The sequence below is a fragment of the Panicum hallii genome, chromosome 8, assembly GCF_002211085.1.
Source record: "Panicum hallii strain FIL2 chromosome 8, PHallii_v3.1, whole genome shotgun sequence".
Classification (NCBI taxonomy): domain Eukaryota; kingdom Viridiplantae; phylum Streptophyta; class Magnoliopsida; order Poales; family Poaceae; genus Panicum; species Panicum hallii.
This window is the reverse complement of record NC_038049.1, coordinates 1,739,121-2,010,889: the sequence shown is the minus strand read 5'-3', so window position 1 is coordinate 2,010,889 and position 271,769 is coordinate 1,739,121. Positions and strand designations below refer to the sequence as shown.

Here is a 271,769-nt window from a genome sequence, read left to right as displayed (position 1 = left end):
TCAATGGTGACTTTGGTTTAGGACAATACAATAGCTTATTTTCTTGTGCTGGGGGATTTGTTTCTTCTCTCAATCTCTCAGGATCCAGAGGGCAAGGTGCCGCTCTTCTGGGGGATCACTGCTGATGGCTGCGTCGCCTTCTCTGACGACATTGACATGCTCAAAGGATCCTGTGGCAAGTCACTTGCACCTTTCCCACAAGGTAATGCGAGCTCATCAAGCAATGCCAGATCATGCCCTGACTTCTAGCTAGTCAAAGAGTTTTGTTACTTTTTTTGGATAGAAAAAAAGAGAGAAGAATCTCTGAAAATGCTCCAATCGCTGCTGAATAAGGAGTGCATCCTAAAAGACTAAACTCTCTGCACAACATATTTAAAGAGTTTTCTTGATTAGTCATTTTTCACTAACCTCATGCTGGCTGCAGGTTGCTTCTACTCTAACGCTCTTGGAGGCTTGAAGTGCTACGAGAACCCCAAGAACAAGGTGACTGCTGTTCCCGCAAACGAAGAAGAAATCTGCGGCGCAACTTTCAAGGTAAAATACTTTCGTCAGAGCGGCAACTGAAGAACCTAAGAATTGTTTTCCGCCAAAAACAAGAATAACTAGGGAGTTCTGCAAAAACGGCAGAAATTTCACCCCAACTCTTGTAACATTTCTCTGACGCGGAGATGGGTTTCTGTGTCTGCAGGTGGAGGGTTCTACAGTCCTCACGTCGTTAGGAGGAAACCTTCGCGTCTGATGAGGCGAGGACGGGAGGGCCATGCATGCATGCAAAACCGTGTATATGGTGGCCGGTGTAACATAATGGCAAGGCGAGCAGCTGATCTATCCGTCTCATCTTCCATGAAAAAGAGGAGGCTAGAGAAGAAGTGCTGCCAGCGTGGGCAACAAGAACTTCGTCAGTGTTGTTGGTCGTGTGTGTTGTGTCTGCTGTGTGTACCCCTAGCTGTTCAACCTACAATCCTACATGGAAGAAGTTGAGAGTCGAGACCGGGTGCTAGTCGATCCAGTTGCATGCGTGGATGGAGGTCTGCGATCGATCTGCGTAGCAAATAATCAAAGCTTCACTTACTTTCTCCACTGTCGTCGGCACTCTGTGTGAATTGTGATGCAGCAGCTGCAGACATTTTATCAAGAAACGCAGCTGGGCCGAGATCTTTGTGCACCGGAACGGAATGTAGCTCATCAAAGGCCCAACATCCGGTCGTGCAATCCGACACGGCCCGGGCCACCCTCGTAGCTCATCTGGCCCGGCTGCCGCTCACGCGGCGGCTTGAGAGTCTGCGGGCCGTCTCCTGAGCCCATCAACAGTTTCCTCCCACTTGCTCGCGCACGCGCAGTTTCAGTGTTCCATTCAGCTTCTGAATTTGCAGCCACAGCTCCCGAGTCCTGCCGTGTCCTGAGCCGGTGAGCTCTCTGAATGACGTCTGCAGGATGAAACTCGGGAACACGAGAAGAAAGGATACCAGCTTGTCTTGTGTCAGCTCGGTTGTGGGCGTCGAGCGCATGGGAGGGCAGCCTTTGACAATTGACACCCACGCACGCCACGCGCACAGGTGGCACTATAGAGCCGTTCAGGGCTTGGGCCACCGCACCCTACTCCCTACCCGAGGCGGCAGCGGCACTGCATCAGGCAGGCAGACGCCATGTGACCCTTGTCCTCCCTAGCTCCCTGCACAAATCCCTAGTAGCTGCTGCTGGCCGCCGCTGCTCCAGCAGGCAGCCAGCAGCCGACCAAAAACTCCTCGCTTTCCGACGAGCCACGAGCAGCAAGCCAGGCGCCCGCCGGCAAGGTAAACGCGTTTCTACTCCGGCGTGGCAACTCCGTCTCCCAGACCAGACCGGGCAGGCTCCTTCCACATCGAGGCCGCGGTGCGTGACCGCCGCCCTACATCGTGAACTCGCCGTCGTGAGAAGACAAACGCAGCGAGCGAGCCAGCGGCACTGCATCTGCCAGAGCAGTACACTACAGGATTCCTTTTCTCTACTCTACTCCGTAGCAGCAAGCACACGTCAGCATCTTTGACCATGCATGCATGCCGCCACTTTCCGAGTAGGAGTAGGAGTAGGAGTACGGAGCGCTGGCAGGCTGGTGCCCAACCAGGGAAAGAGATTCCTCCGGCCCGCGGATCCGCCGGCACGGACGCGACGTATCCAGCCACTACCGTCGGAGCCATTGGATGGATACTCTCTCTCTCTCTCTCGCTCTCACACGCACACGCCTCCGGACTCGCCGGGCATCCACGCATGGCCCGACATGTTTGTAAGCAACCGTTCTATGCTACGTCAAATTCCCTGCATCAGTCTACTACGTTATCCCGTTGTGTAAACAATAAATAAAAAGAAAAGCGTTCGAGCGAAAATCTGGTGCTCGCAGCGAGGCAGCAGGAGTCATACCGTTACACACCTCTGCACGGAATGGATGCAAGTATTCAGAGAGGAGCAGAGGAGGAGCTAGCTCGTAGCGTGGCAGTAGAGTGTCAAGTTCCTCCTCTTCTTTTCTTTTTTGTCGCAAGAAGATTCTTTCTCAAGGCCCAGACACCCACACATAGTGCACGAGAAAGCGAGGCGGCATGGTGATGTGAGCACGCACTCTGCACTTGATCACCTATCCCGTATCATCTTGGCAGCACTCTGGGATGATGCTCTCGTCTCCAAAGCGCCTTCCAAGCAGTTCGCTATAAACCTAAAGAAAGAAAAGGAAAAAAAGACAAAGGGCTCTCTCCTCCGCACGTGATCCGGCTTTCGCTTGCACACTTTGCTCAACCGGACCCCTCCCACACCGGCACCGACGAAAGGCCCTGGCTGGCAGCTCGCTCGTTGGCCGGTGGATGATGATGGACCGGGCGGCGCGGCGCGGCGCGGCTTCTCGTCAGGGCGCGCGCCCCGCCGGCGGACCTACCGGGCCGGCGGCGATGATCACCACGCACACCGCTGCGCCACTCATCATGCTCGCCACCGGCAGTGGGGTTCGTTCGCACTCACACCTCCCGGCCCTCACCGTGACTACTACTGTGAGCCGCGCGCCGTCCCCTGAGATCGACGGCCACGCGTCGCGTCGCAAGGCTGATCCATGGTTCGGAAAAACTTGCGGTAACCCCTCATGCAGAGGTCCAGTCTAGACGAAAACTCGCAAGGCGTTCCGTGTTTCCGCACGCTACGCCAAAACAGCAAATAGGAGCAAGCAATCTGAGACAAACCTCTAAGGGCACGTCGCAGATTACAGAAAGAAAGACGCGCTAAAAATGCGGGCGCGGCGCTGCGTGGGGTGGGGGAGGGTAAGAGACAAATGCCAGACGGGCCGTGGTAGGGCACGTCTCCGATCATTTTAAGATCTAAGATGCGCCTTAAAGTGGCTCGTCTCGCATTTGTTCCCACCTCAATGCGAGACGCGCCGTGGGAGGGCTTGTCTCCGATCATTTTATAAAGCCACAGAAAGTAATGAGAGACGCGCCTTACTAAGGCTCGTCGCGCATTAATTTCTGTGGCTTTATAAAAATCGCTGACAAGTAATGCGAGACGGGCCTTAATAAGGCTCGTCTCGCATTGATCGGGGGGGGGGGGTGGCGGTGGCGCGTCTGTAGCGTACAATACATATTACATGGAATCAATCCCTTGAAACCGAACGAACCGGCTTACATTACATTACATTAGTAAATCCAGCAATACATTACAATGTCTGAAATACAAATAATCTCACAATACATTACAATGTCTAGCTAAATCCAGCATTACAATGTCTAGCTAAATCCAGCAATTATTATTACATCGATATTAATTATTAGATAGATATTAAATCAGGCAATGGCGCTGGCTTACGAGCGCTAGCAGCTTCGCGAGCTGAATCACCGTCCTCCCCCTTGTAAACGTTGTTGTTCCCCGAGCCACAGCAGTTTAGGGTGACTGAACAGTCGCTGCAGGGGAGGCAGCCGCCGAAGCAGCTAAACAGCTTCGACCAGCTCGGAAATTTCATCCTGGGCCAGCTCGTGTTTCGTGGGTTTCGTGAGACAATAGAAATCGATAGAGTACTACCACTAAAGCAAACAAAGAGAAGCTTCCTCCGTGGGTTTGCTGATGCAGATTCAGGCAGAATGCGACGATTCCAACAAATACATTCAACAATGGGAGGTACCCGATCCTTATGCGCGGGGGATGTTGGTGGTGAAGGGCGTTGTGGTCCCGGTTCGCAGATCTGCGGCTGGTGGTGGAGAAGCCCGGGGATGTTGGTGGTGAAGGGAGCTGCGGTCCCCGTGCAGATCTGCGGCTGGTGGTGCAGAAGCCCGTTGGAGGAGGCGCCGCAGATCTGCCGGTGGCGACCGCTGTGATCTCCGAAGCGGTGCACTCCGGAGCGCGCGGTCTCGGAGGATGCGCCGAGGAGGGTGATGCCGAGCGCCGCGGTCTCCGGCACGCTGGGGAGGGGGATTTTGGCGGTGGCGAGGTCCTCGGTCTCCGGGACGCTGGGGAGGGGGATTTCAGCCGTGGTCATCTCGTTCAGCAGTACATCTCGTGACTATAATTTTCTTTCGATAAATAGCCGGGACGCGTCTCGCTTTATTTTACTGAGACAAATGGGAGACGCGTCACTGGAAGGCTCGTCTCAGATCATGAGATGGGAGACGAGCTTTTGGACGGAAACGTCTCAGATCATGAGGATGGGAGACGCGCAACTGCAAGGCTCGTCTCAGATCATGGCGTCTTGCATTTGTTCCCACCTCAGACAAGACCCGCCTGGGGGTCTGGAGACCGTCACTGGAAGGCTCGTCTCAGATCATCAGATGGGAGACGCGCCTTTGGACGGAACGTCTCAGATCATGAGGATGGGAGACGCGCGACTGCAAGGCTCGTCTCAGATCATGGGCGTCTTGCATTTGTTCCCACCTCAGACAAGACCCGCCTGGGGGTCTGGAGGTCCGAACAAGCTATCCGAACTTGCAGTCTGATACTTGGTGGTGCGGCTGGGTGGATCTGGGGGAAAGTGGTGCTGGCGATGTGCGGCTGGGTGGATCTGCCGCGGCGGCGGTGGAGATCTCGTGGGGAGCGTGTCGCGGCGGGGCTGGAGCACGATCGAGCCTCTTCTTGCTGTCGTGTGTCTGGGGGCAGTGGCAGGTAACTCCGATATGATATCGATTCTTTTGGTTCACCATGTAATAATTAAGTTCTAAGTTCAAACTTTATGGCTAGAATAGGGCATTATAACTTATGTTCGAAAATACACCAAGATTTTCATGATTGTCTTCAGACGTTAAGAGCATCTAATACTAAATAAATCCGAATAAATCATATAGCATGAAAAGTAAAGATGAAAATCTTAAAATATTTTTTCTAGCACATGATATCATGTCATTTGCCATCTAACAATATTTGAACTTAAACACTATTGTGCATGGCCCCAAACTATGAGAATCCTAACGTTTTGATTCATATTCTATATAGATGTCGTATCGGCGTTGGATGTATGGTCCACGCCTTTGCAAGATTTTATAGATGGTGTTGAAGCCTTCATTAAGAACGCGAAGAAAGATATGGGTGGACAATGGTATACAGTATCTCTATTGCCCATGCAAAATTGTAAAAATGAGAAGCGATATCTTCAAGAGCACGTGTTGAAATCACACTTGATCAAACGTGGATTCATGGAGGATTATCGATGTTGGAATAAACACGGTGAAGAAGGACTTAATGAAGCAGAGAGTAGGATTCCTATGTGGAGAGGGAGGTCCATAGTGTTGTCGAAGAAGAGGACGACGATGTGGATGAGGCGGATATACTAGGGTTGAGCAATGCCGACATCATGGAACAGGTAGTAATCAAACCCGGCCCCATAATAAAGCTTACAATTAGAATAATAAGGTCGTGCTAATATGACTTTTCATGTCTGGCTTGACAGGTTGATAACATAGAGGAGATGGTTTGCAATGCTGACAGACACGGCGACGATGAGTTAAAGGAGCCGAATTCGGAAAGTACAAGAGGATGATCGAAGACTCTAAGAAACCTTTCTATCCTGGTTGTGGATTGAAATACTCAAGGCTATTTGCGATGGTGAAGCTTTTCCAGTTGAAAGCAATCCACGGATGGAGTGATGGCAGTTTCAAGGAGTTGTTAGCACTCCTTAAGGACATGCTTCCACAAGGCAACACCGTCCCTGAGACCGTTTATGAGGCCAAACAGATTATCTGCCCGTTGGGATTGGAGGTGGAAAAGATCCATGCGTGCAAGAATGATTGCATTCTCTATCGTGGCTGGAATTATCAGGACCTTGAGAAGTGCCCTGTTTGTGGACTCGATCGATTCAACCGTAGAAAAGATGGTGGTGATGATGAGGACTGCAACAGAACAAAGGGCGGACCTAAAAAGGTGTTTTGGTACTTTCCAATTGTTCCACGATTGGTGCGCTGGTTTGCAAACAAAAAGGAGTCAGAATTGTTGCGATGGCACAAGGAGAAGCATAAGGTGGACGGGTTGATAAGACATCCTGCTGATGCCACACAATGGCGGAACATAGATTTGCGATATCCTAAATTTGCGGAAGATCCGAGGAATATTAGGATTGCAATGAGTACGGATGGCATGAACCCATTCATGAACAATAGCACACATAGCACCTGGCCAATTGTTCTGACGATATACAACCTTCCACCTTGGTTGTGTAACAAACGGAAGTACATTATGCTGTCGGGCTTGATACCGGGCCACATCAACCTGGTAATGACATCGACACTTATTTCAGTCCTTTGGTTGACGATCTGAAGTTGCTGTGGTGTGAAGGAGTGGAGGTCTGGGATGAGTACAAGCGTGAGTACTTTCAGCTTCGAGCCATTTTGTTCGCGACTATCAGTGACTCTCCAGCGGCACGGAACTTGTCCGGACAGAGCAAGAAAGTAGGTTGCGGGTGCCCACATTGTTTGAGAGAGACAGACTCTGAGTACTTGAGTGAGTCAAAAAAAATAGTGTACATGGGACATAGACGCTACCTTGGAATGAAACACCCGTTCCGGAACATGTGTGATCACTTCAACGGTAAGGCCGAGAAGAGGCGTCCTCCTCCGCATTTCTCAGGTCATGATGTCTACGAAATGGTTAAGAATGTCCATGTTGTCCTCGGTAAGCGGAAAGGAGAGAAGAAAGGCAAGAGGGGCAAGAAGGTCGTTGTTGAAGAAGATGACATGTGGAAGAAACAGTCGATTTTCTGGGAGCTACCGTATTGGAAGGACTTAGACATCCGTCACTCTATTGATGTGATGCACGTGGAGAAGAATGTCTGTGAGAGCCTTCTCGGCACATTGCTTAACATGGACGGAAAAACGAAAGATCACGCACATGCACGAGCTGATCTGAAGAAAATGAAAATTAGAGAACAGTTGTGGCTCAATGATGACTCCGTTAAAGGAATGGAGCTGCCCACATCATGCATCACCCTGTCAAAGAATGAGAAGAAGGAGTTTTGCGAGTTCTTGAAAAGTGTGAAAGTTCCAACTGGCTACTCAACCAACGTCTCGAAGCTTGTATCAATGCCTGATCTAAAGCTATCTCCCGGCATAAAGTCTCATGATTACCATGTATTGCTGACGCAGATGATTGCCGTAGGAATTTGGAATATCCTACCGGTCAATGTTCGGGAGGCTATTATGAACCTGTGCTTTTTCTTTAATGCAATTGGTCAAAAGGTTCTAAGTGAAGAAGATCTTGAGTCATTGGAAAAGAAGCACTATGAAACTTTGTGCGTTCTTGAGATGTATTTTCCACCTGCCTTTTTCGATATCAGCCTTCATTTCACGGGCCATCTTATCAAGGAGATAAAGCTACTTGGTCCTGTGTTCCTTCACCAGATGTATGCGTACGAGAGATTCAACGGCATCTTGAAGTCACTAGTAAGAAATCGAGCTTTCCCCGAGGGCAGCATGGTACAAGGATATTGTACAGAGGAAGCCATTGAGTGGGCTCTAAACTACGCTGACCCGAGTAACCCGGTTGGTGTTCCCAAGTCTCGTCATGAGGGGAGGCTCACAGGCACGGGGACGATCAGGAAGAAGGCTATAATTCCAGATCGAGATTTATTTCATAGGGCTCATTTCCACGTGTTGCAACAAATGGACATTGTGTCTGAGTACTTCGATGAGCACAAGGAGCTGTTGCTTAGAGAGAATCCTGTACACAGTGAATCATGGTTAGCAAAGGAACACATGAACAAATTCTGTGGTTGGCTCCGGAATCGAATTTCACGATCAGATACTCCTATAAGTGAACAACTCAAAATTTTGGCTCTTGGTCCTATATTCACCGTTATGACATACCAAGGGTATGACATAAATGGATACACGTTCTACACCGAACGACAAGATAAGAAAAGCATGTATCAGAATAGTGGTGTACGTGTTGATGCTTACGATGTTAACGGAGAGGACAAAACTGCGTACTATGGTCAAATACAAGAGATATGGGAGCTTGACTTTCACGGTTTTAAAATTGCTCTTTTCCGTTGCAATTGGGTTGATGCAAATAGAGGTGTACAAAAAGATAAGTACGGGTTCGTTAGTGTCGATCTTAGCCGTCACGGATACAAGACGGACCCTTTCGTCCTCGCACAACATGTGGCTCAAGTGTTCTATATTTCCGACACCACAAACAAAAGACTCAAGGTGGTTATACCTGGAAAACGGCGAATCGTCGGTGTTGAGAATGCGGTCGAGGAGGAAGAGTTCGATCAGTTTGATGAGATACCTCCTTTCGCCACCTCAATGATCAAGCCAAGAATACCATCGGCCAACGAAACTCCCTACTTGCGCAACGACCATAAAGAAAAAGTCAAGAATTTCAAAAAACCAAGGGAACAACGGAAAGTAGCAAAATGATTGGGCACACAATGTATATTAATTGTTCCTTTGTCAAGTAGGGGAATTGTGTGACTTTAATTGTTCCTTTGTGAAATATGATAATTGTGTGACATTAATTGTGCCTTTGTGAGATATGATAATGTGTGAATATTTGTGAAGTACGAATTCATATTTGTGAGATATGAATATGTGTGAATTTTCAGTTCCAGAACTGAACCATTCAGTTCTGAAACTGAACAAATACAGGCAACCATTTATGCGAGACGAGCGTTACCTAAGGCTCATCGCTCATTATTATATGAGCGACGCGCCATAGGTAACAAACGTCGCGCATTCCCTATGGCAGGAGCATGTCAAGAACACTTGCGCATTCCCACGCGCGCCTGATCCGGCAACCAGCTAGGGGGCATCAAAGGCGAGACGCGCGTTACCTACGGCTCGTCGCGCATATCATACCTCAATGCGCGACGAGCCGTAGGTAACGCGCGTCGCGCATACCTCAATGCGCGACGAGCCGTAGGTAACGCGCGTCGCGCATACAGCAATGCGCGACGAGCTGTAGGTAACGCGCGTCTCGCCTTTGCCCCCTAACTGGTTGCCGGATCAGGCGCGCGTTGGGAGGGGATTTTGTCCGACCTCGCCAACGCAAGGCGAGTGCGTCCAGCTTATAACCTTGGGCGGTCTTCGCCGTTTCGAAATTACGATACATGTACCTTTGAGCCGCTGTGTCCTCTCTTTGCCCATGCTGGCGTTGTGGGTCTGGGGCCCGAGGGCTCCCTTTGCCGGTCGAACCCGTTCAATCTGTTCGTGGTACCCAGCGGGTTGAGCCCGGTGGCCCCGGACCCCCAACCGGGGGTTAACTTTTTTTTTGTTTTCTCTCTTTAAGGGGGTCCGGGCAGAACCTCCTCCGGGCGGAAAACACTTGTGCCTAAGAGAGACAACAAAAAAAAGTTAAACCCCGCGGTTGGGGGTCCGGGGCCACCGGGCTCAACCCGCTGGGTACCACGAACAGATTGAACGGGTTCGACCGGCAAGGGAGCCCTCGGGCCCCAGACCCACACCGCCAGCATGGGCAAAGAGAGGAAACTGCGGCTCAAAGGTACATGTATTGTAAATTCAAAACGGCGAAGACCGCCCAAGCTTATAAGCTGGACGTACTCGCCTTGCGTTGGCGAGGTGGGACAAAATCCCCTCCCAACGCGCGCCTGATCAGGCAACCATCTCGGGGGCATCAAAGGCGAGACGCGCGTTACCTACGGCTCGTCGCGCATATCATTATGAGCGACGAGCGGTAGGTAACGCGCGTCGCGCATAAGACCACGAACGGGTGAGACCTCGGGGCCGTCCCACAACAATGCGCGACGAGCCGTGGGTACCGCGCATCGCGCATTCCCCGGTATCTGCAATTATTTTTCCGGTTCTATAAGGGGGTCCGGGCAGATCCTCCTCCGGGCGGAAAACACTTGTGCCTAAGAGAGACAACAAAAAAAAGTTACACCCCGCGGTTAGGGGTCCGGGGCCACCGGGCTCAACCCGCTGGGTACCACGAACAGATTGAACGGGTTCGACCGGCAAGGGAGCCCTCGGGCCCCAGACCCACACCGCCAGCATGGGCAAAGAGAGGAAACTGCGGCTCATAGGTACATGTATTGTAAATTCGAAACGGCGAAGACCGCCCAAGCTTATAAGCTGGACGTACTCGCCTTGCGTTGGCGAGGTGGGACAAAATCCCCTCCCAACGCGCGCCTGATCAGGCAACCATCTCGGGGGCATCAAAGGCGAGACGCGCGTTAACTACGGCGCGTCGCGCATATCATCATGCGCGACGCGCCGTAGGTAAAGCGCGTCGCGCATAAGGAAACAGATTGAACGGTTGAGCCCTCGGGGCCCAGTCCCACACCAATGCGCGACGTGCCGTGGGTACCGCTCGTCGCGCATTGCCCGGTTAGAACGTGCCGCTCGGCCTTCTTGGGACTTAGGTCAAATTTTCAAATCGTGCACACCCGTTCTCTGCTCCCCGCCGCCGCGCCGTCCTCTCGCGCCGCCCGTCGTCGTTGAGCCAGACCGTCACTCCCTCGCGGCCGTCGTCCCCGGCCCCGCAGCGCCGCTCCGCGCTATCGGCGCCCCCCGGGCCCGAGCTCCCGTCCCCCCGAGTGCCGCCGCCGTCGAGCCTTCCCCGAGCCGTCGCGCCGTCGTCCCCGGCCCCGCGGCGCCGCCCCAAGCCACCGTAGCGTCGTCCACTGCCGCCGTAGGTGAGCTTTCCCCCTTTCTAATTAGTCAGTGTTCATACCCTACATATGGATGTATGAGGCAAGAAACATCTTCCATGGACACACATAGTATGTTTTGCTACACAGAATTGAAAACAAATCAAATTATCAAGAGCAAAAAGAGACCAACCTAGCCAAATAAAAAAAAAAGAGCGGTTAATGACCAAAGATTAAGTCATATATTTCAAAAAATGGAGATTACTTTGCGAGAATATGTATCACTAAAGCATTAAGCATGTCTAGGCCTAGGTATGGGATTCATGCGGTTACTCTATGGTTGTATCTGATTCGGAGCGTTTACTATCTGTTTTTTTTTCTTTCTCATGTAGCACGATGTCCAGTGGTCCGGACAGTGTGCAGCAAGCTGCAGGCGGTGAGGACAGTGTGCAGCAACCTACAGATGACAGAGCATCATCAGGACGGCCGGCACGGTCACAGTCAGGAGCTAGCACGTCTGGTGCTGGCAGAAAGAAAAGGTCACAGACAAAGTGGCCATCAGATGTGAAAAGTTGTGGCCGGCTCAATTCTGAGGCAGCACCCGAAGACCCGTCAATCTTGGTGAGATTAGCACGGGTTTGTGGCCTCACTGCCCGGCAAAGGGTGCCACTCACCTTGGAACATTTCGATGACTTGTCTTGGGACGACAAAAAGAGAATCTTCGAAAACAATATTCAACCCTATGTTGAATATCCGATAGAGTTGCACGATAAGGCTACGAAACATGCTATGAAGATCATCTCTAAAGCCTGGAGGAGCTACAAGAACAAGTAAAGTGTTGTCACTTACTATTGTCATTTACTAACATTTTTTCATTATCTACTGTCACTTATGCAGATTTATTGTTTTGTCGTGCAGGCTTTTAAAGTGTTGGAAGAAGAAAGAGAACCCTTTTGACAAGTATGCGGACTTGACCAAAGAAGCCTGGGACGAGCTTGTTGAAAAGTGGAATACTCCCGAGTTCCAACAGTCAAGTGAGTATTTTCGGGGTCTCCGAGCGCGGAACGAGCTTAACCACCACCTTGGCTCAGCGGGATATGCTGGAAAGCAACGCAAGTGGGAGCAGGAGGATGAGATGCTGGCAGAGAGGGGCATTGAGAATCCCTATGAATCGTTTGAGGGACGGCTGGCACCATTTATGCGTGCTAGGTCAAAGCTCACGGAGGATGGCAATATCAATTTCTACAGCACGAGCGCTGAGGAAGTTGCTCAAAGGGCTTTGATGGAGAGCAGCCAAGGTTCAAATGAAGGAGTGAGGGAGTTTGATGCGCTCACCAGGGCTTTGGGAACCCGTGAGCAACGGGGCCGTGTCCGTGGTGTTTCCAGTCAGTTGACCTGGAAGGAGGGGTTCCCTGAACACAAAGGCAGATACCGGAAGCGGACTCGAGACTTCTCATCAAAGGTTGACATAGATGAGATCAAAAAGCAGGTGAAGATGGAGATGTTTGGAGAGCTGAAGACCATCTTCGAGTCTCAGGGATTGTCATTCCCTGATATGCCGGGGAGTACGATGAGTGAAGGGAGAAGGGACAGCTTCGCTTGTACTGCAGCGGGTGCTTCTCAGAGTAGAGGGACAGAGAGGGCAATTGTGCCTACATCAGTGGAGCCGGATACGATAGATGGCTTGGCTCGTCCGACCCGATGCAGTCTTCTCGTGCAGCTGGTCGGAGATTCATCTTTCATGGAGGTCGGGAACGGGCTTGTGTATCCCGGTATGTCCCAGCTTGAAGGTGTCCAGGTCAGTGCATTGGTCTTTGCCTCTCTTTTCTTTTCTCCTATTTCTTTTTGTTTTTTTCTTTTGGTATGTACAACTTGCTTGAGATTTAAAGGCTTTGTTGTTGTTGTTGATGTTGTTGCAGGTCAGGGCTGATTGTGCTGTGGTCAAGATTGACTACGTGCATGAGTTTGCTAAAAATATCAAGCTGGAGGTGCCACCAGATGACATGACCACCACTTTGCGGGATGCAGTTGCGAGAAGGGTTCAGTGGCGGAGAGCTGGTATTCATATTGATCCAGCAGATGCAGATTCAGTACCGACCAGTCAACCTCAGCCACAGAGTGCTGCAGTGCCACCGACGTTTTCTGAGCCATGCCCACAGCTGCCGGATACACGGGAATCGTTATCGGAACCGCATCCTCCTGTCCCTACTCAGCCTTAGGTTACCCCCCCTCCACCTGTTCCGACAGAGCCAGCTACCGCTCCCAAGAAGCCAAGCAAGGCTAATCCTGTGAGGAAGAAGCAGAGTAGGCCGATGGCGACGAAGCGGGAGATCTCAGAGGGTAAGAAAAAGGTGGAGCGGATAAAACAACCGGTCACAAGGGCTTACACTTCTGAGAATCCAAAGTACAGGGTTGGAAAGGCCTTGCTTAGTGTCTCTGAGCTTCGGGCAGCAGGTCAATATTGTCTGGACCTGCACAACTACTACATGCAAAATGTCAATCAAGCCGAGGAAATCATGGTGTCATTCGAAGAGCGGCACTTTCTGCAGCTTGAGGGCAACGGCAACATCTTTATTGTTGCCTGGAGCGATTTGTTCGACCTTTTCAACCTCGACGCTTTGGATCTTTCTCTCATTCGGTGCTTTGCATTGTAAGTCGATTAAGACTTGTTTCCATTTCAATGCATTTGATATACGTTCAACAATTTAAGTCGTTTCTATTTCAATTCATATGGATCGTGTAGGCACATGCAACAAGAGACAAGGCGTCGAACCGGAAAGAAGTGTGGGTACATTGACCCACAGCTGATGACGGTGATATTTATGAATTCAGATAGAGATAGCTTGGTCAGGTGCGCACATGCAACAATTAAACTTGTTTTCATTTCAACTTGTAGCCACATGTAGTCACTTGTTTCCATTTAACACATGTAACCGCTTGTTTCCATTTCAACTTGGTTAGGTACATGGTGAAGTGCATGCGAGTACATGCTGACAAGGAGCACATTGTGGTGCCGTACAACCCAGGCAACCATTGGGTTACACTCATCATCAATGTCAGGAGCAAGCAAGTCTTCTACCTTGACTCGAGCATTCCATCAGATGAGTCGGGCGCGCCTCAGATACGTGATTATTCTCTAGTCATCTCAATCCTTGACGAGTAAGTTTGTTGTTTGCTTTAGTTTTTTATCATTTGCCCATTTCAGAAGCATTTGTAATATAACATCCGGATGTCTGTGTTTAGGTCTCTTGACAGGCATCTTAGGGCCAAAGAAGGATACAAAGAGCAACGTCAAGCTGCGTTTACACATCACACCGCGTGGACGGTAACTACTATAACTAAATCGCTTTACTATTACGATGTTTTCTTGGTTCTAAGTGTCGCAAAATGCTAATTTCTATCTATCTTTGACATGTAGTGCACATGGCAACCCTCGGGTAACTCATGTGGGTTCTATGTTTACCACAACATGCTTCTAGTTGCAGAGAAACCGGATTTCACGGTAAGAATTATCACGTGTTATAATTAAAAAATATCTGTCTTCATCTTGTATTCTAACTGCTTGTAATTATATTTCGAAGGACGAAGATGATTATTTCAATCAAACGACGCTTGGTAACGTGAAGGATATCCGAGAGAGGCTAGCGGGATTCCTCATGATGGAGGTGGTCAACACAAAGGGGGAGTTCCATCCACGATAGCACGGCAGGCGACATTGAGCTAGATTGAGAGACTTGCTTTGCATGTACTCTATTGTTCTTATCGATCATTGTTGCTAATTGATTGTACATGTGTTATATAATACCATCTTTCCTTGTGTGTATCGCACTGTGTGAATTGTATGGATGCGTGCGATGATTGCGGTGAATTCTGTGAATTGAAATCTTTTGCAGGTATTTGATTGCACCTGCCAAATCCTGGCTAGTTCCAGGATGCAGCTGGGGAAAAAAAAGACCCCTGTTGGAGGTAGACTAATGCAAGACGCGCCTCGCTTAGGCCGCGACTCTCAATAGGCTCCCAGGAGCGCCTGTGTGAAGCCAAGGCGAGACGTGCCCTTAGTGAGGCGCATCTCGCATCTGTGACTAATGCGAGACCCGCCTAGCCTAGAGCGCGTCTCGCATTTGGCTCCCAGAGGCGCCTGTGTGAAGCCAAGGCGAGACGCGCCGTAAGTAAGGCGCGTCTCCCATCTGTGACAGATGCGAGACCCGCCTAGCCTAGAGCGCGTCTCTCATTTGGCTCCCAGGGGCGCCTTTGTGAAGCCAAGGCGAGACGCGCCGTAAGGAAGGCGCGTCTCCCATCTGTGACTAATGCGAGACCCGCCTAGCCTAGAGCCCGTCTCTCATTTGGCTCCCAGGGGCGCCTGTGTGAAGCCAAGGCGAGACGTGCCGTAAGGAAGGCACGTCTCCCATCTTTGACTAATGCGAGACCCGCCTAAACAAGAGCGCGTCTCGCATTTGGCTCCCAGGGAAGCCTGTGTGAAGCCAAGGAGAGACGCGCCGTAATTGAGGCGCGTCTTGCATTTTGGTAATCTGAGACGCGCGTGAGGCTCGTCTCAGATTACTTTTTAATCTGCGACGCGGTAATGCGGGACGCGACCCCTGCGCGTCTAGCATTTTGCCTAGGGCGCGTCTCAGATTAGGGCTTCTGGCGTAGTGGCAGTGCAGTAATCGTCTGCACGGGACGCACGCATCAGATTCAGGACCAGGTTTTCGCGTGCACTCTTTGCACAGCGCGCGAGCACGTACCATCAGCCGTCTCAAGTAGGTCGTATTCGTAGTGGTCATCCTCCTCGCCAAGGAATACAAGAAAAGAAAAGGGAGGGAAGGAAGACATGCGTGGCCGGATGGATATCCTTCGAAGCAATCAGACCAAACCAACAACCCCTCTCCCCTCCGCAATGATTCAGCGCAACACCCCCCAAAACATGGCCCTGAACTTGGTTTCCTTGCCCCACTTTGGGTGCTACTAGAGTAGTAATAGTAGCAAGGACACCAGCACTGCTTCCGAACAGCTTTGGCTTTGGAGAGGAACAAGAAAGCTCTTGCCTACTACACTCAGCTTGGACAAGACTCATTTCGCGTTGTTGTTAAAAGGAAAAAAAAAAAAGAGGAGCAGCCTGCCTGCCCAATCTCCGATCGAGCTCCTCCCTCCATGTCCATGATGGCACCCACGAGCCCAGGTCCCCGGCGCGGCGTTGTTAATTAGCCCTAATCCCAGGAGGAGGGCGCCATCATTGCTGCTGCCGGTCTCTGCTTGATCCCGGTGGATGGGGCGGGACCCCAAGCGGACGAGGCGCCCCGGTACGATTACGGGGACGGATCCATCCGCAGCTCGCGACACCCGGCGCCGAATCTCGAGCACCGCCGAGTTTACGAAAACATTACCACTATGCGATGATGCGCGGTTGGATGGATTAACCGTCTACTCTGCTCCTCCCGAGATATACTTAGTCCACTAAACAAATGGTAACCCTGTCCTCGTAAGGTACTCTACTCTGTCTATTTCAGAACCACCAAAGAAATCTCTCCTCTCTCTCCCTCTCTCTCTCTCAGAATCAGCAGGGGAGGTGCGGTAAAAGTTGAGACCTGCAGCTGCAGCTTCTTCAGAGCTTGTCCGCCCTCGTTTCTGCAAAGGTTTTATTTTTGCTGGGGGTAGTTGGGCAGGCCCGGGATGGATCGATCCATCAATTATCACTGCCGCAATCCTGGCGCGAGCCAGCCAGCAGGCCTGAACGTGCACAGCTGCTAGTCTGCTACTGCTGCTGCTAGGAGACAGCCATATCTATCTCTGCTCTGTGTTCTCTCTCGCCTTGCCCCATCAATAATGTGGGTGCGGGGAGACGCAAGGGCGCAAGGCCATGTTGGCCAAATTTTTAACTTCTTTTTTTTAAAAGAAAGAACAAATTTTAATTTTAATCCGCAGCAGCAGCCTGCAGCTCCCCCCCCCCTGTTCCTCCACTCGCGAAGACCCACCACCACCTCCATTGCTGCCACCACCACAATCTCCTCACACCATTGTCATACCATCCTGCTCTCACGTCAAGTAGTCAAGGCCAGCACAAAGGCAAAGGCACTAGAAGAGTTGACAGCCAGCATTCCGCTAGCTAGCATGTCGAAGATAGAGAGAAGAGACGCAGCTCGAGCACAGCACACTATGTTTTGCGCATTCTTCTACCATGCCTTGCCATCACACACATGGGATAGAGCACCACCACCTTCTTGAGCTACTATTGATAGAGCACCACCATCTCTTATGACCACTATTGATAATTACTATACCTACCTTCCCGTTCAAGGAAGTTGCTTTTTTTGTTCAAAGGAAGAGGAGAGTGAAAATAAACTAGAAAAGAAAAAGGAGATGGGAAAAGAAAAGGGGGAGATTCTAGCTGCTGGTACTAGCTAGCTTCTCATGTATACTGAGTACTGACCGACCGATCCAGGTTGTTATTTCGACCATGGTGACGACGCTGACCGACGGCCACCTGTGACCTTCCGGTTGGTTCACTTCGTCCGAAGCATCAGCAGGAGGAAGCTTTGGCAGGCGCCGGCGACCTTGCCTCACATCACCGAGCAGCTGTTGGTGGGGTTCTCGTCGCTGAACATGTTGTCATGCGGGTGCGGCGTAGGGTAGTACGCCGGCGGCGGGTAGGGCATCGCCGGCCGGCCGTACCCGTACCCGTACCCCGTCGGCGGGTACCCGGCGCCGCCGTGGCCATGGCCATTCATCATCATCTGCGGCGGCTGCTGCTGCTGCATCATGGCCATGTACTGCTGCTGTTGCTGCGCCATGGGGTTCCCGGCCGCCGGCACCATCTCCGGTCCCGACGGCATGCCGCCGCCCGGGTAGAACCCAGCCCCAGGCATCATGCCGCCGGCCGGCATGCCGTGGACCGCGCCACTGCCGCCGCCCGGCTGCATGCCATTGCCACCCATGTGGGGGTGGCCCATCGGCATGCCGCCCATGGGCCCGCCGCCCATCTGGCCCATACCGGGGAAACCGGCGCCGCCCATCATGTTCGGCGGCCTCATCATCATCATGCCCGGCTGCTGCGGCGGCGGCATGCCGCCCATCATCGGGCCGCCGCCCTTCTTGGCCTGGCCAAGCTGGTTCCCACCGCCTGGGGCGCCGCCCTTGCCGTTCTGCGGCGGCTGCGCGCCGCCACCGTTCTTGCCGTGGCCGCCTCCGCCACCCTGGTTCTGCTTCGCGCCGGAGTCCTTGCCGCCGTTGTTGGCGTTCCCCTTGATCTGCACCGGGATCTCGTTGCCGCCGCCGCCTTTCTTGCCACCATTGCCGCCGCCGTGGCCACCCTTCTTGTCGCCCCCGCCGGCGGCCGGCGGCATGGCCATAGGCTTCATCATCATTTTGGGATCGTCGTAAATGTCGTCGAGGCCGTCGTCCTCGAAGTCCTCGTCGTCGAAGTCGTCGAACTCATCATCGAACTCGCTGCCGTCGTCCCCGAACTCGTCATCCTCGGAAACGTTGAACCTGACAGCCTTGGGGTCCTTCGCCGGCGGCGCGGCCGCCGGGAACGGCATCTTGCCGCCCATGCCCATGAGCTGGGGAGGAAGCTTCATCCCCTTCATCTGCATCTGCTGTTGCAGTTGCTGCAGTTGCTGAAGCTGCTGCGGAGTCGGCTGCGGCATCGCCATCTTTGCATCTTTCGCGCCGCCGCCGCCACCCCCGCCGTTTCCAGCGCCCGCTCCACCCTTAGGCTGGCCCTTGCCGCCGGCATCCTTCGGCTGCTGACCCTTGCCGCCGGCATCCTTCTGCTGCTGGCCCTTGCCACCGCCGCCAAGCTGCAGCTTCTGAAGCTGGCTTACCACGCCAGGCGCCTTGCCGCCCCACAGCTGAGCGGGCTTGCCGGCCCTGTTCAGCTTCCTGATGACGGTGTCTGGATCCATCAGGCCAGACACCGTCACCTTCCCCTGCTCTGCATCTATGCTGCTCTGGTACACACCTACATGTCAATCCAGCACATTTCTCTTAGGAAAAAACAAGCCTTTTTTTACAATTAACAGGTGAACAATCCATCGTTTCTGTTGAGGGGAAGAACAAAGTAGCACAGAACATACCCTGGCGAACACAGCTGAATGGAAATAAAAACAAGCAATTTGAGATTTTAAAAGTCTTTCTTACCATCAATCTTGTGGAGGATCTTCTTGACCTTCTTCTCGCACCCATCACAGTGGATGTTTACTTTTAACACGCAGATCTGGGGGCAAACAGAAAAAAAAAGAGGTTACCGAAATATATTAACGGCCGTAGGAGTCAAGTCAAGACATGCACGTTGAGATGAAATCAGGCTGGCTTTGTGATTAAAACCGCAGCAGACACAAGAAGGAACATGAACATGGAATGTGTGTGAGCTGCTTGAGTTGAGAAGATGCAGAACAAACTCACTTGAACCTTGAGCGTATCCTCCTTGCTCATCCTGACCACCTCAAACGATGCAGCCTCCAATGACACAAGAGGATCAGATCTGGTATATGAGAGCACCCAAATCAGGGAGAGAAGAACAAGAACGGCAGCAACCGGCAAACACTTCTCATCTCTTAGTCAGTGAGGGGGAGAGAGAGAGGGAGGGAGGTGCCTTCTCGTTGGAGAGAAGGTACTTAAATGGCTTGCAGGAAATATTAAGCGCCTGCAGTGTGGTCCAGAGAAAAAGATGGAGGGTAGGAGGAAGAAGAGACTCCCTCTCCCTCTTCTCTATCTACCAACAGAGCTAAGCACATGGAGGAGTCTCTTCTTACCCTTTTTATTTTTCCCTGAGGTCGCCTTTGGTTGGACCCCTGGAAGCTGAAGCCTTTCCTTTGTTCTTAAGATTGTGAAATGGTGCTCTGCAAAAGACTAGCCAGGGGAGGGGCGGTTAAATAGGCTTTGTCATTTGTCAGGATGTACATGAAGGTTTTGAGAACGTGAAGTACCATGCTTACCAATGTCGGTTTCCGTTTTCTTTTTCAAAGTTGCAATTTTATACTAGATGACCTGCGCTGTTGTTACTACTTATTAACATTGCTTAATACACACTGCAGTTGTACATGGTACAAAGATATTAAACTGGGGACAAGTAATTTATGATGGAGGAAGCATCAGTAGCAACTGTCTTCACCAAACAGCACAAAAGATGCTAAATTGTTTGGTTAGTTGCAATGGTTAGAATGTAGGAGATGGTGGAAATACAGTTGCAGCAAGGTCGGTGTCCGTAGTTGGTTATAGCTGTACTATACTGACATCCAAGAAGCATAAAGGAATGGCAAGAGAAAATAGCAAGACATGAATGGAAGACACAGACTACTGAAGCTCCGGCCTGAACTTCTCAAAATGCTGTGGAAAAGAAAGAAATTTCATGGACAGGAGACAGTTGAAAACGTGCTGCCTCAGGCATTTCAGACTATACAGATGCAGTCTTTTGCTGAAGTCCCATACGAGCAGTCAATTAGACACCTTAAGCGCACTGCAGCCAGCACAGCATGGGACATCTTAAGCTGCTGGTGCGTCATCCTGTACGGGTTGTACATGGACACATGCTCATGTTTTAAACAGCAGGTGTAGTCCGATGCTTGCAGACTGAATTTGCACTCTGGCAATGGTATTTGTATTGCCAGATGGTATCTACAACCTAGCTTCCATGAATTTAATATCACTGGTAGATAGAAAATAAAAACAGAATTTCCTGTCTAGTTGCTCTTAGACTACTAAACTAATATTCAGTATCATTGCAGAAGACATTTCTAAGAACACTAACCACATCTTTAGAGAGTCAATTAAATTAAATTTAGAGAGTAAAAGTTTTCACAGTATGCCTGAGCACAAAGTATATTAGTCCCTGGATGCCCTAGAGCTTGCTATGTAATGAAAAGAAAGGGACAGAAGAAAGCAATTAATAAATTGGTTTCTTAGTCCGACGTTTTTCAATTACAAATGGACATATATTTTGGCTTTTTTGTTCAGTAAAAGTGTTATAAGTATTTTCTCGACAGTCATACTTGTCTCTTACTCATGCTATTTTTTTTTTCTTTGCATAGAGGACTGTATGCACTTAGTGAGTCAGTGATGTATATATGTTTTGCTCTCTTTTACCATTTTGCAAGCAAACATTCTGGAGTCATCACGACCTTAAATAATTCACTGTCCAAGCATCACTTTGCATGAAAGACTGCAGCACATTCGTATGTTCAGAGTTCACTGTCCAAGCATCATTTTGCAGGAGATTTTGTTTTGTCATTTGAGCATACGGAACCCAACAAATAAACATTCAGAATCCATCCAATAATCATTCATGCATTCCGCATTCGTTTTTCAGTTTAACTTGGAGAACTTCTGAAACGTTCTGTACATCTCATATTAGAAACTAAGTTCTCGTTAAACAGGAAAATCGAAATTCATTGGTCGGCGGTGCAGCGGACTTTGACAGCATTGTTCCATAGCGAGGAAATATATGCAGAGTTCGGTTTTACTTGCTTCAAAAAATTATAATACAGTCAAAGCTGATAATGTTGATGGACAAAAGCTGTTGGTAGCATTCGTAGACAAGACTAGCAGTCTGAACAAATAATCAGAAACTGCAAATGAGTATGCAGCATGTGTTTAGGTAACTGAACTAAAATTTGCAAGATTACTTATAACTAATTTAGCATGCGGTTAGATAATCAGAAATTCTTCACAAGTAAATTTAAAAGCCTAACTACTGAGCTGCACAACAGATGTTTCTCCTTCGTAACTGATGTCATATAACTTCGTATGCTATAAAGTTGCCGTGATTTATCTGTGATGGTCTAGGTTTGGTCATATTTCGAACCATATTCGGTAACAGTATTCAGAGTAATGGCAGTATGGGAATTCAGAGCAATTGAGCAATCTCGGAATTGCAGCAATTATGAAGCTTTCATGTACTTGCGCCCGGCTTAATATATGCTCCAGCAGTATACAGATACACCAGATCGAATTGATAACTTTCTGAATTGTGATGGGAAATCAGTAAGTCCAGCATGCTACTAAATATACATCCAACAGTCCAGTCGGCTCAGATGCAGTCATACATACTACGCATCGGCCCGTGGAGAAGCAACAGGCGACGGGCGCGCGCTGGGCCCAGCCACGGCGAGCCCCGAGCAGAGGAGGAAGCCAGACGCCGCGGGCGCCGCCGCCGTGCCGGCCGCTGGGCCGCGGGCGCCCCCGTCCAGTAATGCGGCGGCCAGCGAGGACGCCTCCTCTGTTCCGTTCGTAGCCGCCGCGCGTCCCGCCAGTTGCAGAACGCGCTCGCTCGCGCATGTGCTCGCCGTCAAGCTCCGGCATGCCATCACGGAGCTGGCCGTTCGGCAGAACAGAGAGGATTCGACGAGGCCGCCCGGGACGCGCGGGGTTGACGCCGCCGGAGCTCTCCTCTTCGGACGCGCGGCTTCTCGACTCGCCACGGCGACACAGCGCCGCGTCCGCGCCGTGCCGGCCGCGTGCGCCGGCGTCCGCGACCGACCAGAGGTGGACGGTATTCCATTTACCGTCCGGGCTTGAGTGATTTTGAGCCGTAGGATGGGACCTGTGCGGCTGGGATTGGCCTTCTCGAGCTGGAGTGGGAGCGTTGGTTTGGGCCGCGCCAAGTGAAGGCCCAGTTCCCCGAGCCCATCAACCTCGTTGAGGCCCGTAGCCTGGGGCCTGCAGCGTCGCTGGTTGGTTTCTCCGGCGCTCGCCGCCGGCGCCCGTCGGCAGGGATGGCCGGTGCACAGCTTCTGTAAGCGTAGAGAAACAGAGCAGCACTGCAGGTTGTCCTTCGAAGGCGACGGCCGGCGATCCATGACTGAGCTGAGGCAGCCATTACAGCAAATGGTGGTGGCAGCGGCGGACATCCATACAGCAGGAGGTCTGTGGTATGCATATTGTCAGGAGTCAGGAGATGCTATCAGGTGCGTGTGTGCTGTAGCATTGCTAATAAAGCGGCTCCAAGCCTCCAAGGGTCGATGGAGGGCTCCGGCTCCTCCTGGCTCTGTGAGAGGGAGGAGAGAGGAGAAAAAAAACTAGCTCCGATGAACAGTGCTTTATCAGGAGGAGCCGGAGCCCTCCTGGAAAGCTCTTAATCAAGTTTCAGCTTTGTATTCGGCTCCTCCCCTTGGGATCATGTAGTGTGTATTCAGCTCCTATGACGATCCAAATATAATCCGGCAAAACGAGAGGCAAAATTCTGCCAACAACAAAGCTGAACACGCAGACACTGAACACACAGACACAGTTGACGAGCCAAGACAATTGGTGCACAACAACCGACTACGGCAGGAAAATTTGCGGCAGCTATCTCTACAACTAAAAAAACTCAGATGGCGAAACTTTCTTCGGTAGAAAATTAATGCACACCAATTATTTATAAAATATCCAGTATGCAGTCTTTACGTGTGATAAAATATCCAATATGCTATTTTTATTGTAGGCACTCAGAATGCATCAAATTGGAGGCTACAAGCCTTTGATCCTAAGGAGGTCAAGAGGCAGAGGGATAACTCTAGAGCTGCATTAATTTCTGATGAACGTCGGAATGAATTGAACAAGAGATGTTGTGAGTCGTACAGCACGAAGAAAGGGCAAACATTCATATTTATGCATATCAGGTTGGATGATGTTTGATGTCATTTATGGGGAGTGCTTTCCTTTTTGTTACTTCATGTGCACATCAGTCTTATTTTATAATTATTAGGTCTGCTGCTAGGTTTTGCAAAGTTATAGGATGGCTTCCAGGTTTTGTTAGCTCATTTATGAAACGTGTCCTTGAATTGTGGTACACCAAAACAGTGGTTTTGCATGCTCATTCAGTGACTTTGTTAATTACATGTTGTTTCTATTGTCCGGAAAGTATGCCTGTATGGCACTTTTTTGGGAACCTGCTAATTGTGGGAAGTCTTTTGCTTTGAATCAGTGAAAAAAGATATTGGACCTGGAATAGAGAGGGGAGATCAACAGACAAGCCACGTTGTGACTTGCTCAAGGTAAGTCACTGATTCTCCCTACCTCCCTCCCTCTTTCTAAGCAATGATTACTCAAAATCTATGCAACAGTGACATCCATCCTTTTGCAGATGTTAGAGCTGGTAGAGCGGCTGCCTGGATGAAGGTAGTACGGGAGCTCTGGCAGAAGGCAGGGAAGGTGGATCCGGCATGGCGCAACTCGGAGCGGAGGAGGACAGGGCGGAATGGAATGGATCCGATGTGGCGGTGCGGTGCGAGGCGCATGGAGAGGTTGGGCGACACAGAGGAGGCCGCTTCTGCTGGCCCCGGGCGAGCTCGAGCCCTAGCGATCTCTGTTCGCTGAATTTACCTCAGGTTTCTCTCTCCTTCAATCCGTCTCAGCACCCAGCTAATATCTCTCATGCCATGTGTGCTTGTATTACTTCACACGAATGGTGTATGAAACGAATCCTCTTTGATAAAATGCAGAAAATGAAAAGCTTGGTACAGTATGCAACTGCAAGTAGAAAACCATACTCTTCATACATTGGAACTACACTATACGCTTTAGGCACGAAGATGCTAACATGCCTACAGTTTTGACAAACCGGGCAGGATTATGCATATGCCCAGTTTTGAAAGGGAGAAATATATTGTTCTTGATGGATAAATGAATGGTGGCTATGATTAATTCTTTCCAGGGCCACCAGATTCTACCTACAACATATTGTGTTTCCTTTACCCTGCATATTGTGTTTGGTCCATTGAGTTAAACCAGTTCAGGGCTACATGTATGTTAAAGCATTAAGAAATAGCTACTTTCTTACACCTTTGTTGATAATTAATGTTTGAGCCTCATTCTCATGGTGCTTTTGCTAATCAGCTTGGTTAATCAGTTAAAGATGAATGCAATGAAGGCTAAGATCCCCATTTACATGGGGTGTTGTAACTCTCAACTTCGGTTATTTATTAATTTTGTTCTTATATCTGTTCTAACAGTTGTTTGGCAGCTATATGGAGCCTCATCCAGTGAAAACTGTTGCTAAGGGTTTGAAGAGGTACTGGAAGGAAATTGTGATCTCATCTTTGAGGGTACAAGTGGAAGGCACAGACAATAAGCAACACTCTTTGAAGAAATGTGGCAAGCTTCTGAAGCAACAATATGTACAGTTGAAATTTGCAAATAAGTTTTGACTTTCAGCAATACCCTGAAGAAACCTAGCTAAATTTAACCACAAATTTTATGAACAATGGTATTAACTAGGCTGCATTTGATCAGGCACAACTGCACAATCCTTTAAACAAAGTATTTCTGTTAGTGTTGTGATTATTAGAAAAATGGATGGTCACTCTAGCGCAACAAAATCAACGACATGAGCTCTTCTGTCCACCTAACCTGAGCAGTAGCACATGGGCGACAACGACCCGACGATGGTCTTTGAAGTGCGACCAGCATGCAAGGGTCTCAGGTATATCCTGTACCTCTGTCTGCAATGTAGGTGGTGTGCTTCCAACTTTTCCCTATCCATGGTTCTTTTTTGGAATCTATTTGTGTTTAGTATGTTCATGTCCTCCTATTGATCTATTTTCCTATTCATCTTCTTTAAGACTTCCAGTTGAGTATACAATGAATCAATGGAAAAAATGATTCAATGCTCTTATTTGAGTATACTATCCGAAGCAGTTGTCAGTGGATACATGGCTGGAGAAATTCCAAGTTTTCTCTCCTGTGTAAATATACCGACCCTAGTAGGATTTTGTAGATTTTTTTATATCATATCAATTTAGCATAAATAAGATTCTTATGCGAATTTCATTGGTGCTGTCATAATCCATTGTGTTCACTTCTATTCTCTTAATGGAATATATTTTTTTTGCACTGTAAAAACTATACCTAAAGTAACTTATAAGCAATGCATGGAGCTAAGCATCTCTGGCTAAAGTCATATTGGCATTCAGAGAATCTACTTTTAGACATATGGTAGTATCAGCTTTGAGATGGCATATACTATCTCAACTCCTAAATTCATCGTGCATTTAAATTGATGTTTTCATTATCTCACGAAAGATACTAATTTGTCATATGTAGGCTTTCGAGGAGCAATTGAATTTTCTGGACAAACTAAATCGGATTGGTATGCTCCTGGTACTTGAATGATTGTTTACAACTCTTAGAATCTTCAGTAGTGCTGCGGCTAACATATGCAATTATCTCTACATACATATTTAGTGATTGCACCAGGGTATGGGTGGGCCTCTAGAAGATGATGGACGTGCTAAGAGCATGAGGGAAACTCAACCTATTCTTGATAATCTCAGTTAAGAAGTTGGATTCTTGCTTTGGTCCAATGAGCAGTTAGACCTTACAAAACTGAATATCTTTTCATGATTAGCACTGCTCTTTGAGTGATCCCACCTGTTTTGGTGTGACAATAGATCTTGTATTGCCCGGCCGCTTAATGCTTCGCAAGTAAAAAAGACCATTGTTGATGTTTGCAGATAGATCAGGAAACCAAATGTTCTGAAATTGTAACGGCTACTCGTAGTTCTGAAATTTTTCTGAAAAGTGCATATGCTATTTGTAGTTTTGAAATTGTTCTAAAGATGCAGATGCTCATGTAAAGTTTCTTTCATTGTTTATTTAAGATTCTTCTTGGCCTTAACTATAGATATGATTGCGATGATCTGCTTCTACCTTTGCATCTTCCCTTTCAAGCTTATGTAATGGTGTAGCATTTGGGAAAGCTACTGAACTGTAGGGTAAATGTTTAAGTAGGTGAAATGTTGGCAGAATGAGGTAGATCAAGCAGAAAAAAGAACAGTCGGGTGAAAGGGGAAGCTACTGAATTGGTTGTCTTTGGAGTAAATATCCAAATTTTTACTCTTAGCTAATTATAGGTGTTTTCAAGTTGAGCTTTTACCTTGCTTATACGTAAGGCTAAATACCTAGGCAAATCGGAAACTATTTCCTGTAAAGGTAAAATATTATCTTATTAGCTGGTCAGAGATAAGGATATAAATATATTTTATTGTACATTTGTTTGCATATTTAGTTGCACTTGGATACGATGGTTTACCTACGGGTTCGATTTATCTCAATATATTTATGACAGTAATATTACACTTAATGGTTATTATTATTGTTTGGCAGATTTGCATCTTTTACGCTTGATTTTTTACCTCCCGTAGCAACGCACGGGCACTCATCTAGTGGAAAGAAAGAAACATAACGATCTTCAGACATAGAACAATGGATTTTTTTTATCGAATGCACAGGAAAGCTGCGCATCTTTGTATTATAGAAGAAGAGTTTGCTTACAACATGACCCGTAGTTTGCTTACAACACGACCCGTACAATAGTTCGCCACCTCAAATCTCTTGGACTTGGACGCTTGGTGCATAATTTATGCAGAAACTAGAGGCCAAGGAGGAGAGGGAGCGGGTATACTCTAGGCCTATTACTCACCAAAGAGACAACCTAGGCTAGAAGCTCCGGCCGCGATCCAAAGCTCTGCTTCTTGCTTGATCTTGAGCAGGAGTTGTGTCACTGGGCTGACATCCTCCCGAAACAGCCGTGCGTTCCTCTCCTGAAACAGAACAACGGCTGAAACAGCAAGGCTGACAGTCAGTGCACTGAAGATCTTCCATCGAGCTCAACTCTCTCCTTCCTAGCTCGGGGTTCCCTTTGGCTGGAAAAAATGCTTCTTATACATGTAAATGATTTCTCACTTCTCACCGCGAATTTTGATGGCCGAGGATTTGTCTGGAAGACAACCGTTTCTGGCTGTCGAAAAGGACGCAGGAAATGCGACCCCGAGGAAGGAACCCTCGCTATCAATGGCTAACAAAACCAGTAACTGATGTTGCATTTGATGATCCCTGTGACTAACTTCTCACTACAGCATCCAAAATCACTTAGCTCCATTTCTGCAAAGCAAGGTCCTTGGTCTCGCTCTTACACTGTTGGTTGGTTCAGGTGGCAGGGCAGACAGCAAGCGTTGCCCCTTGAGCCTTGACAGCCGCGAACCAAGACCTCACCGTCGACGGAAACCACAGGTCGCATCCAGGTCCCGCCGCCTCATGTTGCCGTACTTCCTCCTGCACTGTCCAGTGCCGGCAGAAGCTCGGACACAGTTGCACAAGGATTTTTAACTTTAACAAAGTTATAAAAATTCAGGGGAGGATCCAGCCGGCTCTGGGTAGGAGGAATCGACACCGTACGCCGCCGGCTCGCATTCAGCCGAGAGGCTCTGGGTAGGAGGCGGCCGGAGCCTACCGGGACGCGCGGGGTCGGTGGTGGCGCTCTCCTTGTCGGTCGCGTGGCTTCTCGCCTCGCCACCACGAAGGGGTGCGCGGTGGCAAGCAAGAAACCGGTCGGTGACCGGCCAGGCAGCACCGGGCCCGGCCCCCCCGGGGGGGCGGGGGGGGGGGGGGGGGTGGGGGGTGGGTGTTGTGATGGGATGGGCGGGCGGGCGGGCTGGCAGGGGTCATGGCTCCTAAAAATCCTAATGTCTAGCAAATAGCTGTTTGATGAATTAGATAAATTTATGTAGAAAATCAATGCAAAATTAAAAGGAAGACTGATTTTTCTTCAGCGGAATAGCCTATTTCATCCTTAAAAATTTAGCCGAGGCTCAACTTCATCCCTAAACTTACAAAATAACCATTCCAGCCCTCAACATTTTTCATGCAGCCCAATTTAGTCCTCCATTCTACGTGTCTTACCACGTTGGCATGCCATGTCAGCATCGGGTTTATATTTTTTACATCAATATATATTGGTTCACACACACTGACAACACAACTTTAACTTGTGTCTACATGAATTTTTTTCAAAAAAGAAACTTTTGTACGTGTATGATAAATATGTTCGGATCAACTCCTCTCCTTAAAAATTTACATCATTTTAGATTTTAGTTTCGTCAAGGTGAAACCTTTATAATGATCAAATTTATAGAAATGCTGGTTCTTTTTATGAATCATACTAACTAGATGTGATAAAATGTGCTAACATAGCATGCCAAGCAGGACAAATGATTAAATTGATTCGGATGGAGAAATTTGAGGGCTGAAATGATCTTTATGAAAGTTTAGAGATAAAACTGAACTTCGGCTGAAATTTTAAGATCGAAATAAACTATTTCATATATTTATCTACCTCTTTTTAGATTTTCGTTCCAGTTCTACCACTGCACATCGTCCAGCCCCTACCGCAACGAAATACGGCAATGCGGATACGAGCCTTTGGCGGAGGAGTAGGGTACCATCGTCGTGCACGCCGGCCGTGTGCGCCGGTGTCGCCAGCCTGACCAGGCAACCAGGGGTGGACCGTGGACGGTATTTCATTCCACGTCCGGGCTGGACGGTACTTCCTTTACCATCCGGGCTGGAGCAATTTTGAGCCGTCAGATGGCACCTGTGCGGCTGGGATCGGACCTGGCGGGCTGGAGCGGACGGTTTGGTTTGGGCTGCGCCCAGTGAAGGTCCGGTTCGCTGAGCCCATTATCTCACTGAGGCGGCCTGTAGCCCATTAGTTTAAAATTTTGTGCTAGTTCTCCAAAATGGGATCTCAATTTGAAAAATTAGCATAAATATTTAAATTAAAGAGGGTTGGAGGTGCATCTAAAGGTTATCAATTTACATTTCTAATCATGCCACATCAGTAAATTTGCTAATATGATAGGATCATTAAGAGGAGAGATGAGTGGGAGTTTTATAGGATGTGCGGGAGTTTCATCACCATGATACTCCTGTGGTATAATTATTAAATTCTCAATCTCGATATCTGTACAATAAAACTGTACATTAAGACTGGACATCAAACTTTGGATCGAGGCCGGACCTAGCCGTCTAGGTTGTTTAAAATGGGAGTAGTACACGGTAGGGTTGGCCCTTTTGGGCATTTTTTTGCTGTTCTCATTTGCACCTGGAAGGTGCTCCTGTGTCTTGGCGTGAGCTCTTGCTCCGCGTTGATGTAAACTCTATTTTCATCTTAATATAATGATGCGTACGTATTCGAGAAAAGAAAAGGACCGACCTTAATGCCATCGGGAAGAGAGAGTTCTTAATTTTCGTAGGTTGCTATTCGTCCTGCTTTAGATGAGCTATTCATGCTCGCTACTATGCTCCTGCGACGAGCACGCTCTGGCAAGAATCGGCGCAACACATGAGCGAGCCATTGCCTTCGGAATCGGCGGTCCGGCGGTCGCCGGGCAGCCTCGTTCCCCGCCGCGATCGAAGCGCATGCATGCGGGCGTGAAGCAAGCGAGGAAACGAGGGTGGAGAGGAAAGGGGATCGACGAGCCGCGCGCGGAGGAGAACGCCATGCCGGCGACGCCAACCTTCTACATCGTGGTATCTACTCAGATCGGTGGTATATTTCAGTGTTTATAACAGTAGGAAGTTCGGAACAAATAAGAGATGCACATTCACATTGACATCGCTCCAATCCGATCCGTCGTTGTTCAGCAACGGTGACAGCTCCTCTGCTTCGTCCGTGGCCGGTTCGCCTCGCCCGCCGCCGCCGCGTTCCGGCAGTTGCCGAAGACGCGCGCGCCACGTACGCAAGGAACGAACGCGCCAGACGCGCGCGGAGGAACGTGCGGGCGGCGCCGCTATCTAGCTCCGGCATGCCAAGAAGCATCACGGAACTGGCCGTTCGGGGTCAGAAGAAGGCTGGGTAGGAGGTGGAGGCCGGAGGCGACCGGGACGCGCGCGACGCCATCGGTGGCGCCGCCCTCCTCGTCGGTCGCCCGGCTCGGCCTCGCCACTGGCGACGCACGCCAGCACCCATCGTCGTCCGTGGCTAGCTCCCTGCCGCGCGGAGCGCCTTCAGCAATGCAAATACGAAGAGAGCAAGGGTGTCGTCCAGCCACGCGCGGAGGAGCGAGGAGGACGCGGCGCCTGCGCGGGTGCCGCGGCCGGGGTCCCCGACCGGCCAGGGGTGGACGGCTTTCGGTTCACCGTCCAGGGGGGACGGTATTTCATTTCCCGTCCGGGCTGGACTGATGCTGAACCGTACGATGGGATCTCTGCGGCTGGGAATCGGAGGACCTGGCGTGCTGGATCCCGGCGCGTTGGTTTGGGCTGCGACTGTGAAGGCCCAGATCCCTCAGGCCTCAGCCCATTTACCTCGCTGAGGCCCGAAGCCTCCTGCCGTGAAGCGTTGCCTCAGCGACCGCCCTGGTTGCTCCGGCCGGCGCTCGCCGCCGGTGCCGTCATGGCTGGGATGAGCTCGCGGCAAGGAGGGAGGCGGCCGGCGACGAGGCCGAGGCGAATAGCTCAGACGTCTCCACCTTCCGCTTGCGGCTCATCGTTCATGTATGTATCCATGTCGTTTCAGTTCAATCCGATGATCCTCGTCTGAACTTTGGCGGCAGGTCAGGGTGTAGCCATTAAGCTATGTAATACAAGCTTGTGCCATAGAGCAGTCGAGCACTAATCCACTAACAATAGCTCAGCCACGGCGAGCCCCGAGCAGAGGAGGAATCCTAACGTCGTGGGCGGCGCCACCGCCCCGGCCAGCTGCGCTGGGCCGCTGGCGTCCCCGGCCAGCAATGCGGTGGCCGGAGAGGACGCCTCCTCTGTTTCTTTCGTAGCTTTCTTGCCTCGCCGCAAGAGCCGCAGCGTGTCCCGGCCGCCAGTCGCAGAACACGCGCGCTCGCGCATGTGCTCGCCGTCAAGCTCCGGCATGCCGCCACGGAACTGTCCGTTCTGCAGAGCGGGGAGGCTGCGTACGAGGCCGGCCGGGACGCACGGGGTCGGCGGCGGCGCTCTCCTCTTCGGTCGCGCGGCTTCTCGCGTCGCCACGGCGACACCCGTGACGTGCCGCGGCGTGCGCCGGCGTCCCCGACCGACTAGGGCTGGACGGTATTTCATTTACTGCCCGGGTTGGAGTGATTTTGAGCCGTACGATGGGACCTATGCGGTTGGGTTCGGTTGGTTTGGGCCGCGCCAAGTGAAGGCCCATCACCTCGTTGGCGTGCAGCATTGCCTCGACTGGTTGGTTGCTCCGGCGCTCGCCGCCGGCGCTCGTCGGCATGGATGGCCGGTGCAGGTTGTCTTTCGGTGTTTCCACACAGTGACGGATCGGATGATGACGACCAGTCGAGCTCGCGACAGTGGAGGAGGCGGCCGGCGAGGCATGACTTACCGAGGCAGCCATTAAGCTAATCACTGCCCTTCTCAATTATCTATCCATCACTTGAATCAATGAATATATTGATTGGTGCTGAATGGTTGTCGCTCTACATGTGCAAGCTAAGGCTACTTCATGGCGTCTTTGCTGGTAGGAAGTCAACTCATACTCTAAGGTCCATGCATGTCTCTCTTGGTGAATATTATTCAGATTCAAAACTAGCTGAATATTCAGACTCAAGTAGAAGGGGTAAAAGGTCTTAAATTTTAGCTTAAATAATCTAAGAATCGGATTCTAATCTGAAAATTGAATTGCGAAGAGAGCACTGGAGTTACGATCCGTTACCACCCCTAGGCTCGAGTATGAAAATTGTATGTGCAGCACTGACAGGCGTCAAGATAGATGGCCAGATAATAAATCTAGCTTTAGCACTGGCCACAAACTGAATAACCTCACCGACCGTTATTCTTCCCACAGCCAATGTCGCACCATGACATCTTTTCATCCAGCTTTCTGTTTGTTTACTACGGTCTAGTCCACCTCTAACCATCCTCCTCCTCTTGTGTTCCTGGAGACGCGCGGTGACGTCACCTGAGCCAGTCTACCTAGCGCATCGCGCCATCAAGCGCAAACACAGAGATCGAACGGTCGGTCCATGCAGGTGGTAGCCCAAAAATTCAGTCAAACGCAGAGAAGAGAAACGCGCGCGCCTCACTGCTGCTTGCAATTATGTTTTGCTTGCCATATATTTTAGGAAAGATGTTTGCTATGGAGGGCATTAATTTATGTCTTAAGAAAACAGATGCTTCCAGAGTAGTGCTAATAATATGTGCAGATCTTTTTGCAGGCCCGGCATTTCATTCATGCAAGCAAACAAGACACCTATATATGAAGGTTTCATAACCGGTGCATTCAATTTTTTCTTCTAAAAACCACCACCACCACCATCTTGATGGTCACCCTCCATTGCTGCCGTCATCAGCAGCAGCAGCAGCAGGATCTCCTTACCATGGGGATACAGTATTGCGTTTACAGTTGACAACATTCCACGGGCATTTCAAAGACATGCAACTCGACCATTCATTCATGAAACCACAGAAAAGGGAAAGGCACATTAGGTTAACCTAGCTTGGCACATGCCTTCTTCTACCATGACATTACGGAGCAAGAGGAGGGAAGCTATCAGCATCACCTTCTTGACTCTTGATGACCTACTACAAAGCACCTTGCATTGTTCTTCGACTCCTTACGACCACTACATTACGAACTTAGGATAGCTACTTCCTCACAAGGAAGTGTTTTTTTTTGTCCAACGAAATAAAGAGGTGAAAATTAAACAAGCTACGATACGGGTGTAGCTGTTGACTTTGTTGAAAGCTTCAGCAGGAGAAAGCTTGGCCGGCCGCGGCGGCCTTGCCTCACATCACAGAGCAGTAGCTGTTGGGGTTCTCGTCGCTGAACATGTTGTCATGCGGGTGGCGCGGGTAGTAGGACGGGTAGGGCAACGCCTGGTGCCCGCCGTACCCGTACGCGTAGGTCCCGTACCCCATTTGCTGGTAATACCCGGCGCCGCCATGGACATGGTCGCCGTGGTAGCCGTAGCCGTAAGGGCCATAGCCATGGCCATTCATCATCATGTGTGGCGGCTGCTGCTGCTGCTGCTGCATCATGGGCATATACCCGCCGCCGCAGCCGCCATGGACATGGTTCCCGGCCGCCTGCATCATCTCCGGCCCGTAAGGCATGCCGCCGCCAAAGCCGCCGCCAGCAGGACCGGCATGATAGAATCCAGGCGCAAGCGTCGTGCCGGCGCTACCTCCCGGCTGCATGCCGTTGTTGCCACCCATGTGGGGGTGGCCCATCGGCTTGCCGCCGGCTGGCATGCCGGCGACACCTCCCGCTCCCGGCTGCATGCCGTTGCCAGCCATGTTGGGGTGGCCCCTCGGCATGCCGCCGGCGGGCATGCCGGCGACACCTCCTGGCTGCATGCCATGGACACCTCCCGGCTGCATCCCGTTGCCAGCCATGTGGGGGTGGACCATCGGCATGCCGGCGCCAACGCCCGGCTGCATGCCCTTGCCAGCCATGTGGGAGTGGCCCATCGGCATGCCGCCCATCTGTCCCGCACCGGGGTACCCGGCGGCGCCGCCCATCATGTTCGGCGGCCTCATCGTCATGGCCGCCGGCTGAGGCGGCGGCATGCCGCCCATGCCCATCATCGGGCCGCCGACACCGGCGGACGGGCCGCCGGCGCCGCTGGCCTTCCTGGCCTGTCCGGGCTGCAGGTTCCCACCGCCTGGCGCGCCGCCCTTGCCGTTCCGCGGCGGCTGCGCAACGCCACCGTTCTTGACGCTGCCGCCGGCGCCACCCAGGTTCAGCTTTGCGGCAGGGTCCATCTTGCCGCCGTTGTTGGCGTTTCCCTTGATCTGCACCGGCGTCCCGTTGCCGATGCCGCCTTTCTTGACACCGCTGCCTCCGGCCCCACCGGCGGCCGGCGGCATGGCCATAGGCTTCTTCATCATCATCGTCATCATCTTGGTGTCGTCGTACATGTCGTCGTCGAGGCCGTCATCCTCGAAATCCTCGTCGTCGAACTCGTCGCCGGAGTCGTCGTCGTCGTTCCCGAGCCCGTCGTCCTCGGGAACGTTGAACTTGACGGCCTTGGGGTTCGCCGGCGCCGCAGCCGCCGGGAGCGGCATCTTGCCGCCCATGCCCATAAGCTGAGGAGGAAGGTTCATCCCCTTCATCAGCTGCTGTTGCAGCTGCTCGCGAAGCTGCTGCGGAGTCGCTTGCGGCATCGCCATCCTTGCATCTCCTCCACCGCTGCTGCTTGCAGCGGCACCCGCTCCACCCTTGGGCTGGCCCTTGCCGCCAGCATTATCCTTCGGGTGCTGGTCCCCGCCGCCGCCGCCGAGCTGGAGCTGTTGGACCTGGCTTGCCGCTCCAGGGTTGGCGGTGGCGCCCCACAGCAGCGCGGGCTTGCCCGCCTTTCTCAGCTTCTCGAAGACAGTGTCCAGATCCATCTGACCAGTCACCGTCACCTTCCCCTCCAGCTTATCTATGCTGATTTGGTACACACCTGCACATCAATCCAGCACATCTCTTAGGGGAGAAAAAAAAAAGTAGAGCGGCTGAACAGACAGACCTGACCGTGAAAATGTAAACAAAAAATTCAAGCAGTTTGCGTTTAAAAAAGCTTTCTTTCTCACCTTCAATCTTGTGGAGGACCTTTCTAACCTTCTTCTGGCAGCCATCACAGTGGATGCCCACCTTCAGCACGCAGGTCTAGGAACAAACAGAAACAGAAAAAAAATTGTTACCGGAATTGAGAAAAGGCTAGCTGCAGGAGACATGCACGGTGAATCGGTGATGTGAAAACAGATCGCCTGTAACGAACACAAGAAGGAACATGGGATGCATGTGTGCGCGTTGCATGGAGTTGAGAAGACGCAAAACAAACTCACCTTCACCCTGATGATATCCTCCCTTATCATGCTGACCACCTCAAAAATGCCGAGCCTGAAATCGTCAAATATGTGCACGAGAGGCTAGCTTCAGATCGGGTACGAGGAGCATTCAAATCAGGAAGAGAAGAACAAGAACGGCAGCAGACAGAAAACATTTCTCACCTCCCTCTCTGAGAAAACAGCGGTCCGAGAGAGAGAGAGAGGGGAGCCTTCAGCCTTGTCACTGGAGCGAGAGGGGACTTTGGGCTTGGACCAAAATACTGTCCATTCACATAATCACACTTCCTCAAAAAAAAAACACAGATAATAAATCTAGAGAGAGAACCACGAGAAGTGTCCAAATAATAAAAAACATAATAATACAAATAACAAAATACTGTCCATTCACATAATCACACAAATAATAAATCTACCAACAAAATACTGACCATTCACATAATCACACAAATAATAAATCTACCAACAAATTACTGTCCATTCACATAATCAACAACCCTGTTAGAGTTTATTTGATCCGGAGACAAAAAAAATGGAGGTACGAGAGGAAGAAGAGAAATCTCCGATCCTCCCTATCTCTTGATATCTACCAACAAAAGCTAAGCACATGGAGGAGTCTATGCTTACCCCCTTTTTTCCCTTCAGGTCGCCTACGGCCCTTGAAGCTAAAGCTTTTGCCTTTCTTCTTCGGAAGATTTGTGGAATAGTGTTGTGAAAAACGACTAGCCCAAGAGGCCTTTAAATAGGCTAAGTCACTAGTCAAGAAGGTGTAGAACATTTGAAGTATTGCGCTTACCAATGTCAGTTTTCCTCTGTTCTCTTTTCAAAATTCTAATTTTATATATCAGTCCCTCTGTGACTTACACCCTGTTAGTAATTTTTTTGGGCTCTGCAAATAACTGTTCAACAGGGAATATTCCGTTAAACAAATGATGGCTTTGGTCCAACTAATTTGATGGGAATAACCAGTGACTATCATTCCCACTCAAAAAAGAAAGAAAATAAAATGTAGCATTCGATCTAGTGTGAAATTCTAACACGCACAGGCTAAACTATATAAATAGGAAAACTATATCAACGTTACTACGTGTACCACAAGGTAAGCACGAGCTATAGATATTCATCTACGTAGAGATTGTGCGGTGTCAATACACATTCCATGCAAAATATTACAACTCACATGGAAAAAACCATACGACATAATAATTATGTCGTGTCGTTACGTGTTTAGTGGAAACCTCTTATGGTGGATTTTGCCCTTGTCGTTTCATGAAGGACGTAATATCTTTGCACAGAACACATGCAACGTAGGCATAACGATAACGTACCAAACAAGTTTGCTAAGCTCGATGCATTAACACATTCAATTCGCTACGTTACTAATCCTATTTGATGAGGGCACGTGGAGGCGAGTTAGTTGTCGTCATCGCATGCTTTGGCCAATAATTTTGCATGACCGCAGCAAAGCACAGTGCCCATACATGTATGTTCGGACATGCTAGCTATATATTTTGTAAAGTTGCCAAAATTGGCAAAGCATATATTTTACATGCTTCCGCTATAGGTTCGATACACGACAACAACCAAATCATGAATTTAAAGTTATAAGTGTGACGCGCCATTGTCGTTACACTCAATCATTGAGAAGAATTGTTTTCTCTAGTACGCGACAATGAGCGGTCAGTGGTGTTGGATTTGCCAACTCTTATCATTGAAAAATACAAAAGGAAGTTTCGTAAGCTATTAGAACTTCTGCCCGCCACCATGTTCTCAAAACAATTCAACTTAATTTGAGGGAAAATGGATAGAAAGAGGTGGAAGGGTCTCTCTTGGCATGGAAATGTTTTGGCAAAGCTCCTACGCGAACAGTTCTACCGTACCATGCATATTTCCCAAACGCCGTTACCCACGCTTGTGCCGTCAACCAGGTTTTCCCCCAACCGTATCCAGTGAATAGGTTAACCAAGAAACCTGCTTAGGAATAATCTTGCAAAGAGGGGCCTGGGTGCAAAAGGCCAGAGAATGGATGCACAAAGCTGCATATCATGGTGATTAGCTACAGTCCAAGCAGCCCCTAACCATCATCGTCCTCTTGCGTCCCTGGAGACGCGGTTGGCGTGGTGCCATGCCATGGTGGATGCAGACCTCGTCCAGCCGGTGCAGACCTCACACAGCATCCGGTGCAGCCCGCGGGAGCGCGGCCTGCATGTCTTGTGCGTCCGTTAGTGAGCCAGAGGAGGGGGGTGGTGATGACTGATGAGTTGGGCACATTAACCTCTCACTCCATTATTATTTTTTTGTGGAAGTTTCTCACTCCATAATGGTGTTTTGGAGTTTAGGCTCCTGCCTAAACTTTGCTCTCTTTTTTCTGTTAGTCTGGTAATGTCTTGTACTAGCAGCAGTAACTCTTATTCAACAATTCCTAAACTTTGCTGGCCTTTTTCTGTTTGTTTGTTAGTGTCTTTTAGCTACAAGTAATTCTCTTTTTCTCCTGCTTGTTTAACTTAAACCTCACACTGACAGGCATTGTGTCTAGGTTCATACAAGTATTTTTTTCCCCAACGTCTGTTTTGAACTTCTGATTGATCAGGGGTATCAAGATTTTTTCTAGTGACAATAATTATGTGTTGCTTGTCATATTAGAAACGATATGGGCTATGGAAGGCATCAATAATTCATTCATATCTTGAAAACACAGAGGTTTACATGGTAGTGCTAGTATATATGAGCATATCTTTGCAGATTTGGCATTTAATTCATGCAAGCATACGGATATCTATGAAGATTTTCACCTTGCATACGGATATCTATGAAGATTTTCACAACCCATGCATTAATTTTTTTATATTATTCATTGCCAACGTTAGAGATATGCCAAAATATATTCAAGTGCTAAATAAATGGAAATCTAAACAAACAGATCTTATATATGGAGCAGTAGTGCTAGTTTTTATCGCATATCTTTTTGCAGGCCTGTCATTATTGATTCTGTGGCTACAGTCCATTGTGGCCGCTAGAGACAGACATGCATGGTCTGCTAGAGATAGACAACTCCTAAACTTTGATTGCCTTTTTTCCTGTTGGTCTGTTAGTGTCTTTTAATTAGCTAGCAAATAACTCCTTTTCTTGTACTCTGTTTAAGTACACCTCACACTAACAAGCATAATTGTGTTTAGGTTCTTGCAAATACGTCCAACATCATAAAGTTTTGAACTTTTTTGCTTGATGGATTCGACGGCGAGGGGTGTCAATAGTTTTTTCCCTAGTGACAACGGGAGCGCGCAAGGCACGAAATGAGCCGAAAATCCACGAACAGAACAGATACACGTCACTGCTGGTTGCAATTACGTGTTGCTTGACATATTAGAAACGATATATATGTGCTCCGGAAGGCATTAATAATTCATATCTTAAAATACGAGGTTTACATAGTAGTGCTAATATGAACAAATCTTTTCAGATTTGGCATTTATTTCATGCAAACATACAAATATCTGTGAAGATTTTCACAGCCAATAATGCACTAATATTCTTTTACCAATTTATTGCCACAACTATATATATATATATATATATATATATATATATATATATATATATACATGCATGGTCTGCTACAGCTACGATGATGTCATTTTATTACGAGCTCAAAATGACGATCTAGAGAAAGAGAGGTTCATAAAGTAGTGCTAGTGTTTGTATCTGCTTACAGCTACTGCATTCAATCACTCAAATAAATATGCATGGTCAATGGTCTGCTGTAGCTAGACTGATGTCATTTTAAGTGCCAAAAACGACAATCTAGAGAAAGAGAGGTACATCGTATAGCAGTGCTAATATTCGTATATGTTTATAGGCACGGAATTCAATTCATGCAAATAAACATACGTGTATCTGCAAAGATGATTTTCCAAACCAAACCACGACGCATTCATCTTTTCCTGCAATTCATCGCATTGCTTCCGCTAGAGACTGTCATGCATGGACGGTCTGCTATTGCTAGAGTGGTGTCATTTTGGTTTTTTAAAAAGGACTGATGATGCCATTTTTGAGTGCTAAAAAGGGACAATCTAAAGAAAGAGATGTTCGTAAAGTGGTGCTACTGCCAGTGTTTGTATATGTTCAGTTGTTCACAGGCCTAAAATTCAAGTAATGGAAATAAAGATACACGAATATCTACGGAAGAGTTTGGAGACCAAATCACTATGTTAATCTTTCCAAAAAAAAAAGACCAAATCACTATGTTGTTCACTTTTTCCAAGCCACCGTTAGAGATAGAAATGGATGGCCTGCTATAGCTACACCAAACCAAACCACTACTACATTCTCCTTTTTTTTCTACAATTAACTGCGGCCTGCTGGAGATAGATTGAAATGAAGGGCCTGGGCCGGCTAGAGCTAGGCTGATGTATGTCAACTCATATTCAAGTGCTAAATAAATGGAAATCTAGATATGCTCTGGAGCAGTAGTGCTTGTTTTTGTATATCTTTTGCAGGCCTGGCAATGACCTCATACAAATATAAGAACGAGTATCCACCAAGAAAGAGTTCACAAACCAAACGACGACTACATTGATTTTGTGGCTACAGTCCGTTACGGCAGAGATGCATGGTTTCTGTGCTATAGCTACAGTGATGCCATTGCATTGTGTCCAACGGTGCTAAGACCAGGACAATCTACACAGGTCATGGATGGTTGGCACTGCTTGGACTCGTTTGTATGCATCTACTGTAACCACAAAGCATAGCTGATCTGTGATCTTCGTGGCTTCTCCTTCCATCGATCTCCCAGCAGAACTGAAGCAAACTAACCAAGACGCGCCTTGATCTGAATTCTGAAAATCCACACTGGAGTCTACTGTCATTGAGTACACTGGAACCACAGACACGGAGACACCTTGTTGTGGGCGACGACGATGATGTTAATACATATGTCGGCTTGATGCTGCCTGCAACACGACGACGACGTAGTCTCACGTAGGGGTCGTGTACTTGGATTTTGTACGTACTATGCATAGCAATACCTAGCTAGTTCATTCTGCTCATATGCATGTTGAAAACTAGGGTCAGAGTGATGAGAAGCAGGTAGGTAGTCATCTCATTGTGATGAGAAATTGACACTCATATCTCTGTATATGAGCCATTTTGTAAGCTCTGATATGAAACCGCATGGCTAGCTACCTAACGATTTCATGGTTGTTCAGATTTTATCACATGTCTTTGCCAAAAAAAAAGCAATAGTCGACGTGGCACAGTCCTGTGTGCTGAACATGTTGTATTTTTTTTCTTATTTTTTTTTCAAAAAAATTGGCATAGTTTTTTTGTTTTGACATATGAATACGGAGTGGCATGTATGCAAGGGAGGAGCCAAAAATTCACTTCACTGCTTTTAGAGTGGCACAAGGGTCTTTATTTCATACCAACAGAACATCAATCTAACAGCTCAATGACGGAAATGGCATGGAAGGGAGCGCAAACAAATAGGCCCGGTCAAGGGAAGTGAAGAGTTTTAGAGGCACACAAAGGGGTCACTATAATTTATACTGCCATGCAGGGAATTTCCTTGAAGAAGAGAGCTGTGATTATTTGGTGCTACCCTAATAAGTTTGTTTCCATGGCTCCATTTAGATTTTCTATGGAAATATTTGTGTTTTCATTCATTCCATTTGCAGGAAAATCTTGTTGCGGTACACAATTTTTCCTGAAGAAAATATTTATGCTTGAATTTTTTTTTTGTGTCAGAGTCAGACTGCAACAAGCTCTAGCACCTCATGCGTGATAGCCCTGGAAACACTGAGGAACAGTCATCAAACAATGCTCCTAGATGGGGTTAGTGAACTTCATTTCACTGGAGGATTTCAAGGACTCATCAAAAGGTTATCTCATAAAAGGCAAGTGTTGCATTGAGGCTGAAGTCGCAACCATTGGCTCCTCCAAGACAGAGGTACTAATTTGTAAGAACTCATGAGAAGTGTTATTCCCGCTAGAACCAGCTAAATTGAGATTGTGCCTGATTGTTTGGAATATCTGAACAAATCAGCTCTTCTTCAGGCTCCCCGCAGAACCCCCCCTCCTTGAACTAATTGTTGTTTTAGAGTAGCTAATAAATAATTGTTTTTGTTTGTCCACAGTTTACACTGTAACTGAAAGGTGCATTATTCTGAACTCACAATGTACTCTGAAAGGTGGCGCTGAGTAAATGGATGATCTTCAACTTCAAAGCAAGCAGGAAGTTCAGGTGCGCAGGGCGGAAAGGCTGACACGGAGAGAACGAGGCAGAGGCCGGCAGCACCAGGGATGGGGACCGGAGCGCGGGGACAAGAGAACGGCAAGGAGGCCGTCTACGGCCTGAAGCTTTTGGCTCAATACCCATGGAACATGCGCAGCTCCAGTTACCCTCACTCGCCGCCGGGCATGCAGCTAGCATCGCCGTGCCGAAACACCGCGCCTACGCATCTCGAGTGCGAGGGTCGCGGCAGGGGAGATCCGACAGGGAATCGGGCAGGGGAAAGCGAGTAGAGGCGAGGTGCGGAAGTCCATTGGCCGCGACGAGGCGGCCGTCGCCGTCCCCGCCTCGCCGGTGCCACGAGGGAGAGGATAGCGGAGACAAAATGAAAATAGGGACTATACTGAAAAATAACAGGGTTCTTTGTGTAAATATAGGATCGCGATTATTAATTTAGATCCACTGCAGGGGTTTATATGTAACATATTGGATCGCGATTATTAGTCGCGATCCGGTTCAGGGGGTTATATGAAAAATAGTAAAGGGTTGTTTACGTAAGATATTGGATCGCATATTTTTCTTCTTCCCAATGTGCCGCGGCCGAGGAGCCGTGATCTCCCATCGCCGCGAGCTCCGCGTCGACACGCCGCAAGCTAGCCGGACATGGCGGCTCCTGCGAACCACCCTGACCTCGCCTCCGTACGCCCATGGCCCGCCTACCAAATCACTCGTATCTCCATCCCGATTGATACTCCGGCACTTAACTGATGATGAGAAGAATGTTGAAGAGGGGAGAGATGGAAGAGGAGGAGGTGACCGCGGCGGCGACGGCCATGGAGTCATGGACCTCTACGCCACGAGCTCCAGGCGCTGTGCAAAGCAATGGCAGCGGCTTCTGTCCTCTCTTTTCATGATAGATAATTTCAGGTTCGACATGTGGCACTGACAGCAGTTTCTAATCTCTAGGAATGAGATGGCATTAAAAGAATCATACTCGTATGTTTGACTTAATTATTTTTTTAAACTGACTCACACTTGCTGCAATTCGTGCATTTTCGAATGCCATGAAAGGTTTCAAGACCTGGGTTCTTTGCATGCACACAGCACAGTTCTGAATTTATGAATGTCTGAACTTTGGACAGCAATCACACACACAGTTTCTGAATGTCTGAACATTGTTTGAAATATACATAGCTGTTGGTAAAAATTATCCATCAAGCTGGCAGTCCATAGCACACACAGTATGACATGAAACAGGAAGGAGGTTTTTTTTTTTTGAAATGGAAACAGGAAGGAGTTGTTACATAATATATAGACTCAGGCTGGAGCTTCACCAGGAGGAGAGTGACTACCTGCTGTTTTTCGGGGGCTTGGAAGTAGCACTTTACTGGGCCAATATGTCCGCAGAGTTTCATTTGGTTCGACGCCAGGTGTTGCACTTTCTTGATCAATGGTAGGAACTTGAATCAGTCAATGCAGAAGCTGAGCAATGGGTTTTTTTATGTATTTCCTTGCAAACTAAAGGGTACACACCTTAGTATCAAATTTATTGGTTTCTATATATTCCCTAAAAGGATATTACCCATCGCAAATTATTACGCTGCAATTTCACTGGAATCACCTCATAATTCTATGATTAGCCCCATAATTTCTTCTCACGTGCATGCCGCACATGCACTTTACTAGTTTGAACAAAGATAAAAGATGCAACTAGGAAACCTTCTGAATAAATGTTAGGCGCAACTGCGCAAGCCTTTCAACTGAACCTGAAGTTACGTCATGGATTCAAATCATACAACCTGTTAATTGGAACATGGTTGCCAGTGACCCATCACTTGAATATGTTTCAAACGAATACATGGATAATTTACATCTGCCTACATCCTAAATGGAAAATAAAGCAACAAAGGTTGTCATCTTGACCAACATTACGAATTACAATGCTTCCGTCCTCACGCAAAGAGATGTTACTGGGACCCATTCTTCTTCATCCTCAGGAAGCTAACTAATGTGATTCTGGAGGGGACGCCCGTGCCCTGCCTCTTCTTGATGGTGGTGGTCTTCCACGGCTTCCCATCTCTAACACTGGTCATGGTTGTTGAGGTTACGCTGTAGAACTGCATACAGGCAAGCCATGATCAAGACTACAACAATTAAAGCGAGAAACTAAATTCTCCCAGAGGAAACTGTTGGATTATATTCGCCTTTGGGAACATATTCACCTCACAAACACCATGCAGAAGCAACCTCTGAAATGGGTCCTGTACATTCAGCACAAGCACATCTTTATCACTAGTATCTTCGATGAAGATCCTAACTCGTTCCTGCAAACATAAAAAAGCAGAAGCAGCAACGTAAGCAACTGACAAGCTGAACCAAATCTGCTTGAAGAAAATTTGGTAGAAATAAGTAAAGCAAAGAAAATCATAATTCTAAGTGAAAACAACTCTGCTCTGGATTCTGATGAACATTTTAGTTATCTAGGAGTCTAGGACTCTAGCCAACCTTTGAAGCCTGTAAACATATGCTTTTCTAACAAATCCCAAAGAACAATAGAAATGGTCACAAAAGGAACGAGAATGCTTTTACAAGCAAGGTGCTAAATTGATATTTGTTGATGTTGGAAACTCAACAATTATTAAACAGCTATTAAATATTTTTTTATATGCTTAACTTAATCTTTTGAGTTGTGAAAGTATAAATAGCAAACCAGTTAGATGCGGCACGGATATGATGAATTATCTACACAAACTATAGTAGATACAGGCATACAACTACATAATCAACAACTGATAGATGTCTTCTTTGCAAGAAAAACTAACTAGTCTCTGAAGCGATTATAATTGTTTCAATAATAAACTAGAAACATGATTGCTTTTTTGAGCGGGAAAAAATATAGAATTAATTTGTTTTTTTTTGTGGGGGGGGGGGGTGGGGGGAGTTGGAGTTAATCTGGAGGAGATAACACAGTACTTCATATATTTCAAGCAGATCAGGAAGAAAATTTTTCTTTATAGCTTCTCTTGTTTGGCGATCTATACGACGCCAAGCATTCAGCACGACCAATTCATCTTCATCCACATGAGTCCTTTGTTTTTCTGATGACCTTTTCATGCGTTCCATCAATCTTGCCTACAAATAAGAAAAAGTTGGAAGTTTAACTGATCCATAAACGAATGAATATCATGGTAGTGTGATGCATAGATCTTAATTTTCTTTGTACATTTCACTAAATCATATTGCGAGCAAATCATGGACATCATGTGGGTAGCAAGACAGGAAATAACATGCTACCTACCTCAGCATCCATGTCAATGCTCCTGAAGGCATCCCATTCGCCAACACTTGTCCTGCAGAATGCTGACAAGGGCAGTTCCTCACCTACATAATCATTATAATAACATAGAGGTGAGCTTTTCCATAATATACACTGGGAAAAAATCATGCCTGTGATGCCCATGGTGAATGGAACAGCAAGTTCACATAAGCATTCGGATGATAAAATATGATTCACGTACAGTTTTTCAGTGCTATAGTACTTCTGAACATATAAAATGGGCATGTTTAAGAGGGAAAAAAAAATCCTCTCTTTATGTTTTCGTCAACACAGACTGGAGCTTTTCAAGCAGCACTTGGAGCTTACCCCATGGTGGAGGAGCGAAGAGGCCTTTGATTTCTTCAACATGAAGACGCGGGACAAGTTCAATCAGCAAGCGATCGTTCAACCATCTACGTGATCTCCTATTACTGACCTGTGTAACATTATAATAACATGTGAACCATCAACCTGCAGATCCCTAATACACAACATAGCATGTTCCTTACATCCACCCATGCCCGGTTAGAAGAAAAAAATAACTTCGCTATTTTAACACATTCATTTTTATTTATCATGACATTCATGCACAGCAATTTGACTTAATCATGCAGACATCCACGCAACAGCAATCAGGAAGAGTTTTCTCACCTTGGTGGCCATATCCTCGAGGGCTTCAATCTTCCTCTCAATCAGCTGTGAGCGCGACCCAACGCCGTCGCCTGCGTCCAGTACACCAAAATTTCAGGAAAAATTGCCACATTTGGCCAATTTGGGGGCAAAATCAGCATCGGCGTCTTTGAGTTCTTTTTTCTGGTAATAAAGGGGTTACCTTTAGCGGAATCGAAGAGGGAGGAGTAGAACTCCTCCTCCCTCCGCAGCAGATCCGCGCTCGCCATGGTTGAACCCTCGCACGACCTCGGTCTCGAGCTTGCTGCACTTGTCGATGCGATCGCCGGCGGTGCCGAGCGCGCGAGAGAAGAGGCGGGGCAGGGCAAGTGGAGCCAAGGTCGGATTGGGCGTCGGAGGACGGAGGATTGGCTGACGGCGAGTGGATGGTTGGGCGGCGGCGGCGGATGCAATTGTGGTGGGGGTGGGATTCGGGATTCGAGTCTGGAGATTGCTTGTGTTCGTGGTTCGCCTTCCACGAAGGGAGAGGCAGGTTGGGCTGTCCGAGAAACGTTACCCGCGCGTACGTGTTTCGATGAAAGTGGGGCCATCCATTTAGAGGGCCCGCTTGTAAGCCAGACATACTCCTCTTTATTTACGTTCTGGTCTCTGGGGTAGATTGGCGGCCACGGAAGAGAGAGAGGGAGGGGTATCCCGTACGCGGAATCGCGGTCCGGATGCCAAAACTTTGGGACAAGATCTCACGTGGCAGGCACATGCGTGCATGGTCAACTACGCCATGCTCCATTCTTCATTTCTTCATTCTGCTGCGGTGTTCATGTGGTAGAAACGTTGGTTTAAAACCCTAAATATTTTTTATTTATTAATTTGCACATTGCCCCTGAAACGTGCATAGTTAGCTTAGATAAACCTTTTGAGCTCTCGACTTTTCCTATGTTCGTTTCAATGTATGAAACCTAAGCAGAAATGCAGAATCAAAATCAAGTAAGCTATTCCATGTAAACCTGCACCTCATCTTCTAGAATCGCCACAAGCTGCGTCATATTCTAGATCATTTTTTGCATTTACAGATGATAAGATAATCATACCATAAACTTTCATTTTTTGTTGGGCTCCTACTAACTGCGGTGTACATTACTGGAAGAGAGAAGTTGTGAGCATAGGTTCTTCCCTTTCTTACGCTAGTTAACATTGATTTAACGGTAGTAGTCTTTTGATGGTAATATTCTAAAACTGAATCTTTTAATGATATTCTTTTTCTAAACTTTGATATTTTAATTGGTACAAATTCAAAATTTCCCATTTATTGGGTTTATGTATAGCTCATGAGGTTCTAATTCCAACTCCTACTATGCCTGTCCCCGTGTATAAACCTTAGCATAATCAAAACTAGGTAAGTTACTCCATGTGAATGGTAAACCTATACCTTAGCTTTTAGAATTACCGCAAGCTGCGTATAACTCTACTCAATTTTTGCATCTACAGTTGATAAGATAACCACACCATCAACTTCTACCAAATGTCAATGTTTGCCTCCACGCGGAGATAAGGAAAACTCCTTGGAACTACCAAACAACATAGTTTACACATGTTCGCTTAAAGTGAGTTTAAATGTTTTAATTCATTTCTAGATGTAGTCTAGATATATAGTAGAAATTATATGTCTATAAAAATTAAAATAATTTCAAATTTATAACGAATGGGAGGACCGAGCTAGGGCTCGGGCAGCCCACCCGTGTTCGAGATTCGGGCGGCGCAGGCGCCTCGTCTCCTTCTTACATGATGGGCCAGTGCTCCTGGCGGCTTTAAGAAAAAATTATAATGAATGGAATATATATTCTCACCAGTTACATGATTTCTAGGTAGTCTTGCAAGAGGTTCATCGTCCACCAATGTTTAGACACAGCGAAAATATATCGTACTCACCGGCAGGCTAGCTAGCAGCAAAAGGTACGCACGCTACCATCATCGTTCTCACGTCCCGTATTCCGTTACGCGGTACCTGCCTTTTCCTTCTCCACACCGCAAGTCGCCACCCCAAGAAAGAAAAAGAGCAGACCGTGCCGTATCTGCCGCCCGGACCCATGTCGCCGCCGTGCTGCCGTGTCGTGCGGTGTCGCCACCGGCCGCCGGGACCCATGACGGGCCCGCGCAAGCGAACGATCCGGTCAGATCAGATAGATTTACGGCTCCAAAAAAAGCGTCGGGAATATCCACGCGCCCTCCGTCTGGAAACACTCTGATCCACGCACGCCTGCCTCGTCTACCCCTTGCACAAACAAATACCCGTCCAAATCCACGACGCCTCGGTTTAAAAACCACGAGGAGTCCCCTTCCCGCACGCATCGTCGGCGTCGCTCGGCTCTCGCGCGAGAAATCCATTTCCCATTTGCTTGCGGCGGCAGCTCGCCTTCCCCCCCCCCCCCCCCCCCCCCCCCACCCCCCACACGCAGCGCAGCGCCGAGCCCGCGGGGTCAAATCGAGCTCGGCAGCCGGCACGGAAGCCGCATCGCAGGGGAGCAAGCGAGCAGGAGCAATCCCCTGTACTGTAACCCCAATGGACGCCGCCCAGCGCCGGGTCCGCGCGGTCTCCGCCCACCTCCAGCCGCCGCCGGCGCCCGCCGCGGGCCGCGGCCTCGCCGCCAACCCCACCGCCGGCGAGTACGCCCACGGTGCGTCCCCCCTGTCCCCGCGTTTCGTTTCACCTGCTGCTGCTGCTGCTGCCCTGTGGGAACACCGGTGCTCCCGTCCCGTGTGGCGATGCCCCCGACTTGGAACCCGCGGTCGATGGGAGCTGGACGGTCCTTTTATTGCGGCGGGTGGCCAGCCGCCCAGCCCCGACTCCGAAGTGGTGGGGATGTGGCGCGGTGGTGGTCCAGGGCCCGCCGTACTGGTGATCTTACGGGGGTTTAGCTTCCGAATCTGGGGGCGCTGCCACCGGTGACCAGTCCCTTCGCCTTGGCCTCTCGCAACGCCACTCTCTCTGAGCGGCAACTAGCATTATATCTGTCTGACCATCGCACCCCTAACCAGATTTAGGATATGGATATGCGTATATGCTGCTGCTGCTATCTGTTTCATACACACTTCTTTCCCGGTGGCCGTTGCCGGCGGCCAGGCTATGCCTTCTCCATTTCAACTGTACGCTTGTTTGAGTTGACTTAGCAAGTAGCATTCTTCCTCGCAGACAACATCTGCTGTTTTAGTTTGAGAAAATGGCGCCTTCGAAACGGGATATCATTAGTAACTCGCTCTACCTGATCTTTTCAGCGCAGGGCTACAGTGTTGTTCTCCCTGAGAAGTTGCAAACTGGGAAGTGGAACGTGTACCGGTAGGTAATTTGTATGTTAACCTGTGTTTCGCTTCTGTGAGGGCTCATGATTGCTTCTGCCATCTCACAGGTCCGCACATTCGCCTCTAAGTTTGATTAGTAGATATCCTGGCAATCCGGACATTGGAACGCTGCACGATAATTTTGCGTAAGAAGCCGCACCATCTCTCTCGAATCTAACTTTTGTTTTCTAATTTTCATCTAAATGTTGTGAGAAAATTCCATTGTTACCAACATTGTGATCAAATCTTTGTTACCGTTTATTTGCAAACCCATTTCTGTCAAATCACGCTGCAGTAGCTGTTTAGATCATTCCTGGAAGACATGCTAGAAAAAACAGAGTCAATCATAATCAGTGGTACCTCTTTGTCACCTTAGGATATTCTCCATAATCTTGCTTTCTGAATTGGGTTAGGATGGATTCTTGTTTGTCATGCGAGAAGGTAATAGGTCTGGAAAAAAAATATCTAGGTCCAATATGATGGGCTTAGCATCTTTTATCTGATGCTAAATTAAGAGCCAACGAAAATCTTGAATGCAGAAGTTTCTATGTTATGGCTTTATGAAAGTTGGTTAAATCATATTCACCTTTTGCAGTACTTGATAAATTAGGAAAAATATTGTAATAATCTTTCAGGCAAAATGCTATATGATATTCCGAATTTTTGCAGGTATGCAGTTGAAACTTTTAGAGATTGTAGATATCTGGGAACAAGAATCAGAGCAGATGGGACAATTGGAGAGTAAGGATTAGCTATCTGATAGGATTAATTGCCTTCCGTCTCTCTTTTTATCCAGATTTGTTTAATTCCTGCAAGTGGCCAATAATGTTGTAGCTACAAATGGATGACGTATGGAGAAGCTAGCACAAGCAGGACTGCAGTAGGTTCTGGCCTTATTTATCATGGAATACCTAAAGTGAGTCATCATGATCTGAATAAGCACTTGTCCTTTTTTTTTGACCAAACAGATATATTGTGTGCATATTGAACTTACTTCAAATATCTTTTCTATTTGTAATCAGGGTGCACGCATTGGTTTGTATTTTATAAACAGGCCTGAGTGGATTATAGTTGACCATGCTTGTGCTTCATATTCATACGTATCTGTGCCACTTTATGATACTCTTGGTACGTTCACAACAAAGGATGACCATAGGTCTCTTGTTCATTCTTGATTCATCTAGTGACAGTTTTTTATATTGTACTTGCAGGTCCAGATGCTGTTCAGTTCATTGTGAACCATGCAACTGTGGAAGTCGTATTCTGTGTGCCTCAAACACTAAGCATTGTGAGCTTTAATCTCTGCTCTCTATCTTAGACAATTACCAGTTCCAACAACAAAATTCGCAAATGAAACCTATGAGGCTGTATGTCAGAAGTCACGCTTGTCCTAACTAGTGAGGCTGGAACTGCTCCAGGAATTTGGATCATTTTTTATTTGTTTGGGTATAACTCTGGTCACGGGTTTCTCTAGTGTCAAACATATTGCATTATGGTTCATATGGCAGGCATCGCAATTCGCAACTATATTTTTCCTGGCCCATATCCACTAAAGATATGGTTAATCCGGTGGATATTGGGGCCTGATCTTAAACTAGGTTTTACATTTATAAACAATAAATTTTTTTTCCTATTTGAAATGGTGCATCAGTTTATCAATGCCTTTTAGCTTTTGCACTTCACATTACACCATTCTACATTCAAAAGAAGTAAACTTGATTTATGACATATAGTTTTATTCATCATTATCTATTGATTGCAGCTGTTAAGTTTTATCGCTCAAATGCCATGTGTTCGGCTTATAGTGGTAAGTTTGGATCACTTACAGTTGATAAACACAATGTAACATTCATTATTCTTCAAGGACATTCCCTCCTAATTTTTCCTAATTTCTTTTGTCTAGGTAGTTGGTGGAGACGATGCAAAGATGCCTTCAACTCCTGTAACTACTGGAGTGGAAATCATAACTTACTCCAGGTTACTCATCCAGGTGTGCTTTCTAAATGATCCTTGAGTTTTTCTCATCAAAAAATAAAATCCTATTAAATGTTTCAATCACTACATAAAGGTTATCAATTATATATGTCACTTCTCATAAACTGCATAGTTTAAGTGAAGTGGGTGCCTTTTATTCTTTTTCCTCCATACCTGAAATTAAGAAATTTTGATAGATATCGACTACATGATAGCCATTGTTACTGTCAACAATCTGGAACAGCCTTAGTCAGTTTCTGTGGATGCTCTCAGCATATAAGTTTTCCATGTCCTTTTGGTTCCTTGCTTTCGTCTTGTTTTTTGTCCTTGCCCATGTTCTTCAAGGGTTTCTCCCTTAAAAAATCTATGTGATGTGACACCCAAGCAGCACATATGTAGTTGTGTTAGATGATGCATGTATTATATTCTTAGATTATATACATGGGATGTTATGAAGTTCTCTTTCCCTCTGTTGTTGGGTGAAAGTAACATCTATCTAGAATGTGAAATTGAATCTTCTTGTTCAGATTAAACTGATATGGAATAATGTTTGTATCAACGTGCTTCTATGCAAAGGTCAATTGTTTGTATTTTACTTGTATACAGTAGTTCTGAGAGCATAGAGCTAATCTTATGCAGCACAAATGGTAGGTCTACCACAGATCGAATGTTCTCTTTGGTCAAGTCTAGTTTTGTAAGTCGTAACTACATGTGTTCAATCCTTATAGGCATACATAGCATGTTCATGCTGGGCATATTACCTTCATTTTGCATACAACATGTGTAGCTGTCTCTGTATCAATTAATTCTTTGATAGAATTTGAATGTTAACTGTGGGTACATTGTCATCAGCATTTTAATTTTGAATAAAGAATGGTAGCACCTCATGTTTTCCGCTTGTTCCTATATATTGTGCGCCGCTGGTTTCTGAAATTCTTCAATTCTTCAACTCAGGGAAAGTCTAGTCCTCAACCTTTTCGTCCTCCAAAACCTGAAGATGTTGCCACTATCTGTTACACTAGTGGCACTACTGGCACGCCAAAGGTAATTCATCCACCCTTCTGATTATTCTTTGCTCCATCAGGAAAGTTCTTTCTCTTATACAGTAGTGCATTTCAAATCCGGGATGTTGGATACCAATCTTTTCCCAGGGAGCTGTTCTTTCTCACGGGAACTTTATTGCAAATGTAGCAGGATCAAGCCTGAACATTAAGTTTTACCCCTCTGATGTGTGAGTATTTTACATTTGAAGACGATTGTTCCTGCTTGCATAACTTGTCCAATTCATATAAGCTCTTAACATTTCTGATAATAGATTTAAAAAATGCTCTCCTCAGGTATATCTCATATCTACCTTTGGCTCACATCTACGAGAGGGTTAACCAGGTTGCCTTGCTGCACTGTGGTGTTGCCGTTGGATTCTACCAAGGGGTATGCAGACTCGAAACTATGTAGAATGATAACTATATATTTACTTTTTTATTTTTATTCTTGAATAAATATGTAATCTACAGGACAGTTTTGAAATGCGTTCAGAGAATTAACTAATACTAGGTTCATCTATAAGCAAGTTGGTGTTTGTGGGAGCAGAATAGGATCATCCATTGCAACACACTTGAGTTGCTCCTCCTAGTTTGGAGGACTTGTATTAAAGCTTTGGACAATTAAGAGATTAACTGTAGACCATACGTAGACCGTAAGGAGGATCTTTCATCACCGGGATTGTATTCTATCGGTCCAAATCCACTTGGGGCCCGTTTGGAACCTTGGAATTGAATTCCATTCTAATAATCATAATTTAGACACAAATCTATTAAGCTAATATGATTATATACGGAATATATTTGTATACTATTGTTAGCCATATGAGGGAGATACTTATGTGCTATATTTCTACTATAGAGGAGTGAGCCAAAGAGCGTGCTATAAATTACGGAATAGAAACATAGCTTTGTGGTGTATAGAATCAATTTCCATCTTCCATCCTATGAATTTAGGATAGGCTTATATCTAAACTTTGGAAAGTGGTGGGATGTCAAATTCTAAGCCAAATAGCCTAGTTTATTAAGTAGATTTCAATTCCTCCAAAATGAGAGGATTCAAACGGCCCTCAGTATTTGTGTTATGTTCATTTGTTCACTGCATCTCTATCTTGCTCACTGTAACCCTTTCCCCATCATCATAGTTATCCTGTTGCTGACTTCCTTTGTCCACACCACATCAATGAACTATACCCATGCAAGGTTATCTCCTGTTTATTTGTCTGTCTGTATGGAGCACACATTTTGCATGACATTTATAAGTTATGCATCTATTCTTATGTCCATAAATTTTGCAAGGTTATCTTTCCTTACTATGTTAATTTCCAGGATAATTTGAAGCTGATGGACGATTTGGCTGTTTTGAGACCGACAGTATTCGCAAGTGTTCCCCGGTTATATAACAGAATTTATGCCGCGTAATATAACTATACCACTTAGTTCTTTATGTTCTATGTTCAGTATAAATGCTTAAAGAGTAACATGTTCTGTTGGTATTGCTAACAAGCTAGTTGCTTATTTGTTGTGTAGAATTACAAATGCTGTGAAGGAGTCTGGTGGCCTGAAAGAAAAATTGTTTCGTACTGCATACAATGCCAAGAGGCAAGCAATCCTTACAGGTAAGAACAGTATGAAGCTCATTGAAGCTAAGTGCCCTTTTGTTGTTTGGATAACAGATGAGAATTTCTTCTGCATCAATATTGAAGCATAGAGTCGATACAGGGATACTTGCACAACCTATTTATCAAATGGTGAGGAGTGTCTCCTCTCCTGGGTAGAAAGGTTAGGCGAGCAAGGTCTCAACCAAACCCACCTGGTTTTAATTCTCCTCATCTGCTTAATGAACAACTGGGGAACGTCTTCCCCCGCAGTCTTGTTCAAATGGTGAACCACACTACTGTTCATGGGCTATGCATATATTCACAATTTTTCATCTATTTTCTAAAGGAGTTGCATCAACCAACTTAGTTGTTAGACCTCTGCTCCTTATTTTTGTTTGATTTTGTTGAAGGCTGTCTTCCCCTAAGTATATCTGTGCAAAGCATATGCTTGGTACTGTGGTACATATATTTAATGCAACAACAAATATGTCAAACGATTGGAAAAGATTTGTCCTTGTATTTTGCAGGAGAGTTGTTTATTTATGTTTCTACACTCATAGATCATTCCTTACCTACATCACATAGAAGTTTTTATGTGGATTTTTCAAACGCCAATCATTGATCTATGCTTTATTTAACCAAAGGGATGCACAGTAAAAAAATTTATGGCTAAACAAACCTGTTTGATCAAAATACCTAGGTTACTTAAATGACATTTTCCTGCTTTAAGTCAATACTGAAGTCTAGATGGCACGGGTATGGCTAGGTTTCTTTTCCATTTTATTGGCAGAAAGTTGATGCAGCCTGTATGGAACAAACCGCTCAATGTTCCAATAACATCTAATTATTATTATTTTTTGGTTTGGAGTTCTTGTGTTCTATTTTTATTTATACCTTACGATCCTTAGGAAGACCTCAATATCCTATGGTCTGTTTCTACTTGGAAAATAGAGTACCTTTTGCAATATTTTCTTTTTCCCAAGTATAGCTTGGAAGATAGAATCTGGTGAAGTCGACCATTTGGGCTTGGCTGTGCAAATGGTATTCATGTAAGATTGTTGGTCACTCATAAGATGGGAAGGGGCTGATATTTCTAGCACTCTCCAACATGAAGCTTTTGTAGTTTATTCAGGACCTCTTTATACAGCACATGATCATAACTAATATTTCAGAAACTTCAGATAATAATCCTCTTGGGTTGGTTTATATCTGTTAATTAGCAATAACTGAATTAGGCCAATTTTATAATTTGATGCCACCATTGATCCAGCTCTCATTGCATATATGTGTATTGTGTAATGTCACGTATATACTATGTGTTGTCAGGGCGAAATCCATCCCCAATGTGGGATAAGTTGGTATTTAACAAAATAAAAGCTAGGCTTGGTGGACGCGTGAGACTTATGAGTTCTGGTGCTTCTCCACTGTCAGCAGATGTCATGGAATTCCTAAGAATGTGAGCTGACTTCTTCTGAGCTCTCATGGATAATTATTTGGATCTTGGCTTTGTGAAATATAATTACTGTTTAAATTCTTTAGATGCTTCGGTGGTGAAGTTATTGAAGGCTATGGAATGACAGAGACATCTTGTATCATATCTGCAATGGATATTGGTGATAAATCAATTGGTCATGTTGGATCCCCAATTTCATCTTGTGGTAAGCTCGGTGTTTTGATTTCAAGCATTCAAGGATATAAATATATAATAAATTTGCCTGGCGCCCCCACCCCCCCCCCCCCCCCCAACACACACACACACCCCAACCCCCCCTAAAATTTGTTTGAGTAACACTTCTGCACTAATGTTGAAAATATAGTCTCATGAATTCAACTTGATATACATAGAGAATACATGCTAAAGTTATTAGGTCTTTCTGTGTTTTAAATCTTATGGATATCACTTATCTTATTTTATGGTGGTGGTACTTTCAAAAATCTAATAGATGTCCACTGAAGTTAGTCATGGTGAATAAACTTATCCTAAAATATTGTTTCTACGCCTTACATTCTATATCTGTTTCAAGGTTTAATCTTTAAGTTTTAGTTTGATGTGTTTCAGGTTATCCATTTAGCAAGGTCCCATAGTCACCATGTTGCTTGGAGTATGCATTTTGGAATAAAACTAGTCTGTTTCTTGAGAACCATGTCAATAAAGTCTCTCGTGACACTAATCAGATGATGCCCCGTATCCAAAATACTTAAAAGTATGCCTTTGTACATTGTTCTCACATTTTCAGGATCATTTTCTTCCATTTTCAGAGGTGAAACTTGTGGATGTCCCAGCAATGAATTATACTTCTGATGACCAACCATATCCTCGTGGAGAAATTTGTGTTAGAGGACCCACGATATTCCGTGGTTACTACAAAGATGAAGTACAAACGTAAATTTCTATCCTTCACCTGTATTTACCTTTCCATATTGAATCGGCTGCAACTGCAACAAATGCGTTTGAAAACCTGCAGAAGAGAAGTCATTGATGAAGATGGTTGGTTGCACACTGGAGACATAGGTCTGTGGTTGCCTGGAGGGCGTCTAAAGATTATTGATAGGTAAAACATAATTGGCACTATTTTATTTTAGCTTTTCCTTTTGGAGTTGAGATGTCAATTAAATGTTTTTCTCTTGTTTTAGCAAATACTGTGTGCAATTTATCTTTTAGTTCTCTTTATGCTCCAGTCTCCATATAACATGCATTAAAGTTGTCGTAAAAATCTCTACAGCCTTTTCAAGCTAGGGCTAGAATTGATCTACCATCTAGTATGATGTTCCAAGTATGAACATCTTCATAAAGAGAAAATTTTATGAGGCAAGTTCGTGTGAACAAAGCGAAGCTAGGAAACACTATTAGAAAGTTTGTATTGCTAGAAACTATCCTTTTATTGTCATGTCCATCCATTTTTTTATTATAGCATATGGGAGAACCCTATGGGAGAGCATAGTGATGGCGATAATTTTAAGAAACGCTTCGCTCAAAAAAGAAAAAGAAACACAATGCAAATGAACGCAAATAACAAAACTAAACTATATAGGCTTTCAAATCAAAATAACTGAGTTGGAAAATCTGACCAATGCAACTCATAATGAATATCTGAGTTTGAAGATCCCTGCATTTTGTTCTTGCCAGCTTTTCTGCATCCAAAATGTCCAAGGAATTAAAACCTTTGTTATATTCATTGGAACTTGTGTTCTCACAGAACACTTTTCCTAGATTCTTTTGTTGATTTACATTTTCCCTAGGCATAGTTTGGTCTCGCTATTGTTCTTCCTTAATTACTAATGTTTTTACATGTTCTTCTGAACTCTAGGAAAAAGAACATTTTCAAGTTAGCTCAAGGAGAATACATAGCTCCAGAGAAGATTGAAAATGTCTATGCCAAATGCAAGTTCATTGCCCAATGCTTTATATATGGTAAAGTTCATGATTCTATATTGTCTATGACTATCAATTAGGCTGTGATGTCCTAAATCTCTGTCTGGATGCAGGTGATAGTTTCAACTCTTCCCTAGTTGCTGTTGTTGCAGTTGAACCAGAGGTTTTGAAGGCTTGGGCTGCGTCTGAAGGAATCCAGGTAAAATATTTGAACCATAACATCTGTCATCTGTTTATTTCACTTTTCACCCCATGAAAAGAAATGTCGGTGTAGCTTTAAAAAAAATGTCGGTGTAACTAGTTGTTGTGACACTGATCAAATATATAATTGTAAACTGAGGATTCATTTTCCATCATATGCAAATATATAAAAATACTATCCAACTTTACTGTGCTGTTGTCATTTGTGCATTCTTTACGTGTTTCATGCCTTCAACCTGTTTCCCTCTTCGATATGTTATCCGCAGTTCACTACAGAATAATATGTACAGCCTTCTTCTTCAACAAGTAGAACTTCAAGCATAAGTCTTTAACATGTGCACAGCCTTTTTATGTTCTAAACTGCCCTTTCTAACATGTAGTACGAAGACTTAAGGCAGCTTTGTGCTGATCCTAGAGCAAGAGCTGCTGTCCTGGCTGATATGGATTCTATTGGAAAGGAAGCACAGGTTTCTCTCCTGTTCTTACCCTAGCCTATTCTAATATTCTATCCAAATGAAACTGCTGTGTTGTGATTCTTTATTGATATCTCTATGCCTATTTGTATCAGCTAAGAGGTTTTGAATTTGCTAAAGCTGTTTCGCTTGTTGCTGAACCATTCACATTGGAGAATGGTCTCCTCACCCCAACATTCAAGGTAGGCCCCAGTGGTGATGCTAGAGGAAGTTTACAAACTGAAATGCTGAGTGACCGAGACTCCATCCTGATGCTTTTTTGCAGGTCAAAAGACCACAAGCTAAGACATACTTTGCAAAAGAAATATCAGATATGTATGCAGAGTTGAGGGAGACGGAGACAGCTAGGCCGAAGTTGTAATCTCTTGTGTAATCATCAGACGGGAAGTGAAATATACAGGCTTACAGGAGATTGTTGGATCCCAAGATACCAGAATTATTTCTTCAGATCATAAAATAAGTTGAATCTTTTGAATGGCAGAATTGTTCCTGCAATGATCAGGAAAAAGATTCAACAAGCCGGAGGCGGTGCAGATTGAATACATGGTACTTGCTATATGAACCATTGGATTTGTACCATTAAAGAAAAATCGGATGTTGAGTGCATGTTGAATTTTTGCCCGTGTCCACTGCCCTCTTGAATACACTGTACATGTAACCCTGCTCTTGTAAACGTGCCATGTGACTCTGTGATTCTGAATCTGTGCCCTAATATGGGACTTCATAGAAAAAAATATTCTGCGCAACAATGCATATGTACTGCAGATGTAATGTAACAGCAGCACTGAAGTAAAAGTTCACGGCAAACTGTACATGCATGCCTCTTTGGATTGTATATTTGTATAGCAAGCTCAGTATCGTTTTCTCTGTTGCGACAGTTCAGAACCATGAACAGCATAACAAGTTGATTGGGACGAGCTGATAACTAACGAAAAGGAAGCACGCTGCACAGCTTCTGTTCGAATAAGAAGTATGAAAGGTTAAGAATTTTTTTTTTTTGAAAGATTAAGAAATATCATGTGGGCCTGAAGCAAAGCACATTTGCTCTCAACCATGACTGCGGTATGGCCGGGCCGTGTACGGACTACCGATACGGCCCAACATATTTTCTGTCGCAAAGTCCAGGTTCTTTTAGAGAGAGGGGAGTCAGGTTCTGGTGATGAGCCCATGATGAAGGCTACGTTGATCTTTCTGGGCTGAGCTTGGCATCCTCCATTTTCAAATCCCAGCCCGATGGAAAAGACGAGCACAACCCTTTCAAGAAGGGCGAGAAGGTCCGAATAGCCTTCAAGTGAAGTACCCACCCCACGCGGCCACGCACCGCGGCGGCACTGCGGCGCACGACACGAGATAACCACTTCTCTCTCCATGTCCTCTCCTCCCACGCCGCTCCGCCACCTCCTGCCGCCGGTACGCGCCGCCGCTCCTCGCCTCCTCCCCCTTCTCACCGCCGCTCGTGTGTGTCGCACCCGCGGCGCTTGCTTAACCTCTCCCCCGGTTACCGATCGCACTGCAGGCGCGCGGATTCGTTCGCAGCGATGGCGCCGTCCAGGCACGCTGAGGAGGGCGGGCAGCTCCAGCTCATGGAGGCCGACAGGGTCGACGAGGAGGAGGAGTGCTTCGAGTCCATCGACAAGCGTAAGCCGTGCCCTCTCTCCCTCTCGTCTCACCTCCCGCATTCCTTGCTCTCCTGCGCGTTTTCCACACTACCACCCTGGTCGGTGCTCCAGTCTCCGGTTACGAGGGATCGCGTTCGTGAGCATACGGCGCTTTGCCTTTTTGGTTTTGGTTTGGGGAATTTCCGTCCGAATTGGTGCTGTTTATAATTAGAAGTGAAGTTGATGCAACTTGAGCTTGGTCTCGGCTTTTGTTTGGTTTTTGTTCCGTGCGCGTGGTTGGGTTTTTGCGCTCCTTCCGATTCCCCCAAAATTTCGAGTGCTTTGGGAATCAACAAGTGTCGCATCGTGGCCTAGATTCGTGGGATTTAGTATTCCTCACGCTTGATCCTCGTTCCGCGGGTAGTTCGTTCTGACTTTTGATCAGTGTGTGCTAGTGCTAACGCTGTTCCTGCACACGCAGATTGATCTGAATTCAGCCTTGACCTGAGTTTATGAGTTTATTCTATCATGATGTTCAGCCAAATCCACTATGAAGGCAGTTCTGAGTTCGAGATGAAGAAGTGGATGGTGTCACTAGCTGTTGTTTTAGCCTAGGATGTCTTCTGTCATGTTGCATCTGTGAACTCCTTTTTGTTTCTGTGAGCTGACGAGACAATGTACCTCGGGAATCATGGAAGTAATTCATTCTGTGTAGGCCATGTAACTTGAATCAGTTGTAGATGGTGCTAGGCTCTCCGCTCTCTCCCCTCCTTTCTTCTTTCTACTTGTATCTCAAACTTCTGGAATGTCCGCATGAATGGAATGGGGTTCAGCCTCGTCTTGAAAAAAAAAAATCCATATGAAGCTGATTTCAGATTTGGTGCACATCGGGCACTCGGGGTTTAAACTTGAGTTCATAATTGGTTTCAGTTTCACGGTGAATATGATTCATGTTGTGTGATGTTCTCTGTTGCATCGTCCAGCATTTATTAATATTGAGTTCTCAACACAATTCCTGCAGTAAATCTAATCTGTGGTGTATCTGTTGGCACAGTGATCTCTCAAGGGATAAACGCAGGAGATGTCCAGAAGCTGCAGGATGCGGGAATTTACACATGCAATGGCCTAATGATGCATACCAAGAAGGTTCTGAACCGTGCATCCCAAATCTCCGTTGCAACTGTCTGAAATTTTTGTTGCACGGCGTGCTTAAATTGATTTCTTGTGTGTGGCACCTGCTTGCTTTTGTTTGTTCAATATTCTAAACATAGGACTAATATGGTTCAATTTAACGAATCATCTTGCAGTCTCTTACAGGAATCAAAGGTTTATCTGAAGCTAAAGTTGATAAGATCTGCGAGGCAGCTGAAAAACTTCTGGTCTGATAATTTAAATTGATTTTGCCTAAACCTTCCATGCAATCAGTTTTGCATGCTATGGTATCCTGAAATTGCCTTCTTGCTTGTTCGTCACAGAGCCAGGGCTTCATGACAGGAAGTGATCTCCTTCTTAAGGTAAGAAAGATGGACTTAAGCTACTAATCATTGTACTGTTTTCCAGTTTGGTGCTGTCTGATGATCAATTCTTGTATCATGTAAACTAAACAAAGGTTGATTGTTGATTGCTTACTGAATCTGCTTTGGCTCTTTCAAATTTCAAATACTTCTCATACTTATTTCCTGTTAAGGCTATTTGATTTATTTTTACTTACTTTGAAGAGGAAGTCTGTTGTTTGGATTATAACTGGGAGCCAGGCACTTGACGAGCTGCTTGGCGGTAATATACTAATATGTCTCTTGTTCTTAAATCTGTTCTATGATTAGTCATGCCATTATATTAGTCTAACAAATGGACATGTTTTAAATTCGAAGGAGGGATTGAAACACTTTGCATCACAGAGGCATTCGGGGAGTTTCGGTACGTGGATGCTCTTGTTCCTGTTGTTTCTTTTCCTCTGAATGACTGCTTCAGGAGCCTGTATTTTGTATGGCTGGTATTTATGATTTGGGGCTACATTTCTAAATAAATGTAGTTGGGCCTACCTCAGCTATGAATTAGTATTTAGGCTGATGATAATATGATATAACCTTTCTAAGCCTCCTGTACCTCCCATTTCTGTTGTCTCATCTTGCTGAGGTATTGCTAGCAGTGCATCTTGAAATTTCTAAACATGCTTTCTGCTTTGTTAACATAGCCACATGAATACTATTTCCTAATATTTTCCTGATGCGAAGTGATTCTTTTACTAATTGATGGAATTGAGCGGAGACCTGAATCTCTTTTTTTTCTATTAAAGGCAGTAGTGTCTGAATTAATGTTTTGTAGTATTCTATTGCTGGGAGCAATTTGCCATTGTATACTACACAGTCATGCACATCTCCTGACCATGATAGTGTTGACCCTTGTTGCACTTTTACTAGTATCATGGTCGGCAAGAACTACCATGATACTAGCAAATGAAAGAAACCTTTTAACTATTTAATGAGAATAGTGAGAAACTGACCATGATACTGTTGACCCTTGTTGCACTTTTGCAACTCTTTGTATTTGTGAGTTCAGTTCTAGCTTTTCATTTTGAAATATATGTCATCTGCTTGTCCTGCCGGTCAGGGAAGGCTCAGTTGGCTCATACTCTCTGTGTCTCCACTCAGGTTCATCCCGATGTCAAATTCTGTTGATAGCACTTAGCACATAGGCCATCGAACTGTAGAAGCAATGGAATTTGAGGAGACACAGAAGCAACATAATAGTTTTCTTATTTCTGATTGATGAAAATGCAGCTTCCAATCCACATGCATGGGGGGAATGGGAAGGTCGCCTACATCGACACTGAGGGAACATTGTATCTTTGAAATTGCATGAGTAATTTGTCAAGCTGATTCTCTCAACATATTTATATTCATTCCTGTTTTCTCCAAACTGTTTCCTTAATGAAGTTTTCAGCCGACCTGAACGTATTGTGCCAATTGCTGAGAGATTTGGGATGGATGCCAACACTGTTCTTGACAATGTATGGATTACATGCATTAATATTTCTCGTTTCTGCTAACCCATTTCATGACTAATACACTAAGCTGTTTGTTTAATTTTACGTCTGTTTCTGGTTAGATCATATATGCTCGAGCATACACCTATGAGCACCAGTACAACTTGCTCCTGGGCCTTGCTGCCAAGATGGCTGAAGAACCTTTCAGGCTTATGGTAGGCATGACACTGTAAAATGTACTATTAATTTTTTATATATCTCAGTTATGATGATGTGGTACTTCTTTTGTCCTGGAAACAGATTGTGGATTCTGTGATTGCACTATTCCGTGTTGATTTCAGTGGCAGGGGTGAACTTGCAGAGCGTCAGGTATTATCGTCAATTAATTTAGATGACAGTAAGCAGCTTGTAAAAAAATGTTGAAGAGTGCCATTTTATCTGCTTGCTTATGGGTGCCTGCTATGAAATTGCAGCAAAAGTTAGCACAGATGCTGTCCCGCCTTACCAAGATTGCTGAGGAGTTAAATGTGGCAGTGTACATCACCAACCAAGGTGAGCCTTTCTATTTAGCCCTGTATCTATTCCAAGAGTCTATTGATAATGAATTCCAAATTATAACGTGTCTCCTTTTGTGTTCCAGTGATTGCTGATCCAGGTGGTGGCATGTTCATAACCGATCCAAAGAAACCAGCAGGCGGCCACGTGTTGGCGCACGCTGCCACCATCAGATTGATGCCGAGGAAAGGCAAAGGCGAGCAGCGTGTCTGCAAGATTTTTGATGCCCCTAACCTTCCTGAGGGAGAAGCTATATCCTTTTGCTTTAATGATATTTATGTTTACTGCTTGTAGTACTGATTGCCTTAATTTCACCGCTTGCTAAAATCTAGCTAAAGGCAAACTCATGTGATAGTGAACGTAACTTGCTAATCAAAAAAAAACTCGACCTGCGTGGGGTAAGACAGGCTCTGGGCATTTTGCTAAGAAGAAAATCTTATCACGCAGGTCGACGTAACCTGCTAACTGGTGACTGCAATGACTGAAAGCTTCAGATGATACAGATTAGCAATCTGATGTGTAGAAATTTTGTTTCCCCTGACCAACAGCACGTTTTCCAGGTTACATCAGGTGGGATAATGGACGCAAAAGACTGATTATCCGCTCAGAGAGTGCTTCCTGTCCTAAGATCGTTCCTTCTTCAGTGAAGTTTGCAACATATACGTCGGTACATCGAGAGAAGTTACAGTAGTGTTAATCTGTTTCATCTTTGACATAGAGAAAGTAGGCAAACTATGGTGCTTAGGCCTCCTACTGGGCATTTTTGCATGGAGTTGAGATCGAACCAATTGTGCTGAGAGACTGAGACTATATGTTTTCTTATAAAGTGAATATATTACAGTGTTCTTTGGTTCCAAAAACCAGGCAGAGGCCTTTTATTATGCAACAGGAGCATAGCATCCAACCTGAAAAATATGAATTGGATGGTAGATTTCTGGTAGTTGCTCATGCCCTCCATGTACATACTACTTGATACTTCATGATCTCGGACTTGTTTAGCGTTTAGGCTATAATAGAAAGCAAAGAGGATGCTTGTACACCTGACAGCAGACCATCCGCTCGTGTGGCTGCTGTGTTTTGATTCTCAAGTTTGCTGAACATGTATCGTGATTGCAACGTCGGTTATCGCGACGTGTGCAATCTGTTCCTGTGGGTCGCAGTGCATATGCATCCTAGGCGGCTAGGAGAAGCATCGACAATGTCAGATATGCCACTCTTCTGACGCTGACCGTCCGATCTTGATCCAGCACGCGCGTCGTCGTTGGATGATTTTACGCACACAATCCGATCCCCTCCGAGGCTCGGTTGCCTTGTACTCTCTCGTAGTACGATGTATTTTTCAAGTTTCAGTGGATGACGATGTAATTTTATTTTCTTCATGTCGTTTTGTACGAAGTTGTCCTTCTTTACCACCAATTATTTTACTTGGGATGAATAAGATACGAGACACGCTCCAGGTGTCTTCTAAAAAAAATATCAAAAACAGAAAGAAAAGAAATCGAGCCCCTCTCTGGGCTCCGGACCGCTGCCGCCGCCGCCGTCCGCCGGTCCTCCAGCAGTCCAGCCTCCTCCGTGTCTCCGAATAGCCACGCCGTATCCCCGACCTCCTCCTGCCTTTCCCACCGGATTTCTTCGCCCTTCCTCCGCCATCTCCCCTTGCCGCCGCGGGGCACTCCGACGCCGCCGCCTTCTGCCCCCGCCTCCGTCGTCTCTCTCCCCGCCAGCTGCTGCTGCAGCTCCTCGAGCAGGTACCACAAGGCCGAGTCGCCGGGTCGCAGCCCTGGCTCTGCGCGCTGGTTTTCTAGCCACAAGTCTTGGAGATTCTGATTCCCCCCTTGACCTTTGGTTTCTAGGGATATTTTACAATCTGAAGAGAGAAGATGTCGTCGAAGAAGAACTACTATAAGGAGAAGATGATGCGGCGGAAGTAAGCAGTCCACATATCCTTTATTTCTTACTTGTTCTCGCATTTCTTAGTGCCAAGTGATTTGAAGTTGAACAAATAGAATACAAGCTGTCTGTCTGAGAAATAAGGAGCATAGTTTGTTCTTGTTCACTAATAAGGAGCTGTTTATTGGCTTATGGAACTAATAACCTCTAATGCACACTTGAAAGGCGACAACTGATTTTTGCTCTTATTTCTAATACGTATACAGCGCAGAAAAAATATTTTAGTAAATCGCAAGCCCTGAGGATATAGTTGCCATCGCCTGTAACATGGTTGCAATAGTGTCTGGGACCATCATGAGCACTTGCACCTGTTTTTTTTTTCTCTCTCAGCTTATAAACGTATAGTCACCTAGTCGGGCTGCCACGCTACATGGATTTAGGCAGTGATTCTTCAATTACAGCACCCAATTTAGAAAAGCACAAATTGCTGCCATTATGTGCGTGTCTGTAAAACACTACCCATCTTTACGAGTTTCTATTTTGCATAAGCTCACAAGCGGTAGAGGAACCACGTTTAAATTGCTGAGGTGCTCGACCAAGGGAGCTCTGAAAATATGCAGGATCAAACAATCTCAGGGACAGTCTTGGACAGAATTCATAAATCATAAACACTTCCAGCTTTTTAGGATATGTTTTAGAATGTGTAATCATGTGAAAATAGAAAGTGATAAAGACAAGTTAGGTGCAAATTACGAATACCTCCATCATAAGACTCATGCTACCTATTGTAAGTGATTTGACAAACCTAAATATCTCTTGTTTCCCATCCAGAGAGGAGAAAAAAGAAGAACCAGAGACACCCAGGTATCGTGATCGTGCTAAGGAGCGTCGTGAAGATCAAAACCCAGACTATGAACCTACGGAGCTTGGTTCATTTCATGCTGTGGCACCTCCTGGGACGGATTTGAGGTAACAGATCACATGATTCATTTGTCTGGAAATATGGCTCTCCGGCTTTGGCACTTCCATTTGTGCTTAGTTTATAGAAGAATGGATTTGATTACTCATATTATGTTTTATTTTGTCTGGAATTTTAATTTCTGCAATGTTTGTGTTATAGGCTGGCTGATGCACACAAGATTTCAATTGAGAAAAGCAAATACCTCGGAGGTTGGTTATGTGATGCTATATATTTTTGAAGGAAATAATTCTTTTTTATGGGGAAAAGTACCTTCGACATGTCTATTTATTGCCTCTGTTTTCTGTTGCTTTTTATGCAAATGAATAAGCGAGCATACCTGTTCATGAGCTATCCATATCATGATTTCTGAGGCAATGAGAATTGTTTGACATAGTCTTCTATGTTTGGTAAATGCCCTGTCCACTGTTTCAGAACATCATTTTCTCAAATGAAATATAAACAGAGAAATTGCTTGATCCTTTGCCTAATCAATCAATCAATCATATGCAGTCCTCCAAATTGTTTTTATTTTAATTCAATGTAATTGAAAAGAAACTAAGAAAGGTATAGAAGGTGACGTTATAATATTGATGTGGATATAGTGACTCAGATGCTGTTCTCAACTACTCTTTGACTGACATTTCATTTCCATGCTATGCTTGTAAGGTGATTTGGAGCATACACATCTGGTCAAAGGCTTGGACTATGCTCTACTTCATAAAATACGGAGTGAAATTGAAAAGAAACCTGATGCAGAGGATGGGAAGGATGCAAAGTCAAGGTATTCCACCATAATGTATTTTGAGCTCATGTTATCATACCTTTCCCTACATGATTGTTACAGTAAGTAAGTGTTTTAAAATGCTATCAGATCCAGCTTTCATTTCAGATGCTGCAATATGCCATAATAGTGAATTAATGCCTGTCTGGAGAAAGCAAGCAAACGGTACAAAAAAAATGTACCATCATGACAGAATCATCTTGATCAACTTTATTGGAGCTACCTTTAATTTCTTGGAGTAACTTAAGAAAGATCCACTTTCCTCCCATTTGAATTTTGAAAGAGTCTGTGTTGATAAATTTCTTGTTCCTGTATGTTGAAGAAAAAGGGGATTATGCCTCCTATAATGTTTTGCATTTGTATCTCTTGTAGTATTTAATAATTTTACAGGCTTATCTTCCTGAAGCCATTGTCCGCACCGACTTGGGTGTGCTGACTTAGATTTATGTAAGGTCTTTATTTTGTACAACCGATAATGAAACACGCTTTAGAGTGTTTGTAAACATTGCCTCAGCCAAATATCAGTTCCTGTGCATCATTAGTGCAACTCAGGGGTATAACGAAATTATATGTGTTGTATAACCCTATTTTTATATCTCTCGATTTCAGACGCAACAATAAAAAAAAATACCCTCATGTCGTTACTATGGATGCACCTAGTGCTTTGGGAGCATAATACATATCTTTCATTTTTTCTGTACAGGGCAACAAAAGAAGATCAGGCAGTCTCCTTTCGAACTGCAACTGCAAAGGTAGATTTTTTTTTTGAGTTTGTCAGTGAATTATTTTATTTCTTCATATATTAGCTTACGTAATATAACATGAGTATTGATTGTCATTCTCTTATGATCGCAGTCCGTCTACCAGTGGATCATAAAGCCACAAAGCATAATAAAAGAGAACGAATTGTTTCTCCCTGGTCGGATGTCATTTATTTACAATATGGTAATGCCCTTAAAGTGATTCCCGTCTTTTTCAGTTCCATAAATGATTATGGTCATAAAACATTTCAGATTAATCATGTATTAAGAATTGGAAACCGTAGGCATTCCTATTTTCCTCCACAGAAACGACCAGATCCATACATTATTTTATTTTTCCATCACACATCAGTACTGACAGACATGTTGTCTGTGTATATTCTGCAAAGTTAAAATTAGTTTTTTCATATTGTTTTTTAAAAGATATTGACATTTCATGTTTTAGTTTTTTTCTGAGAAGTCAACATGTCTTTGTCAGTTTGTCATGATTGTTCTAGGAACTGAATAATCTTCTGATTTTGCTATGCTCCTTTATATTCATGTGTAGTGTTAATATGTTTTGTAACTCTGATGCCATGATTCATGCTTCATGCAAAATTGACTCTGATGCCATGATTGATTGTCGTTGCACAGCATCATGGCTTCATAATTGCAACACATCCCATTCTCTATTCACGTACCTTTAAAGCGATCCAGTAGAGGTGTCAGCATGGTCTATTCACATGAATTAGTCATTATATTTTTAGTTCTTTCCATTTGGTTTCCATTTTTTGTATCATATTTCTGTTTGAAGATTTCGTTTTGTGAGCATATTAATTATATTCTTTCAATCCAACTAGGAGGATGGGCTCACCAATGACATTCCAACAACTCTTCATAGGAGCAAAGCTGATTGCCCTGTTCCAGAGGTATTATGGCAATATGATGACCACGTAAATGTTGAATGTCCTGTGACTTTTCTTTCTCATTGATCTTCTTACTTCTGCAGGAGATGGTAACTGTCAGTGTGGATGGTTCTGTACTTGACAGGATTGCTAAAATTATGACATACCTTCGACTTGGATCTTCAGGGAAGGTCTTAAAGAAAAAGAAAAAAGAAAGAGACACAAAAGGTGTGTTACTGCAAAATGAAATTGAGTTCTATACTAGTGGATCTTATTGAAAAAACTGAGAACAGGAATTTTTTTTGGTAAATACATAAGAAAGTATGCTTATGTGCTTTGTCTGGAAGAACTAAGAGTATTTATATTTTAGTGATGTAGAAAAGTAAACCTGCTACTTTTGCCAGGACACTTAAGAGTTTTTGTACTTATGTTGTATCTCTAATATTCTTTGAGGAATTATCTTCAGGTGCTTGATGGGTTACATATTTTGTTAATTTTTTATGGTTTCTACAATGCAGGGAAGAGCAATTTGGCAATTGGTGATTATGATGAGGCAGTAAAACCTTCAAAAACTAATGGTTCTGCTCTGAAACAGCAATCAGAAAAGAATATGCCCCCGCCCCCGCCCCCGCCCCCTCGGGACAATGATTCCGATGGAAAGGAGAAACAATCTAGAGCTGATGACGATGACATTTTCGTCGGTGATGGAGTTGACTATTCAGTTCCTAACAAAGAAATGAGCCAGAGCCCTGTTTCTGAGGATATGGAGGAATCCCCACGTAACCATCAGAAGCAGTCCTATTTCATAGAACCCATGTATGGCCCAGTACCACCATCTGAACCTGCTCAAGCTTGGCAACAGCCGGTAAGCCTATGTTCTGTGACTTTGGTTCTGACAGATGCCTGTATAAATTGAACCATGCACGTTGAACATTAAGAACATTAAGAGGCTAACAATTTGTTTATTACTTATCCATATTCATGTCCTGCTATAAAAGGCAGCTTCTATAAACTGTTTCCAGTTTGCTCTATATTTTATTCAGCTTGGTCAACATTTAATGCGTAGTGTTTTTGTCTGGTGTCAGAATGGGTATGATGCTGTTCAAGCCCAAATGGTAGCAGCTGGATATCAAGGCGATTGGTCAGGCTATGCGTATGCAGAACAGCAGTTGGGTTATCCAGAACAGTACGTGCAACAAAGCACTCAGGAATATGATGTGTTAGCTGATCCTAGCATAGCCCAGGATCCTAGGTTCATGACCCAAGCAGACAAGGATCGGGGTCTAGGTTCTGTTTTCAAACGTGACGATCAAAGGCTTAATCAGCTGAGGGAAAAGGATGCACGGGAGAAAGATCCAAATTTTATTTCGGATAGCTACTCAGAGTGTTATCCTGGTTATCAGGAGTATCATAATGAGATTGCAGGGAGCGATGATGAAGATGATTTATCAAAGATGGATATGGGTGGACGGGTAAGTGAAATTATTTCTAAATCGTGCATGCACATAATGAGATTGCAGGTACTGATAACTGTTCATGTGGATTTGATATTATAGAAATTAACTATGTAGTGTTTTTGCTGTTCTCGTGTGATCTTACTTTCTGTTCACTGTTCATTCTGTTGTCGAACAAAATCCAAAACTGTTAAAAATCTGTTTTGTCTGTTTTATTTTCGGTCCTGAGCTCATGATAGTAATTATTCCGGTTGTTTAGCCATTACATGTTCTGGTGTTTACTGATACAGTAGTCATTGTGCAACTGTAGCTGTAGCTTTTGATTTAAACGCAAGTCCATGATCACATCTGTTGTGAAAACAATACAGAATTGTATATCCTTCGTATTCGTGGGCCATCTCTGTAGTGTGTTCTGATATACGATTCTTGAGCAGGCTAAGGGGCGTCTACACAGGTGGGACTTTGAGACGGAAGAGGAGTGGGCGAAATACAACGATCAGAAAGAAGCCATGCCGAAGGCCGCCTTCCAGTTTGGGGTGAAGATGCAGGACGGCAGGAAGACGAGGAAGCAGAACAAGGACCAGAAGCTCACTAATGATCTCCATAAGATCAACAAGATCCTTGCTAGGAAGAAGGGCGAGAAAGATGGAACTGATGATGGTGGCCATTACGATGATGATTTACCTAGCGCGAAGAAGCAGCGCGGCTGATGTAGCTCAATTTTCGTTCCTCGTTGCAGAAAGTGTAAACTAGAATGGACGGACCAACAGTTCCGTGTGCCATGTTTAGCTGGCAGCTGAGGTGTGCAGCCTTTGGTTAAAGGTGGCTGGTATGAAATATATGTTCTTGACTCTTGCTGAAACAATGGAAGAAATATATTTGTATGTGTTTAGGGAGGCGCTGCTGAATACAGTTTGTATGTGTTCATTCTGGGCTGCCCCCCTTGGAATGAGGTTAATTTTTTTACTGGTTGCTCAGCCGCAGCTCGCGCCAGGCACCTCGGCACCCTAGCTCGCCTTCCGCTTCGTCGGCTCGCCGCGGCCGCGGTCGTCGTCGACAGGGTACCCCGGCACCTCGGCCACGATGTCGTCCGAGTTGACGATGCGGAGCACCTTGCCGCCGCACTGCTCCAGCCTCCGTCGGAAAGCCGCGCGGCCCGCCGAACGACACGGTCGTCACCGTCGGAAATATGAAGCAAAAATACTTTCAACCTCCCTCAACTATCAACATAATTTAATTCACCCCCTCAAGTGAAAAATCAGATATTCAACACCACAACTATTGGAACCGTCCAATTTATCCTTCTTGGTGGTTTCGAAAGACGATTTTACCAACGTAGCGACAAATCAGCAATACTTCGTAGAGCCACGTCAGCCACAAAGGAGATAAATTAGACCGTATTGATAGTTTAAGGTGATCAACTAGACTTTATGAAAAAATAGTTAAAAAATAATTTTTTCTTAGAAAACATTTATAATTAAAAATCCTAAAATCTGGTTTAGTCTCCGAAAATTTATTTTAGCTCACAAATATATGAAACTAGTTTCGTTTTTTTAATCATGCTCTATTTATAGTGTCCAGTTAAAAATTATTAATATCCTATAGTCATATTTTAATTTTTTTGGCTAAAATTTGGTCTCATCTTATTTATTATCTTCTTCTCTATAGTTTGACGCTTAATTTAGGAACGAGCTAAACGAGTCAAGTTGAAGTTGACTTCCGTTAAAAATGCCTAATTCTAATTTGGAAATAAAAATAATTTTAATCAAAACATTTTTGGAAGATCTAATAACTCATAACCAGGAACCAGAAGATAGAGCATGGTTAACAAAGAAGTATGAAACTACTTTTTTATATTTTTTCTGTGATGAAACCAGATTTAAGAATTTTAATTGCATATGTAAAGTCTAATTGACCACCTTAAACTATCAACCCAGTCCAATTTACCTTCTTGTGGCTGATGTGGCGCTACGTAGGATTGCTGATATGGCGCCACGTTAGCAAAACCGCCTTTTGAAATCATCGAGGGAGGTAAATTGGATGATTTTAATAGTTGAAGGTATTGAATATCCAATTTTTCATTGAAAAGGGTAAATCAGATTGCGTTGATAGTGGAGGTTCAAAGCACCTTTTCCAAACAGGAATGCCCTCGTGGGCTCAACGTCCTGATTGCTGCTGTGGCTAGCCGAACATTCAGCCCTAGGATGAACTCGCCAGCAGCCCACGACCGTGTGTCCATCACGGCCCATTTAACCATGATGACGGCATCAACCCCCCAAATTCGTAATTTCGTCCATGGACTAGAAACTCTGGCGCGGCCGTTGCCGTGCCTTCCTCAGATGGCAAATATATTTGAGTAAATTAGTTTCTTAGATCTAACAAAAGTTTGATAGTTTTTTTTCCTTTTTTCCATTGAACTTGCTTATTTGGCCTAAAAACGAATTTCGTTTTGATTCTTGATCTTTCCGTTAGTTTGGCAAGCTAACAGTGTTAAAAGCAATACAAAATGACTCTATACTCCTGACGCCAAATAAAATACTACAGCAGCGTACAATAAGTCGTACAAGCATTTTAGGCTTTCTTACCTTATTTTTTTCCGTAGAAGTCTTTCTTACCTTGCTTTCTCTTGTTCATACATCATTATAGCAGCAGCAGAAATAGACGTTTTCCTTATAATGGCTATCTGCAGAAATAATTGGTGAGGCTCAAATTATTTTTGCACACAATTAGCAATTCATCTTGTGAAAGAACTCCAACATTAGAAAGTCTCAAAGTGCAATTATTTGGTTATTTTGGAGTCAGAAATATTTCAACATTGTGTAAATTCCAGAGCATCTGTTGTAGCAAATATATATAATTTGCAAGAAAGTCTAGCCAAAGACTGATGGAAAAATGGAATCATTTAGCTATTCCATCGAACAGGTGGTATGCATGAACATTAACACATAATGAAAGGAATAACAGAAATCGATTGAGTATATAGAATACGCGCAGTATGGAGCTCCAATCATGAGATGGCTTAGAACAGCTGATGGGCACCGTAGAGGTCAAGCCTGAAGCTATAGATGGCCAAATGGGTGGCCCAGCCCGACACTGCACGAACCCGATTTAGGCACGGCCCAGTTAGGCACGGTCCATGTAGGCACGCTAAGCTAACCGTGTCGTGTCGTGTCGTGTCGTGCCGGTTCATGGGCTGAGCAAGCGGCTCAGGCACGGCCCGAAGGTCGCTTGATCGTGCCGGGCCGGCCCGTCTAACCCATCGAGCACGGCAGCCCAACGGCCCATCGAGCACGGCCTCCATGGGGGCACCGGCCACCTGCCTCCGCCGCCCCCTCCCCGCCGGCTTTCACGTTGGCGCCGGCCTCCACCGCGGCACGCATGCCGCCGTCCCTGCTGCTCGCGCGGCGGCCGCCGGCCCTCGCCGCGCGCACACCGGTCGTCCCCACTGCTCGTCCGCCGGCCGCGGACCTCCACAGTTCGCGCGCCGGCCATCCATGCCGCGAGCGCGCCTCGGCCATCCCCCGCGAGCGCACCGGTCGCCGTCCTCCGCCGCGCGCCCCGGTCCTCCCCTGCCGCTCGCGCGCTGGCCATGCCCCGCCGCACGCACGCCTCGGCCATCCCCCGCCCGCTCGCGCGTCAGTGGCCGTCCCCCGCCGCTCGCTGGCCGCCAGCCTCCGCCGCTTCTCCTCCATCGGCAATGGACAGGAAGGGGAGGCAGGGAGAGACCGAGAGAGCGGAACATGGGAGAGATAAGGGAGAGAGGGAGGAAGAGGGTGGCGGATGGGCTCTTGCATGGGCCCAATCGAGTCAGGCTTTAGTCATGTCGTGTCCGGGCCGGCACTACGTGTCGAGGTTGCGGCCCAGACACGATACGATGCATCGGGTCGGACTGGCACGACACTATTTTTAGTGGGCCGTGTCGGATTAGGATCGTGTTTTTTCGTGCTGAGCCTAGTGCCGTCCAGTGAGCCCGGCCCATTTGACCATCTATACATGAACCCCCGTAACTACGGCCGCCGATGGGCACCTCAAGAACCTCTCGTCTCCTACGCACGCCGCGCCGTCGCGGTCGACTCCCTTGCAGTAGTTCGCCGTTATCATCCGCGCGGCTACCGCTGTTGGTGCCGCCGTGCAAGAATCGGAGAGATCGTAAGTCTGGGAGCTCGGGGATGGCAAAAAATGTGGCACCTCTGGCTCTCGTTCTCTCGCTCTGCTGCAAGAGCAAGCTCAAGCACTTCGTCACTGACGAGCGATGAGCTTCGGCAGTGCCCACCGCTGCATTTGCTGGTGCGCGGCGGAGGTGACGAGCACGTCCCTGGCGGAATCAACGACGGTGCCATGTGACAGCGGGAAGGACAGCGGGGAGGGGAGGAGCAGAGGAGCGGCGAAGAGGGCCAGGCTGCGCGTCGCCGGCAAGCCCTCTCCACGAGCTGCACACTCTGCTCTCCACACCAAGCCTTGAACACCCGGCGCAGCCGCCCGAACCGATTCCGGCTCGCCGGAGGAGAGCTACGGCGAGGAGCACTGGAGGAGAGGGGTATCGGCGGTGGCTACAGCCTTCGAAGGGGAGCAGCAGTGGGGATTGGGGAGTTCGATGTCTCGCGAAGCCGGAGCCGTGGCCCGTGGTCTTCCGAGATCCCAGCCATCCATGGATGATCCAACGATCGACGTTTGCAGGTAACGTGGCCCAATAAAATTGCACGGTTTGAGCCCAGGATTCGTGTGGGCTCCGACCCGCCGGCGAGGTGAGACGATGAGCCTCACGGCGGCCTTCCGAGCCGCCAAAATCCCCCGCACCCTCCCTACCGAATGCGGCGAGGCCTCCGCCGCCTCCGACGGAAAGAAACCGTCGGCGGGGCCCGAGAAGAGGAAGGAGCCGCCGCCGTGGTGCGTGTACCTGATAGCCTCCACACGGATCCCCCGCACCTACGTCGGCGTCACCACCGACTTCCCTCGCCGGTGATTCCTCGATCTGCCTACCCGCCCTGTTGCTTCTCTTTCCCGGTTCCTGAGCTTGTCTCCGATTGTTGCAGCCACTGCGTTTGCGTCCCATTTGGGGGAACCCGTCTGAACTCTGAAGTTCGCTTGTGATTGCAATGCAAACACAAGAAAGTGCTGCACAACGCTACTATCTGATGATGTTAGGATCGAAATTTTACTGCTTTGCATGATTTTACCACTGCTTAGTGACTTGTGGTGACTGCTGGGAGAAACAAAACTACAAAAGGAAGCTCTAGTTGGTGCTCAGTTTGCCAATTCCTTTGTTGACGATGCTAGGAAGACAGAACTGCATAAAGAAGACCAGGAGCTAGATCCAAGGTTCTATGCACAGTTGCGTCAGTTTGAGCATAAATGCATACTTGGCGCACTGTTAGTATTTTTCAGCAGGTCCTTTTTGTTATCACAGAACTCTTGCTCTGGCTTGTCAGTTACATACGCTTGAAAATGCAAATTTTTATCCACTTTTCTTGTATAGGTGTGTATTAACAGCTAGCAGTTTAAGGAACTAGTATAACACTGAAAATGAATGAAGATCTGTAGTAGTAGTCATACAAATCGAAGTTCTATTTATGTGTTAATGAAAGGAGTCCTTTTGCAGTTTGCGACAACATAATGGTGAGTTAAAAGGTGGTGCAAAAGCTGCCTCTGCTGGGAGGCCTTGGAATCTCGCATGCCTTGTTGAAGGCTTTGTCAACAGAAGTGAAGGTTAGTGGTAACTTACAGCTTTTGGTTCCCTCTTCATACATGAAAATGTTAATATCATCAATAAATTGGAATGCTTGAATCCATAAACGTTTCTTTATATAATCTACTGCTTATTGTACTTACTAGCATCTTAAATTTGTGCATAAAAAAAGGAGAAAGGTCATTTGCTAGTTGAGTTTAAACAAATACACAAGATGCGCTATTTATTACTCTATCATCCTTTTTGCAGCTTGTGAGTTTGAATATAAGTGGAAGAACATCTCCCGGAAAATGGCACGGAAAAGGACCGAGCCTAGCGTGGAGTCGGTGTTGCAACATCGACAGGCAGCACTGAACAGAGTGGAAACATGTGTGGATTGTAGCCACCTACAAATCAAATGGCACTCAAGTTGAGATTATTTATTTGCACTGTGCACCAGTATGATCAGCATGGCTATTGTATTTGTTCTCTTCATGAAGACGACAGAACAGGCTGGTCCAGCTTGTGATTGTATGTTTTTGTTTATTTGTACAAGCAATAATTTCAGAAGGATGGACTCTGTCTAATTGTAAATGGTACTTATGTACTATGTGATTACTTTGACCTTGAAAGTAGGGGCGAGAATGCCATTGCCCATTTCATGAGACGTTGTTGCAGAGTAGCAGGGATTTCCGCTGATCCCCTTGGAATAGAAAGAAAAATGAATCCAATGGTGGATTCTGGGTTGGATCCACCTCTGCCTCCAAAACACTGTATTTCCCTTTCTAGTGCCTCCAGTCAACTCCACACGAATGGAACTGGAATTCTCTTTATTAAGATGAAGGAGTATACTATTTCAACAACTATCAGTTTTTGCCAACAAAAATGTTGCAAAATCTTTGCTCCCGAAGCATTTTTTGCATGCTGGTTTTTCCCCTTTTGCCTTCTGATGTTGCTGTTTTTTCTTGATTGCCATTTGAACAAAAACGCAAAGCTGAATTTTACTGGATGCCACGTAAAACGTAGGCTAGACTTCAGAAACTCTTAGGCCCTGTTTGGATGCACAGTATTTTTGGAATTTTAGAAAAACACTGTGGTTTTCTAAAATACCTAGGTATTGGAAAGCTAGGTACGCTGATGTATTTTTCCTATGTAATTTCAATGTAATGTTCTTGTCCAGCACTGAGCACACGAAGCTAGTTCTGGTGCTGCGATACATTGCTGTGCCGCTTTCCTCTTAATAAAAATATACGTTCAGACATGTTCTCAAGGGGGAAACTTTCACAAGCCATAACACGATTTTTTTTATTGGTCCACAGGAACGTTTGCTGTCATTGTATTCTACAGGTATATTACTGGATGGGGCTATGCCTATGTTCCATCAGAATTGGCATACGAATAGCCGGTAATGATGTGTTCTGCTCCTGTATTTTGTTTATCAACAGTACGACGGATAGTAAATTAAATAAACATCTAAGTGATTCTGTCAATCACATATTCACATTGCATGCGTATCGAAACGAGACCAGACAGATTTTTACAGTTACAGAGAAATACTGGCAAAAGGCCATTTGGATTGCTGGGATGAAAAATGAAAATGAGGCAAATTTACAAGCAGATACGTTTCCTGGCCAACTTCCTGGGCAGTAAAACTCCCAGCATAAGGTTTCACCTGCCGCTCCACCAGAACAACACTGTCCACCTCCCTTCGCTGCTCTTCGTCCCTCTACTGCAGCATGCCACATGACAGATAACACCCTCTGGTTGCTCTTACATACCATCACCATTTCACTACCATCTGGCGGCAAACAATAACTTCACCCAGCCAAGGACAGGAAATTGAACCCATTTGGTGACAACATAATGTCAGACAGACTCCAGTGGCCAACCTCACCATGATCTAGCCATGGGCGCATATGGTGTTTACACAGGGGTATTCGACATAGCTAAAATAGCATGCTAACTACACTAGCTAGTTTTTTCAGCAATTCCATTTTCGGCAGCCCCCTCATTCTTCACCTCAAGTGCCTGATAAGGCACCTCGCTCATTGGTTGAGGGATGGGCAGACCGCCAAAATCTTGTGGGAAGAACTCGAAGTCTGGCCCAAAATTGAATTTGACTACACAGTTTGGCTCGTTAGGGAGCGTATACATTGATGCAGCTGGGTAATACCTCCCTCCAGGAATGTCCTTGAAGGCACTGCCTTGGCATACCCCATTCTTGAAGTAGCATATCTCACTCCCTGCATATGCAAGAACCACGGAATATTTATATTGTCTGAACTCCGAACAAACAAAATAACGGGCAAACATAGCTGTAAAAGAGCCATTGTTGGGGCACATCCTTTTCTATTCATGAGTGCAGAACAAAGTGTAATCTAATGGAACACAAAGAGGCGCACCAATTAATACTAAAACCTCTCAAGCATACCCATTTGGGATTTCTGACTAGACCATACAAAAATCAATATTAAAGATGCACCTTATTCATGTATGGAAGATACAACAATATACTTCAAGAAATATTAATTTGAAGATGCACATACTTATTCATGTATTGAAGCAGCTATAAGGTGCAAAGGTGCTACTACGACAGGACATTTAAAGTCCCAAAGGAAAAGATTATACTTCAAGATAAATTTTCAATCAGCATTCCAACACCAATAGAGTAAGGATTTATTTCTGCAATACACGTTAGTTTAGGCTTTGGAAATTATTAAAAGATGAATAAATGAAAATTACTATCTAGTGTGTGCAATGGAGATATGATGACTCCATATTTTAACTAGTATATATATATAATGTCTGAAGAGAGACCAGGAATTTGTGTTGGGAAAACAATAAGCCAATCTAAAACCAAATGACACGTATCTGCCAACACACTTGTGAAGCATGAGCAAAACATTCAATTGTTTAATTCAACATCAGTACACAATCTCTGCATATTATTTCTAAACCTAACTGTTTATTGTATAAATAACACAACTGTAAAAGAAAGTATTTATACATGATTATTTGTTTCATAAGACATTCTTTTCTTGAATTGTTATCTCGAAATCTCAATACTCCATTTTCAAAATTCTGCTTGTAGTCATCTACATCATCTCAAGAACTGAGGGAGAAAAAATTCACCTTAGATGTTTCATGAAACTATATCTTATTTGTACAATTAGTACTTCATAGCCATTTCACTGTTAAAACTGTATGTGTTTTTTAATTGACATAACAGCCTACAACTATATCCAGAATTTATTAGAACAGTCACTCACCAGGAACAGGAGCTGGTATCTTCTGCTCCTCTTTGGGGACTTGCACATGAAAGGGCATTCCCTTGTACTGAATCAGGTCAGGTTGCTTAGGCTCATACTGCTCCCCGTCAGGCAGAGAAATGTAGAACCCAAGGACATCTCCTTCCCCGTACCCTTCATCAGCATACTTGTCCCTCCATGCCTTATGCACCTTGGCGCCATCAATGTCGCGGTACCCAAACCCATAGGCGTCGTACCCAACCGGCGTCTGGAGGTCCGCCCTGTTGGTCACCCATCCGAGGCGCGTGTGGCCAGTGGCGCCGAGATGCACGACCATGACCTCAAAGTACCACGCCCCGGCCGCCACGCCGCGGGTGGCGTGCACCATGCGGTAGCCCTTGGTGCTGGCGGCGGTGAGGCGGTCGTCGGAGACCTCGATCCTCTCGGACTTGAAGAAGCGGGAGAGGAGCACGGGCTGGGCGGCCGCGTCGTCGTTGCGCTCGGCGGCGAGGCGGGTCGCGGGGACGAGCTGGCACAGCTCGTCCCCGCCGGCGCTGGGCCCGGGGTGGGCGCCGCTGGCGCCGCCACCGGGCCCGTGGCCGCCCGGCTGCCTGGCCTTCTTCTTGCCCTTGCGGGAGGTTGGCCGGGTCCAAACGCTGTTGCCGCCCTTCTTCTTCGACTTCTTGCTGGCCGCCGCCGGCGGCGCTAGGGTCATGTGCTTCCTGGAGGAGCCACCGGAGGGGTTGGTGATCCCGTCGTCCTCGCCGTCGCCGGGGGCGTCCGAGGCGGAGGCGGAGGCGAGGGCGCCGTCGGGTGTTGGCGCGAGGGCGGGGATGTCGGCGTCCGAGGCGTCGACGGGTGCGGCGTCGGAGAAGGGGGTGTCGGGGTCCAAGGAGGCCGGGGTGTCGGGGAGGCTTGGGGTTTGGGCCGCGGCGGAGGCTGGTGTATCGGCGGGCGGAGAGGAGGGTGGGGGCGGGGAGAGATCGGATGGAGGCTGCATTGCGGACGGCGGAGGGGACGCGAACGGCGGCGGCGGCAATCGAGCGCGGTGGGGTTAGGGATTCAGGGGCTGCATTGGAAGGAGGCTGTGATTTGATTTGGGGTTCTCCTGTCTCGCGGCTCGGTGGGTTTTTGGGCACGCGCGCTTCTCTGTTCCCATTCCCACGCATGGAAATTTCAACTCATCTCATCCAATTTTGGATGACGGTAAGAGAAGGTAGAATTATAGCGGTTAGTGTAGATCATGGGTGGCAGGAGAGCTACAAGGTTGAGAGCTACTGAGAAAAAAGATGCAACCAAGACCGTCAGTTTGACGACTAAAAGTTTCTTATTTCCAGATCTTTGAATTATGTTACGTTTCTAATTTACTTCATGCCACTGCCACAACAGTATTTTATTTTGCTCTTGCAGTTCTGTATTTCACACAACAATATTGCGAGGCTGTCAAGAGTCGCTGAAAGTTTGGCACAACCAATGTCTTGCATAGCTAGCTCACTGACGTTGCTTATGTATATGTGAGCTTAAGCGACTGCGATTGGAGTTGCACCCATGGCTTCAGAATTCAGATCAATCTGCATCGGAATCGAACAATGATTAGTGGAGAAGGAATATGTCAAAGAAAATCGTAAACAGACACCCAAGCGAATTATTTTAGAAAAAGGGCGCACAAGCACACAGCTGCATGTTAATGTCGGGGAAATCTACAAGTTCATGGCGGCCTCCTCAGATTCAAGCATAAACAAACCTGCCATAATCTAAAATGTTCAAATCTGTTGATCATGCCCACAGGGCAACTATTTGGACAGAACATATGAACCGGCATTGAACTTATAAAAAACTTTCCAGACTACAGAGATTTGATGCAATGCTCCAAGTTGTAAATAATTTGGACATAATTTTCCAAACTTCAGCGCCACCTTAGAAAGTACAATATCCAACGAGGCACGATTTTGGTAATCAAGGTTTTCTTGAGCAGGGGCAGGCTGCTAGGACTTGTTCTTGCTTGATGCTTAATAGATTTCGTCACTATGTCATTTTTTTTTCTTGTTACTTATTCTGCTTGCTCCACAAATTCAGGTAATAAAACCATGTTCTGATGGCAAGACACTTGAATTGGATAACATTCCACGTAGCCAAGAAACTATAACCATCACCAATGAACACTCATCCAAATGTCTCAAAGCTTACTCTAAATCATAACCTACAGATACTTCTTTGATATACCAAGAAGAACATTCAGAAAAAAGGACTAAGCAGAGATCATAGATTAAATTGTAAATGTAAAAGCTTCTGCACACTAAACAATGAAATATATAAACCCACGAGCCTTGTCAATTGCTAAGCATTAGACGATAAAAAACATTCAAGATAACTAATATTGAATTGGATCACATTGACATTGTTGTATCCATAAATAAGCAGTCTCATAGTTTCATGTTTTAAAAAGGTAGCAGCCATCAATGGATCAATTAAAATCTCATGCCGATTAACATTTTTGGGCATATCAAAACACATCAATTGTATATGATAAAAATGAAAAATTGCACCATCTATGACCTTTCTTCGAAATTATAAACAAACCAACAAATGTATGGCAAGCATAACAAGAGGACAAATTAGGACACCAACAGTAATTATAACCAGAACAGGTATAGCAGGACTAAAGAAGTGATTTGCAAATATTTTGTAGCTACCAGAAGAACAACTAAGCCTAGATTAGATGTTTAAAGGACAGCCAGGTATCAGACATTGTTCGCCAACCTCTAGTTGACTGAGCCTCATCTCCTCATAGATTTCATGGATCAATAATTCAACTGAGCATGGAGACCAGACTCAAATTGGATAAACGAATATGACATGAAAAAGCTGTAGAACCCCACTACTGAACTTTGTCATAACAGGTTACTTGCCCTCAGTCACCAAAGATTTGCCATTACAGGTGCCCAGTTAGAAATTCAGAGTAGCGAATTACAGTCATCTAGTCATGTGCATAGCTGAAGATTCTACAACAAAGCTACCCAAAAACTAACCCTGTAAATTACAGCGTCCATAATCAATCCGGATTCAGTTATTCACCATACATATCCCACCACCGAGAAAATGGCAACCAGAAGAATTAGAGTAGATCAGTCCTCCAAGTCAGTCAGCAACGACTAAATCAGAAGAACGAAGTGAAATTGGTATTACGCCGCACCCAAAATTGAAAAATTTCAGTCAGCTAAGCTACTCCCAGCGATCAACCGAGGATCTAGCGTACCAAAGGAAATCCAAGCCACGCGCGCAGGAACGAAGAGGAACGGTGCCGAATCCGAGAGGGGTTGTCCTACCTGATAAGCAGGGGCATGTGTAGTCAGACAGGGCAGCTAGTTGTAGTAGAGCTCGAGGCCCATGCCGTCGTGGATCTCGTAGTCCTTGAGGGTGATGTGGTCCTTGTAGATGTTGTACCACTTCTGGATGCGGATCTTCTCGGGGCGCGTCCCCGTCTGCGCCGCAACCAGCTTCTTGAGGTCGCCGATGGTGTCGTCCTCGTTGCACTTGACCCGCACCTTCTTCCCCAGGCGGTCATTCAGCACCACCTCGATCATCTTCGCCTCCTCCTTCCGATGACCCTCGAACCCTAGCTCAAGCTGACTGACTCCGGCCGAGACGTCCTCCCTCGATTGAGAACGGCGACGGCAGACGGTTTCGGGGGAAAGGGAAAAGCGGTAGGAGGTAGGCTGCGCCGCCACCTCTGCCAACGTGGCCCGTCCATTCCCTGTTCGACGCCCCAGATTCACCACAAACCCAACATTTTTCTAGTCGGGCCGAAAGCTCAACTTGGGCCGAGCCCCGATGGCAGGCCGGAGGAAAAGAAAGGACTTTTTTTTTAAAAAAAAAAGGGTTTTAAAAAAATTAAATTCGAAAAAGGGGTGCCGTTTTGGAAATATTCGAAAAATGGGTATCTCCCGCCTAATCAACGGGCGGAAGGCGTGGGGCCGGAGACCTCCCGCCCATCCAACAGGCGGGAGGTCCAAAAATATTTCCCAGACCCCTCCCGAGGGTCTCTTCGCGAATAAGAATCGCGAATAAGAAACTTTTCTTATTCGCGAAGAGGCCCCTGACGCGGCATCCCGCCCGCCCAACGGGCAGGAGGTCCCCCCCCCACTATTTAAGCCCCCACCCACCCCTAAATTGCCATATTATTCAGCAAAAATTAAGAAAAAAGAAAGGGAGGAGAGAAAGCGGTGAAGCCCTGTTCACACGTCGGTTTGGAGATATATTCTCGTTCTAGTCGTATAATTATCAATTATTTTTAGGAATATTTGTTAGGATAGTTATATTTTGAATAGTTTTCAGTATTTTCAATAGCTTTTAGAAATATTTGTTAGGGTAGTTCTATTTTGAACAGTTTTTAGTATTTTCAATAGTTTTTAGAAATATTTGTTAGGGTAGTTCTATTTTGAATAGTTTTTAGTATTTTCAATAGTTTTTAGGAATATTTCTTAGGATAGTTATATTTTGAGGAGTTTTTAGTATTTTTAATAGTTTTTAGGAATATTTCTTAGGATAGTTATATTTTGAGAAGTTTTTAGTATTTTCAATAGTTTTTAGATATATTTCTTAGGGTAGTTATATTTTGAATAGTTTTTAGTATTTTCAATAGTTTTTAGGAATATTTCTTAGGGTAGTTATATTTCGAGGAGTTTTTAGTATTTTCAATAGTTGTTAGAAATATTTCTTAGGGTAGTTATATTTTAAATAGTTTTTAGTATTTTTAATAGTTTTTAGAAATATTTCTTAGGGCAGTTATATTTTGAATAGTTTTTAGTAATTTCAATTGTTTGTATGAATATGCCTTAGGGTAGTTCTATTTTTCATGCAGATATGGCGCAGCTCCTTGACGCGAACACCGACGAACGGCACAGGTCGTACCTGGCAGCGGTGGAGGGGCAGCAGCTTCACGAGTTGCGCCTTCGTGTAGCAAAGGAGTTGTTGCACCTGGACGACCGCTAGCTTGACAGGTGATACTTTGTATTTTTTTACGGAATGAATGTATAGCTTGTACGACAATTGTAACCACAATGCAAAATATACTGGTTACGTGAGGCTGGTTTGCTCCACTCGCACGTATGTTTCAGGCCGGCGACGGCCAAGATGGCGGCGCCAAGAAGCGGATGCAGTTGGACCGCTCTCTACTTGCGGCGTTGGCGGACAGGTGGCGTCCGGAGACGCACACGTTCCACTTGCCGTGCGGGGAGATGGCCCCCACGTTGCAGGACATGTCGTACCTGCTCAGGCTTCCCATTGCAGGTGAAGCTGTTGGCCCGGTTGTTGTGCCACCTACCTGGAGGGCGGAGCTTCAGGAGCGCTTTGCTCCAGTGAACCCGCCACATTTTGTGGATGTACCTGACGCGTCCGGCCCCGCCAAGGGTTGGGTAATACAATATAGGGTACGTACAATTATTTTTAATTAATTTAATTGATTCATATGTGACTACCTCTAAGCATTGAAGAAAATATATTTCAGGCTCAGAATCTCCACCCTCTGGCGGGGCAGTACGAGGTGTCGCGCTGCCTGGAGGCATATCTGTTGTGGTTGTTCGGGTGGACTCTTTTCTGCAACTCTAGCGGTAATTATGTGGACAACGTTCTCATCCAGTACGCGCGCGCGATTGCGGATGCGGAGCCGGGCCAGGTACCTGGGTGGAGCTGGGGATCGGCAGTGCTTGCTGCCATGTACCGAGGCCTTTGCCAGGCCTGTTTCAAGACGGAGAGGACCGCCGTCATCACAGGCTGTCCACTTCTATTGCAGCTATGGTCGTACGAGCGATTCGCCATAGCACGCCCCCTAATCAGCGAGGAGCCTTATCCGCCCGAGATGTATGGGATGTGGTACGAGGATAGCCCCACGATGGGTTCGCTTTGGACCGATCGACGGGTAAACTCTTTAATTTACTGTTGTATGTTTCTGTATATGCAAAGTACCGACGTAGTTGTGTAATTTTGCAGATGAGCTGGGCACATCAGCAGGTCCGAAAAGCATACCCGCAGTTCGTGTCCGAATTTGATCGGATGCGGCCACAGGATGTCATCTGGACCCCGTACATCGCTGCGGCTATCCAGACAAGTGCGCTGCATGGGTTGTCCTCCCTATGCATGCGTGACGAGGCATACTGGCTCACAAAGGCGAACCTAGTATTCGATATTGTCGTGGAGCCGTACTGCGTCGAGCGAGTGATGAGGCAGTTCGGGCGACGACAGCACTTTCCTCTCCTACCTCGAGCATTCCAGGCCGTGCCGCGTAGCGTACACGAGTAAGTTTGTGATAACTCATTTTGTATTAATTATATAATCGTTATCATGAAATAATGTTGTCTTTCAAATGTTTGCAACAGATATTCGCGCCGGGGATATCATGCCAACGAGGTCAACTGGGTTGTCAAGCTGCAGGAGTACGTAGGAGGGTGGCTAGATGCACCAAACAATGTGTGGGACGAGCCACAGCCACATACGGAGGCGTCTTACGGCGCCTAGCTCCGCTGGTACCTGACTCGCACGCGTCCGTACGTCACTCTTTCACGTATTGATGACGCAGAGCATCAGCACCAGCCGACCATCTCGGACACGTATCCCTTGTACCGTGATCAGGCGCAGCATGGCGTGGTACGTCTTTCGCAACTTCAATTATTAACTCTTTTTTTATAAAAAAATTGATAACAATATTACTCTGCTTCCCATTACGTATGCAGATCGATCTGATCAACTGCGCGAAGGTCGAAGCTACATCTCAGATCATGTTGCTTGAACATGGAGTACGTGTACCGGACGCACAGTACAAAGACAGCTTTCGTAAGCTTCAAGACAACTTGACGTGAGCGTTACGTGCACTGGCGTGTCGCGGCAGAGACAACGTGGGGGCCTCCAGTTCATCTCATGCGTCCGCCCACGTGTACACAGCTGGCTCGTCGACCTCTGCAGCACCGCACGCAGCGTCCAGTGGTACTGCCGCTAGTTCGAGCTGTAAGTCCCTTGTAATTGCCATTTCGATCAACTTTGATTTACATGACTAATTTCTTTTATTTTTATAATCATGCACTCGACGGCAATGGGACCTCCTCCTGCAAGAATGGAGCCTCGGACATTTGGCGCCTATGCTCCAGGATCGTCTCTCCCGTCGGGTTCGACGACAGCTGCTCCGTACTCTCAGGGCTATACTCAGCATGCATGGTCGATGGGAGCTTCTGCACACGGTGGTCTATTCGATGTGCCGGACCGGGACGACAGGGAGGGCGGCTCCGTCACTTGGTCGGAGTTGGTGGACGGCGGCGCCGGGCCTGACATCATTGGTCACTCCTAGACATATGACGCTCCAGCTGCACAGTCCCAGGATGACCCGTTCACGCTAGCACCTCCTCCGCCTCGTCCTCACCGTGCTCCAGATGCATTCACGTACTCGGAGGGCCACATACGCCGACGGCCTAGAACCAGGGGGGAGGACGAAGAGAGCGCGAGGTCCGGGACAGGCGAGGTAGATACTCCTGATTCGGTGGACTCTATATATTTAAACTGTTTTTGTATGATACTATTTTATTTTTAATGGGTTGATGTATCGTACTATCGTAATATTGGGATTCTACGTTGCAAAACATTATCGTTTAACAATCTTCATACGAGTTTTAGATACAGTAATCTTCTTTGTAAAATTGAATTAATATTTTATATGTATACAAAAGAGTATGGTGAATAAATCTTGTATTTGAAAAAAGTATGAATTTAAAATAGTATATAAAACAAGAATTCGAACTTAAAATAAAAAAATGAGAACTTCCCGCCCAACGGGCGGGCGGGATGCCTCAGGGGCCTCTTCGCGAATAAGAAACTTTTTTATTCGTGAAGAGGCTCTCGGGAGGGGCCTGGGAAAAATTTTCGGACCTCCCGCCCGTTGGATGGGCAGGAGGTCGCCGGCCCCACGCCTCCCGCCCGTTGATCGGGCGGGAGGCACCCATTTTTCAAAAATTTTCAAAACGGTACCCCTTTTTCAAATTTAATTTTTTTATCCCTTTTTTAAAAAAAGTCGAAAAGAAAGGATCTATTTTACACCTTTCAACTATTTATAAAAGTACCCCTCAAAAAACAATTTATAAAAGAGGGGAAAGGGCCCGCGATGCTCTGTACCACAATGCGGAGCTTTGGCGGCGGCTTGCCGTCGGGGAGAGGTGGCAGAACGGTGGGGGTGACGAGGTGGTCGAGCTCGGGCGGCGAAGGTGGCGACGCGGGCTAGGGTTGCGAGGCGAGGGGCGGCGGCGGGGGCTGCGGCTTCGATGGGATCCAGCGGCGCGGGGCGGCGCCTTAAATAGGGACTAGGGCCAGGATCCTTGGCGTGCATGCCTAGGGCAGCGGGGCGCGTCGTGCCTCGGTCGGACTCGGGATCGAACCCGAGCCTGGCTCGAGGCAGGGGATGAGCCCGACGGGCGGGGCCCGCCTGGCGGTGAGAGAGAGGAAGGGGAGAAGAGAGGGGCGTCGGGTTGGGCCGCTAGGTCGGGAAAGGAAGGGGCGGAGCGGCCGGCTGGGCTGGGCCGCGCGGGAGGAAGGAAGCGGAAGGAGGTTGGGCCGGCTGGGCCGCGCAGGAGAAAAAGAAAAGAAAGGGAGAAAGAGAGACAATTGGGCCGGGCTAAAGGGAGAGAGAGAAAAAAAGATGCACTCAAATAGATTTAAATTTAAATCTGATTTAAATTCAAATGGTAGACAAGCAATAAGACAATACAATGCGGCATGAAAATGCACCAGGCATATTTTTATTATATTTATTTTTATGCCTAAGCGAATTATTGTTAATTCACGATAAATATTCTAAAATCTTCTAAAATTGAAAGGAATTTAATAAAAATCTTATGGATCCTGCAAGAATCTAGGAAAATTTTATTTAGGGTTTCTAATTCAAAATTTAGGATGTTACAACATACTAGATACTTCAATTAGCTACTATATGAGGTCAAAGCTAATCTAGGGAACGTGTCCACAAATCCTTATTTCTATACGGGATAGATAATGTAAATGCAAAAAAAAATATTTTTGGAAACATTGACTGAATAGATCAAACATTTTGAAACTTTTGTATTTCATTTTCTTTTGGATAAGATAGTTGCGCTAGCGAAGTGAGATTTTTACAACGATCACCAACCCTTACAAAGGATCGGAGAACAAAAATTAGAATAAAACATAATTGGTGTGATCCAGCAATCAATCTTAGTTAGGCAGATTAATCAAATTAATCTCAATTATGCTGGCATTCAAACAATTAAATGTTTAATTCTCGATGCTTGTCTCTGGACTCTCGTTCAAATCCAATTCCTTTTTTCATTTTAAAACAGTTCATCTCTATCTACATATTATATTTCTAAAGCCAATAGTGTTCCTTTCATATGTCAATGCATAGCTGGAGAAAACTATGCAAAACCGAAGAAAACAACTTTCCAAAACGCTGAACCAGCGCAAAAGCGAGAAAAAACCTGCCGGTCAAAGTAGTCAACTGCCACGTTCCGGATATGTTTCAGTAACACCCCTAAATTTTTTAAAAAATAAACCTGTCATCCAATTCTCGTTTCGGTAGCGTTTTTACGAAGCTCCCTGTATTTTACGTAAATCAACATGCTTCTTGGTCATGTTTTCAGATAAACCCCTAACCTTTTATGCGAATCAACCAGGCATCCTCTTTCGTTAAGTAATTTTTATATTCACACTCAAACTTATTCTTTATTTATATTAGAAAATATGCCCCTGTGTGTTACCGTGGACGAAGGCAACATAGCTATATTTTGGTTTTAATCCGTCATCGATTATCAGCACTTTATTGAGAGGATTCATCATTTATTAAAATGTGAGTTCAGGCTCAACCGCCTCCGATGGTGTCGTTTATCCCACCTCGACCAAAACCATGCATCTGCAGTGGAATTATAGAACTCCAGTTTAATTAACGAAGGAGTGCCGGTACCGGGCACAACGAAGAAGATGGCATTGCCGCGGACCGTTCATCAGAGGGCGCGTGCGACCAAAGATACGCACACTCTATCGATCTCGTTTAAGCGACACTTTTCATAGGTGGATTAGCCAACGAGGGCACGTATCTGTCGATGAAGAAAGATCTCCTCTTTTATTTATATTAAAAATAGGTGTGGCCCCCTTGCTCAGCCCAAGTAGCAAACATCACATAGCTCTTATTTTGTATTTTCATTTGATTACTGTAATTTTTTTCTTTAGAAGATTATAATTAATAGAAGGAAGGCAGATCTCAATTTATTAATCACCATGTAAAACTAAACTATAATTATTATTCTTTTATTATCCACAAAATATTGATAAAAATATGATGTACAATATATTACACTTTCACAAAAGAGTAAATTGCACTGCAAGTCTCCAAACTTGTCCCGCGGTTTCACATAGGTTCCTAAACTCTCAAATCGTCCATTTGGATTTCTAAACTGTATGAAGTGGTCCATCCTAGATCCCAAACGTGCCATGCGACCATCCAAAGTTGACGTGGAATGCCATGTAGCGCCACGATGGCAAACATTTGCAAAAAAACTCTGCTAGATTTTTGTCATCCTTCAATCTACACCCTCTCTATCCTTTCCTCCATGTCCTTTCGTCTACACCTCAGTCCTCCTCCGGCCACCACCATGGACGGCCAGCGGCCTCGGCCTCCCTCCTGAAGCCTGCCTCCCACCCACCCCCTCTCCTATCTCTCTCCTTTGCCATCCAGGTTCATCTCATATGCTGCCGGAGCTGTAGTGCTCGTGGATGGCGCAACCGTGGGGTGCACGGGCTCGATGCAGGGCCGCGCGCAGGCAGCCCGTGACGGGTGGAGCAGTGGCGGTGAGTCGGCCGCGGCGGCGTGAGGGGCAGTGGAGAAAAAGGGCCGGGGAGGACGAGGGTGGTGGCACGGTGCTCACCGTGAGCTCGGCTCGAGCGGAGGAAGGGCGGAGGAGGTTCGTCGGCATGCGGCTTGGGGCTCCGACGGATTTCAGTGGTAACCGGCCGGGGCGGAGGCGATTCCGATCGGGAAATGGTCGGAACTGGTGGAGAAGCTGGCGGGGAAGGTGGAGGAGGATGAGGTGGGGGAGGCTATCGCGGAGGGAATCGGAGAGGGAGGGGGTGTGGCCAGCGTATTGCAGCCGGCAGCGGAGGGAGCTCAGCTCTGCTCGGGCTAAGAGAAGAAGAGAGAAGGGGGAAGAGGGATAGGGAGGGGAATGGCGCTGGGGAGAGACGATTGTAGGCCTAATGCTGCCGCGGCCCCGCGCGGTGCTGGAGCACCTGCCTGTGCCCGTCCGATCCCGCACAGGCCGCCGCCGCTGGCGGGTGTAGGCCGCTCCGCCCCGCCATCATCCGCCTCGCCGCCGGCAGTCCACGGTAGGGAGCGCCGGCCCGAGGCAACCACGGCTCCGCACGGTTGTGGCGCACCCGCCCGCGCCCATCCGGTCCTGCGTAGGCCGCTGCCGCCATGCTAGTAGGAGGGGAGGTCGCATTCATGGAGGCCACGCCCGTTGTCGTCGTCTGGGTTGGCGGCACTGCTGGGGCCAGCGCGCGGAGGCGGCTGCTGTCGCGTGTGCTGGCACACACGGAGCTCGCGTGGCTGGGGAGAGGTCGCTCACGCTCTTGCAGGCGGACTGCGAGCTAGGCGGGAGCAAGGTGCCCTGGCTGCTGGTTGAGGTCAGCACCATCCGCGCCGCCGTCGCCATGAGCACCATGATGCTGGCGCAGGCCAGCGAGCCTCACGCCACGCAGGTCCGGAGGGAGAGAGAGAGAGAGATGTAGGAAGGAGCTGATAAGAGAAGATGGAACTATGCAGGGGTTATTTTGTATATGTTTATCAACGAGGCCTCACGTGGCATGCCACATCGGCATTGGGAGCCCGCGTGTCGGGATGGATCCCTTTACGTAGTTTGGGGATCTAAATGTATATTTTAAAAGTTTAGGATCCACTGTACAAGTTTGGGACCTGGAGTGCAATTTACTCTTTACAAAATAACATGAAGTTTTATAGTGTGCTAAATATATGTATGACTTTCGTCCATACTAAGACAGGGGTAATTTGCTAGTCTGGAATAATAATAATAATAATAATAAGAACATAACCGAGTGTAGAAAATTAAGATTTTTAAGGTACATTAATGGATTTTTTCTACTTTTAGCCCTTCCATGCCAGTGTAATTAATAGCAGCACATATGCACTTGCCACGCTCGCGCCAATAAGGCATTGACGTGACATGTGCCTCTTTCAGCACGACAGGATTGTTTCGTGCGAAGTGAGCCAAAGCGACAGGCCTGTGCTGGCGGAGCCCTCTCTCTCTACCTCCTGATCAGCGAGCCCTCTTTCTCTACCTCCTGATCAGTGAGGCAGCTCCTGTGCGCTGAAAAAGCAAACCGAGAGGCATTCAAATAGAATCGTCAACACAGTGGCAAGCGAATTGGTGCTGTCAGAGTAAAAAACGACGCGTGCAGATGAGTCGTCTCGTGAGCTGCTGCACCTGCATTTTTGACTTTTGACTTTTATCGGCCATGGATAAACAGACACTCATTTGACTTTTTTGCACACGTGGGTTTGAACTTTGAAAGGTGCCGGCCGCCGGGTCAGGCAATGTCCTTTTAGTCATTTTTCCTTCCTCGGTCAAAGTAACGTCACAAGTACTAGTGCTACTTTGAAGATCAGCATATCTCAGACGTCACTGCTAACGTCACAAGTAAATCAGTGGCTGTCTGTCCACACGAGGGATATCCAATAATGATGATGAACCTATCATTGAGCAGCTAAGGTCACAGGTCGTCAGTCACTGCTGTGACTGATCGAGCACGGCTTCACCACCAATCGCACGTCGTCGGACTCCTGATATATATCCCACGGCCATCGATCGACCATCCCCGCACACACGACACGATCGATCTTCGCCTTCTTCAATTCTGAAGTTCTAACATCATTCGCCATCAATCTCCTCAAGTTCTTCTGAAGCTCTCCATGGCCGACGATGAGGGCCGCCACCAGCGCAAGATCCGCCACCATTTCCTGCTCGTGAGCTACGGCTTCCAGAGCCACATCAACCCGGGGCGCGTCCTCGCCCACCGCCTCGCGCGGCTCGGCGGCGTCGACGGCGGCCCCATCTCGGTCACGCTCTCCGTGCCGGCCGCCACCTATCGCTGCATGTTCCCTTCGCCGGACGCCGACGCGGCGGAGGCCACCACCACCGACGGCGTCATCTCGTACGTCCCCTACTCCGACGGCGTCGACGACGGCTCCATGCCCAGGGACGCCGCCGACAGGGCGGTGAGGCGCCGCGCGACCTCCGCGAGCCTCTCCGCCGCCGCCGCCCGCCTCGCCGGCAGCGGGCGGCCCGTGACGTGCATCATGTGCACGGTGGTGTCCCTCCCGGTGGTCGACGTCGCGCGGGAGCTTGACATCCCCGTCGCCGTTTACTGGATCCAGACGGCAACGCTTCTCGCCATCAACTACCACTACTTCGTCCACGGCTACAGCGAGCTCGTCGCCGCCCACGCCGCCGACCCTGCGCACGAGTTGCGCCTGCCGGGGCTGAGCCGTCCTCTCCAGATAAGCAACCTCCCGTCCTACCTGACCGACATGTCCGGCAGCGAGAGCGCCAAGGCCTTCAGCGAGGTGTTCCAGGAGTTCTTCCAGTACATGGGCCAGTGGCAGCCTAAGGTGCTCGTGGCCACACTCGACGAGCTGGAGCCGGACGCGCTCGCGGAGATGAAGCGGCACGTGGAAGTGTTCACCGTTGCCCCCATGGTTGGGAGCTCAACGGAGGCGCGGATCCACTTGTTCAAGCATGACAGCGCCGACAAGAAGAGGTACATGGGGTGGCTCCAGGCTCACCCGGAGAAGTCCGTGGTGTACGTGTCGTTTGGGAGCCTATCAAAGTACACCAAGCACCAGATGGACGAGATCGTTGGAGGGTTGCGGCAGTGTGGGAGGCCGTACTTGCTGGTCGTGCGCAGGGACGGGATCGCGGACGACGATGATGAAAGTGGCAGCTTGGAGAAGAGCACCCAAAGCCAGGGCATGGTGGTGGATTGGTGCAACCAGTTGGAGGTTCTATCGCACCCGGCGGTTGGGTGCTTCGTCTCGCACTGCGGGTGGAACTCGACGATGGAGGCCATGGTGTCCGGCGTGCCGATAGTCGGCGTGCCGAACATGTTCGACCAGCCAACGAATGTACTCTTCATTGAGGAGGAGTGGGAGGTTGGCATCAAAGCAGAGCGCAGCGGTGATGGTGTTTTGATGGGAACAGAGCTGGCAAGGTGTGTTGAGTTGGTCATGGGTGAAGGTGCGAAAGCAATGGCGATAAGGGAGAAGGCGAAGGCCTTGAAAGAGGTAGCGCAGGCAGCAGCAGGTGTAGGCGGCTCTGCTGAGAGAAACCTTCGCGACTTTGTCAAAGCAATACCATGTCAGAATCAATAAAGCCATGATAGAAAACTGAACCTGCTGGTCCGTTCATGACAACGACCTCTTTTGTTCTTGTACTGCAGTTCCTACCACAAAAGCAATCTAGCCAAATTATTAGCTGGAAGATGGACTCATGAACTTGGAATTTGTTCAGGCAATAATTAGACATGGTTTTGGTTAGATAGATTTTGATTCTTAGATAGATTTTGGTTGAAAAGTCTAAATTTGACCGAGAATTGTGCAAACCATATGTGTGCAAAGCCTGACATGCCATGATTATAACCCAATTCACAACTGTGGTACATAGAAAATAACGCAAACCATAGCAAGAGTTTGAATAAAACCGAGACCTATTTTTGTATTTTTGCTTTTGGTGAAAGTGCAGAAGAACATCTGCTGGTCATATCCATATGATGAAAACAGAGCAACTGTGACGATTATATTCTCTGGAGCAAGTTTTGTTGCCAAGACACCTTTTCTCTAAAAAAAAGTTTTGTTGTTTGTTGCCAAGACTATGCCATATCTTATTTGTATCAATTTGGAGATGCTGTTAGCTGACCTATTTTCTCGATTGGTCTAGATTTTCCATGCTCTTACTAATAAAGCTCCGAAGGCTTCTTTCCAGTGGCCCATGTGTAGCTACTGCCTCCTGTGCTCTCTCCTTCAGACTCTGCGCATTCGCCCTTATCTGCCCTGATCTTTCACTACCACCCATTAACAATTCCAAACGACTTGCAAGCTCATCTCTTGTTAGGACCCCCTCGGCGTCGCGCTCCGCCCTAACACCCACCCTCCACTCCTCCTCTACCAAGTATGCGTTCATCGGCTGGTCTGACCAACTTGGCACAGCCAGCATCGGCACACCAGACACTACGGCCTCCAATGTTGAGTTCCAGCCACAGTGAGTGACAAAGCAACCTACTGATGGGTGAGATAGCACCTTCTGCTGGTCACACCACTCCACAACCATCCCCTTGCTGTCTGCCTTGGCCTCCCTCAAGCAAGAATCCACCTCTTCGGCACGCCCCTCTTTGCGCACCACCCACAGGTAGGGTTGCCCATGACTCTGCAGGCCGTGCAAGATCTCTTCTGCTTGCCGTTTGGTGTACGCCAGCAAGCTCCCAAAGGACAGGTAGACAACAGATCTCTCGAGCTGTGCATCGAGCCACTCCATGCAATTTTTCTCATCGTGCTTGAAGAGATGGATCTGTGCTGCTTCACTTGCATCTTTGTGCTGTGGTAGTGCACCAAGAGGAGGAGGAACTGCTGGCCCTACGGCAAACACATCCATGTATGGTTGGATCGCTTTTAGGGCTACATCTTCTAGCGCATCGAATGTGTTCACTAGAACAATTAGCTTCTCTTGTTCTATCTGCTCAAACAGTTCACGGAATGCTTGGAGGAGCATCTTAGACAGTTCGCTCGGCGTCTTCTCAGTGAAAAAACTTGGCATGTCACTGATTCTAAGAGGGTGTAGGCCTGGAAGAGTTACCTGATCTTGTGTTGAGCTGCTGCTGCTGCCATGCTGGCCGACGAGCTCGCCGTGCCCGTGGAAATAGTGGTAGTAAGTGGCAAGAACGGTTGCAGGTTGGATCCAGTAGACGGAGATCGGAAGCCTATGCTCACGAGCTACCTCGCCCACTACCGGCATGCTCAGGGTGCAGAGCATGCAAGTGACTGGCCGGCCGCTGGCTGCCAGGCGGTCGACTACAGCTGAGAGGCTCCGGAAGTTTGCTTCCCGGCGTCGTGCCCTATCTTCTGAGTCCGTGGGCCAGCTCCCGTCATCTTTGCCATCAGAGAAGGGGATGTAGGAGATGAGCCCGTCACTGACCTCCTCGTCACAGGAGTTTCCGTGGGACGGGAACATGCGGCGGTGGCCGGAGGCGGAAACCGAGAGGGTGGCGGTGCAGCCACCGATCCGAGCAAGGCGACGGGCGAGAGTACGAGCAGGGTTGATGTGGCCTTGGATGCCGTAGGCCACCACGAGGAAGTGGCTACAACGACCTTGCTCTTGCTCTCCATGGTTGTGATTCTCATCTTTTGCAAGGGCCATCACTTCAGCAGTCCCTTGTCGATGAACTTGCTGGTAGCTAGCTAATTAAGTACCGTTTCTACTTTCTTTCTTTCTTTCTTTTTTTCTATCTTCTGGTTTGTGCAACCTAATGCATATGAGATGGACTTGGGCTAGTATGAGCATGCTGCACACCATCACCTTTGTAAAGAAGGTTGATACCGGTACGGCGATGCTAACCAAGAATGCGCTGATACTCCAACGAGTTAGGCTTGTACATATCTGAGAAACACTGTTGCAATTGTGTGGGATATGTCATTATTAAGCACGCCACTTACTTTCCTTGGTGCTAGCTTGTAAATATACTATCTACAATGAGACAACTTGAAAAATCCAATCACAAGAAGTCATCTACAAATGTTAATGGCTTTGTCAACAATGTGTATGACAAACACAAAGACACAATGAGCTCTTGGATTGAATAATGTCATATTGAGGAAGGATAGCAAGAAAAGGACATCATCTTCCAACAAGAGCATGGTGCCAAAGGGAGAAAATTGCTTGATCCATATTGGCTTTAACTAGGCTGATGGTGTTTAATTAAATCGGTTTAATCACATCCTTGTGTTGATTCACATGTGTTACACTACAATGGCAATATGCAGATGTTGCAGTGCATTATTATTATTATTTTTCCTATAATGTTAAACCATTTTTCATGAGCCTGCTGAGAAATTATGACAAAACCCATGCATTCCGGATGCGGTTCCAAACATTGGGCCCAGGCCCGCTAAACTTGCTCCCCATTGTTGTGAGGCCTGCTAAATGTATTAAAGCTTAGGACGGCCTAATGGACCAGGACGTGGGCTGTAGGCCTGTAGGTTCGAAAGGACAGCAGTTTCCAGCAACTGACCAGTGGACCAGACTTTCCATCCAGTCCTCTCCGGCGACGGCGAATGTTCGAGTCGGAGCTAGTGGTGAAGAAGGGATGCATGAGCACTACGGAGGCAGCGGCGAGGGCGCTGCGGCTGCTGGAGCAGGAGGGGAAGGGCGAGGAGATTGAGGAGGCAATGCTGGGGGGTGCTCACAGTCACAGCTCTGGTAAACTAGCTAGCTAGCTGCTGGTCTTGGGACAGCAAACTGATGCCTTTGCTGTGCCATGGAAAGAATTGAAAATTCACCGGTTGTCATCATGTCCGCAAGAACCAATTCGAGTAAGCATCGCTACTGCCATTTTGACCTGTTGGCTTTTCCAGCTTTCAGGTACATTGTGTTGGCCTGGAAAAGCTTGGAGAGAGGGAAATGGCTTTGCATTTCATCCCAGGAATAGTAGCAGGAAGAAGACCGTAGAACAGTAAGTAGCAGAACGCCTCAACGGCCGAGGCGCTGCGTCCGCCGGGGGCATCTATTTACAGCCTGCGAGACTGCAGTGGCGGTCGTCGCAGAAGGCCACCGATGGCCTGTGCGCTCTGTGTGTGCATGCACAGAGAGTTCTAAAAATAGAATAAAAATTATTCTAGAACATACAACAATATTTTAAAAATACTGTTGCTAAGAAGATGTAAATATGTTCTTCATAAGAAAGATTGTTCTGAAGATAAAACAAAATATTCCAAAAACAAAATAAATATTCTAAAACAAAGAAAAATGTTCGAGAAAAAATATTTAAAAAATTATCTTTTAAATGTAGGCAAGTGTGATCTACTTTTGAAGATCTTAGCAAGGATCGCTATGATGTAATAAAAAATTTGATTAGAATAATTAATTTACGAAATAGAGATTTTTTAGTTTCAATACATGCATTGCACGCAGCCCGAGACACGTCAGCAACGGCAGGGGAACTTCTGCGATGCAACCACGCCTGTTCACGCGCGAGATAAATGGAAACCAGTAAAATGCATGGACGGTCCTTAAACTTGTCCGACTGTATCACTTAGATCCCTATATTCTCAAATTGCAGATCCGACTCTCTAAACTTAGCTTCGAGTGTTATTTGGGTCCATGTACTTTTAAAATGCAGATGTGATCCATTGAACTTGGCTTCGGATGTCATACGGGTACATGTATTCTTCAAATGCAGTGTCATCTCACAAATAAAGCATGATATGATAAAATATGCTTTCAAACCTATAATTATTTTTATTGCCTTATTTTCTAACTCGTTTTGTTACCCCTTTAGTTTCTCCTAGTATTTTGTTTGGTATTTCACGGTATTCACAAATCGCTGCTACTTGGCAAGAGCAGTTAAATATTATTTAAGTTTGGATGATCTTCAAATATAAAGGCCAACCATCATGTTTACTATCAAATTAAGATATTCATTCCAAATTAAAATATGATCAAATTTTTTGGATTCATACTTATCAATATCCTATATATTCTTTAGTTAAATTAATTTTATTTGACTATAGCTGATGTATATCTATTAAAAAAGTTTTATCAATTTAATTGAGATGACACTGCATTTGAAGTGTATAGGATCTAAATGACACTTGAAATCAAGTTTAGAGAGCAGAATCTGCATTTCAAAAGTATATAAACCTAAATAATATCCGAGACTAATTTATATATTCATAATTTGAGAACAAATTTAAGTGATAGAGTCGAACAAATTTTAAGAACCGACTATGCATTTTACTTGCTACAAATCCCGCGTCCGCCTCCCTCCGAACATTGCGCCCCCGAGCTCTCCTCTCGTCGGCTCCCACCCCGACAAGTCCTCCCAGCCTTCGACCAGCGAGAGCTCATGTCCTCGGGCGCAGCGAGCGACTCGTAATCCAAGCCAAAAAACGACAGCGACCACCATGCACCACATGCTCGCTCCGCCCCGGTCGTGTTGACCTCTCGCCGCATTCTTCGACCAACATGGCGACGTCATCGTCGGCGAGGAAGATGAGCCAGCTCCCCGCCCCGGCGAGCCGGCTGTGGGAGGCGAGCATCCGCAAGCTCCAGACCATCCGCCGCGTCGGCACAGTCGTGCCCGCCCCGGGGAGCGTCGACGGCGCCGCCGACGCCGCCACGCCCTGCCTCCTCTCCGTCAACTCCTCGGCGTCCAACACCATCTACCAGTACCACGAGGACGGCGAGGAGAGCGACACCAGCAACGAGGGCGGCAACGACTCGGACGCCGGCGACGACGCCGACGCCGCGCTCGGCGAGCCCACCCACGCCGAGCAGCTGCTACCCAGCGGGGACTTCTACCAGGGGGACCTGCGTGGGGACCTCCCGCACGGCGCCGGCAAGTTCCTCTGGACCGACGGCAGCATGTACGAGGGCTCGTGGCGCCGCGGCCGCGCGTCCGGGCGCGGCAAGTTCTCGTGGACGTCCGGCGCCACCTACGAGGGCGACTTCGCCGGCGGCTACATGCACGGCCACGGCACCTACATCGGCGAGTTCGGGGACACCTTCGCGGGGCTCTGGGCCAGCAACCTCCGCCACGGCCGCGGCACGCAGGCGTACGCCAACGGGGACGTGTACGACGGCCACTGGCGCGACGGCCTGCAGGACGGCCACGGCCGCTACATCTGGCGCCAGGGCCACGAGTACATCGGCACGTGGAGGGCCGGCGACATGCACGGGTGCGGCACCGTGATCTGGGCGGACGGCGACAGGTACGACGGCGCGTGGGAGGACGCCAAGCCCAAGGGCCAGGGCACGTTCCGGTGGGCCGACGGCGGGATGTACATCGGCATGTGGTGCGAGGAGTCCGGCGCGGTGCACGCCGACGGCGTCTACTACCCGCCGTCCGGCGGCCCCGCGGTGCCCGTGCCCCGTGAGCCGTGCGAGCCGATCACGGCGCTGCTCCAGGAGCTCGAGGGGTGCGAGGGGAAGAAGGCGTCGCTGATGCCGTCGCACAAGATACTGACGTGGCCCGGGGTGGAGGCCGTGCAGAAGAAGCCGGTGTGGCGGCCGCCCAAGGTTAGCGCGGACCACGGGAGGATGTCGAGCGTGAGCAGGAGGATGAGCAGCGCGTCCTTGGACATGGACAGCCTGCAGGCCGAGGCTACTGCTGCTGAGAGCGAGGAGACGCGGACGGACAGGTCGTGCTTGCGGACGTCGTCGTGCATGCGCACGCCGCCGAGGCCGGGGAAGAAGCAGGGGGAGACCATATCCAAGGGGCACAGGAACTATGAGCTCATGCTCAACCTGCAGCTTGGTATTAGGTATACATACTTTTCTGATACGCTGTTCCTCTTCTGAATCTCATTCGTTTGAAGTTGCCATTCATGATCAAATAATCAATTTTGCATCGGAGCACAGGCATGCTGTTGGGAGGCAGTCAGCGCCAACTTCGCTGGATCTTAAATCATCAGCATTTGATCCGAAAGAGAAGGTGTGGACAAGATTCCCTCCTGAAGGATCAAAGCATACTCCTCCTCACCAATCAGGAGATTTTCGGTGGAAGGACTACTGCCCCCTGGTTTTCAGGTTTTATGATTTATGGACTATATTAACTTTGATGATGCTATCTTTTTTCCTTTCATGTGGTAATAATTGATTTGATCATATTATTACTGCTTCCTGTCTACAATGTAGATCTAAGTAATTTGTTCTTCTGTACTTTGCTGCAGGACTTTGCGCAAGCTCTTTGATGTCGACCCTGCTGATTACATGCTCTCCATTTGCGGCGATGAGGCACTCAGGGAACTTTCATCACCGGGGAAAAGCGGAAGTTTTTTTTACCTCACAAATGATGACAAGTACATGATCAAAACAATGAAGAAATCAGAAGTTAAAGTAAGTTAATTAACCCACTCAAACCTTAGATTAACTTTTAAGTTATTACTATATTGAATTTATGTTTTCTATGTGAACAGGTACTGCTTAGGATGCTTCCAGCCTATTATAAACATGTCCGTGCTTTTGAACATACTCTACTAACTAAATTCTTTGGTTTGCACTGTGTTAAACTTACCGGAGCTATTCAGAAGAAGGTTAGAATGCTATATTCACAAATTTAAATTTGATACATGAGAGTCGTTCAATATATATTTTGTAACCATGAAATACAGGTCCGGTTTGTTATAATGGGAAATCTTTTCTGCTCCAACTATGCAATCCATAGGCGTTTTGATTTGAAAGGATCTTCACATGGTCGCATGACAGACAAACCCATTGATCAAATTAGTGAGCATACCACGTTGAAGGATCTTGATCTTAATTTCATTTTCCGTCTGGAAGGAACTTGGTTTCAAGAATTCTGCAGGTATACATTCCATTTGCAAAATTGTATAGGATGTTTCCCTTTCTCCAATTAGTACGTTTTAGTAAAATTAATTTCTTAAAAGTGTGTTTGGATGTGCCAATCTGTCGAATAAGAAGTTCTTAATAAAAATGTTTGTAAAGCATAGCTGAATTAGGAAACTAAACTATTCTCCTTTCTTTTGCGCAAAACACAGTACTGATGACCTTGCTCTAATGATTTGTATCTCTTTACAGGCAAGTGGACAAAGATTGTGAACTACTGGAGCTGGAGAGGATCATGGATTATAGTCTTTTGGTTGGTATTCACTTCAAGGATAGAGACAAAGATAAGCCACATGCATGATACATTCTTTCACATAGTTGCGGTTGCAAAAGTGTTGTAGATATATTTGTAGTTAGGAGACTGAAGACTCTCTTTTATGGTTACAGACAGCAGCAATACTGATGACGGAACGTCTAATACTACCGCTGAAGACTCTGACGAAAATAGGTAGCTTAAAAATCAAATACAATTTACATTGGACATATTTTGACCCCTAGTGAATTATTGTCATACGAAAGAATGGTTGTATCGGACTGGTACCAGTAAAATATAATTCAACATGATTCAGACCTAAACAAAAATATGATGAGATTTTCCACCTCAGCATACACAATATATTGTTTATGGTGAAGAGATAAGAAGTATCTAACATATCACACCGGTCCTTTCAATTTCCAACTGAGAAGCCTTAATTGTCAAGAGAAGTAGCACATGACAGTTCCTCTCTATTTAATTTCAACATAGCTTGCTTACTACATCGACTTTAAGCATCACATTCACCCTGATATTGACCTCTCGGGACTAACATATATACCACTCGTGATTTATGCAGGAAAACACCATTAAAACTAGGAATTGGCATGCCCTCAAGGGTGGAGAACGTCGCGAAGAATCCTGATAGTGAATCTCCGTTCCTTGGTGAGCCCACAGGCGAATTCCTGGATGTCGTGTTATTCTTTGGAATCATTGACATCCTACAAGATTATGATATTAGTAAGAAGCTCGAGCATGCTTACAAATCCATGCAATATGATCCCAACTCCATATCGGCCGTTGACCCGAAGCAATACTGCAAGAGATTCAGGGATTTTATTTTTAAGGCTTTCGCAGATGATGTACAAAACTAGTTAATTGACGAAATAGGGAAACATTTAGCTGAAAAGATTAACAATTCTTTGGTGGATATTTTTTTACCACACTGTAGTAATATTTTTGTAGGTGACATCATTGACATTTTGTTGTAGATAAAAAACACTTAAATAGCGCAACAATTTCCCCTTGTCTTGTAGATTTACATTTTCAAACATTCCATTGCGCAATTAGAGGTAGCATGACTTTAATTATGTCATGAAAGGATGTAGATAGTTTTTTTATTGTTGAAGTAACCATTCTTTTACTGTTTTCTAACGATATTTTGTTCAAAGAATTAATTTGTGCCTAATGTGTCTTAGTTTTCTTTGTAATGCTTCATTATCTATCTGTCCAGAACAAAGATGATATGTTGATAATTTTCCATATTGCTGTCAGTTAATTCAGAGGAATACGATTGTGAGATGTATTTTTGCATCCTGCAAAAGTTCAGAAATGATGTGTACAGGAGAACTAAACCCACAGTACAAACCTTGATAATTTCAACCATATGATTCTTTTCAATGATCTCCGACAGCGAAAACAATGATCAGAACAACAACGTAAGCAGATAAATTCCGCTGGCAAGCATATAAGAATAACAACATAAGCAGTGCCAATATATGAATAGAAATATATGGGTAGAACAACGATGCCACTTTTTGAGGGGTGGGAACTGGGAACAAATCGGTGAGCCGCAAGTCATACATCTCCACGCTAACCATCTTCCACCAGATTGATCGGAGGCCCCGCAGGCCCGCAGCACCCCCCCGTCCCTCATCTCGCTCCGCTCGACTCCGCGCGATCGAGCGGGAGAGTGCCGCCGCCGCGGCCTGCCGGTCTTCTCCTTCGACGACACCAGCAGCTTCTTCTCCGCTGGTGTTCCTGCGGCCACCTCCTCCTTCGCATCTCCTCCGCTGGTGCTCCTGCGGCCACCTCCTCCTTCGCATCAGGTGATTTCCCCTCCCCCCGCATCTCCCTGCCCCTTGCTAGGGTTTCTCCCTTCCCCGCATCAGGCTTATGTTGGGCTGGGCCATTCCATTCACTTCTCAATTTTTGTTTTCCGTCCCTTTTCTTTTCTATTTGCTGTATGTTTGCTACTTCAACAATTTGCTGTGTGGTGATTATATGTGTTGTCGTATCATCGTGTCGCTATTTTTGGGAAAACAGCGAATCCCCGTGTCGGAATCGGTGCAACATAGGTAACTGCTTCTTTTTATAACTGTAGTGTCTTGTCTAAAACATAGAATGCTTTTATCTATGGTCTGTTTCCATTCTGTCTTGGTGGATGGCTTTGTTGCCACAAGCAAAATAGTTGCCTTTCAGAAGTATTCTATCAACAGTTTTGTGTTATCCTATCCTAGAGTTTGGCATTGTACATCTGTGCGTAGTACTGTACAAAACAGTGGTTGACTGTTGAAAGAAAGTGATTTTCTATATTAGGCCACTTTGAAACAATGCTGAAGCAAAGCAGCAAAGGGTACACGGCGCCCACAGCGGCCTCTGCCGTCGCCCAAGCTGGAGAAGGCGGAGCTTTCCCGCAGCCTCTGTCCACCGCTGATATGGACGCCGCCCAGCCTTTTGCACAGTAATTTTGCATTTCCTCTAATTCAATTCCTGAATCATGTTGTGGAAACTCTAACCAAAATATTCTACGAGTTGTAGCCTCGTGCGGTTGCTGGGGAGTGTTTCTACAATGATGTGGTCATCTGGGACAGGGATGATGATAATTGTGGCTTGGCTGTCGCCATCCTCGACAATCTGACCCGGTAAGGCCTCTGTTGCACTGGCTGGCAATGGATGAATGGTTTCTGATACACTGGCTGCCAATGAATAAGGCTTAGTGGATATTGGTTTCAGGATAGGGGACTAATGATGGGAATTTACAGCAGCTGTTCCTTTGTGCGGGGGAAGGAGAACAGGCAGAGGGAGATGGGCAGATGCAATTGTTTGTCTTGACTGACGATTAGGTTGTCACGTTGTCATCCGCTGTCCTGTGATGCGGAGATGGCCTGAGTCATGAGGGAGTGGATGATGAGAATGGACTAACAGATGGTCGGGCTGTGACAATAAGATCGGTTGGCTGTGGTTTTCAGATGACATGGCTAAGCCATCGAGTAGCTTTAGATGTTATAACAATTGCTGTTAGTATGACTTGGCTAGATATTATAGAATACGGCCCTGTATGTTGGATGGGATGATTTTTTCTGAGGGGAAATGTGAAACAACAGCATATGTCATTATGAGACCCTGTCCCCTGACAACATATGTCATTCTGTTTTCAGATTTTGTGTTGACCTGTGCATTTATTTTGGCTTCTTTCATTTCATATTTGCATGGGTCAAAGAAAATGAGCTGGCAAAGATGTTGAACATCAAACGGAAAAATATGATTTTGCTTCTACAATTTCTAGAAAAAGAGAAGTTACTGAAAAGAGAATTGGTAAAGGTATTTCCCTCGTGCTTAAGAAAATATATAAATTTTCAGAACTGTCGTTGCTGACTTCAGGAAGACGTGCTCATCAATTTAATTGTTATTTTGGTCTAGTCTTTTAGCTTTGTCAAAATTCATGTCGGTTTTACCTCTCCTATGGGTTGTGGTCCTACTAGAAAGTGGAGTTTAGATAGTAGTCTTTACTTCAATGGAGCTGTCTTTGCTTCATCAATGCTTGCATTTTCATAGCGTTGATGTTATATCTGTCACTGCAGAGAGCACAAGTGAAGACAATTGATGCTGTAGCAAAGAAGGAAAATGGTACTTTCAATATGCTTGCAGGCGCCTACTGCTGCTTGGACTACTCACGGGTTATTTATCACAAATCTGACTTTGCAATACATAATTTGTAGGAAGCATGAATGGAATGCTCGCTTATAGGCACAAGCTTCTGTACAAGATAAACCAGAGAGATGAGGTTCATTCAATGGCAATATGAATGTGCAATATTAATAATAATATTTAGTCAATAATAATGGAAACCTGTATATGGTCTGCAAATATAAATTTATCTGGTCTTTCTATGTAGAAAGCTTATGCAGTCCTGTTGACAATAGGCATGCCCCGTTATGGAATACAGGTAGTCGATGTTACCAGATATCAGCTTGATCGCATGAAGGAATCATTCAACGAGAAACCGGATTGTAGCACAATGATTGAGGATTACATGTGTTGTATTTGTAAAAGAAGGTACCGAATTTGCTTTTGGGGCATTTGTTATTTTGCACTTTCACTTTCCTTTTATTTCTCCCTTCTGGTAGAACTTTATTGATCCTGCTGTGAAAAATGGACTTGCAATGCTTGACTGCTTGTTCACCTATCCTCTCCCTCTACTCGTTACATGTTAGCTGTTAGCTATGATGCTTGTAACGAGAACAGTTATCCTGTTCTGTTATAAATGGAATAGGCGTATCCCCATTTCAGAAAGAAAAAAAACTTTGCCTTTTGTTCTCACCTAATACAAATTGAGACATTAAACTATCATTATGTGTTGGCCTGCATTTACTCAGCACTTGATGCTGTTCATCTTATAAGCAACACTGGCAACACTTTTCGCTGTGAAAGTTGCAAAGGAGAATTAGTTGCACAAAGTGGAGATTACACTTCAAGAAGGGAAAGCCGTGCAAAGTCTGCAAATATGCTAATAAAGAGTTTGAAGGTTTGTTCATAGTACAGCTTATAATTAGGGATATTGCTTATTCTTTAGATAGGCATCAGGTAAGCAAATAAGTGCTGCGTAGGGTTGCTTTATTTGTGTATGAGTTGCTACCTTTTGTGGGGGAAAAACAGTTTGTGCTTCCCACTCTTTTTATTTTTTTAAAAAAACTTAATAAGATGCTTAAACCTTCTCGGAATAATTATGTTACAAAGATACCTGAGCAAATTAAAAGTTATGTTATAGGACCTATATCATGCTACTTAAAGCTGCATGCCATGTTTTATCATCATACATCATAGTCATTAGCATGTTTTGTTTCAGCGTCAGCAAGAAAGATGAATGGAAAAGTTGGCCTTGACGTACATATAGAAAATGTCATCCACACAACAGTATTGTATTGGTTTACAAATGTCTTATATGTAATAATTTACACGGATTTCTGATCATGTGCTTAATTTTCAAACCAAGTGTCGTGTAGTTTTAGTTCTGGAACCAATAAGTGATTAAGGCTGCAGTGCTTGGGTCAAAATATATACAGTGTTCTATGTTGCATGGAAGCACTGGAAGATTATGTTCACTGCCAATTTTTGGAATTTGTTTGCCTGTAAAATGCAAAATGCTAATGAACTTGCTGATGGTTTTGTTAAATGTGTTCTTCCATCAGTTTGATAGGTGTATTTTCTAATTTTGTTCAATCCTGTATGAATTGAGGAAGAATGGAAACCAATTGAATTGTGTTAGTTGTAAACCTTGTATGTTCACAAGTTTTTAGATTCTATTATGTTCCTTAGTGGCTAAGGAAAGTAGATGATTTTTATCCTTCTAGGTATTTAGGAGTAGGGGTTCAAATTGGTTTTGGCCTGCTGTTTACAGCTAGCAAGCTGTCCCCTAGCTGTAAAACAGCACTGTAGCAGGCGGTTACTGTAGCAACCGCCTTAGAGGGTCCTATAAAAGGACATGTACCCCTCCAATGTAAAGTAAGCTCAGTTTTCCTAACTCCTTCTTTAGAGAGCTCCTCATTTGCTGCCTGAATTTCCAACACTTGGTATCAGAGCCACGTTGGGCTGATCCATGGCTGCTGCATCAGCTCCCGGAAGGCAACAGCATGCTGGGCGAACGCCGTCTCCACGGCGTGATCGAAGGGTATCGCTGTCTCCACCAGCACGTCGCCATCGAGGCCGCACCATGGGTGGCCGCGAGGTGATTCTGGAGAGGGTTGTGGAAAGAACAGCAGCAGCAGTGGTCTACCCCATGTTGACCCGGACCAATTACACGGAGTGGTCCTTGGTGATGAAGGTTAACCTGCAGGCAGCGGGGCTATGGGAGATCATCGAGACCGGTGAGGGGGAATACCAGGATGATCGGGCTGCTTTGGCGGCATTGCTTCGAGTGGTGCCGCAAGACATGCACACCGGGCTGGCAACTAAAGAAACAACCAAGGAGGCATGGGAGGCGATTAGGGAAGTGCGTGTTGGTGTTGAGCGGGTAAAGGAGGCTAATGCGGAGCAGCTGAGGAGGGAGTTCAGTAATCTCCGTTTCAAGCCTGGGGAGAGTGTTGAGGAGTTCTCACTCAGGCTCAACACGTTAGCACACCAGCTGCGATCTCTAGGTGATATGGTGACGGAGAAGGAAGTTGTGAAGCGGCTGTTGCATTCGGTGCCGGAGAGCTTGGAGCAGGTGGCGATCTCTATCGAGACGTTACTTGATCTGAGTAAGATCTCCATTGAAGAAGCCACTGGTCGACTACGTGCTGTGGAGCAAAGGAAGAAGTCGGCGCCAGTGAGAGATGATGCCGGCCGCCTCCTCCTCACGGAGGAAGAGTGGCGGGTGCGTCTAAATAACCAAGAAGCGCGTGGTAGCTCCAGCAGTGGTGGGCATGGTGGCAGCAGCAGAGGAAGAGGTCGCGGGGGAGGTCGAGGCCGAGGCGACAGCCACGCAAGGTCGCACAAGGGGAAGGGCGAACCTAGCAACAAGTTCGGTCCAAAACCGGACGACGTTTGCAACCGCTGTGGCAAGAAAGGGCACTGGGCGAGGGAGTGCCGTAGAAGGGAGAAAGAGAAGGAAGCGGCGGCAGCGGCGAATCTTGTCCAGGAGGAGGAAGAGGCGCTACTGATGGTGACTGCCGCTGAAGAGGAGGTTGTAAGGGATGTCCAGTTGAGAGAAGAGAAGGTGTTTGCCCAGCTGGATGAAGGTGGTGTACGAGATGTGAGGAGCTGGGTGCTGGACACCGGGGCGACGAACCACATGTCTGGTTCTCGTGCAGCATTTGCTGAACTTGACATGAATGTGGTCGGTTCTGTCCACTTTGGTGACAGCTCTACAGCGAAGATTGAAGGATGTGGCACTATTCTCTTTGTCTGCAAAACTGGTGAACACAAGATCCTGTCTAATGTGTACTACATACCACGTCTCACTACAAACATTGTGAGCGTGGGTCAGTTGGATGAGACTGGACATGAGGTTGTGATCAAGGATGGAGTGATGAAGGTGTGGGATCCGAGTAGCGTGCTGCTGGCGCATGCGCCTCGCAAGGGAAATCGGTTGTTTGTGCTGGACATTCCTGTCACACAGCCGGTGTGCTTGGCGTCGTGCACAGAAGATGAGGCATGGAGGTGGCATGCAAGGTTCGGACACCTGAATTTTCAGGCCTTGAGGACATTGGCGCGCCGTGGAATGGTGCGCGAGCTTCCATTGCTATCTCATGTGAACCAGCTTTGTGAAGGGTGCATGGCGGGGAAGCAGCGGCGGCTGTCTTTTCCACAGGAGGCAGAATTTAGGGCAGAGGAGGTGCTTGATCTGGTCCATGGTGATTTGTGCGGGCCAATCTCTCCTCCAACTGCAGGTGGCAGTAAGTATTTTCTGTTGATGGTTGATGATAGGAGCAGTTTCATGTGTGTGTCGATTCTGCGCTCAAAGGACCATGCAGCAGATTCGGTTAAGCAATTCAAGCTTGCAGCCGAGGCAGAAACAAGGAGAAAATTGAGGATGTTGCGCACAGACAGGGGAGGAGAATTCACCTCTGTTGAATTCATGGAGTTCTGTGCGGAGGTCGGGATGCAAAGGCAACTGACAGCGCCATACTCGCCGCAGCAGAACGGTGTTGTGGAACGCCGGAATGCGACAGTAGTGGCGACTACTCGAAGTTTGCTGAAGGCAAAGAATTTGCCGGGGTGGCTGTGGGGAGAAGCAGTTGCAACGGCGGTATTTGTTGAACAGAGCGCCGACGAAGGGTGTTGAGGGGATGACACCTTATGAGGCGTGGTGTGGGAAGAAGCCTGCAGTTCATCACCTGCGGACTTTCGGATGTGTGGTGTATGTGAGTGAAATGACCTCAAGATGCCTAGAGGGGGGGGGGATGAATAGGCTAATCTGCAACTTAAAAACACTTCGAGCACGGTTAGTAACACAAGTGTCCGGATATTCCGGATATATGTCCGGATACTCCGGATATAGTATCCGGAGTTTCCGGAGATAATGTCCGGACTATCCGGATATGAAATAAAGTGATACTAATCATAGATAAAGATGCTGTAAATTAAATCCAGTAAATTTAGAGGGACTAGTGGTACCTCTGAGGTGTTTCTCATCAGTTGTCTTACTCCTGAGACCTATACAATGATAGATCGCCCTCAAACCCTAAAAGGTTAGTCTCACAAGCAAACAAATACAAATGTGTACTAAAATTGCGAGAGAGACACAGAATTTGTTTCCCGAAGTTCACTCCCAAAGGAGCTACGTCTCCGTTGAGGAAGAATTCAAGAGACGGTGCTCAAGAACTCCTATGCTCCTCTCCCAAGGGTGAGACCAACGCTCAAACCCTAGGGTCACTTACTATGAATTCCTCAGAGAGGAATGAAGATTACAAACCAGCTGTGATGCTCACAAATCAATCAACGCAATCACAAGCGACGCCTAGCCGTCTAGGAGCTTGGAGCTCCAAGAGTAATAAACTAGAATCCACGGGCTAGACTTGGATTGATGTGCTCAAGAGATGAAATCAAGGCTTACTTGCACAATCGTAGCTCTTGCAACAATCTCACTTCAAACCCCAAAGAAAATCACTCAAGAATGGAGCAAATGGGGAGTGAGAGGGCTCTCTTTTGGTTTTCTGCAGTTCTGGTCGAAAATGAGCAAGAGAGAGAGAGTGAGAGGGGGTATGGGGGTATTTATACCCCCTCTCCCAGAAACTAGCCGTTGGGAGAGCGGTACCCGGAAACTCCGGGTATATGTCCGGATACTCCGGACATACGGGTCCGGAGACTCCGGACCAAACCTGATTTGCAGACCGGAAACAGTAACCCGGACACTCCGGGTATACGTCCGGATACTCCGGACATTCTGTCCGGACATTCCGGACTGAGACCCGGACACTCCGGGTTAGACACTGAATTTCAAATTTAAGTCTCTTTCTGAGTGTTGAGATGGTTTCTTATGATTTTTGTGGGTTCTTTTGAGCACAACTACCATGTCTACACTAGTGGATCAAAGTTCCCCTTGATAGTACGGCGTTCCTATACTCAATTTCAAAAATAAAATCTAGTCCTTAAGAGCACTTGAGGATGCCGCTTTTCATATCCTTTTTGAGGGATCACGCTTCTCTAAAAGCTTTGCTTAGTCACCATTAGCACCTGCACACATGCTTAATAACGCGATTAAATATACATGTGCTTTGTCATTTATCACCAAAACCCACTTAGGGGCCTAGATATCTTTCAGTGAGGAACACTAGGCCGAATCTGAAGAAATTAGAGGACAGGGGGAGGCGGATGGTGTTCATCGGGTATGAGAAGGGTTCTAAGGCCTATCGTGCTTATGATCCTATCTCCGGTCGAGTGGTCATCACTCGGGACGCTGTATTTGATGAAGGAGTCCAGTGGGATTGGGCAGAAACAAGGGAAAAGGAAGCTGGTGGCAGTAGTGATGGAAGTGGCATCTTTACCATTCTGTACCCAGTGGAGAGGAACAGGGAATACAAAGAAATTGGAAGAAGAGAGGAACCAGTGGTGCAGGGCGCAGCTGGAGGTGCAGAGCAGGAAGCGGAGCAGGGTACACCACAGCCGGATCAAGGTATACCACCAGCAGAATTTGGGACACCACCGGCAGCACCAAATTCCCCTGCTGCTGTTGTGTCACCTGCTCAATTTGTGTCACCTCCTGGTGTTATAGATGAAGAGCAGTTGGATGATGAACATACCGGTGACACACCTCTCCGTTTCCGAACTGTTGATAACTTGCTTGGGCCAGCAAATCCACCGGGTTATGCTTAGCGATTTCTAGAGGATGTGGAGCTCCTGGCAGTTAGTGCTGAGGAACCTATGTCTCTGACAGAAGCTCTGAAGCATGAGTGCTGGAAAAATGCAATGGTTGAGGAGCTGACAACCATTGAGGAGAACAATACTTGGACATTGACCAGTTTGCCGGTTGGGCGCAAGGCAATTGGATTGAAATGGGTGTTCAAAGTAAAAAGGGATGAGCAGGGAACAATAGTAAGGCACAAAGCAAGGCTAGTGGTCAAGGGATATGCTCAGAGGGAGGGTGTTGATTTTGATGAAGTTTTTGCCCCTGTTGCAAGAATGGAAGCTATTAGACTGCTAATTGCGTTGGCTGCTCATCAACGTTGGGAAGTCCACCACATGGATGTAAAATCTACCTTCTTGAATGGGGATTTGAAGGAGGAGGTGTATGTAGAACAACCACCAGATTTTTGGGATGTCAACAATCAGCACAAGGTATATAGGCTGCATAAAGCTTTGTATGGTTTACATCAAGCTCCTAGAACCTGAAACATGAAGCTGGATGAAAATCTGATTGCTTTGGATTTTAAGAAGAGTCCATCTGAACATGCTATCTACTGCAAGGGTGATGGTGCTGACAGGTTAGTAGTGGGAGTATATGTTGATGACCTTGTCATTACAGGGACTAGCAGCAAGATCATTCAGCAGTTCAAGGAGGAGATGACACTCAGGTTCAAAATGAGTGATCTTGGCTTACTGCACTACTACCTGGGTATAGAAGTGAAGCAGCAGGAACAGGGCATTTCATTGTGTCAAAAGGCTTATGCAGGGAAAATTTTGGAGAAGACAGGGATGTCAGGCTGCAACTCATGTCAGACTCCCATGGTGACAAGGCTGAAGCTAAGCAAGAAATGTACAAGTCCCCTAGTTGATGCTACCAAATACAGAAGTGCTGTGGGAAGCCTCAGATATTTGGTCCATACTAGGCCAGATATTGCTTTTGTTGTGGGATATGTAAGTAGGTTTATGGAGGAGCCTCATGAGAAGCATTGGAGTGCAGTAAAACAAATTCTGAGATATGTGGCTGGTACTCAGGATATTGGGCTGTTCTATGCAAGAGGAAGAGGGACTGAACCACTTCTAACTGGTTTCAGTGATAGTGACTATGCGGGAGATGTGGAGGATAGAAAAAGCACATCTGGGATAATCTTCTTCTTGGGTGATGGGGCCGTGTCATGGCAGTCGGTGAAGCAAAAGGTAGTGGCAAACTCAAGCTGTGAAGCTGAATACATAGCTGCTGCTAATGCAGCTTGTCAAGCTGTGTGGTTGGCAAGGATACAAGCTGACATCTTAGGTACTAAAGTGGGAAGGCCATTACTGAGGATTGACAACAAGTCTGCTATCTCCCTTATAAAAAATCCTGTGCTGAATGATAGGAGTAAGCACATTGATGTGAAGTTTCATGTGGTTAGAGAATATGCAGAGACAGGGCAAATAGAGGTCAAGTTTATTAGAACAGCTGAGCAGCTGGGTGACATACTCACAAAGCCACTGGGAAGGGTCAAGTTTCAGACAAGATTGGGATACGTCAAGTAAATTAACCATACAAGGTTTAGGGAGAGAATGATAGTTGTAAACCTTGTACGTTCACAAGTTTTTAGATTCTATTAGGTTCCTTAGTGGCTAAGGAAAGTAGAGGATTTTTATCCTTCTAGGTATTTAGGAGTAGGGGTTCAAATTGGTTTTGGCCTGCTGTTTACAGCTAGCAAGCTGTCCCCTAGCTGTAAAACAACACTGTAGCAGGGCGGTTACTGTAGCAACCGCCTTAGAGGGTCCTATAAAAGGACATGTACCCCTCCAATGTAAAGTAAGCTCAGTTTTCCTAACTCCTACTTTAGAGAGCTCCTCATTTGCTGCCTGAATTTCCAACAAATTGCAGCTCAATATATTGAATGATGTGTCTCACCCAGACTTTAGGACTGTAGAACAATGGCTGCAAACAAATATGATTGAATTTGTAGCTGATTCATCAAGCAACAAGACCAAGGTAAAATCCTATTGTTATATATACAACATTAAGTTCAATAATTTAGGAAACACGTCTATGCATAGACAGATTTCAGGGTATTCAAGGAATGTTAAAAGATATGAAATTATATCCATTTACTATGACTCTTGCTTTCCAAGACTTTCTATAGTTTGTACTTCGCCTGTATAATTTTTTATAATGTCAGGAAATTCAATTTACATTATGTCCTGTTTTCATTAGTTTCTGGGTTACAATAGAATACAATGTAAATTAGTGTGGCAACATGCAAGTTTAAAGTTAATGTTGTAATGTTCCACTTCTGGTACTATGCTACTTGTACTGATGGGTTTGGGCATCATATGAGCAGTACCCCCAGTTTTTGGACTTGCTAGCAATTATCTTATATTTCTCTTAGTATTAGCGTATGTATTTTGTGTTCTGTCCAGGAGTCATGCAAAATTCAGAGGACACATCATATCATTCATACTGTTAATCTACAACCTCAATCAGCCAGTAATATCGTACATCTAATAGTGGTAGAGCGGATGAATTACAAACTTCAAGCACCGTGGACTGAACAGATGGATATCATGAAATGATATCACTATGAAAAAAAATCAAAACTGTCAGTGCCCTTGCAAAGTGATAATCAGGCAAAGACTACCAAAGTCAGATTCCAGAAGCATCTTTGTAAAGCAAGGCAACATCTCTTTTCTTTCTTTACCAGACTCGACAACACTAGATATTCTTTAGACTTCCTCAAAAAAGAAATTGCTGCAGTCACTCTGCCCAGTCATGTAGTTCACCACAGCTCTGACGGAAGCCTGATGAATCTTCTGCAGATCTATCTTAGCATGATCAAAAACATCATCGTGACAACTCACATCAGCTTCCAGGGTATGTTGTTTTAGACATGAGCCATTCTCAAGGATAGCTGCAGCAATGGCAATTTCAATGTCGCCACCTTTGCAGTTTTTTATGTTGAACACTTCCAGGTGCAGCTTCAAGCAGGACAAGTCCTTGAGCACCGTAGGCCAATCATCGAATATGGTATCAACACCTTCATCATGTAGCATCATTTCTCTGAAAAATAGTTCATGGTCAATAAAATTGATCGAGACATAAAATTGACAATTATATTAGGGCACTTACCCAAAGAGTTAACTCCTTAAGCGCTGTGCAACTTTTCATTAGGTTTATTAATGTGAACCTTTCCTTTTCGACTTGCAAGGATATATTCAAAACAAGCCTTCTAAGACTATGCAGAGGAGCGACATCCTACAGCCAATGAAACAGAACATAATCAGATAAATCAAACATAAACGTCAACCATGCGCAGAAAAACCAAGTAAAATGATTGCTTACCTTCAGCATGCTGATATTGTTGATCGTGATTGATTGTGTTGAAACATTCAGCCACACATCAGTCAATACATGGGCGCCATCAATCCAAACACCAACACATGATTTCTTCGCCCGTGCCGCAACAAGGATTTTGCGCAGTTTCAAAGCTTTTTGGACAGAGACATTTTGAACTGTAGAATGCCAGATAAGAAGAACTTCAAGGCTCTTGGAATTTAATCTGATTGCAGCACCTTTATAAAGACCAATGTCTAGTTCCTTCAGATTTTTGCTCTGACTGACTAGTGCGTACAAGTCTTGAGAAGTAATAGCGCAACAGGAAAGATCTATTGCACTGAGGTTTTCAACATAGTTAAGGACAGTGTCAGATATCCTAAAGAAGCATATCCTGATCCGCCTTAGACTTTCACAATCAAGATCATTGATTGGAAAATCGATCATCTGATCGGGCCAGCTAGAGTTCACAATAACTACTTCCTCAACTGCTTTCTTCCTCAATATGTTAAACCATTCTTCTAGTTGCTCCATTCCATTTTTAATATCAGATGAGTCAACCCGGAAGTACTTCACAGGCCCTGGATGACTTTGCAGAATAGAAGTAATCCTCTTCATCATATCCACTTGAAAGTTTATTGCCTTAGCAGCATGCACAATGTTAGGGGTTCCTTTTCCCATATTGTTTTGCACCGACTTGATCTGACGGAGCCAAATCTTGCAAGCTCAATGCTAATATCATGCGGGATCACCTCAACAGATGCAGTGGTTCCTCTTTCAGTGTGAATCAATGTGCTGGAGTTTGTCCCATCACCACCAGAGTCACCTCCACCTGAGCTCTGATTGCAGCAAAAGATTGATCTAGGGGCCTTTGGAAGGACCAGGAGCACATCTTTTATGACATCCAACTCATCTGACGTTTTAGTGGCAAATGCAGCTATGGACTCATTGATATCTTGTTCAGTTGGATTGGATATGTGACATTCTGCCGCAAGTTTCCTTGGGTTTTGAGCATGTCCAACCCTAAGATCACACATGAGCAGGTGAAGAACAATCAGAGCAAGAACTTTAAACTAAGCAGAAAACCTAATTCATCACCGGGGACTTCAATGTAGGACTTTGCGCAAGCTCTTTGATGTCGACCCCGCTGATTACATGCTCTCCATTTGCGGGAATGAGGCACTCAGGGAACTTTCATCACCGGGGAAAAGCGGAAGTTTCTTTTACCTCTCAAATGATGACAAGTACATGATCAAAACAATGAAGAAATCAGAAGTTAAAGTAAGTTAATTAACCCACTCAAACCTTAGATTAACTTTTAAGTTATTACTATATTGAATTTATGTTTTCTATGTGAACAGGTACTGCTTAGGATGCTTCCAGCCTATTATAAACGTGTCCATGCTTTTGAACATACTCTACTAACTAAATTCTTTGGTCTGCACTGTGTTAAACTTACCGGAGCTATTCAGAAGAAGGTTAGAATGCTATATTCACAAATTTAAATTTGATACATGAGAGTCGTTCAATATATATTTTGTAACCATGAAATACAGGTCCGGTTTGTTATAATGGGAAATCTTTTCTGCTCCAACTATGCAATCTATAGGCGCTCTGATTTGAAAGGATCTTCACATGGTCGCATGACAGACAAACCCATTGATCAAATTAGTGAGCATACCACGTTGAAGGATCTTGATCTTAATTTCATTTTCCGTCTGGAAGGAACTTGGTTTCAAGAATTCTGCAGGTATACATTCCATTTGCAAAATTGTATAGGATGTTTCCCTTTCTCCAATTAGTACGTTTTAGTAAAATTAATTTCTTAAAAGTGTGTTTGGATGTGCCAATCTGTCGAATAAGAAGTTCTTGATAAAAATGTTTTTAAAGCATAGCTGAATTAGGAAACTAAACTATTCTCCTTTTTTTGCGCAAAGCACAGTACTGATGACCTTGCTCTAATGATTTGTATCTCTTTACAGGCAATTGGACAAAGATTGTGAACTACTGGAGCTGGAGAGGATCATGGATTATAGTCTTTTGGTTGGTATTCACTTCAAGGATAGAGACAAAGATAAGCCACATGCATGATACATTCTTTCACATAGTTGCGGTTGCAAAAGTGTTGTAGATATATTTGTAGTTAGGAGACTGAAAACTCTCTTTTATGGTTACAGACAGCAGCAATACTGATGACGGAACGTCTAATACTACCGCTGAAGACTCTGACAAAAATAGGTAGCTTAAAAACACAAATCATCAAACACAATTTACGTTGGACATATTTTGACCCCTAGTTAATTATTGTCAGACGAAAGAATGGTTGTATCGGACTGGTACCAGTAAAATATAATTCGACATGATTCAGACCTAAATAAAAATATGATGAGATTTTCCACCTCAGCATACACAATATATTGTTTATGGTGAAGAGATAAGAAGTATCTAACATATCACACCGGTCCTTTCAATTTCCAACTGAGAAGCCTTAATTGTCAAGAGAAGTAGCACATGACAGTTCCTCTCTATTTAATTTCAACATAGCTTGCTTACTACATCGACTTTAAGCATCACATTCACCCTGATATTGACCTCTCGGGACTAACATATATACCACTCGTGATTTATGCAGGAAAACACCATTAAAACTAGGAATTGGCATGCCCTCAAGGGTGGAGAACGTCGCGAAGAATCCTGATAGTGAATCTCCGTTCCTTGGTGAGCCCACAGGCGAATTCCTGGATGTCGTGTTATTCTTTGGAATCATTGACATCCTACAAGATTATGATATTAGTAAGAAGCTCGAGCATGCTTACTAATCCATGCAATATGATCCCAACTCCATATCGGCCGTTGACCCGAAGCAATACTGCAAGAGATTCAGGGATTTTATTTTTAAGGCTTTCGCAGATGATGTACAAAACTAGTTAATTGACGAAATAGGGAAACATTTAGCTGAAAAGATTAACAATTCTTTGGTGGATTTTTTTTACCACACTGTAGTAATATTTTTGTAGGTGACATCGTTGACATTTTGTTGTAGATAAAAAAACACTTAAATAGCGCAACAATTTCCCCTTGTCTTGTAGATTTACATTTTCAAACATTCCATTGCGCAATTAGAGGTAGCATGACTTTAATTATGTCATGAAAGGATGTAGATAGTTTTTTATTGTTGAAGTAACCATTCTTTTACTATTTTCTAACGATATTTTGTTCAAAGAATTAATTTATGCCTAATGTGTCTTAGTTTTCTTTGTAATGCTTCATTATCTATCTGTGCAGAACAAAGATGATATGTTGATAATTTTCCATATTGCTGTCAGTTAATTCAGTGGAATACGATTGTGAGATGTATTTTGGCATCCTGCAAAAGTTCAGAAATGATGTGTACAGGAGAACTAAACCCACAGCACAAGCCTTGATAATTTCAACCATATGATTCTTTTCAATGATCTCAGACAGAGAAAACAATGATCAGAACAACAACGTAAGCAGATAAATTCCGATGGCAAGCATATAAGAATAACAATGTAAGCAGTGCCAATATATGAATAGAAATATATGGGTAGAACAACGATGCCACTCTAACCATCTTCCACCAGATTGATCGGAGGCCCCGCAGGCCCGCAGCACCCCCCCCCCCCCAATCCCTCATCTCCCTCCGCTCGACTCCGCGCGGTCGAGCGGGAGAGTGCCGCCGCCGCGGCCTGCCGGTCTTCTCCTTCGACGACACCAGCAGCTTCTCCTCCGCTGGTGTTCCTGCGGCCACCTCCTCCTTCGCATCTTCTCCGCTGGTGCTCCTGCGGCCACCTCCTCCTTCGCATCAGGTGATTCCCCCTCCCCCCCGCATCTCCCTGCCCTGCATCAGGCTTATGTTGGGCTGGGCCATTCCATTCCCTTCTCAATTTTTCTTTTCCGTCCCTTTTCTTTTCTATTTGCTGTATGTATGTTTGCTACTTCAACAATTTGCTGTGTGGTGATTATATCTGTTGTCGTATCGTCGTGTCGCTATTTTTGGGAAAACAGCGAATCCCCGTGTCGGAATCGGTGCAACATAGGTAACTGCTTCTTTTTGTAATTGTAGTGTCTTGTCTAAAACATAGAATGCTTTTATCTATGGTCTGTTTCCATTTTGTCTTGGTGGATGGCTTTGTTGCCACAAGCAAAATAGTTGCCTTTCAGAAGTATTCTAACAACAGTTTTGTGTTATCCTATCCTAGAGTTTGGCATTGTACATCCGTGAGTAGTACTGTATAAAACAGTGGTTGACTGTTGAAAGAAAGTGATTTTCTATATTAGGCCACTTTGAAACAATGCCGAAGCAAAGCAGCAAAGGGTACACGGCGCCCACCGCGGCCTCTGCCGTCGCCCAAGCTGGAGAAGGCGGAGCTTTCCCGCAGCCTCTGTCCACCGCTGATATGGACGCCACCCAGCCTTTTGCACAGTAATTTCGCATTTCCTCTAATTCAATTCCTAAATCATGTTGTGGAAACTCTAACCAAAATATTCTACAAGTTGTAGCCTCGTGCGGTTGCTGGGGAGGTGTTTCTACAATGATGTGGTCATCAGGGACGGGGTGGTCATCACGGACGGGGATGATGATAACTGCGGCTTGGCTGTCACCATCCTCGACAATCTGACCCGGTAAGGCCTCTGTTACAGTGGCTGGCAATGGATGAATGGTGTCTGATACACTGGCTGCCAATGAATAAGGCTTAGTGGATATTGGGCAGATATAATTGTGTGTCTTGACTGACGATTAGACTGTCACGTTGTCATCTGCTGTGCGGAGATGGCCTGAGTCATGAGGGAGTGGACGATGAGAATGGACTAACAGATGGTCGGGCTGTGACAATAAGATCGGTTGGCTGTGGTTTTCAGATGACGTGGCTAAGCCATCGAGTAGCTTTAGATGTTATAACAATTGCTGTTAGTATGACTTGGCTAGATATTATAGAATACGGCTCTGTATGTTGGATGGGATGATTTTTTCTGAGGGGAAATGTGAAACAACAGCATATGTCATTATGAGACCCTGTCCCGTGACAACATATGTCATTCTGTTTTCAGATTTTGTGTTGATCTGTGCATTTATTTTGGCTTCTTTCATTTCAGATTTGCATGGGTCAAAGAAAATGAGCTGGCAAAGATGTTGAACACCAAACAGAAAAATATGATTGTGCTTCTACAATTTCTAGAAAAAGAGAAGTTACTGAAAAGAGAATTGGTAAAGGTATTTCCCTCATGCTTAAGAAAATATATAAATTTTCAGAACTGTCGTTGCTGACATCAGGAAGACGTGCTCATCAATTTAATTGCTATTTTGGTCTAGTCTTTTAGCTTTGTCAAAATTCATGTCGGTTTTACCTCTCCTATGGGTTGTGGTCCTACTAGAAAGTGGAGTTTAGATAGTAGTCTTTACTTCAATGGAGCTGTCTTTGCTTCATCAATGCTTGCATTTTCATAGTGTTGATGTTATATCTGTCACTGCAGAGAGCACAAGTGAAGACAATTGATGCTGTAGCAAAGAAGGAAAATGGTACTTTCAATATGCTTGCAGGCGCCTACTGCTGCTTGGACTACTCACGGGTTATTTATCACAAATCTAACTTTGCAATACAGAATTTGTAGGAAGCATGAATGGAATGCTCGCTTATAGGCACAAGCTTCTGTACAAGATAAACCAGAGAGATGAGGTTCATTCAATGGCAATATGAATGTGCAATATTAATAATAATATTTAGTCAATAATAATGGAAACCTGTATATGGTCTGCAAATATAAATTTATCTGGTCTTTCTATGTAGAAAGCTTATGCAGTCCTGTTGACAATAGGCATGCCCCGTTATGGAATACAGGTAGTCGATGTCACCAGATATCAGCTTGATCGCATGAAGGAATCATTCAAAGAGAAACCGGATTGTAGCACAATGATTGAGGATTACATGTGTTGTATTTGTAAAAGAAGGTACCGAATTTGCTTTTGGGGCATTTGTTATTTTGCACTTTCACTTTCCTTTTATTTCTCCCTTCTGGTAGAACTTTATTGATCCTGCTGTGAAAAATGGACTTGCAATGCTTGACTGCTTGTTCACCTATCCTCTCCCTCTACTCGTTACATGTTAGCTGTTAGCTATGATGCTTGTAACCAGAACAGTTATCCTGTTCTGTTATAAATGGAATAGGCGTATCCCCATTTCAGAAAGAAAAAAAAAACTTTGCCTTTTGTTCTCACCTAATACAAATTGAGACATTAAACTATCATTATGTGTTGGCCTGCAGTTACTCAGCACTTGATGCTGTTCATCTTATAAGCAACACTGGCAACACTTTTCGCTGTGAAAGTTGCAAAGGAGAATTAGTTGCACAAAGTGGAGATTACACTTCAAGAAGGGAAAGCCGTGCAAAGTCTGCAAATATGCTAATAAAGAGTTTGAAGGTTTGTTCATAGTACAGCTTATAATTAGGGATATTGCTTATTCTTTAGATAGGCATCAGGTAAGCAAATAAGTGCTGCGTAGGGTTGCTTTATTTGTGTATGAGTTGCTACCTTTTGTGGGGGAAAAACAGTTTGTGCTTCCCACTCTTTTTATTTTTTTAAAAAAATTTAATAAGATGCTTAAACCTTCTCGGAATAATTATGTTACAAAGATACCTGAGCAAATTAAAAGTTATGTTATAGGACCTATATCATGCTACTTAAAGCTGCATGCCATGTTTTATCATCATACATCATAGTCATTAGCATGTTTTGTTTCAGCATCAGCAAGAAAGATGAACGGAAAAGTTGGCCTTGACGTACATATAGAAAATGTCATCCACACAACAGTATTGTATTGGTTTACAAATGTCTTATATGTAATAATTTACACGTATTTCTGATCATGTGCTTAATTTTCAAACCAAGTGTCGTGTAGTTTTAGTTCTGGCAACAATAAGTGATTAAGGCTGCAGTGCTTGGGTCAAAATATATACAGTGTTCTATGTTGCATGGAAGCATTGGAAGATTATGTTCACTGCCAATTTTTGGACTTTGTTTGCCTGTAAAATGCAAAATGCTAATGAACTTGCTGATGGTTTTGTTAAATGTGTTCTTCCATCAGTTTGATAGGTGTATTTTCTAATATTGTTCAAACCTGTATGAATTTAGGAAGAATGGAAACCAATTGAATTGCAGCTCAATATATTGAATGATGTGTCTCACCTAGACTTTAGGACTGTAGAACAATGGCTGCAAACAAATATGATCGAATTTGTAGCTGATTCATCAAGCAACAAGACCAAGGTAAAATCCTATTGTTATATATACAACATTAAGTTCAATAATTTAGGAAACACGTATATGCATAGACAGATTTTAGGATATTCAAGGAATGTTAAAAGATATGAAATTATATCCATTTACTATGACTCTTGCTTTCCAAGACTTTCTATAGTTTGTACTTCGCCTGTATAATTTGTTATAATGTCAGGAAATTCAATTTACATTATGTCCTGTTTTCATTAGTTTCTGGGTTACAATAGAATACAATGTAAATTAGTGTGGCAACATGCAAGTTTAAAGTTAATGTTGTAATGTTCCACTTCTGGTACTATGCTACTTGTACTGATGGGTTTGGGCATCATATGAGCAGTACCCCCAATTTTTGGACTTGCTAGCAATTATCTTTTATTTCTCTTAGTATTAGTGTATGTATTTTGTGTTATGTCCAGGTGTCATGCAAGCTACACCTATTGATTATTGTTGTGACCACCGCATTTAGACCTATCTGTTTATGGTGATATTTGCGACCTGTTGATACTTTTGTGCTTGTCACTCAGTTTTATGTAGCCACTCTAAAGTATATCTAATAGCAAGCTACTAATTACTTGTTCATACTTATGATCATAGCTATTATATTAGTAGTTGATTCCCTCAGCATTATGTTCATGCTTCAAAGACAAAGGTCTGCTGCTTTGCGGCTAATACGAACTTGTAATGTGAAATTATTTGAATTTGGAGTTGCCTCTCAATATCTGAAATTCAGTTTCGCAGTTTCAGATGTTGTGGTTTCTGCACTTAGTTTAATGTTGGTGACAAGAAAACTCTAGCTAATAATTACTGACTGGTTTCCAGCATTTTGCAAGATGAACAACTTTTTTTAAAAAAAAAGAAGCATTATTTTGTTAAACAATGTAATGGACTTATGTTGTACCTCAATCATGTACCAATGGCAAATGCGCAGGCTAACTAGTATATTAGCGCTAGTCAGTACTACTTTATATTAACAAGAGTTTTCCTTGATTAATTTAACTGTCACTTTTCCAGGTTGAAATTCCTTTACCAAACTCTTCTGGGGAACTTGATGGTGCCAAATTTGACTCAAGTCTCGCAGGAGTGAAAGTCTTGCCTATGTGGATAGTACAAAAGGGGATGGCGCTTACAAACACCGAAAAAGGAGAACAAGGATCAGATTAAAATGAAAGGCGGCTTGGAATGAAAGCCATGCGTAGTGATGGTGCTTCTTGTGGTGATACCTATGCAAAGAAGCAAGTTTTGTAAGCTGGTTGCGGTATTGATGCTGCTAATGAGAATTTTGCCTTTGCTAGTAACTGTGTGGAATAGGAATTGCGGGGTATACTGCTTGTAGATAGTAGTACAGTGGTAGTGAGTTAGTGTGAGAAATTGAAGTTGTATGCTACAGGTGCAAGTTTACGAGCTGCTGATGAGTGCTGGATGACCACATGGAGCTTCATCTTTTTTCTTTCTTTCTTTTGCGATTCCCTTGAAGCTTTATATATTGATGTACTAAAGCCAGTGGTGATAATCACCCTGCAGTGCAGAAGCGAGAAGTTTTCCAATCATCTGGGTTTCACTTGCTATCTGACCTGACCAATCATGATCTCACGCAGAGGTTAAATGGAAAGAACAGCCACAGCTGTGACAGGGAATCAGCAAGCAGGTCGACTGTATGTCGCGTTGGGCTTCGGAGCCGGAGCCAAGTAGTAGTCGGAATCGCCCGTGCCGCGCGTAGCGTAGGGGATCGGAGTCGTGCTCGTGGCGGACTCGATTTTCCTTCCGGCCGCCTTCGCAGTGCTTCCGTTCCGATCCCTCCCCCGGCCTCTGCATATAAACGCGCCCTCCCTCCATTGTCTTGTCGTCACCCCGCGTTCCATCGCCAGCAATCAGCTGCCTTCTCTGATCCGCCGCCGCCGCGGCCATCGTCTGCCTTCTCCGATCCGCCGCCGCCGGGGACGGGATGGGGCTGCCCTTTAAACGAGCACGGCGGCTGGAGGTGGCCGAGGAAGAAGAGGTGAGGGCAAGAAAGCGACAGCAATGGGAAGCCTGGTTCCTCGAGGTCGAGCCGCGGATACAGGCGCACTGGCGCGAGGTCGACGAGTTCCTGAACTGGCCATCCTACGGTGTCCCGGCCTCCAAGATGGCCATCCTGTGCCTCTACATGCCGAGGTGGTGCGACCTCATCAGGGGGGAGCATCGCTGCGCCATCTGCCTCGAGGACATGGAGCCACGCCAGAAGTTCAGGATGATGCCGTGCTCCCACTCCTTCCACCAGCTCTGCATCTTCGACTGGCTGCAGATCAACCGCCTCTGCCCCATCTGCCAATTCGCGCTGCCGTCAGATGAGGAGCAACGCCTGTCGGATGAGCAGGCAGCACGCTGCTCGTGCAAGATGGAGACACAGGATGACCCAACCCATGAGCATGTCATCGACTGATCGATTTTTATTTCTCGTGCAACAGCATCTATGCTACGGAGTACTTCGTTCATGTCTGCCATTATTTATATTATTAGCTGAATAAACACTTGGAAATAGTACGGATCAGTAGCATTGTCGGAGTGTCTTCAGGACATCCGATCATCTCGATGTAATGAGCTTGAAAATTAATAAAGCTTCCTTTATCAGAAAAGAAGAACTTGTCCAGATCTCCCTGTAGTGATGTTTATGGTATGTAGACACTATGATGCGAGCCGTATGAGGAATCCAGGTACAAAGATCATCCTCAACACTCATCAAGCATTGAATTGTTCGTCTTTACATTAAGCACGGCATACAAAGTAGTGATAAGTACGTTGAATTTCAATTTACTTGTTCAAAATGGAATTGCAATACATACACGTTATCAGCTCAACACAAGGCCACCTAACATGTCACATTATGAACACAACCCTGAAACCTAAGGATTTATAAATTGTTTTAGCAGAAAATTGCCATTATGGACTTAATATGATTCTGTCCGAGCAAAATTCAGAGGACACATCATATCATTCATACTGTTAATCTACAACCTCAATCAGCCAGTAATGTCGTACATCTGACAGTGGTAGAGCGGATGAATTACAAACTTCAAGCACCGTGGACTGAACAGATGGATATCATGAAACGATATCACTATGAAAAAAAAAATCAAAACTGTCAGTGCCCTTGCAAAGTGATAATCAGGCAAAGACTACCAATATCAGATTCCAGAAGCATCTTTGTAAAGCAAGGCAACATCTCTTTTCTTTCTTTACCAGACTCGACAACACTAGATATTCTTTAGACTTCCTCAAAAAAGAAATTGATGCAGTCACTCTGCCCAGTCATGTAGTTCACCACAGCTCTGACGGAAGCCTGATGAATCTTCTGCAGATCTATCTTAGCATGATCAAAAATATCATCGTGACAACTCACATCAGCTTCCAGGGTAAATTGTTTTAGACATGAGCCATTCTCAAGGATAGCTGCAGCAATGGCAATTTCAATGTCGCCACCTTTGAAGTTTTTTATGTTGAACACTTCCAGGTGCAGCTTCAAGCAGGACAAGTCCTTGAGCACCGTAGGCCAATCATCGAATATGGCATCAACACCTTCATCATCTGATGTAGCATCATTCCTCTGAAAAATAGTTCATGGTCAGTAAAATTGATCGAGACATAAAATTGACAATTATATTAGGGCACTTACCCAAAGAGTTAACTCCTTAAGCGCTGTGCAACTTTTCATTAGGTTTTTAATTGTGAACCTTTCCTTTTTGACTTGCAAGGATATATTCAAAACAAGCCTTCTAAGACTATGCAGAGGAGCGACATCCTACAGCCAATGAAACAGAACATAATCAGATAAATCAAACATAAACGTCAACCATGCGCAGAAAAACCAAGTAAAATGATTGCTTACCTTCAGCATGCTGATATTGTCGATCGTGATTGATTGTGTTGAAACATTCAGCCACACATCTGTCAATACATGGGCGCCATCAATCCAAACACCAACACATGATTTCTTCGCCGTGCCGCAACAAGGATTTTGCACAGTTTCAAAGCTTTTTGGACAGAGATATTTTGAACTGTGGAATGCCAGATGAGAAGAACTTCAAGGCTCTTGGAATTTAATCTGATTGCAGCACCTTTATAAAGACCAATGTCCAGTTCCTTCAGATTTTTGCTCTGACTGACTAGTGTGTACAAGTCTTGAGAAGTAATAGCGCAACAGGAAAGATCTATTGCACTGAGGTTTTCAACATAGTTAAGGACAGTGTCAGATATCCTAAAGAAGCAAATCCCGATCCGCCTTAGACTTTCACAATCAAGATCATTGATTGGAAAATCGATCATCCGATCGGGCCAACTAGAGTTCACAATAACTACTTCCTCAACTGCTTTCTTCCTCAATATGTTAAACCATTCTTCTAGTTGCTCCATTCCATTTTTAATATCAGATGAATCAACCCGGAAGTACTTCACAGGCCCTGGATGACTTTGCAGAATAGAAGTAATCCTCTTCATCATATCCACTTGAAAGTTTATTGCCTTAGCAGCATGCACAATGTCAGCATCATGGAGAATCAGGGGTTGCTTTTCCCATATTGTTTTGCACCGACTTGATCTGACGGAGCCAAATCTTGCAAGCTCAATGCTAATATCATGCGGGATCACCTCAATAGATGCAGTGGTTCCTCTTTCAGTGTGAATCAATGTGCTGGAGTTTGTCCCATCACCACCAGAGTCACCTCCACCTAAGCTCTGATTGCAGCAAAAGATTGATCTAGGGGCCTTTGGAAGGACCAGGAGCACATCTTTTATGACATCCAACTCGTCTGACGTTTTAGTGGCAAATGCAGCTATGGACTCATTGATATCTTGTTCAGTTGGATTGGATATGTCACATTCTGCCGCAAGCTTCCTTGGGTGTTGAGCATGTCCAACCCTAAGATCACACATGAGCAGGTGAAGAACAATCAGAGCAAGAACTTTAAACTAAGCAGAAAACCTAATTCATCAAAAATCCATCAAGGTTGATCCTCAAATCTAGTCACAAGCCTAAACCGTGTGTTGCTAGAATGCTGGGGAAGCACCTAAACAGTTGCCACCCAAACCTCACTACTGGATATTTGATGATTTTCCATTAATTAATAACAATCACAAGGAATGGTCCCCCACGACACACAAAAATAAAATCAAAGTGCCTCCAAGCGACATTACAAATGCAGTGTGAGTGAAGATATCCACAATTAAGGTTTCAACGGCACAATGTGTCCTTCATATTCAATTTAAAGAAGGCAAGAACAACAGCTTAACTAACCTAAATTCAATCCTGGAACCAGAACTCAGGAAGCAGTAGCCACTCGTCCCAATTCCCAATTCCCCAAGTAGAAAAGCGAAATTGCGGATCAACACCTACTTAATACGTAGAGGACATTGCTTGGAGATGAGAAGCTGGTCCTCCCCCCTTCTAGTAGCAATCGCAGCTAAGGTATCTCCCACACATACCAATGCAATGTGATTCAAGAAAGAACAAGCAACTGCAATTCATACCTCAACAGCACAATGTGGGCCACCATTCACCATAAACAAGTCAAGAACATGGCTCAACCAAACTAAATTTCAGCCCAGACTCCGAAACGCAGGTAACAACATGGGTGGAGGGCCCAATGTGGCCCGGTATTGCTTGGGCAATACCTTGGCCCAGCCCAAGAAGGGTAGCACTTAGGTCTTAGCAGCGCTCCTGCTCGCACGCCGCCCCGTCGCCCGCACGCCGCCATGCGCCCAGCCGCCCAGGCCGCCGTCGCCCGTGCGCCCATTCGCCCGCACGCCGCAGGGCGCCAGGCCGCCGCCACCCGTGCGCCAGGCCGCCGCCGCCCCTGCGCCACGCGCTCACGCCGCCACGCGGCCACGCGCCAGGCCGCCGCCGCCTGTGGCGTGGCGCCAGGCCGGCGCCACGCCCACCGCCGCCCCTACGCCACGCGCCCACGCCGCCGCGCGCCAGGCCGCCACCCGCCAGGCCGCACGCCGCCACGCGCCCACGCGCCAGGCATTTCCCCCGTTCGGCCGTTCCCATGTCCGGAAACAACCAGAACCAGGGGAGGGGGAGGGGCAGGGGCAGGGGGAGGGGAATTGGGCAAAGAACCAGAGGTATATTTGCCATTTGATAGCAATTGTTGATTCCATTGATCCATTCCATGAGTTTGATTTTGGATTTGCTAATACATATTGTTGTTTGATTACAGGGATTTACAGTTATTTTACTTGCAGTAGTCAAGGTGGACCAAGCACCCATGCTAGTGGACCAAGCACTCATGGTAGTGGTGTTTATCACGAATCTGAAGAAGTGGAAGAAAACATTGCTCCTCCACTTGCACAAGTTGAAGAGGATGTACATGTTGATGTTGAAGAGGATAATGTCGAAGAAAATGCACATGATCAAGGCAATGATGAAGAAATTAATGGTGAAGAAGTGGAAGGTATAACTGAATTCAACCCGGATCACATTATTTCTGATCTGGGACTTCGTATTCCGATTGATCATTTTGCACCTAATATTAGAGATGAAGTTAGAAGAGCTTTCATAGCTAAAGGTCCAACTCAACCAATTGGTCATATATTTCCACAGTCACATGATAAGAGGAGTTTTCAAAAATAATGGTTTAGGAATTATAGTTGGTTGGAATATAGTTTGGAGAAGAATAAGGCTTATTGCTTTTATTGTTATCTTTTCAAACATGATCGGATGGAGGAGAAGTTTTGTCATGATGCATTTACAAAAGTTGGCTTCTCACAGTGGAGGAATGTGTACACGGCATTTCCAAAATATGTTGGTGGGCCTAATAGCATACACAATATTGCAACAACAGCATTCCATGATTTTCGTAACCAAAGGTCAAGTGTAAGTCATAGAATATCAAGTTACAGTCAAGATGCATTGGTCAAATATGAGACCCGGTTGGAAGCTTCCTTAGGTATTGTAAGTTATCTTGCATTGCAAGGTGAACCATTTCGGCGGCATTATGAGACTAGCACTTCCTTAAATAAGGGCAATTTTTTAGAATTTCTTGATTGGTACAAACAAAGAAATGAGGAGGTTAGAAAAGCTTTTGATGAGTTGTGTCCGAAAAATGCCAAAATGATTTCTGGAACGATTCAAAAAGAACTTGCAAACTATTGTGCTGCAGCAGTCACATAGGCAATAAAAGAAGAAATGGGGGATTGTCTATACTCCGTTCTTGTTGATAAATCCCATGATATATCAGTCAAAGAACAAATGGCTATAGTTGTGAGATTTGTCAACAAAAAAGGAGAAGTAATAGAAAGATTTTTGGTATCAAGCATGTGAAGGACACAACATCAGAGTCATTGAAGAAAGCATTAGTTGAGATGTTAAGTGATCATGGATTAGTTGTTGCAAAACTTCGAGGGCAGGGGTATGATGGTGCTTCTAATATGAGAGGTGAATTTAATGGTCTTCAAAAATTAATTCGAGATGAGAACCCATATGCTTTCTATATCCATTGCTTTGCTCATCAATGGCAATTGGTAGTTGTTGCTGTCTCAAAATGTTGCTCATCCCTTGAGGATTTCTTTGAGTATGTAACATTGATTGTGAATAGCACTAGTGCTTCTTGCAAAAGGAAAGATTTATTGTTGCATAAGCATCGTTTGAATCTCTTATCTAAGTTGGAGACTGGAGAAATTTCATCAGGGAGAGGCAAACAACAAGCAACAACATTGTCAAGACCCGGAGATACAAGATGGGGATCTTATTATAAGACTTTGCTTCGTATTGAATCAATGTGGGATTCAGTAATAGAAGTCTTAGAAATTATGCATCAAGATGAGCGCAATCCATCTGGTGCAGGTGGCTTTGTTGGAAAAATGAAGTGTTTCAGCTTTGTGTTTATGATGAAGATGATGTTGCAAATTCTCCGTATCACAAATGAGCTCTCTCTTCTCTTGCAGAGGAAGGATCAAAATGTTGTCCAAGCTATGTCGTTGGTTGTGGATGTGAGAACACGTTTGATTAATTTGAGAAGTGAGGGTTGGGAGCCATTGTTGGAAGAAATCAAAGCATTTTGCCTTGCAAATGATATCCCAATACCAAATATGTGTGATGCTGTGCTACGGTTTGGCCGATAAAGGAAAGGTGGGAGAAATAATATCACTCAAGAATATTTTTATCGTGTGGATACCTTCTATGCTGCTATAAATTCTATCATCACAGAGTTTGATCATCGCTTTAATGAGCTATCTTCAGAGTTGCTTGTGTGTTTTGCTTGCCTTGATCCAAGAAATTCATTCTCTAAGTTTGATGTGGAGAAGCTTGCTCGGATTGCAGATATCTATCATGAGGATTTCTCTTTTGATGACCGCAAGATTATAAAATATCAACTAAGAACTTTCATTATTCATGTGCGAAGTGTTGAAGAATTCAAGACTTGTTATGATCTTACAAGTCTATCAAAAATAATGGTTCAACTTGAGAGATATATTGTGTTTCCATTGGTCTATCGTCTCATTGAGTTGGCATTGTTGTTACCAGTGGCAACCGCAACGGTTGAAAAGGCCTTCTCGGCTATGAAAATTATTAAGACTGAATTGCGCAACAAGATGACCGATGGATGGTTGAATGATTTGATGGTGTGCTACATAGAAAAAGAAATATTCAAAAGACTTGATCTTCAACAAATTAAAAAGGCATTTCAAAATAAGAAAACTAGACAAATGCAATTGCCTAGGTCTCCTAGACCTAGACGTAACTAGAGGTATTTTTTATTTCACAAATTTAATCTTTTTTTATAGATTTCACTAGACAAATGTAATTGCCTAACTCATATTTTTTTCAGATTTAAGAGTTATAGCATAATGTAAATGGATAATGATCACGATGACCTCTTTATAAGGTATTTTCCATTTTCATTGTATATTTTTTATATTAGTTTGATCTAGATTGTGTTGTAAATTTTATCCTCTTTACATTAGCAACACAGCACCTTAATTTTATCGCGTGCTCCGCCACTGACGAGCAGTAGTGCAGTACGACGTGAGTGGGCGCGAGAACTCGCTGAGCCGTAGGTACCCGCCGCGCCACCGCCACGTCGTCGTGGCCGACCCGGAGAGGGCGAAGCGGAGGCGGGGGAGCACCACTCGGGCACTCGAGAGGCGGTGGCGACGGGGAAGGCGTCGGATTTGGGCTGGAGAGACTGAGAGAGCTTCGGCGGCTGTGGGCCGTTCGAGGAGTGCTACGCCGTACTTCGCAGGAATGGGCCCAGTTCCGCACCACTCGTGTCGTGTATAGAATGGGCCTAGTTCAGTCTTGTTTTTTAACTGGCCCGCGGGCCGGGGAGGGCGTACCCCACCATATATAATTCTTGGGCTCTATGGGCCATGAGCCCATCAACCACAAATAACCAGCCCACCAAGCAAGATTGCAAACCTCGTTGCTAAACAGCTGTAAAACCCATCGCGATCTGGTGCGGTGGCCGCTCGCCGCCGGCGCCGCCCGTCCCCACCAACGCCACCCCCCCCCCCTCGCTCCACGTCCGCGGCGCTCTCTCCTCGCCACCGCCGCGCCGTCCAACGTGACGATGCGGCACCTCCTCCTCTCCCGCCTCCTCCTCCGCCGCGGCAGCAGCAGCCCCACCGCCCACCACCTCCCCCTCCTCCGCGCGCTCTCCTCGGCCCCCTCCCCCGTCTCCTCCGACGCCGACCTCCGCAAGTACGCCGGCTACGCGCTCCTCCTCCTGGGTTGCGGCGCCGCCACCTACTACTCCTTCCCTTTCCCCGCCGACGCGCTCCACAAGAAGGCCGTCCCCTTCAAGTACGCGCCGCTCCCCGAGGACCTTCACGCCGTCTCCAACTGGAGCGCCACCCACGAGGTCCACACTCGCGTTCTCCTCCAGCCGGACTCCCTCCCGGCCCTCGAGGACGCGCTCGCCACCGCGCACAAGGAGCGCCGCAAGCTCAGGCCGCTCGGGTCCGGGCTCTCCCCCAATGGGCTTGCTCTCTCCCGGGCCGGAATGGTCAGTCTCGCGCTCATGGACAAGGTGCTCGACGTCGACGTGAAGAAGAAGACAGTCACAGTGCAGGCGGGGATCCGAGTTGCGGAGCTAGTTGACGCGCTCCGGGAACACGGCCTCACGCTGCAGAATTTTGCGTCCATTAGGGAGCAGCAAGTCGGAGGATTCATTCAGGTCTGTTGCAAAAAAACCATCAACCTTGTTATTTCCAAGTTCCAATGACCTGTTTTTCTTTGTGTCTTGGATTAGGAATACTACTAATTAATTGAGAGTAGAATGAGAATTGACTAGGCAAGTTGGCACAAATTTGTTTGACGTTTGATTAACCACTTCAATGCTCTATTCAAACTTGCCTAGAATCACAAGTATGTCAACATAGTAGAAAAAAATCATCACATAGCCTTCTGAGGGGATTGAAATGAGTGTTCCAGAGCTGACATTCATTTTACTGGTAGTTTTCGATACCAAGAAAAATCTTCTTATCATAATGCCTGGGAGCTCCAATTGTAGCCGGTCCCAGTATTCCTGTGCGTAGCCCTGCTAATGGGGCTGAACCCACCCCTCACCCGCCCGAACCCAAAATTTCTGAAAATCAAATGCCAACTCGCCCCCACCCAAAATCTTGAATAAATAACCCACCCCGCTCCGCCCCATTCAGCACGGTGCACCCAGAGCAAGCAGTAGTGGGTTCAACCCGTGGGTACACCATACTTATTATACAAACTCCCATCACGTCATGAAGCATGCAAGCAAAGAAAGGCAAGCAAGCTGTGAACATCGTGTATCTGGGACTTCCGGTACATAAACTCTAAGTATAAGAACATATTGCTCTTTACAATGCATTGAATTTGCTACCGCTAGATGACAAGCATCTGACCTTATGAGCTAAGTAAATACTTCTAGGTGATAAACATCTGACGTTTGTGATTTTCCAGCAGAGAGACTGGAAGTCCATACAACACACAAGACTAAGCCTACTCATTGAATGAGCCATTTTCTGCATACTTCATGTGATCAAATATGATATTCTTCCACTGAACCTGCATAAGAAAACATATTGTTACATTGTACAGTCCATGATAGCAGACATAACACAAATCAAATAAAGTATACAAAGATTGCTGCATTACTGCAGTAGTAATAAGGCAAAGACTCAAAATCATCTAGGAAAGCTATCCTAACCAATAGTAATAAGTCTAGGCACCTTGGCCAAATCAAGAACTTTCTGTAATCAATGCATAGATACAGACATCAAATAAGTTGTTTCTTTTCCTGCTGCCATCCAGCACAAACCATACAGGTCTATGTAGGTTCAAAGATTCAGAACCTTAATTAGTCTATTGGCTTGCTGAAGTAAAAGGTGCCACCAGACTATCAAAGTATTATGAAAATTGTCTTGCTGAAGTAAAAGATTGGCCCTTGAGGTGTCACTTTGACAAGCCAAACTTACAGTTGCAAAAACAAGGAACAGCTAAAAGGGGGCAAGCAAAACCGATGGGTATCTGAATTTTTCTTGAGGCAAGGTTCAGGGTCAAATACATTTCACGTATAGCAAGGTTCGTTGCTGACTACCGCAACACTAAACAAGAACGAAATGATTGGATGGACCACACAAGGAAACTGAATCAATGGAACACAAGTGCATGAGATCTATCTATTGCTCCAACTATAATAAAGTTCAGTCATGTTAAGATTATTATATTTCAGTCAACAGGAAAGCAGAATTCATTGCCATGGCAGGTTCAGTACAGTGCTGCACTGATCTTGCTATGTTCAGTTAATCGATCGCTGAAATGTTGATTGGATTGGCCTCTGATGGTCTGTCCAGCAAAATTCAGAGATACAGCCAACCACTAGCATTATTGTGTACTCCTACTGCATAACAGTACATGCAGTCTTGTCTGAATTAGCTAGCAAATTGAGTGGCGTCGATCCATGGAGATTGAGAATAGCAAAACATGCATGCACGGCTCGGCGCTCAGTTGGCTTGCACGAGTAGTAGAGGAGCTGCTGCTGCCAGCATGGAGAGTGGCCAGCGGAGAGGACGGCGAGGAGGGTGGCCGGCAGGGAGCACGGCGAGGAGGGTGGCCGGCAGGGAGGACGGCGAGGAGGGCGGCCTGCGGGGACGGCGTATACGCGGACGGGGTGGCTTGCGGGGACAACGTATAATAGGACGGGGCGGCCACCGCTGCTCCTTGCAGCCTGCTCGATCCCCGCAGATCTAGCAAGAAAATGAATGGGGTGAGCCAGTGAGGAAAAGGAGCAGGACTGGGGAGGGGTGATGCAGAGGAGATGGGGGACGGGAGATGGTGGAGGTGTACCTGGATCTAAAGCCGTCGGAGGAGGAGGGCCTGCAGGACGGTCGGACGGCGGAAGTGGCGACAGTCGGCGGTGGCGGCAGGGTCTCCCAAGTCCCGTGCCGCTTCGTGAGGGGTGAGAGGGGCCATGACTCGCGAGTCGCAAGGTCAACAGGAGTCAAGGATCGACCCGCTTCTACCCGCCCCAACCCGCAATTCCATTAAATCCAACCCGCTCCGACCCGCAAATCCCTACAACTCATTCCCACCCACCCAAACAAGCCCCATCTAAATACCCGACCCGAAAGACCCATTTCGACCCGCCCCACTAGCAGGGCTACCTGTGCAAATTGTATAACTGTAACTTACATATGGAGTTCTGGTCAATTAATCTATGGTTCTATTCATGATTGAACGCAGGTTGGTGCCCATGGCACTGGTGCCAGATTGCCTCCTGTTGATGAGCAAGTCATTAGCATGAAACTGGCTACCCCTGCTAAAGGGACGATAGAGTTATCGAAGGAGAAGGATCCTGAGTTATTTTATCTTGCTCGCTGTGGACTTGGTGGCCTAGGTGTCGTTGCTGAAGTTACTCTTCAATGTGTAGAAAGACACCAACTTGTGGAACATACATTTGTTTCCAATGCAGATGAAGTTAAGAAAAACCACAAGTAATGTTTCTTGGTGTCAATCTTTAGGTACCTAGTATATACATATCTTGCCTATGCAGTTGTTACATTCTCAGATTTCTTCCTTTCTCCCCTTTCGCAGGAAGTGGCTCTCAGAAAACAAACATATTAAGTACTTGTGGATTCCTTATACTGACACAGTTGTTGTTGTCCAATGCAATCCTCCCTCAAAGTGGAGAACCCCAAAGTTGACATCAAAATATGGAAAGGATGAAGCTTTACAGCATGTTCGCAACCTTTACCGGGAGTCACTGAAAAATTATAGGTGCGTACACTTGTTATGGTTTGGTAACCCAAGTTTTCATGCATCTTTACTTGCTATTCTCTTACCGAAGAATCAGACAAAATGTTCTCTCACTTAGAAATTGAACTGACTTTAATAATTCATTGTACTCTACTATTGTTGTATCCATTCAGATTTTTGTTTGCCCCTACACTATTTCAGTCTGAGTCTGTCGATCCTTAGTTTTTCTTGCCTTTATTGAACCTCATGTAGAAATAAGATGTGATTTCCAGTTAGAACTTAGAAGAGTTATATTTGTATGATGAGTGATACATGAATTATTGCTATGTGTGTTCTGATGGTGCAGTAGCACCTGCCAGGCATTGTCAGCTGAAAGACAGTAGTTTGTGGGTGCACCTGTTAGTTCTGTTCTTCTCAATGTCATTTATATGTAAGATTTGATGGATGTTTTAGGAGTTTCTACAATTCAAATTAGGAAGGGGTGTGTCGGAGGAATTCTCCAGCCGGGTGGCGGAATGCACCCGCCTAATCCTAGTTAAGGATGGGTTTGGAGGAGACTAGGGAGCGCTCGATCGGTGGAATGATGGACACAGGAAGAACGCGAAGATTTAGAGTGGTTCGGGCCGCCGGAGCGTAACACCCTACGTCCACTTGAGAGTTGTATTGATTGTGCAAGCCCTGGATGGAACCTAGCCTGGACTTGTGTTCGTGCGTATGAACCTTGGATCATTCTTGTGTTCTAACGAGTACACTCTCCCTTTTATAGTGCAAGGGGAGTGCTTACACCGTGCGGGACCCCGACATGTGGGTCCGGCCTGCAGGAGCTGTTCTACGAGTGATATAGAGATCTCCATCTCCAGCTCCTCTCCGTAGTCCTCACAATCGAGAAGTTGATGTGCGTATCTACAGCCAGGATATGGCTGCGTACAGCCTTGTCTTGTACAGTGACCGGCGTCAGCGTTGTCCAACAGTGAAGCCGTGCTGTCACTGTTGGGATGGGACCTTCGGTCAGTGGGCGATACGGGGCCGTCCTGTGGCGCACGCACTGTTACAGCGCACGCCTTGCCTCGCCTATTACAGGCCATCATCACGCGCGCAGCGCCGTGACGGGACTGCACACAGTCCGCGTACTGTGCGCGGTGATACGACGCGCCGCCTTCAGAACGGGCGGGCTTACCGCGGTGCCAGCATACCTGCCCCGTGTGTCAGTGGCAGGCCGCACCTTTTGACTTTGGCGCGCCCGGCCCAGCAACCGCATTGAATGCGGGTAGGTGAGGAGGAGACCCGTAAGGGGCCTCCGGCCACAGGCACGCGGCGGGGCCAGCCCCGCTCCTCCCGCAGGGCAGCACGTGGCGGCGCCGGACCCCTTCCCGGGGGAAGGGGGGTCCGGGGCCCCCGTGGCAGGTCGGAGCGGGCCAGCCTATGATGGCCTGGCCATCACACATGGCGTCCCCGGACCTCCCAGAGGAGGCCGGGTCCGCAGGGGTTATCTCGAGGGCTCACCTGCCCACGCGGGTGTGCAGAGGCCCCGGACCTCACGGAGCTCGGGGAGGGTCCGGAGACCGTGGTCCCAGCAGTCAGGCCCGGAGGCCGTATACCTCGTGTCCCCAGAGCCGAGGGGGAGCGTAGATTAGGAGAAGACCCAGTGCCTGGACACCCTAGCAGGAGGTACCCCTATCTGTATGTACCGACAGTGGCCCCCGGGCCCACCTCGGGGGAGGAATGAACCCGCAGGTGGGGCCAAATCCCAGCATTGCGCCGGGTGGACAGCTCGTTCCCGCCAGGCGAGGGCATGGATGTCCTTTCTGCCCATCGCGGGGTTCCCGAAGGGCTCGTCCTCCGCGCGCTCCGCGCGCGTCAGACGGTTCAGATTCTTGTCTCATTCGAGCCCGCCGCGCGGCTCGGGCGGTTCGGATTCCGTCCTTCCCACGATCCTCCAGCACCCACGTCAATGACTGGTGGACCCGAGCCCACCGGTCATTGAGTGTGAGGGTAGGGGAAGGCGGCGCAGGCGACCACTCGGCTTCCCCTCGGCCGCCGCGGGACGCAAAAGGGGGAGCAGCCTTTTGCATAAAAGGTATGCGCCGAAGGGAACGGCTACCTTTTCGCTCTTGCCAACAACAGACGCCGTAGCGCCCCTTCGCCTCCGCATCCCTTCTCGCGATCAGCTTCCTTGCGCCCGGCATTCTTTCTCCTTCCTGCTCCCTTGCGATCCGTCCCCATCAATCTCCATGGCTTCACTTCCTAGCCCGCGCCGCTTCCAGACCCGGGATCAGCTGGACGCGGTGCGGCGCCTTCTGGGGTGGACCGCGCCGGCGAATGCCGGGAAGGTCAGGGCCGGTAAGGTTCCGCTCCGCGACCTCGCCGCGGGGGAGTTCGTCCTTTTCAATTCGTACATTATGTGCGGGTTGGTTCCTCCAATCTCCTCCTTCTTCCTCCTGCTCCTGGAGGAGTTTGGCCTCCAACTTCATCATCTCACCCCCCACTCCGTCCTCCTTGCGGCGGTCTTCGCCCACTTCATGGAGATGTTCGTGGGGGTGCGCCCCTGCACCACCATCTTCAAACATTTCTACTCCCTGGTCGGGACCGGGAAGAAGCGCGGCGAGATCGGCGCTTACTACTTCCAGCTCCGGCACGGGATGGCTGGTGCCTACATCGCCGCCTTCTCCAGCTCCAAGTGGGAGGAGTGGCGTGAAGGCTGGGTCATCGTGGCTGACGAGCCTCATGACCGCCTGGAGCTGCCATCGGGGGGCCCCCAAAGCGACCGGAGCACCTGGAAGGCCAGGCCAACAATACCAGCAGAACTCGACCCGGTACTGAACCGGATCAAGAAGCTGGCGAGGAGCGGCCTGACCTCCATGATGGTGCTGGGCAACTTCTTGAAGCGGCGAATCGCCCCCCTGCAGCAGCGGTCCCGGATGGCCTATGTGTACACGGGGCTGAACGACTGCTGCAGGATCGCGCGCGGGCCCGGCGGCGACTTCACCAGGGCAGAGCTGGAGGCGGCGGTCCGGGCGATGACCGGCGAGGCCTTCGCTCCAGAGTCCCTGGTCCTCCCGAGCGGGGTGAAGGCCCTGTGCGAGGACCAGGCACTGCGGTCATCGGTCCTGGCGTCGATGCCGACCCTGGACGAGGGCGGCCTGGCGGTCCGGCAGTTGGGAGGAGACCCTAACCGTGGGCTCCAGATCCCAGGTGCCTCTCCGGGTCGCCAGCAACGCCCTAGCGAAGGCGCCGGGGAGCCGGGACCCCGAGGTCCGGCCCCCGGCGGAAAGGGAAAGGAGAAAGCGCCGGCGCCAGAGCGCCGGCAAGAAGAAAGTGCAGGTGCGGCCGCGGCCCAGGGGAGCGAAGGGGCTCAGGGGGCGGCACCTGAGCAGCGCAGCCAAGCCGAAGGGAGCAAGTCCCGGAGGCTCCAGCGCGGCGATGGTTCCTTCGTCGGGGAACCGGCGCCGAAGCGCCAGAAGACGGCAGCGGCGGAGGAGCAGAGAAGAACTCCACCTCCTGCGCCACAATACCGACAACCGGAGAGGGGGCGAGAGGGGACACGACAGCCTCCTCCGCCACCGCCTCCAGGGCGACGTCCAGCGACGCCGCCTCCACCGCCCGAGGCCTATCCAGGACCCCCTTCACCGCCACCAGAAACTCCGGCGGCCAGGGACACCCATCAAAGGTCCGGGGGGTCCTCGGCTGGTGGGAAAATCCCCCCGGCAGCCCGGGGCAGATGGGAGTGGTTCAACTTCCCGTAAGTGGCTTTGTCAGGGTTTTCCATTTCATTTCTTGGCTTCAGGTGCTTAACCAAACAGGTGGTACGGCAGGCCGCACCCTTCAAATGCTCCAACTGGGGGACCCGGCCCCCAGCCAGCGCCGGAGTCCTCAGCATCGGCTCCAGCAGGGCCTCCGCCAGAAGCAGCCCCAGAAGCCTCCGGACCCAGCGGTCCGGGACTGGAGGCTACCATGCCGCCACGCCCAGAAGCCGCCCCCCAAGAGGAGGCGATCAGGCCCACTGCGGTGGCAGAGGCCCCGACAACAGGGCCGGGCGCCGAGGTCGGGCCCTCCCCAGCCGAAGCGGCAGCTGAGGAGGTCGCTGCCACAGCGGAGGCTGCCAGGCCAGAGGCAGCGGCGACGGCGGCACCGGAGGCGGCGGAGGTGGCGGCTCCGGAGGTTGCAGAGGCTGCAGCCCCGGAGGCCCCCGAAGACATCAGTAGCGCCGGACCTCCAGCGGAGGAGGAGGAACCGGAGGTGTTCTTGGGAAGGTATCTCCTCCCGAGCACAGCGGAGGTCCCACTCCCCCGGCTAATAGCCAAATGCCAACAAGCTCAACTGGAGCTAGAGGCTGGCATGCGCCGGGAGTGGGAGAAGCTGGAGGCGGAGCGCCAGCGGCTCTCCGACTGGGAAGTCCGCCTGGGGGACCGCATCAACACCGCCTCCGCCTGGCACGCCAAGGAGCGCGCCAAACTCGAGTTGGAGCGCGAAATCCTTCAGGAGAGGCAGGAGGAGGCGCGCGTCCGAGAGGCAGCAGCGATCCAGCGGGAGAAGGCAGCCACCCGGCGGGAAGCGGAAGCCTTGGAGGGGCTGATTGCTGTGGAGGAGATGAAGCAGGCGGTGGCAGACAGAGAACGGACTGCCCGGGAGCTGGTGGCACAGGCCAGGAAAGCGTCCGCGGCGGTCGAGGCGGAAAAAGCCACCCTTGCGGATCTGGCAGCGGCGGTGGCAAGGAGAGAAGAGGGGCTGGCCGCCCGAGAAGCAGGGGAGGCGGCCCGGCTCCAAGAGCTCCAAAGGCGAGAAGAAGCCGTGGAGGAGGAGCTGGCCGCCGGGACCCGAAGGCTCCAGGAGCGCGAGGCGGCCCTACGGGAGAGGGATGCCAAGGTGGAGGCGCTCATGGCGGAGCAGCGCGCCGGCATCGACCGGTTAACAAGATGGGTTGGTGCAGTGAATCCTCTGCTAGAGGCACTCGGAGCCAACCCCATCTGGGTACCGGAGGCGCCTTCACCGTTCGGCGCCGCACTCCAGCTGCTGGACTCCACCGCCAGGCGGCTACAGGACGTGGAGGGCGGCATACGGGACCTCCTGGAGACAGAGGGACGAGCGGTTGCTCGGGGAATGGCGGAGTACATCCTCACCAGCTTCCGGAGCCATGACCCCGCCGTCCAACTGACTCCCGTTCTGGTCGGACCCCTCCGGGCGACAGCGGCCGCTGCGCGGGAAGGGGTCCAGGAGGCGGTGGACATGGTCGCGGCCCGCCTCCGGCGACGCCCCGAACCTACAGAGAGTGGAAGTGCCTCCGGGCCACCAGAGCAGTAGTACTAGCATCTTTTTGTTATTTCTTTTGTAATAAAACTTATGTAATATTGTGTATATTATCAGTGATGTATTTAAACATTTCGTGCGTCTACTTTTTTGCGAAAAACTTAACTGTTTTCCTGGTTGTCGATCTGCACAGTGCCAAAGTACTCTTGGGCACACCGAGGTCCCGTGGTCCCGTGGCCCCCTGGGAGGTAGTCGCGATAGGATGGGACTAGCTGCCATAGAGCCGAGGTCCTGCACATGACTTAGGATCGACGCTTAGTAGACATCCCCACAGGTTCCCGGTCTGGCCAGCGGAGTCTGCCTAAGTTGCGTAGCAAGCCAGAGCACTAGGACCTATGTTTTAGGGAATAAAAAGGGGTCCCGGCCCTCGGGTCGGTGGTTCGAGGTACAACGGTACTCACCCTAGGAGGGCAGAGCGTGTAGGCTTAGGGTACGGAACCAGGCTAAGCGGCTACACAACCCTGGACCCCAGCAAAGGGCGAGTACGTCTCCCTGAAGCCAGTTCCCAGGGGCCCGATTCCTTTTCTCCTGCGAAACAGAGGTCCTAGGCCGAGACGTAGCGTATCAACTTAAGGTAGGCTTTCGGCACGGCACAGACGCGAAGAACACGTGGGGGGTTAGCAAAATCAAGAAGCGAAGAAAAAAAAAAAAAAAAAAAAAAAATAGAGTCGCGTAGAGTTCAAGGACGCACCAAGAACAAATTTTTCCTTAATGAATTGGTACAGAAGGGTTGTGCGATGTACGCCAGGGGTCGGGTTTACGAGGGCGGACCTCTACCGCCCTGGTCCGCACGGTGATGCTACCAATTACAAAGGAAAAATTTCCTCTCAACCAGGTCCTAGGGATAGAACTTACGGAGGTGCTCGATGTTCCACGGATTGGGTAGTTGCATTCCATCCTCCGCAGCCAAACGAACGGATCCGGGTCGGCACACCTTTGTCACCTTGAAGGGTCCCTCCCAGCTGGGGGAGAGCTTGTGCATACCTTCTCGGTTCAGGATCCGCCTTAGGACTAGGTCCCCGACCCGGAGCTCCCTGTAACGCACAAACCGTTGGTGGTAGCGCCGGAGCGCTTGGTTGTACCGTGCGTTTCGGACTGCTGCTCGCCATCTGCGTTCGTCGACAAGGTCCACATCCTGGCGACGCTCCTGTTCCTGCATTTCCTCATCAAAAGACCGGACTCGCAGAGAACCCATGGTGATTTCTGGGGGAAGGCATGCTTCGGCCCCGTAAACCAAGAAGAAAGGGGTTTCCCCCGTTGCCCGGCTGGGCGTGGTCCGGTTTCCCCATAACACACTTGGGAGTTCTTCAATCCACCTTGCGCCATGTTTTTCAAGATCACAGTAGGTCCGGATCTTGAGCCCCCTGAGGATTTCGGCATTGGCCCGCTCAGCTTGGCCATTGCTCCTAGGGTGCGCCACTGAGGCGAAACAGAGCTGGATGCCCATATCCTCACAGTACTCCTGGAAGTACTGGCTCGTGAACTGGGTCCCATTGTCTGTGATGACGCGGTTCGGGACCCCAAACCGGCACACAATTGACCTGAGAAAAGCAGTTGCTGACGCCTTGGTGATGTTGACCACTGGGGTTGCCTCCGGCCACTTAGTGAATTTGTCAATGGCCACATAGAGGTACCGGTACCCGCCAACGGCCCTAGGGAAAGGTCCCAAGATATCCAACCCCCAAACCGCAAAGGGCCAAGAGGGAGGAATCATCTGCAGAGCCTGAGCTGGAGTGTGTATTTGCTTTGCGTGGAACTGACACGCTTTGCAGGACCTTACCAACTCGGCTGCATCCTGGAGCGCTGTCGGCCAGTAAAAGCCATGCCGGAAAGCTTTACCAACCAGCGTGCGGGATGAAGAATGACTTCCGCACTCGCCTCCATGGATCTCCGCAAGCAAGTCGCGGCCCTCTTCCTGGGTGATGCACCGCATGAGGACGCCGTTGGCGCCACGGCGGTAGAGATCCCCTTCTACCACTGTGTATCGCTTAGCCATCCGGACAATGCGCTCAGCAGATGCTTGATCTTCAGGAAGGTAATTATCTTTCAGGTAGTCCCGGACCTTAGAGATCCATGCATCGGGACCTTCCTGAGAAACTGGGTGTGGCTCCCTGGGCTCTCCGGGACCCTCGAGGGAGCACACGGCCCTTGGCGGGCACCACAGATGGATTGCCGCCGGGACCGCTAGCGTCGAGGTGCTAGTCCGACCCCCTTCGCCCAGGTCGGCAGACTGGGCGGAAGGCTTCAGCAGACGTCTCAGGAAGACGCCCTCAGGCACGGGTGCCTGAGTCGATGCGCTCGCGGAGAGCGTATCAGCTGCTGTGTTGCTTTCGCGTGGAACGTGTTGCAGTTCCAGCACATCAAAGTCCTTCTCCAGCCTCTTCACGTGAATGAGGTAGGCTGCGAGCTGGGGGTTGTTGCAGCAACACTCCCCCCGGACTTGCTTGATGATGAGTTGGGAGTCCCCTTTGACCAGGAGCTCCCGGACCCCTAGGGACAGAGCCGCCGTGAGCCCAAAGATTAAGGCCTCATACTCCGCCATGTTGTTGGTGGCCTCAAATTCGAGGCGCACCATGTACTTTAACTGTTCGCCACGTGGGTCGATGAGGACCACGCCTGCGCCGGCTCCCTTGCTGCGGGCGGAACCGTCAAAGAAGAGGGTCCAGTGAGGTCCGGTGAAGACCGGAGCCCTGACCTCCGGATATGGGGGGTCCGTCCCTTGGTCCGGTCCCCCGGGGGCACCTGGTGCTGGCGTCCATTCCGCGATGAAGTCAGCAAGAATCTGGCTCTTGATGGCATGACGCGGTTGGAAGTCGAGTTGGAAGCCAGCGAGCTCTGCTGCCCACTTGGCGATGTTGCCCGTGGCGTTGGAGTTGTGAAGGATGCCCCTCAATGGATAGGAGGTCACCACCACTATCTTGTGGGCCTGAAAGTAATGGCGGAGCTTCCTGGACGCAATAAGTATAGCATAAAGGAGTTTATGCGTCTCAGGATACCTGGCCTTTGCCTCATGAAGGACCTCACTGACGTAGTAGACCGGCCTCTGGACGGTCCTGGCTCTGCCAAGTGGGCTGGGTCCTTCAATTTGTGCTGGGGACCCGTCGGCCCCCAAGCTGCCTAGCCCTTCTCCGGGTCGGAACCCGGCCGGACCCTCCGAAGCAGGGCCAGTTGTTGGAGCGGGGGAGGCTGGACCTCCTTCTTCGGCAGGGGGGTCCGCAGGGGCCCCCTGCGAGAGAAACTCGGACCTCTCGGTGACCAGCACCATGCTGATCACTTCGGTCGTTGCTGCAAGATAAAGAAACAGTGTCTCACCTGGGTCCGGAGCGACCAGGACCGGCAAGGAGGTGAGGTACTGCTTCATCTCTTGGAAGGCGCGTTCCGCCTCTTCGGTCCATGCAAATGGGCCGGACCCCCTCATCAACTTAAAGAAGGGAAGCGCCCTTTCCGCCAGCTTCGAAATGAAGCGGCTGAGGGCAGCAAGGGACCCTGTGAGCCTCTGTACATCCTTAAGGCGCGCCGGGGGTCTCATTGCTTCAATCGCCCGGACCTTATCCGGGTTGGCCTCGATCCCCCGGTGGGAGACCAGGAAACCAAGGAGCTTTCCCGCCGAAACGCCGAAGACGCATTTCTCGGGGTTAAGCTTGGTGGAGGTCGCTCGTAACTTGTCGAAGACTTGAGCTAGGTTTTCTAAGAGGGAACTTGACTCTCTAGTCTTGACAACAATGTCATCAACATACACCTCGACTATATCTCTAATCAAATCACCCAGAGTGATGTTCATTGCACGAGCAAAGGTGGGTAGTGCATTAAGCAATCCATAAGGCATGACTATATAACAATAAAGACCATCCACTGTTACAAAAGCTGTGTGCTTCCTATCATCACTAGCCATTTTGATTTGATGGAAACCAGAATAAGCATCTATGAAGGACAGCAAATCACACCCGGAGGTGGAGTCTACAATTTGATCTATTCGCGGGAGTGGATATGGGTCTTTTGGACATGCCTTGTTAAGATTGGTGTAGTCGATGCACATCCGAAGCTTCCCGTTAGCCTTTGGGACCACGACCGGGTTGGCCAACCATACAGGATGGTAGACCTCCTCGATGAAGCCAGCCTGCAGCAGCTTGCGGACCTCTTCGCGGATGAAGTTTTGCCGCTCGATGGACTGCTTGCGTGGCTTCTGCCGAACCGGCCTGGCGTCGGGGCAGATCTTCAGATGATGCTCAATCACCTCCCTAGGGATCCCGGGCATCTGCGACGGTTCCCAGGCGAACACGTCAACATTTGCCCGGAGGAAGGTGATGAGCGCGCTTTCCTATTTCTCCCCCAGGTTGCCACCAATGCGGGTGGTCTGGGAGGTCTCTGCTCCGACCTGGACGGTCTTCACAGGAACATCGTCCGTGTCGGACGGACGGACTTTCGGTGCCTTGGCCAGAGCCTTGGCACGGGAGGTCGAGGGGTCAGACCCCTGGGCGCCAGCTGCAGGGGAGAAGCCCGTGGCCAGCGCTTGGAGCTTTTCGACCGCCACAACGGCCGCGGCACGGTCACTCTGGACAGTGAGGACGCCTACCGGAGAAGGCATCTTCAGGACTAGGTACCCGTAGTGGGCGACGGCCATGAACCGGTACAGGGCCGGTCTGCCGATGATGGCGTTGAAGGGGAGGTTAACTTCCGCAACCTCGAACTGGACGTTCTCGGTACGGAAATTGTCCTCTGTCCCGAATGTAACCGGCAGGGTGATGGTCCCCACCGGGTACACGGGATCCGGGCCCACTCCTGAGAATGGGCGCGATGGAGCCAGCTTGGACTCCGGAATTTGCAGGTGCTTGAACGCTGCATAGCTGATGACGCTGAGGCCGGCGCCTCCGTCGATCAGCACATGGTGAAGGCGTATATTGGCAATGGTGGGTGCCGTGACGAGCGGCAGCACCCCAGCGCCCGCCATATTTTCTGGGCAATCAGATGGCCCAAAGGAGATGGTGGTGCTCTTCCACCGTTGATGGGGCGCCGCCTTCGGCACCCCTGGCTTCACCGAGAGGACTTCCCGGCGAAGGGCCTTGACGTCTCGCCGGGAGACGAGCTCCGAGCTACCGCCGTACATAACGTACAGCTTCTTGCGGGGCTCGTCCCCACCGGACTCGGAATCGGACTGCTGGAAAAGTCCCTTAAGGTCTTTGTTGGGGGCTTGATACCCCAATTCTTTCTCCGTCGCAGCGGCGTCGGCATCAGAGGCCTTCTCCTTGCCGGCCCGCCGCGGAGGGGAGGAGCCTTCCTTGGAGGCCTGGTCACGCCTCTTACTGAGGCGTTCCGCGAGCTTTTGGATCTCGCGGCACTCGGTGGCGCTGTGGCGAGCCCCTGGATGGACAGGGCACGACCCGGGGTCGGTGCGCTGTTGTCGTGGGCGCTTGCCACGGGAGTTCTGGCCCCCGGTCGTCGCTGCTGCAACGGCAGGACCCCCAATCCGTGACTTGTCGAAGCCACGGTTCTTCTTGTTCTTCTTTTTGCCGTTGCCCGGCGCAGCGACACTGGGCCCACTCGTTTGAGCAGGTCCCGCCTGGGTCGCAGAATGCCATGCACGGCCTTCTGCAGCCCGGGCGCACTTGTCCGCCAGAGCGAACAGGGTGGTGACGGCTTCCACCTGGTGGGTCGCCAGCTTCTCTAGCATCTTCTCGTCTCGGACCCCCTGTCGGAAAGCCGTGATAATAGATGCATCAGAGATACGTGGGATGGTTCCACGTACCTTAGTGAAGCGGGAGATGAATGCCCGGAGGGTTTCTCCGGGTTGTTGCCTCACGGCGTGGAGGTGGGCCTCCACGCCATGCTGCTGGTACGCGCTGGCGAAGTTCGCAGTGAACTGTGCGCAGAGCTCACCCCAGGACTGGATGGATCCCGGGGTAAGGTTCATGAGCCAGGTCCGGGCTGGCCCGGTCAAGGCTACATGGAAGTAACTTGCCATAACGGCTTCGTTACCGCCAGCCGCCGTGATGGCGGTGATGTAGACCTGTAGGAATTCTGACGGGTTGGAGGACCCGTCATATTTTTCCGGCAGGTGAGGCCGAAACTTGGACGGCCAGGCGACCGCGCGAAGGTGGTCTGCGAGTGCTGCGCAGCCCACGCCCGACACCGGCGCCTGGGTAAGTCCTTGCGGCCTGGCCGTGGCCGCATCGAGCTCGGGGGCAAGGTTCCGACCCTCAATGTTGAGCCGTCGGTTACGTGCTCGCTCGATGGAGATCCTGGCATCCTCTCCCGCATGCCTGCGGTTGAGCTCTGCCCGGAGGTCTTCGGTCCGTGCACTCCTTACTGATGGTGAGTGTACAGAACCGGATGCGCCGCCCTGGCGACGGCGTTGCCTGGACACAGACCCCCCCGCTGAGGCTGGGGAAGCCTGTGCCAGGTTGAGGAGGCGGTCGACGTCGTCACGCCATTGCCTGTGCGCGTCTGGCGACGCCGCCTCTCCAGGGGGGTTGCGGAGCAACTCCCTGGCTGCCATGAGGGGCCCACTCGGTGGGAGCACCGATTGGGCCACGGAGTCCCGCTCCGCTGCGCATGGTGGAGCAGCACGCGGAGCCACCCTGGAGGCGTGACGGCGCGAGGCGTGTGGCGCTGTCGACGCCACTTCTTCTCCGATCAGGAGGTCATGATGACCATTTTCCTGCGCCATTGAAGTCGTGGAAATCGACCGAGCGCAAAACCAAACCTAGCCCCCTACCTGGCGCGCCAAATGTCGGAGGAATTCTCCAGCCGGGTGGCGGAATGCACCCGCCTAATCCTAGTTAAGGATGGGTTTGGAGGAGACTAGGGAGCGCTCGATCGGTGGAATGATGGACACAGGAAGAACGCGAAGATTTAGAGTGGTTCGGGCCGCCGGAGCGTAACACCCTACGTCCACTTGAGAGTTGTATTGATTGTGCAAGCCCTGGATGGAACCTAGCCTGGACTTGTGTTCGTGCGTATGAACCTTGGATCATTCTTGTGTTCTAACGAGTACACTCTCCCTTTTATAGTGCAAGGGGAGTGCTTACACCGTGCGGGACCCCGACATGTGGGTCCGGCCTGCAGGAGCTGTTCTACGAGTGATATAGAGATCTCCATCTCCAGCTCCTCTCCGTAGTCCTCACAATCGAGAAGTTGATGTGCGTATCTACAGCCAGGATATGGCTGCGTACAGCCTTGTCTTGTACAGTGACCGGCGTCAGCGTTGTCCAACAGTGAAGCCGTGCTGTCACTGTTGGGATGGGACCTTCGGTCAGTGGGCGATACGGGGCCGTCCTGTGGCGCACGCACTGTTACAGCGCACGCCTTGCCTCGCCTATTACAGGCCATCATCACGCGCGCAGCGCCGTGACGGGACTGCACACAGTCCGCGTACTGTGCGCGGTGATACGACGCGCCGCCTTCAGAACGGGCGGGCTTACCGCGGTGCCAGCATACCTGCCCCGTGTGTCAGTGGCAGGCCGCACCTTTTGACTTTGGCGCGCCCGGCCCAGCAACCGCATTGAATGCGGGTAGGTGAGGAGGAGACCCGTAAGGGGCCTCCGGCCACAGGCACGCGGCGGGGCCAGCCCCGCTCCTCCCGCAGGGCAGCACGTGGCGGCGCCGGACCCCTTCCCGGGGGAAGGGGGGTCCGGGGCCCCCGTGGCAGGTCGGAGCGGGCCAGCCTATGATGGCCTGGCCATCACACATGGCGTCCCCGGACCTCCCAGAGGAGGCCGGGTCCGCAGGGGTTATCTCGAGGGCTCACCTGCCCACGCGGGTGTGCAGAGGCCCCGGACCTCACGGAGCTCGGGGAGGGTCCGGAGACCGTGGTCCCAGCAGTCAGGCCCGGAGGCCGTATACCTCGTGTCCCCAGAGCCGAGGGGGAGCGTAGATTAGGAGAAGACCCAGTGCCTGGACACCCTAGCAGGAGGTACCCCTATCTGTATGTACCGACAGGGTGTTTCCTTGCCCTTCCGGCTTTCGCTAAAAAAATTGGTGATGTAAGAAATGTAAGTTGGGGCTTTTGTGGCTAGTATTTAGTTAATTATAGTATACAAGCATAGAACCTGCAAACACTCAGTTCCTTTACTTTTAAATCCACATGTACGGAGAATCAAATTATTATTTTACGCAGTCAACTGGCATACACAAATGCTGCTGGAGCCATTTGATCTTCTCAAATGAAGTAACTTTGAAATTATGTAGTTCTCTGTGGAATTTTCTGGCTGTATTCAGCAATGGTATTTGTTTGCTTTTTCGCTTACACCACCTTATAGGTGCTTTTCAGAACTGAAGCAGAAAGTAATGATCCAGAAATAGATACGCTTTCATTTACTGAATTGAGGGATAAGCTACTTGCCCTTGATCCACTGGATAAAGATCATGTGATGAAAGTCAATAAAGCAGAAGCTGAGTATTGGAAGAAGTCTGAAGGGTATCGCATCGGCTGGAGTGATGAAATACTGGGCTTTGATTGTGGTGGGCAGCAGTGGGTTTCTGAAAACTGCTTCCCCACAGGAACCATAGCAAAGCCAAGTATGAATGATCTGGATTATATAGAGAAGTTGCTGCAGTTGATCGAAAAGGAAGATATACCCGCACCTGCACCAATTGAGCAGCGTTGGACTGCCCACAGCAAGAGTCCAATGAGCCCAGCATCAAGCTCCGAAGAAGATGATGTGTTTTCATGGGTAATTAATTTGTTTGTGTTCAATTTTTTTTGTATGTTCAATCTGGGCTGCTGTTGCCACCTGCCATCACCTACCTAAATGCTCTTTTGCGTCTCATACTAATTTGTTTGTCATTGTGCTGGATAATTTGGTTTGAAAAGTGATATTTTAAAATTCGATTGTGCTGTCTCGATATCTTCTGACTCTTTCTGCAAAACATATAGTAGCAGAACTTCCTCTCTTGCTTCATACTAAAATAAATATATGGGAAAGTAGCAGAACTGCTCTTTTTCTTCCTACTTTGACAAATTTATGGGGAAATCTTTTCTTCTGTGTAGATGATATTACCAAATTGTTCCACTGTAATTTTGTTCTTTCCCATGTATCTGAGACAATCACATACATTCTGAAATAGCTGCACGTTACAACTCTTAACTTCTTTGGAAAGTTCTGCACCTCCTGCATCTTCTAATAAATCATTAGTCATGCACGGCCTGTAAACCCTGGCCCTCTTCTGTACCTATGTATAAACTCTCAGTGACCAACTTACTTGAATCTATGCAGGTTGGTATTATAATGTACTTGCCAACATCAGATGCTCGCCAAAGGAAGGAAATTACGGAGGAGTTCTTCAACTACAGGAGCCTGGCGCAAAGTCTTTGGGATGATTATTCTGCATACGAACACTGGGCCAAAATCGAGGTACCAGCATCCTACTCGGATTTTGAGATTTACGTTGACATTATTTCAGTTTCTCAAGACTTTGTTGAACACATGGTTGAAAATAACATCAATCTGGTTAATTTCAAGAGAATGACCGCTTCACTTGCACGCATACCTGGCTTAGCTATTTATTTGCAACAAATTTCATGCTGGTGAGTCTTGTGTCTCCATTTCTCCCTAGGTTCCAAAGGACAAGGACGAACTAGCTGAACTCCAGTCCAGGTTGAGGAGGCGTTTCCCTGTCGATGCATATAACAAGGCACGCATGGAGCTGGACCCCAACAAGGTCCTCTCAAATGCCAAGTTAGAGAAGCTGTTCCCAGTGTTGGAGCCTGTTCGCCAGGCAAAGTAAAGCGCGTGCTGAAGAGTGGAGACACGTCACTTGTCATTCTGTCGTTGATACTTACTCAGCACTGTTGGTGGAATGGTGGTTTACAGACTTGTAGAGTTCTGACTTCTGAGATTTTGTTGGTGCCTGCATATTTGTAATTCTATCCCTATCTGTCATCATGGTAATATGATCTGATCGAACGTGAGTTATAATAAGCATTTGGAAGACGAAATAAAGTAACGGAAAAATACGATAATGATCACAAGCTTGCTCTCATTTTATTACTTGGTAATGGTACTAGTACATGGGGGCTGGAATTGAGCAGGTAAACTGGACTGTATCAGGGGGGTCCCATTTGTCCCGCTGGCTGCGCCCCCAGTTCACCCAACACGAGAAATGGACCAGTTCCTCCCCTCCCAGCAATCGGTGCTCACCATGGACTCCGCCGACAGCACGGCCGCCACCGCCGCGCTCGCGCCCAACGGCGCCGCCGACCCCGCCGCGGCCATCGACGACGACGACGACAACGACGGCGTCCCCGAGGTAGCCGCCTGCATATCGTCGATGGTCGACCGCGGGGGCAGCGTCGAGAGCCACCGCCTCTTCCTGGCGCGCCGCACCGCGCTGGAGATGCTCCGCGACCGCGGGTACAGCGTCCCGGAGGAGGAGCTCGCCCGCACCCTCCCGGAGTTCCGCGCCTGGTGGGCCGACAAGCCCGAGCTCGAACGCCTCGCCTTCTCCACTACTCTCGCCTCCGACCCGTCCAACAAGGTGGGGGTTTTCATTCTTTCTTCCCATTTTCCCCATGATATCGCCGGTGTGCTTTCAGTTGTTCCTCCATTAGGGTTAGTTAGATTCCTGTTCTACTAGCTCGCGATTTGAACCACATTCTTGTCCTGACTATTAGACCAGGCTTTGTGCTCATTATTAAGAAACCTCCCACAATTACTCATTAGTGTAGCGGAATCCAGTTTGCTGAGATATACATTGCGAAACTGAAGAGTTAGGGAGAAAGAGGGGTTTCATTTCTCTCATACCCTTTCTCACCGATTCATCCTTTCTGTTTTGTTGATGTTAGGTGTGATTGTACGGTCTAGGAATATTATTGTTCTTGTGGTTATGATTGAGGGTTAGCACCAATCTGCAAGTAGAATGGTAAAATGCTTAATTTATCGTGTATTATCTTGCTTATCTTTTTCATGCATAAGGTGGTTCTTTACATCAATCGTTCTTGTTACAGATGAGTAAATAATAGATCTTAACTATGTGTTTTGCAGGTGAAAGTTGTGTTCTGTCCACCTGAACCTGTCAAAATTGCAGTTATCCGGGAGATATATAGCGGAGTCAAAGAAGACAACTTGTCTAGACTGATTCTGATATTGCAGAGCAGAGTAATGTCTAGAGCCAAAGAATCTATCAAGGAGATCTTCCCATTTAAAGTTGACACATTCCAGGTTAGGTTTTGTCTAATGTTGTTGGTTGCTCTTCACATTTCGTTCAGTTTCTGCAAGTAAACAAGAACATGGACTCTTTTGGTTGTAACTACAATGCCCACACCTTAAGAATAACAGCAAGTAGCTTATATTGTCCTTCTTTGCAACCAGTAACGGACTAGCTACAATATGTTTGGAATTTGGAATTTCACTATTTGTTCTTCTGCACATCATGATCTTAATGCCAGGTGTCTATTTGCAGCATTGTAACTTTCATCATGTAAAGTTGATATTTTGCTGTTTCATCTTATATTAATATTTGTATCCAAACCAACGTGCTCCTCCGATGGTAGATCACGGAATTACTGGTGAACATTACTAAGCATGTCCTGAAGCCCAAGCATGAAGTGTTAACTGCAGAGGAGAAAGCCAAGCTCCTGAAGGAATACAATGTGGTGGATTCACAGGTATGTTCCTCTATAATTTGTTGGAAGTTACCGCTTTGTTGTACTGGCATTGGAAGTCATGGTGCCACGCGAATTTTGTAGCCTCCTTTTGATACATCTTCTTGAATGCAATAATGCAGCTGGTGCTGGCTGTAGGCTGTTGCTTTTCATGATACCTGCTGAGTTACTGTAACACCATAATTTCAGCACTTGATCTTGTTTGCAGCATGATCATGGCCATAAGGGTGACTGCAATATCTTACTGCGCTTTCTGGATGTCATGATTGAGACTAATGAATTATGAAATTACCATGCTGAGTGCCTTGGGTTGGTCACATGGATATGTTGATGATAATTTGGTGAACACCATCACTTATATTTTGCTCACAATGTGTTGTGTTTATGCATGTTTCATCAAAATGTAACTTCACGACATTGAAACTGACAACCGTCCCATATTTCATACTGAGAGTACTGTTATCATATAGAAGAAAACTTGTTTAATTGCAATTGCGAGGTCAAACTTGTGTCACTTTCTATTTATGTAGATTCTTATTATATATTGCAGGCTCCTTACATAAATGATATGCAAATCAGAAACTAAAACTATGTTTATAGCTGTTGTGGTGATAACGCATTTCATTTATTTTGGTTAGTGGATCCTTAACATGCCTGAAGTGCATATTCCCACTTGTTATTAACTCTGGTGTTTCCCTTGGATATTTATTTTGATAGAGCTAGCTCTGTTGCAAAGTAATTTCGGGCCACTAGACTGAAATTGGTGCTTGTATCTTTCAGTTGCCTCGCATGCTGGAGACTGATGCAGTTGCTCGCTACCATGGCCTTGGCAAGGGAACTGTTGTTAAAGTCACATATGACAGCGAGCTTACCGGGAACCATGTGACGTACAGGTGTATTTTCTGAGGGGGCCGTGGGTTTCCGCGGATGAAGTTTCTCGTAAGCAGTTAGTAAAAATAACTTCTCGGCAGATGATACTGCCCTTCTATGTAGGATGAGGTTCTCTGTAAGGTGTTGGTTAAAATTGTCTCGCAGCAAAGTTACTACCCTACCGGGCTACTATATTGTTCTAGTGATACATGTCTCCAGTCTAATCTTAGAAACATTAACAGAACTAATCCTGTCGTGACTTATCTCGGTCACTTTCAGATGCTTCTTGCAAAGTTTTGGCGCAAGATGTGTCCAATGACCTATTAATTAGGCTGTTATCTCAGCTGTACTCTGATAACTGAAATTTGTTGCAGAATCACTTGATTCTGTTCAAGAAGTCTATAATATTTTGCAAATGAAGGGTCGACGCCTGTGTTACAGATCAGTAGGCCAAAATCTAAGTAAAACAAAGAACAAAGGGAGAGAAAAAAAGAGGGTGTTAATTCTCCTATAATCAGTTTGCAGCTAACTGCGCCTTGATCTGTTTTTCTGGGGCAAAACTTCTCCGCTGTCTTCTGCCTTTCTTTTGCGGCTGATGCTTTTATCGCTGCTGCTGCTGTTCGTGGGGTTACTGCATTCGTCGCTGTTGCTGTCGCTTTGCTGGTGCTGTTCCTGGTGGTAGTGCTCCTTGCATCTGCTTTTCAGTATGTGGGGCTTCAGCTTGCTCATGTCTGATAGCCGCACTGGTTTTAGGAAAAACTCATCCGCTCCTTCCTCCAGGCATCTGATTCAGAACATCAAAATCGGAAATGGGTCAGGGATTTCTCCTATGACAATAAAGTAACATATGCAACTAGCAAATGCAAATATAATGTTTTTATTTCGTGTGTTTTTATCTTTCACAATTTTTTGTAGATACCATATCTTTTGATTCTTTATTTGACTCAAGTTTCTTTACACCGCTTGTATATCGTGCAACTAGAAATAGAATAAACCCGGACAAAGACGAGCGGTGCTAGTGAGCTGTCTGCATCAACTAAACCTGTTTCATGGATACGGCAATATGGAAGATCTTCATGATCGATATGCGTATCATTACATATCCTTTTTGTTATTTTACACCAGACATGTCGAGATTATACTAGGACGGTGTGAGCTGTGTCGTGTGTGGGGCGGTCCCTCTATTGTACAATAGTACATGTGACGCCAAATCATTAAGGATTTTGAGAGATTCCCACGTCCCTCTACATATTCATTTCTATGTTTCCATATAGAAGAAATGAACTTTTATTTCTCCAAAAGTTTTCAAACCATGAAGTAATTTTCTGAGCAAGAGCAGGTCATCTGTCATCCAGAAGCATTTCTCTTAAATGATGAAGTTGTTTTCCTGCTTCTACTCAGGCACGCACCAAAAATCAGGAGATAATCTGAAACAACATGACATAGGTCCATAAGAATTCTCACCTATTGATCCTTGAAGGAATGTTCTCGGACGACATGATCACCACTGGGATATCTCTCAGAGATGTTGATTCCTGCTTGAACAAAACAAGAACACATCTTTAGGCCGTATTGTCCTCAGTGGATCATTGATGATGGATCATACCAAGAAACACTAGCAGAGAATATGGTAGCTACCTTGATCTTCTTGAGCAGATCATATCCCGTCATGCCAGGCATGCAGTAGTCTGTGATGATCAGGTTCACCGCAACCTCCTGATTATCCACAAAACAGGAGCAAAACCAAAACACATCAGAAACCTTTCTTCAGACAAAAGGAACAATACTACACATGGTTTATTGATTTGTCGCTCATAGCAGGGAGAGGAAGCCATGCATCTCCTTACCAGCTGGTCTGCGTGAACGGAAACTGGTGGGCTGCTGTCCTCGCCATGGATCCCCAGGAACTCCAGAGCCTTGCTCCCGGAATCGACAGTGGTGACTTGGAAGGAAGAGGTCTTGAGGAGCCTCTCGATGAGCTTCCTGTCCGGGAGGCTGTCGTCCACGGCCAGGACATGGAACGGGGTCTCTGTGGCCATCGCCATGGAGGAAACAAGAGAGCTGATCTGAACTCCCTGCTCGTGTTCTTGTTCCTGAGTCCTGACTAGGAGGAGGAGGAGGATGCTACGAGCAGCTGCAGAGCGGAAGAGTTGTAGAGGAAACTAAAAGCAGGGAGGTCTGTGTGCTTGGCATGAGAGGCTTTGCTTGCCTTTTGAAGGGCGTGGGTGTGGTTGAGTTGGTACATATACATACAGGCACATGAAAGGATTCGATCCAGGAGATATGATGGAAAGTGAAGGAAGGGAGGAAAGGGGCGTGATGACTAAGAAAATCCCAGCGCATGGAGAAAGCAAGATCCGGGGCGGATTTGCTCCAAATCTTGCCAGGAATTGACTCCACCTCCACAGAAGAATAGAAGAGAAGAGATGGCCACCCGGGCAGGCAGGCGGGCAAGAGCATCATGAGCCGGACCCTCTCAGTATTCTGGAGCAGGCCCTTCATCAAAAAAGGGTCCACCATTTCCTCTTGTTCCCTCTCCCTTCTCCTACTGCTGCTATCGTATCTGGCTTTACTAGTTGGTTTATTTTGAGTTCTTGGTCTGTCGGACTTCTGTGCTGACCGGCTGAAAGATACGGACGGATCGTTTTGGCGATCTTTGAGCGAGTTTCTTTTCTCTTCAGGTGTGGCCTCCCAGTTCTCTGCACCAAGTTGTCGTTAGTAAAAAAAAAAATTAAGATCTGCTGCCTCTGTAACCACTTGCTTGCAATCCCAACCCCGATAGAGTAGAGTACTATACTAGGTCTTGTGAGCCAGGGATACCAGTGCTCTGTTTGCGCAGCTCACACGGTGTGGTGCACTTGTTGCGGCCACAGCCGAGCTACCAACAACTGGCAGGAAATGGAATCATGGGATCCGGGGAGTAGCTGGTATCCTTTGTTGGTAATGGGAAGACATCAACCTCGAGATCCAATCCAGCTGACGACGGCGACTCTGCCCGTGGGGTCGAATCCCCGAGATCGCAACGGGTAGGCTGCAGTTGCAGTACAGATGCTGCTGCCGCTGAGGCGATACGGAGATGGACGGAAGAACGAGCCCACCCAGCCCCGAATCGGATCCGCCTCCGATCGCCGCGAGAGCGGCGTCTCCCGGCGCCGGCGATACGCTCCGGATTGCCCCCACGCGCCCCCTCCTCCACGCCTTTGGCTTTCCTTGCAGCCGCTGCTGCTTGGCTGCTTCAATCAACGTGGCTGCGTGGGCAGGCACGCGCGCGGTTCCCCCAAGCGTGCTAGCTAGCTCTCCTCCCTGGTGGCCATGTGGCTTCGGCTGGCGCAGCGCGGGGGCGTGGCGTGGGAGATTCTGAATTCTGATCCATCAAGCAACAAATCATCATCATAGGCGATCCTGCTGCATCACGCATCCTTCTTGGTCGATCGCAGCGGATTTCCTCCGTGTACATGACCGTCGACACGGCACACAGCGGTCTGCTTTTCTCTAGGGTTCTCGTTGGCGCGGGTTTCGGTAGGAGGTTTCGGTGGCGGCTCCGAGAGCGAATGCTCGTGGACGCCGCGTTTAGACTTCATCTTGCTGGTGCTATTTAGTAGAGTGGTGTTGTCGAGTGGAGTGGTGCGGTCACGTTGATGTTTCAATCCAATCGGCCGACTGTTATTTTATTTTTTATTATTTTCTCGGTACGGGCTCTTTTTCTAATATAATCGGCGGCTCTAGCTGCCGCATTCGTTTAAAAAAAGGAACAAGGAATTCAGAATTTCAGATAGCAAGCAAAAAGCAGCAGCGAAGAGGGGAAGGAGCAGACGGCTGGGCTGCATCGCTAGGTAGGCCCGTGCAAGCCCAGTTTTTCACTCCACCCAACCAAGAAGGCCGTGAACTGAAAGAAAAAAACACCATACATCGAGCCCAGTATGTTTTCTCCCCCAGCCCGCAGAGCAACCATCTCGGCCCGAACTAAAGAGAGACGCGCGGTCACGCAGCCCTCGGACGTGTTTATGGGCCGACTTTCCTCCTCGCTGTGAAAATGTCGACTGCTGGGCTTAACCGCTTAAAGTCATCCTCTCCCATCCAACAAAAACAAAATGGAAAATCAGCGGGTGGTCTGTCGCATGCACGGCGCGCCGTACTTGTTTATATTCGTTTTATATTCCAAAACGAATATAAAAACTGTAATAACACCGTACTTGTTTAAATTAAAAAGATAAAATTCTAGTGGATCCTATTCTCTGTTTATTTTTACTAAAAAAAAACATCCCTCCACCTCACATGGTGTGTGGTTTCCTTCAAGAAAAAAAGAACCCAAGGTGGGCCCCCTATTGCCCTATTTCTTTTTACCCAAACATTCCTCACCCCTTTTCACCAACATGGCCACACTGCCCCATGCCCTGCCATACATTCCCTTTTGGACCAAAGCTGCATTATTTTACTTTCCAAAAAAAGATAGCTACATGATTGTACAATTACTTTACTATCCAACTCCCAGCAGCTCAATATTAAACTCCAAACCTCCAATTAATTAAAATTTGACAAAAGGAATTATCAACCACCTAGAAATACTGAAATGCCCCCACAACACCCTCCATCTCGGATGGTGTCAAAGATTCTCTGGGCGTCGGAGCAGGCAGCGCAGAGCATCTCACTCACTCAATCTCACTTCCCGACACCCGCACGCGCTCCCTCCACTGATCCATCCACTCACTCCCCACCCAACCGAAGCCAAGCCGCGCACGGCCACGCCCATGGACGCGAGCGGGGCGCCGCCGCCGCCGCCGCTCCTCCTGGCCGCGTCCGCCTTCGCCGCGACCGCGCTGCTCTTCGCCGCGGCGGCGCTGGGATGGCTCCTCGCCGCGCGGTCGTCGAGGCACGGGTCGGCGCGGCTGCCGCCGGGCAGCACGGGGCTGCCGCTGATCGGGGAGACGCTGCGCCTCATCTCCGCCTACAAGACCCCCAACCCGGAGCCCTTCATCGACGACCGCGTGGCGCGCCACGGCAGCGGCGTCTTCACCACCCACGTCTTCGGCGAGCGCACCGTCTTCTCCGCCGACCCCGCCTTCAACCGCCTTCTCCTCGCCGCCGAGGGCCGCGCCGTCGGCTGCAGCTACCCGTCCTCCATCACCACGCTGCTCGGCCCGCACTCGCTGCTCCTCACCAGGGGCCCCGCGCACAGGCGCCTCCACACGCTCACGCTCACCCGCCTCGGCCGCCCCGCGTCGCCGCCGCTCCTCGCCCACATCGACCGCCTCATCCTCGACACCATGCGGGAGTGGGAGCCCGCCGCCACCGTCCGCCTCCTCGACGAGGCGAAGAAGATCACCTTCAACCTCACAGTCAAGCAGCTCGTCAGCATCGACCCCGGGCCGTGGACCGAGAGCGTGCGCCGTGAGTACGTCAAGCTCATCGACGGGTTCTTCTCCATCCCGTTCCCCTTCGCCCACCTCCTCCCGTTCACCACCTACGGCCAGGCCCTCAAGGTGCTCGCCCGTTTGCCCTTCGTTCCCCTGATTTATTCTATCCGCTGCACATTGCGTCTCCTCTCAAGGTGTGATTTTTTGGTTCGATTCAGGCGAGGAAGAAGGTGGCCGGGGCTCTGCGGGAGGTGATAAGGAAGAGGATAGACGACAAGGTGGAAAATGGTGGCGCGAATGGGAAGGAGGATGACAAGATTGAAAAGAAGGACATGGTGGAGGAGCTTCTTGAAGCAGAGGGTGGGAGCTTCTCCGAGGAGGAAATGGTGGATTTCTGCCTGTCTCTGCTGGTGGCTGGCTACGAGACGACGTCCGTGCTCATGACGCTTGCTGTCAAGTTCCTCACCGAGACACCCACTGCGCTGGCGCAGCTCAAGGTATGCATCGTGAGAAATTCGCTTGGAAATTATCAATTCTTTGTTGGAATGTTCGGTGGTAAGCACAATCCTTGTGCACGTGTGGTGGTAGGTACTGTCAACAGTCAAATTAGCTTGGTCATTGGGGACAATACGTCAACTGATTTCATAATATGTTATAATAATCGGGGGTTAGATTAACTTAATCTGTCATGCGTCACCTCTTGTAGTCATGTCCAGCAGAAAATCTGCTCCCGCCGGCTTGTGTTTTAGGTCGAATTCTAGTGCAGGTTTTTAAATTCGGATAGCAGTCTGTTCACTGTAAGGTTACTGTCCGATTTGTTTGATTCTATGGGCCCGTTTAGATTGCAAATTTTTGCAACCGGAGATACCGTAGCGCTTTCGTTTGTATTTGACAAATTTTATCTAATCATGGACTAACTAGGCTCAAAAGATTCGTCTCGTGATGTACAATTAAACTGTGCAATTAGTTTTTTTTTACATACATTTACTGCTCCATGCATGTGTCCTAAAATTAATATGATGGAGAGAGCGCGTAAAAAATTGGAATTTGGAGGGGATGTAAACAAGGCATATATTATGAAATCCTGCAATAGGCACTGATGTGATGTTGCCTATTCTCTTATCTTGTTGTCTAGACTCTAGAGTGATTCTGCTATGAACACAACTCCAATTGATTTCTTCCTGGAACATTTTTTCTTGTTTGTGCATAAAGGTGCCTTATTCCTTCCCATTTCTGTACTTGGAAGTGTGCCAACGTTATCCAACCGAACGGCTGAAAGTGAGAATCGTAGCAACATCATAATGGGACCGGATAGCCGGATAGGAATTTTGAGCCGCCTAGTGAAACATTTATTTTCAGTATTTTAAGTTACATAATTGTACCTCGTGTCCAGACGTTATTCTGCTTCACAACATGTGAGTTTGATTCCAGATATTTTCTGAATTTACAGGAAGAGCATGAAAATATCAGAGAAGTAAAAGGCAAAAACCAACCTCTGGAATGGAGCGATTACAAGTCGATGCCATTTACACAATGTGTAATATTTTTGGAGTCCTTTTTTTCAAATTTCCTTATTGATATACCATGCCAAAAGCAAAATGCTGTCTAGCAGTTGAATTTTTACAAATTGTACTACATCGTTTAAAATGAACATTTGAGCTCAGTTGGATTTTTACATTTTGCAGGTGATAAATGAAACATTGCGTGTTGCTAACTTAATTAGTGGGGTATTCAGGCGTGCAAACACTGATATTCATTTTAAAGGTATTCTAGTAGAAACTATCTTCAAATTTCTTAAACTTTAACCCGGGATATCCATTCATTTGTAACATTCTGTTTTGTTCATTAGACTACATTATTCCAAAGGGCTGCAAAATATTTGCTTCATTCCGAGCTGTGCACCTTAATACTGAACACTACGAGAATGCTCGGACCTTTGATCCTTGGAGATGGCAGGTACTTGTACTTACCGAGCTTCTGTTCTGCTTATTTCCTGCTATGTGTTACGTACTGGCTTATAAAAGTAAAATATTGGCATGCTGAGTTGCATATATGCGAAATGATTTCTCTAGGAATATATTCAAACCAATTTGTGGTTGCCATTGTGCAGAGTAAGAATAAACTTCAGAACACGGTAGGGGCCAGCTTGTTTACTCCCTTTGGTGGCGGACCTCGTCTGTGCCCAGGCTATGAGCTTGCCCGGGTTGTTGTTTCTGTTTTTCTCCATCGTCTTGTGACGCGCTTTAGGTAAGGCATCCTTATCTACCAAGTTTCTACACTGTTTTTGGATCCATAGGATGTTGATTATCATATGATGAAACATCAATCTTTCTGCCTCTTGCGAACTGGACGCCACTTTGATTGAACTGTGCGCTCATGAATCTGCAGCTGGGAAGAAGCTGAGGAAGATAGGATTGTCTTCTTCCCCACCACCCGAACTCTCAAAGGATACCCTATCAATCTCCGGCGGCGACCAGATTCTGTTTTCTGACTTCACATTAGGTTCCAGTTACCCTATGGTCAAAGCAAGAGTAAGCATAGATAAGAAAAATATCCCCAGTAGTTAGTGAAATTTTCCTCCCTTATTTTCAAATCTATTTTATCTGTAACTTGGTACAAACAGCAGTCGGCAAACTCGGTTTTGCTTGTAAAATGACCCAAACTCCTATGCAATGCAATGCGTACTGGTTACAGATAACATTTTGCCGTGCATTATTTGGCTATCCTAAGATCTTGCTAGTCGTTTATATCGCTGTCCTAATAATTCACAAATGATGTGATGAGTTTGTACCATTTGGTGGGCAAGATGCTACTCTATCATCAATAATCGCAAATGGGAGGGATTGGTCGCTTAGATTTGTAGCGATCTCTGTCAAGCACATCAGGATCATGAACCTGTTGTGTTAGTCCATAAACATTTCTGTATCTGTGATCTGTCAGTTGCCCGGTACCCAGCAGATACCGTGGAGATAGTGTGTGCTCTGTTCAAGTCTCAGTGCATTTGCTAGTAGTAAATGCTGCTCCAAAACTGTTGCAGTGCAATAGCCTACAGTGTGCGATCAGGAGTGCAGAACGAAAACTGTATACATTGCAAAGAGCTGCCTGCGCAGAATCAGTAATCCACTACACGTACTGATGAACATGGATTACTGATTCTGTTCCTGCTGCCCAGCAAACAGTGATGGCAGCAGCCAGCAGGAACAGAAAAATAAACTGCTTGGCTACTTCCCTTCCCTCTTGATGTAGGATCGAGCGAATCATGCATCGACAGCGACCTGCGCCTACCTGCTGTTGCAGCCGGAGATTGTACGTGCACGGGCGCTGGGTCACGATCTGCTGATCTGCCGCCATCACCGGCGTACGTGATGGTACAGTGACGCAAGTTCAGATTCCCAGATCTTGAAACGGGACGCGGCATGGGGCCATGGCCATGGGGGCTCGCCGCTCGTGCACGCCGCCCCCTTTTCAGTGTTGTCTGCTAAGCTGTCGCGGTCGCGAAAGGGAGGGCACCGTCGTGCCGGAGCAATCATGCAGCCGATCGATCTCCCCGCCATGTTCGTCGGACCGGCCGGCGATCTGCTAGCCTTTCAGGGGAGATCGAGGAGGATGCTTCGTGAAGATGAAGGCAGGCATCATGTGTCCATGCGTGGAAGATGCTGATAAGATAGTAGTAGCTAATCTCAATCTGCAGTGAGCCAGTGACCACAGTATTGTTGCGCCATGACGCCAAGCTAATAATCAAATGAATGTACCGTGGCAAAAAGGAAAAAAGGATGGGCCCGGCGGCCAGCTTCTATTGAAATCATTGGGTTCTGTACTACCTGTGTGGAGTGTGGAGGCACCATGCATGTTCCCGGGATCCACTTTGCTGCACAAACACTGTGCGCCATGGCTGCTGCTCATCCACATGCATAGCTAACTAGTTGATCCACCACGTAACATGCGCGTTCATGATTGCAAATCGTCGCAGCTCTACTGTCTCAGCAGCGACCACTCATGTTTTGCCGACATGAAGCTCCAAACAACCTACTGCACACTCCGTCGTCAACCTTGTGTCAGATTCAGACAGGAGTCGACGACAATGACAACAGTCAAATCAAGCATCTATATTTCAGTATCTCACACACTCAGGGAGAGAAAAAAAAAGAACACAGAAAGCGTCCACAATGAGAGTAACAGCTAACATATAAGTAAGCACTAGCTAGTAGTAAAGCAAGCTGCCACTGGACAGGGTTTTAGTCCTAGTTGGAAATCGATTTTAGTTCGAGATTTCCAACCCGAACAAAGGATGCGGAACTAATATGTTTGATCATTTGTTCCGGCAGCTTTCGATCCAGGACTAATATAATTTTTCTAAAATAAAAAAACGCATCCCACCCCACCTGCCGCTCACCCACACGGCGGCCGGCTCCTGTTTTGGGCCGATTTTTTTCAAAACCTTTCTCAATCACAAAATCATCACGTTCACAGGCTACAACTTTCAAGTGAAAGCATCGGCACCGCCGCAAAGCGCTCGTATCAACAAGCTAGGAATCAAATCTAGCTACACGTTGCATCAGCTAAAGCCATCTAGTAGTTTTACAAGAAATCACGCGTGAACGGCACAGATACTCGTCATCAGATGCAAACGTTGCATTTTGCCACGCACGGACACGACCGTCATCATCTATCCCATGCGCGCCGCCTGTTGGTGTTGGCCGGCGGCGTCCTCCTCCGCCTGGGTCGGCAGCCTGAAGCGGCAGAGCGGGCAGAAGGAGCTGACGGAGAGCCACTCCACGATGCACCCCTCGTGGAACGCGTGCGCGCACGGCATCGTCCTCAGCGCGTCGCCGGCCGCGTAGCCATCCAGGCACACCGCGCAGCAGGTCTCCTCGCCATCGCCGCCCGCGGCCACCGTCGTCTCCGGCAGGCCCGCCACGGCGCTGGCCGCTGCCGGCACGCAGCGGAACCCTCCGCTCGTGGCGGTCCACGCGGTGAAAGAAGCGGGGGCCGAGTCGTCGTCGTCGACGTCCACGTCCACGCTGGGCGTGGCCACCATCGTGCCGTCGTAAAACTCGTGGGGTGTGCGCATGCGGATGCGGCTGGGTCCTCCTCCTGCCGGCGCCGCCGGCGGCGCAGGGTTCGTCGGCCGCCTCTCGTGGTACACCTGGTGCGGCATCAGGAAACCTCCCGGCGCACGCGCCACATCCATCTGCGCCGGCAGGCCGGTCAGCCGGCAGCGCGTACGTGGCTACGTGCACGGTGCGCGCCCCTGCTCGTGCTCCGACGGGTGGACAAGCGATCAAGAAGATGCAGGGGAGACGAGAGAGAGAGAGAGGCAGTCGAGATGCAGTTGATCGCCGGGCGTCGGGGATCCAGGATTTATAGTTTTACCGGATCGAACACGTCCGAGTCCAAGTGAAAGACGGTCTCGTCTGGGCTGGCGTGGGGAACAACTCGGATCAGCGTCCAACTCGGATTCTTGCTGAGGTGGAGGAGGAGTGCGCTGCGGCGGCGAGGCGAGCTCAGGCACGGCAGGACGGAGAGCCGGAGGCGCCGCTCTCCCTCGTTTCAGATGCATTGTTGTTCAGCTGAACTGTGTGTGCCCGCGCTCTGTCCTCCATGAACAGACGGCGACGGCGGTGCCCCCGGACACAGCTAGGACGGCCCGACGCAGCTATGGCAGTGAGCAGGCGCTGCCTTGCGGCAGAGGACTAGTGGCTGCTCCGTCGAGCAGCCCGTTCTGTGGATGCGCTCCATCTCGAGCCTGGTACCGGCGGCGCACCGGGTGCGTCGACGCCACGCGTGGCCGTCGCGTCGCTGGGATGGCGAGGGAAGGGAAAAAGGATGTGAAATAGCAGGCGATTTCCGAATTATCTCAGCCGCACAATCCTGATCGAACGGACGGGAGGGACTCCGGGTGGACGGTATTTGAAATACCGTCCGCCCCCTGGGTGGCCGCGTCCGCTTCCTGGGTCGCCTTCCGCAGCTTGCCGGAGCGCCGCCGCGTCTCGGTCGTCCACTTTGCCTCCTTGAGAGCTCCCCGCCGCTGCTCCAGCATGCGTCCACCATGGTCTCCGTTCCCTTGGCTCTGGCGCTCTGCTGGTCTGAGTGTCTGCACCGCCACCCCTGGCCGCGGCGCACCTGCCGACGGGCGTTCGCGCGTCGCGCTCAGTGCCGTCGTGGGGGCGGCGTCGTTCTCCGCAGCGGAGGGTTCCGTGTCGGAGCGCCCATAGTCTCCGTCCAGACGGCGGCTGAGGAGGCCTTGGCCGTTTCTCGCTCCCATCCACAGATGCTGCTTCCCTGAAGAAATCGATCGATTGTCCATACCTGTCATTCCTCTCCGTCAGAAATCATCAGTCTCCAATGCGCAGATGCAGATTTTCAACGCCTCTGCCCCTTCACCCCGTGGCTCGCCGCTGACCTCCGATCGTCCCATAGACCCCTCTCACTTCCTCCCGGAGGCCGGCCTCGCTGCCGTCCTCTCGTGCGCACGTACCGATCCCAAAGGGCCACTTATATGCAGCTGCCGAGAAGACATCGCTGGCGACGGTCGGATGAGTTGCAGACAGCAAAGGTAGAAATTGGTTGGGGTCTGACAGATTCTCAATTTGGCCAGGCCATGCATCCCGGCCAGTTCCTTCTTCAGTCTCCACCGCACACATCCATGCTTGGCTGAATTTATCCTGACTCCTGAGGTACAACAAGCTAACCACACAAGCATTTCTAGACGAAGGAACCACGCAAGCATGGACTAAGCACTGCGTGACTGACAGTGTTGTAAGCTAGAGACAGGGAGGAGCATGTCGCAGCGCCTGCTGCTTTCAGATTCTTCCTCTTTTCGAAGGCTGCAATGCAAACACTGTATATTATATATTAATTTATATAATATTTAAGCATTCCGTGGCACAGTAGCAACGTGGCGGGAAGTCGTAGCAGGCGCCATCAACGTTGTCAGGGCTTTCTCGGCTAAGCATGTATCGGTGCATTGGTAGAAGTCGTTGACGCACAACCCATGGAAGCTGCCGCTCAGGTGCTTGCAATAAGTATATGCTCCAACAGAGGCCATCTCTGCATGCATGCATGCATGTATGAGCATATAGTCAAGAACGTCAGTGATGTGCTCAAAAGGCCAGTCTCAATAAAGTTTTATGAAAAGTTTTATAGGCACTAAATATCATGTCACATCAGTAAATTTGATAACATAACAGGAGAGAGAAGTTTTATGGGATGTGAAAGGAGTTTCGTCGCTACGAAACCTAATTGGTATAGCTATAATATTTCCAGTATTGGTAACTGTGCACTGAGACTGGCCTAAAGAACAATCAAATCGAGGAATGCATATGCATATAGCTTGTTAATATGTGTATAGGTGAGCATACCGGCCGTGCCAATGACGAGGAGGAGGAAGACAACTGCAGAGAGATTTCTTGGCGAAGGATCCATTATTGGTTGCTTTTTGGAGGAAGTTTGTACTTGGACGAAGAACGAGAGCGAGCAGATCATATATATAGACAGAGAGAGATGCCATGAGACAAACTTGGATGCTCCAAAGCCTTACATCAAATTAAATTGTCACATACGCTACGTACCAGGCCAGACAGATGGATTAATCAGGCTTCGTTACAAGAATGTTCGGAGAAAGCAAAGCCTAAAAAGACTGCAACCCTCCGTCAGGGCCAGGCATCTACTTCTATTCTATCTGCTCTTTTGCCCGACGACCGCGCGTATAACTAAGTTTCCATCAGTGCTGACGCATATATAAAGCAAAATGGTGCCTGACTGGCCTGTTGGCAGACATGTTTATCCGAGAGTACACTGTCATATCAGTAGCACTATTAGTTTTTCTAGCCAGCACCATATTGTTGTTTAACATTTGGAGCTCGCTAAATATTCCTTGATACGGCTGCCTGTCGGTGTTGTATTTCTATACATAAAAGTTCTTTCTCGTCTGTCAATTCGCACCGAACTAAAAAAAAATATGAAGACAGAAACACTAGAAGAATTGATAAGATATTCTATGTTTTTTTTATAATTATAATGTACTTACATCTATATAAAAGAAAAAGAATTTACATAGTTCCACATTAATTTGTAAACTACAATAATAACTAAACTTTGAATAGTAATCATGGCGCGACTAAAGTTGTTTTGAAAATAGTGCCGAAACTATCAAGCCCCCTTCTAGGACCTTGTTTGGATCTTCTAGGGATTATAAATAAATCCATGGGCTCCCTCCACCCTTCTATTTTGACATTGACACATCAACGACCTTATTATATAATCCAAGGATCGAAGCAAAGAGACTAACTATTTATAATCTATATTCTAGATATGTAATCTATAGTTACCATTTAGATTTTTATAATTTGTATGAGATCTAAGATAATTAGACTCGTAATTTTTATCATCTATAAATACAGGGTGATGGCCCACTGCCAACTCATTGGAACTTGAGCCCATCACGTTAACAACCAGGTATTATAGAGCCACATCGGCAGGCTAAATGCACGCACTCCCTCCGTACCGCTATTAGGGTTGACGTAGATGCAAAATAGATAACGTTCCTCCCCGCGCTTGCAAAACGGACGGCTTTGCCCCTGCCTCTTCGTTTGCTACACGCGTTCTAATTAATGCGGCGACCGTTCTGCCGCATCGTTTTCCATCCACGCTGCTTCTTAATCCCGCGCCGCGCCTCCTCACCTCTCTGCTCCCTCGCCGTTGCCCGCCCCTCAGCATCCTCTCGTCTCCCTCGCCGTTGCTCGCCGTGCTTGCTGCTCGATGAACCCTAGCGCTCACTGAGGCATGGACGCGCCGGACTCTATGGATGCGGTGGAGTCCACGGATACGGAGGAGTTGGCGCCGGACTCCATGGAGGCGCCAGAGGAGGATGCACTGGACTCCATGGAGGTGGCTTTGGAGGCGCTGGAGGAGCTCGCCGCATCGGCGTCCTTGCCGGAGTCCTTGGCGCCAGAGGAGATCGCCGTGCCGGAGTCCTTACCGGACTTCGTGCCGGACTCCATGGAGCCCGATTCACAAGGTCCTTACCGGACTATCCACGGCGATAACGACATTGTAGCCTGCCGCCTAGCTCGCCGTGAAGCTAGCAGGTGCGAGTGTTGCCGTCTTGTTCATCGGGACTACGATCTCGTTGCTAGAATATTAGATGACCAAGACAAGTTTGATTGTTTGATTTACATTCCTGATGTGGACAAGCTTCAAATGAGCGGTGAGATAATTCTTGTGCCTGAGCATGTTCAGAACAAGTTGGACGAACAAAGGAAGATGAAAAAGATGCAAACAAAGAATAATAGACAATCGGTAAGGTTACATGTCTCATTTATTCAAGCTAACATGCCTCTACTATTTTGCTGCATAAGCTAACATACCTCCTCTAATTGTTTAATGTAGAAAGACTAGCAATGGCTTCAGCTAGCAAGGATGGTTCACAAGGGATTTGCAATGGCAGCCGATCTTCTCTCTCTAGTCTTTCTTTTTGCATGTGAGGAATCTTGAAATTTTTGTTTCCTTTAACCTCCATGGCTTCCTTCAAAACACTTTGTAGTGTTACAAACATTCTATTTGCTTTATGTGGATAATATTCTATGAATGCCTACAAAACATGTGTGCAAGAAATCAATCAATGAGTAAATTAGTTGTTGAAGAAACAATGAAACAAGTGATAATTTTACCTCTTGCACTGCTGGAACTAGAGCTTGTACTGTTTTTACATTCTTCTTGTATTGAATAGCTTGAATAGCTAAAAAAAACCCAAGTCAAGAATATTGAAATTCAGAGAATTAGGTGGTTGACAAATTAGGCGAATGTCAAATCCATCTTGCTTAGCAGCCTAAAAAAACAGATCATTCACAGGCAAATGGGTAGGTGCATTATCTTGTTGTATGAAAATTGGTTTGTCCACATCTTCTCTTGGCCATTTCGCTCGAATAGCAGGCAATACTTTGTTTACCATGAAATCCCTAATCACATCTCTGGTGATTGAAGTAATGGCTTCATAACCAAGTCTCCACAGACACGATTGGTTCTCCTACAACCTCTCACAGCTGGTTCATAAGTGACAAGTGGAAAACAACCAATCCTCCCATCAAAAATACACTCTCCATCCCTTAATCTCGGTCGAGCACAAACATACAAGAACATGAGCGTAGGGATGTAATTCTTGTTCTTACAAGTACGATGGAGATCATCTTCTTCGGGTAGCAAATAATATTTCTCAGATTTTTGTGAGGGGTAAAACCATTTTTCATCAATGAACACAAAGTCAAATAATGCCTTAAATCTTGGATCATCAAGCAAACCCATCTCAATCATATCAATACAAAACTGCAACCGAGACTTGCAACCGAGACTTCTGGTTAGCATCAGTGAGGTATGGTTTGATGCTACTAGAATGCCGCCTAAGAAATCCTTTTTTCAGATACCTTAGTATCTTCCATTTGCTCAAGTTAAGTTTGCTACAAACATCTTCTATGGTCATTCTTTCTTTGAGAGGAATATTGCGCAATTATTCTAAATCAAACGGGATTGCTTTATGGCCATATCTACCCTTCTTTCAGCTAGCAACCACAACCGGAATATTTTGAGCAAGTCGTATTTTACCTCAATTTCATAAGCGCTGAACTGCACGAATGTGTAATCCAAAATAATCAACAACAATTCTTAAATCTTTCTTGCCTAGTTTTCCTTTCTTGCTTCTAGCCAACAAAGCTTGGTACACTTATTTTCTGAGATCATCTGTCATTTCTTTCCTTCGATGGTTTACTTCAACGGACGGGAGCCTCAACAACATGTTCTAATTGTTAAAAAAACTAACACAGTCAATCCAACATTTTTTGTTAAGAGCATAGTGTACTGACCGAATGCAAGTGAGGTTCATCTTACCAGTGAGGTTTTGTACAAAATCGAAATCAACAGCGCCATATTCATCTAGTGGTAAGTTCAGATCAATTCCTATAAAAAAGGATGCTTGAATATGAGAGATGACCGAATATCAAAAAGAAAACTAATCATAACTGGATCCGCGTTGAGGTTACCATTGCCATTTTTCACCGGCTGCTGCTCGAAGTCTTCGTCGACCTCATCTGCATCCTCCACCTACAGGAAGTCTTCGTCAAGCTCGTCGGCATCCTCTACCTGCTAGAAATCTTCACCGAGCTCGTCGGCATTCTCCACTTGCTGGAAGTCTTCATCTTCAACCGGAAGCTTGTTTAGATCAAAGGTAGGCATTGTTTGTGCACTCTACGTTACGCTAGCAAGGAGTACACGGGGTTATTCTGTTGCATGTGGAAGTTTGATGCACGGAGCAAGGATGGTAAGCACTTTAAATAGAAAAGCTAGAACCCAAGCGTCGTAGCCACCGAAGAAAAAAATGGGCGCGCAACCAACGCACCAGAAAAGAAAAAAAAAAAGCGCGAACAATGCCTTTAAAAAAACGAGCGGCCACGGAGCGCGCCATGCACCAAACTTGGAAAGAAAACACGCCATGCAGCCCAGCCCAACGCACGCGCACAGTACCATGCAAATTCGACGAAACGGCAAAAAGATGCGCCTTCCAGGAATCTCACGTATGGGGACTTGAAGCGCTAACCAGTTGAACTCTGTGCGATTGTCGTTTAAGATATACCCGCAGCCCTATTTAATAAGGGCAAACAGAAAAAACTCTACCCTAATTAACCATTTCTTGGTATGCACAATCCTGTCCTAAAGGACCTCTAATACCAGTATGGAGGGAGAACACATCACGAAATTCCTTGCTGGCGAAGAGAGAAAGGAACAGAGAGAAGGGAGCGGACGTTCTGTAATGCAGTCCTAGCTCTCCAACTCAGCTGATTTCTATAGCATTAAATATGTTGCTATGTAAATAAAAAGCTGAGGTGGCGGAAGAGTTAGTGAGGAAAGAAGAAAAAATATGAAGAAACCATGTCTCATGCAAGAAACTATATCTACACGAAAACTAAGACAAAAGAAAAGAGAATAGGGGAGAAAAAAGAGAAGAGATGCGATTGGATAGCAATTTATTTTGAAGAAACTATGCATTAGGAGTATAGTTTCTATATTAGGAGTATAGTTTCTATATGCAGTGAGCAAATATAGAAACTACTGGTAGTATTGTTTTAGGTTGGGACTGCTCAACTGAAACGCAGCACCCGAGGAGAAAACGTCCGCTCCCAGGCCAGCGCAGGCTACAGAGCTGGCTGTTGCAGCTCCACCACCAATCCTACTTGTTCAAGCATTAAAAGCTGGACGTAGTGGATGAATTGAAAAAGTAGAAAATAAAAAAAATTTGCTATGCAAAGCTGACGTGGCATTTGGATACAGCCGGCAGCCGGCCGTTCCACCCGTTAGCCTTGCTCTAAGGGCACGTCCAACAGGTCCATAGCTGCTCTCTACGAGAGAATCCATGTCAGCATCTGTCTTACGTGGAAGGGATTAAATGAGAAGATAGAGCCGAACTATCTACAGACCTGGCGAGATGCTATAGCGAAAAAACAAGGTGGGTGCATTATCTATAGCACTAAAAGCAGTTATAGACATCCGTATAGATACTCCATTGAGGTGATTTACTATGATATTATCTATAATATGGAACATGTTTGCAGAGAGTTGCTCTCTATAATTACTGCGGGGCACCCGCAATAGTGCCACCTCAAATCTCTATACTGATGCCACCATGTGCTTGCACTCGCCGCAATGCATGGTCTCTGCCTCGCATCTCGGAAACAACATCCGCCGCAATGCAAGCGGGCTAGCGCGGGGAGGCGGCTGTGGCCGGTGAGGATGATGCAGGGGAGGGGAGGCCGAGATGGCGAGATGTCGTCAAGGCACGCATGCAGCAACAATATTAATCTCAGGGCGAGCAATTGGCAATGCAGTCGCTGCTCTCGCCTATGCAGGCATCACCCGTGCAGCTGCTCTCGGGCCAGCACCCCCCATGACCCATGAAAGCTGCATGCCGCTCAGGTGCCTGCAGGTACGTATTTGCGGCCCCGACGGAGGCCATATCTCTGACGGAAATGCACGCAAGAACATCTTTCATTAGGCAAAAGAATAATCAATATTTTCCGCCGCAGAAGCAGAACTAGCTGAACCTAGCAATGGCGTATTCACAGATGAATCTCTCTGCTGTTGTCCTAGTCGTTGCCCTCCTCGTCGTCAAGGCCGCTGGTGGTATGTACGCGTGCAAATGCATGAATTATATGTTGCAAGCGGCGATGCCGTTTGATTAATCTTTTGCTAATTAAAAGTTGTTTGATGCGCCTTCAACACTTGCTGCATAAATGTACATGCCTCGATCTGATCCATGTAGAGTCGGCGTCCATTGGGAAATACTCTTGCGACGAACACCTGAGCGGCAATTGTAAAGGGGTATGCATTGGACTGATAAACGACGCTGCCTGCAATAGTGTAATGCATAGATGAAAGAAGCGACAACGTTTTATGGCTTTTGTAGCTTTTTCCGATGTTGGTGCGTCCGAGTCTGAGGCTGTTGCTAGCTGTTGGAGATCGCTAGCCAAAAGCCTCCATCCGTTAGAGATGGAGTCCTAACATTCTCAATTACCTTCGTTTGGTGTTTGAACCAACAGGTTGCCTTTGACGTAATGTGCTTTGGATTGTTTGGGCGCTGGCTCGAAGGTAAACACTGGAAGGAACAAGATCTATAGATGGCTTGGGATTTACCTTCGGCGTCAGACAACTCTGGCTGGTCCTAGGAACGGTCTCACGGATGAGCCAGAAGAAAACCAGCGAAGCTAACCATGGAAGTCAATTCCAAAAGAAGAAACTTGGAACGAAGGTGATGAGACATGGTCAACATCCGAAGCCAAAGGTGGAGAAGTTGTACACGGCATTGGGTCACGTCAATTTGCGTGAACTCCTGTAAATTTACCATTGAAACCTTTTGATCATTTTGCCTATGGATCACCAGGGACATGCCTACTTTTTTAGGGGTAGAGTTGGAATGTACAGTGCCTTTTGGCCTCCCTATAAAAAGGGCACCACCCCTACCTACGTGTAAAGAGTTGAATCCTCGAGTAAATAGTGAATTGTAAAACTCATTCCCACGCTTCACTGTTTGCCTTCGAGTTCATCCTACTATCTGCGATCGGCTTCGGTCCGCATCCCAACGGTTGGCGTCCACTTGAAGGAAACCTCGCGATGCCACCCAAGAGAGGCAGCAAGAGAACAACTGAAGAAACCCAAGAAAACACAGATACCCAGATTAACAACCTTCACCCAAAACACCACAGATCATGGAGTTTCTAACTTGTCGGAGCTTCGTCTGATGTGATTTATAAAAACTGACTTCTTTTTACAGAGATGGCGGGTGCTGCTCCGGGCTTCTGATCGGGACGTACTCGACGACGGGAGAGAGCAAGTGAGAGGGTGGCTTGACGAGTTCCTGGAGAAAGTTCGTGATCGTCCTCCCGCACATGATCTTCTGTAGGCGCTCCGGTGCCGAGTTGTTTTTTTGGCTTTGCTTAGCAAGTTCCATTTAGCTAGTTTGCTGTCTTCTAAGCTTGCTGTAAAGTCGGTATCGCCGACAAGGTTGATGTGCCAAAACCTTATTCGCTTTCTATAAAAGCCGGGTGAACCTTTTTTCGAAAAAAGAAAAGATTCGGGCAAAACGAAGAGAACGAGGGTTCAGGGATGCCCCTGGATTCATAGCACGAGTGGTGCCAACAGAACGGATTCGGATTCGGATTCGGATTCCGCGGCGTCGCAGTACTACATGATCGATCGGCGTTGCATACTTGGAGTCCATCTCCGAGATCAGCGCGCTGCATTGCTCGTTCAGACTTGGATTTGGCTGTTTTCACACCGTACACGTTGCTTCCAACAGAAATTGTATTTTATTACTTTGGCTTCATATTTATTTACAATACAAACAGAAGAAATTGTACTTGACTCTAAGATATCGGAAATATATATATCTCATGAATCAGATGCACTCGGTTCTTCATCGCGATCGCCATCTTCGTCCCCCATGAATGGCGACTCTGTTTCCACCGCCGCCGGCAGCGCGAACCGGCAGAGCGGGCAGAGGCGGCTGACCCGGAGCCACTCGAAGATGCAGCGCTCGTGGAAGCCGTGCGCGCAGGGCATGGTCCTGAGCGTGTCGCCCGCCTCGTAAGCTTCCAGGCACACCGCGCACTCTTTCCCCCTCGTCTCGCCCTCGCCCGCCGTCGTCTCCGCCGGCAGAGCGGCGATGGTCTCGTCCGAGGCGGGGACGCCGCCGAACCCGCCGTTCCTGTAGTCGCCACCGTCGCCGAACCCGCCGTCCGCCACGGGCTCGCCGTCGACGTACCATGTCGCGACACCGCCCCGCAGGATCCTCTCCATCACGTGGGTGTACGAGGCGGTGGCGTCCCGGCGCACCAGGAACGCCGGGAAGCGAAGCGAGTGCAGGTGCATCAGGACGTGGTAGAACTCCAGCACGTCGACGCCGTACGGGGACGGCTCGGTCGACGATGATTCTGCCTCGGCCAGCACGGGCTCCGTATGCGGCTGCTCGTCGGCCATCGGAGATGCGCTGCCCTGCCGTTGATCGCTGCCTTCCGGAGAAATAAGCTAGTGCGCAAAGACGATGAACGGGGCTGGAGCACATTAGATGACGCGAGCGAGCTTTCAAGCCGACGATTCCAGTTCAGAGTCCGACTCGGCCAGAGGAGTTGTTTTGGATAATCGGAGAAGCCAATTACAGGATTCAGTCCGAATCCAATTCGTCGTGTACGCTTTTGATTCGGGGAATCCAAAAGCTCCGTTACTGCAGCATGTAATCGACGCTGTTGAAAAAGAGATTCATCGTGCAGCTTAGTTCAAATTTGACGACGGCATCGGTATTTTTTCATGACATAGCATCGGTATTGTCATGACTTTCTTTGCCAAATCACGATGATAGACCATTTTATATTTTAACTAATACTGTGAGGACCAATGATGGTCACGTTTGGATGATGAGTGATTGACAACCATATGATGCATATCTTGGCTTGTGAAGTGCAGGTGTTGGGTGCGATATGGCGGCGGACGGTGCGAGGTGAAGGTCAAGTGAAAGGTTCGGGTGAACGTGAGTAGATTTGGACCGAGGGACCCGAAGAGACCGGATGGAGTCAAAGGCGATTCACATGGTGCATGGAAGAGCAAGAATGCATGGAGAAGGAGGACGGAGATAGCATCGGCCAAGTCGAGCGGGAAGGCGATGCAAGTCAAATAGGCAGCCCGTGTGGCAGGAGCGCAAAAGATTTGAAGGCGTCAAGACTTGGCGGGAGGTCGGACACGCTTCGACATCGAGGAGGTCGCGTAGCGGCCACGCGAAGATGGATGGTTTTGGTGGTTAGGGCCTCAAAACACCATGGAGGCTGGTTTCCCGGTTTGGAGCCTTAAAACCGGGGGCGGACTCGGTGCAGCCGAGCGTCCGGGATGGAGGGCACGTGGCATCATCGTGAACCTTACTTCGAGGCGAAGTGAAGTCGTGAAGATAGCGTGTCCATCCTATGCTCCGAGAAAAATCTGGACCGTTTCACCTCTGCATGGGCAGTTATCTTAGAAATATCTTAGAGGTAGTTTAGTCTTTGGTTCGGACCTCTATATATAGCTAGATGGCTGGTTGTGGAGGTAATCTTTTCCATCCCCTTTGTTTATTTTCTTAAGACAAAAGGTTAGGGTTTGCTTAACAGTGAGGAATTATGCTTAGGGAGTGATTACCCTTAGATTAGTGACTCTAATCTTAAGTGGGAAGGATGATGGGAGATTTCTAGCCTTGGATCTTGTAAGACCTTTGTTTCAATCTAATCATTCATGGTTGATTCATGGCTAGTCTCCTCGTTTTTCTTTTATGTGATTTTCGGAGCTATTATTAAGTGATTGTTCGTTCTTCACTTTGGCTACGATTTGGCTTGAATTTTTTTGTGGGATTTGGTGCTAGGACCCCACTGAATCCACGCACGAGCACCTTGAATCTTGAGTTTTCCCAAAACTCTTCCTCTCTAGTGTTTCTAACCGAATTCGCGAAATTCATTGTGAAGTCTTGATCTTTTTTTGGAGATCTTTTGGGTAAAGACTCACCATGAACATGCGAAGCTCTGGTTAAAATTTCACGAAGATTGGACGCCGTTTGATTGAGTTTCCTCTTTTCTTTGGATTTTCCTACACCCAGGAAAAACTAGGAAGTTCCGAGTTTAAAATTTGGAAGTTTCAGGTTTTACCAAGTGGGTATTTTGGGGAGATCTTTTGGGAGAAGACTCATGATGGCTAGGGAAACCTCTGGTTCAAATCTCATCAAGTTTGGACACCGTTTGCTATAGTTTTGCTATTTTTTTTGACGTAAAAGATCCGAATTTGAAACTAAGAAGTTCCGGATTTGAGTTCCGGTTTTCGAACACGGAAGTTCCGGATTGAGTTCCGGTTTTACTCTGAGAAGTGTTGATTATTCATCCCAGCCTGTCTTGTTTACCTCTGCTTTGTTCTCTGAAGTTTTCTAATGTTGTTTCTAGGTTCAATAGCATCTCAAATGGCTACGTGGACTTGACAACCTAGAAGAGAGGTTTGTTAGGCGAATTTAGGACATAGACCTTGTTCTCGTTGAATTTTTTTTAAAAGCTCCCATTCACCTCTCCTTTGGTCGCCCGTTTCGGTCCTACGTACCGTAAATCCGATAATTAAGTGACTTGTTATTGCCTAGACAAAAATTACGAAGTCATGTGCCCAACTTTTCTGTTTGTTCTAGACTAAATCCAAAGGGGAAAAAAGCAGACTTGGCAGTGGCCTGGCGAGGTAGAACGAATTGATTAAATAAGACGACCACGAGCTGCAATCATCTTGCCCGGATGTTCCACGATTCTGCACAGTCGGAGTCTGATTGCTTATGCCTTCAGAATTCAGAACACTGCCCTGCTAAGGAGTCAGCTTTGCAAAAAGAAAAATGGTGCAAAGATTCAAATTTCCAACGAACTATTAGGAGCAGCCTGATCCATTTGTATTAGCTCCTCAAGGTGAAGATTACTGGGTGCTGCCATAAGCAACTGAATTACAGGGGAAAACCGAAGGCATCATAGATAAGTTAATAGCACTCGACTATTACATAAGAGAAGTGTTGAGAGTCCCGGTAACATCTGTATGTAACATTACACTCGGATGTGATCAACGAGGGTGCTCATACACATGATTGAGGCAGCCAAATCAGCTTGTCCAAAACCAAAATTCTGCTGGTCAGATACATAGCAGGTCATGGTGGGGCACCATTAAAGCTTACGGAATACTATTCATCAGCACAAAAATCGCTAGGTAGCGGCTCGAACGTGACGCCGTCGTCCTCATCGTCCGCCTCCGGTTCCACCTCGGCCGGCATCGCGAAGCGGCAGAGCGGGCAGAGGCGGCTGGCCGCGAGCCAGCGGAGGATGCAGTGCCCGTGGAAGCCGTGCGAGCACGGCATCGTCCGCCTCCGGTCGCCCGCCGCGTAGCCCTCGAGGCACACCGCGCACTCCTCCTCCTCCTCCCCCGCCCCGCCGTCGCCCACCGTCGTCTCCGGCAGAGCAGCCATGGCATCGCCCGACGCCGGGACGCCGACGAACCCACTGTCCGCTCCGACGCCGCCGGCCCCGGGAACTCGTCCCCCGACCGCACGCTCAGCACGAAGACGTTTGGGCCTGCCGGCGGGAGACGATGCATGAACGGCGCCAGGCGAGCGAAGCGTGCAAACATGTTGGCGAACTCCACCTCCGTGTTCCTGGCCTCCGGCCGCGGCAGCTCAGGGTCCGCGTGAGGCTCTCCGGCGGCCATCGTGGAAACGTTGCCGTAGCTCTCGTCGCCGGCCATCTTAACGAAGAAAAGCTGGCGCGCGGAGACGAGGAACAAAGCGCGCTCGCAGCGCAGGTATTAGTAGATGGGGCGTGCGAGTCCGGCTCGGCCGGGGGCGTCGCGGTTCTCGTTCGGACGATCGTCAGAGTGAACAAGAAAATGGATGAATGAAAGGGAAAAGGAGGTAAGGTAAATCCGGTCCATTGTCTTCCCAATCACCAGAAAAGGCGACATATTTGGGTTGTGAAATCATCCAATGGGTGGTTTCACAGACCCTACAATTATTTCCTTATTGGAAGTATGGTCTATAACATACAAGTTGTACACTGCACAGGCCAAAAACTTCATGCCTGTCCTAGGCGGACGACCCTCCATAAAGAACGCACAATCTTCACACTGACGAAGGGGGAACCAGCCTATTACCGAAACGAAATGTCGCTCTGAACAGTTGGTCAAGAGCTCTTGCATCGCTCAGCCCATATGAGAATCGGATGACGATCTCACTCTTTGCTTTGAACACGTGCGCTCTCAGGTACCTCGCTGCTGGCTTTTACAGCGCCAGCAAAACTGCACATCTTGTTCAGGGCACTCAGGTAAGCTCTGACGCTGGACACAACAACATCCATTGATGCCCCACTCCCACTGAAGTCAACAAGCACAGAGATGAGGTAACGAATAGCAGAGCACATGAAACTAATGAAAACGGATATGAAAGGGTTGTATAACCTGAAGGAGCGATTGAAAGATTGACCAGTCAAGGCATGCTTGGAGTTGTTGCTCACATCTCCAGTGACAACCACTCGAGTTGTTGCAATTGCGTCAATGCCTTCTGTGACTGAAGTCATACCATATTCTCGGAGAACAGTTGGAATCTGCAGATTGTAAGTCCTGTTAGATTTCTCTTGATCTTGATAAAACAATAGCCGATGAGCAAATAATTGAGTCAATGCATTAGGTCCACTCTTGGCTGCACCAGTTAGTCCATTTGTGTTTCTCTACTCCAGACTAATAGGAGATGAACCATGTTATACTCAATACATGTTATATCATTAAATATGTGAGATCTCAATTTTTAATACACATGGTTAAAATGGCACCACAAAAAAGTAACATGCCCAATTTTTCAAACAAAGTCGGAAACTGTTGTCAGTGGAAAATTCATCACATGTCACATTGTATGATACCACAGCATTGAAATGGGCCTTGGTACCTTCCCAAGTAGCACGACTGCCGCTTCATGCCTTATGCTTGATGCGCTGATAAATCATGGTGATAATCTACAAGTCATGCCAATATATATTTTGTAATTTCATTTTTAACATCAAACCAGTGTATGCTTTCTCTTGAATTCCATCTGTTTGTGATTTCATACAAATCCTAGTAAAATTTGTGCGTTTCAGGGACCATATAAGCCAGAGGTTCACCAGATGCAAGTAGTTCCATTATTACCCAAAAAAATATACATGCATCCAATTGTTACTATCGCATTATAATTAGTGTAGCAGTGCAAGAAAGGTAAAAAATGTGCCAGTAACAAACCTGGATAATTTGGTCGACAGCCTTATAAGCTGCATCGACCGGACCTGTTCCAACGGAACATGCTATTTTCTCCTCTCCATCTGGTCCTATCAGTTTCACAGTTGCTGTAGACAAACCAAGTGTTCCACATGTTGCCTGCAAAGGGGTGTGCACAACATTTCAAGCTTAGCATACCATGTTCCTATTAACCAAAGTTTAGCCAACTGCAGCTCAATTATACCTGTACTTCAGCAAGGGACCAAATTACTTTAGGCTGGAATATCTCATCTGACAATAACGCTTCTATGTCCTCATCAGTTACACGCTGCAAAGGGTGAACTAACTGGTGAGTTCTCATGCATAGTGCGTGTACGAAGTTACAGCAACATATTATATAACAATTTGATAAACATAGAGCATGAAAGCAAGTAGCCCTCCAAGGAAATGTAATGATTCAATAAAAATGTAGGATAAAATGGTGAGATGGCAAAAACAAAAGAAGGTGGAAGTTATTAATCAATGCATGCAATGTTTAGAAAGATAATAAAAAAGGATGGGATGTATCACATTAGCAATAAGCTAGTGCTTTAGAAAAGACTCACTTTTTTCTTCTCCGCAACCTCTTTGTAGCGTTTAAAGAAGTCCTCAAATTCCTTGTCACTGATTTCATATCCAAGCTACAAGATGAAAAACAAGGATGTCATCCGGTAACAATGATAATTGAAATAGAAGAACTCTAGCTGTGACTAGAAAAACAAAGAAAATATCTAAGCTGTACCTCCACTAGCTTAGATCTCACAGCATGCCTTCCACTGAAAAACAAGAAAAGAAAACATTAGTATGGATGAGATGATCAAATTGACCTAATTACCTATCTATGCCTGCATAATTGCATTTGAGCACAAAATATCAAATTCAGCTAACCTAGAAGTGTATGGAAATATATAGACCCAACAGTCCTAGAAGCATAAACATGATTACTAAAATAACAAAGACTAAATATTCAACTAAAAAGTTGTTCCATGTCAAGCAATCAAGGTCCAAGAATATAGCATGGCATAGCACAATGATATAATTATAGAACCTAGGTCGTGGCCGTAGTGCAATGCTTTTACATCATACCCTGCTACCATACTTTTGTAACACTTACTGTACACATGCCACCAATAGGCTGTTAACAACTATTTAGTAGCCATAATATATAAGCATTCAAAATGTAAGCATTTGGGGCTCTTAGTAGGAGCATGACCACCAAATCAGTAAAAACTACAGGTTGATGAGAGAAATCTCCTGGAGAAAAATCACAGCAGAATATTTCAAGAAGGTGAGCTAAAGAGGGGAAAGCGTGTTGCATGATACCTGAGTTTCCCAAGAACAATACCAAATTCATTTGCACGTGTTAAACCAATATCGTCAGGCGATATTATTTCATAGGTTCCTTTATATTTAAGCATCCCATCCTACAAAAGACAAAACAGAAGAAAATTGACATGAAGAACCATTCCAGTCTATAACCAACGAAATTTATGAAAATAGTTAAAGCATACATCAATGAGATCATCAGATATAGAAACCATATATCTCAGAGACTCAGAGCAATGACGCAAGGGGAAGCCAAGACTGATCCATCAATGGTGAAAATAATGATTTACTGCTAACAACTACCAATGAAGTGTAACGGAGCAACCCTATGGATTCAAAAACAACCAACCCACCACCAATACAATTCCAATAAGTAAGTTGATGTGGTAAAGGAGACTGCAAATATGTTTACCTGATGAATTCCACTTTCATGAGCAAAGGCATTGGCACCAACAATAGCTTTGTGCGGTTGTACGTGAAGTCCACTGTGCTCTTGTACCTAAAATAATTTGACCATTTGTGCCAGAAATTTCAGTCATCTGGAAAATGTAAAAGAGACCAAAAGGAAAATGAACAAGACAAGAAACAATTACTGTACCATTTTGCTCGTCAAAGTAATATGTTGGGAATTGATTCCAGTATATAGACCATCTAAGAGTTCCCCACGACATTTAATTGCCATGACAACCTGAAAAGGAGGACAGAAAATATTAGGTATGCACAAACACCATAGCAGACAAATTCATATTCCTTTTCAAAACCTATCAGACTATTTTTTAAGGTATATCACGACATAATATGACTAGCACATGAGCTCACCTCCTCCAGAGAAGCATTTCCAGCTCTTTCACCAATTCCATTAATAGTCACCTCTAACTGACGTGCTCCTGCACGAGCACCCTAAAGTTAAGTCAAATTAGCAACCCGGATTAAGATTTATACCAATGGTAATAAATCATATAAAAATAGAAATAGATAAGAAAAGGTAGTACCGCTAATGTGTTGGCCGTTGCAAGACCAAGATCATTCTGGCAATGGGTGGAAATGATAGCGTTTTCAATTCCAGGAGTGTTTGCCTTTATGTCTGCAATTAAGTTCCCAAATTCATACGGAAGAGTGTATCCGACAGTGTCAGGGATATTGAGAGTTGTAGCTCCAGCTTTTATGACTTCCTCTAGTATATGATACAGAAACTCTCTATTTGACCTGGATGGCAAAGAAAAATATATTATGCCACAGCTTTATGCACACCAGGGGATGTATCCTTTGTTTGTAACTAGTATAAAATATATATATATATATATATATATATGTGGGCATCCCAGCATGCCTTACTGTTGTGTTCCATTTCCACCAGAAAATTGGTCGGCCCCAACTATTACCCTGTTTTGGCTTTGCTATAAAGTTGGTTTCAAAATGTAGATAGTACCCACCATCATTTTTCCCACCAACTACTTTGCAAGCTAAGAGAAGCTCGGTATTTAACAACTATCCATCACTTTGCCTCAAAATCAACTCGGTTCCATTAAATTTGGACCCCTTTGGTGTATAATCGCACACCAGACTGCCGGTTGATATGAGAACTTAAATCAGATTCACACCAGATTAATGTTTCAGGTACCAAATATTTGGACCTTAGTATTCCTTACAGCTATGGTTCCAACAAATGATGTAAATGATCAACAAAATTTACAAGTATTAGTGTTTTTCTAGTATTAATAGTAATACCTGCCGGCATCCTCAGGGCTGAATTCGACATCAGGGCATCCCAGGCTGCGGGCGTACGCGACCATCTCCCTGGCAATCGCCACCACCTGCTCGGGCGTCTTCCTGAGCTTGTGCTGCATGTGGATCTCGCTGGTGGCGATGAACGTGTGTATCCTCGGCCGGCGCGCGTGCCTGACGGCCTCCCAAGCGGCGTCGATGTCCTTCCTATTGCAGCGCGAGAGGCCGCAGATGACGGGCACGTGGCCGTCCTCCCCGACGGGCGCGTTCCCGACCTCGATGGCGATGGAGCGCACGGCGTCGAGGTCGTCGGGGGAGGAGGCCGGGAAGCCGGCCTCGATGATGTCGACGCCGAGGCGGGCGAGCTGGCGGGCCACGACGAGCTTCTCGGCGCTGGTCATGGTGGCGCCGGGGGACTGCTCGCCGTCGCGGAGCGTGGTGTCGAAGATGCGGACGTAGTTGGGGTCGCCGATGCGGTTGGGGACGTACTCGGGCCGCCGCCGCGGCTGCGGCTGCTGCTGCGACGCCCGGACGGGGCGGGGGCCCGGCGCGCGGAGGCCGCGCGCGCTGGGGCTCGCTCTGACGGCGGCGGAGAGGCCATGGGCGGCGGCGCGGGAGGGGAGGGATGGGGGTGGGGGTGCCAAGCGGTTGGCGATGGGGGCGGGGGTTTTGGTGGCGGAGTAGCAGGGTTTAGCGGAGGAGGAGAGGATGGAGGAGGCCATGGTCGTCGGGGGTGAGCTCAGGGCCTCGCTCGTCGGCGGACTCGGGGGGCGCAGCGCGCAGGGGTTTAGGGGGCGGCGGCGGCGGCGGCGGCGGCTTTGGCTTAATTGAGAATTGAGGAATGGAAACCGGCGAAGCGTGACCTGGAAAGGGAGAGAAGCCCAACGAGACGGAGCCGGTGGATGACTCGGCCACGCAGGCATGCGTCTTGCTTGCGCAGTCAGCCTGGCTATTTTAAGAAAGTTCAAAGGAGAGCAGCAACTCTCTTAAGTAGTTTTAACTTCTCACCGCATTGTGCCTGATGGACATGGTTTTCACCGTGAACTCTCATATTCAGATTTTTTTTCTTTTTTCTTTAAAAAAAAGTAACCTAACCAATACACCAGATTAGCTGTGGCTTCGATTTGTAGCTTGTTGTGATCATTAGGCCGAACCTGAGCTTCAGTATTTGACTCAAAAAAAACCTAGAACCTGACCCTAACCCTGACAAATGCATGCACTGGGCAACCTTAACTATTGACCCAACAACAATCGTCGCCTGACAAGTATGTTTTGAGTTTTTTCGAGTCCAAACCTGACAGTTGACAAGTCTCTCTACCTATCATATCAATATGATTATGGCTACTAGCATGAAAACCAATCATGGTAACCATATGCACGCGCATAATGCTATTTTCCGTATCAAACGACTACCATATATGCAAATGCGTATCCAATCCTATCATTTGAATACTTCTACAACCTGCACACTCCAAGAAATGGGGCCATAACAGAGCCTATCCACAGGCTCCCATCCCTTTCTTCTACCTCGCTGACCGACCTGAAAATCTTTTGAATAGCACCATGAACGCTGATTGCCTCCACTGTTTTCCCATCCTCATTCAACCTTAGCGCTATAACCTGACGGCCAAGCCGATTCAAGAGCCAGGAGGCACGTTGGACGTGCCGCATCGGCAACTTCAGTATCAGCCGCCTTAGCCAAGGGTAAGAAATCGACCACTCGGCGATCTTCCCTCTCTTCGCATGGAGGCCAACCCAGAACCCTCCTCTAGGGCTCATCTTGATGTTATCCGGAAACCAGGATAGCTGGGCAACTTCTTCTAGTGTTGAAGCTTTTGGTGTCTTGATCCAGTACCTTAGAATTTTACCCGTTGTGGTTTCTGCAAGGAGCAAGTAAGTGCCATCCGTGCTCATGGCTAGGCCATTAGCGAAAGATAGACCATCAACCAAGACTTCCACTTCATTGCTCTTCGGGTCATATTTCAACAATCTGCCGGTACTGTCACCGGTTATAACAATGTTCAAAAACTCCCTGCAAATGAATTTTAAGTCACAATAGTCAGCGGATGTCTCAGCAAAAATTTGACGCAAAATCGTCAAACTGACAAGAAAAGCGGTGAACACATGAACTGAAGTTCGATGGTGTTGTACTCACCTTCTCCGAAACCTTGTGCTGGTCTCGGTGAAGTAGATGGCTCCGGTTTCGTAGTCGATCTCGACGCCGTTGGCGAAGCTGAACGGGCGGCTCCCTTGCCACTCCGGCGGGACCAGCGGCCTGGACACGTTATCCTCCGGCCCAACCACTCTGAGCCCACGGTAGGCGTCCGCGACGTACAGCTCCCCCGTCTCGCTGTTGAACTTGAGGCCCAGTGGACGCCCGCACTCGTGCTCCCGGCCCGGGTCCTGCGAGCCTCTGCAGCTGTCCAGCCTGCACTTGTTAAATTTCAGACATCAATGAGCTGCAGTGCTCTGCCTGTTTGCCTAGAATAATCGAGTGGGGGGCCTCGACTTAATTAATTAGCTCTCTGTTTACATCATTGATCTGTCAGTCACAGTCTCACGTATGCTAGGATAAATGATAGGAGTCGTCGTATCTATTGCTCATTATCTGTTCTTCCCTTTCGTTTTTTTTTCTTTTTGGAGTTAGACCATTACTTGTTTCTAGGCTTCAGCAAAAGAGTAACTTACTGAAAACAAATAGCATCAGATCAGAGGCTATATGGTTTCTCAGATTTGATTGACAACTTTCAGCTTAGAGCGAGTATATTGCTACGAGTCAGCAATCTCATAGGTTATCTCATGCAGTTCCACGTATAATTTTTGACGATGTGGAGGAGAGAGGATAAGAGAGAAAAAGGCAGTTGCTTCGCGAAACAACCGCCTCGTAAAATAAAATTAAGAACTATAAGACCGCTTACTCACTATTATATGAGTTGTTGTTGTCTTACTATTTATAATATTTATTTTCATTCCACACTTAAGGGATACAGTGCTGCTATGAGATAGTAAAAAACACGTCGCTCTACACGTTGTCTGTTAAGTCATCTTAAGATAACGTATTATTAAAATGATATATCATTGCATTAGACCGTGTATTAGACAGCTCATCCTCCGAGTCCGCTAAACCCTGAACCTGCCTTACCGAATTGTAATATTGCATCGCTGTTCCAGGGGCAAAGAGGAAAGAAAATGAGAAGGGAAGAGAAGAATGGTGTCAAGTCGAGCCATTTATACTGAGAACCTTTCAATCGGTTTCGACGGAGAGGATGGCACGATCAATGCCAGTTTCACCCCCCAACCGTTAACTTGAACCGCACCTACAGCACTAAAGCTACTACAGTACAGTACGTAACAGAATACCAGATGAACAGAGAGAGAGAGAGAGAGAGAGAGAGAGTTGGCATGGCGTCGATGGAGATTATGGAGTTAATTATTAAACCATGATGAGTTTTTCAGTCATTTTCAGCGGGGAATATGTCACGATCAGTGCTACCCGCGCGCACCATTAATTTGACGGCCCAACCAAAACCGTAGCCTTCCATATTTGCAGCCTTGCAGGCGGGGCGCAACAGAGATCGAGCTACCATGATGGATTGATGGATGGAGACGGGCAAACGAACTTACAGCTCCGGCGCCGAGCAGGAGTGCTCCTCCCACCGCCGCTCCGCCGCCCGCCACCTGAGGACTCTCCCGTCCGACACGCCCGTGAACGGCCCCTCGCCGCTCTTGTCGAAGATGATGCTCTCCGGCCCCGCGGCGCCGTCGAGCGGGACCAGCTCGAGGTCGCCGTCCCCTACCTCCAGCAGCCGCACGTCGCTGCGCGAGTCGAGCGACGACAGGAGGGCCGCGGCCGCGATGAGCACGGCGAGCAGCAGCACCTCCGCGCGCATCGCGACTAGCGGGAGAAGAAGTAGATGATGATGAAGAAGAAGAATGAAGAAGGGAGGAGGCAGGCAGCGGAGTAAATTTGCACTGTGCACCGACGCAGGCAGGCTGCTGCAGATTTGTTGTCGGTGAGCTACCACTACCAGTGCGGCACTGCTTGACCTGATGAGCATGCCGGCCTCGCTCGAGCCCTGGCTGAGCTATATAAATGGAGCAGATGGGTCATGGGCGTGGCTTGGTGTGGAGCAGCCGCTGACACGATGCCGGCCGGGGGGTTAATGGCTGGCATCCTATCCACGATCACCGGGAGGGCGCCCTGTGTCCCGGCCAACGACGGTCGTGCCGAGCTCGTACATGCTCTGTTGCTGTCTCGCCGTTGCAACTGCATGCTACCCTCCTCTGGTACTCGTAACTTGAATGCTGTATCTGTGTGTGTGCCCAGCAACCACCTGTGTCCCGGTTCACGAGCCCTCCACACGTTTTAGCTGCGGGTCGACGCCCCGGCCGCCGGCACAGATTTCACGAGCAGAGCTTGCGTAGCCACCACCATAGGGACGGTGTGCAGAAATTGAGCGCATACGTGCGCATCTAGAATTCTGAATGTTCAGATAAGCATGACCCTGCTGCTGATTGCTGAGGCAGGAGGATCACTGGTTTGGATTGTGTGTGGTCTGGCCTTCTCCCTTTCCATAGGCGTACTGTGACCGTGCGTGGAGACAGAGAAGATAGGATTGCTGTGTTTGGTTGCATGCGAGTGGAGCCGTCGCAAACACTGTGCCCTGAGCGGTGTGATGACAGCCACTGAGCCAGCTACCACGTAGCTTTGCGACGACCTTCGAGGACGATGCGAGAAGACAGAAGACCAAAGCATGCTACGGCAGCTTTACCTGTATGCACGGTAGAGCGCAAAGGGTGCTGCACCCACCGTCCCACCCCTGACGTTCCAATCAATTCAAAGAAGCAACTAGAGCACTGTTCTTGGATCTTTTTTTCGATAAAGGCTGTTCTTGCATCTTACTAATCGCGGCATCAGAGTTTAAGCGCCGGACAGGGGAGCAGATTGGAAGAAAAAGGGTTCCAGGACACGAGAAATTCAGCTAAGAGGAAAATTACACTTACAGTTCCGGCGCGCAGGAGGACGAGCGCTCGACCCACCGGCGCTCGGCGGGCAGCCACCGGAGGACCCGCCCGTCCGAGACGCCCGCGTACGGGCCGCCGCCGGCGCCGTCGAACGCCACGCTCTCGGGCCCCGCGGCGCCGCCGTCCACGGGGATCAGCTCGAGCCTGCCGCCGTCGCCGCCGCGTATCTCCAGCACCGCCACGTCGCCGTCGCCGCGCCCGCGGTGCGAGTCGAGGGACAGGAACGCCGCCGCCGCGACGGCGGCCGCGAGCACCGCGAGCCCGATCGTCCTCATGGATCGATCGGTCGACGGAGCACGCGTGCCGGCGGCGACGTGCCGTGTGCTACGTGTGGTACGGCCGGCCGCCTCCTGGCGTCCACAAAAACTCGATGAAGGCCAAGGTTTTGGCGAGGAAAACATGGAGCGGAAGCGGAGCCGGCGACCTACGCGGGGACGTCGTGCCCGGCTCAATGTCCTTTTTCATGTGGATTTGGTAAGTTGGGCGAGCGGTGCCACCGAGCCCGGAGCCCCGGACAATTGCTGCAGTTTGGTGGCGGCGCAGGTGAGGTTTCTCCCGGAAATCGAGGGCACAAAGCACCAGGCTTGCTACATGTTTTTTTTTTTTCGTGAAAAAAAAATCCAGCAGAAAAAAAATCCTGCTCTGCACATCGGCGGCCCACCCGCGGCCATCACATACTGATATGGGCTGACGCGCAAGTACGCGTCGTGGCCCAAGTTCATTCAGTGCAAACTTGGACCACGTTGATGGGCCGGTCTTCTGCTGCTAATTAGCCCGTACGGTGCCTGGGAGCTGGGGACAGCCCACACGTGCATGATGCGACTAGGTGGCCGCCGGCCTGTTGGCGAGCGCTTCCTTTTCTTTTGAGCCCAGCAGTCCCAGCTCTAAGCTCTGCTTCCTTCGTGCTATTCTGCACATCCTCCACCGAAGGATCATCTATGCTGTAGGTTTTCCTAAAAAAAAAACTACGCTGTATTTTATTTTGGACTTTCACAGGCTCATCGGATTTTTTTCTATCATTTCCTTGTTTCAAGTTAGCTAGATTATTCAGCTGCCTCAAACATGCTTGAATTGAGCATGGACCCTCTTACATTCTTGAGTTCAACAATTAGCTACCTGAAGAATGGAGCTTTTGCTGATCCTGCAAGCCTAAACATCAAAAGGATTGCGTAGTGTGTACTGTCCCCTCGTGTAGAGACGCTGCCGAGGTGAGGTGACTGAGCGGCGGGGCAGATGGAGCGGTGAGTGCTGACACACAAAGGTAGGACACCAAAGCACCAAGCAGCCAAGCTACCTGAAGCTGAGAGCTAGCAAGGAAAAGTCATGGCCTGTCTTGATGTGACACCTCCTCCTGCCCGGCCTGCTTACTTACAGGTAGCAGCAGCTATCACTACTAGTACCAGGCTACCAGGCCAGGCTGCCTGCTGCCTGCCTGCCTGCCTGCCTGCAGCTGCAACCTCTGCGATGCTCCGAATTATTTGGTTCGTTAATCGGGCAGTGCTGCGAGCTTAGCAGCTTTACTGCAGAACACCCATGGCCGTATCAGCCCATGATGATGAGCGTGCGATCTGAATATACGGAGAATATATTTTTCTCACTTGTCACATTACGTACATGATAAATAATGCCCCCCAAACTTCTCATGAAACAATTACATCTTTTGGAAGGATCGGCATGGTTTTTTACTTCTTTGAATTTGACTCTTTTTCCTTCAAAACCCATGTACAACTGATTTGCAACATGCATGCAACATCCTGAGCTATGCCTAGCAGGGGAAAAAAAAAGACTCCTCATGTATTGTACTGTATGTGCACCGTACAAGGCAGACGTGCATGTATACATGAGAAGAACAGGATACTAGTACGCCGGCCTGCGGCCAAATTGGAGTGAAAGCACTTGCAGTTGCAGCAGAAGGATGACTGGATGATATGCATGTATACACTCCCATGCCCATCAAAACATATACTTGACACGCGTGCGTGCGTGCATGTCTAACGCTAGCTTCGTTCATGGGTCATGGACTCATGGCCTATGCATGGAAGATATATTGGCCAAAGCATCAGCAGCAGGCTTCAAAATATACAGCCAAAATAGCAGGATAACTGCTCCAGCATGGAGCACGCACGCAAGCGTGTCACCACTTTTATTCCCCTTCTTCCGATCCTTTGCCATGCCTGAACAAAAGAGGCATCCGTGCCATGCGCTCCTGTTCTGCAAAGTCCACACACACGCACGTAATGATAAAGAGAGGAGAATAGGAGATGATGGGAGGAGCAACTGAGTTTTGGTATGGGATGGGATGGGATGGGATGGGATGGGATGGTAGCACTGTTGTGTAGGCAGTCGAGTCTGTGCCTCCATCTGCATCTCCTTCACTTCACTTCACTCGCCGTTGGCATGCAGCTGATGACTGCATGCACACCTGACCTGACCTGGAGACACGGCAGGCAAGCAGCAGGGAGCTCAGCTGCAAGGAAGTAAAATAACATCCATCCATATATATGAATAATAATAATGATCAGACAGGCCGGAAGGAGCTGAGCTGAGCTGAGCAACGCCATTGAAGTGATGGGACGTTGGATCACTGTAAAGATTCTCTCAGTCATCGGCAAGCATGGAGACAGCATGCATGTGTGTGTACGTGCTGCATGCTATGATCTGCCACAACCGGAAAATAAACGAATCGAACGAAAGGGGAAAAGATGCGCACGCTCACTCGAAACTGAACACCACACAACCAGCAGCTACAATTATCAGGCTGCTTCTGAAAATTAGCTTTCCATGCCAACTGATCAATCAGTTCAGCAGCACCTGGCCCTGGTGGCCATATCCATATATGTGGCATCGGTCTACCAGTGGTACCTACTGTCTACTTTGGAAGGGCAGAGACAAAAGAAGAAGATGCCATCACCTCACCGGATTTGCTTGCCCACACCACACGCCTTATTACAAGATTTATTTGTCGATGCTTGCTACCTCTTGCTGCTAATGATGACTCCAAAGAAGTGTAATGTACTACAAACTGTACATGAAATGAAGAGGCTAGCTACCTGTCGGGTCATCATGACTCGAGAGAGGAAATGTGTACAGAAGAGAACACATATAACACATGCAGCTTAGCCAATGATACGACCGAGAGAGGGCGATGCAGGTTATTGAGGAGAGGACGACAACGCTGGCCGTGGCCGAACACAGTGGAATCCACAAATAAACTAGCTAGCGCAGGAACAGTTGGGGAGGAACCCACACCCACGCCCTGCCGGCCGGACGACCGTGACTTTATTGTGAGATGTTTTCAACAGTCTCGCGCATAGTGCCGTGGGGCTCAGCTCGCTCGTCAGTCCGTGGCCGTGGCCGCACACACACAGGGCCAACTAGTAGCTAGCTAGAGCGCTCGAGATCGAGCTGCACATCTATATGTGCGTGCTGCTGGTCATATGCATGGAATCTACTGCAGTAACAAACTGCATGCAGATCGAGTCATCGAGACATGGAGGAAAGGAGATTGTTGAATTGGCGCCCACCATACCATCCATATGGTACGTACTACATACTGGCATAAGAATGTAGAGAAAACTGTGGCTGTGGGGTGTGTAGGCATCCATGATCAAGGGCATGCGGACGACACAGTACGTACGCAGTCTCTCTAGCTGCTTGATGTCCAACATGCTGCATGCCTCTACCTTACATGCACAGCTCTCTCGGTCAGCTACTAGCGTCTGAAAAATATATGAACTTTTTCTAGATCAATGGATGGAATGATCAGCATGTATACCAGTTGAAATAAGGCAATATTAGTTAGCATATGGAACAAATGGCGCGGTATACATGTAACAATTAAAGTTTCCATGTGCATGTCGTCGGTACATGTCCTGAGTGGTGGCATAATTGTACGAGTGTACTCTTGTACAGGATACTAGTCACCTATAGATCAACCATGTGTCGCATCGATCGATATCATCTACAGGCCACGAGATAGATAAGTTTCAACCACAAAAGGTGTGGAATAATATTGTGCTTTTATACTATTGCAAATAAAACATAATCACGTGGCATGAACGACTTTTAACTAGAGCTAGATTTATTTTAGTTTTTAAGTGCAACAATGTTTTGACAAGTGGAGGGTATAGTGCTTCTGTAGTTTTATTAGTCGGATATATGTGTGTGTGTGTGTGTGTGTGTGTGTGTGTGTGTGTGTGTGTGTGTGTGTGTGTGTGTGTGTGTGTGTGTGTGTGTGTGTGAATTGATAAGGTCCTATATATATCCACTAGATGCACTTACAGTCGTGGGCAAGGCACTCACATTTGTTCCCAAGAAATAAATATAACCACCATTTGAATATAATTCAGAAAAATTAAAACTGACTACATCATTAACTTTGTATCTGACTTTCACGACATATTTTTCTACTATAAGTCTGTAATAATAGTCATAGATAGTTTCTGGACAAATTCAAACATCATGGGGCTTCTTGCATTGCAACTTCCCTTCTTCTGGGCATGTCTATTATCTATATGTGTGGTATATGATTTCAGTCCACTATGCTACGTTCTTTCGGTGCATGTCGAATAGTAGAATGCTGAAATACCATGTGATATTAACTCGCCCATAATTATGAAAAAAATGAAGTTATCATGATTTCAAGAATTATTTCATGAATCACTTTTTTATCTTCATGCTAAGAAGATTCAAGTCACCCTAAAACTCACAAATAAATATGGTTTTATGATACACTATATTTTTATATATTTTTTAAAACTCGTGATCAAAGTCCATATGAAGAAAATGATGATATCAAAACAATTATATATTTGTGAATGAAGGACTCGGGACATGCATATTTTTTTGGAAGAAATTAACTAAAAAACCGGACAATCATCACCTGACCTCTTTATAAACCTTTTAGCACCTGAATCTATCCAAAATCCTATATCATAGGTATAGCTTATGCAGCGATGGGTTTTGGTAGTGCAACAAATCAAAGTAAAACATGATAGATGGGGGGGGGGGGTCATACTTTTTCTTGTGCGCACGATATCTCCAAAAACAACAAAATACATATTCTGTAAAAGATAGTAAGCATGGCAGCCAACTGATCCTTTCTTCTCTTTTTTGAGGATACTTTCCCTCTCTAGTTAAGGTACAATATTCAAACATTTCCTTGCTATTTTGTAAAAGGGATTATGCAAAACCAGTGGCATTGTAGCAATTGTCCCTTAATATATTTGGAGAGGTGATTGATATTATTGGCAACTTCAATAGTTATGGTGCAACTGTTATATTTATTACAAATTATGGATTTTTTAGGGCATTACAAATTATGAATTGGGCAGTATTTAATCGGTAATAAACTAATAATAGCTCCGATCTAATTAACTTCGCGAGAGGGATTGGAAATAATTAACAAATTGAATAACTTTGATCATATGGAAACTTTTATTGTAAAACTGAGCAGCCTTGGCATAAGCAAGCAGCAAGAATGGTGAGTAACCAAAAAACCAGTGACAGAATTTATGAGAGAAGCAATCACGAAACCCTACTAGCTAGAAGTGCAAAGTGCCAACCAAAATAATTCTCATGTTTGACTACCCATATGCATGTTGACGTCCATTGTTTGTGGCACTATTGTTTCCCAGTGAGCTACTGGCAAAGCTCAAGTTTTAATCGGGTTGTCGCTGAGCATGTTGGACATATGTATTAATGCTGTACAGAACCATGCTAATTGAACTGCTGAAGCTAATGCATGCCTGTCCAATGAAACACTTCAGTTCAAACAGAAAGAGAAATTTAGGGCACAGTTGATGTCAAAATAGTTGTATAGAATAAAGATTTCTGGGCATAGTAGCTATTCAAATGGCAAAAGAAAAAATGGCAGTCGCTCCCCAATATATAATGGCTCACATGAGGTTGCACCCCGCTTTCCAACCGTCCAAAGGCTTCTACAGTCTCCAAAAGCTGCACTGCATAAAGGCATGTAAAAACACCAGCAGCTAAATCCTGAAGCTTGCTGCTGTACACTACTACTGGAGCTAACTCGAGCAAGCTCTGGACTGGATTGAATGAAGCCACATTACAAGATTATTCATCACAGTAGTGGAGATTGGAGAATTTGAACAAAGCAAAACAGTTGCTGCCCAATCGATCAGTCATTCAAGATCGAACAATCCACATCAAATACCATGAAATTCTTGCTCACATCTCCTAGCTAGTTAAACAATCGCTAACTAGCTACACCGTTTCAAATAAAAATGCGCACAGAAGATCGAACAGAGCTTGAGAAAGATCCGTGGATATATATATAAAAAAGACAATGCTAGATAAGGATTACTTCTTATGGGAAGCCATTGGGGAAGTACAAGTTGGACGGGCTCCCCCGGCCGCTGTTCCCTTTCCTCGCATCGCCGGCGACCGCCGCCGCCATCTCCTGGCCCTGGTACATGAGCGTGGAGTTCATCGTCAGGCTCACCAAGCTGTCGTCGGCGTCGCTCCTTGGGAAATTCCCGCCGTCGCTTCCTCCGGCCTCGCCGCCGGCGCCGGGCGCGCCCTCGTCGCGCGTGGTCACCATCACCGCGGACTGCACGAGCTCGAGGCACAGCCTGAGCTTGTTGGGCTCGATGTGCGTCAGCCCCGGCACGGCGCCCTTGAAGAGGAACTCGGAGGTCAGGCTGCGGAGCACGTCCAGCGGGGTGACGCCGTCGAGCGTCCTGGCGTTCGGGTCGGCGTGGTGGTCCAGGAGGACGGACACCATGTCGGGGGAGACCATCTCGGCAGCCAGGTGCAGGGCGGTCTTCCCGGTCGGCCCGGCGCGGGAGTTGACGTCGGCCGCGCCGAGCTCGAGCAGCGCCTTGACGACGTCGCGGTTACAGTGCTGGACGGCGTAGTGGACGGCGAGCGCGTCGTCGAGGTCGAGGCCCTCGCCCATGACCATCAGCTTGACGAGCTCGATGTCGGCCGCGTCCAGGGCCCGCCGCATGCGCCGGATCTTGTGGTCGCGGTCGGCGGCGGAGGACGGCGCGTTGATGGGCAGGTAGTGGTGGGTGAGGAACGGCGAGCGCGGCGTGTTCGCGGCGGCGACCGGGGACTTGGCGCGGATCTCCTCAATCTTGGCGACCACATCGATGGGGAGGTGCTTGGCGAGGAGATCGGCGGAGAGGCCGGAACGCGCCACCAGGTGGGAGCAGGTGGCCCAGAGCTCCTGCATCTCGAACTTGCGCGACGCCATGAGCACCTTCATCACGTCGTCCACGGACGCCTCCTTCACCATGCTCTCCAGCTGCTTCTGCAATGCGCCCTCCAAAATTAACCACGGTTAGTACCAGATTCCCCAATAATCAGACAGAAATCGCAGGCTATTAGCAGCATGAAATGAAGTGCCTAATCGATCAGAGCGTACTGCATGGTTCTCATTGCAGCAATATGTGCAGCATGGAGCTTGACTGTACTTGCATCGGCATGGCAGTTGTACGGCAAGGTGTTTTGGAAATGATGCATGGCATGCATCGAGTTGTTGCTAGGAGCTGGTGGTTGGATCGATCTCCGAGAAACCCTAGCGATCGATGCAAATTGCAATGAAATGAAACGCCCGTGCGTGCAATGGGATGTGATGCAAGGAAGGGACAGCAGACATAAACAAGGGCGTGACAAGCCCCTTCCTAGTAAAGATGAGTCAGAGAGAGGCTGGGCTCGATCCATGACAAGTGATGACAGGTGCAGTATGCAGACGCGAAGCGGCAGAAAAGCAAGCGAGACTGTGAGAGACTAGAGACGACTCAGTCCCCTGCAGCTGCAGCCTGCCACACACGACGCAACAAAAAAAATGGATAGAATAATGCGATCGAGAAGAGAGAGCTCGAGGGAGCACTGATGGAGGGATTTCTGCCGATGATACTGGCGCAGGCTCAGAGGGCACAGTAGCAGGCCATGAATCGGAAAGGCAAAGTGGCAACCTAGGGATCTAGTCGAGCATGCGTGCAGGCCGGAGCAGCTGCTCAGCTCAGCGTGATTCTCTGGCTCCATCTTGAATTGATGCCACTGGAAAGATGCTCCAGCTTCCATCAATCATGGGTTCATGGCAGGGCTAAGCTAGCGACCATGGCGGATGCTTAATGAATCGATGGTGCGCGCCCAGGTGTTAGCTGCAGATCCCGAGAGGAAATCCCCACCTGGACCAGCAGCGCGAGCTGCTCGACGCCGAAGGAGCGCGCGGCGGCGAGCGTGTCGAGGGCGAGGTCGACGGCGGCGCCGCAGCGGGTGTGCCAGCATCCCCTGGCGCCGCAGCCGGGGAGCGGCCCGCTCTTGGGCGCCGCCACCGACGCCTGGCCGCTGTAGAGGAACTGCAGCACGAGCACGAGCACCTCGTACCGGATGGAGCTGACGGGGATGACCAGCTCGGGCGCGGCGCCCGCGGGCCGGGCGCCGGGGGAGCCCAGGGGCGGCGGCGGCGGGGGCTGGTGGTTGGGGTCGAGCCCGCAGAAGAGCTTGCGGAAGAAGAGGCTGCGCGCGGCGAGGACGCAGCGGTGGGCGTGCACGAGGCGGCCCTCGACGCTGAAGGCGACGTCGCTGAAGGCCTGCCCGTTGATGAGCAGGTTGAGGTAGTCGAGCGAGAGGGACTTGAGCGAGTCCTCCGAGCTCATGATCTCATGTGCAGCAAGCCGCCGGCAGAGGGAGGGGTCGCAAAGGCGCGCCGCGGCCGGGGCGACGGATCGGCCGGCCCGGCTTTCCGGAGAGATAAGGCGCGGATTTTGGAGGAGAAAGCAGGCGGCAGGAAAGGAGGGGAGCACAGCGCCCGGGCGACTGTGGAGGGAGGAAGACGATGGAAAAGGCAGCTGGCTAGGGTGAAGGGTGACCGCACTGTGAAAGGGATCGGAGGAGGGAGCGGCGTGCGCTCTCACTGCTATCGCCTCGCGTCGTCGGGGCCCTCCCCTTCGCGCTAGCTAGCTACAGGGAGGGGTACCCTTCACGATCGCTGTGGCTTTGTGGGTGGGGACGCGCTCTCTACAGTCTTTGTCTACAGTTCCATTGATGTGTGCACTCTGCGCGAACAATGGCGGAGGTGAGGGAGGCAACTAGGCAAGGCGGCAGCCATTGACCCAATGAGAGAAGCTAGCGTGGTGGCGGTGTACCCTGCAGCTGTGTGTTACTGAGGCCGGCGTTGGTGTTATTATTATCTTTTTGGTAAAGTCAGTTCGAATTAAAGTGGGGATTGTGATTGGTCCAGATCTTAGACATGGCTGGACGACTGGACCAACCTCGGTCAAAATAAAGGTTAGCGACGCAAGTAGAAATGTCTACCGTGCGTGATTATGGACAGTGAAAATCATTTGAACCATCGAAACAAGAATATTAATTTTGCCTAGAACATATAGTACTGATAAATTAAATGAAAAATACAGTATGTCTAAGTTTTGTAGTGAAGGCGATTTATAAATTTTGCTTTCAATAATTTGGACCAAATTTAAGAGTTGTCACTATTAGCACATTTTACACGTGACATACACTACTAAAAAGAATTGCGGACGGATAAAAATATATTTTTAGAGTTGGGTGCATTACCCGTCCTAATTTCTCGCAGTTAGAAATACTATTTTTAGGGACGAATAATGCGTCTGCCCCTAAAAATAATTTCTAAGAGCGGATCATGCCATGACCCGCCCCTACAAATCAATTTTCAGAAAATAAAGAAAATTGCAGCCAGCCACCACAAGCCCTGTACTATCGAGGTATAATTTTTTTGACGAAATATATACACTTGCATCACCCTAGGCTCGAACAGCATACCTCAAACCTCGCGCGTACCTTCTTCTCCACCACACTACACAGTCACTTGTGACTTTATAAGGTATGCTATTCTTTTATATCAACTCTAAAACTGATTTGTAGGGGCAGGTGACGCTATTATCCGTCCCCACTCGCCCCTAAAAATATTTTCTACTTTATTTTAAAAATTTATTTAAATCTTTACATATAGCAAAATAAATTTAAAAAATCACTGTAGATAAAAATATGCCAAATATATTTCAATGTATATAAAGGTTAAGATTGTGGAAATCTTAAAGTATGACTTGAATTGCATGAGATACTGTATAGTCTTAGCTATTAGATAACTTATAATGATTTTTTAGACTATTAAATGATCTTAAATGAAAAAGTTATCAACTACAAAATTGTAGGTTTCTTCAATCTCTATAATTTTGATACAAAGTTTGACTTTACCGAGATCATATGAAAAAGTTATAAATTTTTTTGCGTGGGACTATTTATTTGTAGAGGGGGTCATGTTATCACCCGCTCCTAAAAATATATTTTCAGAGACGGGTGAATTGCTATAGTAAACCCACTCTATTTGTAGGAGCGGGTTATCTTTTGGGCCGCCCCTAGAAAAAAAATAAAAATAGTGCATCCCTACAAATCGTTTTTGTAGTAGTGATATTCATTATTTAATTTTATGACCAAAGAGGTCATGCCTACTTGTGTTCAAACTCCAATTTATTTGAATTTGAATTTGGGATTTTTATATTATGCTCAAAAGTGAATGTCTCGAGCTAATATAAGGTAGACAGGGTTCAAAATTGAAATTTTATTGGTAAAGATATAATAATTGCATGCTCAGAGTTTTTTATTTAATTATTTTGAGCTCAAAGCGCAGCCAGTTGTTTAATCTCATGTGTTCTAGGTTGTTTCTGTTGAGACTCAAAATCATACGTAATATTGCGAACAAGCTTCTAGCTCGAGTATAATCATGCATGGGAGTACAATTAAAGTACTACTACCATGCACCTAAACCATAACGCATAAGAGCGTTTTCCCTTCAAGTGATTTAAAAACATCAGATCCTGAGTTGCACTTATCAAATGGTTGTATGTGCAGCTGTACTCAGTTTATCAGAAACTTTATTTTCCTACTTCATTCATCCAGACTGGGAACGTTCCTGAAAAGAGATAATAACTCAAGCCTGCATGATTTTTTGGTCTTGTAAATAAATATTATTGCCACGTGTGTATGCATGCGCGCGATCAGCATCATGCATGCAGGAACAGTAGTATCACACAGTAGGACAGAAAGTCGGTAACTTTTGACTCCTTTTGCTTTTGCCTCCTCTCCTCTCCCCATGCTGATCCCATTGTCCTGTTGTTATTTTTCACCTCGGTCCACGATCATATTCCAAGCAAACGCATACTAGTCAGCACGGTCTTTTACTGTTTGGCACTCTCGTATCATCGTCAGTACGCCGCAGAAGTATACTGGCCATGCCTGATAGATCTGACGCTGATGCAGCTCTATTTTAATCATCTGAATATATGGTAAGAATCAAGAGATGTAGAGATGCATGCACTCATCATTCATCAGCAGCGTACGATCCGGTATGCTTTGACCGCTGAACACATGTACAGAAGCTAGCTAGCTCGATCGATCGGCAGACCAACCAACCAATGCAATGCAATGCAAAGCGTACGTACGTTAATTTGCTGGTTCAGAATTGATTGGTGAACATGGATGCATTTGGTTTCTGGCAGAGATCGACCCATAGCACGTCTAACAGCGTTTGGTGTCAACTGTACAGTAGCCAAGACACGGACAAGCAGGGGCCGGCCGGCGTTATTCCATCTGCTGCATGCATCGATCCTGGAACGTAGAGAGATTCTTGTTTTTTTTCGATGGAAAAAAAATGCAGCAATCACAGTCAGAGATGATGATGGTAGATGGCACATTAGGCATCTGATGGACCCGTGCTGCAATGGTGATGGGCTGAAAATGCAGACAAGTGCGCATTCAGGGATGAGCAGGATCCCGGAAGTTCACCTAGCAACTAGCATGGCGGCGGCTATCCAAAATGTTTATTTTGTCCTCCATAGTCCTAGGAGGATGACCACAAAGTGAACTTGTCCCCTGCTTCCTAGTGGATAACGGAACCAAAAACTGGATATTCCAATCCAAAGCCTTGTATTGCTTCAGCGAGGTCACTACTTTGTCACCATCTGCCTAGCTCCTCCTAGTAGTCTCAGAGGTTTGTCATGAGCCCCAACTTGTAAGCCAAGCACGGCGAGTATAAATACGGCAAGGCCATGAACTTGCAAGGCCTGCTCCTAGTCAGAACACTGGAGCTGTAGCGTGTAGGTCTTACAACCACCTCTACACTACGCTCTCAGATGCATCCTCCTCCTGAGAACGGCCCGGCCTCGCGCCTCGCGCATCTGGGCCGGGCCCTGTGCGAGTGCGCGGCGGACGTGGACGCCGGGTCCATGGAGAAGGCGGCCCGCTGCCTCTCGCGGGCCACGGGCCTCGCCGCCGCCGCGCGCGACGGCCCGCTCCCGCGCCTGGCCGTGCCCGTGGCCGACTGCCTGGCGCGCCGCCTGATCCGCCCCATGGTCCCGGCCGTCGCCGGCGCGCTCATCGACCCCTCCGACCACCTTGACCGCCGCTGCGTCAGGGCCGCCCGCCGCAGCTTCTTTGAGCTCAGCCCGTTCCCCAAAGCGGCCGTCGCCGTCGGCAACCGAGTCATCCTCGAGGCCATGGAGAACGAAAAGGTTCTGGCTTGTGTGCTAGACTGCTTGCTAGTAGTAGCCCACCGAAACAGAGCTACTACAAAATAACTTTGTGCTAAACCCTAGCAAAATTGGAATTGCTGGCAATTTGAAGCAGTGACGCCATCAGATTTACTGTAAATAATTGTGCTACTCGTAACACTAACAAAAAATGGTTTCACCTTTATTACCATGATCAGAACGTCCACGTCATCGACCTCGCCGGGCCTGCGGCGCAGCCAAGCCAGTGGATCCAACTCTTGCGCGAATTCCACAGCCGCCCGGAGGGCGCGCCGCACCTGCGCCTCACCATCGTCCACGATGACGGGGAGTTCCTCGCCAAGGTATCAGAATCGCTCACCGACGAAGCTGACGAACTCGACGTGCCGTTCCAGGTTCATTGCATCGCTGGCCAGATCGAGACGCTGGATCTCAACGACCTGCACGGCGTCCTCGGGCTGAAATCCGGCGAGGCGCGCGCGATCGTCTGCACGACGCGGCTGCACCGCCTCCTCGCCGCCGCCGATGACGCCGCGAGTAGCAGCCTCGGCGCCGGGCACCATTTCAACCAGATGGCGAGCATCGCGCGGCTGCAGCAGATGGCGTCCGGCTCGTGCCCGCCGAGCATCCGCGGCGCCGCTTGCGAAGGCGACGAGAGTTACAGCAGCCCGGCCACGCCTCTGGGTTTCATCTCGCCGCCGCTAACCACCCCTCCGTTCCAGATGCCGCCGGCGCTGGCGAGCTTCCTGTCCGCGGCGCGCGCGGCGTCGCCCAAGGTCGTGGTGCTCGCGGAGCAGGAGGCCGGCCACAACGGCGTCTCCTTCCGGAAGCGCTTCGCCGAGGCGCTGAGCTACTACGCCGCGGCCTACGACAGCCTGGACGCGGCGGCGGCGGCGTACCGGAGGCCCGCCGCCGAGCGCGCTGAGGTGGAGCGCGCGGTGCTGGGCGAGGAGATCAGGGACGTGCTCCTGCGGGAGGGCGCTCGCCGGCGCGAGCGGCACGACCGGCTGCACCAGTGGGCTCTGCGCATGGAGGTCGCCGGGTTCCGGAGCGTGCCGCTGAGCTATGCGGCGTTGAGGCAGGGGGTCGACACGCTGAGGAGGTGTGGTGTGGGAGGATGCGAGAGCAGAGAGCACGGGGGATGCCTGCTCCTGTGCTGGAGGTCGTGGCCTCTCTACTCGGTTTCGGCATGGCGGCCGGACAGAGGCTCGGCTTATGGAGTCGGTAGCGAGGAGTTGTATCTGTCACCGTCAGCACCGCCTGCACATTGCTTTGAGGAGCTGATGTGCTGATGATGGCGGTTCAGTCGAGGGAGAGTAAATACCGTGTTACACTTAACTAAATGAGCTAATGTGCTCATTGCAACATACTTAGAGGTAGTGAGTGAGTGATTCTAGATGATGATTGACTGGTTGTAGCTTTGCAGGAGCATGATTTATGCTGGATGGCATCTTACACCGGACGAACCAATGTGATTTCTTTTCCTGCGCATCTGTCTTTGAGGTAGGGATGATGAAGAACACTATGCTTGTGAGGTGAATCTCAGCCACCTAGACTGTGGATCCTTCAATGAAAAAGTCATTTCTACCTTCCTGAACTTTAGCACGAGTCCGCATTTCCTCCCTAGACAATAAAATCGTTCGCTAGACTCCTCAGACTCGCAATACCAGACACATGACCTCCCTAACTGGTTTATCTCAGTGATTTTTCTCTTTTTTATATTTATTTTGGCTGAAACTTTCAAAAGTTATAGTAAATTACAAAAGATCATAAAATAGAAAATTAAAATTTGCTGGACTCCACATGAATAGATCTAGTGAACATATGATATGATATAATTTAGTAAAAAAGCTATTTTATTTTTAGATATATATACTTTTCTATAATTAATTCATATCTACAGTTTTTATGGTTATTATGGTGAAATTTTTATGACGGGCTATATGATTAAGCTGCAGTAAAACGCAATGCTTGTGAGATGAATCTCAGCCACTTCAACTGTGGATCCTTCAATAAGTTTATGGGCCACGGCTAGGGCGTAGTTAATGGCCAACAGCCTGCTCGTCGTCTTCTGGCTCATAGGCCGTAGCCTAAACGCATCTTCGGCTCACCCCACCAGTACCCTTCGTCATCTGAGTGCGGTCGCAACAAGGCATCGCGGCGGGCGCCGGCGCGCCGGCGACCGATAATCTCCGCCGGGAAGCCAATGCTAATACAGACCGAGGGGCCAGGTACCCGAGCCCCTCAGCGGCCTCGGTTCCCCTCGCGTGGCCAATCACCCCGGCAGGCGGCAGCAATGGCGCCCCAGCGCGTGCGCGGTCGCCTCCCAGCTCTCCTCGGAGGCTCGGACTATACAGGTCACGGGCTCACGGCTGGTTGTGGTAAATGAGCCCTTTCCACTCACTGATTGTTTCAATTAAGGTTGCGCCTGAGCTTGTAGGTTGAAACTTGAAATGACGCGAAGCTGCTGTGGATTACCAAACTAGTTGCAGGTTCTTCACCCAGCTTCTGATCGAATGGTGATCTGTGATCTATCACATTCTCGGCAGTTCATGCCTCCATATATGATTTCGCTATTCATGAATCAGGACCAATGATCCTGTATCTAATTAGCCATTCTGAAAATTTCCAAGCCCCACCACAACAGTATGTTAGCGGTTGCTTGTCTTAAGTATGCTAGCCACTTGGCTAAATTCCAATGACTAGTGCATATACTCTTATCAAGAGAAAAGATAGTGCATCCAGCCATGTTTGCCCATGTATAAGATCAGTGCCTTCCTTGGCAATTTTCCTGGTCCAAACAACAGGATGTTTGGGTGGCCGGCCTGTCAGGCTGTCACACATGCCTCCAAGGACGACCAGTTGCTTTACTGACTCAGATTGTTGGTGAGGGAATTTTTCAAAAGATGATGACAATATGCATTGCCAACATATATTTTGCCATTGTAAGTAGAAGCCACACCTCTTCTGGAAATACCACATTTTTTTTCTTAACCCAAATCCAAAGAGAACATTCTGAACATTCCCATAGTATTCGTTTTCGGTGCGGACCACTCAACATGTAAAACTTTGTTTTTACCATGAATGCTTCCAAATGTCCTAGTGTTGTCCTATATAGAACAAAACCCCCTTATCAGGTAATTCGTTCATGCTATGAACACGCTATAAATGTGGCAGTAGCAACAAATAGAGAAGTTGCTCAGGCTAAGACCACCCGAACCAAATTACTACTTGAACATACCAAGAGTGATGTACATGCCACTTATGCAGGATCAGGGCAAAGTGGATCACTTGGCGCAGCTTGGCCCGGTCCTGTATGCGTGTGCCGCTCATGTAACCGAGGGATCCTTTGAGAAGACTGACATTGGTCTTAGTCAGATTAAAAGGCTCACCTCCATAGTCGATGGGCCGCTGCAGCGTCTGTCCCTGATCATTGCTGACAGCCTAGCCCGTCGTCTTCTCTGCCCTATCCAGGGCTTTGCTGGTGCCCTCATTCATCCATCCGACTACTTCGAGCAGTCAGTCCTTCAGACTGCTCGCTGCAACCTCGCCATCCTCAGCCCCTACATCAGTTCTGGATTTGTCACCATTAACCGGGCCATCCTTGAATCAATGGAGGTTGAAAAGGTCACGATGTACAATATACAAGTTTTCATGCTATTTCCATTGCAGTGGCTTCCGTATCTACTTTGTGCTCAAAACATGTAGGTTTTCCAGACTTCCTTTTCGTGTCTAATTTTCCTTTCGTAAAAGGCCGGAATAAAATTGGTTAGTGTTCTGATTTCATGTCAACATTGCTGCTTACTTGCTTTCTGATGATGTTGGTCCAGTATCAAAACATTTACAGTTTTCTTTGAGCAATACTTAACTGCGTTGTAAATTTATTCGACTCCCAATTGCAGCCTAGGTTAAGGCAGGACTGTACAGTATAATTGCTGCCCAGGCTAGCAGTTAATGATAACAAAATTCTATCTAGATATACGCATGCCTGTGACCTTCTAATGCCAATAGTAACTGCAGGTTGTCCGCATTATCGACCTCTCCTGCTCAACCGCCCACCCACGGCAGTGGCTCAAGCTCCTTCATGACTTCCATCGGCGACAAGGTGGGCCACCTGAAGTACGCCTCACCGTTGTTCATGATGACAATGATTACCTGGCCAACATGCGGACGCTGCTATCTAACGAAGCTGACAAGCTCAAAATTCCATTCCAGTTTAGTTCTGTGATTGGCAGACTAGAGACCTTGGACTTCAGTAATCTTCGCAATACCCTAGACATAAAGTACGGTGAGGCAATTGCCATCAGCTGCTCTCTACAGATGCATCGCCTACTCGTGGTTGATGACAAAGTGAGCTGTTCTGGTATTGGTCAGCTCCAGAAAATGGCAAACATCGCTCAACTTAAGCAGATGGCCAGCTCAGTGTACAGCCCAGCTTCCACACTGAGCTATCCACCAACACCATCTCCTCAGTGTCAGACGCCGAATTTGCTGGATAGCTTCCTCAATGCTGTCCGTGTGCTCAAACCAAACATCATGTTGGTGATGGAGCAAGATGCAAACCACAATGCCTTGCTGTTCTGTGACCGGTTTGTGGAGGCACTTAACTATTATGCTGCCCTTTTTGACTGCCTCAATGCACTGGTTGCAGCCAACCCGCGGAGGGCCGATGAGCGGGCACGGGTAGAAAGAATGGTCCTGGGGGAAGAGATAAAGAACATACTTGTGTGTGAAGGAGTCCATCGGCATGAGCGACATGAAAGGCTGAGCCAGTGGGCAATTCACATGGATAGGTCTGGGTTTGACCATGTGCCACTCAGCTTCCGTGCCATTTGGGAGGGTAAACAGAAGCTCATGAGCTTCGGATTAAATGGATGTCAGAGCAAGGTAGAAAGTGATTGCCTTCTGCTGTGCTGGGGTTCCAGGCATCTCTACTCTATATCGGCATGGAGGCCACATAAAGGCTCAGCTTCTGGGAGCAGAGAGCATATGCTAGTGCAGCCACAGCGCCGAATAATATGATGAGACAATTAGGCGTCTCCGTTCATCGCAATTTCTTTTCTTTTCTTGCTGGTGATGCGCAGGATATGTCTGGCAGTTTCTCCTTTTTTTTAGAGTAGCAGACAGCGTTTGGTGTGAAGCCTGATTATGCATGTATAGATGAAAGGATTGTAATGTTTTCACTGAAAAATAATGTCAAAGTACAATGGGAACCCATAGAGACAATTAATTCATCGTACAATGTTTTGATTCCCACCACTCGGTTCCCAGTTTAACATCTCCTTATTGCAGGGATGTTTTCATGTGAAATACGTTGTTTTTGGCCAAGTTCTGTTGTACTAACCTTTTGGCTCTCCAGGTGGACATAAAATAAAGGGCAAGATTTGTTTTGAAGGTTGCCAAATTATATGCCACTGACATTATGCTGATAAGTTTCTTTAAATTGCGTATTAAGATGTCATCCTTACGTGGCTCAAGTTTCTTCTAGCAAACAAGAACACCCTGGTCCTCCTCCTCTGCCAGTCTGTCTTCCCATACCATAAACTTTCTACAAAACAGAAGGAATTAGCATTCTAGGTCGAAACAAGGGCATGCGGTCAAATTTCATTGAGTACTCCAAGAAGAGCCCACCTTGCAATCACCTACCATTTGTAAACCTGACAAAACTAAAGTGTGTACTTCTTGTCCTCTGGGAAGATGCAGTTTGTACATGAATGCAAATTTTGGAGCCATGTTAGAACCATTTGAACCTCACTGGTTGGTCATGGAAAACAAATATATAGCTTGAGTTTTCTGTCAACCTTTTGTATCTCTATGCAATCTTGTTTTCTGAATATCCTGGACCAGAGGAATTGATCACAAAATTGTCTGGTAGTAGCTCCTGATCCAAAATGTTGCTGATATGTTCCAAGAGAATAATTCCAATCTGCCTAGTTATTCCACCGAGATGCAGACGACATCACTTAGCCCTTGCCGCATATGCATCCAGTTCTGCCTTGTCCCTTTTGGCATCCCATGACAATGTTAACACCAGGCACCTAACCTAGGAACGTATGAACTCGAGAACTTGCAGGCTTGCAACATTTGTCGGCACACCAAGAACACAACAAGATCCAACTATGGAGTCGTCCTCGATCGCTTCCATTACCGCTATATCCAGTACGTACTGAAATCCATTGGCCATAGCTGCGTCCAAAACTGGGAGTTCAGTGAGGATTTTGCTCAAAAGTCTGTCTGAACATGGACATATTCCCGGAGGACACGGTGTCGTCGGCGACATCGTCCCTGTACTCGCCGTCGCCGCACGGGTACGGCTCCTGGGTGCAGGAGCTGAGCCATGACCAGCAGAGCGTGCGGCTCATCAGCCTTCTGTACCAGTGCGCCGCCGAGGTGGCCGCCGGCGCCTTCGACCGCGCCAACCACTGCCTGGAGCAGATCACGCAGCTGGCCTCCCTGGACGCGCCCCACACGCTGCAGCGCCTCGCCGCCGTCTTCGCGGACGCGCTGGCGCGGAAGCTGCTCAACCTCGTGCCGGGCCTCTCGCGCGCGCTGCTGTCCACGGCCAACTCCGCCGAGGCGCACCTGATCCCGGCGGCGCGCCGCCACCTGTTCGACATGCTCCCGTTCATGAAGCTGGCGTACCTGACCTCCAACCACGCCATCCTGGAGGCCTTGGAGGGGGAGAAGTTCGTGCACGTCGTCGACCTCTCCGGCCCGGCCTCCAACCCGGTGCAGTGGATCGCGCTCTTCCACGCCCTCCGCGCCCGCCGCGGGGGCCCGCCGCACCTGCGCATCACTGCCGTGCACGACGGCAAGGAGTTTCTCGCCAACATGGCCGGCGTGCTCGCCAAGGACGCCGAGGCGCTAGACATCCCGTTCCAGTTCAGCGCCGTGGAGGCGAGGCTCGACGAGCTGGACCCGGACGCGCTCCGGCAGCTCCTCCGCGTCAGGTCCGGCGAGGCGCTCGCCATCAGCGTGGTGGCGCAGCTGCACCGGCTCCTGGCGGCCGACGACGCGGGCAGGAGGCACGTTCCGGGCAGCAGCTGCCTGACCCCGGTCCAGATCATCGCGCGGTCCAGCCCGAGCAGCTTCGGCGAGCTGCTTGAGCGGGAGCTGAACACGCGGCTCCAGCTAAGCCCCGACTCGTCGTCCGTGGTCTCGTCGCTGTCGCCGCAGTCCCCGGTGCTGCAGGCGGCGGCGGCGGCCCAGCAGCAGCGGCCGGCGGCGGCGAAGCTGGGGAGCTTCCTGCAGGCGGTGCGGGCGCTGTCCCCGAAGATCATGGTGGTGGCAGAACCCGAGGCGAACCACAACGCGGCGGCGTTCCTGGAGCGGTTCGAGGAGGCGCTCAACTACTACGCGTCGCTGTTCGACTGCCTGGAGCGCGCGTCGGCGGCGCACCGGTGCGCGGCGGAGCGGGCGCGGGTGGAGCGGCTGGTGCTGGGGGAGGAGGTCCGCGGGGTGGTGGCGCGGGAGGGCGCGGAGCGGAAGGAGCGGCACGAGCGGCTGGCGCAGTGGGCGCGGCGGATGGAGGGCGCAGGGATGGAGCGGGTGGGGATGAGCTACGGCGGCATGATGGAGGCGCGGAAGCTGCTGCAAAGCCTCGGGTGTGGCGGGTCGTACGAGGTGGTCCACGACGCCCCCGGCGAGGCCTTCTTCTTCTGCTGGCACCGGAGGCCGCTATACTCCGTCTCCGCCTGGAGGCCCGCCGCCGGCCGGCACAGCGGCGGCCGGCTCGTCGGCTCGTAGGCCATGGTGGCGGCGTTGCAGCTGCTGTTGCTGCATGCATGATTGCACGTGTGTACAGCATCCCTCGTGCCGTATTTGCGTGCGTCCTGGACTCTGATTACGGTGTGATTGAATGAATTGACTGTTGCTTGGTGTGGTGATTGGGCTGGAGAGAAAATTGAGCTTGTAAACTTGTTGCTTTGAAGGTTTCGTTGTAGAAAGAAATTGATCATCCAGGAAAACAGTGATAACGATACACTGATGACCGATGTTGCGGACGTGCTAGTCGGAGCGGCCTGTGGCGACGACCATGTAGTCGGCGCAGGCACCGCCGTGCAGCCCGCCCTCGCCGACGGGGAACACGCGCATGTCGCCCGCCCGGACGTCGCGCAGCACCTTCTCCACCTCCGGGAGCTCCAGCAGCGCCGCTGCCTGCGGCCGCGCGGGCGAGGCGCCCGCGGAGGAGGAGAGGAGGCGCGGGAGGAGATGCGGATCGCACGGCGGGGATCATCGGCGGCGGCGACAGGATCTTCGACGGCCTCTGTTTTCTTCTTCTTTCCGTTGCCAAGATCGGGCTTTGCGGTTTGGATGGCGCGGCGGGCGGCGCAGGACGGCAGGACCGGAGCCGAACCAGGGGCTTATATGAAAATGATAGGGCCCTTTTTAAAAATAATCGGATCGCGATTAATAGTCTCGATCCAATATAGGGGGTTATATGAAAAATATTAGGGGGTAAAATGAAAATATTCGGATCACGATCCATAGTCGCGATCCAAATTAGGGAGTTATTTGTAAGTATTAAGGGTTATTTTTGAAAATTCAGGATCGGTACCGAATCCTCTACCGCGGCTCGCCGGAGCGCCGCCGCCTGGCGCCGTCCGTCCCCTGCGTACGTCTTCTTCTTCCTTGTTCCTGTATTGCATCCGCCCCAGCTCGCGTGGACCGAGCGTGTTCGGAGCCCTAAGGGGCTGTCTTTGTTTGGTCTGACAAGAACGCCTGCTTGCATCCCCTTCCTCTGGAAGCCCCAGTGCGGTGCTCGCTTGCATCCAGCCATGGCTACGGCCGTGCAACTGCCTGTTTCTGGAGGTGAAGGGACGGGCCCACGGGCTAGCGCAAGCGTTGCGGACATGACGCGCAAGCAAAGCCCTGCAACTGGACGAATTTTGAGCGTGAATTCTGAATTCAATAAAACACTTCCAGTTCTTGAACAATAACGCAAGAAGCCAAGAACCAAGAATCTCTTGCTACAAGATGCAATCGATCGATGAAGCAGATAAATAATTTTTTCCGTTATCTTGCAGCAACTAGAGCTGTGGTTGCAGCGAAGGAAGAAGAGCGCCATGCCTCCCTCACTCCTCGTTGTCGCCTGTGACAGCAATTCAAGCGTGATGGCTGTCAGGCGCCTGAACTCTGAACCAAGTGAAGAAGACAGACACGATACTGACCGGGAAGCCTCGTCGCGGTCGCAGGCGGCGCGGCGGACGGACTTGGTGTGGGGCAGCGTGGGGGAGGAGATGTCCTCGAAGAGAACCTGCGTGAAGTCATCGGCGGCGTGGTCCACCGTCCACCATGTTCCGGACTTCCGGTAGTCGGCCACCTTCCGCAGAATGTAGAGTTTCAGACAAGTTCAGAATAAGAAAAAGAGCAAAGTGACTGACCACGAATTAAGATTAATTCAGAATAAGAAAGAGAGCAGACTGACTGACCACAAAATTTAGATGCTCTGAGCCAACAGAAAAATTCTTTTGCAGAATGTACAGAATAATTTCTAATCTTTCAGCAAATACTGGTTAATGAAATTGTTAACATGGAGTCTAAACCTGATGGTCACAGTTCCTTCAGGCATAGAGAAGCCAAGCCCCTTGTTCTCCCTGTCCTCCTCCGGATACAGAATGTTGTTGCCTCATGCATGCCCAGAAAAAAAGGGAGTTTTATCCTGAACCAATAACCTCTTGGGAAAAGTAATCAAGAAAGTGCTAGCTCATATCTGGAAGGGCATATCAACATTTCAAGCACCAACTCAACTCACCATTCACGGCATGGTGCTCATGGTTGCTCCTGCTGCATCCTATATTCCTATCCGCCTTCCCCTGCTGCTCACTACGAGCTGAACCCAAGAGGCAGGCAACTGTGATGCTATTTGTTTCTGAAATAGAGATCAGCGGTGGGAAAGGAGGAACAGATAACCATAAATGAACTATTTTTTCTAACTCCTTCCTTTTTCATGTATTTTTCTCATCAGAAAAAATACAAAAAACATGTCAGTTATTTTGAAGTTAGGTGGTTGGGAATTTCCGACAGCCAGATTTCAGGCAAAAGCTCTGGAGCTGTTTCATCAATTTTAACAAGTGGAAACGTTAGCTCGGCATCTTTTACTTGGCAGTTTCCCAACTACTCGTACCAGTCATTAGCCCATTCTACGTCATCGGCGTGCAGTTCAAGTCTGAGATTTTGGCCTTATATGTATGATAAGCAAACTTGGTTGTCAGAGTTTCACAACTTTTTGATCGGAGTTCCTCAATTTTTAGACAGATAGGTATTTTTTTTTACAAAACAAAAATAGCGAAGCCCATACTTGTGTTGTCAACTTGTCATATACTGCACATAATTAACACCACAATATCGTACAAAGTACCGACTGGTACAAGACATAAAAGGTGGTGACAATGATGTATCATAGATTATGCATAGCCTTAACTGCCCAGTTCAATGCAACAAAGTTGGAGTAATGATGAACCAAACGTATCATAGTACAAATGTCCCAAAAATCCAATTTCGAGCTCAAGATACTAAAATAAAACTTCTATTTTTCTGCACATGATAGTCAATTAGACATTCAAACAATTAGACCCTTGATCAATATGCAGGTTCTGTTTATTATATATGCATGGCAAAAGCGTAAATGAATATTGGACGATTTGATTTGATTGCCAGAGAAACATTTCTAGAGAGAAACAGAACCATAAACAAGAATTCTAGAATCCAAAACACTACCAGCTGTAAGACCTAATTGGCTGCAGAAATTCATCCCTGAGTGTTCGAGGCCGGAACTTTTTCTTAATCTAAAGAAAACCCTACCAGGCAGGGGCCTTTGATTATCAGCGGTGGCTCAACCTGGTGTGGATCAAAACAAACAAAATTCATTCGTGATTACTGGACTAAAAGGAACAAAATATGTAGAGGCTGGCAATCTTGTTGGATTCACCTCGCGCGACCAAGGATACAAGCAAGTATTTGCATCGGCGACATCAAAGAACAGCTGCACTAGCTAGATACGCAACAGAACACCGACAAAATTCACACCCCTTGCGCCATCATGCGCGCGAACTCAGTGAAGCAGACGAAGCCGTCGCCGTCGACGTCGACGCCGCCGATCATGCGTCTGCAGTCCTCGACGGAGCACCGGTCGTCCCCGAGCGAGGCGAGCACGGCGAGGAGCTCCTCGGCCGAGATCCTGCCGTCCCCGTCGGCGTCGAACACCGCGAACGTGTCCCTGAGCTCGCCCTCGTCCGCCGCCGCCGCCTGGGCCTCGGCCGCGATCTCCTCCAGCAGGACCCCGGACCCCGCCGCCTCGGCGAGCATCTCGGCCAGCTCCTCCTCGCTCGAGACCACCCGCCTCAGGGCTGTCTCCAGGTCCTCCCTCGTCAGGGGCGCCGCCGGGTTTCTTCTCTTGGGCCCCGACGCGGACGCAGACGGCGGCGGCGGCGGCAGGACGGTGCGCGGTGTCGTGAGGGCGGACGCGCACTCGTCGGACGACGACGTGGTGGAGCCGAAGGAGCCGCTCTTGCCGTCTTTTGATCTCGTCCTCCTGGTCACCTTCTTGCCAGATGAGGAGCCGAAGAACGGCACGCTAAGCTTCATGGGGATGGTACGTGCTACCTTGTAGCCGAGGGATGGAATTGACGAGAGGATCGGAGGAGGGATCGAGGTAGTAGGAGGGGAAGGAGGCAGGAAGGTGAGGGGTGGAGAAGACGATGCCGCGTTTATAGGCAGGAGCAGGACGCGGGAGAAGGAAGGCGATCGAGCGAGTGAGCTTCCGCGAAGCTTCGCGCCCGGCGCGGGAAAAAAACGGCCGGTTCGCACGGGACCTACCTCTGCGGCGTGCGCGATGGCGATGCGATTCTTTCGCCTCCGCTTTGAAGGTTTCTCTCGCTCAGTCGCTCGTTTAAGCAAGGAAGGTACGGCGGATGCGATGGATGCTTTTGCATGAGACGAAAGAGAACTTATGAGGGTTTTAACTGGAAGTCTCGACGTCTCCGTCGAAAAACAACCTGACACCAAGCGCAATTACGCAAATGGCCAAATGGAAACATGAAACAAGGCAACAAACTGATATATCTACATGGAAACTGATTCTTCTTTCTTTTTCTTTAAAGAAAAAGGCAACCAGCAAAACTTTTGACAGGCATACAACCGAAAAAACAGGCACCAAGAAAAAAAAGATTGATTTCACTTTGCAGCAACTTGTGCTAGTTAAATAGTAAGTACATCAAGGTAACAATGGTCAACTACTGCAAGCCGATAGATATCGGAACTGAACTTTTTTTGTTGACCACTATGCGATCCAACAGTCAGTCTTCACACGGGTGCAGAGCTTAGAACTTGCAGTTGAGTGACAGGGACGTCAAGTCGGCAGCACAGCAGATACTTCTTGAACCGGGAAATATAGTTTCACTGTCATCAGTATAGCACTATAGACAGGTTAAGCTTTGGTGTCGTGTACGGCAGTATATCATACTATACAGGCCTCACGAAAATCGGAAAATGCGTGGCTACCTGCGAAGGATTTGGTGGATGTTCGAAGCTGCCACGAAACTTCCGATCGCGTTTCGTAAAGTTTCAGGAAACTAGTAACCTGACGACGACGTACAGTGCGAGGTACAGACAGCACCGTGAGTTGGTTTGGAAACTCGTCAGGAATTTCGTCGGCCGCGTTACGGCTGCTGCGCTGCCTCCTCCTCGTTCTTGTCTCCTTGGAAACTGCAAAAGCCAGCAGCACCCACAGTTAGTAACCTTAAGCAGTTAGTTGTTGAGCTGTAAAGTAAATGGTCGTGCTTGCCAATGCCATAGTTCAATTCAGGCTCGTCAGCACTAGAGTTCGCTTGATGTTGGCAAGGATCAAAGGTAAGCAATGCATCTATTTTCTCTCCGAGTTTTGGTAAACACTACTGGTGTCTGCCTGCCTGGCATAAGCTCCACTCGTGTAGCATTCCAGAAGCTGTGCACGGCCGTAGCTGACTCGATGGCATTGTTTGTACAGAGAGATATGCTTTTGCTTGTACTTTTGCGTGAATATTTGATTGAGCCCTATGCTCATCGTGTTGTATTTTTTTTCAAAAAATGCCCTTGTTGTCGATAGAGAGAAATGTCAATTTTATTTCCATAAAAAAGGCAAACACAAAAAGGAAAAAAAAGGAGCCGAATCAAAGGTAGGGCCAGCCAACAACTCTACTCAATCCATCGAACCGAAATTGCAACTTCTCTGCTATTCTGCCCACAGTTCGAGCGACTCCATGCCCAGGAGCTCCCGGCTGACCGGCTACCATGACGACGCCTATCACGGACAGATGTGGCAAAACAAAATTTCTTCAGCCATACAACACCCACGAAGCGATACATCCTGCGGCAGCTGTTCGCATACCCAGAAGATGATGTTAAGTGACAACACGCACCACATGATCAGCAGACAAGATGCTACTCTTTCAATAGCATATGAAATCATGCACCCCTCTTCAGAAACAATGAAATCATGCACTTGCTGACTTGCGGAGCACATCATCCGTATCGTATTATACACAGAACATTACTACAAAAGCACAACTGAGACATTAATAAAAACCAAACGTTCTATAATCTACATGAACATCCGTCACAAGGGGGTATTTCAACACAACGCAGGCAATTTAGCCGCAGGGCGTGAGCTTCTTGTTGCCAGCACCACGAGGGTTGTCATCCTTCCAGTCATCCCAAGCTCTTGCTTTTGCCTCCTCGGCATCCTCATCCTCTTGGGCTGAGCTAGTGCCGTCCTTGTGCCATGCCGAGTTTGCTTCTTTGATCATCTTTGCGGTCCTTTCTTGCCATTTCTCCATCATTTTCATTTCACGTAAACCGGCTTCTTCTATGCTCATTGTTGGCAGCCTATATATGATTCAAGCGATAGAATGGGTACTCCCGTTAGCACCAACTCCAACAATGCTCCATGAAACATCAAAGCATGGAGGATACAGGATCAATCAAGACTCCAGAGGTGTACACTAAAATCTATCAGTATGATATTGTAACTTAGGAGTGTTTTTCATTAGGAATTGTGGTAAATAGTGGTCGTTCCATGTTCACCAAAAACAAGGTTAGCATTAGCAGGCACGCGCAGAATAGAAAACACAAACATTGCAGTGTTTCAGGTGTATTAACACTTTTTAAGACATACCTGTAACCAGGCTGGAAAACTTGTGCTGCTATTCTTTCCCTTTCACTGGTTAGTCCTCCACCAACAAGACTTGCAGGTCCAAATATCATGGGTTGGTGTTTGTGCTCATGAGCTTGTGAAACACTTGCTCTACCTTCAAGGACGTCTTGAGCAAATGTTGCGCAAGTGATTGGATCAGCTGGTTTGAAATATGGTGCACGGTTTGCAGCATTATGGTGCCATGCTTCAGCTTTTTGTGTACGCTCATCAAGCATTTCACGAGCAAATGCATTCCCGTCCTACAGAAATGGAGAGATTACTACAGGCAGAATTTCTGTTTAATGAAAGTAATTGCTTTTGGGGGTAGAAAATCTACTGGATTATATGTTGAGAAAGGATCACTTTTAGACATTTCAATAGCCACGGTTTCTTCATAAATATGCACAAACTAGTCAACGACCAGGTTCACACCATATGAAATATTTTTTATAATTTCCCAAATAAAAAAGAACTAATCAGATGGAATGTTTCCAGTGTCCTGTAGCAGTTCCCCAATCATAAGAAAAGAAGCTATATGAAGAGATGCCCAATCAGAAGACATCACATCTTCGATTAACATTTGGCAAAGGCTATGTTGAGAACCCAGCTACTCTAAAATTTCGTGCACTAATATACATGAAAGCTACTGTAAGTCCTATTCCAACATTTTTTTTCTCAAGGCTGCTTAAAAGTTGAATTTTCCTCATTATACAGTTGACAATATATCCCATCCAAATTGTACAAAGCAGAAATTACATGCATTTATCATATTTATGTGAGGCATCATAGCCTAAGAACCCCACATTCTCCGAAGAAAAAAGTTTCCTAAAAATGATCGGCCTAAGATGCTACTGACAAGAAATTGCCAAATCACTATCATTAGCATTACCTTTTCCTGTCTTTCCTTTACAGCTAGAAGCATTTCTTCTTCCTTCTTTAGCATGTCGAGAAGATCAAAGGCCTACATAAGGAATAACAACAGATCTATTAGTGCTTAAATATGATGAATACAAGTACTGCAATTTGAGAAACAGAAACCCTCTAAAATCAGCTTATGTAACATTTGTTGCCGTAGCAAACTAACCTTGCAGAGAGCCAATGAGATAGTAGCTAACCAAGCCTGCAACATGGTAAAAGTAAATCAGAACCAGAGCACATGTTCCGATTAATTATAAAAATGAACTGCAAGGTAATAGTATAAGCTTTGGAAGCACACATTGATAAGATATGAAAACACTATGTGTAGATTCCAAAAGAATTATTTAGTCATGCCAATTTAAGTAGCATAGGAAGAATAAGGATTAAAAATTTGAAGACCTTGCAGTGAAGATTTATTTCTATGGGATAAATTTTATAGTAGCTATGTGTCAAGTGTCACTAGAGAGAACAAGATCCATCCTCATGGGCTTGGTATGCACTAAAAATAGCATCACAGGGCGTGTGGTTGACCTCCTGCAGGTAATTAAGAACTAGCTACATGCATCGAATTCATAAAGCTCCCTAGTCCCTACAGGCATTACTTACTAAATGAAAATCCCTCATGTCAAGTGGAATAGAGCTTCATCTTCTAGAATATCACAGCTCATGTTAATTTGAAATATTAAAATAAAATCCTTCCTGTGAAGAGGAGCAAAGGTATATTTTCTAGTATATCACAGCTCATTTTAATTGGACAAAATAAAAAAAATCCCTCCTGTCGAGGAGCAAAGCTATATGCCTATATGTTCTAGTACCACAACTCATTTTAAATTAAAATATGTTGAAATATAGAAACCAGAATAAACATATGATTTAACACAGAACACCTTCCAGGTGTAGCATGCTAACCTCTCTTTCTTCCTCCCCATCATCCTCTAAGGCATCTTCCTCCCCAGCTTCAACAGGAGCAGATAAAGCAGCTGCCCTCAATGAGCGCCCACGCCTTTCTTTTCTCTCTTTAATCTCTTGGAGCTTCGTTTCTGCAGCTTTTTGACGTCTGAACCGGGCCATCTAGGCTCCAGAAATAACAGAGTAAATTACAGGAGATTAACCGAGTCAAAAACATGTCAGAGTAAACAGATTTTGCAGGCTCAGTGGAAGGATCCAGTATGTATTTATTTCTATCTAGCTTTCTATTATAGACTGCAAACTGTTTATGTTAAGAGCGAAAAAAGTATAAATCCTATTGCTATTGTTGACCTAGCGCCCGCTAAAAATTAGTCTCACCTTCTGCGCTCTTCTGTTTGCCACAGTATCAGGCTGCTTCTGTCTAGACAATTCAAGCTCATCTTCTGGAATAAGCTCTAGTACTTCACATAGAGCAATGAACTCCTGTGGAACATAAAAGAAGTGATGAGGAATGGGTGGTGTGGTGACAAATGAATCAATTTAGTTTTTCAAAAAAATAAAACAAATGAATCAATTTGGCAGGGCAGATTGCTTACCTTCAAATGGTTCTGTGATGCCTTAAGAATTGGGATCCTGTCCTCCTGTGCAATCTTCTCAGTTATTTCCCCAAGGTAGTATGGGACCTAATTACCAACAAAGATGAGAGATATACGCATGATAACATTGGATTTGTGAAACACTGAAACAGCTGTAAGCATGCAAGCATCGTTATGATCCAAGCTGCATTGATAGCTGACAAGCCGTCTAGTGCCATCTGTGGTCTGTCCCATAACCATGAACTTATGAACAGAGCAGAGGGAGGGAGGGGGTGCTTACGAGCAGGTACTTGAGGTTGGCGGTGGAGACGTCTTCCTTGGTCTCGTTGCTGGAGAAGAGGCCGAGCTTGCTGACCATCTCGTCGCAGCGCCGCAGCAGCTCGACCCCCTTCCGGATCCCTTCCTGCCCAGCGCAAAATCAAAGCACGTAATAAGCACCACTCGAGCCCAATCTCTTGGCGCTTATGAGAAGGACGACGAGGCGATCCGGAGGAGGGGGGACCTGGTCGAGGGCGGAGCTGGAGGCGAGGCCGTGGAGCCTGGACGCCCTGTCGAAGAGGGCGGGGAGCGGGAGGTCGGCGTCGTCCTCCGGCTCTGGATGGAGGCGCATCTGCGACTGCATCTTGTTCCCGACCTCCTCCACCTCCACCATTTCGCTCGGGATGTCTCGCGGAGCGAGAAGATCGGCGGCAAAACCCTAGAGGCGGCCAGGCGGGGCACGGTCGCAGGGAGCAGAGGAAGCAGAGGACCCAAGTACTGAATGGAGCAGAGAAGGGTGGCCGTCGCGTGGCTGGTGGACCACCTCACCCGAGACGCCAGAATGTTCGGCTACCCCTACCCAAACCAAACTCTGGTGCGTCGTGTTCGTGCACGTTTCCCTTCCTGTCTCCTGCTGTCACCTGTCAGCGACCGGAGACTTGGCCGGCGTCAAGACGTGTGGCCGTACGCCGGCGCATTGTCGTCGGGACACGGCCACACCAGCAATTTCTTTTTATGTGGGGTACAGTAAGGTGCGTTTGTTTTGGGGTCTAAAGTTTAGAGAGATCACGTTAAAAAGAATCTTATCATTTAGAAGTATTAAATAAAGTCTAATTACAAAACTAATTGCAGAACTCCAATGCTAATTCGCGAAACGAATCTAACGAGGTATATTAGTTTATGATTAGCGGATGATTACTGTAGCACCTAGCTGTGCAAAAAGTTTTATAAACAGATTTTATTTAATACTTCTAAATAGCAAGATTCTCTTTTATGTGATGGATCTAAAGTTTAGAAGTTAGGAAACGAACACGAACAGGGTCTTAGATACCCCACTTGAACAAAGGAACAAATGCGAGGAACCAAACCAGGATTTGAACCTGCTGCCTTGAACGGGGCGAGTCGTGCGACAACAGAAAGAGCATGGAACCGTAGGTTCAAGTTCAACTTCGAGAACCTGCACGTTACGTTAGAATCTACTTGAAAAGATGAACAGAGCTAATGGACAAGCATAAGCAGGTGAACTACATTTGGCCTGAAATGGCATGCTCTCACTGCGATAAAAAGGAAAACCAAGACCACAGCTCCTGAAGAGCGGCAGCACAACTGAAACATCTTATTTACATCTACCAATTTGCCCGCAGCCCACCGGCCAGGCCACCACTGAGGCACTGACGGCACAAAACAAAAGCTACAAACTACTCATCTCTTAGCAAAGCACTCAGGCGATTTCGCCACTGGAACAAGAGCCACCCTCTATGCCCTGACAATTTCGGCAGGTCCTAGTCTCCTAGGTCTGCAATGGACGCCATTCTCTGTTTCTTCCTCTATGATCCTGCCAGCTGCTTCCTTGGTGCTGCCCCTCATGCTGGCCCCTCTGTTTATTGTTCCTCTGCTGGAAGTACCCGCCGCGGTTCCGTTTCCTTCCAGATGTGTGACTTGGATCCCCCTCCCGGTATCTATTACTGTTGGATGCATCATAGAAGTTATTATTCCTGTTGTTTGATGCGTACTGGTTGTTGCTCCAGCCACGCCAACTAGGCTCCTCCAGAGAAGCACCCCAACCGGAGTTGCTATTACCCCATTTACTGGAAGATTCATCCTTCCCTCCCCAAATCGCATTGGCATCCCAGTCCCATTTATTCACTTCAGCTGGCTTTTCTATATAGATGTCCCAGTTTCCAGACCTGTTCTGAGTACACTTGTTATCTGAACCAGCCTTGCCCGATCCAGTAGCCGGGGCTGAACTATAATCCGAGTCAAATGGTAGCCGTACCTTATCCAGGTCCGCTACCAACTCAGGGTCAACTTTGCAGTGATGGTCGACCTTATCAATGTACATATCAGGGTCTGGCAAAGGAATATCAGAAGGTTGGCCATGATAATTAGCCCAGAACCTTGCCTTTGAATTCTGAAAATTCTCAAAGGCTCCTGAATCATCCCACTGCTCAAGGTTATTATATACTGAAACATATTGCTTGTTTTCGCAGAACCTATGCCAGGAAATGTTGCCAACATAACTGCAGAATTCCCTTTCCCATAATGGGACTGAGCAGTGCTCGTGTCCTGCATATATGAAAATAAATGTTAGAATGTTATGGAACCGTCGTGGTAATGAAGGATGATACAGGATTTGCAAACCTACTGCATTCAGCAAACTGACAAAAATAAAATTATTTTACAGCTAGATAGATCAGTACTCTGCTGTGTAAATTTGGAAGATACCAGATTGAAATTTTAGAGTGAGTTCAGTAACCTGGAAGAGGAAATACTTTTTGTTTCAAATTATTGATAAGGTTAGAAACTGAGTACCCCAGAGGCCCAGAGATAAAAACTTGTTCCAATCACAATCATCCATGTTTACAACCGCAGAGGAGACAAATAAAGGAAGATAAATTTAGAGGCTATTCTGTGCTCATTCATGACACCTTCTAGATAGATAAGTCTCCAAGTTATCTCCTGTATTTGTTAAGGGGCAACGTAATACCGCAATCTGAGAATTAAAAGGTTGGTGTTCTATCATTCTAGTTTTATTGGCACTCTAGCTTTACAAATTGCTGGGAGGGGATGTTCTTTCCAAGTTAAGCTGACTTTTGAACCAGTAGTGCTGGTGAAATGTTGCTGGCCCTTTTGTTCTAAAATATTGATAAATAGAAAAACACAATAAATTATGAAATAATGGACAATTACTCTAGTTAATGAAACCCAACCATGATGTAATAAATTCACGGCAATGAGAAGTTTGCAACACTGAAACTGGAAAGTTGAAATCAGTTCAAAGGAAGAAGATCAATATATGACAAAAGCTATGATGCCAAGAAAGACACCCAGGTACTTTGTTTCCCGTGCTTGTTCTGTTAGAAGAGCGTTTTCCACTATGTCGAAGTTCTGGTGTTATGTGCTGATGTTGTTCTGTAACTTTATTTTGGTTTCAACTCATAAAACTGGCGCCTATCCTACTTGCTCTAAAAAAATAGACAAAACCATAGTGGACAAGGAACATTAAATTTCCTATGCCGTCTGGCAAAATTTTGGCACCTTTTCTTATGTTCATGGCTACATTAATAAGGCTTCCTGAAACTTAATGGAGAAACTTGTTTGCCAGCTTGCAAACTGGTACACTGGTGAGAGCGGGAGTATTCCCTGTCATTTTTAAAAATTAATTTTCACTTTTTTTATATTTGATCCCGACGAATCATGTCAGCATTGAGAATGGTAAGGAAAATCCTAACCTTGAAACCAAAAGCATATCCCTAAAGGCTAAAACTTAGCTTATCCATATAACCCAACATTGTAGGATTACTAGCTTCAGAGCCTATAGTTAGAAGGTGCTTCTTTCATAGTCCAAGCCAATCGAGCTAGGATATAAAATCAGAAATTGTATGGATGGTTTTCCACTTCATCTTCATTCATATGAATGAAGATCAAGGCGTGGCGGAAACATTAGGCAGTCATATGCACCGTTCATAATTCTTGATCTAGGGGTTTGATCCTTAAATGGCACCGTTCATTCTACAGGTAGGTCTCTATCTCCTATACAGTTGGATTCAACGTGTTATTTATTTAACGATAACAATTAGTAAGCAGGAAGAAAGTGAACATGCGTCTTCCAGCAGAACATAACTTTGAGGCCATATTACTTAAGAAAAAAATGGACGCCATGTGCGGGACCAATGGATTACTTTCATTGGAGACGTATGGACAGACCTTGGTTGCTTAAACAGGAAGGGACCAGACTACTAGAGACTAGGCATTTCGACGAAGTGCGCAAAAAAGGAGAAAGTGATCGAAGATGGAGCAAGGCATGAAGTGAGCCATGAATCCGAAAGATCCCAGCAGTTGGAACTATATAGGGTGAAATAAATGGTTGTATTGTAGCCTAAGTGGGAAACATTCAAAATCTTAAAATCAGACAGGCACCATGCATGGAACAATGGTAATACTTCCATTGGCAGGCGTACGGATGGACCTCAGTTGCTTAATCAGGAAGGGACTAGTGACGAGGTGTTTCGACAAAGTGCGCAAAAGGACAAAGTAATCAAAGATAGTGCGCGAAGTGAGCCATAAGTCCGGACAATTCCAGCCATTGGATCTATGTAAAGGGTTAAATGAACGGGTGTACTGCAGCCAACTAGAAGGGGCAATGATTGAAAAACTTAAAATCAGTGCACTGCATGATTTGTACTTCCATGTATCTTCAAAATATTTTGTGTTAGCTTTCCTCATTAGTCATTACCAATTTGAAAACCGGATAAATATTATTGTTGGGACACCGGACACACCGACACATGAATACATCATACATTACGCTAAATAAACAGTGGCCAGAAAGCACAGCCTGCAATTGCAGTACGCCAGTACCCTCCCTTTTCCAATTTCCCCAACAGGAATGGCTATCTCCAATATTCAGGTAAAGCTAGCATTTTTTTTTGACTTCGTTGTACAGCAATGGCAAGAACAGTTTAGACAAATGAGAAAGCCTAAAGCAATAGGTTAGTCTGCATCAGCAACTCTGATTTTAAGCTCTACAATCAGTGACCAAGTCACCGAATCTCTGTTCCACAAGAATGAAGAAGTAAAAGCCGAGGTTGAACAAGTTGAAAACCAATCCAAACCCAAGAGATTACGTGATGGTATAACCCAAATCAGAAGAACATGTGACTGAGAGGGATAGGCATCCGTCCGTACCGTAATCAGGCGGAGGGAGAGGTGGGTGCGAAGGGCGGCGGGAGCGGTCGAGCTGCCTCCTCACGTACCGCGACCGATTCCAACCCCCCATCGGGAGGAAGAAGAGGAGGAGTACCAAGCCCCCAACTCAACGATTCGCTGCAGCTCCCGAGTCCCGGCTGCACCAAGACAAGGCAGCCCAATGGCAGGCAGTCGGAAGCCCCTCAAGAACTAGTTCCCGACGCGGCTATGAATCCGTCGCGCCGCGAGATTGAGGCCCTCCTTCGCCGGCGAAGGTGCGTGTCCGGAAGTATATCGACACAGCCGGGAGGGGAAAAGGCAAGCAGAGAGCTTGCGCGGCGAGTGCGCGAGGCACGAGGAAGAAGAAGAGACCGAGACGGCGACGGCAAGAGGAAGCCGAGTCCGACTGAAACGTGGGCTGCCTTCTTCCGGCGTAGGTTTTGGGCCAGAGGCCCGTCAAGGCTTAGCATCAACTGGGCCAGGAATATCTAGGCGAGTCACCGCTTCAGTAGGTCCTCCAATTCCAATCTCGGTGTCGTTGGCCGTTGCTTCTTCACTCTGCCCACCATGCTCCCCGCCATGGCCGCGCGCCCCGTCACCGCGAGCAGCTCACCCCGGCCTCCTCGCCTCCCAGTTCAGGTTGCAGCAGCTGCTTCCGGCCCCTCCTCCTCCCCTGGTACGTCTGTTCTCGCCGCTAGCTCGGGCGCCATTATCTGATTGTTCCACCTCTTCCGAATTTTTTATGTTTTTTGTTTTACAATACAGCGGTTCGTGGAGTCAAATCGGGGGCGGGAGCGAAGGGCTCGCTCCTTCGGCCGTGCCCCATGCTGCTGACGTCCGTGGCAGGTAGGTCCGAGCTTCCCTGCTCCCAACTTCCCGGCATGCTTACTTCGGTTGCTGTCTGTTCGATGGAATGGCCGTGACTGACATGAAGGCAATGTGTGGGTTGCAGTGGGGACTTTGGTTGCCGCTGGAGCCGCTAATGCTGCTGAGATATTGGATCCTCTGGTTAGAAGAATCACACGTGCCTTCAAATATGTTCCATTTTCACTGTTTAATGTTCATTCAGGAGTTGTTTGATCCAGATTACTTGTGTCAACTGTCAAGTTATGATTACAGCATGGCTAATTTGTCAAGCGGTATTATTATCATCCATTGCATACGATGTAGCATGTTTCACTTGTAATGTAGTCAATTTATGTCACTTGTTCTTTCTTTTTGCATCCATTCGATTCAACTTCCATTACAGTGATATATTTATTGTGCATTAATCCCTGCAAACTTCTTGCTTTTCACCAGTATGGATCATCAGAACTTCTTTTGGCTGATCTTGGCATCGGAGATTGGTTTGGGGGTTTGCTGTTTTCTGCTGGACAGCAGGCTAATGAGGCTGTTCAGGATCAGCTAACTGCTCTTAGTTTCTCTAGGTCCGTTCTTCTTTTCCACTTCTGTTAACTTCTTGTTGACAATTCTATCTCCTCAGTGTTTTCAATTTCAACTTCTCTGCCTAATGCTCTAATCTCTTTATGCCTCACCTTTACCTTTACCTTTACCCTCCAGCTTGGCAGTCATTTTCAGTGCTGGACTTGTAACTAGTTTGTCTCCTTGTACACTCAGCGTTCTGCCATTGACCCTAGGATATATAGGTGAATATATGGTTATAGCTTGATATGGTTGTTAGCTTCATCCCAGAATTAGTCGTCAATGATGACTGACATAGTGCTTTCTTCATAAATTTTCAGGTGCATTTGGCTCTGGAAAGGGCCGAGCTGAGGTAATTTAAGATGAATGAACAAGTAGTTCTGTATGCCATAGAAGTTAGGATACATATTCCCAAAAACTCACTGCACTAAAGCATTTAGTTGAGTTATTAAGCCTAGTGTCTTTAATGATTAAAGGTTGATATTTCCAGCTGGATACTTCCCTTTGATGTATTTACTGGTACTTGAGTGTGTGACATGGCTTTTCCTATCTGTTAGGTTATTGGAAATTCAATAGCTTTTTCATTAGGACTGGCGACAACCTTAGCTATTCTTGGTGTTGCTGCTTCGTTTGCTGGAAAGGCTTATGGTCAGGTTGGACAAGGACTCCCAGTGGCTGCTTCTGGATTGGCCATCATCATGGGACTGAACCTTCTAGAGGTAAATCACTGCAAAATGAAAATTTGGGAGCATCTCAAAGAAAATTGCTTCCTGTGTCCTTTCCTTAAGTTAAATCATTGTGAGCAGATTTAATACCTGTGTTTCTTGGTTTCTCATTATATCGGTAATTTGTTCGGATAAACTGATTGTAGTGGTAGTTCATTCTGATGAAATCACATTTATGCTTTTTATTTTGTGTTGTAATATTAGCACGTGAATTTCCCCTCAATTTTTTATTTTCATGTTATTCTGTATTTAACAGGTAGTTGAGTTGCAACTTCCCTCATTTTTCAGCGATTTTGACCCTCGAGCTGCTGCAGCTAACCTCCCTTCAAGTGATGCCTCCTGACATCATCGTTTATTTCCTATTGAAAAAAATACTAATCTGTGTAAAATCATGTTCTTTTTACTCAAAAATAATATCTTTCTTTTGTCACTTATTTTATACTATGTCAGGTGTACAAGCATATCTTGCTGGTCTTACATTTGCATTAGCAGCATCACCTTGCAGCACACCTGTTCTTGCTACCCTTCTGGGATATGTTGCCACTTCAAGAGTATGTATTATTGGATACATAAGTTGTCTCAGTAGTGAAACGTTCATTACTGTTGTTAAACCTTCAACACAGTGGAAGACACTGTCAAACTTCTATCATTGAGGCTCCTGATTAATTAGTAAAATTAGTAAATCGCATTCTGCTATGCAGTACTTTATTTTGGATTATATGCTTCCCCTAGCTTATGTCTCTCGGAATGATGAGGATATCCTGTCACCACAACTTCAAGCTTTTTCTGTCAGGACCCCATTATTGGAGGAAGCTTGTTGTTGACATACACAACGGGCTATGTTGCGCCTCTTCTTATTGCAGCTTCTTTTGCTGGAGCATTGCAGGTATGGATGTTGTCTATTTCTTCCTGAGGATTTCATGGTGGGTGGTTAACCCCAACTATTCCAACAGGATTTGCACTTTGAATTGCTCTCAAGACTTAGTTACCAGCACTAGACCAATAGACCAAATTTGTTTATTCTCTTTTATGCCCCTCATAATTAAGTTAGTTGCCATATGTAGAGTTTGCTGTCATTCAGAAGATATTCGGCATGGATAAACCCAATCAGGTACCTACTTCTTACTTACATTTGAATGTTTTCTGTTAACAATTCAATCTTGAGCTGAATATCCATTCGCATCTTGTGCTTTCTAGTCAATTTAAAGTCTTAATGGCAAGTTTTCTAAATTTCAGATTGCACACTCTGTCCTTCCATAACCACTCTGAATCTACTCCATAAACTAGCTTACTTAATTTACTCTTGGACTTTGGATATATAGTTTGGTTAAAAAATAGCATGCGAAATGAGATATAGACCTTTTTCTTTGTTTCGATACCACACGTGTGAATCGCTTTGCAAACTACTGACCTATGTCAAGATCATTATCAATTGCTCTTCCAATACTCTTTCCTTCCTAGGGATACGTCTTAAACTAACATTTTCTTGACAGTGGTGCATTCCTACTTGGTGGAGGTGTCTACACCCTGTTGGACAGGGTGTTTCCGGCAACATCAATGGTAATGTAGGGCATTGTTGGACAAGAACTGCAAAACAACAGTCCATTGGACATGCCATAGCAATATCTTCAGATGTAAAGTAGCTAATGATCAAGCACTAACAGAGCATGTAAACGATTCCAGATAGCCAAGACATCTTGACCTCGTTAGTCTGTATTCTGTGAGGGCCTTGATAATTGGTAGTGTACCCTGCTAAAATTACTTATTTATGGATGGTTTAATAGAACACATGGAAACATATATGGGTATGTACCTAAGGATTGGGGTTTGAACAAATGACCACAACTTGTCATCAGGCCATGTGCGGCCCCAAATTCAGTAGTTAATTCCTTTGCAATTCCTTTTCATCAGCTTGCAGGGTGCAATATTGCAGAATACTTCTGTTAATTGTAACAATTTGACGTGATATGGTAATCAAATAGTTATATGCAATAAGCTTTATAGGCATCAAACGCCAAATACCCTCTGGTTTTGAATTATTTGCACAGAGCTGATGCTGAAAAATAAGCGAGGCGATGCATAACCTATCCTAATGTGGAGAGATGAACGTCGAATGGTTTCTGGGTCTAGGATGCTGTATTTACCATGCTTCCACTACCATTCAAGTGTATCACTTGTGAAAAAAATGTTTTACTCGCCCATAATAGTTTCTCCTTATAACCATCAGTTTCATATACAACCCTTTCAAATATAAAATAAAATAGCCCAACCAATCATACAACAAAATTGCGCTCAATCTGGGGGACTTCAACATGCTACTGGCTGTCACATTCAACTTCTCTTTACTCCCAAGATTTAGTCAAGCTCTGTCAAGCATCCAAGAATTTAAGCACACTTAATCTTCTCACACATAAATTCCTAGCCCGACTTCCTTCGGATCAGTTTCTACCATCCAGGAAGGCCTGCCAATACAAGTGGATGAACATGTTTAGCTCAAACAAAACGAGTTGGAACATTATGTGCTGTTTTTGAGGTTGGCGAAAGAGAAATCACTTGTTCATCACGAAGTTGCTTGTCCCTTGAGATGCACGCTCAAGAAGCAGCTTCCTCGCTTCGACTGCTATTCCCTCTGGCTGTATTATGGCAAATTGAGACGGTTTAGTTTAGGGAATAAAAGCTCCTCTGTAAATCCTCTTTTCCTTTCTTCTTTTTCCATTGAAGCGTTACTAACCTCTTCTGGAAACCAAACGCCTGGCTGGGTGTTGCCCTCAAGAACCGCCAAAGAAAATGCAGCTGTTGCAAATCCCACTGATCTGAAAATTCCAATATAGCATGCTTAGATGCAGTAGAGACAGTATTCCTCATGGTAACTTCTAACACGCTAAAAGAATACAAAAAAAAACTAATCTGAACCAGCTATTTTCCCAGTTTTAAGCAAAAAATTTTAGAACAGAGGGTTCGCACAGGATGATGTTGTAAATCAAAGAAAACCATCAGTTCATATTGCGTTGTGCTTTGGAAAAAGCCAATGCGAAGCTTCCTATCTGTAAGTAATCAGATAGATGGTGGCAAAAATGTTAAGATTATAATACTAGATAAGTAGATAGCAATTAGGTATTGGATGTCAAAAATGCTCAATTGCCATGCTTTGTACTCACACAGATAGCTTCTTATGAGTAAATAGTCCAATGGTATTCCGGCCATTTGAACAGTCCAAGTCTACCTGCAGAAAAAAAAGTTAAATGAACTGGATCAGGCAATGACCATTAGCGGTCAAGTACCACTTTTCACACACATAAAGAACTTACTCTCATGGAAACACGCTCTCCTGCAATGCCATCAATTGCTCGGACCAAAGGATCAACTGACTTGACTAACTTTTGAACCTTATTTTTATCCCTCAAGAACTCCTGGAAAGAAGAAAGATGGAGTCAGGTACTCAGGTCAAATTACTCCAACTCAATCCGAAATATTGTTTATGAATACGTTCTGGATTCTAGTCAATTACAGATCATGTCAGTTTAATCATTTACAAGAATCACTGGTTAAATGCTGTAATTGCCGAAAGGTGGATGCTAATAGCTGTTTGCAACCTCTATTAATTTTGTTACTACTAGTGACTATAACTAGAAGAATGGTTCAAATGAATTAACTTCATGATGCATAATCTGAGAAAAAGACATACAACAGGTAAGAAGTTTGCGAAAGCCTGCATTCCCCAATTCCAGAAAAAAGGAGCAGTACCAAATCGAGCACTGACAGTTGGCACACCTAAAATCTTAAAGGCACTCTTCACTTCAGGCAAATTCCTGGAAGCATTAATGTAGTGTCAAATCCATTTGCTTCTTTTTTGGTTACTCCCTCCATCGCAAAAAAGAGTCATTCTAGAATTCAAAATTTGTCCCAAAAACAAGTCATCTTACCTTATTTAGAAAGTGCATGTGCATGCAAGAATCAATTAGTGCCAAATATGGGTAATAAATAGGGGCAATCATGGTCATTTTACCTTCTTGTTAATTTGTCCTAAAATTCCTAGGATGACTTGTTTTTTGGGACGGAGGGAGTATATTGGATCTCTGTTTTGTCAATTATAAGATATGGGAAGGTAAAAGTTGGCGAAAAGTACTTACAATAAGTAAACATTTTTCTTTCTGACCCCCTTTCCAAAATCAATGTTCAGAGCTCCACTGTAGGGCTTCAGTTTGATTTCTTCTCCTGGATTAGTAATAGAAATAAGAACGACTTTAAGATTTCTCCGAGGAACACCAAAGGTGCACTAAGGAAGCAGTTGAAGTACCCTTGTTGTATGCAATTACATCCTCCCCAAGAAGCAGGAAACTTGTTGCCAGTATTGTTGGGCCCGCACCACCAGAACCTGCAGTATAGTAAAAGAATCTAGAAAAGGGATTTAGCAACATACACCATAGGTAGGGATGCGTCAAATTACTTGCTGCTATCTTCATAAATCACGGAACTGTGGTTGAAAGTGATTTGTGCAATGCAATGCTTATGCAGGTATTTTGAAGATAACATAATTATTCACCGTATCAATTAGGAGAGGGGACATATTATTGGCAACAATCTAATTACTATATGGCAGCACAATTACTTGCTGCTAGCTTCATAAATCATGGAACTGTGGTTGAAAGTGATTTGTGCAATGCAATGCTTATGCAGGTATTTTGAAGATAACATAATTATTCACGTATCAATTAGGAGAGGGGACATATTATTGGCAACAATCTAATTACTATATGGCAGCACAAAAACATTAATCCAACAACCACCCTTTAAATACGCTGAATGACTATTTTGACATTTGGTTTTGTGTAGACAATGACGAACTCTAACCTTAGTCTTTCAGGTTCGCCATAATTTTCACTTCTTGCAGCATTGACAAGTTCAGCAGCCATCACTGTCGGAAGAGAACAATACAGCATATTAATAAACGCTGAAAAGACAAGATATTTATCCCTTCTGGATATGAAAAATATTTGAGTGCTGCATTCCAAACTAGAAGAGCATACATTAGATACTGGACAACAGAAAGAGACAAACAAAAGGCAAATCTGAGGAACTGTACTGAGGGAACGTGGAGACCATTGCTCACTCCAGGATATATGCCGGCAGTAGTAATAGCTGGGACACCAGCGGATTTCGCTTGTTCATGGAAACCTTTTGCTCGCCAGGAGTAGTCAGTGTCATCGCAAACATCAATATACGCTGTCTGTTCAGTAAAATATTTTAACTCGTGCTAATAGCATTTTCAGGTGATTAAGTAAGACATTGCTTAATCTAATCAGGAAACGTAACAAAATATATGAAATTGAGTTGAGCCTCAAAAGCACGGCACATCTCTGCTCTACCTTTGTAGATATCGCTGCCTGCAATACGGTGCACTCCTCCGACCTTTGGAAAGGCCCAGCAGTATGGACAACTAAATCCACACCTGTGGGGAGAAATTTCAAGGTAGTTAAGCCTAAAGTAGACATTGGTTTAGGGGCTAAAGTATAAGGATTAAGGAGTTAGCAAAAGTTAGGAGCTCTGGAAGAGCAGTCACTGCTACTGTGCAGTTGTAGCATCAGTGGGTAAAGTCTACAACAACTCGCAGAATAAGTAGGGTGCTGCATTAGCATTACTAACCCTGTAGCGCTTCCTCCAACATTCTTGCGTTGCGGGTGTCAACTTGGACAAACTCAGATCGCTCTCCCAGTTTAGATGCGAAGGATTCACCTTTTTCCCTGCGCAACAGCAAGTGGCGGTTACGCAACCGGAGCAGAAGAGGATAACGAGGCAACGGACTGGAGCTGAGAAGGTGGGTGGGTGGCATCGAGGTACCCACCGGTTCCTGCCTCCGACGAGGATGCTGAGGTCGGGGCGGAGCTTGGAGAGCGCGGTGGCCGTGGAGCCTCCGACGCGGCCGGTGCCGCCGAGCACGAGCACGCGGGCGGTCCTCGAGGGCGATCTCTTCACCTGGGCAGCGTCCCTGGTGGAGGGTGCGGCGGAGGCAGCGCCCACGGCGGCAGGAGGCGCGCATGCTCTGACGACCATGCCCATGGCGGCCATTCGGTCCCGGTGGGCTTATCACCTAGGCTGCTGCGCTCTGACGGAGGCAGAAAGGATGTGGCGAAGCGTTGCAAGAACGATCGACATGTCAGGTGTGTGGTCGTTGGCAACCCCCAGCGCGGTGGCAGTGGGCAGTGGCCGCGTCGCGTGGTGCCTCCACGGCCGTGCTCGTGCTCGTGCTCGTGGCAGAAGAGCACGCTACTGTTTTCGGAGTTGGGCTTGATTCATTAAGTTAGATGGGCTTCACTCGTCAAGTTAGTTGGGCTTCTGCTCCAATAAGGAAACAGTTCTATTTATCTCTCAAAACTTTAAGCCGAATCCGAACTGGACGCTTCGGACTCACAAAACCAAAAAAACCGGACACGTGACTTCCCGGTTGGTTTGTTTTTCTCTTTTCCTTTTATATTTATTTTAGCTGAATATTTGAAAAATTATAGTAAAAACAGAAAATCCAATCTTATTGGACTCCATATGAGTAGATCTATACAGTGATATATAATAGAATATAATTTAGTAAAAAAATTGTTGTACTTTTAGAGATATAATTTTTAATTAATTCATAGCTATAGTTTCTCTGGTCCAATTATAGTGATATTTTTACGGTGGGCTAATCATTATATGATTGAGCAATAGTAAAAAGTTCATGCTTGTTGAATTATGTATACTTGACCAACTAATTTCCAAGCTGTATCAGAGACTCTTCAGTTTTGTCTGGTATCGCGAGTCCGAGAAATTCAGACGGATGGTTTATCTAGAGAGGAAACGCGAATTCATCCCAAAGTTCAAAAATGTAAAAAGGATTTTTTCCGCCCAATAATATGTATGCTAATAGTTTTTGACCGTGGCCTGATTTTGGCCCATATGAAAGAAAAACTTTACGCTTTATCATGTTAGTCTGCATGACAGTGCATCCAGTGTTACATTTTAGACTTGGTCAAAATTACATGATGGACTATGTTTTTTTTGGATTTTGGTGTTCTTGCCGTTGTTTCGAAGTGAAATGGTGATTTTGCCTCTACTTTTTGGATTGTGTGAATTTGCCCTGCTTTTTGAAAACGAAGGAAGTGTTTGCCCTTATTCCGTGAAAACCAGTTAACGGTGTTAAAATTGCTTTGAAAAGACCAATTTGCCCTTATGAATTTGCCCCCACTATTATGTGAATTTGATGATTTTACCTTTATTTTATATAGGAGAACTGGGGTACATTTTGACAAGTCTAAACAGAATTTTCCCAAGCAAATTCAAACAAAATTTTTATAACTTTCACACATAACTGAAATTTGATAAATTTTTTAAAATTTTCGCAGCAACATGACATAACGTGCATTTAATTCTCAGTGCACATAACTTGCATTCCATCATATCCAAATAGGAGTACCATTATGTCCAGATTATATTCCCACATGCAAATCCAACTAAAGCAAAATAGTAGAGAGCTTATACAAGTCAAATAGCAAACGTCATATTTGAAAATCAATGCCTAACAATACCTCCAAACTCCCTGTCCTTCCTCATCTTCCTCTTGCTCTTCCTCCTCCCTCCCCTTCCTGTTCCACTTGCTCTTGCTCCTACCCTTCCCCCTCCTCTTCCTCTTTCTCTTGCAGCACTTGCACTTCAAGGTAGTAAAATTGTGTTAGTGACCAAGTTGATATTAAAGCAAAGAATAAAGGGATCTTAATATGAAAAAAATATTTGTGCTAATCCACCACTCACTTTGATGTTTGTGGTACACTTGGGTCGCTACTCCCCTCTTCTGATCCATTTTGTGAAGATGAGAGTTTTCTATTTTGACTAGCAATGGAATTTTTCTGGCAATGCTTAGCTATATGGTCTAGCTCATAGCACTCTGAACATGTTTTCCTTTTCTTACTTGTGGCACCCTCATCATATGTCTTGATCCTAGATTCTCTTGACTTTCCAGGTTTTCTTCTCAACTTAGGCTTCTTGATTTTGTAGCCTAAATCAATACGTGACCAGCTATGTAATAACCTATTACTAATTGGGCCTTTTGTGCCTTGAGGAAAAAAAAGAAAGGCCCACCTAAAGCCCAGGACGTGGAGGAGAAAAGGGGAAACAGAAAACAAAACAACCCTAGTCAGCCATCGTGACTCCTCCCCAGACTTTTTTCCCTTCCCGTTTGCTTCCTCTTGGGCGCCGCCAAGGAGTCCTCCCTTCCCCTACGCTGCCTCTCACTTTTCTCCTGCTGATCTGAGCGCTAGCTGTTGGAGACCCCCAATCCCCTGGTGAACAGCGTGTACAGGTGGTAGTGCTCCGGATCGGACTTGAGTCCCTCTTGCTTGCTTCGTCGGTTAAGGCAAGTGGATTTGTAGCTGTGGTTGGCTACGTTTTGCCTTGCTATTTTTATCATCCAAAGTTAATATTTGAAGTTCATATAATTCTATACATATTCTCAATCGTATTTATAATTCATCTATCTTGAGAAGTGAACCATGAAGACTTATAATTGAGTAAGTTTTATGTGGAAATCCACATATTCGAAGTTGAAAGTATATTAATGTTGCAGCATTACATAAACATCGCATTATGCATTTGCATTGAAGTATGTCGTGATCTTATGGTCCGACTTGTACCGGTACAGCATCTTCGGATGCAGCTCCATACCTTGTTGGGTATGCGGACAGAAGGAAGTGCATGGCATTCAATATGCATCCATATTATTGAAGTTGAATTGAAGTTTATTGTCTTGATTTTATATGTTGAATGCAAATCATTGCTAAGTAAACCTATTTTTTTTAAAATAGCTTGTCGAAACAGTCCACTTGTGGAGATGTTTCATCTCACCCCTTGTATATTCACTCTTTTCAGGCGTTTGATGCTTAGTCTTGTGGGAAGGGAGAGTAGCAGCACGTCTACACTTCATCTTTTAGAAATCCATTTATAGCAACTAGTTAGTGTAATAATCAATTTGGTTAAGAACAGCTTAAAGTTGTGATCGCTGCCGGTTCCATTCTTTTAGCTTGTTCCTTATATTGATCTATTTGTGTTTGCTTCCGCGATAGCTCTAGTTTCAAAGGAGATGCTGCCATTTTTTTCATCTCCTTTTAGTTGTTGCTTGTGTAGTTTAGTAGCACTCCGGGGTGTTTGTGGACTTCGGGGTGTTACAGTTGGTTATCAGAGCCTAGGTTATAGGTTCTAGGTAAAATGATGTGAATTAAAAAGTGACACACTCTGCACTTGTAGGATTGGGGGAAATTTTGTTCTACTTGTCTTTTGCTATTGATTTGATGTGGTTAGTTAATGTGTGTTCCTACTCTTATGACTAAAAGAAGTTGTTATTCGTTTTATTGGTGGCAGCAGTTATGCTGCCTAGAAGTGCGTCGTCGTCCGCCTGCTAACAATGGAGCTCAAGATAATCAAGCGGCAATGAATGCCGCGTTGCAAGCATTGCAGCAAGAGTTAGCAGCTTTGAGGTAGGCTATTCCCCTTGGTGGCACCGCCGCTGGTGGTGGCGCTGCTGCTAATGCTGCTGGTGGTGGTGGTGCGCCGGGGGATGGTGGTGCGGTGCCTCCTCCAGTTAGTGCCGTGTCTCTAGTGCAGTGGATTGGTTTGAAACTAGATTCTTTTGAGGGTAGTGGTTCTCCAGTAGAAGCTGCAGATTGGCTGACCTACGTGGAGGACAAGATGGATGTCTTTGAAGTGGTTGAAGGAGACCGTGTCCGCTATGCGACACAATTGCTGAAGGGTGAAGCTCAGATTTGGTGGAAGGGTGTGCAAACTGCCCACGCAGCTGCATCTGGTTCCTTAACCTGGCAGGTGTTTGTCAGGCAGTTTGAGAGAAGGTTTTATCCAGCCACTTTTCTTGAGAAGATGAAGATAGATCTGCAGACTTATCGTCAGGACAAGAAGACGGTAGCAGAGTATGAGGTGGGCTTCAACAAGATTGTCCGCTTTGTCCCACATGTGGCCAACAATGATATAGAAAAAGCATCCCAGTTTCGACAGGGTCTGAGACCTTCGATCAGACACATTTTGGGAGCTTTGCCTTTGGTAGATTTTCGCATTACTGTGGAGCAAGCTCTGGGCGTGGAGATGCAGCATCTGTACACTGGCGAAATTAAGTCGTCAGGTGGCGATCAGTCCCGAGGTCAAGATGATAAGAAGGGACAATCTGGTGGACCAGCGAAGAAAGGAAAAACCCAGCGTCCTCACCCATATCGCAACAAGTCTGGTGAATCTAGTACTTCAACAGGAGGTGGTCAAAAGTATCGAGCTGTTCCTAAGCCTGGCATGGGGTTGGTGTGCTTCCGTTGTGGTGATGCACACCGACGTGCTGATTGCAAGTGGAGTGGCAGATGTTCTATTTGCAGTCATGATCATAAGGATGCGGTGTGCAGGAAAAATCCAAATGGGAAGGTTAATTGGGAGCTAGTGACCTCTTCTACTTCGGGTGGCACTGCAGGTGGCACTGCCAACATGTTGACCTCACAACAACAGCTACCTGTGCCACCTACTCAGCAGTTACATGCACTACCTCTGCAGCAGTTTCCTTTGCCTCCTGCTCAGCAGTACTTGCCTGCGCCACCGTACCCGCAGTACTGGATGGCCCCTCCAGTACCTACTACTCCATCGGTGCCTCATCTTGGAGCTCCTTGTTTACCTGCACCTCCGAGTCCTTGGGTTTCTACTCCTGCTTGCTCGACGCCAGGTGTTCCTTCTGCTGCTGGCGCTCCAGGACTATATGCTTTACCTCCTCCAGATGCTAGAGATCGTGGAGATGTGGTGACAGGTACTATTTCAGTCGATTCTTTTGATGCTTTTGCTCTTTTCGACTCTGGCGCTAGTTTCTCGTTTGTCTCGGAGGACTTTGTAGCTCGTGCGGGTCTTTCGGTTCAGAAGATTAGTCAATCTGTTGTTGTTAGTTCTGCTAAAGGTCCTATATCTAGTTGTTTAGTCTGCCCTGGCTGTTCCATCGTTCTTGGTGAAGAGACCTTTGTAGAAAACCTTATGGTGATTCTCCTTGACTCTTTTGATGTTATTCTGGGCATGGATTGGCTTTCTCAATATCGAGCTGTTATATGTTGTTTCTGGAAGACGGTGACCTTGCAAGCACTATCGGGTAGTGAAGTGATCTTTATTGGGAGTGCTATAAAGGAGACTCTTGCTTTCTTGCACCAGTTATTTCTGGATCGCTGGTCTAGGAAATCTGGAACTCTTTTTGCGATGGTGGATGGTAGTGAGACTACCTTAAGAGTGGAAGATATTCGAGTAGTGTGCCGTTATCCAGATGTGTTCCCTGCGGAGCTTCCTAGTATTCCACCAGAGCGAGATGCAGCATTCGAAATCAAGTTGATTCCCGGTACTCAACCGATCCATAAGTCTCCGTACCGGATGGCTCCAAAGGAGCAAGTGGAGTTGAAGCGGCAATTGGATGATCTTCTTGCTAAGGGATTCATTAGACCTAGCAAGTCGCCTTGGGCTTTCCCGGTGTTATTTACAGAGAAAAAAGATGGAAGTAAGAGGTTATGTGTGGACTATCGTGCCTTAAATCAGGTTACTATCAAGAATAAATATCCGTTGCCTCGTATTGATGTGCTCTTTGAGCAATTGAAGGGTGCCAAGGTGTTCTCTAAGATAGATTTGAACTCTGGTTACCACCAGCTGAGAATACAGGAAGAAGATATTGAGAAAACGGCTTTTAGTACCAGGTATGGGCATTTTGAATATGTCGTTATGTCTTTTGGACTAACAAACGCCCCTGCTGCTTTTATGGAAGCCATGCACAAGATGCTCCATGAGTATCTGGATGACTTTGTAGTTGTTTTCCTTGACGACATCTTGATCTACTCCAAATCCAAGGAAGAACATGAGCGACACCTTACTGTTGTTCTGGAAGCTCTAAGGAAGTATAAATTCTATGGCAAATTGAAGAAGTGTGCTTTCTGGCTCTCTGAAGTAGCTTTCCTTGGTCATGTGATTAATGAAAATGGAATTTCAGTTGATCCCAAGAATGTTGCCTCAGTTGTTGATTGGAAGAGACCTACTAGTGTGACTGAGATTCGTAGTTTCTTGGGTCTAGCTGGCTACTATCGGCGTTTTGTGCAAGTTTTCTCCAGCATAGCAAAGCCGATGACCAGACTTACAGAGAAGGGTGTTCCTTTTGTCTGGACCAATGATTGTGAAGGTAGTTTCCAGACACTGAAGAATAAGCTAGTGAATGCTCCTGTATTAGCCTTGCGTGAGAGTGGTAAGCGTTTCACTGTGTATACAGATGCTTCGCGTATCGGTCTTGGATGTGTGCTAATGCAGGATGGCAAAGTGATTGCTTATGGTTCTAGGCAACTGAAGAAGCATGAGAGAAACTATCCTACCCATGATCTAGAGTTGGCTGCCGTAGTGTTTGCCTTGAAGCTATGGAGACATTATCTTTATGGTGAGTCTTGTGACATTTACACGGATCATAAGAGTCTCAAGTATATCTTTACCCAAAAGGAGTTGAATATGAGGCAACGAAGGTGGCTTGAGTGGATAAAAGACTATGATCTTACTATTCAGTATCACCCAGGAAAGGCGAATGTGGTGGCAGACGCTCTTAGTAGGACTGGTGTTCCTAAGGTGGCAATGCCTTTAATCACGGATCTGGATCGTATGGGCATCTCGTTGTGTTTTGCAGGCACCGCTAGAGAGGAGACTCAGATGTGCATTCAGTCTTCCATTATAGAGAGGGTGCGTGAGGCACAAAAACATGATCGCTTAATTCAAGAGGCTCGTAAGAGGATTGGAGATGGTAAACCTCGAGAGTTTACTATTGATGAGAACGATGTGGTTCGTTTCAGAGGACGCCTTTGTGTTCCTCAGAAATCGGATGTGAAGATGGATATACTACGAGAGGCTCATAAGACTCCATACACCGTTCATCCTGGTGAGACCAAGATGTATAGAAACTTGAAGCAGAATTTTTGGTGGAAAAGAATGAAGGTTGATGTGGCTAAGTATGTAGCAGCTTGTGATGTTTGCCAGCGAGTGAAGGCTAAGCATAAGAATCTCTAATGGTGAAGCCATTAGAGATTCCAGAATGGAAGTAGGAGCATATCACGATGGATTTTGTTGTCGGTTTACCTCGCTCTCCTAGGGGTAAGGATGCTATATGGGTTGTTGTGGATCGACTCACTAAGTCGGCACACTTTATCCCAATGAAGACCACAAACTCAGCTCAAGAGTTAGTCCCATTATACATGAAAGAAGTGATACGACTTCATGGTGTGCCTAAGTCAATTGTCTCAGATCGTGATTCTAAATTTGTGTCCAAGTTCTAGGAAAGTCTTCATACTGCTTTGGGCACCAAGCTTTCTCTTAGTGTTGCTTTCCACCCTCAGACTGATGGTCAGTCAGAGCGGACTATTCAAACTCTTGAGGATATGTTACGTGCATGCGTCCTGTCGTGGAAGGGCAATTGGGAGGATCATCTCGCATTGGCTGAGTTCGCTTATAATAATAGCTATCAGGCTAGTATCAACATGGCACCATATGAGGCTTTGTATGGCAGACGGTGTGTCTCTCCATTGTGTTGGGAGACTTTGGGTGAGAGATCCTTGGTTGGTCCGGACTGGATCCAACAAACTGCTGAGAAGGTACATGAGATTCGTCAGAATTTGTTGGCTGCTCGGAGTCGCCAAAAGAGCTATGCCGATGTGAGGAGGCGAGACCTTGAGTTTGCAGTGGGTGATCAAGTTCTTCTCAAAGTATCACCTACTAAAGGCATTGTGCGATTTGGCACCACTGGAAAGCTTAGTCCGAGGTATATTGGACCTTTCGATATCATAGCTCGAGTGGGCAGTTTGGCGTATCGCTTGCAGTTGCCGGAGTCTATGAAAGGGGTGCATAATGTCTTCCATGTCTCTATGTTGAGAAAATTTTTGCGGGACCCAGATCAGAAGATTGAGCTGGAGCCAATCACTGTGGAGCAAGACTTGACGGTGGAGTGCCACCCGATGCACATCCTAGAATCCTCAGAGCATGTCATGAGAAGAAGAACAATCAAGTATGTGAGAATTCTTTGGACTAATCAATCCAAGCGTGAAGCCACTTGGGAGCTTGAAGAGCATATGCGCAAGAAGTATCCCGAACTTTTCGAAATGGGTTAGTTCATGCAGTTTTACCGTTTCTAATGTTTTGAGTAGATGGTCGTAGCAACGTTAGAATTCGGGGACGAATTCTTTTAAGGGGGGTAGAATGTAATAACCTATTACTAATTGGGCCTTTTGTGCCTTGAGGAAAAAAAAGAAAGGCCCACCTAAAGCCCAGGACGTGGAGGAGAAAAGGGGAAACAGAAAACAAAACAACCCTAGCCAGCCATCGTGGCTCCTCCCCAGACTTTTTTCCCTTCCCGTTTGCTTCCTCTTGGGCGCCGTCAAGGAGTCCTCCCTTCCCCTACGCTGCCTCTCACTTTTCTCCTGCTGATCTGAGCGCTAGCTGTTGGAGACCCCCAATCCCCTGGTGACCAGCGTGTACAGGTGGTAGTGCTCCGGATCGGACTTGAGTCCCTCTTGCTTGCTTCGTCGGTTAAGGCAAGTGGATTTGTAGCTGTGGTTGGCTACGTTTTGCCTTGCTATTTTTATCATCCAAAGTTAATATTTGAAGTTCATATAATTCTATACATATTCTCAATCGTATTTATAATTCATCTATCTTGAGAAGTGAACCATGAAGACTTATAATTGAGTAAGTTTTATGTGGAAATCCACATATTCGAAGTTGAAAGTATATTAATGTTGCAGCATTACATAAGCATCGCATTATGCATTTGCATTGAAGTATGTCGTGATCTTATGGTCCGACTTGTACCGGTACAGCATCTTCGGATGCAGCTCCATACCTTGTTGGGTATGCGGACAGAAGGAAGTGCATGGCATTCAATATGCATCCATATTATTGAAGTTGAATTGAAGTTTATTGTCTTGATTTTATATGTTGAATGCAAATCATTGCTAAGTAAACCTGTTTTTTTTAAAATAGCTTGTCGAAACAGTCCACTTGTGGAGATGTTTCATCTCACCCCTTGTATATTCACTCTTTTCAGGCGTTTGATGCTTAGTCTTGTGGGAAGGGAGAGTAGCAGCACGTCTACACTTCATCTTTTAGAAATCCATTTATAGCAACTAGTTAGTGTAATAATCAGCTTGGTTAAGAACAGCTTAAAGTTGTGATCGCTGCCGGTTCCATTCTTTTAGCTTGTTCCTTATATTGATCTATTTGTGTTTGCTTCCGCGATAGCTCTAGTTTCAAAGGAGATGTTGCCATTTTTTCATCTCCTTTTAGTTGTTGCTTGTGTAGTTTAGTAGCACTCCGGGGTGTTTGTGGACTTTGGGGTGTTACAAGCTGTCTTTAGATGTCATTGAATTGAAAGTACATGCATATGTCTTTCTAAACATATCAACAAAAAAGTATTCATGGACAAACTCATCCATTTGTACCTTCCTACTAAGCTTTGCAATGAAAGCTAATGCATGGATGCAGGGCTTTCCGGTTACTTGCCGAGCTCTACAAGTACATGTTTTTTCTCCAAGTTGACAGCATGTCTAAACTTGTTCACAGTTACTTCTGCTGTCCTAGCCCCACATATTAGTACCTCATGATCCTTGAGCATTGGTAATAGATGGGATGATTGTTCCTGATATGTTTTTACCAATCCTGTTGGTGCTGCTGCTGAGCGGTCAGCGGCCGCGCTCCCATGCCAGGCAAGCCGAGCGCGCCTGCGCCGCGCAGGGATCCGGGCACCGAGTCCCCGAGCACGCCCGCGCCGGGCCGGCCTGCGCGCTCCTGCGCGGGGTCGCCTCGCGCCTGCGCCGGGCTAGCCTATGCTCTCCCGCTCCCGCACGCAAGGCCCCGCTCTCCTAGTGCCGCCGCTAGCTGCAGCCGACCCCTCGCCTGCGCTAGGGTTCAACGGAGGGAGGGTCTAGGAACATGATTTTGGGGATGAGAGAGGAGGGAGCATTTGGATAGGGTTAAGAGTACCACGATCTTTTCTCATTGCTCTGAGTTTTTCTCCAATTTAATTTTAGTGTTTTAGTGGGCATCCAACTAACAGAGTCAAAACTAGGGGTCATTTACAAAAGGCGGGGTAAAATCGCACAGTTGAAAAACGAAGAGCAAAATCACCATTTGAGATCCAAACGGTGGAAAGAACGCCAAATTTCCTATTTTTTATAACTTGTTCAAAGCTAGAGGTTAGAGAAGTTTGATTTAGAATAAGAAATAAAACGTCTAACATTTTAAAACCAAAAGAATTTGTTGTTTGATGTACATTCAACCCCGGTTAATAACGTAGGAGATCCAATCTCTTGTCTTTTTCAATTGGTCCCGTTTGGTTCCGCGTTCGTGTCGTGGTCCATCTGAACATTTTTCATGATCCTGTCTAAACGCGTTCATGATCAAAGAGAAAAATGTTTCTTCTTTTCCATGTCCCAGAGTAGGCGCAGAGAACATTCCGTGCTCCTGCATGTCCCGGTCTCCCAGACGCGTGAGCGACGGCGTCTTCCCTAGAGCACAACGCCGTCGACGCGGTCCGATTTCCGGGGCCGTTTCCGATTCGCCACGTCATAAAGCCTCCGCGTCCTCGTGTCCATCCCACCTGTGTCTCTTCTCTCTTCCGCTGCATTCATTTTTCCATTCGAAGCTCAGCCTCGAATCCCATTCCCAATTCCCCACCCACCACCACCGTCTCCCCGTGATCGCTCCCCGCCCTACACAAGCCCCCATGGCCGGCTACCCGCCGCCCGGCTCCGGCTACCCCTACGGCCCCGGCGCCGGGGGAGCCGGAGGCTACGGCGCCCCGCCGCCCTACGGCTCCTCCCCGGCCCCCTCCGCCCCGCCCTACGGCGAGAAGCCCCCCAAGGAAGGCAAGACATCCTCCGCCTCCTCCGCGCCGCCCTACTACGGCGCCCCGCCCTCCTCCCAGCCCTACGGCGCCGGCGGCGGAGGCTACGGCGCCCAGCAGTACGGCGCGCCCTACGGCGCCCCGCCGCCCTCGTCCACCCCTCCCTACGGCGCCCCGCCGCACTCGTCCGCGCCCTACGGGGCCCAGCCGCCGGCGTACGGGGCCCCTGGCGGGTACGGCGGGAGCCCCTTCGCGTCGCTGGTGCCCTCCGCGTTCCCGCCCGGGACCGACCCCAACGTGGTGGCATCCTTCCAGGCGGCGGACCGCGACGGCAGCGGGATGATCGACGACAAGGAGCTGCAGTCCGCGCTCTCCGGCTACAACCAGAGCTTCAGCCTCCGCACCGTCCACCTCCTCATGTACCTATTCACCAACACCAACGTCCGCAAGATCGGTAAGGCCCATCACACTCCTGCTCGTCCTGCCAATGTTCCTTCTAGTTAGTCCGCGGCGCACGTCTTTTGAGTGCGTAATGGGCCGCTATCGTGCTCCTTGTGCTGGTCAGCGGTGCTGTGGTTTAGGTGTTGCGTCGTGCACGCAGCGCATCGCGTGTATGTTTCCGGATTTGCCGATCACTCTAATTGCCCAACGTATTTTGACTCTGGGAACCGGGAAATGGACGGCTTTTACGAGGCCTGATGGGTTGTGCATGTGCAGATCTTCGTGATCGTGGCCTGGTCTGTGGTCTGTAGACTGTAGTGGCAACTTGATCCTTTCTTAAAGAAATGAAGAGTTTCCTTCGTTTTGGACTTGTTAAGTGGCCCAATATTGAATTGACCAAATACATCCATTTATTTATGTGGGAAATGATCACGTGGAGGAGTAGAGTGTAGAGGACTTTAGGTTGTTATAGGATTGTTTCCAAGTCGAGCATGCAATACAGCACCAAGTAAATAACATGAAATTCCTGTTAGCAGTCTTACTGAAACCATGGGACTTATGAACTATGAAATGGTTCTACTGGGCATGACACTCTCTCTCTCTCTGTGTGATTTTGTATCTTTTTTCTGTAATGCATGTAGTTTGGTAATGGTAATTTTGTGCCATATGGACATTCACTCTTGCTAGAACTCTTTAGATTCAATTCTATTTGGTAGACCTTCGAAGAGAAGTTGAAAATACTAACTTGATCTTCACAAGCTAAATCATTCAAGTAAGATTTCCATATATTGTTTTTATTTCTTTTGCTATAAAATGTAGAGTTCAAGTCATGAGTTGTGAGTTTCTAGTCTCAACTCAAAAGATCAGTGCTAAGTTGTGTTTCTTGGTCCTTTTGCTCAACTAGTGCGAAATATTAGTCATGATTTCCCTTTTTAAATCATATACCTTCTCTGTTTCTAAGTATTCATGTGCTATATTTTGTTTTCAACCTTTCAGGGCCCAAGGAATTTACTTCCGTGTTTTACAGTCTTCAGAATTGGAGAGTAAGATGATCTGCAATTCGCATTCCTTTTTCTCTTGCTTTTAGTCAAGCAGTTGGTCAATCTAATAAATTCATGCTTAGCACTGGTACTAATGTTTCGCTGTATTGTTCAGGCAATATTTGAAAGATTTGACCGTGATCGGAGTGGTAAGATTGACTCATCAGAACTGCGTGATGCTCTTCTCAGTCTGGGATATTCTGTCTCTCCAACTGTGCTAGACCTGCTTGTGTCTAAATTTGACAAGACTGGGGGCAAGAGCAGAGCAATTGAATATGATAACTTCATTGAGTAAGGGCCTTCCTTCAATTTAACTGGTCTTTATTTCTTAACTGTTTGCTTGGCGATGATTTTTTTACCCAGATTTTTCTGTTATGGATATAGCCCCATGGATCATAGAGTGCTGTTATCTTGGATGTCCACAACTCATTGATATCACCAATGAAAAATTATCACCGACTGGTGTAACAATTTTTTCCCATATTTAATTAAACGTTCCCTAAGTAGCAAAAATTCAAACTAAAAACTGGTTTATTCATCAACTGGCCTCCAAAGTTTCAGCCATGTTTACTGATGCTAGACAATCGTGATGTCTAATTCTGGAAAAAATAATTATATCCTATATGCATTCAGTCTGTCCAGTGCCACAATACTAACTGTTTTTTTTTCTTTTTCCTTTTTTGCTTCTACCTCTGCAGATGTTGCCTCACCGTTAAGGTATGCCTCCACCAAACTGAGCAAGTGCAAACCGTCTCAGCAAAATTTTCCTTTTTTTTTTTGCATCTTATTCCGTTATGTGCTCATTTGTTTGGATTATTTGCAGGGACTGACTGAGAAGTTCAAGGAGAAGGACACCGCATACTCGGGGTCCGCGACTTTTACTTATGAGGCTTTCATGCTGACAGTGCTCCCTTTCCTCATCGCCTAGTGGCACAGTTCAGAGCAAAAGCTAAGCATACCATGCCAGTTGTGTAAAAATAGTTATGTTCGGAGAGTTGTTTTGAGCTGAGTTAGAATTCTTGGATTTTTGGTGCTGCTGGGGTTGCGAATCATAAAGTTGATTGGTGGGTATGTTTAGCTCAGAAAATGCTGCAACTTATATATAGCACTGGATCTGTTTGTTCACCAATAACCATCTAGTCATTTTCCGTCCATTGCTTCTCCCACTCGTGTCAGCAGTCAGCACCTTTCCGGAATTCTGCTGCCGCGAGCTACTTGACAGCGACTTGCAGTTACCACATGGGTCAGCAACCTGCATTTCATGGTCGACTTCTTGTCCGTGGCATCGTTAAATAGTGTATAAAACAAGAGAAAAAGAGAGCTTGAAGTATACGTTAGTTAGCAAATGAAGTGAAGACAAGGAGCTTGCTGTATACGTTAGTTAATCGAATGCGCATTACCACCCAGAGTCGTACGTCTCTTCCTGTACCAAGAGATTGGAGTTTCTGAGAGCTAACGGTGTAAAAAAACAAAAACAAAGCCTGCTTCTGCCTAAGGCGCTGAACACTACATACACACGTCATTTACAGGAAGGAACGATCGAACGGTGCCAACAAACATGCATGTCTAGAAGGGAGTCTGGCACAGCGGGCAAGTCGATTTGTTGGACGTCGAGAACCACTTGTAGAGGCAGGCACCGTGGAACTTGTGCCGGCAGGTCTTGCACGCCAGCCGCGGAAGGCTGTGGTTGCTCGTGTGGAGAATGCTGTAACAGATTGGGCACTCCTCCACGCCCTCAAACTCCTTGTCGAAATTGCTCTTCCACGTGCGGATCGCCTCTGCTATCGCGCCGTTCTGCAGAAAAGAGGAGGAGATAAAACTAGCTTAGTTTAGCGATACACTCTTTAAGCAAAGCGTATGCAAATCTGACCAAACGCATTTAATATCTACTGCGCTCTTATTCTTGTTCTGGGAAAGAAATTACCTGGTTGCGGACGAATGATGTGAGGGAAAGCAACCATTTCCTACACTTGACTTCACTGATACCCAAACTTCTGGTACATTCAACATCGACATGGCGCAGGGGATAACAGTTGGGGAGGCGTATGACAAGATCAATTCCTGTTTCCTCCTTTTTGTATGTAGCAACGATTTCATAAGCTGATCGGTTGACGCTAACTGAGAAATTCTCGTCAGCATACACAGAATCCTTAACCTGTAATAAAGAGAGATATAGTGAGTTGCAGGAGCAATAATAGAGCTCCAAGGACCATGTCGATTTCAATTGGAATAACATTATCTGATCTACATGCAGGGGGGGAGCTGGGCCAGGCCGACGCCTAGGACCACTCAATGGAAGAACACGATGGCTGCACCTAGGACTTTTATGCTACAAGCTACAGTATAGAAAATACCAGCCCACCCTAGGGCCATGGCCCTAGTAGCCCAACCCTTCCCTCCACCGTTTACATGTACCGATGTACGCGCACACCCACTCAACTGTTACTACATGATTTCAACAAAAGAAACAATTACTGAAAACCAAATGAATTAGTGCGCATCTAATGCCGCTAAGTTGTGTCACAGACTAATAGGTTGTTTTCAAAGAGGTTAATCGCTAGTTAATAGGACCCTATAAATACTAGAGCTGACGAATAAATTGTAACACGCAGGGCTCTTTTTCACAATAAGGAGGCTAAAGTATATCTTGCCACCGAAGAGCATGCACATACCTGAGAAAATTCATCTAGCAGAAGAGGAGGGCTGCACCACTGTCTGGTAAACGACTCAATTGAGTATGACAATGAACGGTCCCTCAAAGTAGTAAACCATGTGCGCACAAAAGAAGGTAGCAGTCTAATCATCATTCCATACAAGGATCCTGCAAGTGAAGACATTCGCAAAGTCCCAACTGGTGAAAGTGATTCCACATATGGCAGCAACGAACGAGTAACTATGGCATTCTTAGAAGCTTTGGCAGCAGCCTCCGCTTCAGGCAAGAGTTCAGCATCCTTTTTCTTCCCACTAGGAGCAGCACTCTTTACTGGGATGTGCTGGAAAATGCAATCCAATATGCACGGACTGACCTTCTCCTGTATATATTGAAGTACATGTTCCCTAATAATGGAAGATGATGGTAGTGATTGCAGGTGTGACAACAATAATGCCCATGCAATGAAGACATCAACCTAGTGAGAGAAAACACAAAAGAACCATTAGCACATGATAAAAGAAATAGTTGCTAAATTTAAAAAGACGTAATATAGCATACCCTGTCTCGCTCTGTCAGATCTGTTTTCAGAAGTTCAGATGTTGGGAATTCAACTAAGGCCGAGAGTTCATCTCTGAGACATAGAGTTTTCTCTGAATCTGGCATCAACTCGGTGCTTTGGCTAATGTCTGATCGCTGCGCAGATGAGCAATTTTCTCCCAGAGAACTATCTTTAAGCAATGAAAGTTGACAGAAGGGCTCCGACAGAAGTAGAGAGAAAGCAGCAAACTGTAAGTGAAATATTGGTTGTGGGGAGAAAAGAATCGAATACAGTCCACTGACTGAACCCTTGGTAAGTCCCCACAGTTCCATGGACTCCAGTGCAGACCTTCTAATCTCTGGTGAAGCATTGTTTATGAATGACGCTACAAGTTCCCAAAAATGCAAATAAGCATGGCGACTGGAACCTATGACAGATGAAGCCTCTTCACCAAAGGATTTTGCAATTGCCTCTGAAACACCAGAAGCCAAGAACAAACGGAGGATACACTCCACCATCTTGTTAATACTCTCAGCATAGTCCCCTGATCTAATAAGCTGCAAACTCTTGGCAGTTTCTACTTCTTGGAGATTACCAAGATGCTTGAGGTGACACAATGTAACCAGAGAAGATTCTGCAAGGCTTAATGTTAACTTATCGGTAGTGCTAACCATTAACTTAAGCTTCTCCAAGGCATCTTCACTTGATACCTGGTTTATTACGGCATCATTTATGCCATCTGTCATTTCTTCCACAAGCAAAGCAGATGATTCAATACACTTGAATACCATGCGGAACACAAAATGCCAATCATTTTCCTGAAGTTTTGTCCAGCAATACCCAACCATAACAGCCGTCAGTTTCACCCCCAATAACTCAACTGTCCTTGGTATCACAGTTTCACTAGTGGATAATGATGAAGCTGCACCATTATAGAAAAACTGGTATTTCTGAAAGAGAGTCAGCATTAATGATATCTCTGCATCACTGATTTCTCGCTCAACAGTAACTACCAATCTCTGAGCTCCTCCAGTTATGCTCAATGGGAAGCAAGACAGCGCCACTTGCATCCAGTCCTCAATATCTGACAAAGTAAGAGATCATATTACATGTTTATAAAGGCAGTATTGTATATGAGTTATCTAGTAAGAATTCTAATGAAGCCTACCTTGCACTGGTACTTCCCTTGGGCTGGATGACAGGCAAGAGATGGCTGCCTCAAGCCAACTCAATATGCTTTTCCTGACCAAATCACCATATGGAGAATCTTCATTCAATTTCTCCGGCAATGGTTTTATGATGGTACTCATAACAAAGGGAAGAACTTTCAGACATTTTGTGTTTACCGTTGAGCCCTTAAAAAGATTGCTCAACAGTTGCTCAAAAAATACAAGTGCGTCAGATTCTCTCCAAAGACAATTCTTGGTGTTAGTAGTAAATAACAAAGCCACAAGAGCACGGAGAAAACGGTCTTGAATTTTCCCAATCTCATTGTCAGAAAGATGCCAAGCATTAAACAGTACCCATGGACCACTCTCATGCGTAAGGGAGCCCCCTAACAGTGTGTCAAGCAACAAAGACACAATGCTAACCTCAAGACATGATTCCTCTTTCATGTACTGAACCAGAGAAGGCAAGAATGTTTCCAGTGCACTTCCCCCTTTCCATGTCCAAGTGCAAAGGATCTCACCAGCCACCCATGCTCTAGACAAGGAAGACATAGGTGAAGTAATATCAATTGATTGTGATGTGGCACATCGTAGATTTCCTGGAACACCTAAAATCACTTCACCAAAGCCGAGATTGAGAATAAGCCTATCAACGAAAGCAACAAACCGCTCGTGTTTCAGTTCCTGCACCAAAGGAATTATTGATTTAGTTCTCCAGAGCTACTACAGTGACTGAGAACTCTCACAAATGAAGTGCCATTTCATTTAAAACATAACTCAGATAGCAGATAGAACAGTGCAAATCAGATAAATTTTGAGGATAACTACTGTCTACGACAGATAAGTTACACATTTAGCTAACTATGCAGAAAATCATAAACATATGACTCATCATCCAAAGATGTGCTACTTAAATATTTTGTGCCAAATAAAAGCAAGGACTATGAGGAGAAAGAAGACAGAGAAAAGAACTCTTACAATGTCATCTGTAATAGCCGGCTCCAACTGGACCTTCACAGATGCATGCCCATTTTGTAAACATGGCTTCAACAAGAGCGGCCAATATTCTCCCTCGGATAGCAAAAGATCAAAAAAGCTTTGCAAGTTTATGTCATCAAGACAGATGAGCTTCAACATTTGCGCCACCCACTCAGAACATAAGGCTGCTGTCTTTTCCACATGCAAGTCTCTTGTCTGAAATACAGAATACCTGACAGATTGAGCTAGAATATTTGCCAATCTATTCAATGTGAATGAAGGAAGGTTATTCCAAAAGGATGGACTTAAGCTTTGACAAAAAGCATGTATGCTTTCTGCAAGGTTACCCTTCAAATGCATTTTCTCATCCAAATAATCTTTTGAGCTTCTGCTCATAGAAGAACCAACATCCATACCTTTTATATGACCTTCCAAATCACTTTCATCATCAATAGCCAAAGACATGCTACATTCCCATTCAATGACAAACAGAGATGCCAGAATAGAAGGAAATACAGAATCTTCCTCAAGTCTCCCTAGTGAAAAGAAGCTACCCTGAAGCACTTTAAAAGCGAAAAGAGCCATCTCAAAGTTGATTGGCAAGGAATTTTCTTCTGGAAGCTTCAAATGAACGGGTTCAGAAGGCAACAACAGAGAATATGCAAGCCTTGCCCATTCAAAAGTTGATGCCAAGAGTGCGGATGCCAAATCCTTTACAATGGATCCAAGAACTTTATGAACAGTCTCAGCAGAAAGAAAACAGATCTGATCCTCCTGATCTGAGCCACCAAGTGCAGCACTGAAATTTTACACATACAAATTAGGACAAATCAAACCTGTGTGCTGGCACCTGGAAATAAAAACATTCACAAAGGAACAAATACATAGGGATTAAAGCACATACCACAGAAAACTAACATGATGATTTGCAGCAGTCAAATCACAGAGGACAGAAGTTGCAGTAGCATCTAATAAATCATGCCGCCAATGTTCTGGAAGATAACCATTTTTCTGTAAGTTCCTTAGCTTTCCCCCAGCAATTCTTTCTCTGACTTTCTGAAGCAACAGCGTAAGCAATTCTAATCGGTTCTTAATGTTTGAGGTCTTATCATCAATGGAGTGCTTTTGTTCAGCTCTAGTATATTTGATGATGGAACACCATTGGTCAAAGAAACACTCGTCTTGAAATAACGAAAGCAACAAATCAATCTTTGAGTTACAGGTGCTATATTTTCCATTAAAACACCAAGGGAGAAGGTCAGCATTGAACAACTCCAGATAAGATTTGACATCTGACTTTCCATGATAATTCTGATAATTCTTTAAAAATAGGGGAATGGGTCCAAATATTTCAACCAACACTGAAAGAAGCTTAACCAAGCTTGGAGTATCCTGCATCAATAGCACAATGTTTTATAGAACCAACTTCAATTGCTATGTAAGTTGTGTAACCATAAATTCAAAGAAGGATACAACTTTGTCTCGATCTCCACGTCTATGTGTCGATGTATGATAACAAACTGAAGGAAACAGCACTTAGATTGGTGCTAAAAAGAAAATTCCCTCAGGATATTTAAAAACCTGTTCTACCAGCGTCTAAGATCTTATGCCAACAGTTTTAATTCAACAAGATCTAGAATTAACAAGTTAGTGGTTCAAATGAAGCACTCATGTCTATCATTTGCCTACAAATGAAACCATTGTAGCAGAGATTGTAACACTGGTTGAACATCTGGCTCATTTACCCATTCTACATGATTGTTGTACTGTTAAACTTCTAGAGCCTATTTGGGTAGGGGGGGACAGGGACGAATCCTCTTTTGAACAGCCCTAAGTGTTTATACTTATTGGAGTGTCGACGTGAATTTCACGTTCAACAAATCATAAAATAATAATTTAACTGAGCTCATGACGACATAGCTATCCTAGTCCTGCTATAAATAATAAGTCATTGGTGAAAATATGATATTAAATAAAAAGAAATACATGCTCCAAAAGTATTTTTCATGATTCTCAATGAAACTCAGCTCTCCTGTGCGTTTGAGGAAAAAATAGGTAAATTTCATGATGAATCTAATAACATTGATCTTGCGTTACCAAACGAATTACATTTTTTTATGAGAGTATACAGGTAAAAAAACGAAGATTATGTTAATCTTCATGCCAAAATCAAGTGTCTGGTCTTACCACGAACATGATGGCTGGCAAAGACTGTGCAACCAGCGGTCTTGCTAATCTTTCTAGTGGCCATGTTTTACCTTTGTGTACAACGAGTTGATCCAAAGATAAGAAGAAAGACACAAGTTGCTCTACATGATCCTGAAACTTTGAAAGCTTCTCGCCTTGTTGAATTATGTCCAAACAGTCCCTCACCAGCAACTCACAAGAAATATTGAGTAAATGATGTTCTGTATCCGCAATAACATCCAGTATTTCAACAATACATTTCTCCAAATCCTGAAGATAGTACATCGGGTACTGTGTGTTCACCACTGACCCTGAATTTTTATGAGATGACTGAACACCACTACCAGCTGTGTCACCAGACAATAAAAGATAGTCACGCCAAACTATTTTGGCAAGTATATCTGTTATAAGCTTGATGGGGGTATCATCAGAAGAATCTTCTCCAGAATATCTGTAAAAAGAGATAAGGTAATTACACAGAAATTCCAGGAACGCAAAACAAATGCAATTTGAACTAGTTCAGAAAGGATACCTTGATACATTTTCTAGAAGCCACAAAAAATATGTTTAAAGGCAATACAGAAAGCCAAACTGTCAGCAGCTGATAACTGCCTCTGGTTCCTTCCATCCCAGAGATTATGCAAAAAATCAAAAACAAATTGTTGTCCCATGACTGCTTTAGGTGGTATAGAGTCCAAAAATTGAACTAGACGAGGATATGAGATTTGTTTGGACCCATAGCATCCATTTTGTAGGAAATTCCAAAACCGACTGAGCACAACTTTGTGAATATTGCAATATGACCAAGCCTCTGGAAACTTTCTAGAGAAAACAAGAATTGTATCCCACATAGAAGAGTGGCATGACACATCCTTTTCATGGAATGCACCAAGTATAGTAGGAGAAAGTTTCTTCATGGTTTCTTCATCAAAAACATGAGGGACATGTTTGATATAACTTGTAAGCAATGAGTATGTAGCTGACCGTATAACAGCACTATTTGACTTGAGGACATCAAGGAAACATTTATGCATACAAAATGCAGCTTCAACAGAAGAAAGTGTAGTAGATCGAACTTTTGACAGACTCCTTTTTTCTGTACTGGTACTATCAACATCACAATTTTGCAATTTCACTCCTAGTAAAATGTCTATAAGAGTCGCCATAGCTAGCAGTGATGATGATATCACCTGCAGAGGAAAATAGGAAAATGGACAACTGGTATTAGAAGCACAGTAGGAACATACCAATAGAAAGTTCAGGATACAATGAACCAATGACCATGTCTAAGACTCTAAGAGCAACAAAACAACAAGAACGCTCCTCAGAAAATGGAATTACTGTTTGAAGATACAGACTTCTATCCTTCTATGTAAAAGGAGAATGGCATCAATTATGATTGTGAAATATAGCATCTGTTGGAGTAAACATTAAGGAAAAAGGTGGAAATCAATCAATTTAATTACAAGATTGCATAACTGATTTATTTTATATCAGCTGGTAATCTCTTGAAACTGATTGCACACAGGAAAAAAAAATACTTTGCAATGGAAAGCTAAGTAGCTAGCTGATCAATACACCACATTCAGAACAATGGAAGACTATCCATAAATCATACCCTCTGGTGCATATCTTCCAGTTCATCCGTTGGTGTAGCCTTGTCAGACAAAGCTTGTGTTGTTAGCTTCAAGTTGTCACTTAAGTAAAGAAATGTTTCCTTCACACATAACATTAATGCATCCAATCTTCTCTCTGACTGTGGGAATGCTGCCTACAGAAAGAACTGAAACATGTGAACAAACCTACAACATATTACAAAGATAGATGAAGACCATATTTATAAAATATATTATATAGATGAAAACCTATATTTATAGATAAAAATATATTATAAAAATAGATTTTATAATGAATCTAGTAATCATGGTTTTTAAAGCGTTAAGGCGAGGCGAGGTGAGCCACCACCGCCTTATCGCCTAGGCAGGCTAAGGCGGGATAAGGCAGACTAAGGCGACACCTTAGGCTTGGCGAGCCACCACCGCCTTGTCGCCTAGACGACACCTTAAAAACACTGCTAGTAATATCAATATTGTGTTTTCAATCTATGTAAAATTTTACACATTGATGGTCAAAGTTCAAAAAAAAAAGTTTGATTTGGCCCAAAGAAAAAAAAACTTGCAATGTAAGGAAATTACCTCGAATACATGGAATGTACATAAACCCAAGGGGCAATTGTGTTCTTACTTACATACCAACTAACAAGGAATCAAAATATTTTTTTTTCCTTTTCCCAACTAGTGGTAAGTGAGAGATATACACGAAAAATCAGCCAGTGGAGTGCATCCCCTAACCAGATCTGAACATAAGAATAATTCATGAGTCCACATCAATGGCCCATTTCTTGCAGTTAGTTGTCAAGAGTTATTTTCCAATCACTTTGAGGGCTTACCTGAACTCGTGGGGATTAGTCCCAATCCCTTTGGTCAGGTGGAAAATGAACTAACTTTCCTGCCAATCCAAAGGGATTGAGTAAATCCCTGCCTATCAAAACAAGCCCTCAATGGGTTTAGTATTTTTGGTCTAGCATTCCAGGTAAGAAATGGATGCAGCAAATCTAGGTGGTCCACGAGAAGTAACTTGCAGCCAGTAACATTAATCAGAGAAGGTCTAGCACCCACCTCAAATGAACGTCGAGCAGCCTGTGCAACCTCAGGAGCAGGGTCAAATTGAGAAAACCACCAAGGACCCATCAAGGACTTCAGATGTGGAGCTATACCCTTCCTAAAACAATGGAGTAAATGACACCCCTTCAAAGATGAGAAAAGAATTGCAAATTGAATAAATGGAATTACAGAAATCTACTAAGTTCTGCTGGGGTATAAGATCTTTTCTAACTGGAAGAAAACCAACAAGGTACCACTACCAAATATAAACAGCATAGACCAGATGCACCTCAGTTGAATGGAGGGAGATGGACATACTTGATTGCTGTGACAAGGCTAGACATGGCCTCATGAGTAGCACGACGAACTTCTCTGTTATAGTCAAGCAGAAGCCTCTTGTACTCGAATGCCTAAAAAGAAGGAAAATAATAGTGCGTACTTTATGGTGATGGTACCAGCATAATCATGAAACAGACATTACAATCAGTGAATTGAAGAATCAAAATACTCTGAAGTACAACAAATTAGCAAAATAGTGAAGAAAAGCATTTAATGCAACAACAAGTTTAACCATGTCATCCTTTCCTTTTTTTTCACATTAACTCCAAGCCTACTAGGAACATAAGCAAATATAGTACTAGCATGTGATAAAGCAGAACAGGTAGACACTGGTTTTGCACTCATATGATCTCCTTTAAAAAGTCTAACAAACCCAAGGTATTCATGGTTTACAGGGAAACAATCTACTCACACCAAAAAAGAAACAAGTCCACACTGCCAAGTAGGAAACTAGCTCCACATGGGTGTCAAGTTCTGATTAAAGACCTTGTATATAATATAAATATACGTATGCCAGAAAAAAGAATACCACTTTATCACTAGGCATATTTTCATAAAGATATTAAAATGTTATGAAGTGCGGCATAATAAAATTGCCACAAATAAGCTTTACTCATATAAGGACCATAAGGATATAAGATCAAGATAAAAAATGCAACAGGGCAATAGAGAAAATAGTCAAATACCCATTGTGGAACAATCTGCACCACTTCCTCGCCAGGTGTTTGTGCAAAGAGTGTAGAGAGCGCAGATAAGGCCTTGAGCTACATTGAAGAAAATAAAAGAGAACTATAACATGTTATGGAAAAAAACTTATAGATAGAAGATCAATGAAAGCTTATGCAGTGTATTATCCAGAATTTAAGACGTATTTTTCCTACATAGAGAATTGGGAATCCATCTAACTTCATATACCTGACCTTTGAAGGTTAAGAGAGAATTATGTTTCTGAGTGTGATGTCTAAAATACTTATTTTCTATGTCATTAACTCTTACAGACATGAAAGACTAATCTTGTCTAGTGAACAATCTGCTAATATGATTTAGGTTAACAATACATTGGCATGATAACCACTGGGGATGCAAATGGGTGCCCAATAGTGTTTCTCCGGTCAGCTAATTAATTGTGTGGCATGCCATTCAATTCATTTTTCTGATTAATCACGTGGCATGCCATTGTAGTTAATTTTAGCAAAGTTTAGGCTGACCCAATGACCCAAAACAAGTGGAACCTACATCCCTAATTACCACGATAAGAACAAAATCAGTAACAGATAGTACAGTGGCGATGTCATAGATTTTTCATTTTCTTTAATATAGAAAGGGTGTAACATTTAAGGAAGAAATGAATAAGAAATGTCAGAGGTTATTTGGAAACTGTAGCATCTCTTTGACAGATAGTGATCAAAACTCAGAATTAACAGAATAGCCGCTCTCTTTTATTGCTTGAATTTGTGTAAGTAGGACATCACTGAATTCTTGTTGTATAATTATTGATAGGAAATGGTTGTAAGATAAGTGGATTTTAGCTAAAGATTCTCACTACAAGAACACAAGTGCTTCTAGAACAATATTTTTGAGAAAAATAAAGGTAAAAGCGAAAAGAATATGACTAGCAGTCTGACCTTTGTTGTTGGATCCTTCCTTCCTAGCCTTTTTAGGTTTTGAAGCACTTCACCATCCACATCCTTCATAAAGTTATCAGAAATAAGGCATGGGAATGTCCAAGAGCACGAAGCCACAAACAGGCAAACTAAAAACAGAGCTAGTGGACTCAAAGGCTGTTAGTGGTGCCATGTGCAGCTAGATGATGCTGGACTCAAAACAGATAATTGTAGCGTGTGTAGGTTGTTACGATACCCGTATAATGAAAAACTTTGTGTTATTACACCTATGAATTCAGGTCCAACTCCCTACCACTTTCTAAACCATAAAGCCAATTCGAGTTTGGTTCCTTGCTATCACAGAGGACTCGGGAATCGTTGCCACTGGTTATTGCAACTTCGTCTGGTTTCGCGTGCGTGGAGAGGAAGTACCCAATTTAGGACCCAGTAATCAAACTAGACAGCCAGGCAAATTCTTCCACTGGTGAACTAAGGCAAGGAGAAAGCCTCGTCGATAGGCCTAAGGAAGGAAGAGCGAGGAAGCATACCGGGGTGAGCCGAATCGGGGCGTCGGGGGCGGAGGGCGCAGCGGGCTCAACACGGACGGCGCCGTGGTAGCCGCCGAAACCGACGGTAGGGACGGCGCCCTGGGCGTGCGGCACCAGCGACGCCGCCATGCCGCTGCTGGACGCGCGGCCCTTCTGCTTCCCCATCGAGGTCGATCCCCTCGTCGCGCCCGCTTTCCCTCACCGCCGCGGCGCCGCCGCACGGACGACGGAAGCAAAACCCGAGCTCACGCAGACACAAGGCAAGCAGGAGCAGGGGAAAATTTTGGTTCGGTTCGTTTCAGTACCCCCTCCTCCTCCTCCTCCTCCTTTGGGATGTTTCCGGCCCATGACGACTACTTGCGGGCCGAACGAGAGGAGAACAAAATTGGAGATACAGGGGCCGGCCTTTTTCACCATACATGGCTGAGCTGGCCCATCCCAGCCCAACCTGTTTTTTTTTTCCTTCGTAGCTTTGAAATGGAAGAACACCCGTAGCCGCGTCGTGCGAAGCCGAATCCTATCACATCCCGGACGTCTTTCGGTTAAGAACACGACTCGAAGTCGGATCCCCGGACCTGGACTGGACACACGCAGCGATATATTGCCATCGATCCACATACTCGCCTACCCAAGTTCACAACACACCGTCCAAGATCCTCAGACCCCTCTCGTCTTGGTTCTTCCAGCAAGAAGAACGGATCGATGGAGCAGGCGCGGTGGCCGGACGTGCCCCCGTGCTACCGCTTCACCCCGACCGCGCGGGAGCTCATCCGCTACTACCTCAACCCTTGGGTGGTCAGCCCCGGCCAGACGCCGTTCGGCGAGCCCGAGGGCGTCGTGTGCGCCGCCGACGTCTACAGCGCGGACCCGGACACCCTCACGTCGCGGCTCCGGCGCTTCGGCCACGACGACGGCAACTGGTACTTCCTCTGCGTGGCCCGGTGGAAGGACGGCAACGCCGGCACCCGGATGAGCCGCGCCGTCCAGGGCGGCGGCACGTGGCACGGCTCCGGGAAGCGGGTCGCCGTCCGCCGCCACGGGTACCGGCAGACCTTCGAGTACCGCGACGCCGGCGGCCGCAAGAGCGCCTGGCTCATGGAGGAGTTCGGGAGCAGCCTGCCCGAGGCCACCGACGGCGAGGGCGTCAGGGTGATCTGCAGGGTGCACCGCACGCCGAAGGCGGCGGCGGACGGCGACGGCTGGGAGGGACGCCAAGAAGAAACCGACGAGGCCCAGATCCGGTCGTCCAAGAGGCAGCGAGGCACGCTGAACCAGGAGCATGACTTCGCCGCCGCGGATTACTGGACGACGGCGGCGCTAGCGCCGCCCGATGCCGGGTGCTCCTACGCCAGCACGTCGCTGACTGCGCCGGAGAACGGGGCGGCATCAACCACCACCTGGCAGCTGCAGCCCATGATGGAGCAAGGCGTGGGTTACCACCCTACCGGCATCAATGGCGACGAAGACAACAAGGGAGAGCCAGAGCCATTGGAGATGCTTCCCGCAGACATGGGATGGCAGCAATTTGCAGAGATGGGCCATGGCTTTGGCTATGCCGCTGAAGATGCGCGGATGAACGAATGGATGCGTAGTACCTTCTCATCATGCCCACAGCCAAGTGACAGTGCGGCGCAAGAGGGCGATGATCCTAGGGGCGAAGCGGGAGCAAGCTGATGCGTTGCTGGGAGTTTGGCGTCCATTGTTGTGGAGTTTTGTAGAATTATTACATGAATGAATCAATGAACGACTAGCTTAGTGTCGATCCGAAGATCCTACACTGATGCAATGTTTTTGTTAGTATGTACTCGACTTTATGGACGCGTTCAGCTCTGTTCAGCCATGGATGGTGGCAACAGAACAATCATGAGTGGTGCACTACTCACTGAAACTGAGCTTTGCTTAGTCCAGCAAATGTATAGCTTCTTTTCGAGAACAAAGTAATTGTACTTGGATTAGTCAAGAACATTGTTTCCATGACCCATACAAAATATAGTGCGTTGTATTGCATGGCAAGGCACAGAACAATTTGTTAAAACTGAATCTAGACTGTGGTTTATTAATTATCCCAAACAGAACTCAAAATATGATGTCGCCGTGGTGCATTTGGGCTTCTTCTACCACTACCAAATGCAGTACCTTGTGAATCGCTCTTTTTCAGCTATATGTTATCCGGACCACTGGGTAGCGGCATGTAGCCATTTGGACTGGAAGGATTTTCATCTGATTTAACTGGTATGCACTTCAAGATGGCACCAACAATCAAGCTTATGGATCCAAGGCCGACGCTTACCAACCAAAGCTGCCAACTAAGTGGAACAGTGCTGGCAAAAGTGCCCAGAAATTCTATGATCACCACCTGAAATGCGACTGTCACGGCTATGATTCCAATAAAGATCCAATTGCTGATCATACCACGGAAAACATTAATTTTCTGCATTTCCCTACTGTTTATTTCATTGAACACCTGTAGTAACATAATTGAAAGATCATCATCAGATCATATTTATCATTGATCAGACATAATAATATGGGGAGAGAATTCAAATGCAGAGATCTTCATTTTTCCAGAGAAATGGCAACATGTAGGTTCCATGTAACTATATTGGTTTAGGATGCAGACAAACAGGTTATAACTTTTAGATTAGGGCCAAAAAGGAACGTTTGGAATGAACTTTAACTTCAGCACACCATAGGCATTAGGGCTGAAAGTGTGTTGATAAAGGTTACAATGCACTCACCTGGCAGAACACAAAAGAGTTGAAGATGAGTGTATTGATAACAGATTTGGAATCAGCATCCTTGATGTTCAGAAGTTGTTCCCCGCCAAACATCAGAGCTCCAAGTACAACCAACTGATATAAACTTTGCCCAATGACATTTCGCCACATGACCTTGGTAATGAAACTCTCCCCACGACGAACAGGTGGCCTCTTCATCATGTCATCATTTGGAGGCTCTGTAGCTAGAGCTAAAGCTCCTAATGTATCCATAATCATATTGACCCACAACAACTGCACTGCTGTGAGAGGAGCACTCCCTGCAGTGCAAAAGTCAAAATTATTGTTAATTGAATGGTGGCTATCAAGGATCACTAATGGAACCACCATGGCAGCGTAGAAAAGACAAAAGAGTATTATAGATGATGCCTGCACCTGTAATGCATGCTGAGACAAAGTTGATGACTAAAGCAACAACATTGACAGTCAACTGAAACTGCACAAACTTTTGGATGTTTATGTAAACCGCACGACCCCACCTTGCAACATTGATTATTGTTGTAAAATTGTCATCAAGTACTATCACATCAGCACTTTCCTTGGCTACCTGCAGAAGTGTAAGGTTATACCTTTATCTTTCGATGGTCATGGATAGTTTCTGAAGGACAAGCTTTTGCAAGTCAGGAGTTATAAACTTCTAATACGACCAACCATGTATCCAGTCAGGAAGAGGTTTAAACATAAAGAATGGAAGAGATCGATGTTTAAATGATGATTTCTGTGAGGACATAGAAACAAACTATTCGAATCTCAGAGCTGAAAATGGAACTAGAAGAATAGATTACTTCTACAAACTCCTCCAGCTTTGAATCACAATCTATATGTATTCAGCTGTGACTTAATCAGTTCCTGGCAATGCCACTTCCATGCATGAATGCATAATAATATGTTACCTCTGTGCCTGCTATGCCCATAGCAAGCCCGATATCAGCTTCATGCAATGCTGGAGCATCATTGGTACCATCACCAGTCACAGCAACCACCTCATGAAACATACCACGCAAGTTTGTCACAAGGGTATGCTTGTCCAATGGTAAAGAACGGGCCATAACCTGCAAGTGATAATTGATAATTAAAATTTGTTGCAAGATATTAGTGTACATATAGGCTCAGGGAAGCAAAATGCACCCGAATCTTGGGTATCAAGTCCCTCATCTCTTCCGGGCTCTTGTTACGGAAATCTGGTCCTTCAATTGCTATGCCATCATCAGTCAATATTCCACACTCTTTGGCTATAGCTATAGCTGTATTAATATTATCACCAGTCACCATTCTCACAATGATACCAGCAGACATGCAGGCCTTCACAGCATCCTTGACTCCTGGGCGCACAGGATCTTTGATGCCAAAAATGGATATTAGAGTAAAACCACTTGTCGGACTATCTGAATCATCGTCAAAACCATCCACCTCCTTGTATGCCAGGCACAGTGTCCTCAAAGCATCTGAAGCAAACGAGTTGATAGTATCCAAGATGTTCTTTCTCTGAGCTTCTGACAAGGGAACACTGTTTCCATCAGCATCAACCATCATGTCACACATCTGCACAATAATTTCTGACCCACCTTTGGAGAACCAACGGTATGTGTCGTTGGGCAATGATACCAACACTGCCATCTTCTTCTTAACCGAATTGAAAGGCTCAACCTTGACCTTGGTGCAGGTCCTATCCTCAGCGTTGTGGCCTCCTTCCAGTTTCAAGCCAAATTCAAATATTGCCCTTTCTGTTGGAGTTCCTAAAACAGTTTGCGTACCATCCTTTTCTTTGACTACCTCTGCACTGGTGTTCTCAAAAATGCCCTGCAAGAGTAGGCCCAATGTGGTTGGAGAAATGACAGAATTCAAATCTTCCAAAGTATTGTTACCAGTAACTGACTTTGAAACCTCAGCTATCCATATCTTGTCAACCACCATATGGTTAGTAGTCAAAGTTCCTGTTTTATCCGTGCAGATGGTACCAGCAGATCCCATTGTCTCACACGCTGAAAGATGTCTTACAAGTGCTTTATCATTCATTAGTTTTTTCATTGCAAATGCAAGACTCAAAGTAACAGCTAGAGGTAACCCTTCAGGAACAGCAACAACAATAATAGTAACTGCTGTTGCGAAGTAGTTCACTATGGTCAATGCGTCGGTAGAATACCATTTGGACAAACCAACTGTTACACCTTTTTCAATAAGGAACCTAACCATCAGGACTACAAACGTTAATGTGGCAAACACCAGGCCAACCTTCCCGATGATGGTTGCAACTCCGTTTAGTTTAACCTGCAATGGCGTTTCGTCCTCCCCTCCTTCACTCAGCGTGCTCATCAGTCTTCCCCATTCAGTGCGCATGCCAACGGCAGTTACCATCATCTTAGCTGATCCATCCTGAACTTTAGTTCCTCCCAAGATGAATGGCTTATCTTGAGAAATATAAACTGGGTCACTCTCACCTGTCAAGCTGGATTCATCAATCAAAAGGGAGTATCCATGAATGTAGAGTCCATCAGCAGGTACTTGGTCTCCAATTGATAGATGCACGATATCACCAACCGCCAAGTCATATATAGAGATCTTTTGTCGAGAGCCGTCTCGGGTTACATGGATAAATATCTTCTTCTTTTCATTGTCTAGCTCCTTGAACTGAAGCGACTGCCTGTAGTCACTGATAGCAGTAACCATCACGACCAACAAAATGCTAAGTATTATTCCCAAGCCATCATACATGCCCTTGGGAAAACCTTCAGATGCCAGACCAACTACAGCAGATATCAAAGCACATACCATAAGAATGATAAGAGTCATGTCCTGCAATGCATCCCAGACAAACATCCAGAAACTTCTTGAAGGTTTCTCAGCATAACGATTGACACCATAGATATTTTGTCTCATATCCAAGTCACCAGCAGATATGCCACAGTCAAATGTTGAACGGATCTTTTTGGATATCCCATCTACCCCACCATGCATCTTCAAAGCTTTCACATCATGCTTGCTTGTGATCGATGCCAATTCATCTGGGTTGATGGAAAATCCAGCATTGATAATATCCTCTGTTAGCCGGTACTCTTTATTTTTGGCCCCTTCAACATCAGATGGTTCACAGGTTAGATGGGATTAGTAAAGCATCAAAATAAACAGTAACACGATACGTGGCAAGTTATGTAGTACCATCGATGAAATTGACCGCAGCCTGATGCACGAAGACTGCGACCCGGAAATTACGAAAATTTTCCTGGTGAATGAGTAAAAGAATGAAATGATTTTGACGCGTGCACATATGAGTAGACATTAATCCTTTCATTACATATAGGTATGAGATACAGACAAATATTATGTACTTGTAGTTTAGTAACATACAATAGCAAAAAAAAACTTTTTTTCAAAAATTGATGTTAGGTTGTGTTAGGTCTGGCGAACCAGCGTAAAAAATTGGCCACTCAAATGGAAATGAAACCCATAAGAAATTCGTTGGGGCGTAACCCTCTTAGCGACGCGCTACATCGGAACCCGGGTGTGGTGTTAAATGGGCAAGGGCCGGGTCGTCATCCCCTCAGGGGCGCGTCGTATCGTGATCCGGGTACGATGATAAGTGAGCAAGGGTCGGGTCATCGCAGCCTCTGTGGCGCGCTGCATCTGCGCCCGGGTGTAGTGAAAAATGAGTAAGGGTCTTCGCATTTCTCTCGACTGGTGCGAAGGGTAAGGAAGCTAGCCGAGCCAACTAGGATTCGTCTAGGTAGTTGGAACGTAGGGTCTCTAACAGGTAAGTTAAGAGAACTAGCCGATGTAGCAATTAGGAAGCTTGTAAATATTCTATGCGTGCAGGAGACTAAATGGAAGGGCCAGAAGGCGAAGAAGGTGGAGGGTTCTGGCTTCAAGCTCTGGTACACGGGGACAACTTCAGGTAAGAATGGTGTAGGCATCTTGATTGATAAGAGCCTTAAGGATGGAGTTGTAGATATTAGGAGGCAAGGCGACCGGATTATCCTAGTACAGTTGGTCATTGGAGATTTGGTTCTGAATGTGATCAGTGCCTATGCCCCTCAGGTAGGTCTTAGTAAGAGCTCCAAGAGTCAGTTTTGGGAAGACCTTGATAGCATGGTTAGTACCGTGCCTATCAGTGAGAAGCTCTTCATAGGAGGAGACCTCAATGGCCATGTGGGAGCGACTAAAGTAGGATATGAGCAAGTACACGGGGGTTTCGGGTATGGTAGTAGGAACGAGGGGGGAGGATGTTTTGAATTTTGCGGTGGCCTATGACCTGTTGTTAGCGAATACCCTCTTTAGAAAGAGGGAGTCCCATCTAGTGACTTTCCATAATGGACAATACTCGAGCCAAATCGACTTTATCCTTGCTAGGAGAGAGGATAGACGTGCATGCTTAGATTGTAAGGTGATACCTGGGAGTGTGCTGTCCCCCAACACAAGCTTGTGGTGGCGGATTTTCGTTTTCGGGTACGTGCCCACCGGGACAAACGTGCCAAGATTGCGAGAACGAAGTGGTGGAAGCTTAGAGGGGAAGAGGTACAAACGTTTAAGGAGAGGATGCTAGGCGAGGGGCCTTGGGAAGAAGGAACAGATATAGATGATATGTGGCTAAAGATGGCGACATGTGTTCGGAAGGTGGCATCAGAAGTGTTTGGTGTGAGTAGGGGAGGCAAGCAGGAAGTGAAAGAGACTTGGTGGTGGAATGACGAGGTGCAAAGGGCTATTAAGGAGAAGAAGGGGTGTTTGAAACGCCTTCACCTCGACAAGAGCGCAACCAACATCGAGGGATATAGATTAGCGAAGAGGTCTGCAAAGAGAGCTGTAAGTGTAGCGAAAGGTCAGGCTTTTGATGACCTTTATCAACGGCTAGGTACGAAGGAAGGAGAGAAGGATATTTATAGGATCGCTAGGACCCGTGAGAGGAAAATAAGGGACATAAACCAAATCAAATACATCAAGGATGGGACAGATGGACTTCTGGTGAAGGATGAGGAGATCAAGGACAGATGGCGAGAATACTTCGACAAGTTGTTTAATGGGAAAAATGAGGGTCCTACCTTCGAGTTGGACGACTCATCTGATGATACCAACAGACGCTTTGTGAGGAGGATTCAGGAGGCATAGATCGGGAAGGCTTTGAAGAGGATGAAGAGAGGTAAAGCGATGGGTCCTGATGGCATCCCCATTGAGGTGTGGAGATGCCTGGGCGAGGGGACGGTAGTATGGTTAACTAAGCTTTTTAACCTAATTTTCCGGTCAAACAAAATGCCGGAGGAATGGAGGAGAAGTATATTAGTACCGATCTTCAAGAACAAGGGAGATGTTCAAAGTTGTACTAACTACCGGGGGATTAAGCTGATGAGCCATACGATGAAGCTTTGGAAGAGGGTTATCGAGCATCGCCTAAGAAGATTGACAAGGGTGACCCAAAACCAGTTTGGGTTCATGCCTGGGAGGTCGACCATGGAGGCGATTTTCTTAGTACGATAGTTGATGGGGAGATATAGAGAGGAGAAGAAGGACTTACACATGGTCTTTATTGACCTAGAGAAGGTGTATGACAAAGTACCGAGAGACGTCATGTGGTGGGCCTTAGAAAAACACAAAGTCCCAACTAAGTATATTACCCTCATCAAGGATACGTACAAGGATGCGATGACTTGTGTTCGAACATGTGATGGCGATACCAGTGACTTTCCAATTAAAATAGGACTACATCAGGGGTCAGCATTGAGCCCTTATCTATTTGCTTTGGTGATGGATGAGGTCACAAGGGACATACAGGGTGATATCCCTTGGTGTATGCTCTTTGCTGATGATGTGGTGCTAGTTGACGAGAGTAAGGCAGGGGTTAATATGAAGTTGGAGCTGTGGAGACACACGTTAGAGTCGAGGGGGTTCAGACTGAGTAGGACCAAGACCGAGTATATGATGTGCGACTTTAGCCCGACTAGGCATGAGGATAGGGACGTTAGCCTCGAAGGCCAAGTGGTGGCCAAGAAGGATACTTTTCGGTATATAGGATCAATGCTTCAGAAAGATGGAGACATTGATGAAGATGTTAGGCATAGAATTTCAGCCGGTTGGTTGAAGTGGCGGCAGGCTTCTGGCATCCTCTGTGATAAGAAGGTGCCACAAAGGCTAAAAGGTAAGTTCTATAGGACGGCGATTCGCCCGGCGATGCTATACGGTGCTGAATGTTGGCCTACAAAAAGGCGACATGTCCAGCAACTGAGTGTAGCAGAGATGCGTATGCTGCGTTGGTTCTGCGGGCATACAAGAAGGGATAGAGTCCGGAACGAAGAGATTCAAGATAGGGTCGAGGTGGCACCTATCGAGGAGAAGTTGATTCAACATCGGTTGAGATGGTTTGGACATGTACAACGGAAGCCTCCCGAGGCGCCGGTGCGTAGTGGAGTTTTAAAGCGGGGCGATCATGTAAGGAGAGGTAGAGGTAGACCTAGACTAACTTGGGACGAGACGGTCAAGAGAGACCTTAAGGAGTGGAATATCGCTAAGGAATTAGCTATGGATAGGAGCGCTTGGAGATTAGCAATTAACGTACCTGAACCGTGACTTTTGTTACTTTTTGTTTAACCCCTAACTCTTCCTTTGGCTTGTACCCTTTTGTGTTTTTTATTCTTGTTTTCTGTGGGTTTCATCTCTAGCCTAGCCCTACTTGCTTGGGAAAAAAAGGCTAAGTTGTTGTTGTTGTTGTTGTTTTTCAAAAATTGATGTATACCGAAGCTATGCGCCAAACCTATATATGCATCTAAATCAAGACAGAATGGTGGATTCTCTCGGTCAGGCAAACAAGAAATGCTAGCATAAATGTGGAAGGCATTAAACTAGGACAATGTTAGATGTGCAGGAGACTATGATATGTGCACAGCTCAGTGAGAGAGCCGATGTGGCAAGGTGATGATGCCCATGTAGTTTTTTTGTTTTGTTTTGTTTGTTTTTTTTTTTTGAAAGAATGCCCATCTAGTTGTCAGTAGAGCACTAGAGCCTTTTGGCCAATCGCCCGGGTAGCTTCCGGGAAGCTTCCTCGAAGTCGCAGTCAAACCCAGTCCTGCCCGGATGGTTGGCCCGTGAACAGAACCCTTGACTTGAACAGAACAGGCTACATTTGGATGCACTATAGAGTACACAAACACTACATGTGAGATGGCAACAGAAGCTCCCTGACTAATATTTCCGAATCCGTTATTGACAAATCTCCAATTAGATATGCTAGCTGCATATTCCCGCGCAGAACAAGAGCAGTTTAGTAAGAGGGCCCTTTTCGGCATCACGATCTGATGGCAAGACAAGACCAAGTGCTAATTATTCTACTTTACTCTACAACAGTGTTATGCACTGGTTATCTGGGTAGCAGGAAAAACTTTTTTTTTTCCAAAAATGGATGTGTACCCAACCTATGTGCCAAAGTTAGAGCATATATACTAATCCACTATTAAGTCAAGACAAAATGGTGGATTCTCCCAGTCAAGCAAACAAGATATGCCAACATAGATGTGGAAGGCATTAAACTAGGACAATTTTAGATATGCAGGAGATTATGATATGTGCGCGTCTACGTGACAGAACCGATGTGGCAAGGTGATGATGCCCATGCATGTAGTTTTTTTGTTTTTTTTTTCTGAAGGAATGCCCATGTAGTTGTCACTACAGCCTTTTGGCCAATCTCCCGGGTAGCTTCCCGGAAGCTTCCTCGAGGTCGCAGTCAATCTCGGTCCCGCCCGGATGATGTGAGATGGCAACAGAAGCTCTCTGACTAACATTTCCGAATCGGTTATTGACAAATCGCCAATTTGATACGCTAGCTGCATATTCCCGTGCAGAACATTTTAGTGAGAGGTCCCTTTCGAGCGTCACGATCTGATGGGCCAACTGTTAATCATTCTACTTTACAGCAACAGCGTTATGCAACTGGTTAGCAGGAAAGATAGCGATGAATCAGATGCAGTTGGGCAGAATGGGTTTAATAATTAATTCCATGGGGGGAAAGGCAGAATGGGTTTGGTGGTAGACTTGAAAAGGTCCAAATATTTTTTTGAAAGAGAATGAAAAGGTCGAATAAGAACTGCAGATGCAGAAAGTGTCACGTGCTGCTGGCGGATGAGGCGGGGAGAGATCAGGGCATGGCTATGGAAGTATGGAGCATGGAAGGGACGAAAGGTGAGGGAAGCAGGCCCAAGCAGGGCGGTCAGGTGGTGCCGGACGGTTGGATTGGCTAGTGAGTGGTAGCGACAGACAGGCAGTAGAGTGGCAAGTACCTGGATGGATCGCCGGCGCGCCTCGTTCTGGCTGCGGCTGTCGAGGTCGGCGACCATGCGGAAGCGCCGGCGGGGGTTCCTGACCAAGGAGACGGCGGAGCGCCATCGCCGCAGCGCCTCCTCGGAGGGGTGCTTGGGCGGCAGGTCGAAGTTCTCCTGCAGGTTCTTCTCCAGCCACTCCATCTCCGCGCTCCCCTCCCTCCCTCCCTCCCTCCCACCTCGGGACAGGGAGCGAGCTCGCCGATGCCGCGGGCGGACGAATGGGGTGGAGTTGGTGGGGTTGGGTTCTCCCAGTCCAACAAAAGCGGCAGCTATAAAAAAACCACCCGCGGGCGTGGTCCGGCGGATGTTGACTCCTGGGCTGGCCTCTCCTGGGGCTCTTTGGCCTCATGAACAGTCGGATCACGCGCCTCTCCCGTACTCTCCTCCCCCCGTGCGCTCCGCTTCGTCGTGTCCGTCCGGCCCGCCCGATGGGACAGCGGCGCACTTCGGGCCGTCCGCCGTGGGCAGCTGCCGGCCGTACACGCTGTGCTAACGTTGCCTAGCTAAATTGGTAGTGAGCATCAGGTTCTTCAATTTGGCAAGGAACGATTGGCTCAATTTGACGCATTGATCGTAACGAATCCGTGTAAGCGCGGTAATGCTGACTCTAATTGATTCGTTGCCACTAGCCAAATAATGTGTGACCGGAAACTTGTGTGGGTTTTTTTTTTTTAGAAACAGGAGAGGGCAGGGGCCGAAAAGGAAGCACGTGTGTTGCCGGCCAATTGAAATGAGTTAAAGAAATACTAATTTTAAGTGAAAAATAATAGTTGGTTTCATTTTGAATCAATTAATATACTTTTTATATTGTCAATCTTTATGAATCTTTTACTATCTATAGTTAAAGTTTAAATGTAAAAAATCTAAAAATTTAAAAGTAGCTATATTCTGAAACAGAGGGAGTAAAAAAATTTCTTTGAACCGACTACATGCATATAAAAAAAACTCTTTGGCGCTAGGTGAAACATGCCAAACGCCGGTGCGAGCCGACAAAAAACTACTCTAAGACTAAATTAGGTGTAACCGGTGAGTTGCTAAACTAAATGTGATATTGTAATATGATGTCGTCATTTGTAACTATAGAGGTACATCAACAAACGGGTTAAGGTATGGTTTTTAGCAAAGCTCTAGCTCCATATTTTTTTTTGAGTTAACCTAGCTTCAGATTCTTTTGGAGCTGAAGTTACGCGTATATTTAAATTACTTTACTTTATATACTTGCACTGAATCATGTATGTATGGATCTCAAACCTAGAGCTTGGCCAAATAGGTATATAATGTTTTCTTTTTTCACTTAACCTTACTTCATATACGTAATTTAAGTGTGCACAAAAATTATTTGGCAATTGGCACCAAAACAACATCTCCTCATCTACTATAGCATTCTAATGAGTGATGAGTTCTTTTTCTTTAACCGCCTCTGTCAAATGTAATAACTTAGCATTGTTAATTTTGAGACTAAAGGGTGCCAGTAAGCCTTCCCTGGAAGATGAGAATTACAAAATGGAAAGATTTGGTTTCACTCCTGAAAACACATATTTTTAAAGTTTGGATACAAATATGGCTGCACAATGGGCAACTAACTTCCATATAAATTTGACATGATCTAACCAAGCCCCTTAATCAACACAATCGTGATTAAAATGGTGTTAGCTCGAAAACAAATACTGGCTCATCAAATCAAACAAAGCAAAAACACTCTCTTTTTGTAAAAGGAAGCAAAATTACTCTTATCTTGTGGTGGCTTATTTGCAATTGCAGATGGACCGGGATGCAAACTGCCCCGTTTTAGTGTCGCATCGATCGATCCGCTTCCCTTCCCTTCCCGTCCCGTCCCGTCCCGTCCCGACTGCGCCCGTGCCGCCGTGCGCAATGTTCCTGCGGCGGCTCAGAACTTCCGCCGCCCTCCGCCGCGGCGCGACCGACGGCGGTGTCCTGGCCGCCCTCCGGACCGAGCTCGCCGGCGAGTTTTCCTTCTCCGGCGTTCCCCTTCCCCCTCCCTTCCATTGCCAGGTAACACCCAGTCACCCTCCCTCTCACATTCCCAACCCCAATTCAGCGCCACACTCACACAGTCACACCTTTGCCCCCCATTCGCGCAGGACGCACCTGACTTCGTCACCGTATCGGACGCCCCGCTTGCTGAGGACTTGCTCCTGCGCCGCCGGACCCACTCCGAGGAGGTCCTAGTGTCGGCGCTGCTCGCGCCGCTGATGTTTGAAGGCCAGGAACCCCTGCCCAGGGACTTGCTCATGAAGGTGTTCGTCAGTAAGCCTGGTGCGACGCCGGTTCTGCACTTCGACTGCCGTGGGTTGTGGGCTGAGGGGAAAGCCCGCGGTTTTGACTATGCTATTAACGCTGTCCGGTACCACTCGTCTCCTGGCGACGGTCGAGAAGACAAGTATGAAGGGCCGGAGTTCAGGTGGTGCTCTGCTTCCTTTTTTTTTTTACCCCCCTGTGCATGCTGTTACAGTGTTACGTGCAGTTGTGCACAATGTGTAAACTGGAGTAATACACCAGCGGTTTCCGGTTCCGTGCAAGAGAATATTTAAAAAGAACATTTTTTTAGCAAACGTTTGCTGTAGGATTTTGATATGCATACTCTTTTTTAGAGGATCACTGGCATTCATGTTAAAAACTTAAAATTTGGGGGTAGCTTATGCTTTCCAATAAGTTCATGGAATTTATAGATAGCTAACAATTGCATGGTTAGAATTGTAAATAGTATTGTATTGAGCATCAACATTTTCTCTGACTTGTGGCAATATCTTGGCATCGATCATTAATATTTGTTGCCCTTTGAAAACACTTCATCCAACTGCTGGTGCATTCCACCCAAAATACATGGGTGTGGGTAAGCTTTATTGCCCTATTATGCATATATTCCTTTCAATTTGGCAGCATTTTGTTGCCACTTTGGTTGTCATCAACAAATGAAATCAAGGAGACTTGTTGTCTATGTTTCATTATATCCAGATTGAATCCCTAGTATTGACCTCTGTATTATTTGGTAACGGTCCAAGTAAAAGTTCTTGGTTATTAGATATTTAGCTCAATGTGCAAATCTAGTCAGAATTATACTTTTACATTTAGTTAATTACCTTTCTTTCTTGATGAAGTGTGTTGCGCCTATAAAAAGTTCTGTGACTTAGCTAAGGATGGTCCAAAATATGGCTAAGTAGGCAATGACCATTGTACTATGCCAGTATTCACCAAACTTGTATGCTCCCTCACTCCTGAAAAGCCCTGTTTGTGCTTGAAATTTCCAGTTAAAGTTAAGTTGTTGCCTTTGTTAGGGACGTGGGAAGTAAATCTTGCAGCGCCATTTGTTTATCATTATTGCACATGATTTAGCAGAACTGTGTGTACCTGATTCATTTGAAATTCATGGTGCAAGAGAGGTTTTTTTCGTCGACAATCATGGTAGTTGATACTTGTTGGTGAAGGGTGAAGCCAGTCTCTTTGGAAGTACGAAACCAATAATTAATGAGAAGAGTGGATAGCATGGAAACACAACTAAGCATCCCTTCATCCTGGATTGAAGTAGCCATATCAAATCAAACTGGGTTCCTATACTATTTTATCCTAATTTGGAATGTCATGATCCCCACCGTTATGTTCATTATGTTTAGCTAGAGTACCAAAATAGGGTTAGCAAAGCTTTTCTCAGTATATCTTGAAAAGTAATTCAATAAACTTAAGGAGAGTGACTGCAGGCATAGAGAATCTGATTGCATGTTTGTTCCATGTCTTCAGTGCCCTATCATACCTTGGTTATTTCTTTACTGGTTTGAAACAAGCCATGACGAAGCAAGAGTAGTTGCTGGGCTATAACCCATCATTTAATGTTTACCCGAAAACTGGGCTTGAGATGGTCAGTTGCTACCAAGTTTGTTGTATGAAAGTGACATCTTGTCATTGGTCCATATTAGGCCCTTTATTGACTAGAGCATAATGGGAAGAAGTACAAAGCAAGCCAGGGTGGAAGAAAGAGCCGTGATTGATGATTTTTTTTTCATACAGAGAAGTAGCTGTTGTCAATGAAGGTGGCATTCTTTTAACACTTTAGTGCAATGCATCTATCGCTTTCCTTGCTCTGAAGTAAAATGCAAATATGACCCACTGTAAATTTTATCTTTGTACAGCATGGACAATATCACTCTTATTCTTTGTTTAACTCATTCCTAAAGTAGTTTAACGTTGTCATTCATTATATAATAATGGTTCTTGTAAGAAGAGTTCTATATTTTACCATGCTGGTTCACCAAGGAGGCATACATGATACATACATGTTCTCCAGAACATCATCAGGCCATTGGTGCCTTCATCCAAGATCAGCGCTAAGATTAGGAAGTTTATTTTGTAGAACTCAACCATTTGCTCTCAATGACGGTGTTTGCGTTTCTTTGCACAGAGATTTGGATCCTCAACTAAAGGCTGCATTGAAAGAATATCTGGTAGCAAGAGGCGTCGACTCCAAACTGGCAAGCTCAATTCTGCTACACTTGTATCAGAAGGAGCAAGCCCAGTATTTGAAGTGGCTGAAGACTATGGAAGAGACATTCACCAAAGATCATTGATCCAATCATCCCTCTACCACTATCATTCTTCTCTCGCTGAGTTAAACGTGTAATACGTTTATCTTGGTGTGCCAATGCTGGAACAGGTGCCTGTTCTATTGGTTCATTTGTATAATCTCATGTATGTGACACAAGTTAATAACCAGATCAGAGGTCCACACTAATTCTCAACATCGCTTGTGGACACATTCGTTCCGGCAGGTATTCTGTTTTGAGTTCAGGGCACTTTGCATGTTTTAGTTGGTTCCATGAGGCGAACAGGCTTGGGACCGGTTGGTCACCAGAAGCCTCGGTAGCACCAGGCCTCACCAGGAGGTTCCAGATTTGAACCCTTTCGGAAGTGTATTTGGGAGGTTTTTCAGGAATTTTCCTGGACTGCTGTAGCTTCAACATGTGCTGGGAACTCGTGTTCGAAACCATCTCTTTAAGGTAGGCATGTGAGTATGAGTACAGGGTAGAATTTAGTTTGCGTATAGGTGCGTAAGGACGTGAATTGAACATGCGATGAATGGACATCCCCAGTGGAATGGAACAGGTGCTCGTCCGTTTTCTGGTTTTGGATTGCGCCAACGACTCGGTCAACACGCCTGTCGTTTTGTTTAGGGGAGGCATAACGATGAGACGGTCCCCACCAAATCGAGCAGATAAGAACGACACGATGCTTCTTCGCCTCCGTTTACAGCTTGGTAAGCGCAACTGCGCGGGAGCGGCACCGACTCTGTAGAGGAGAAGAAGAACCGACGGCCACCCACCGCCTCTCTCTCCCAGGGCTCCCTATAAAACCACCCGACCCCCGCCCTCTTCCTCTTGATATTCATAGCGATTTTCCCGGATCACCTTTTTCTCCTCTTTCCTTCTGTGGTGTGGGCGTCAGGTAAGTCGTAGGTAAGGAGCAGCTAGTTTCAAATCTCACGCTGTTTCCTCTGTTCTTCGATTTGTTGATGATCAGGTGCATGGGCTAGGCATGTAGATCGTTCCCTTCTCTCTGTGGTGCCCGATCCGTTCGATTCGTGTTCTAGGTTGGATGGTTCCCCTGCTCTACTGCGTTAGTTCTGTTTTCCTGACCCCCTCTGTTTGTGTTGGATTTGTGACTAATTGCGACCTGTTGAAATCTAGGGTTGTGCAGTTGTTTTGATGCGATTTCTGTTCATTACGGTGGAGTGGATTTGTCAGATCTGTTTGATTGGTTAGCTTGGACGTCTATGGCATGTTCGGAATCGGATGAATTGAAGGGTGTGGTTTTATGTTGCCCCTGATCTGCATGGTGATTGATCTGTTCAGTCGAAGGTTGTTGGTTCGGTGCATATATCTTGTTTAGGATGCTATTTATTTTTTTTATAAAAACCAGCACCTGCTCTTGTTATAGGAGACAATTGGACTGCTCTGAATTCTGAACTTTTTGCTCCTGAATGATCGTATAACCCCTACGATGGGTCAGCCTAGTCAGAAGGTTTAGACAGTATAGGCAATGGCTTCTTATGTCAATCCAGAATCTCGACAGAGCTATGTTGTAGCATGTTTATTTCAAGCAAGCAATGATAATCAGATTCTTTCAAAGCTGTTGCAATTAGGGGGTCATGTCCTGAAGTTTCGCTGGTTGGAGATAAGTTGATTTCTTTGGGAGTGAGCACAGAACTCATTTAGAGCTATTGAGATGATCATGGAGATGATCCTGCATTATCACTTTCCAATCAATTCAATTTTGGAGGTTCATTTTAGGACAAACATGGGTGCAAAGTTTGATTTACTCCTCCGAGGCATAATTTGATGCTAGTTCATGGTACTAAGATTGTAGAAGTGCATCTTTGAAGCCACAGCTTTTTGAAGCTTCTTCTGAGTAGGTTCTGGAGGATTCATGAATTAGTGTCCACTTGGTTTACTGCTGCTGTTTGTTTTTCTGGTGGTATCTTAAGGCCTTCTGTCTGATTTTGTGATATTGGTGATTTAGCCAGGGTTATTATCTCCAACAACATATTCTCAATTTTGATATTACTAGTTTTGGCTTCTGTTATTTCATCACTTGCTGGATTGGAGCCTGATTCAAGGGTCAAAGTGGTCTTTGATGTTTTTTAGTTCAGTAGTTCTGTAATTGTAATTTATGTTCCAGAGTGTGTATGATGTGAAGTTACATCTTATCTATGTAAGAGCTGTAATATATATAAAAAAATCTGTAACCCTAGTGCATTATTTGCACTATCATGTTTAGTATGAATTATATTTGCGAATTAACTTTCATGGATTAAATCTCACGTCCGTTGTTTCCCCTCATTTTAATCTCTCAATGTATAATGGTCTTAGATACTAGGTTTGTTTTGGTGTACCTGGAAATCCTTTTACTGACTAATTTGTTGAAATCTGTTTCCATGATTAGTGTTTTGCGCAAATTTCTGCTTATATACTGGTACTTTTTTGTTTATTATTGAATAGTTACCCTGTTTGTGCTATCTCATGCAATTTGTGTTGCATGTTATTCATCCTCACGCAGGTAGTGTCTCTTCAGTCTTTTATTTGGTAAACTTCAACTAGGGTCAGAATGGTGCAATATGGTTATGTGAGCTAAATGTTTGCTACAATCAGATCGGTAGGACTTAACTTTATAGTGTTGTTTGTTTGGTGTGTAGAAGCCGTGATAATAGTATAAATTTTGTCTCAAGTAAATTGTCATAAACGATCGCTTATGTCGAGGCCCTTTGAATTAAGATGTCTCTAGAAATACTAATTTCTGATGCAACATCTAACATTTTTTCTGTTGCTAGGATCTCATAGTCATTACAGATTACATCACAGTTTCCTCTTGGCATTTTGGAAATCATGGCTTAACTTTTGTAGATGCAAACATGTCTGTTATTGTGTAGTAGTCATCCTGTGTCATGTTTACTTCCCAGTTTGTTGCATTATCACCCTAATGATGTAGATGGATATAGTCTGAGTTGTATTAGCATAGCAATTTATGTCTAATTT

The 271,769-nt window shown here is 46.8% G+C and overlaps 39 protein-coding genes, 1 long non-coding RNA gene and 1 pseudogene across 47 annotated transcripts in view; 22 read left to right on the top strand and 19 right to left on the bottom strand.

Annotated features, from left to right (window-relative positions):
* The window catches only part of LOC112903151 (stem-specific protein TSJT1-like), a 3,613-nt gene extending 2,533 nt beyond the window's left edge, over positions 1-1,080 (top strand). The window contains exons 3-5 of the mRNA XM_025972365.1: positions 82-202; positions 425-534; positions 689-1,080. Coding sequence (XP_025828150.1) covers positions 82-202; positions 425-534; positions 689-739 — 282 coding nt within the window. The 3' untranslated portion in view covers positions 740-1,080. The remainder of the gene's footprint in view (positions 1-81; positions 203-424; positions 535-688) is intronic.
* Positions 1,081-17,084: 16,004 nt separating this feature from the next.
* LOC112901999 (heavy metal-associated isoprenylated plant protein 33-like) lies at positions 17,085-19,873 on the bottom strand. The gene is made up of 4 exons (XM_025970890.1): positions 19,792-19,873; positions 19,442-19,520; positions 19,178-19,253; positions 17,085-18,998 (listed from the first exon to the last, which is right to left on the bottom strand). The coding sequence occupies exons 2-4, from the start codon at positions 19,469-19,471 to the stop codon at positions 17,599-17,601; spliced, it is 1,506 nt and encodes a 501-aa protein (XP_025826675.1). The 5' UTR covers positions 19,472-19,520; positions 19,792-19,873; the 3' UTR covers positions 17,085-17,598.
* Positions 19,874-33,526: 13,653 nt separating this feature from the next.
* LOC112902574 (heavy metal-associated isoprenylated plant protein 33-like) lies at positions 33,527-35,602 on the bottom strand. Its single transcript, XM_025971695.1, has 4 exons — positions 35,573-35,602; positions 35,318-35,393; positions 34,053-35,187; positions 33,527-33,905 (listed from the first exon to the last, which is right to left on the bottom strand). The coding sequence occupies exons 1-4, from the start codon at positions 35,600-35,602 to the stop codon at positions 33,527-33,529; spliced, it is 1,620 nt and encodes a 539-aa protein (XP_025827480.1).
* Positions 35,603-43,552: 7,950 nt separating this feature from the next.
* LOC112901914 lies at positions 43,553-46,280 on the bottom strand. Its single transcript, XM_025970778.1, has 7 exons — positions 45,947-46,280; positions 45,766-45,836; positions 45,442-45,550; positions 45,097-45,179; positions 44,772-44,930; positions 44,021-44,122; positions 43,553-43,915 (listed from the first exon to the last, which is right to left on the bottom strand). Exons 1-7 carry the CDS (start codon positions 46,011-46,013, stop codon positions 43,766-43,768), a joined length of 741 nt encoding a protein of 246 aa, XP_025826563.1. The 5' UTR covers positions 46,014-46,280; the 3' UTR covers positions 43,553-43,765.
* A 1,910-nt stretch (positions 46,281-48,190) lies between these two features.
* Positions 48,191-58,574, top strand: LOC112902328 (long chain acyl-CoA synthetase 6, peroxisomal-like). The gene is made up of 23 exons (XM_025971352.1): positions 48,191-48,416; positions 49,015-49,075; positions 49,146-49,223; positions 49,747-49,818; positions 49,912-49,993; positions 50,100-50,205; positions 50,289-50,365; positions 50,840-50,884; positions 50,981-51,067; positions 52,006-52,095; positions 52,203-52,282; positions 52,389-52,482; positions 53,421-53,509; positions 53,622-53,710; positions 55,019-55,148; positions 55,232-55,350; positions 55,952-56,075; positions 56,158-56,244; positions 57,001-57,104; positions 57,179-57,264; positions 57,647-57,733; positions 57,835-57,921; positions 58,005-58,574. The coding sequence occupies exons 1-23, from the start codon at positions 48,302-48,304 to the stop codon at positions 58,098-58,100; spliced, it is 2,085 nt and encodes a 694-aa protein (XP_025827137.1). The 5' UTR covers positions 48,191-48,301; the 3' UTR covers positions 58,101-58,574.
* A 401-nt stretch (positions 58,575-58,975) lies between these two features.
* Positions 58,976-63,676, top strand: LOC112902329 (meiotic recombination protein DMC1 homolog). Its single transcript, XM_025971353.1, has 14 exons — positions 58,976-59,149; positions 59,256-59,377; positions 60,392-60,483; positions 60,645-60,716; positions 60,813-60,851; positions 61,056-61,113; positions 61,209-61,251; positions 61,940-61,988; positions 62,118-62,179; positions 62,281-62,347; positions 62,446-62,538; positions 62,624-62,692; positions 62,797-62,875; positions 62,964-63,676. Exons 2-14 carry the CDS (start codon positions 59,278-59,280, stop codon positions 63,170-63,172), a joined length of 1,032 nt encoding a protein of 343 aa, XP_025827138.1. The 5' UTR covers positions 58,976-59,149; positions 59,256-59,277; the 3' UTR covers positions 63,173-63,676.
* Positions 63,677-64,334: 658 nt separating this feature from the next.
* LOC112902792 (suppressor of mec-8 and unc-52 protein homolog 2-like) lies at positions 64,335-70,508 on the top strand. Its single transcript, XM_025971970.1, has 12 exons — positions 64,335-64,626; positions 64,732-64,805; positions 65,600-65,737; positions 65,889-65,938; positions 66,396-66,510; positions 67,214-67,262; positions 67,366-67,455; positions 68,111-68,179; positions 68,260-68,383; positions 68,674-69,020; positions 69,241-69,627; positions 70,044-70,508. Exons 2-12 carry the CDS (start codon positions 64,759-64,761, stop codon positions 70,317-70,319), a joined length of 1,692 nt encoding a protein of 563 aa, XP_025827755.1. The 5' UTR covers positions 64,335-64,626; positions 64,732-64,758; the 3' UTR covers positions 70,320-70,508.
* Positions 70,509-74,302: 3,794 nt separating this feature from the next.
* Positions 74,303-75,936, top strand: LOC112902886 (structure-specific endonuclease subunit slx1-like). The gene is made up of 3 exons (XM_025972077.1): positions 74,303-74,568; positions 75,209-75,315; positions 75,545-75,936. The coding sequence occupies exons 1-3, from the start codon at positions 74,363-74,365 to the stop codon at positions 75,706-75,708; spliced, it is 477 nt and encodes a 158-aa protein (XP_025827862.1). The 5' UTR covers positions 74,303-74,362; the 3' UTR covers positions 75,709-75,936.
* An 816-nt stretch (positions 75,937-76,752) lies between these two features.
* LOC112902927 (protein TRAUCO-like) lies at positions 76,753-79,728 on the bottom strand. The gene is made up of 2 exons (XM_025972123.1): positions 78,544-79,728; positions 76,753-77,517 (listed from the first exon to the last, which is right to left on the bottom strand). Exons 1-2 carry the CDS (start codon positions 79,520-79,522, stop codon positions 77,243-77,245), a joined length of 1,254 nt encoding a protein of 417 aa, XP_025827908.1. The 5' UTR covers positions 79,523-79,728; the 3' UTR covers positions 76,753-77,242.
* A 172-nt stretch (positions 79,729-79,900) lies between these two features.
* Positions 79,901-82,211, bottom strand: LOC112902928 (ubiquitin-like protein 5). The gene is made up of 2 exons (XM_025972124.1): positions 81,849-82,211; positions 79,901-80,093 (listed from the first exon to the last, which is right to left on the bottom strand). Exon 1 carries the CDS (start codon positions 82,104-82,106, stop codon positions 81,885-81,887), a length of 222 nt encoding a protein of 73 aa, XP_025827909.1. The 5' UTR covers positions 82,107-82,211; the 3' UTR covers positions 79,901-80,093; positions 81,849-81,884.
* Positions 82,212-91,312: 9,101 nt separating this feature from the next.
* Positions 91,313-93,299, top strand: LOC112901875 (cyanidin 3-O-rutinoside 5-O-glucosyltransferase-like). The gene has a single exon (XM_025970738.1). It carries the CDS (start codon positions 91,514-91,516, stop codon positions 92,969-92,971), a length of 1,458 nt encoding a protein of 485 aa, XP_025826523.1. The 5' UTR covers positions 91,313-91,513; the 3' UTR covers positions 92,972-93,299.
* A 121-nt stretch (positions 93,300-93,420) lies between these two features.
* Positions 93,421-95,087, bottom strand: LOC112901874 (cyanidin 3-O-rutinoside 5-O-glucosyltransferase-like). The gene has a single exon (XM_025970737.1). The coding sequence runs from the start codon at positions 95,007-95,009 to the stop codon at positions 93,516-93,518; it is 1,494 nt and encodes a 497-aa protein (XP_025826522.1). The 5' UTR covers positions 95,010-95,087; the 3' UTR covers positions 93,421-93,515.
* Positions 95,088-97,841: 2,754 nt separating this feature from the next.
* On the top strand, positions 97,842-101,342 carry LOC112902573 (phosphatidylinositol 4-phosphate 5-kinase 6-like). Its single transcript, XM_025971694.1, has 8 exons — positions 97,842-99,130; positions 99,228-99,395; positions 99,539-99,704; positions 99,785-99,901; positions 99,980-100,173; positions 100,407-100,498; positions 100,608-100,662; positions 101,048-101,342. Exons 1-8 carry the CDS (start codon positions 97,860-97,862, stop codon positions 101,340-101,342), a joined length of 2,358 nt encoding a protein of 785 aa, XP_025827479.1. The 5' UTR covers positions 97,842-97,859.
* A 2,156-nt stretch (positions 101,343-103,498) lies between these two features.
* On the top strand, positions 103,499-112,645 carry LOC112903416 (general transcription factor IIE subunit 1-like). Of its 2 annotated transcripts, XM_025972677.1 has the most exons (6): positions 103,499-103,791; positions 104,052-104,147; positions 104,417-104,526; positions 104,839-104,995; positions 105,707-105,726; positions 112,162-112,645. In XM_025972677.1, exons 1-6 carry the CDS (start codon positions 103,708-103,710, stop codon positions 112,445-112,447), a joined length of 753 nt encoding a protein of 250 aa, XP_025828462.1. In that variant the 5' UTR covers positions 103,499-103,707; the 3' UTR covers positions 112,448-112,645. The 2 variants fall into 2 exon arrangements, with proteins under 2 accessions (XP_025828462.1, XP_025828463.1); XM_025972678.1 differs by lacking the exons at positions 105,707-105,726; positions 112,162-112,645 and having other exon boundaries at positions 104,839-105,416.
* Positions 112,646-113,392: 747 nt separating this feature from the next.
* On the bottom strand, positions 113,393-114,235 carry LOC112902572. Its single transcript, XM_025971693.1, has one exon. The coding sequence runs from the start codon at positions 114,233-114,235 to the stop codon at positions 113,537-113,539; it is 699 nt and encodes a 232-aa protein (XP_025827478.1). The 3' UTR covers positions 113,393-113,536.
* A 498-nt stretch (positions 114,236-114,733) lies between these two features.
* LOC112902571 lies at positions 114,734-116,541 on the top strand (annotated as a pseudogene).
* Positions 116,542-117,270: 729 nt separating this feature from the next.
* Positions 117,271-120,640, top strand: LOC112903415 (general transcription factor IIE subunit 1-like). Its single transcript, XM_025972676.1, has 8 exons — positions 117,271-117,444; positions 117,917-118,061; positions 118,139-118,261; positions 118,733-118,850; positions 119,111-119,206; positions 119,476-119,585; positions 119,900-120,056; positions 120,378-120,640. Exons 2-8 carry the CDS (start codon positions 117,931-117,933, stop codon positions 120,393-120,395), a joined length of 753 nt encoding a protein of 250 aa, XP_025828461.1. The 5' UTR covers positions 117,271-117,444; positions 117,917-117,930; the 3' UTR covers positions 120,396-120,640.
* A 2,216-nt stretch (positions 120,641-122,856) lies between these two features.
* Positions 122,857-123,333, top strand: LOC112902569 (E3 ubiquitin-protein ligase RING1-like). Its single transcript, XM_025971686.1, has one exon. The coding sequence runs from the start codon at positions 122,857-122,859 to the stop codon at positions 123,331-123,333; it is 477 nt and encodes a 158-aa protein (XP_025827471.1).
* Positions 123,334-130,325: 6,992 nt separating this feature from the next.
* On the top strand, positions 130,326-149,380 carry LOC112902336 (L-galactono-1,4-lactone dehydrogenase 2, mitochondrial-like). The gene is made up of 6 exons (XM_025971361.1): positions 130,326-131,062; positions 133,606-133,856; positions 133,957-134,139; positions 147,689-148,091; positions 148,635-148,772; positions 148,975-149,380. The coding sequence occupies exons 1-6, from the start codon at positions 130,457-130,459 to the stop codon at positions 149,143-149,145; spliced, it is 1,752 nt and encodes a 583-aa protein (XP_025827146.1). The 5' UTR covers positions 130,326-130,456; the 3' UTR covers positions 149,146-149,380.
* A 38-nt stretch (positions 149,381-149,418) lies between these two features.
* LOC112902337 (DNA-directed RNA polymerase V subunit 5A-like) lies at positions 149,419-152,234 on the top strand. The gene is made up of 4 exons (XM_025971362.1): positions 149,419-149,895; positions 150,402-150,578; positions 150,911-151,024; positions 151,802-152,234. The coding sequence occupies exons 1-4, from the start codon at positions 149,521-149,523 to the stop codon at positions 151,925-151,927; spliced, it is 792 nt and encodes a 263-aa protein (XP_025827147.1). The 5' UTR covers positions 149,419-149,520; the 3' UTR covers positions 151,928-152,234.
* A 21-nt stretch (positions 152,235-152,255) lies between these two features.
* On the bottom strand, positions 152,256-154,580 carry LOC112902338 (two-component response regulator ORR9-like). Its single transcript, XM_025971363.1, has 4 exons — positions 153,739-154,580; positions 153,530-153,607; positions 153,356-153,426; positions 152,256-152,675 (listed from the first exon to the last, which is right to left on the bottom strand). Exons 1-4 carry the CDS (start codon positions 153,934-153,936, stop codon positions 152,417-152,419), a joined length of 606 nt encoding a protein of 201 aa, XP_025827148.1. The 5' UTR covers positions 153,937-154,580; the 3' UTR covers positions 152,256-152,416.
* A 1,943-nt stretch (positions 154,581-156,523) lies between these two features.
* LOC112901899 (cytochrome P450 90A4-like) lies at positions 156,524-159,945 on the top strand. Its single transcript, XM_025970763.1, has 7 exons — positions 156,524-157,371; positions 157,464-157,742; positions 158,696-158,782; positions 158,931-159,009; positions 159,095-159,201; positions 159,356-159,492; positions 159,634-159,945. Exons 1-7 carry the CDS (start codon positions 156,640-156,642, stop codon positions 159,734-159,736), a joined length of 1,524 nt encoding a protein of 507 aa, XP_025826548.1. The 5' UTR covers positions 156,524-156,639; the 3' UTR covers positions 159,737-159,945.
* Positions 159,946-161,911: 1,966 nt separating this feature from the next.
* LOC112902568 (E3 ubiquitin-protein ligase RNF181-like) lies at positions 161,912-162,436 on the bottom strand. Its single transcript, XM_025971685.1, has one exon. The coding sequence runs from the start codon at positions 162,434-162,436 to the stop codon at positions 161,912-161,914; it is 525 nt and encodes a 174-aa protein (XP_025827470.1).
* A 12,985-nt stretch (positions 162,437-175,421) lies between these two features.
* On the bottom strand, positions 175,422-176,111 carry LOC112902305 (E3 ubiquitin-protein ligase RDUF1-like). The gene has a single exon (XM_025971316.1). The coding sequence runs from the start codon at positions 175,781-175,783 to the stop codon at positions 175,502-175,504; it is 282 nt and encodes a 93-aa protein (XP_025827101.1). The 5' UTR covers positions 175,784-176,111; the 3' UTR covers positions 175,422-175,501.
* Positions 176,112-176,225: 114 nt separating this feature from the next.
* Positions 176,226-181,723, bottom strand: LOC112902302 (2-isopropylmalate synthase A-like). Of its 2 annotated transcripts, none has more exons than XM_025971312.1 (12): positions 180,649-181,723; positions 179,913-180,126; positions 179,740-179,820; positions 179,519-179,608; positions 179,333-179,419; positions 178,918-179,018; positions 178,337-178,370; positions 178,161-178,235; positions 177,800-177,883; positions 177,580-177,714; positions 176,767-176,912; positions 176,226-176,682 (listed from the first exon to the last, which is right to left on the bottom strand). In XM_025971312.1, the coding sequence occupies exons 1-12, from the start codon at positions 181,566-181,568 to the stop codon at positions 176,541-176,543; spliced, it is 2,109 nt and encodes a 702-aa protein (XP_025827097.1). In that variant the 5' UTR covers positions 181,569-181,723; the 3' UTR covers positions 176,226-176,540. The 2 variants fall into 2 exon arrangements, with proteins under 2 accessions (XP_025827097.1, XP_025827098.1); XM_025971313.1 differs by lacking the exon at positions 176,226-176,682 and adding an exon at positions 177,251-177,317 and having other exon boundaries at positions 176,772-176,912.
* A 178-nt stretch (positions 181,724-181,901) lies between these two features.
* Positions 181,902-186,204, bottom strand: LOC112902303 (protein STRICTOSIDINE SYNTHASE-LIKE 10-like). Of its 2 annotated transcripts, none has more exons than XM_025971315.1 (3): positions 185,650-186,204; positions 182,801-183,073; positions 181,902-182,677 (listed from the first exon to the last, which is right to left on the bottom strand). In XM_025971315.1, the coding sequence occupies exons 1-3, from the start codon at positions 186,069-186,071 to the stop codon at positions 182,101-182,103; spliced, it is 1,272 nt and encodes a 423-aa protein (XP_025827100.1). In that variant the 5' UTR covers positions 186,072-186,204; the 3' UTR covers positions 181,902-182,100. The 2 variants fall into 2 exon arrangements, with proteins under 2 accessions (XP_025827100.1, XP_025827099.1); XM_025971314.1 differs by lacking the exon at positions 185,650-186,204 and adding an exon at positions 184,270-185,502.
* Positions 186,205-191,808: 5,604 nt separating this feature from the next.
* On the bottom strand, positions 191,809-194,304 carry LOC112903265 (BTB/POZ domain and ankyrin repeat-containing protein NH5.2). The gene is made up of 2 exons (XM_025972500.1): positions 193,833-194,304; positions 191,809-192,949 (listed from the first exon to the last, which is right to left on the bottom strand). Exons 1-2 carry the CDS (start codon positions 194,301-194,303, stop codon positions 192,002-192,004), a joined length of 1,419 nt encoding a protein of 472 aa, XP_025828285.1. The 5' UTR covers position 194,304; the 3' UTR covers positions 191,809-192,001.
* A 3,512-nt stretch (positions 194,305-197,816) lies between these two features.
* LOC112902566 (scarecrow-like protein 3) lies at positions 197,817-199,483 on the top strand. Its single transcript, XM_025971684.1, has 2 exons — positions 197,817-198,194; positions 198,392-199,483. Exons 1-2 carry the CDS (start codon positions 197,817-197,819, stop codon positions 199,481-199,483), a joined length of 1,470 nt encoding a protein of 489 aa, XP_025827469.1.
* Positions 199,484-201,440: 1,957 nt separating this feature from the next.
* Positions 201,441-203,213, top strand: LOC112902153 (scarecrow-like protein 3). Its single transcript, XM_025971081.1, has 2 exons — positions 201,441-201,818; positions 202,212-203,213. The coding sequence occupies exons 1-2, from the start codon at positions 201,441-201,443 to the stop codon at positions 203,211-203,213; spliced, it is 1,380 nt and encodes a 459-aa protein (XP_025826866.1).
* A 1,218-nt stretch (positions 203,214-204,431) lies between these two features.
* Positions 204,432-205,937, top strand: LOC112902565 (scarecrow-like protein 3). Its single transcript, XM_025971683.1, has one exon. It carries the CDS (start codon positions 204,432-204,434, stop codon positions 205,935-205,937), a length of 1,506 nt encoding a protein of 501 aa, XP_025827468.1.
* A 2,878-nt stretch (positions 205,938-208,815) lies between these two features.
* On the bottom strand, positions 208,816-210,021 carry LOC112902786 (probable calcium-binding protein CML36). The gene has a single exon (XM_025971962.1). It carries the CDS (start codon positions 209,775-209,777, stop codon positions 209,214-209,216), a length of 564 nt encoding a protein of 187 aa, XP_025827747.1. The 5' UTR covers positions 209,778-210,021; the 3' UTR covers positions 208,816-209,213.
* A 1,601-nt stretch (positions 210,022-211,622) lies between these two features.
* LOC112903251 (PP2A regulatory subunit TAP46) lies at positions 211,623-215,592 on the bottom strand. The gene is made up of 9 exons (XM_025972483.1): positions 215,287-215,592; positions 215,065-215,187; positions 214,785-214,871; positions 214,567-214,671; positions 214,189-214,350; positions 213,446-213,481; positions 213,251-213,322; positions 212,344-212,621; positions 211,623-212,054 (listed from the first exon to the last, which is right to left on the bottom strand). Exons 1-9 carry the CDS (start codon positions 215,434-215,436, stop codon positions 211,820-211,822), a joined length of 1,248 nt encoding a protein of 415 aa, XP_025828268.1. The 5' UTR covers positions 215,437-215,592; the 3' UTR covers positions 211,623-211,819.
* Positions 215,593-216,232: 640 nt separating this feature from the next.
* On the bottom strand, positions 216,233-220,322 carry LOC112902457. Its single transcript, XM_025971551.1, has 2 exons — positions 219,951-220,322; positions 216,233-217,328 (listed from the first exon to the last, which is right to left on the bottom strand). Exons 1-2 carry the CDS (start codon positions 220,039-220,041, stop codon positions 216,553-216,555), a joined length of 867 nt encoding a protein of 288 aa, XP_025827336.1. The 5' UTR covers positions 220,042-220,322; the 3' UTR covers positions 216,233-216,552.
* A 114-nt stretch (positions 220,323-220,436) lies between these two features.
* On the top strand, positions 220,437-224,002 carry LOC112902456 (cytochrome c-type biogenesis ccda-like chloroplastic protein 1). Of its 2 annotated transcripts, XM_025971549.1 has the most exons (12): positions 220,444-220,626; positions 220,716-220,796; positions 220,903-220,958; positions 221,250-221,377; positions 221,511-221,596; positions 221,693-221,724; positions 221,930-222,091; positions 222,354-222,426; positions 222,548-222,648; positions 222,891-222,983; positions 223,162-223,208; positions 223,591-224,002. In XM_025971549.1, exons 1-12 carry the CDS (start codon positions 220,518-220,520, stop codon positions 223,664-223,666), a joined length of 1,044 nt encoding a protein of 347 aa, XP_025827334.1. In that variant the 5' UTR covers positions 220,444-220,517; the 3' UTR covers positions 223,667-224,002. The 2 variants fall into 2 exon arrangements, with proteins under 2 accessions (XP_025827335.1, XP_025827334.1); XM_025971550.1 differs by lacking the exons at positions 222,354-222,426; positions 222,548-222,648 and having other exon boundaries at positions 220,437-220,626.
* Positions 224,003-224,236: 234 nt separating this feature from the next.
* On the bottom strand, positions 224,237-228,258 carry LOC112902455. The gene is made up of 13 exons (XM_025971547.1): positions 227,940-228,258; positions 227,741-227,838; positions 227,464-227,546; positions 227,198-227,324; positions 226,949-227,012; positions 226,395-226,492; positions 226,228-226,312; positions 225,783-225,906; positions 225,406-225,507; positions 225,256-225,320; positions 224,829-224,910; positions 224,651-224,730; positions 224,237-224,559 (listed from the first exon to the last, which is right to left on the bottom strand). Exons 1-13 carry the CDS (start codon positions 228,161-228,163, stop codon positions 224,502-224,504), a joined length of 1,290 nt encoding a protein of 429 aa, XP_025827332.1. The 5' UTR covers positions 228,164-228,258; the 3' UTR covers positions 224,237-224,501.
* A 10,490-nt stretch (positions 228,259-238,748) lies between these two features.
* Positions 238,749-241,632, top strand: LOC112903430 (probable calcium-binding protein CML50). 2 transcript variants are annotated; one of them, XR_003230806.1, is made up of 6 exons: positions 238,749-239,451; positions 240,435-240,481; positions 240,594-240,769; positions 241,177-241,195; positions 241,302-241,488; positions 241,536-241,603. XR_003230806.1 is itself a non-coding variant. In XM_025972698.1 (5 exons), exons 1-5 carry the CDS (start codon positions 238,878-238,880, stop codon positions 241,404-241,406), a joined length of 921 nt encoding a protein of 306 aa, XP_025828483.1. In that variant the 5' UTR covers positions 238,749-238,877; the 3' UTR covers positions 241,407-241,632. The 2 variants fall into 2 exon arrangements, 1 of the variants encoding a protein (XP_025828483.1); XM_025972698.1 differs by having other exon boundaries at positions 241,302-241,632.
* Positions 241,633-241,824: 192 nt separating this feature from the next.
* LOC112903429 (E3 ubiquitin-protein ligase listerin-like) lies at positions 241,825-253,402 on the bottom strand. Its single transcript, XM_025972697.1, is given in 16 exon segments — positions 241,825-242,272; positions 242,403-242,633; positions 243,151-243,606; positions 243,690-244,753; positions 244,838-245,522; positions 245,817-246,615; positions 246,721-247,208; positions 248,004-248,454; positions 248,536-248,566; positions 248,569-249,193; positions 249,622-249,774; positions 250,682-250,784; positions 250,985-251,076; positions 251,692-251,769; positions 252,631-252,693; positions 253,158-253,402. Coding segments are annotated over 16 exon segments (5,712 nt in total). The 5' UTR covers positions 253,323-253,402; the 3' UTR covers positions 241,825-242,044.
* A 394-nt stretch (positions 253,403-253,796) lies between these two features.
* Positions 253,797-255,035, top strand: LOC112902235 (NAC domain-containing protein 30-like). The gene has a single exon (XM_025971196.1). It carries the CDS (start codon positions 253,860-253,862, stop codon positions 254,829-254,831), a length of 972 nt encoding a protein of 323 aa, XP_025826981.1. The 5' UTR covers positions 253,797-253,859; the 3' UTR covers positions 254,832-255,035.
* An 87-nt stretch (positions 255,036-255,122) lies between these two features.
* Positions 255,123-264,369, bottom strand: LOC112902234 (probable calcium-transporting ATPase 9, plasma membrane-type). 2 transcript variants are annotated; one of them, XM_025971194.1, is made up of 7 exons: positions 264,187-264,369; positions 259,091-259,154; positions 257,063-259,002; positions 256,828-256,986; positions 256,310-256,481; positions 255,896-256,194; positions 255,123-255,621 (listed from the first exon to the last, which is right to left on the bottom strand). In XM_025971194.1, exons 1-7 carry the CDS (start codon positions 264,367-264,369, stop codon positions 255,316-255,318), a joined length of 3,123 nt encoding a protein of 1,040 aa, XP_025826979.1. In that variant the 3' UTR covers positions 255,123-255,315. The 2 variants fall into 2 exon arrangements, with proteins under 2 accessions (XP_025826979.1, XP_025826980.1); XM_025971195.1 differs by lacking the exon at positions 259,091-259,154 and having other exon boundaries at positions 255,316-255,621; positions 264,187-264,316.
* A 112-nt stretch (positions 264,370-264,481) lies between these two features.
* On the top strand, positions 264,482-268,979 carry LOC112902236. 2 transcript variants are annotated; one of them, XM_025971199.1, is made up of 4 exons: positions 264,482-264,962; positions 265,990-266,241; positions 266,331-266,650; positions 268,643-268,979. In XM_025971199.1, the coding sequence occupies exons 2-4, from the start codon at positions 265,990-265,992 to the stop codon at positions 268,806-268,808; spliced, it is 738 nt and encodes a 245-aa protein (XP_025826984.1). In that variant the 5' UTR covers positions 264,482-264,962; the 3' UTR covers positions 268,809-268,979. The 2 variants fall into 2 exon arrangements, with proteins under 2 accessions (XP_025826984.1, XP_025826983.1); XM_025971198.1 differs by lacking the exon at positions 264,482-264,962 and having other exon boundaries at positions 265,732-266,241.
* Positions 268,980-269,474: 495 nt separating this feature from the next.
* LOC112903269 lies at positions 269,475-271,052 on the top strand. The gene is made up of 2 exons (XR_003230770.1): positions 269,475-269,827; positions 269,925-271,052. It is a non-coding gene; the product is annotated as an uncharacterized LOC112903269 (long non-coding RNA).
* Positions 271,053-271,769: the final 717 nt, after the last annotated feature.

Excerpts from the sequence above, each read along its gene's own strand:
- LOC112902927 (XM_025972123.1), bottom strand. The coding sequence starts at position 79,522 with ATGCAGCCTCCATCCGATCTCTCCCCGCCCCCACCCTCCTCTCCGCCC. Across the intron at positions 77,518-78,543 it reads GATACCAGCTCCTGTTCCTG|GGAGTGAGATATGCTACTTC; the intron begins GTGAGTGACTGT and ends TTGCATATGCAG.
- LOC112903416 (XM_025972677.1), top strand. The coding sequence starts at position 103,708 with ATGTTGAACATCAAACGGAAAAATATGATTTTGCTTCTACAATTTCTA. Across the intron at positions 103,792-104,051 it reads TGAAAAGAGAATTGGTAAAG|AGAGCACAAGTGAAGACAAT; the intron begins GTATTTCCCTCG and ends CTGTCACTGCAG. Across the intron at positions 104,996-105,706 it reads TGCTAATAAAGAGTTTGAAG|GAAGAATGGAAACCAATTGA; the intron begins GTTTGTTCATAG and ends GTATGAATTGAG.
- LOC112902456 (XM_025971549.1), top strand. The coding sequence starts at position 220,518 with ATGCTCCCCGCCATGGCCGCGCGCCCCGTCACCGCGAGCAGCTCACCC. Across the intron at positions 220,797-220,902 it reads GCTGCTGACGTCCGTGGCAG|TGGGGACTTTGGTTGCCGCT; the intron begins GTAGGTCCGAGC and ends TGTGGGTTGCAG. Across the intron at positions 221,597-221,692 it reads ATTGACCCTAGGATATATAG|GTGCATTTGGCTCTGGAAAG; the intron begins GTGAATATATGG and ends ATAAATTTTCAG.
- LOC112902566 (XM_025971684.1), top strand. The coding sequence starts at position 197,817 with ATGCATCCTCCTCCTGAGAACGGCCCGGCCTCGCGCCTCGCGCATCTG. Across the intron at positions 198,195-198,391 it reads AGGCCATGGAGAACGAAAAG|AACGTCCACGTCATCGACCT; the intron begins GTTCTGGCTTGT and ends TACCATGATCAG.
- LOC112902886 (XM_025972077.1), top strand. The coding sequence starts at position 74,363 with ATGAGCCTCACGGCGGCCTTCCGAGCCGCCAAAATCCCCCGCACCCTC. Across the intron at positions 74,569-75,208 it reads ACCACCGACTTCCCTCGCCG|TTTGCGACAACATAATGGTG; the intron begins GTGATTCCTCGA and ends GTCCTTTTGCAG. Across the intron at positions 75,316-75,544 it reads CTTTGTCAACAGAAGTGAAG|CTTGTGAGTTTGAATATAAG; the intron begins GTTAGTGGTAAC and ends TCCTTTTTGCAG.
- LOC112901899 (XM_025970763.1), top strand. The coding sequence starts at position 156,640 with ATGGACGCGAGCGGGGCGCCGCCGCCGCCGCCGCTCCTCCTGGCCGCG. Across the intron at positions 157,372-157,463 it reads CCTACGGCCAGGCCCTCAAG|GCGAGGAAGAAGGTGGCCGG; the intron begins GTGCTCGCCCGT and ends GGTTCGATTCAG. Across the intron at positions 158,783-158,930 it reads CGATGCCATTTACACAATGT|GTGATAAATGAAACATTGCG; the intron begins GTAATATTTTTG and ends TACATTTTGCAG.
- LOC112903251 (XM_025972483.1), bottom strand. The coding sequence starts at position 215,436 with ATGGTGGAGGTGGAGGAGGTCGGGAACAAGATGCAGTCGCAGATGCGC. Across the intron at positions 215,188-215,286 it reads CCAGCTCCGCCCTCGACCAG|GAAGGGATCCGGAAGGGGGT; the intron begins GTCCCCCCTCCT and ends TGCGCTGGGCAG. Across the intron at positions 214,672-214,784 it reads CATCACAGAACCATTTGAAG|GAGTTCATTGCTCTATGTGA; the intron begins GTAAGCAATCTG and ends TATGTTCCACAG.
- LOC112902329 (XM_025971353.1), top strand. The coding sequence starts at position 59,278 with ATGGCGCCGTCCAGGCACGCTGAGGAGGGCGGGCAGCTCCAGCTCATG. Across the intron at positions 59,378-60,391 it reads CTTCGAGTCCATCGACAAGC|TGATCTCTCAAGGGATAAAC; the intron begins GTAAGCCGTGCC and ends CTGTTGGCACAG. Across the intron at positions 62,539-62,623 it reads AAGAACCTTTCAGGCTTATG|ATTGTGGATTCTGTGATTGC; the intron begins GTAGGCATGACA and ends TCCTGGAAACAG.
- LOC112902792 (XM_025971970.1), top strand. The coding sequence starts at position 64,759 with ATGTCGTCGAAGAAGAACTACTATAAGGAGAAGATGATGCGGCGGAA. Across the intron at positions 67,456-68,110 it reads TGTCATTTATTTACAATATG|GAGGATGGGCTCACCAATGA; the intron begins GTAATGCCCTTA and ends CAATCCAACTAG. Across the intron at positions 68,180-68,259 it reads CTGATTGCCCTGTTCCAGAG|GAGATGGTAACTGTCAGTGT; the intron begins GTATTATGGCAA and ends TTACTTCTGCAG.
- LOC112902573 (XM_025971694.1), top strand. The coding sequence starts at position 97,860 with ATGAGCCAGCTCCCCGCCCCGGCGAGCCGGCTGTGGGAGGCGAGCATC. Across the intron at positions 99,131-99,227 it reads AACCTGCAGCTTGGTATTAG|GCATGCTGTTGGGAGGCAGT; the intron begins GTATACATACTT and ends ATCGGAGCACAG. Across the intron at positions 100,499-100,607 it reads CTTCAAGGATAGAGACAAAG|GCAATACTGATGACGGAACG; the intron begins ATAAGCCACATG and ends TTACAGACAGCA.
- LOC112902235 (XM_025971196.1), top strand. The coding sequence starts at position 253,860 with ATGGAGCAGGCGCGGTGGCCGGACGTGCCCCCGTGCTACCGCTTCACC.
- LOC112902336 (XM_025971361.1), top strand. The coding sequence starts at position 130,457 with ATGCGGCACCTCCTCCTCTCCCGCCTCCTCCTCCGCCGCGGCAGCAGC. Across the intron at positions 131,063-133,605 it reads AAGTCGGAGGATTCATTCAG|GTTGGTGCCCATGGCACTGG; the intron begins GTCTGTTGCAAA and ends GATTGAACGCAG. Across the intron at positions 134,140-147,688 it reads GAGTCACTGAAAAATTATAG|AACTGAAGCAGAAAGTAATG; the intron begins GTGCGTACACTT and ends GGTGCTTTTCAG.
- LOC112902303 (XM_025971314.1), bottom strand. The coding sequence starts at position 184,703 with ATGCTCATCAGGTCAAGCAGTGCCGCACTGGTAGTGGTAGCTCACCGA. Across the intron at positions 183,074-184,269 it reads TCCTGCTCGGCGCCGGAGCT|GCTGGACAGCTGCAGAGGCT; the intron begins GTAAGTTCGTTT and ends TAACAAGTGCAG. Across the intron at positions 182,678-182,800 it reads AGCACAAGGTTTCGGAGAAG|GGAGTTTTTGAACATTGTTA; the intron begins GTGAGTACAACA and ends ATTCATTTGCAG.
- LOC112903415 (XM_025972676.1), top strand. The coding sequence starts at position 117,931 with ATGCCGAAGCAAAGCAGCAAAGGGTACACGGCGCCCACCGCGGCCTCT. Across the intron at positions 118,062-118,138 it reads GCCACCCAGCCTTTTGCACA|CCTCGTGCGGTTGCTGGGGA; the intron begins GTAATTTCGCAT and ends TACAAGTTGTAG. Across the intron at positions 118,262-118,732 it reads ATCCTCGACAATCTGACCCG|ATTTGCATGGGTCAAAGAAA; the intron begins GTAAGGCCTCTG and ends CTTTCATTTCAG.
- LOC112902457 (XM_025971551.1), bottom strand. The coding sequence starts at position 220,041 with ATGGGGGGTTGGAATCGGTCGCGGTACGTGAGGAGGCAGCTCGACCGC. Across the intron at positions 217,329-219,950 it reads TCTCCCTCCGCCTGATTACG|GACACGAGCACTGCTCAGTC; the intron begins GTACGGACGGAT and ends TCATATATGCAG.
- LOC112901875 (XM_025970738.1), top strand. The coding sequence starts at position 91,514 with ATGGCCGACGATGAGGGCCGCCACCAGCGCAAGATCCGCCACCATTTC.
- LOC112902786 (XM_025971962.1), bottom strand. The coding sequence starts at position 209,777 with ATGAAGCTTAGCGTGCCGTTCTTCGGCTCCTCATCTGGCAAGAAGGTG.
- LOC112902302 (XM_025971312.1), bottom strand. The coding sequence starts at position 181,568 with ATGCCTGCGTGGCCGAGTCATCCACCGGCTCCGTCTCGTTGGGCTTCT. Across the intron at positions 179,821-179,912 it reads CAACGGCCAACACATTAGCG|GGTGCTCGTGCAGGAGCACG; the intron begins GTACTACCTTTT and ends ACTTAACTTTAG. Across the intron at positions 179,019-179,332 it reads ATGAAAGTGGAATTCATCAG|GATGGGATGCTTAAATATAA; the intron begins GTAAACATATTT and ends TGTCTTTTGTAG.
- LOC112902568 (XM_025971685.1), bottom strand. The coding sequence starts at position 162,436 with ATGGATGTGGCGCGTGCGCCGGGAGGTTTCCTGATGCCGCACCAGGTG.
- LOC112902337 (XM_025971362.1), top strand. The coding sequence starts at position 149,521 with ATGGACCAGTTCCTCCCCTCCCAGCAATCGGTGCTCACCATGGACTCC. Across the intron at positions 149,896-150,401 it reads CCTCCGACCCGTCCAACAAG|GTGAAAGTTGTGTTCTGTCC; the intron begins GTGGGGGTTTTC and ends TGTGTTTTGCAG. Across the intron at positions 150,579-150,910 it reads TTAAAGTTGACACATTCCAG|ATCACGGAATTACTGGTGAA; the intron begins GTTAGGTTTTGT and ends CTCCGATGGTAG.
- LOC112902234 (XM_025971194.1), bottom strand. The coding sequence starts at position 264,369 with ATGGAGTGGCTGGAGAAGAACCTGCAGGAGAACTTCGACCTGCCGCCC. Across the intron at positions 259,155-264,186 it reads CGCGCCGGCGATCCATCCAG|GAAAATTTTCGTAATTTCCG; the intron begins GTACTTGCCACT and ends CTCATTCACCAG. Across the intron at positions 255,622-255,895 it reads ACTCTTTTGTGTTCTGCCAG|GTGTTCAATGAAATAAACAG; the intron begins GTGAGTGCATTG and ends ATGTTACTACAG.
- LOC112902153 (XM_025971081.1), top strand. The coding sequence starts at position 201,441 with ATGTACATGCCACTTATGCAGGATCAGGGCAAAGTGGATCACTTGGCG. Across the intron at positions 201,819-202,211 it reads AATCAATGGAGGTTGAAAAG|GTTGTCCGCATTATCGACCT; the intron begins GTCACGATGTAC and ends TAGTAACTGCAG.
- LOC112901874 (XM_025970737.1), bottom strand. The coding sequence starts at position 95,009 with ATGGCCCTTGCAAAAGATGAGAATCACAACCATGGAGAGCAAGAGCAA.
- LOC112902305 (XM_025971316.1), bottom strand. The coding sequence starts at position 175,783 with ATGGCTGCTCTGCCGGAGACGACGGTGGGCGACGGCGGGGCGGGGGAG.
- LOC112902572 (XM_025971693.1), bottom strand. The coding sequence starts at position 114,235 with ATGATGAAGAGGATTACTTCTATTCTGCAAAGTCATCCAGGGCCTGTG.
- LOC112902236 (XM_025971199.1), top strand. The coding sequence starts at position 265,990 with ATGGACCGGGATGCAAACTGCCCCGTTTTAGTGTCGCATCGATCGATC. Across the intron at positions 266,242-266,330 it reads CCCCTCCCTTCCATTGCCAG|GACGCACCTGACTTCGTCAC; the intron begins GTAACACCCAGT and ends CCATTCGCGCAG. Across the intron at positions 266,651-268,642 it reads TATGAAGGGCCGGAGTTCAG|AGATTTGGATCCTCAACTAA; the intron begins GTGGTGCTCTGC and ends TTCTTTGCACAG.
- LOC112902328 (XM_025971352.1), top strand. The coding sequence starts at position 48,302 with ATGGACGCCGCCCAGCGCCGGGTCCGCGCGGTCTCCGCCCACCTCCAG. Across the intron at positions 48,417-49,014 it reads CGCCGGCGAGTACGCCCACG|CGCAGGGCTACAGTGTTGTT; the intron begins GTGCGTCCCCCC and ends TGATCTTTTCAG. Across the intron at positions 50,206-50,288 it reads GCCACTTTATGATACTCTTG|GTCCAGATGCTGTTCAGTTC; the intron begins GTACGTTCACAA and ends TTGTACTTGCAG.
- LOC112903430 (XM_025972698.1), top strand. The coding sequence starts at position 238,878 with ATGGCCGGCTACCCGCCGCCCGGCTCCGGCTACCCCTACGGCCCCGGC. Across the intron at positions 239,452-240,434 it reads CACCAACGTCCGCAAGATCG|GGCCCAAGGAATTTACTTCC; the intron begins GTAAGGCCCATC and ends TCAACCTTTCAG. Across the intron at positions 240,482-240,593 it reads ACAGTCTTCAGAATTGGAGA|GCAATATTTGAAAGATTTGA; the intron begins GTAAGATGATCT and ends TGTATTGTTCAG.
- LOC112902338 (XM_025971363.1), bottom strand. The coding sequence starts at position 153,936 with ATGGCGATGGCCACAGAGACCCCGTTCCATGTCCTGGCCGTGGACGAC. Across the intron at positions 153,608-153,738 it reads CCGTTCACGCAGACCAGCTG|GAGGTTGCGGTGAACCTGAT; the intron begins GTAAGGAGATGC and ends GTGGATAATCAG. Across the intron at positions 152,676-153,355 it reads ATTCCTTCAAGGATCAATAG|ATGCCTGGAGGAAGGAGCGG; the intron begins GTGAGAATTCTT and ends GTTCTGAATCAG.
- LOC112902574 (XM_025971695.1), bottom strand. The coding sequence starts at position 35,602 with ATGATAAGGGAGGATATCATCAGGGTGAAG. Across the intron at positions 35,188-35,317 it reads GGTCCTCCACAAGATTGAAG|GTGTGTACCAAATCAGCATA; the intron begins GTGAGAAAGAAA and ends ATTGATGTGCAG. Across the intron at positions 33,906-34,052 it reads ATGCCCGCCGGCGGCATGCC|TGCGCCTGGATTCTATCATG; the intron begins GAGGGGCCACCC and ends CGGCACGACGCT.
- LOC112902565 (XM_025971683.1), top strand. The coding sequence starts at position 204,432 with ATGGACATATTCCCGGAGGACACGGTGTCGTCGGCGACATCGTCCCTG.
- LOC112901914 (XM_025970778.1), bottom strand. The coding sequence starts at position 46,013 with ATGGCGAGCGCGGATCTGCTGCGGAGGGAGGAGGAGTTCTACTCCTCC. Across the intron at positions 45,837-45,946 it reads CCTCTTCGATTCCGCTAAAG|GCGACGGCGTTGGGTCGCGC; the intron begins GTAACCCCTTTA and ends TACTGGACGCAG. Across the intron at positions 43,916-44,020 it reads TTCTGCATGGTGTTTGTGAG|TTCTACAGCGTAACCTCAAC; the intron begins GTGAATATGTTC and ends GCCTGTATGCAG.
- LOC112902569 (XM_025971686.1), top strand. The coding sequence starts at position 122,857 with ATGGGGCTGCCCTTTAAACGAGCACGGCGGCTGGAGGTGGCCGAGGAA.
- LOC112902928 (XM_025972124.1), bottom strand. The coding sequence starts at position 82,106 with ATGATCGAGGTGGTGCTGAATGACCGCCTGGGGAAGAAGGTGCGGGTC.
- LOC112903265 (XM_025972500.1), bottom strand. The coding sequence starts at position 194,303 with ATGAGCTCGGAGGACTCGCTCAAGTCCCTCTCGCTCGACTACCTCAAC. Across the intron at positions 192,950-193,832 it reads AGCTCGCGCTGCTGGTCCAG|AAGCAGCTGGAGAGCATGGT; the intron begins GTGGGGATTTCC and ends GGCGCATTGCAG.
- LOC112902455 (XM_025971547.1), bottom strand. The coding sequence starts at position 228,163 with ATGGCCGCCATGGGCATGGTCGTCAGAGCATGCGCGCCTCCTGCCGCC. Across the intron at positions 226,313-226,394 it reads TGTAATTGCATACAACAAGG|GAGAAGAAATCAAACTGAAG; the intron begins GTACTTCAACTG and ends TTACTAATCCAG. Across the intron at positions 225,907-226,227 it reads AAGAAAAATGTTTACTTATT|GAATTTGCCTGAAGTGAAGA; the intron begins GTAAGTACTTTT and ends TAATGCTTCCAG.
- LOC112901999 (XM_025970890.1), bottom strand. The coding sequence starts at position 19,471 with ATGAGCAAGGAGGATACGCTCAAGGTTCAA. Across the intron at positions 19,254-19,441 it reads AGGATACGCTCAAGGTTCAA|ATCTGCGTGTTAAAAGTAAA; the intron begins GTGAGTTTGTTC and ends GTTTGCCCCCAG. Across the intron at positions 18,999-19,177 it reads GATCCTCCACAAGATTGATG|GTGTGTACCAGAGCAGCATA; the intron begins GTAAGAAAGACT and ends ATTGACATGTAG.